Source organism: Heterodontus francisci, chromosome 27, assembly GCF_036365525.1.
Source record: "Heterodontus francisci isolate sHetFra1 chromosome 27, sHetFra1.hap1, whole genome shotgun sequence".
Lineage (NCBI taxonomy): Eukaryota > Metazoa > Chordata > Chondrichthyes > Heterodontiformes > Heterodontidae > Heterodontus > Heterodontus francisci.
In genome coordinates, this window is record NC_090397.1 from 47,438,571 (window position 1) to 47,682,363 (window position 243,793).

Sequence of the window (243,793 nt, forward strand, 5' to 3'; positions counted from 1 at the left end):
GCAGACCTTCCTTTTTGTTCTTTCCACCCTCCCCCATTTGAGCTACTTCAAATCTATTACATTTCTAACTTTTTCCAGTTCTGACAACAGGTTAACAAGCAGAAATTAACTCTTTCACTCTCCACAGATGCTGCCCAGACCTGCTGAGTATTTCAAGCATTTTCTGTTTTTATTTCTGATTTCGAGCATCCGCATTGTTTTGTTTTTCTGAAGTGCCTTTTGCCCAGCAATGCTGGCCACAACAAGGGCGTTCAGTGTACTTATTTCATCAAGCAACACCATATGTACATCCAAGTACCTGTTGGCTTATGAAAGTAAACAAGTAATCTCCAAGTGGCCAGGTAAACGCTGTCAGCTTACTATCATTAAGGTCTCCCCATTGAGCAGCACATCAGAAACTGCTAATTCGACAAAGAACAATTGCCGAGAGCTTCTTTTAGCAGGTCTTTGATGTATTGTGCTTTACAGGATTAAAACCCCAGAAAAGGACACAATGAGGAACAAAAACACAATTGCAAAAACTGAAAATGTAAAGGCATCCTTGGATAATAATTTCTATAAACAAAGTCAATAACAATAGCCAAAAATTACACAATATATAAAATCAAGGAATACGATCAACACAAAACAGATGTCTTAGAGTTGCAAGTTAGCATAGGGCTGACTAAAATAAAATGAGGAATAAGATTTATAAAAATATTGGGAAGGCTTTATGCTGTAGTCAAGATTTTGATCAAATGGGCGTGTACAGAAATTCCACACTTGGATCAGCTGATTTTACCTGAAGACAGTAATGCTTGAATGTAGCACTCACACCCATCACTGACCAAAAACACAGGCCAGAAATACCACACGTACAAATTTCTGTTTAAAATTGGAGATTCCAATGTGTTATAAAATGGTAGTTCATGTTAACAATTCTGTACTACCAGAAGTACCAAGTACACTGATATCATATACAATTTTCATATGCAAATATAGAATTTCTAGTTCTACAAATCAGAATCACAGAATAATACAGTGCAGAAGAGGCCCTTTGGCCCATCGAGTCGCACCGATGCATTAAAACACCTGACTTGTCTACCTAATCCTATTTGCCAGCACTTGGCCCATAGCCTTGAATGTTACGACGTGCCAAGTGCTCATCCAGGTACTTTTTAAAGGATGTGAGGCAATCCGCCTCTACCACCCTCCCAGGCAGGGCATTCCAGACCGTCACCACCCTCTGGGTAAAAAGGTTCTTCCTCAAATCCCCCTTAAACCTCCCACCCCTCACCTTAAGCTTGTGACCCCTCATAACTGACCCTTCAACTAAGTGGAACAGCTGCTCCCTATCCACCCTGTCCATGCCCCTCATCATTGACAAATTAAACAAGACAGTATAACACCATAACATTTTTAATACCAAAGCACCAAGTTCCAGAAGGAAAACAAAAATAAATAGGGAGGAGTAAAGGGAAACAAAATGCTTTAACCAGAGATCTTGTATGGAATGTACAGCACAGAAACAGGTCATTCAGACCAAGTGGGATGTGCTGGTGTTTATGCTCCATATGAGCTTCCTCTCATCCCTCTTCATCCAACCCCATCAGCATACCCTCCTATTCCTTTCTCCTTCCTGGGTTTATCCAGGTTCCCCTTAAATGCTATACGCCTTTACTACTATTTATGATGAGTTCCACATTCTTACCACTCTCCGGATAAAGAATTTCTCCTGAATTCCCTACTGGATTTATTCATGACTATCTTGTATTTACGGCCTCTAGTTTTTGTCTCCACCAGAAATGTAAATACCGTCTCCACTTCTACCCTATCAAACCTTTTCATAATCTGAAAGACCCCGATCAGGCCACCCCTCAGCTTTCTTTTTCCTAGAGAAAAGAATCCCAGCCTGTTAAAACTTTCATAAGTACATATTCTCAGTTCTGGGATCATCCTTGCAAATCTTTTTTGAACCTTCTACAATGCCTCTATATCCTTTTTATAATATGAAATCCAGAACCGTATAATTTTGACATACAAATCAACTGCTTTTTATTCACAGGTTGATTGATCAGGCCTCTCCAGGGTGCACACAAAAAAGCTTATCTATCTACTGTGTAGTGTTGGGAGAATTGATTATGTTTGGACAAAGTATTAATGCACAAAGTCAGAAGCTTCTTTGCAATACAAACACTTCCACTACTCAATCAGCTTGCTTATCCATGCAAGAGTTACAGATCTTTACTGTAGGGACTCTGGATAGTTGAACGGATCAGCAGTCTTGTCATCTTTGGGGCCTCGGTTTCATCCCGGAATGTTGGTTTCAAAGTCTTCATTGTGCCAGCTGTGAGCAGCTTGGATGGAATGAGTTTGTCTAGTCTCAACTTACTTCAACAGAAAATGCCCATACTTTGGCACAAATTGACAGTTCAAGAGAGGTCACAAGAATGAGAAATGAAAAGGAGGAAGAAAAAAAATACAGGATGCTCTTTAGAAATTCAAGTTATGGTGTCTCATTCTGAAACAGAAGACTATTTATTCCTTAGCACAGATGGCTTCAACCTTACCTAACACAAAACCAGATCAAGTAGGACTTAAAAGAGGAAGCCCTGGCATACCCTGAATGGCCAGTGCTGCATAAATCCCAAAAAATAAATCCCATCATTCTTATTACTTTGGAATGTCCAGATATCTGTAGATTGTATTGGATATTAATTTAGACTCCGAATTTGACCAGACACTGACTGCATGTGCAGATAGAGCTGCCAGGTTTCCAGTCTGAACACATACAGCAAGTGCTCCTGAAGTATGTGCAACTCAGCAATACGCTTTTGGTTGGCTTCAACTTCATATAAAGATTTCAGTAGCTCTGTGTTAGCTGGATTTAACCCAACAGAGTATCATAGCAGGTGAATTTCCCTGTTACAGTATGTGCTTGGCATCCTTAAGTTTATAAGGTAGTTTAACAGGTAGCAATTGTATACTTGCATTTGAAGTCCATGATGGATAAATACAAGGACTTTAATTCACTAGCAGTATAACTATAACATCAAAACAGTTCAGTCTTCCTTTGCAGGGCGTTGGTAGACTTGGTGTCTACAGCAAGGCATCTGTAATCTCCTTTCTTGGTTCATTGGCAGAGTCCTTTTTTGGCTTCAAATTTATATTTCTTATACTTTTGCAAAATTATACCGAGTTAACTGCTGGGTTACAGCATTCCACATTTCTCCAAACATCATTCACACTTGAACTCCTCCCTTAAACCCTTTTCCTTGACCTCGCCTTTAAGTGTTTTCAGGCATTCTGACCAATTCATTATTCATTGAGGTTAGGATTCAAATTAAAATTGCACAAAAAGTTTATACATACTTGCAGTTACTGAAAATACACACTTCTCAAAGTTGAGTCAAGGACATGGGTATTGCCACCACAGATTAGTGTGTAGGCAATGAAGGATCCCATGAAGAATCCATTTCCTTATTTCCGTAGAAAGTCAAGACTAAATTGCAAATTAAAATGGCACACGACTTATCGTGTTCAGGTCCTCATCATCTGCAGAAATTAAAGTTAACAAGGTGTATGCTTTTGTTAATAGAATGCTGCAATAAGCGGTCTTGATTTGTACCATATTTGTAATTTCTGGACTCGGGTCAAATTCAGCTTGAGGTCCAAACAACCTTGTTGTAATCAAAAGAATATGGAAAAATTAATCTCCAACAGATGTGTGATAATTTCCTACAATCAAGTACTTATGAAGTTACCAATTGGATTGAAAATTTAGTGTTCCCTATTTTCAGATTTTAAAGATAGAAAATACAAGAATTAAAGTGATTCTATTAATGAAAAAGCACAAATTTGTTTTATTCATCAAAAAAAAAGTTAATTTTATAATCCCTCCTTTCTCTTTCCATGACTCACATTATGTCTGGAGAAGAGGTTGGTTATACACCCTGCATCCAGACTTCTGCTGCCGCTCCAAACTAAGCACCAGGTGACAACCAACATTAAACTGCCCATCCTCTAGTTGAGGAACACCCTTTTTTTAAATAAAATTGTTCTCGAGTTGCAGGGTTCGCTGGCAAGGCCAGCATTCATTGCCCAGCCCCAACTGCCCTGGAGAAGGTGGTGATGAGCCACTTACCAGCACAAGCCTGAAAGTTGTCCAGGTCTTGCTGCGTGCGGGCACAACTGCTTCATAATCGGAGGAGTTCCAAATGGAACTGAATACAGTACAATAATCAGTGAACATCCCCACTTCTAACCTTATGATGGAGGGAAAGCTATTAATGAAGCAGCTGAAGTTGTTGGGCCTAGGACACTGTACCAAGGCTCCATCAGGAATGTCCTGGGCTTAAGATGATTGGCCTCCAACAACCATAACCATCTTCCTTTGTGCTAGGTGTGGGAATGACGGGCCATATTACTGGAGTACATTAATCTCCAGGGCAGTATGTGGTATCAGCACATGAGTTAAATCAGCTTTCTGCTGAGCATGGGATTGTAAGCTATGTAATGTCTAGGCAATTTAAAGGCAAACGTAGCTCCACAGTTAGGGCGGGCACTGGGGGTGGGGTGGGTGTAATAGAATATGCTGAAGTCTCCCAGGCGTGTCTGATGGTCTGAAATATGCAGCTCAGATTTGGTTTCTGGAGAATGATTGGAAGAGATATGAAGGCAATATAACCATGGTAACATGATGATTGGAAGAGCGTGGGAAGTGCTAAGTGAAATTTACTGAAACCACGTTTGTCATTCTGCTGTCACTTGTGCATCTTGTCTTTACCACGATTTATTGGTGGAATGAAGGGAATATAGTGATCAAAGATAAAAATGGTACATAATTGTGAATGAGTCACTGTATAGTGGCACTCATGGGAATCGTGAGTATGGTGTTTCAATTAAGACCTGATCCTGCATTGTTATAATTATATATGTGCACATTTAATTTGTTGTTTACAGTTACAAAACAAATCTAAAGGAGAAAGCAGTCCAACACAACACAGAACCCTCAACACTCGAGCTTGAAAAGGCCATTGGTTCCTCAACAAGAAAGGCACCCAGCAAGGATGGAATTCCAGCCAAGTTGCTTAAGCACGGAACCACTCTTCGCCCCCTCCATCTACTGCTGCATCTTCATGATCTCCTCCTTCTCCGTTGGAGAGCAGGATCTGTTCCACAGGACACACACACAATGCAAAAATCATCACATTAAACAAAAAGAAAGACAACAGAGGAGACTATAACAATTACAGGGGTTTCTCACTCCCCAGCATCACCAGGAAGGCCTTTGCTAGGTTCATGCTGAAAAGACCAACAACTTGCAGACTAGGTGTATCCAGGAGTACACTGCAGTTTCCCTGCTAGCAGATCTACAATGGACATGATGTCCTCCAGACGCCAGCTACAACAGAAGTATGGGGAATGAGAACAGGACATACCTTTCTACCTTGCTTTTGTACATCTCACAAAAGCACTTAACATTGTCAGCAGAGCAGGACTCTGCAAGATTTCGGAGAAAATTGGCAGTCAACCAAAGCTCCTTCGTCTCATCCATTCTTTTCATGACAACATGCACAGTACTGTACAGTTTGACAGCTCCACTTCTGACAGTTTCCAGGTGAAGGATGGAGTGTAACAGGGCTGTGTCCTAGCCCCAACTCAGTTTGTTTTTTTTTTCTCCACGCTCCTGACGTTTGCCTTCCCTGCCGATAGGGCAACAGTTTACCTGCATACTAGGTCAGACGCAAGCTCTACAATTTGTCCAGATTGAAAGCAAAGACAAAAATACAGCACGCTTGATCAGAGAACTTCTCTACGCTGATGTTGCTGTGCTTGTTGCCCACACGGAAACTCGGCTACAAAAGACTCATGGATTGTCTCTCCCATGCCTGTAACCTGTTCTCCCTTACTATAAACATCAAGAGAACTGCAGTTACAGGACAGCATGTCACATCTCTGCCCTCGGTCACGCTAAACACTCACCTGGAAGTGGTGAGCAAATTCTGCTACCTTGGGTTCAAGGTGATAGTCAATCAGACTCTTGATGCAGAACTTGACACATGCATAGGGAAAGCAGCTACCAACTTTGGCCGACTCGTGAAACATGCACGGAAAAACAAGCTGACCATTCGGCCTGTGTTCTCAGCATCTTGTTGTATGGCTGTGAAGCATAGATGACTTATAGCCATCAAGAAAGGAAGCTCAGCGGTTTTCATCTTTGGCGTCTGTAGCGGACTCTCAGCATCTCGTGGAAGGACAAAATCATGAATATGACAGTCCTCTCAAAGCAAATCTCCCAAATATGCTAGCTCTCATCAAGAAAAGGCAACTTTGCTGGCTCAGACACGTTCGTAGGATGGAAGACAAATGCATTTCCAAGGATATTGTGTGGGAGGTAGCCAGAGCCAGATAACCAGTTGAATACTCAACGTTGCACTTCAAGGAAACTAGCAAGTGTGACATAAAGGCCCTAAAATATTGATTTTCACACATGTTGACACTAGCCAACAGAGGGAAATGGCAACATCACCTTGACAATCGGTGGCAACAGTAGCTTGACAGCAGGCACCAAAGCCAAAAAACAGCACTGCACAGCACCACTTGATAATCACCTGATATGGAGCATAGCCTGCTCTCACAGCAAAAGTGCACTTTTTTTTTTAAATTATTCGTTCCTGGGATGTGGGCATTGCTGGCCAGGCCAGCATTTATTGCCCATTCCTAATTGCCCTTGAGAAGGTGGTGGTGAGCTGCCTTCCTGAACCGCTGCAGTCCAAGTGGGGTAGGTATACCCACAGTGCAGTTAGGAAGGGAGCGCGAGGATTTTGACCCAGCAGTGAAGGAATGGCGATAGAGTTCCAAGTCAGGATGGTAGGTGGCTTGGAGGGGAACTTGCAGGTGGTGGTATTCCCATGCATCTGCTGCCCTTGTCCTTCTAGGTGGTAGAGGTCACAGGTTTGGAAGGTGCTGTCTAAAAGAACCTTGGTACATTGCTGCAGTGCATCTTGTAGATGGTACACACTGCTGCCATTGTGCGTCGGTGGTGCAGGGAGTGAAGGTTTGTGGATAGGGTGTCAATCAAGCAGGCAGCTTTGCCCTGGATGGTGGTGTTGAGCTTCTTGAACGTTGTTGGAGCTGCACCCATCCAGGCAATTGGAGAGTATTTCATCACACTCCTGACTTGTGCCTTGTAGATGGTGGACAGCTTTGGGGATTCAGGAGGCGAGTTACACGCTGCAGGATTCCTAGCCTCTGACCTGCTCTTGTAGCCACTGTATTTATATAGCTACTCCAGTTCAACGTCTGGTCAATGGTAACCCCCAGGATGTTGATCGTGAGTGCTTCAGCAATCATAATGCTATTGAATGTCAAGGGGAGATGGTTAGATTCTCTCTTGTTGGAGACGGTCATTGCCTGGCACTTGTGTGGCGCGAATGTTATTTGCCACTTAGGAGCCCAAACCTGGATATTGCTGCATTTCTACACGGACTGCTTCAGTATCCGAGGAGTCGCAAATGGTGCTGAACATTGTGCAATCAGCGAACATCCCCACTTCTGACCTTTTGATTGAAGGAAGGTCAGCTGAAGATGATTGGGCTTAGGATACTGCCCTGAGGAACTCCTGCAGTGGTGTCCTGAAGCCGAGATGATTGACCTCCAACAACCACAACCATCTTCCTTTATGCTAGGTACGACTCCAAACAGCAGAGAGAGTGTTCCCCCAATTCCCACTGACTCCAGTTTTGCTGGGGCTCCTTGATACCATACTCAGTCAAATGCTGCTTTGATGTCGAGGGCAGTCACTCTCACCTCTCATCTTGAGTTCTGCTCTTTTGTCCATGTTTGAACCAAGGCTGTAATGAGGTCAGGAGCCGAGTGGCCCTGGCGGAACGCAAACTGAGCGTCACCAAGCAGATTATTGCCAACCAAGTACCACTTGATAGCACTGTTTACGACACCTTCCATCACTTTACTGATGATTCAGAGTAGACAAATGAGGTGGCAATTGGCCGGTTTGGATTTGTCCTGCTTTGTGTACAGGACATACCTGGGCAATTTCCCACAATGCCGGGTAGATGCCAGTGTTATAGCTATACAGAAACAGCTTGTCTAGGGGCACGGCAAGTTCTGGAGCACAGATCTTCAGTACTATTACCAAAATGTTGTCAGGACCCATAGCCTTTGCAGTATCCAGTGCTTTCAATTGTTTCTTGATATCATGCAGAGTAAATCGAATTTGCTGAAGACTGGCAACTATGATGCTGGGGACTTCAGGAGACGGCAGAGATGAATCTTCCACTCGGCACTTCTGGCTGAAGATTGTTGCAAATGCTTCAGCCTTATCTTTTGCACTGATGTGCAGGGCTCCCCATAATTGAGGATGGGGATATTTGTGGAGCCACCTCCTCCAGTTAATTAAAAGCAAAATACTGCGGATGCTGGAAATCTGAAACAAAAACAAGAAATGCTGGATTCACTCAGCAGGTCTGGCAGCATCTGTGGAAAGAGAAGCAGAGTTAACGTTTCGGGTCAGTGACCCTTCTTCGGAACTGACAAATATTAGAAAAGTCACAGATTATAAACAAGTGAGGTGGGGGTTGGGCAAGAGATAACAAAGGAGAAGGTGCAGATTGGACCAGGCCACATAGCTGACCAAAAGGTCACGGAGCAAAGGCAAACAATATGTTAATGGTGTGTTGAAAGACAAAGCATTAGTACAGATTAGGTGTGAATATACTGAATATTGAACATCAGCAAGTGCAAACCTGAAGAAAAACAACCTGAAAAAAACAGTGGGTAAGCAAACTGAACAAACTAAGATGAAATGAAATAAATGCAAAAAAAGATTGTAAAAAATGTAAAAAGGAATGCAAAAAAAAGGAAGAAAAAATAACTAAAAATGACTAAAAATGAAAGTAAAGTGGGGGGCTGTCATGCTCTGAAATTATTGAACTCAATGTTCAGTCCGGCAGGCTGTAGTGTGCCTAATCGGTAGATGAGATGCTGTTCCTCGAGCTTGCGTTGATGTTCACTGGAACACTGCAGCAATCCCAGGACAGAGATGTGAGCATGAGAGCAGGAGGGAGTGTTGAAATGGCAAGCAACCGGAAGCTCAGGGTCCTGCTTGCGGACTGAGCGGAGATGTTCCGCAAAGCGGTCACCCAGTCTGGGCTTGGTCTCCCCAATGTAGAGGAGACCACACTGTGAGCAGCGAATACAGTATACTACATTGAAAGAAGTACAAGTAAATCGCTGCTTCACCTGAAAGGAGTGTTTGGGGCCTGGGATAGTGAGGAGAGAGGAGGTAAATAGGCAGGTATTACACCTCCTGCGATTGCAAGGGAAGGTGCCCTGGGACGGGGACGAGGTGGTGGGGGTAATGGAGGAGTGGACCAGGGTGTCGCGGAGGGAACGATCCCTTCGGAATGCTGACAGGGGAAGGGAGGGGAAGATGCGACTGGTAGTGGCATCACGCTGGAGGTGGCGAAAATGGCGGAGGATGATCCTTTGGATATGGAGGCTGGTGGGATGAAAAGTGAGGACAAGGGGAACCCTGTCACGGTTCTGGGAAGGAGGGGAAGGGGTGAGGGTAGAGGTGCGGGGAATGGGTCGGACACGGTTGAGGGCCCTGTCAACCACAGTGGGGGGAAATCCTCGGTTGAGGAAAAAGGAGGTTGCGGGGAATGGGTCGGACACTTCTTCACACCCTACCTCCTGTAAGGACTCCATTCCATTCTCCCAGTTTCTCCGTCTCCGACGCATCTGCTCTAATGATGCTACCTTCCATGACGGTGCTTCTGATATGACCTCCTTTTTCCTCAACCGAGGATTTCCCCCCACTGTGGTTGACAGGGCCCTCAACCGTGTCCGACCCATTCCCCGCACCTCTACCCTCACCCCTTCCCCTCCCTCCCAGAACCGTGACAGGGTTCCCCTTGTCCTCACTTTTCATCCCACCAGCCTCCATATCCAAAGGATCATCCTCCGCCATTTTCGCCACCTCCAGCGTGATGCCACTACCAGTCGCATCTTCCCCTCCCTTCCCCTGTCAGCATTCCGAAGGGATCGTTCCCTCCGCGACACCCTGGTCCACTCCTCCATTACCCCCACCACCTCGTCCCCGTCCCAGGGCACCTTCCCTTGCAATCGCAGGAGGTGTAATACCTGCCCATTTACCTCCTCTCTCCTCACTATCCCAGGCCCCAAACACTCCTTTCAGGTGAAGCAGCGATTTACTTGTACTTCTTTCAATGTAGTATACTGTATTCGCTGCTCACAGTGTGGTCTCCTCTACATTGGGGAGACCAAGCCCAGACTGGGTGACCGCTTTGCGGAACATCTCCGCTCAGTCCGCAAGCAGGACCCTGAGCTTCCGGTTGCTTGCCATTTCAACACTCCCTCCTGCTCTCATGCTCACATCTCTGTCCTGGGATTGCTGCAATGTTCCAGTGAACATCAACGCAAGCTCGAGGAACAGCATCTCATCTACCGATTAGGCACACTACAGCCTGCCGGACTGAACATTGAGTTCAATAATTTCAGAGCATGACAGCCCCCCACTTTACTTTCATTTTTAGTCATTTTTAGTTATTTTTTCTTCCTTTTTTTGCATTCCTTTTTACATTTTTTACAATCTTTTTTTGCATTTATTTCATTTCATCTTAGTTTGTTCAGTTTGCTTACCCACTGTTTTTTTCAGGTTGTTTTTCTTCAGGTTTGCACTTGCTGATGTTCAATATTCAGTATATTCATACCTAATCTGTACTAATGCTTTGTCTTTCAACACACCATTAACATATTGTTTGCCTTTGCTCCGTGACCTTTTGGTCAGCTATGTGGCCTGGTCCAATCTGCACCTTCTCCTTTGTTATCTCTTGCCCAACCCCCACCTCACTTGTTTATAATCTGTGACTTTTCTAATATTTGTCAGTTCCGAAGAAGGGTCACTGACCCGAAACGTTAACTCTGCTTCTCTTTCCACAGATGCTGCCAGACCTGCTGAGTGAATGCAGCATTTCTTGTTTTCCTCCAGTTAGTTGTTTAATTGTCCACCACCATTCATGACTGAATGTGGCGGAACTGCAGAGCTTAGATGTGATCTGTTGGTTATGGGATCGCTTAGCTGTGAAACTATTCAATTGCCAATGAATTTGCTACATGTCCATCATCTCATGTAGATGGAAGGATGCAGACGACAACTTGGTATGACTCCACCAGTGGATAATGTTCCCCGATTCCCATTTATTTCAATTTTACTAGGGCTCCTTGATGCCACACTCAGGCAAATGCTGCCTTGATTTCAAAGGCAGTCACTCTCCCCTCACCACTGGAATTTAGCTCTTTTGTTCACATTTGGACCAAGGCTGTAATGAAGTCTGGAGTCAAGTGGTCCTGCAGAACCCAAACTGAGGATCAGTGAGCAGGTTACTGGTGATGAAATGCCCCTTGATAGCACTGTCAATAGCACTTTGATGCGCCAGATTGAATTTGTCTTTTTCTTGTAGACAGGACATAGCTGGTCAATTTTCCATTTTGTTGGGTAAATGCTCCTGGTGAAACTGTACTGGAACAGCTTGGCTAAAGGGGTGGCTAGTTCTGGAACACAAATCTTCAGCACAACAGCCAATAAACAGAATGCAGTGACACAAGTAACAATAAAAGCATTAGCTTGCTTCTAGGTAATTAAACACAAAAGAGATACTTGAATTTTGATCTTTTCCAAAATTCTTTCTCTAGATAATCCTGACATTTGAAAAAGCATGGCTGCATACACATAATATATATACTTTTTCATATATAAATGTAAAATAAATAAAAATGAGTGCACGTAGTATTCAAGATGTGACCTTCAGCATGACAGCTTCGGTCTTAATATATACGGTTTCCACAGAGTATTTCTTCCTTACTTTCCTTGCCTCTGCTTAAAGGGACTCTTGTTCAATTTGGCTGCCTTTCTTTTGAACTCTGCCCTCTTTTGCACATTTCCACCCCCCCGCCCCCGCCCCCGACAAATGGCGGGTCCCGAGTCTCTCTCTCTCTCCCCCTCTCCACTTCCCCAAAAGCGGCATGTAACTGCTTTCCCCCCTTTCCTCAGACTGCCTGTTGCTGAAGTCAGGAGCTAATTTATCATATGCAGTCTCCTGTTTATCAGGCTGTTGCTCATACCATTAATAGTTCTCCAACTCCAGTGTTCCTGGCCCTACCATTTCTAACATTTTCAGGCCAGATGTCACAAGAAAATTTGCAAATTTGCACACCCTTCTCACTATGGATAATGGTACCAATAAATCCGCAAAAAAAAGTCTGTTCTAATTTCCACCCATCCCTCTCCCTGCTGAACTCATTATTTTTCAGTACAAATTTAGTTTCACTTAGGAGATAGAAATAGAGAACCCAAGTGTTTAGAGTCAGAGTCATTTATGGCATGGGAGACTATTCAGCTCATCGAGTCCATGCCAGCTCTCCGCAGAGCAATCCAGTCAGTCAGACTCCCCCACTCCCCATAGCCCTGCAAGTTTATTTCCTTCAGGTGCCCAACAAATTTACTGTCGCCAAACACAGTACTTTTGTATTTCTCCCATTATTTTCTGTTAATTGATTAGCATCTAACTGGGCATCACCTTCCAAACCCGCGACCTCTACCAACAAGAAGGACAAGGGCAGCAAATACATGGGAACACCACCACCTGCAAGTTCCCCTCCAAGTCACACACCATCCTGACTTGGAACTATATCACCGTTCCTTCACTGTTGCTGGGTCAAAATCCTGGAACTCCCTTCCGAACAGCACTGTGGGTCTACCTACCCCAAATGGACTGCAGCGGTTCAAGAAGGCAGCTCACCATCACCTTCTCAAGGGCAATTAGTGATGGGCAATAAATGCTGGCAGAGCCAGTGATGCCCACATCCCACGAATGAATTAAAAAAAAAAATTTCATCCCCTCAGTATTTTTCTTTCCTGGTATTTATTTCTAAGTGTACATTTGTCAGTATTATCTTCTCTCCCTGTACTAATTTATATTAGTATAGGTCCTTCTCTCCAAGGAGATGAGGTGGAAGACAGAGGACTGGTTCCCTCCCCTTTTGAAATATGATTTTTTTTCACTTGGTGTCAGCTCAAACAATGGTAACTGATCAAAACAGATACAAAGAATGTTAAATAGAGGCTGCACTGAAACCCAAACCAACAGTCTGACAGTGATATCATCTTCAACAAAGGCTTATAAACAATTCGGGATCACCCAGACTCTGACTGTACAAAGCTTCTCCTCTCAGAACTGTAGATCCTCTGTTAATTCATTAGCATCTAACTGGGCAGTTACATGGTGTAAATTTTGTTAAGGACCCTGAGCTTTGTAGAAATTTACATTTACAAAGAGTTCAGTATCAGATTCAACACAGAGAATTTATAGGATGGGTTAGAAATTATCACATTGGCTATCTCTCAAGAATATGCATTTTGCTGAAATGCAATTGGATTATTTTTTGTCAAGAGAACATAGGTTGTTGGAATGGGAGGACACAAAGCAGATGAAATTCAATGCAGAAATGTGTGAGGGGTAGGAAGAATGAAGAGAGACAATACATGCTAAAATGGTACAATTTCAAGCCAGCCTGGGGCCGTTTGCACATATATCTTAAGGTGGAAATTTTTTTTTAAGCGTACAAGTGGTTAGGATTTGGAATGTACTGTCTGATAGGGTGGTAGGTTGTCGCTTCAATAGTTGCCTTCAAAAGGGAATTGGATAAATATTTGGAGGAAAAAATTGCAGGAATACGGGGAAATATATCAGGGGGGTGGAGCAAATTGGATTGCTCTTCAAAAAGAGCTGTTAGAGATTCAATGGGCTGATTGGTATGACATAGGAGACCATTCAATGATTCTATGTTTCTAATTTTGTGTGGAAGTTTTGTTGGACTGGACAACTTTGGAGACAGGGAAACGTGTCCAAAATATATGAACACTTTCCAATGCTGGTTGATTTATTTTTGAAATACTTGGCCTGGGATCAGTGATACCAACTGTAATGCTCCCAATTTGCTGGATGGATACTCCTAGGTTAGGGAATAAGTTAGCATAGACCAGGGATCAAACCAAGCAGGCTGGAAGTATGGACCTCTCATTCCACACCACATAAAACATCTGGTCACTAACCAGTAGGGAATTCTGATTAGCTTGGTTAATCTTGCTTTGTAGTTCCTAACCTTTGGAACAGTTTTTCTAAAATCAGTGAAGTCATTACAAAGTAATCAAAACGTGACTTTTTCGGAAAGTTTTATGGAGAAGACTCATACAGCCATATCCACGTGTCAGTAATGTGCCCTGTAATGGAAGTGTGTATTGCATTACTGTACTTGGAAATATTTATGCTGGGATTATCCAACTACTTTTCCACCTTGAAGTGATTTTCGGTTTCAAAGTGTGAGTCAGGTCTCTGACTCACATGTACAGTCAATGTGTTAGAAACATGCCTCCCCAGTCGGGTGTCTCACACCCTGTGGGCTTCACAGCAGGTGTGCAGCTCCAATCTAACATAACATTTAAAAGGAAAAAAAAGAGAAAAACAAATCATTGCAGCATGGAACCTTTCTAATGTTGCAGAAGCAATCTGAACTAATTTAGAAAACATTAAAAATCAATCACCTGGTGCAGCAGCAGAATTGTCACTGTTCTTCTTTGGCCTCCTTATCTCGAGGACAATGGGCAAGTGCCTGGAGGTGGTCAGTGGTTTGTGGAGCAGCGCCTGGAGTGGCTATAAAGGCCAATACTAGAGAGTGACAGACTCTTCCACAGGTGCTGCAGATAAAATTGGTTGTCAGGGCTGTTACACAGTTGGCTCTCTCCTTGCGCTTCTGTCTTTTTTCCTGCCAACTGCTAAGTCTCTTTGACTCGCCACGCTTTAGCCCCGCCTTTATGGCCGCCTGCCAGCTCTGGCAATCGCTGGCAACTGACTCCCATGACTTGTGATCAATGTCACAGGACTTCATGTCACGTTTGCCGACGTCTTTAAAGCGGAGACATGGACGGCCGGTAGATCTGATACCAGTGGCGAGCTCGCTGTACAATGTGTCCTTGGGGATCCTGCCATCTTCAATGCGGCTCACATGGCCAAGCCATCTCAAGCGCCGCTGACTCAGTAGGGTGTATAAGTTGGGGATGTTGGCCGCCTCGAGGACTTCTGTGTTGGAGATATAGTCCTGCCACCTGATGCCAAGTATTCTCCGAAGGCAGCGAAGATGGAATGAATTGAGACGTCGCTCTTGGCTGGCATACGTTGTCCAGGCCTCGCTGCCGTAGAGCAAGGTACTGAGGACACAGGCTTGATACACGCGGACTTTTGTGTTCCGTGTCAGTGCGCCATTTTCCCACACTCTCTTGGCCAGTCTGGACATAGCAGTGGAAGCCTTTCCCATGCGCTTGTTGATTTCTGCATCAAGAGACAGGTTACTGGTGATAGTTGAGCCTAGGTAGGTGAACTCTTGAACCACTTCCAGAGCGTGGTCGGCGATATTTCACTATTTTCACTGTATTTCACTGTATAGATAGTGGTTTCTGATCAGTATTTGGAGTAGAACAGCAACCCAAATATAACTTACTACAGTATATTGGACTTTCTCCATCCTGATGAATCAGGCTGAATGTCTTGGCTTAGCTGTACACTCATTAATACTGTAAATGTACAAACCCATGTTGTTTATGCAGTGCTTCCCACCCAGGGAAGTAACAAAAGGAATTAAGTCAGTTTATTATATATGGGAAAGACCCTTATTGTGGCAAAGGTTCAAAATGGTTTGCTTACATTATTATAGAATGCTAAATTATTCAGGCCTGTTTCCAGAATAGCCTCGCGTAAAACACATAACAACCCCCAATGCAAATATGTCCTTTGATAGGCAATGATAAAGGTTTCTAACTGACATATGCAAAATGATATGAGTAAACTAAAATCTACCAAAAGAAACATTATACAAGCATTTCATTCATTCATTCTGTTCAATGAATAATCACTAGTGTCACAGCATGGCTGGAAAGTTTTCAACCATAAAAAAACTATTCTAACAGGACATTGTTGGTAATTCATACAATGAATCTCTGATTTACAAATCTCTAAATCATTTGGCATTAACTATAATTAACCTGAGCACAGAATTTAGGTGATCACTCTAACAAGTATTGAAGGTGTGGTCTTTAGTATGAGATGTTAAATCAAAGCCTTGGATACCTTTTCCAGTGATTCAGGTAGACATTGAAGATCTTTCTGGCCTTATTTGACAAACAGCAGGCAGTTCTCTCACTGTCCTGCCATTATTCCATCCTCAAAATCCAAATAATAAATCAACTTGATCATCATCCCATTACTGTTTGGGAGATCTTGCAGTGGGCAGAATAGTTTTCACATGTGCCTAAACAATGCTTGCTACAATTCAGGCTACTTTAATGTACGTGAATCACTTAAAGATGTTTGAGACATATATAAAGGTGTTATATACATGTAAGTCTTTAATGCAAAAGCAGCTGATATTAATCAGTTTCTTTTTTCAGCTGCTATAGTACAAATTCCTTTTACACAGAACATCGAAAGTTATGCAGTGTGGTGATTGGAGGTGGTCTTTTCAGGTGCAGTTTCATTTGAGAAAGACACATTGCCTCAAATTTCCTGAGCTTGCACGGTAACTCTTCCCCAGTCAACTTTTTCTCAGAATATAAAGCCTCAGCTGATGAGTTGGGTTTCTCACACTAAAATGCCTCAGTAACTTTCATTCTGGAGAAATGGAGTTGGGAGGCAAAAATGGAGAAAAAAGGGGAACGAAGCCCAACCGGCGTTGTAATCAAATGCCTACATCTCTTTTGTCATAGCAGTACACGCATAGCAGACTCCTTTCCCTCTCCTCCCAGAACCCACAAGATGGAATGGAGAGTTATATTTACAAAAGTATTTGGAATTCAATCTGGCAACCATATGGATCAGAATGTAGTGCTGCACACCCACTAGATTACCTTCACCATAAAAAGGCACAGTTCTGTAAAATGAATTACAAAAAAAGAGAGTTTCTAAATTTGAGTAGTTATCCTTCACCTGAACTAAGCACATACATACACGCTACATGGAGTCTTTGTGTTTTAAGTACATTTATACGACTATTTTGTTTGGATTTTTGGGAGATTAGTAACCATAAGCTGATTCCCAATCTTTACAGTACTAAATTCAGCTTCTTTCTCCTAGTAGCAGAATTATAGATCCATAGAAACTCTCGTCTATGAGTTTACTACAGGATTAGGTTACAGGAAGGAGTCAGCCAATGTTTGTCCTGGAATATAAATGAAATGAAAATAGTGCCATTATGTAAAAGTGCTTTTTTGAAAGACTCTGGAACACACTAGCAAAACTTACAAAGAAATGCCTCAAAAGGGGAGATGAACTGTATTTTGCCCTTGGAAAAAATATATTTGTGCCCCATCATTCTGAATTGAAGAGCAGGAAAATTATGCCAAACATGCACCACAGTGACATGTATCGAGGTGAGTCACCATCCAGTCATGACTGACAACTTAAGACTACCTTGGGACCGTTTTTCTCCCCCTTTAAAAGTAGATTTTGTAAGTCTGATATCTACATTGTTAAATCAGATTTTCTTAGACCAGCAGCAGACATACAGACTCTGGTGAAACCCCTGGAATCAAACCAACACAAAGGTCCTTGACACAACTGGAATGCAACTGACTGCAGATACATGAGCTTCCCTCTGACAACCACACTTAACACAGTGTAAACGATCCCAAGTTCCAAAATTATAAACCCTTGAAAAGTGTGGGTCAACAATTCTGCTGTTAGATTAAGGCTATTCCTTGGAACACAAGCACAGAGAATTGATCCATTGCATTTGGTCTCCATATCAGTGGCAGAGTCCAACCTATCTATGGCGATCAAGTTCCTATGGAGAATATAGAAGCTGAAGAATGGCTCAGGAGGTTACTCTCCCAAGACAAGATCCTAAATCAGGTGCAAGGAGAAAAGAACCTTCAGGTTACTTAGCTGGAGAACATGTTTATCTTTAACTTTTGGGGTACACAACTATAAAAATAGTCTTGTAAAATAATTTGTCAAATGTTAATTGTGCAAAAGCCGATTGTTAAAGTCAATCCTCAGCGACAGTTTTGCAGTGGAAGCCTCTTCTGCGACTTATTACCTGTAAGTTTGATATTCATCACTTGCAAGACAGTGGTCTAATTTAATTTGTATCTCTATTAAACCATGGGCCAGAAATGTTTCTGCATAAGCTTTGTTCCCATAATAGTCTGCCATGTTTTGCCATCTGGATAGTACACGCTGCAGCAGATACAGGTTTTTGAAATTTGCTCTTATATTTTTGCCAAAAAGAACTTTAATGGCAGACATGATTGATGGGGTCACAAAAATTACATTGTTATTTGACTGAGGTCACAAGTAAAATGGAGAACAACCTTTTTTGAAAAAATGGAAACACAAGCTTGAATTTACATACCATCTTTAATATAATAAAACACACCCTACAGGAGAATAAAGAGTTAATGTGTAGTGGTAGAAAGGGCAAATCCAAACAAATATGATTTATTACACCTATATCAAAGTGTTGCAGTGAAGAACTATCGTATTAAGATTCAGAACCTTTTCTTGTTAAATCCACGTTCCATTTATAGCCAAAAATAAGCAGATCTTTTACTGAGTTAAAAGATTAATTGAAACTCAGGTCTGTACAGCCACAACATCTGATCAAACTTATCCTGTAAGAAGGACACATCCAAAAGCATGATCCTTTGATCTCTAGCCATTGAAAACTTCCTGAATACTAATATATACTGAATGCACATCAAGTATTGGGTACATCTGGACAAATGATCTGGAGACATGAGTTCAAATCCCACCAGGGCACTTGGGGAATTTAAGTTCAGTTAATTAAATAAATCTGCAATAAAAAGCCAGCATTGGTAACAGTGACCACGTAACCACTGGATTGTCATTGTTTCGTCTTTATGCTGTTTCTGGTTCCCAGGTATTGGAAAGAATCACACTTTAAACTTGGAAAAGGCTGGATTCAGTCTTGTTTATTAGAGCACCATGCTTTGTACTGTAGAACCTGGTTGAACTGCTTCTTGTTACATATAATATGACTCCCCAGAGCAGCCGTGAATATGGCTTACACATAACAACTAGTTCCTAGCTAATTAGTTCCTAACACTTCACAGATAGTATAACAATATATACATATATAACAGTCATAGAAACCAATTTGGTTCACTTACATCCTGTAGAGAAGTAAATCTGCTGTCCTTCCCTGGTCTGGCTCATATATTACGTCAGATCCACAGTAATGTGGTGGACTCTTAACTGTCCTCTGAAATGGCCTAGTAAGCCACCTAGTTGTATCAAACAGCTACAACAAAGTATAATAAAAATAAGAACAGCCAGACAATCTGACAGCAACCTAGACATCAGACCATCTGGATATACCAAACACACACCCAGCCCAGGCAATGCTGCACAGTCCTCCAGACTAACATCTGGGAATATGCCAAAATTGGGATAGCTGTCCCACAAACTAGTCAAGCAATAGCCTGGCATAGTCATACTCAGAATCAAAGCTTTCAACCAATGTCCAGACTCCTCCATCACCATTCCTGGCTATGCCCTGTCCCACTGCCAAAGGTGACAGCAGAGTAGTACACTGTCAAAGAGGGAGTGGCCCTGGGAGCCTTCAACATGGGAACTGGACCCCATGTAGTCTCATGGCATCAGATCAAACACGGGCAAGGAAACCTCCTGCTGATTACCAATGACAACCCTGCCTCAACAGCTAAATCCATGTGTTCAAGGAGCACTTACTCGCCAATAGCCTGCTCACCAATGCTCAGTTTGGTCCAGACCTCATTACAGCCTTGGTCTCAACATGGACAAAGGAGCTAAATTTCAGAAGTGAGGTGAAACCGACTGCCCTTGATAATAAGACATCATTTGACCAAGTGTGGCCCTAGTAAAACTGAAGTCAATGGAAATCCAGGGGAAAATTCTCCACTGGTTGAAATCATATCCAACACAAGGGAAGATGGTTGTGTTTGTTGGAGGTCAATATATTGCTGCAGGAGTTCCTCAGAGCAGTGTCCTAGGCACAACCATCTTCAGCTGCTTCACCAATGACCTTCACTCATCATAAGGTCAAAATTAGGATGTTGCTGACAATTGCAGTGATCAGTACCATTCACAATTCTTCAGGTAAGTGGCAGTCGTACCCGCATGCAGCATGATATAGGCAATATTCGGGCTTGGGCTGCTACGTGTCAATTAATATTCATGTCACACAAGTGCCAGGCAATAGCCATCTCCAACAAGAGAGAATCTAACAATCTCCCCTTGACATTCAATGACATTACCATTGTCGAATCTCGAACCGTCAACACCCTGGGGTCACAACTGACTAGAAACTGAACTGGATCGGCCACATAAATACCGTAGCTACAACAGCAGATCGGAGGCTGGGTATGCTGCTGTGAGTGACTTCCCCCAAAACTGTACCACGATCTACAAGTAACAAGTGAGGACTATGATGGAATAGTTTCCACTTGCCTGGATGGGTGCAGCTCCAAAACTTAAGAAGCTCACCACCAGCCAGGACAAAACAGACGGGTGCACAGCAAATAAAAAAGGAAATTGCAGGAAACCACCCGATAGCTCTAGCTTACTGCCTGATTCCCACCAGCCAACAACCTCAAATGTCTCTACGATACAAGTGCAGGGAAAGAAAATTCCAGACGTTTTTATGGGGTATGAGTTTTAGCAGTATGGCTTCCGCATCCCATTTTCCTTATTGTCCACCCCAGGGCTGTCTAAATATAACTGATAATTGGAAGAAAATCAAACCTCACATGAAGAATGATCAATTAGAGGAAGTTCCAGAGGCTGTCAGCACCTATGAAATGCTATTCCAGCACAAGGCGCCTGTTTCAGACAGGCAGACAAATACAGCTTTGTGCACCTACTTCAGAAAGATCCTGATGTTTTAAGCAAAGTTCACACACAGAAACGTGACATGGGTAATTCAGGGATCTCAGGTTTCAACAGCTGACCTGGTTGTCATAAATGTTGAAGGGGTTTGGAAATGAGTGGGTGGCAGGGAAACATGACTACTCACTTTAAAATGTTGAGAGGCAGCAGGAACACTTAAATAAGTTAGTTCAAGTAGACTGCAACTGTAGATCTGGCCACACATTGATCTCATGCAGCTTGTAGCAATACCAAAAATAAATTTACCACATCTAAGCCATGTTTTCCTGCAACATTCTAGCCGCTGGCTTTAGCAGACCTGGTAAGTTGCCAATAGTTCAGTGAGACCCATGCATTGGGAGTTGGCAGCAGTGGCACAGTGCAAAGTCCAACACAATAGCAGCTAAAGAGTTAGCTGATTATTCTGTGCCCCACCTCCACCACTCCCCACACCTTTGTAAATAAGTGCATCCGTGGGATACATTCCCAGCAAAAGCTAAACTGAATTTCAGTTTGAAAACAAAACTTAAGATAATAACTGCATACGTTAAAAATCCAATTTGGTTGGGAATTTGGTTTGAATGAGCTAACGCTTCCTCAAGGGAAAGCATTGGGAAAATTGAAAACGATCCTAATTCAGAATTTAAAACTACAAAACAACTGTGTACTGCTCACCTCTAATCTGACTTGTGAGTCTCATATTCTATGAAGATCACACGCATCAACCTCTGCAGAACTACCTGGTTTTGCCTGTACCATTATTGAAACTGTAAATAATGCCTTCATTCCCTTTGCGAATGCTCTCCACTAGCCTCCTGAACTTCTTACTATACATAATTCAACTCATCCAAAAAACTTTGCTGCTTGCATTCAATCCCACAACACATCCAACTTACTGGCAACATCCACACTCGAGAATCTTTATTCGTTGTAGGCTTCCAAAAGTGTAAATTAAGAAAAAAAAATTGCATTTGTAAATTCCTCCATGGGCATGCCCAGCCTCCAGTACTACACCCCAGTCCATACCCTATGGCCCTCTGTCTATGACCTCCCTGGCAATCCTCACTTAATGGAGCTTTCAGCTTTGGAACTCTTCACCCAAACTACTTTCCTTCCTACCTTTAAGGGCTCCACATAAATGATATTTTTGACTGTGCTTCTGATTCCATCTGCTAATTCTTCTATGACTACTTGGCCTGTGCGCTCTACCCCAGAGAGCTCTGGATGCTCAGTCATATTTTCAACTCGGAAATTGATTGATTCCCTTAGTATCCAAAAATCTAACAATATGGGGATAGTGAGGGAAGGTGGAGTTGAGGTAGATCAACCACGATCACACTGAACAGCAGAAAAGCTTCAAGAGCTGAATGACCTACTCCTGCTCCCATTTCTTAGGTTCTTATGGTCATGCACGGAAGGAGCCATGATGAAATAAACAATTAAATGAAAAAATTATGAATTTAAAAAGTCAATTGCTAAACTAAATCACAAGAAAATGGTCACTTATACACGTCAAAATGGGATAGTGGTTATGTGACCCCTCCTGTACTGGAAATCCACAAACTCATCTACAAAAGTTCTGGGGAGAACCCCTTTGAAACTGAAAAGGAGCTACTGCAAATTAACTTACCTTAATCAACATGAATGTATTAACAGAGGATGCTGGAGACAGTCTGGCTCATAGCCCAAAAAAAGTGTGCAAAGCAGCAACATAACAGAACGCTTCCAATTCAAACATCCAACAATAGGCATGGTTATCTTATCTTGGCCTATTTTGTGGTCACAACAGGGGAGGGGGCCATGTTTCTCCTAACAGAAATTAATGGGAAATATTTTTTCCTTAAAAAGGTAGCTCTCAGGAGGGAAAGAAAGAAAGAGGGAAAGAAAGAAAGAGGGAAAGAAAGAGAAGAGAAAAAAAGAGAGAGAACGAGAGAGAGAGAGGATAAGAAAAAGACCTTTTTTTAAAAATAAAATTAATTTTCAACACCTCCAATAATAATTAAAATCTGATGCAATGAAATTTCACTAGGGATGGGCAATAAATGCTGGCCTAGCCAGCGACACCCACATCCCAGGAACAAATAAAAAAAAAAACTTATAGAAGTGAATTTTCAGTGCCAGAGATTGTTTGGCAGTATTTAAGACTTATCACACCATTGAAAATTTACTTACAATGGAATGAACAAGCCCCAATTTTTTCTGACAAGTTTAGTGTTTATCTATCACTTAAGAACAGAATTCCATGCCATTCTATGCGTTTTATTGCCTAGTTTCTCAGCGAGATACCAGTATAGTGCAGCTCCTGGAGGAGCAGGGAAACTGACAGCAACCTTCTGCTTTCTGCATTTAACTCTGCGTGTGCGGCAGTCAAAACTAGCTATCCAACTTACACCGATAGCCTGAGCATCATTTTTACTGCAAAATATGGACCATTGTTGGTAAAAGTGGTGTCCAGGAGTTGCTTTAAGCAACATCAATCAAAAGATGCCAGGTTCAATTTTCAGTTAGCGATGATTTGGCTAATTTCAACTAGAGCAACAGTTGGGGTGTAAAAACCAGGCCAAGGTTCTTACTTCTTTCTGATCACGAATCAGTGAAAACAGAATTCTCATTTAGGATCAGCTTTGGAGAAGTAACTGCCTTTTCAGGTGAGAAGGGGAGGCATTGGTGGGAATGAAAAGAGAAGTGAAAAACTATGCGCCTATGAATAAATAGAACCAGTATCTTTAATTGAAGTTCTAAAAAGAGTTTTGCAGCTTTCAAAATACAAAAATAGACCATCATAGGAAAGTCACAGCTAATTTGGGCTAGAACTCGATAACGTCACTAACAAAATATTTCTTAATCCATTATAGTATTTTTAGTATCTTTAAATTAAAGATGATGCAGAAATGTGACTGAAAACCTCAAATCATTAATGAACAACTTGAATTGAGGTCAGCAGATATAAATTGAACCTTTACAAAAATAATTCCACCTTATGAATCCTCTTACATTTTTCAAAACAAGCATTTAAACAATGAATATCCTAAAAAAAATACCAAAAATGCTGGAAACACTCAAGTCAGTCAGCATCTGTGGAGACAAAAAAATTCAACTGTAACCCTTCATCAGAATGGGCAGAAATTACAGGTGAACAGCATTTACAAAAAGGAGCAGGCTAAAGGGAGGGAAGGTGGAGAACAAAAAGCACACACAAGAGAATTAGTTGAACAACCTGTAAAATATTTAAAAGGAAAACAGGAGATGGTTAAATGACTGAAGTGATATTCATGAGCAATATTCACTCCAATTTCCTTCACTGTGGGTGGGCCATTTGTTCCACTGCATAGCCTCTTTGAGATTGCCTTCTAATGTCCTTCAGGAGAGGAAATCTGCCATCCTTACCTGGTCTGGCCTACATGTGACTCCAGAGGAACAGCATCTCATTTACCGATTAGGCACACTACAGCCTGCCGGACTGAACATTGAGTTCAATAATTTCAGAGCATGACAGCCCCCCCATTTTACTTTCATTTTTAGTTATTTTTTCTTCTTTTTTACATTCTTTTTTACATTTTTTACCATCTTTTTTTTGCATTTATTTCATTTCATCTTAGCTTGTTCAGTTTGCTTACCCACTGTTTTTCTTCAGGTTTGCACTTGCTGCTGTTCAATATTCAGTGTATTTACACCTAATCTCTACTAATGCTTTGTCTTTCAACACACCATTAACATATTGTTTGCCTTTGCTCCGTGACCTTTTGGTCAGCTATGCGACCTGGTCCAATCTACACCTTCTCCTTTGTCATCTCTTGCCCCACCCCCACCTCACTTGCTTATAATCTGTGACTTTTCTAATATTTGTCAGTTCCGAGGGTCACTGACCCGAAACGTTAACTCTGCTTCTCTTTCCACAGATGCTGCCAGACCTGCCATGAATAGAAGATAGTTACTAATAAATCCAATAGGGAAATAAGGAGAACGCTACTTCAGAGCGGTTACAGGATTACAGTTGAATTTCGTCTCTTGCTACCACAGGAAGTGGTTGAGGCAAAAGCTCAGATGCTTTCAAATGAAAGACAGACAAGTATGAGACAGAGAAGGGCATAGATGGATATGCTGAAAGAGTGAAATGAGGCAGATGGAATGGGAGTAAAATACAAAAATCAGCACAGAATAGTTGGGCTGAATGGCCCATTTGTGTTGTATATCCTATACAATGGTGTGTTACATTACGCGGGCTTTAGAAACATAGGAAATAGGACTAGGAGTAGGCCATTCAGCCCCTCAAACCTGCTCTGCCATTCAACTAGATCATGGCTGATCTTTTACCTTAACGTCATTTTCCCACATTATCCCCATATCCCTTGATGGCATTAATATCTGGAAATCTAAATCAATCTCGGTCTTGAACCTACTTAATGACTGAGCCACCACAGCCCTTTGGGGTAGAGAATTCCAAAGATTCACCACCCTCAGTGAAGAAATTCCTCCTCATCTTAGTCCTAAATGGCTTACCTCTTATTCTGGGACTGTGTGGAAATATCCTTCCTGCACCAATGCTATCTTGCCCTGTAAGAATTTTGTATGCTTCAAACAGATCACCTCTCATTTCTTCTAAACTCTGGAAAATAAAGGCCCAGTCTCCACAATCTCTCCTATGACAATCCCGCCATCCCAAGAATCAGTGTGGTGAACCTTCGTTGCACTGTTGCCACCTGAATTTTTCCTAAAAGTACAAGTTCTGTGAACATTTTTAAACTTTCAAAGTATTCTTCATTGTGAATCTCTGATTGACCTGCTCAGTTGTCAACATTTGGGTTATTGGTAAAAGATAAAGATCCTTTGCCACACTCACATTATACTCTTTGCCCTGTCTTTTGGTATACTTGGATCATTCTGCTTTCTCAGAAACCCTAATTACTGCAACATGGGCCTATTCCTGTAAGATTATTAGTGATCTTTGTCAAGTTGACAGTTTAGAACTTCACTCTGGTTTCCACTGGTTGAAGTGTGGCTTTGCTGTAGAATGGTCCCAGCTTACAGTTTAGCTACATTCTCTGCTTCATTCTTGCGTTCTAATTTTAGTTAAAAAAAAGTGGAGACAGAGAAAAATATAGCCCCAGGTGGAATCAGTCATCATGAAAATATTTTGCATGAGAAACCTTCTGTCAGGAGGAACAGAAAGTTACTTAAGAACTTGTTCAGCTCTGATGTAATTTTCAACTGCAGCTTCTACTATCTGTTGAATAGCTTGCAAGGACTTGTCAATTGGCTCATTCCTGAAGAATGAAGCATTTAAAAGGAAAGTACTCAAGGCCTTCTGGTGCCTGAGAAATAATACCCATTAATAAAGAGGAGAAAACTGGAAGGAGGGTCTGGGTTTGGCCATTTTGACATATTCAACATGGTGATTACTCAAGTTCTAGAATGCTTGATTTTAAAATGGTCATCCTTGCGTTCAAATCCTTCCACAGTCCTGACCCTCCCTATCTCTAATATCCTCCAGCCCTACAACCCTTAGAGATCTCTGTGCTCCTCCAATTCTGGCCTCAAGTGCATCCCGAATTCTTAAATCGCTCCATTAGTGGTTATGCCTTCAGCTGCCTAGGCCATAAGCCTTGTAATTCAATCCCTAAACTTCTAACTCTCTTTCCTTTGAGTCATTCCTTAAAACATACCTCACACTTGTCCTAATATCTCCATGTGGCTCGGTGTTGAATTTTGTCCAATAGCTCTCCTGTGAAGCGTCCGGTGACGTTTTTATTGTGTAAAGGATTCTATATAAATGCAACTTGTTGGATTTTCAGTTTGAGAAAGTAGCTTTGAGGAAGGAAAAAGCCAAAAAAAGAGAAGAGAAATGATGAAAATAACAACACAGGAGTTGTCCTTTCACTTGTGTGTTGGTATGACAGGAGAATCCTATCAGGCTAGCCAGAGTCTGTTTCCCATGGTAGGGGTGACTAAAACTAGAGGGCATAGATTTAAGGTGAGAAGGAGGAGGTTTAAAGGGGATCAAAAAGGGGTAAATTTTTCACACAAGAATAGTGGGTATCTGGATTGAGCTGCCTGAGGAGGTGGAGGAGGGGGGAACAGTAGCGACATTTAAGAAGCATCTGGACAGGTACTTGAATGAGCAAGGCATAGAGGGATATGGAATTAATGCAGGCAGGTGGGATTAGTATAGATAGGCATTATGGTCGGCGTGGACATGGTGGGCCGAAGGGCCTGTTTCTATGCTGTACGACTCTAAGACTTTCTAAGACTCTAGCTAGGAAGGGTTCAAGGAGTTTTTGTAATCCAGCTCCTTACAGCCAGAAGTTCACAGTGACAGGAAGCAAAGGGTTATGGCTGACAGGTGTTTTTGTGACTGGCAAACCATTTCCAGTGGGGTTCCATTTGGGTTCGTACTGGGTCCCTTGCTGTTTGTGTTATACAATGATTTTGACTTAAATGTAGGAGGGCACGATTAAGAGGTTTGCAGATGATATGAAAATTGGATGCGTGGTTAATAGTGAAGAAAGCTGTAGACTGCAGGAAGATATCACTGGACTGGTCAGGTGGGCAGAAAAATAACAAATGAAATTCAATCCAGAGAAGTGTGAGGTTATGCATTTGGGGAGAACAAACAAGACAAGGGAATACACAATAAATTGTAGGATACTGAGAAACGTAGGGGATCAGAAGGACCTTGGGTTGCATGTCCACAGACACCTCAACGTAGCAGGACAGTAGAAAAGGCAGTCAAGAAGGCATATGGATTACTTTCCTTTATTGGATGCTTGGCCAAGGCCTAGACTATAAGAACATGGAGGTTATGTTAGAACTGCGTAAAACACTAGTTAGACCACAGCTAGAGTGCTGCATACAGTTAACTGGTCACGGAATTGTGATCGAACTAGAGAGGATACAGAGGAGATTTACCAGGAGTGGAGATTTTTAGCAACAAGGAAAAAGATTGGAGAGGCTGTGGTTGTTTTCTTTGGACCAGAGGAGGCTGAGGGGAGATTCAGTTGAGGTGTATAAAATTATGAGGGGCTTAGATCAAGTGGACAGGAAGGACTGTAGGTCCGAGGCCTGCAGCCAATACTTTTTGTACATAGGTTTTGGCATTTTACTTCTGCCTTGCCTTTGATTTTTTTTTAAAACTGTATTAAACCTGTAGTGAATTTTAAAGGTTACTTTGTAGACATTGATTTAAAACTAAGTGTTCTGATTAAGTCAAGCAATTTATCAATTATATAAATCAACAGCAAACAGTATTAACTATGAACTTATTTTTCCCCCAAGAACTTTTTCCTTTTGTTTCAGGCAATGCACAGCTGTTGTTTTGTCTGAACTACTGTTTTTCTCTTCTTGAAAATAACGATAGTCTCCCATTGTTTAAACAGAAGTCAGTTCTGACAGTATTCGATGACCCTTGAACTACAAGCCAGAACTTGTAGAAGGATAACCTTGCACATGGGGTGGTCCACTATGGTGTGGAGTCAGAAGGTGGAGCTTAATTAATGGATGGTATAACCTAATTGATGGCAGGTGATCAGGCTGTTGACACATCCTTTGAACGGCCTCATAGTGCCTGTGAGAAGAATTCGATAAGGACTCACGTTGGTCAGACTCTTGTTTTGAGAAAGTTTGATGGAAACCTCGGGAAGCTGGAATGGAGCCAGAAATTGGACTTAAAGGGGCACAGCATCCAGTGTTCAAGGCTGCAGCTGGAGTGGACTAGTCAACCACTGACGACTACGGAGGGAGGGACGTCGACGGAGTGACTTTTTAAAAAAATCTTTGTTCATGGGATATGGGTGTCGCTGGCTAGGCCACTACTTATTGCCCATCCCGAATTGCCCTTGAACTGAGTGGCTTGGTAGGCCATTTCAGAGGGCATTTGAGAGAGTCAACCACATTGCTGAGTCTGCAGTCACATGTAGGCCAGACCAGGTAAGGAGAGGAGAGTTCCTTCCCTAAAGGACATTAGTGAACCAGATGAGTTTTTACAACAATCAACAATTGCCATTAGACTATTTTTTAATTCTAGATTTATTAATTGAATTCAAATTTCACCATCTGCCATGGTGGGATTCGCACCCATGTCCCCACAGCACTACCCTAGCCCAGTGACACTACCACTATGCCACCGCCTCCAGTGACTAACCAGAGAGTCCAGTCCCCTGCAAGTTTCTCCGGAGACTCGGTGATGTATATACCAAGGGGGAACGGTACCATTTTAGGGAGCTGTCGTGAACAGACTAACCTTGGGTTATAGCAGCGCGCTAAGTTTTTTTTGTCTTTCTATACTCTTTTCCTTCTTTTCTTTCTTTCCTTTATCATTAATAATTGTTTCATAATTACTTACTCAATAAAAATTACTGTGTTAACACATTATTTGGTGTTGAGTCACTCATTCCTGTTATGTCTGGAGTACAGCTCCGAACCTAAGTGAGACTCTGCAGGGGACTCTCACACCCTAAAAAGGACCTATTTCCATTAGCAGAGAGGTGAATAAGCAGGGAGCATAGATTTAAAGCACTTAGTAGAAGGATTGGGGGGTTGTTGAGGAGTAATTTTTTTTCACCCAGAGAGAGTGGCAGGGGGTCTGGAACTCACTGCCTGAAAGGGTGGTAAAGGCAGAAATGCTCATCGCATTTAAAAAACACTTGGATATGCATTTGAGGTGCCATAACATACAGGGCTATGGACCAAGAGCTGGAAGGTGGGATTAGGTTGGATAGCTTTTCCTCAGCCGACATGATGGGCCAAATAGCCTCCTTCTGCGCTGTAAATTTTCCTATGTTTCTAACTACTATGCGACCCATCCTTACTCAGGAATTCCACAGGGATGACTAGAATATCGCAAAATGTGATGAGAGAAAAAAACAAATGCTGGCATGATTAGAACTGGTGATTCATTTATTTGCATAATCTTCTCCCTCTCAGGAAAAAAGTTACAGTGACTGCCACTAGAATCAGAGACTGAATAGAAAGAACGAAGAACGAATGCATTTCTACCATGACTTTCACGACCTTAGGACTTCCTAGTATTTTACAGCCAATGTCACACTTCGGAAAAGTAGGAAATGCGGCTTAGCAAGGTCCCACAAAACAGCGATGTGTTAATCATATAATCTGTTTTTGTTTGTGATGGGATAATTGGTCAGACACTAGGGAAAACTCCCCTGTTCTTCAAGTAAAACTGTAGGATCTTCATGTCCACCTGAGAATGCAGACAGGCCTCAGTTTAACATCTCATCCAAAAGAAGGCACCTCCGAGAATGCAGCACTCCCTCAGTACTGCACCAGCATGACAGCCTAGACTATGCGTTCAGGTCTTTGGAGTGGGACTTGAACCCATGACCTGTTGACTCCAAAGTAAGAGTTGTACCCAATGAGTCAAAGCTGACAGTCTGTGGAAATAACTGTGACACAGCTCATGAGGACGTGATAAAAGCATATTGTTTAAGCAGCACATAATCTACAGAGATGTCCTGGAATTAACTTGTGTTGTATCTGATGCAGGAGCTCTTCATGTGGATGCTGGGTACAAAATAAAAAGGTTACCTTCTTCATGTTGACCACAAAATACAGCAAAACGAAGAAAAACAAAACTAGCAAATCCAGTAGATGGGAACATTGGAATTGTTTATTTTTTCCATAAGTAAATAAAATGCTTCAAGTACCCCAGTGTGGGTGAAACCTTGCCTTTAATCAACCAGTTTCTCTGATAGAAATCTGAAGCTTGTGAAAATGAATGCTGGCACAACACACTTCCAAAATTGCCATCCACTTACTTCACCCTGCAGTGTTTGCCTGATGGCCCAGTATGAGAGCAAGATCCCTAGTTGTACTGTGAAATCAGCAAAATGCAAGTTGACATAAAATTGGCTTTGAATCGGTTCTGAAGGGTCACTGACCTGAAACGTTAACTCTGCTTCTCTCTCCACAGATGCTGCCAGACCTGAGTATTTCCAGCATTTCTTGTTTTTATTATATATTATATAAAATTGGCTTCATTGCCCTACAGAAAGGGAAGGGAAAATGACCACTCCTGATCATCATCCAGTAACGCTGGTTAGAAATATACACGTGGATATTGGGCGATAAGATTGGGGCTTGGCCAAGATGCTCCACAGTTGCACAAACACACACTTGGGCAAAGTACCAGAAACCATCTATGGATCTGTACTCCAGCAATGAGTCAACAACTTCAGGAGGAGGAGTGGGAGCAGGGTGATGGGGGTGGAGGGGGGCATTAGGGAGTGAAACAAGTCAGCAAAAAGAAAAATCAACAATAGAAAATGCTGGAAATACTCAGTCAGTCAGTCAGTCAGGCAGCATCTGCAACAGAGTTAACACTTCAGATCAATGACCAGTTATCTGCAATTCCAGCATTTTGTTTTTATTTCAGATTTCCAGAATCTGCAACTATTTTGCTTTTGTAAGAGAAAACGTAAGCTTCACTTCGCTGTTCCCTACTCTCATTTCCCAGGGCCTCATAACTGTGGCATTTCCCACCTCTTATGCTCTTTTCCTTCTCCTCCAATCTTATAAATCCAAACTTGATGTTTTGCGTTGTCATGCACAGAGTGAGTCGTGACGAAACAAACAATGAAATGGAAGAATTATGAATTTTTTTAAAAAGTCAACTGTTAAACAAAACCACAAGAACATGGACACTTGTACCACAGTCACAAATGAGTAGCAGTCACGTGACCCCTCCTGCACTGGAAATCAACAAACCTACCTACAAAGATGGAACTCATTAACCTCATATGAAATAGTTCTGGGGAGGATCCCTTTTGAAATTAAAAAGATCAATATTTCATAATAATGACTCTTATCGACAAGAATGAACTAACAAAGGATTCCGCAGACAGACGACTCACAGCTCAAACCAAAATTCAATAGGTGTGAAATAGCAGCATGTTAACAGAATGGTCCCCATTTAGACATCAAAATCGATAGCCATGGTCTCCACATCCTGGTCCACTGTGTGGTCACACCAGGGCAGCAGGCCATATGCCTCCTATCAAGACTGCTAATGTGATGAATTTTTACCTTAAAAAGGTAACCCTCTAGAGAGGGGGGCAAGATCAAGCCAACACCTTCAGAAAGCAGTCCAGCCAAGCAAGAAAGAAGCCCTGCTGCTAATTCTACACTTCAACTTGCTGCCGCAGAAAACTGAATGTGACCACCACCTCCAGTCTGAAGCTTCAACCACCAGAAAATCTACAACACCTTAATAAGTTCAAGACTACAAACACACAGACCTGCACCTTTAAAAAGAGACTGTCCTCCTGAGAAGATTCAACAGGTTGAACATAAATCACAAATGCCTACCTCACTTTTGAACTTTAAACTACTTATCCTTTTTCTCTCTATTCTTGCGTGTGTGCATGTGCGAACGAGAGAGCGAGTGTGTGTGTGTACGTGGGTGAAGTTGTGACCATTTCAGGAGTTGTGTAAAAATAGTTATTTTTTTAAATCTACAAGAAAACCTGCCATTGGTCTGTTTATTTGACCCACAAGACACGTGGGGCTAATGCAGCATTCTAATAAAACACGATTACAATCAGTTGTGAGGTGAACAGTGGGAACCACACTCTTTTCTACCTGTCCCTAACAGCATTATGGACACACAGACAGACAGACACACAGTTTCCACTTGTGGGGAAGAGCAAAACTAGAGGTCATCCATATAAAAATAGTCAACAAGAAATCAAATAAGGAATTCAGAAGAAACTTCTTTACCCTGAGTGTTTAGAATGTGGAACTCGCTACCACAGGGAGTATTTAAGGCAAATATTACAGATGTATTTAAGGGGAAGCTTGATAAACATTTGAGGAAGAAAGGAATAGAGGGTTATGTTGATAGAGTTAGATGAGGAAGCATGGGAGGAGGCTCGAATAGTGCATAAACCCTGGCATAGACTAGCCAAATGACCTGTTTCTGTCTGTATATTCTATATAATTCAGTATAGCCTAATTGATTAGATCAGTTTTACAACTAAACCACATCAGGTCCATGTCACTTAATATCCTGCAGGCTGACTGGACAGGAATCAGAAGGAAGAACCTTTGTTCAGCATGGATCGGAGTTCAGACCTGACACCACCTACTTACAGAACTATCTGGAAGCAATACCTTCCATAAATTTAGACCTTTATGTATTGTTACGACCAGGTGAGAAAGAGGTCTAGGGTTCCCTCTCAGCCTTCACCTGGTCTTACCGTAACAGGGTTTAATTTTAAACACACCGTGTTTTCAGCTCCCCCTTGGTGAATCCTTGTTCACCGCTTTCCAGTTATAAGGCAAAGAAACCAGCACAAACAAGTTTTCTTAGGTTTAAAGAAAAGTTGAAATTTATTAAACTTGAACCCTAATTCGGTTGATGCCTACGGGTAGACAACGCACCCACAATAACGTGCATACGCGATACACGCATGCAAATATAGAGACAGAAAAGAGAAGAAAAATAAAGTGGAAAAGTTTGAGGCAATATCTGAAGAGTTTTGGTTACGGTTATTTGAGCTCACTGTAGAGTTCTTGACAGTAGGTAGATCTTGCTTTTCGTTGGTGGTTCTTAAACCTTGTTGGCTGTAGGAGACTTTTCTCTCTTGGGGTTCAGGTGTCTTCAGTAGATTCAGAGGCTTGAGAGAAAGAGATGGGAGCAGACAGGAGAGATCTTCTCAGTCCAGGAGCAAACGATCTTTGAGTTCAAACTGTTGATACAATTCAGAAAAACTCAGGGTGCCAAGCATATTCATCATGTGATTAACTGGTCTGACCACGTCTTGGATTGTATCACCTTTACAGTCTCTGGAATGCTCCTTTTACACACAATACCTTGTGATCAAAAGTCCATTGTGGGTTGAACGTGTCAGGGAATGGCTGCTTTGTCCTTCCAAACACTGTCTGTTAATATGCAAACGACCTTTTCACTCCAGTAGCAGTTTAAAATCAATCTTCATGACAAAATTAATGTGCCTCATTCTTGGCAGTTGGGGGCCTAGCTTGACAGTATCTTCAGGTTAAAAGCTGGATTTCGTAGGTTCATCAATTTGAAAAGGTGCAAACTGGATTATTCTTAAGAGTCCTCAAAGTATTGTGCCTTTTCTACCTTTCATTGAACCAAATGTGTTTTTAATACAAGCTCCACCATTTATTGCAGAGGTTTCATCAAGAGAAACAAGAAGCCAACTTTTTAAACTCTTAGGAGAAATTTATAGAGAAGCTAATACACATAGAATGATCACTGCTTTGAACTTAATCCACATGTTGGCTGTACTGACATACAATATAAAATTAAAAACTTTCTTGAATTACCATGAAAATATTTCTATTGATTCTAACCATGTTCCCTTTAATATGCTACTGAGTACAACATGCTGCATTTCCATACCACCTAAAGCCACTCTAACTGTTTATCCAGAGAAACAGAAGCTACCTTATGTTTAGATGGTCACGTTTCAATTGGAACGATAAAACTATTCCAATTATCTGAACTACAACTGTTCCTGCTTTCTCACGGCACGTATCCACTGCAATCTTTATTTACATACTGTAGGGTGATCATTGCTTGAATAATTTAATTCTAGGAGGGTTCCTTTTCACAAATAAAATTACAGTAGCTTTTTCATCCAACTAATGATCAAAAAAAATGAACCTCTTTAAAGGCCAGGGAGCGGCTGACAACTTCCTCCCCAATTTATATTTATGATAGAAAATACAATAGGAAATTTGTAAGAATTTTTTGAGACAGAACAATTTGAACTTTGTGGGAAAAATGGTTATGCTTAACCCTGCTTGTAATGCTCACTTTGTAGCATGCCACTGGTAATCACAATAATTATATAACTAAGCCCCAAGTTGATAGGTACTTGCTGAATTGACTTAGTTTAATTTTAAAATAGATGCATGCATGTATGTTACACTGTGCACCAAACAATCTTATTGTAAATCTTTTATTTTGCAAATCTAAATTTAAAATGAACTGTATATGAAAAATAAGGTTGATACCACAATACAGTACCCAAAAACTACCAACTCATCTGATGCAGGTTTTAAAACATTACTGGAAATTATTAGCAAAAGACAATCTTCATTGGACATACTCAAAGTAAAATAAAGGAGCCATAGCTGGCACAGTTTTCTCAGAATTGGTCTTTTGAAAATCCCTGTATATATATTAATAACCCATAACTGTTCTCAAAAAAAAGTTAGGAATACTAAATATGGAGTAACAGCTACTGAAAATGTTAAGATAGCATAAACATAATCAGCAGGCTCACTTCACGAACAGCAGCACAATTTAGACAATAGGCATTTTACTTCAAAATAAAGAAACTTTTTTTTTCCAAAATCATCAATCCTATGGAAGTACTGAAGGACACACTGTCGAAGTAATTTTAAACTAGAAATTAAAGTCAGAAGATAGACAAACAGAAGTTAAGTGCTGAAAGGTATTTGTAAGGAATGCCCAAATTTGGTACAAACGGAGAAAATTCAGAGCAGTGATCCAAAGGTTGTGAATAAACACTGCTCAGACAGAAAGGGAATGGGTGACTGCCAGGCAGAGTAGAAGAACTAAGCAGGTAGTGCAGGAGTCCCCTGGGTCCATCTCCATCTCAAACAGATATTCTGCTTTGAATACTGGTGGGGGAGATAGCTTCTCAGGTGAATGCAGCAAGAGCCAAGTCTGTGGCACCACGGGTGGCTCAGCTGCACAGAAGGGGGAAGAAGAAGAGTGGGAGAGCTATAGTGATAGGGGATTCTATCGTAAGGGGTACAGATAGGCGTTTCTGTGGCCACAAACGTGACTCCAGGATGGCATGTTGCCTCCCTGGTGCTCGGGTCAAGGATGTCACAGAGCGGCTGCAGGACATTTTGAAGGGGGAGGGTGACCAGTCAGAGGTCGTGGTTCACATTGGTACCAACGGCATAGGTAGAAAGAGGGAGGAGGTCCTGCAACAAGAATTTAGGGAGCTAGATAGCAGATTAAAAAGCAGGACCTCAAGAGGTTGTAATCTCTGGATTACTCCTGTGCCAGGTGCTACTGAGTATAGGTATAGACGGATAGAGCAGGTGAATGTGTGGCTTTAGGGAGGGCTTTAGTTTCCTGGATCACTGGGTCTGTTTCTGCTGAAGGTGGGAATCTGTACAAGTCGGACGGGTTGCACCTGAACCGGAACGGGACCAACATCTTTACTGGAAGGTTTGCTAGTGCTGTTGGCAGGGGGATGGGATACAGAGTGGAGGTACTGTAGGGGCGATGCACAGCCAAATATAGAAGAGAAATTAAGTCAGTCTGGAAAGCAGAGCAAATATAGACCTGTTAAGCCACAAGCAAATAATGCAAGGCTACATTGCATCTATTTTAATGCAAGGAGTCTTACTAGTAAGGCAGACAAATAAAGGGCATTGATTAACACATGGAAATATAATATTATTGCTATCACAGAGACATTGTTGAGGGAAGGGCAGGACTGGCAGCTCAATATTCTAGGGTATAGAACCTTCAAGCATGGCAGAGGCAGAGTGTAAAAAAGGAGGTGGCATTGCACTATTGATCAAGGAGTCAATTACTACAGTAAGGAGGGATGATATCTTAGAAGGTTCCTCAAATGAGGCCATATGGGTAGAACTTAAAAACAAAATGGGGGCAATCACTTGGCTGGGAGTGTACTACAGGCCTCCAAATAGTCAGGGAGAGATAGAGGAACAGATACGGAGGCAAATAATAGGGTCATAATTGGTAGGAGATTTCAACTTCCCCAATATTAACTGGGATAGTCTTAGTCCCAAAGGCTTAAAGGGGGCGGAATTCTTATAATGCATACAGGAGAGCTTTTTGAGCCAGCACGTAGAAAGTCCCACAAGAGAAGGGGCGGTACTGGATCTAATCCTAGGGAATGAAGTCGGACAAGTGGTAGAAGTATCAGTGGGGGAGCATTTCGGGGATAGTGACCATAACTCTAAGATTTAAGGTAGTTATGGAAAAGGACAAAGATGGATCGGAAATAAAAGGTACTGCATTGGGGGAAGGCCGATTTCAATATGATAAACAGGATTTGGCCAACGTGGACTGGGAACAGCTACTTGTAGGAAAGTCTACATCAGACCAGTGGGAGTCATTCAAAAAGGAAAAAGAGTGTGTTCAGAGCCAACATGTTCCTGTGAAGGGTAGGACCAACAAGTCCAGAGAACCCTGGATGTCAAGGGATTTAGAGGATTGGATCAGAAAAAAAAAGAGGCTGACCCTAGCAGAGTAGAGAAAGTGTAGGGGGGTACTTAAAGTAATTAGGAGAGCAAAAAGAGGGCATGAAAAAACACTGGCGGGCAAGATAAAAGGAAAATCCCAAGGCATTTTATAAGTATGAAGGGCAAGAGGATAACCAGGGAAAGAGTCGGGCCCATCTGTGTGTGGAGTCAGAGAATGCAGATGAGGTTTTAAATGATTACTTTTTAGCTGTGTTCACTATGGAGCAGGATGATGATATACTCGAACAAATTCGCATTGAAAGGGAGGAGGTATTAGCGATTTTAGCCGGCATCAAAGTGGATAAATCCCTAGGCCCAGATGAGATGTATCCCAAGCTGTTATGTGAGGCAAGGGAGGAGATAGCAGGGGCTCGGACACAAATTTTCAAATCCTCTCTGGCCACAGGAGAGGTGCCAGAGGACTGGATAACAGTGAATGTGGTACCATTACTCAAGACAGGTAGCAGGGATAAACCAGGTAATTACTGGCTGGTGAGTCTAACGACAGTGGTAGGGAAACTATTGGAAAAAAAAAAAATGAGGGACAGGATTACTCTGCACTTGGAGAGACAGGGATAAATCAAAGATAGTCAGCATGGCTTTGTCAGCGGGAGATCATGTCTAACAAATTTGATTTTTTCAAGTTGGTGACTACATGGGTAGATGAGGGTAAAGCAGTTGATGTAGTCTGCATGGACTTCAGTAAGGCTTTTGATAAGGTTCCGCATGGGAGATTGGTTAAAAAGGTAAGAGCCCATGGGATCCAAGGCAATTTGGATCCAAAACTGGCTTAGTGGCAGGAGGCAGAGGATGATGGTCGAGGGTTGTTTTCGCGAATGGAAGCCTGTGACCAGTGATGTACCACAGGGATCGGTGCTGGGACCCTTGCTGTTTGTAGCGTATATTAATGATTTAGACGTGATTTTAGAAGAAATGATCAGCAAGTTTGCAAATGACATGAAAATTGGTGGTGTCGTAAATAGTGAGGAGGAAAGCCTTAGATTATAGGATGTTATCGACGGGCTGGTAAGATGGCAGAGCAGTGGCAAATGGAATTTAATCCTGAGAAGTGTGTGAGGTGATGCATTTTGGGGGGACTAACAAGGCAAGGGAATATACAATGGGTGGTAGGACCCTAGGAAGTACAGAGGGTCAGAGGGACCTTGGTGTTCTTGTCCATAGATCACTGAAGGCAACAGCACGGATAGTTAAAAGGTGGTTAGGAAGGCATAAAAGGATACTTGCCTTTATTAGCCAAAGCGTAGAATATGACAGCAGGGAGGTTATGATGGAGCTGTATAAAACGCTAGTTAGGCCACAGCTGGAGTACTGTGTACAGTTCTGGCCGTCACACTATAGGAAGGATGTGATTGCACTGGAGAGGGTGCAGAGGAGATTCACCAGGATGTTGCATGGGCTGGAGCATTTCAGCTGTGAAGAGAGATTGAAAAGGCTAGGGTTGTTTTCCTTACAGCAGAGAAGGCTGAAGGGAGATATGATTGAGGTATACAAAATTGAGGGGCATTGATAGGAAAGATAGGAAGAAACATCTTCCCTTAGCGGAGGTGTCAATAACCAGGGGGCATAGATTTAAGGTAAGGGGCAGCAGGTTTAGAGGGGATTTGAGGAAAAAATGTTTTCACCCAGATGGTGGCTGCAATCTGGAACACACTGCCTGAAGGGGTGGTAGAGGCAGGAACCCTCACAATATTTAACAAGTATCTAGATGAGCACTTGAAATGCCATAGCATACAAGGCTACGAGCCAAGTGCTGGAAAAAGGAATTAGAATAGATTGGAGCTTGATGGCCGGCACGGACATGATGGGCCAAAGGGCCTGTTTCTGTGCTGTATAAGTCTATGTCTAAGAAAACTACCAAAAGAGGAAAAGTTTTGTTGCATTTTAAAAATTCTAAACTGCTGTGGAGGGTTTATGTAAGGGCTAAGTTGCTGCAACTAGTAATTCTAATGCAATTCAAATGCAAAAGACAATATTAAAAAGAATTTATTAAAAGTCAGCTTTGGCTACAGCATATTATATGAAATATTCATTGGATCACTACATATAATTAGCCCAGTTTGAAGTCCCATAGTGTATGCACATGGTAATACAATACAAATCACCAATTGCTAACATGGATCTGGATGCTTTGTAAGGCTGTCCCAAAAGAGATCATCAAATGCAACGGTAAAGGAAGTACCATTAAATAATCAAACCTGCCAGCTCGCTGGACACCTTCAAGTGACTCGTGGGCCCCATATGGAATACTTCTGATTAATTTTCACTAATTTTATGACTTTGCTTTGGTTATGATTTTTAATTTAGCTCTCCGTGAAATTTTAAGTGTCCACTTTAAAAGCAAGATGCTTCGAAAATGACCCTGGAATTAGGTTTAGCCCATACAAAGCAAGACCCTTAAAAGTCAGGAATAACAATTTCTCAAAATCTGATCCTCACTTCTTGCATATTATCCAAGCCACTTTAACCTAAAGACCTTACGGACACTCAGCTAGTTTGATTAATGTAGTAGTTCTAATAGAATAACATTTCATATAATTCTTTGTACAACATTCCCGTTAAAGATCAAGATTTGAGAAGATCTTGCTCATAAGTAATCAGGCACAGCATTTCACATCTAATCAAAGATTTCCTTTTTGCATAGCTAAAATATTAATTCTTCAATAAAAGGAAAAAATTCCCAGTTACATTATATGATTTTAGAACGAAATCAACACACTGACAGATAAGTCCAGAGAAACAGTAAGGAGACAATGAAGTAAAAATCTTTCTTCTTGTTGCTGTTTGAAAAATATTTTCCTGATGCTTGTCAGTACATCACCGTGGAATGTAACAAACATTCCTTAGATAACCTTGCAGACTACAATCAAAAATTTTGTAAACAAAGTAGTGTAATTTTGTTACAAAAACTGATACATCACATCATAGTTTGCAATTTTGCAAACTGTTACCTTTAACATAATGGGCACTATGCACTACATTCTTTAAAATTTAGTCACATTTCCTTTTAGTTTCAGTGGGCTGTACTACACTGCCTCTGCTACAGACATTTTACGATTAGTCAATGTAGTAACCCAATAAAAACTGAACAACCACAGATGTCTCCTATTGTGCAAGAGAAGCACTCATAAAAAAATATTTTATATACCAGAAAAATATCAAAATAAAAATCAACATGTTGGGCAGGATTACTGGCCACAGATCAACCTGGTGTTGAGTGCTGCAGCTCTGGATTCTGCATCATGCAAACTAGGAAGCCATTTAGTATAAAAGAATTTGGCATCGCCATAATAGAAGTTGAAGCCTGTGAATAGCAGCCTACAAAGTTTCCAGAGCTAGAAGAAACAGGGGGAATTTGAATGAAGTGTAGTTTAAGTGGTTTTGGCCTCAGCTCAATGAGCTGGCCTAGTACTCCTCGCTTTCTTCTTTAACAATATCTTTAGGCATAATTTTAAAAGAAAACATGTTCTAGAAATAGCAACTGATCCAAGTCTTGAAAATCACAGGCCTTTGGGTCACACCACGTACAAGATGTCAAGGCACATCTACAGATAAATACACAGTCATGTACAGGGCAGTATACGCGCCAAAAATCAACAGTACAGCTGGAGTAGAAAAGCACAGCTTTCGTGAATGGCCATTTAAGACTTTAGAACCGATGGATTTGCTTTGCTACAGGCACACAACCCTTCTCTTCGTCACCTGCCACCATCATATGACCCCCACCCCCACTTCCAATCTTCCAATGCTTCAAAACCACTCTGCCATTACTTTTTTTTTAAAAAGGTTGTCGAAACTGATGTTATACGAACATTTTGGAGTTTACTTCCAAAAAAAAAATAATTTTCTTTAAAACTTGTCTTATTGCAAATTATACCGACTATGTCGACTGACAACTGTGGAAGCCAGTCGCAGTCCCAATGGTAGCTCGCCAGTCCCAGGAAGAAGGTAACGCAAGCAGATTTGGGGAGGGTGTGAGTATTAGGTGGCAAGTTTTTTTAAAAAAAAACTACTTACCTTTTAGGAACCAAACAGCTGAGAATATTGCATGGCACATGTTGTGGTCAGATGTTCATAACTTCTATCAAGGGGACCTCACACAGGAGGTTGGTCCTTTTCATATGCAACTAGGGGACCTAATCGTGTTTCAGGCACAGGCTGTGGACACCTATATTGGTGCCTTTACCAATATGGTAGGCGGCACACTTCAGGTACAGATTGCGTGTATGCTTGCCACACACCATATTGGATGTTTGGTGCCATTTTACCCGTCAAATGGGCAGGGGGCCCATGAAATTCTAGGCCTTAATGTCCGTTACATAAAATGCTAAAATAGTTACAACTGGGGGCTAATCAATAATAAAATTAAAAGTTATAAAAGTACATAGAATTTCCTGCCACATTTGCTACTCTCCCCTCCTTCAAAATGCTTACAAACTGTGCAAGCATTACATCTGGATAGCTTTACAGCATTTTCCAACTTATCCCTATCCAGGAGAAGAAACGCTGCCCCTTTGATTAGCCACTATAATAAACGCGATGCAAACATTTAAAAATCTAATCTTTCATTCATTAATTTCCTATGCTCAATGTTCCAGCATCCCTCATTTTTTTGATGATCTTCAAGACTGATTATTGAAGCTGCAACACTGAGACTTAACTAAGCACAAATAAAACTACAGCAGGGATCTAGTGAACTACCTGGGATATCCAGACACTTATGACCTCATGGTGATCCCATCTCACTTTCTCAGTTGGAGTCTATTATTCAGTGCTCTTCAGCGAGAGCTGCTTCCGTTGGGGAGGAAAATCTCCCCGTTACAGTTGAAATAGGTGGGCATATTTGCAAAGGGAGCAGCCATGTTCAAAATGTGTCAGATACAAACTCATCACTAGTTGTGCATCGGCCCAGGCAGCTGGCGGTATGAGCAGGAGCGGTCAAATAATCTACTGTAAATCCATTCAACCTGCCTCCTGCTGCCACAATAAACTTCCACCTCTTTCTTCTAGGTTTTGCCTTGTTCGTCCTCCCTTCCATTGGTGGAACAGAGGCAAATCCACACAAGATCAAAGCATTACTCGCACCTCACCCCCTTCCCCAACACATTCATTTGCATGCATTGAGTGGGCAATAGTTGGACAGTTGCAATCATCAGTTTAGTTAAGTCTTCTATGCCTAGTGGCAGATGAAATAACCGATTTCTTCCACTTCTGTTGCAAGATGTCTCCATGACAGCAGCATCTTTTTTTAATCATTCCACAATATGCCACTGTTTATCCTCCCTGCCTTCTCCTCCTTTCAGATGAATTTCAGTTGAGACATCTTTTCTGCTTCTATCACAGGGTAATATTGTACAATCTTATTTTAGTGTGTAGATGTATCGTCTTACACTTCCAGATGTCTGACAAATGCAAAAATGATCCAGTGGTTGTGTTAATTCTACCCTTCATTTCTTTAGTGAGCTGTCCATTAACAGATATTATAGCTCCAAGATCGACAAAATCATCCTCTCATCTATACCGATGATTCATTAAATACAGGTTACCTAGTCTTCACCAAATTGCTTTTCCTTGACCTTGCTGTGTGCAAATTGGGTGCCATGTTTTCCACATGACAACACTGACTACATTTCAAAAAGTAATTCATTGGCTGTAAAGCCCTTTGGGACATCTTGAGGTTGTGAAAGGCGCTCTCTCATACATCCGGCAGTGTTGACAGCATATCCTCTCCCATCTCCATGGATTTGGGCTTTCTGCATACTGATACAAAGTTATACTTTGGCAGCTCTTGCTTTTATGCTCACAGCAAATCTTTCCATTCTATCCAAAATCATTTAGGATCTTGGTGATGGCGCAGATGTGTGGTTGGAAGTTCATCTCTGGGTGAAATCAGACACCAAGGTTCCAAAACAGTCTGTTCAGCTTTACACAGTTGCAAGAGGAGAAGGGTTGAGGCAGTGGCTAGGGAATGAAGTTTGTAGTGAGGACCGAAGACAAAGGGATTTAAATAGAAAAAAACGTCTGCTCATCCAGTACTGGATGTTGGACAGTCAGAATTTAGAGGCAGTGAAGCAGTTGAGCAAAGAGGTGGTAAGGTAGAGTTGGGCATCATCAGCTTACATGTAGAAACTGATGTTTTCAGATGAATGTCACTGAGGCAGGTAGGTAGATGCGATATTTTATTATTTTTGTCTAGTTAATCACAGCCTGGAAATGGCCCATACAATGGACTCTGTCCCTGTGTGGTTAAAGTCACACCATCTCCATGAAGTCTATAATAAATAGTATTATGATGCTTCTCATTTTGATCATGGTTGGATTGTGTATGATAATAACCCCACAATGACTGCAAGGATCTCATCTATTGGTTCAAGATTTCAATTATAAATTAGGCCAAGGCACCACCAGTTGCTCAGTGCACTGTTTGTTCTGCTACTGAGACAAATAAGCCATGAAGGTTTCAGGTTCAATTCATTTGAAAAGGTGCCACACGAGAGGTTATTACACAAAATTAGGATTAATGTGATTGGGGGTAATATATTAGTATGGATTGAGGATTGTTCAATGGAGAGAAAACAGACTAGGAACATACTGGCAATTTTTGTAAAGGAAGGCAATAACTAGTGGGGTACTGCAAGGATCAGTGCTTGGGCCTCAGCTATTTACCATTGATATCAATGACTTAGATGAGGGGACCGAGTATAATGTATCCAAGTTTGCTAATGATACAAAGTTAAGTGGGAAAGTAAGCTGTGAGGAGGATGCAAGGTAGCTGCAAAAGGATTTAGACAGGGCAAGAACATGGCAGATGGAATATACTGTGGAGAAATGTGAAGCAATTCACCTGAATAGGAAAAATACAACAAGAAGATTTTTTAAATGGCAAGATACTGGGAAATGTTTGTTCTCAGAGGGACCTGAGTGTACTTGTACATGAATCACAGAAAGTTAATATGCAGGTACAGCAAGCAATATGTTAACCTTTATTACAAAAAGGAATTAGAGTACAAGAGTAAAGAAATCTTACGATTACATTGGGGCTTGGCGAGACCACATATGGAGTCCTTTAGTTTTTAGTTTTAGAGATACAGCACTGAAACAGGCCCTTTGGCCCACCGAGTCTGTGCCGACCATCAACCACCCATTTATACTAATCCTACACTAATTCCATATTCCTGTGTAGAGTTTTAGTCTCCTTAACCAAGGAGGATATACTTGGCTTAGAGGGAGTGCAATATAGCTTTACTGGACTGATTCCTGGAATGAGGGGACTGTTCTATGAAAACAGCATAGACTAGGCCTCAAGAGTTTTGAAGAATGAGAAGTGATTTCATTGAAACATATAAAATTCTTAAAAAGATTAATAATACAGGGAGGATATTTTCCCAGGAGGAGGAGTCTAGAACTAAGGGTCACAGTCCTAGAACAAGGGGTCAGCCATTTAGGACAGAGATGAGGAAGCATTTCTTCACTCAGAGGGGTTGTGAATCTTTGGAATTCTCTACCTCAGAGAACTCTGGGTGCTCAGTCATTAAGTATATTCAAAACAGAGATCGACAGATTTTTGGATGCTAAGGAATCAAGGGATATGGAGATAGCACAGGAAGTGGAATTATGAAAATAGTGGAGCAGGCTTTAAAAAGGCCATATAACCTACTCCTTTTCCTATTTCTCATGCTTTTGGAATATGCTGAGCACACATGACCATGTCCAGTAGCCCCAGTGAAAAATGCACATATATTGATAGTGAGCAAAAATTGAGAGTTGAAATTAATTGCAAGCCCAATGGGAGATGCGGTTCAGCTCCAACCCTTCAAACTCCATGGACTGGATGACTGCTGCCCAATTGAACCTTCAGTCACAGAAGTGCAGCAAGTTTATCGCAGCTGGGCCTTAAACTAACCAGTTTTCAAGCTTTAGCAAGGGGAAGGTGGAGAGAGAGAGGAAGTATAATAATAAGTAAGTAACACGAAGTCTAACTCAATGGAGTACTGCTGCAAGAGTCAATGAGGGAATTCGGTGCAGTAAGAGAAAGAGGTGCTGTTCTAGTCCTTTATAAAAATAAAAGCAGTCCAAATGAGGGACTGGAGACAGCGAGATCTGACAGCAGTGGCGGATAAATCAGGAGTAGGGAAAAGAGTGGACCTTCCAGGGCATTTTCCAGAAAAAGCAAGGAGTGACAGAAGGTAGCAGGTAGGTGATTGGTTGGTGAGTTTGTAAGGGGTTTTTTCCTTTCTAGTCTAGGGTAGTCATTTAAACTAACACTGAGAAACTATAAAGTACTGTATTAAATTTACAGCTTAGGTTAATTAATAGAATTTCAATCAGGGTAGGTACAACAGTAACTGAATTAATAGGTTTCTCACTGCTTGCCTATCTGGATCACCTCGCCAATTGGTTTGCAGTATACGAATCTTAATGAGAAAAATGCCAACCCCTCCCATTACAGATCTCTCCCCAATTCCTTGGTCTCATTAACCAACCAGGTTGACTCAATTTCTTTTCAGTCACGACACCATGGAGCCAACTTAACAAAATAAGAGTTATATTCCGTGAGGACATTACGCAATTGCTATCGGGCAGCTTTGATTCCTAGCTAGGTAGGCAAATACCACAATCTCCTTACTACCAGCATTGTGATCAAAACCACAGAATCGTTACAGCACAGATGGAGGCCATTCAGACAATCGTGTCTGTGCTGGCTCTCAGAAAAAGCAATGTACCAAGCACCACTCTCCCGCCTTCTCCCCGTAGCTCTGCACATTCTTCCATTTCAGATAACAATACAATTCCTTCTTGAATGCCTCAATTGAACCTGCCAGCACCACACTCTCTGGTAATGCATTCCAGATCCTAACCACTCACTAAGTGAAAAAGTTTTTCCACATATCTCCATTGCTTCTTTTGCCAATTTTCATAAATCTGTGCCCCATTGCTCTCGATCCTTCCACCAACTACAAAACATCAAGAATGCATTTTCATAATCCTCCCCGACCAAAACATCAACAAACTCTATACCTCATTGGAAATATGGTTCCTTTTGTGTGAATTTACTAAACAAAGAAAAAAATTCCTTGTTACACTGTAAAATCTGATTTTAAAAATGCAGGGGAAATTAGACAATAGAAAAAAAAAACCATAGCTTTGAAATTTACTTGAATACCCAAGGCCTCAAATCAAATGCTCGGACATTTATTTAAAAAACATACCAGCAGCCTACAGATTCTACAATTAGTGCAGATTCCACAGGATGTTACTTGAACTTGAAGGGAGTTTTAATTTGATCAGCACTCTAACTTAGTCAAGTTGAACTGAAATAATCTTGGCAGGGGAGAAGAATGCACACCAATGCAACATCACAGACTTATACAGCATCTATATGACTTATGGGCTTTGACGCCACATGACAAATCTGGTATAAATTCAAGCAGACATAAAATTACAACCTCAAAATGTTTGAGGTTTCATTCATGAAGCTAAAAATAATCCAACTAAACCCAACTTTGTATCCAGAGTTCACTCTATCAGGGTTGCATGGATAGTTTTTCAACAAAAAAAATAAAAAATTAATACATTGTAAACAGAGAAATAAATCTGTAATATCAAATTTCTTGAATGTCAACATTAAAGGCATACAGAAAAAAAAAGTGGCTCAAAGGATGATTCATTCTTATCTGCTCACGCACACTGCATAATAAATCGATTGCAGCCGTGGCCATTTCCCTTTGTGGAGAAGTGCTGCTCCTGGTTTCTTAGCTCCTATTCATAGCCTAAAAAGGAAAAAGACGAAGAGACCCTCAACAAGAAAGGGGTCTCACCGCAAGATAGAGGATGGAAAATTCAACTGCTTTAAAAAAAAATGCACATTAAAAAAAGACAATACACATTCAATAGAAATTCATCCCAGTCTGTTAAAACTGCTCATCCCACACTTATTCTTGGAACAGCAATAATTTCCTGCACCTACACGATGGGAAAACTAAAGCCATTGTCTTTGGTTTCTGCCACATACTTCATACCCTTGTCATTGCTTCCATTCCCCTCCTTCAGAGCTGAACCAGACCACTCACAATCTCATTATATGCAAACCAGAGATGAGCTCCTGACCCAATATAGTCACCATCATAAAAACTGCTTACCTCCACCTTCACCTCAGCAACAACCTCAGCCCACCTGCTGCTGAAACCCTCATCCATTCCTTTCCTACCTCCAAACAACTATTCTGATTCAGTCAGTCACCCACAATAAACTTCAGCTGCCTGCACCAAGTCCTGATCACTCACCACCTGCCTTCTTGATCAACAGATCAGCTCCTGGCCCTCCAACACAAATATAAATTTACATTCACGAGTTTAAAATCCCTTTCTAGTTTTGTTTTTAAATTTATTGATTCACGGGATGTAGGCGTCACTGGCAAGACCAGCATATTTTGGCTATCTCCAATTTCCCTTGAGAAGTTGGTGATGAGCTGCCTTCTTTAAACAGATGAAGGTACTCCCTGTGCTGTTAAGTAGGGAATGCAGGATTTTGACCCAGCGACGATGAAGGAACGACAATACATTTTCAAGTCAAGAGGGTGTGTGACTTGGAATGAAACTTGCAGGTGGAGGTGTGTTTGCTGCCCTTGTCCTACTAGGTGGTCGAGACCATGAGTTTGGCTGTCAAAGGAGCCTTGTCAAGTTGATGCAATGCATCTTGTAGATGGTACACACTGCAGCCACATTAGCACCACTTCCTCCACCAGCAGTGCAATCAAAATTGTTTTCTACTGGATGGTGTTGAGTTTCTTGAGTGTTGTTGGAGCTGCACTCATCCAGGCAAGTGGAAAACACTCCATCACATTCCCAACATGTCACCTGAAGGTGGTGGAAAAGCATTCAGGAGGCAGGTGGTGATGCACTCGCTATACAATATCCAGCCTCTGCTCTACTCTTACAACCCCAATATTTATATGGCTGGTCCAGCTAAGTTTCTAATCAATGGTGGTCTTCAGGATGTTGGTGGTGAGGAAATTAAACAATGGCAATGCCATTGAAAGTCAAGGGGAGGTGGTAAGACTCTGTCTTGTTCGAGATGGTCTTGCCTGGCGTGAATGTTACTCGTCACTTATCAGTTCAAGTTTGGATGTGGTCCAGGTCTTTTTGCATACAAGAACAGAGTGCTTCACGAGGTAAGAATTATGAATGGAAGCGAACACTCCAATCATCAGCCAACATCTCCACTTCTGACCTTGGGATGATGGAGGGATGGTCATTGATAGAGCAGCCAAAGATGACTGGACCTAGAACACCAAGCTGGAGGAACTCTTGCAGCAATGTCTTAGGGCTATGATTGGCCTACAACAATCACAACCATCTTCTTTTGTGCTCAGTATGACTCCAGCAAATGGAAAGCTTTCTCCCCAATTTCCGGTGACTTCCATTTCACTGAAGTTTCTTGGTGTCATAGTCAAATGTTGCCTTGATACCAGGTGCTCACCTCTGGAATTCAGCTTTTTCATCCACATTTGGACCAAGACTGTAATGAGGTCTGGTTCTGACTGGTCCTGGTAAAACCCAAACTGAGCATCAGTAAGCAGGTTATTGCTGAGCAAATGCCATTTGATAGCACTGTCAAATGACACCTTCCATCATTTGACTGATGGTCAAGAGTAGGCTAATGGGTCAGCTTGAATTTGTTCTGCCTTTTCAGGACAAGACATACCTGGGCAAATTTCCACATTGTCAGTAGATGCCTGTGTTGTAGCTGTACTGGAACAGCTGGAGGTGTGGTTAGTTCTGGAGCACAAGTCTTCAGTGCTACAGCCAGCATGTTATCAGGGCCCATAGCCTTTCCTCTATCCAGTGTGCTCTATCCAGTGTGCTCAGCCATTTCTTGATACCCCACATGTTATCATGTGAAGACTTGCATCTGTGACAGTGGGGACCTCAGGAGAAGACAGAGATGGATTATCCACTCAGCACTTCAGGTTGAAGATGGGGGTGAATGCTTCAGTTTAGTCTTCTGTGCTTGAGGATGGAGAGGTTCATGGAGCCTCCTCCTGTTAGTTGTTCAATCACCCACCATCATTTACAACTGGATGTGCAAGACTCCGAGTTTTAATCTGATCCATTGTTGTGAGATTACTTGGCTCTGTCTATGCATGCTGCTTCTGCTGTTTAGCATGCATGTAGTCCTGTGTTGTGCTTGAGGTTGGCACTTTATTTTTATGTGCACCTGAAACATCCCCCAGCATTCTCTTCTGCACTCCGGAATGAACCCGGGTTGGTTGCCTGACTTGATGTTTATAGCAGAGTGAAGGATATGCAGGGCCACGAGGTTGCAAATTTTGGTTGAATACAATTCAGCTGCTACTGATGGCCTACAGCACCTCATGGGTGCCCAGTTTCAAGCTGCTAGAATAAAAGCAAAATACTGTGGATGCTGGAAACCCAAAATAAAAAGCAGAAAAGGCTGGGAAAACTCAGCAGGTCTGGCAGCATCTGTGGGGAGAGAAGATGAATTCTGATAGGTCAGACCTGAAACATCATCAGAATTCATCTTCTCTCCCCACAGATGCTGCCAGACCTGCTGAGTTTTTCCAGCATTTTCTTTGTTTTTATTCAAGTTGCTAGATTAGTTCTGAATCTACCCCATTTAGCAAGGTCTTCTTTGGCCTCCTTGTCTCGAGAAACAATGGGTAAGTGCCTGGAGGTGGTCAGTGGTTTGTGAAGCAGCGCCTGGAGTGGCTATTAAGGCCAATTCCAGAGTGACCGGCTTTTCCACAGGCGCTGCAGATAGAATTGTTTGTCGGGGCTGTTACACAGTTGGCTCTCCCCTTGCGCTTCTGTCTTTTTTCCTGCCAACTGCTAAGTCTCTTCGACTCGTCACACTTTAGCCCCGCCTTTATGGCTGTCCGCCAGCTCTGACAATGACTGGCAAGTGACTCCCACGACATGTGATCAATGTCACAGGACTTCATGTCGCGTTTGCAGACGTCTTTAAAGCGGAGACATGGACGGCCGGTGGGTCTGATGCCAGTGATGAGCTCGCTGTACAATGCGTCCTTGGGGATCCTGCCATCTTCCATGCGGCTCACATGGCCAAGCCATCTCAAGCGCCGCTGGCTCAGTAGTGTGTATATGCTGCGGATGTTGGCTGCCTCGAGGACTTGTGTGTTGGAGATACGGTCCTGCCACCTGATGCCAAGGATTCGCCGGAGGCAGCAAAGATGGAATGTATTGAGACATCGCTCTTGGCTGACATACGTTGTCCAGGCCTCGCTGCCGTAGAGCAAGGTACTGAGGACACAGGCTAGATATACTCGGACTTCTGTGTTCCGTGTCAGTGCGCCATTTTCCCACACTGTCTTGGCCAGTCTGGACATAGCAGTGGAAGCCTTTCCCATGCGCTTGTTGATTTCTGCATCGGGAGACAGGTTACTGGTGATAGTTGAGCCTAGGTAGGTGAACACGACACACTTCCAGAGCGTGGTCGCCATTATTGATGGATGGAGCATTTCTGACGTCCTGTCCCATGATGTTCGTTTTCTTGAGGCTGATGGTTAGGCCAAATTCGTTGCAAGCAGCCGCAATCCTGTCGATAAGTCTCTGCAGACACTCTTCAGTGTGAGATGTTAATGCAACATCGTCAGCAAAGAGGAGTTCCCTGATGAGAACTTTCCGTACTTTGGTCTTCACTCTTAGACGGGCAAGGTTGAACAACCTGCCATTTGATCTTGTGTGGAGGAAAATTCCTTCTTCTGAAGACTTGAAAGCATGCGAGAGCAGCAGGGAGAAGAAGATCCGAAACAGTGTAGGTGCGAGAACACGGCCCTGTTTCACGCCACTCAGGATAGGAAAATGCCTCCTGAACTATGTAACCTCCGCCTATCCCACAATGTCCTCCCCTGAACCTCTAACCTTTTTTCCATCCTTCCTCACTTCACCCCACCAATAGCCTAGTTTACACATCTACACTTCCTTTCCCAAACCCCTCTGCCTCTCCTTCTTCCCTTCATCCTCTCCTTAAACCCACCTAATCCTCTTAGCTCAATATAAATATTTGATTATGCCTCTGAGGTGCCTTGGGAAGTTTTACCATGTTAAAAGGTGCTATTTCAGTACAAATTGTTGTTTACCCATGGTGGTCCTAGGATTGATACTTCATGTGTGCACAGATAGCTGGGGCAGCAGCAGAGAAGTCACTATTGATCTCAGCACTCTTGAACTAAAAAGAGGGGCAACATTGTGGTAAGCTGACAATACCCATGGAAAAGTACACAGAATATGTCCATGCATTCAGATGATCAAATTAGAAATTCAGGCAGTATATAATTAGGGAAATTGGATAGTATAAATGTTGGTTACTAAAGCTTTCTCATCCAGTCTCTTTTTTAAAAAATAGAATCCTGGTTCATTTCAATAGTCATTCCCTTCCCCCACTCTAAAAATCAGCATGTTTCGCTTTAAACAAGGTATCATGTTTCAAACTTACGCAATGGGATTTACATTCATATGCAAATGAACTATGCCATCTGGTATCATGCATCAGGGTTTGCAGAACTCCGACAGAGATCAAAAAAACCTAGAGTCATATAATGTCAACATATGAATAACAATCTGGTCAGGGATCCTGGCCCTCATCCTCTTCCCTACATCCATGCAGGAATGCTCCTCCTGAAAGGAGGCCTGCAGAGGTCTGGAAGCTAATAGGCATTTTTATTTTCAGAAAATGAAGAGGCAGCATGATGTAAATTATTAATTAGGAATCACATTACAGAAACTTGACAATTTTGCATTATTTTTCAAACGAGTTTGAAATTCTGCCTTCCTTTGATCAAGTCACATTTTTGACTTGCAAGGCACTCCTCAGTATCTGCACATGGTTTTGGAAAGCAGTGGCATGTCTTTGACGGAGGGGGTGGAAACCTGAGCAAAACTAAGAATGTGCAGGATTATGGGGAGAAGGCAGGGGAATTGGAACTGAGGAAATTGCTCTTTCGGAGAGCCAGTGCAGACACGATGGGCCAAATGGCCTCCTGCGCTGTAACGATTCTGTGAAAACTAAATATGCAGTCTACAATTCCCATCTGCTAAAACCAATTGGAATAACATGAGAAGCAAACACTGTAGCTAGAAGACTCAAAATTGTGTTTTAATTCACTGCACTGAAGCAGTTTGTATTCAACTGGCTCCTTAAGCAGCCAATTCCAAAACAGTTTGAAATAGTTGTGAATTGGCAAAAGCAGCTTGGGGGAGAAGAATTCCTGGGTGAAATGCAAAAGTTGAATATTTGACTGTAACTCTTCTTAATGCTCAGCATTAGGAAAAAAATTCTAAGGAGAAAAACATAATAAAATCTTTTGACGACTATCAAACAGTTTTTTAAAAAATCTAGCAACACGAACCCAGCTTTTACAACAAAAATTTTCTTCCCCCACTTAAAATGGAAGTTCCTGTTGGGAACAATTAGGTTCAACCACATCATTACCAACAAATACATTGCAACAAACAACATTCGCTAACTGTGACCATATTGCATTACTCCTCCTCGTCCCTCCTGCAGACTTTGAAGAGGTTGACCACACTTCTCCTCCAGCAGCAATCCTCTGATGTCCAGCACACTCAATGCTTATCCAAGTCACAGGCAGATAATCTCCAGCAATGCTCTTCTTATCCCTATACTGTCACCTCAGGAATCTCCCGAGGATTTATTCTTGCCCCTTCCTCTTGCCCATCCACATGCAGCCCCTTGGTGACATCATCAGCAGACAAGAGGTCAGCAGGACATGTATGCTACCATCACCCATTTTTTTCAACCCCTCTATTGCCTCACTGCACAGAATGGTTGTAGCTATCCAACGATGGATGCTAGACAATTTCTTCCAACAAAAATATTGCAAACTGAAGCCAGTATCTTTAGCCCCTGCCACAAACATCATATCTTGCCACTGATTCCACCCCTTACCTCTGCACCACCCTCAATCACCACCTTAGGTTGAATCAGACTGTTTGCAATCTTGGCATCCTATTAGATTCTGAGTTGAGCTTCTGACCTATATCCTCTCTATTAACAAAAATTGCCTATCTCCATCTTTCACATTGCCTGCCTACACCCCAACTCAGCCCAACTGTTGTTGAAACCTTCATCCAAGCCTTCATCCCCTCCAAGCCCGACGATTCCAATGCTCCCCTGGCCAGCCTCCCACCTTCCATAAAGCTGAGCTCATCGTCACCTTTAAATCAGGGCTCACTTCTTTGACCAGGAGTCCTCCCCCCGACCAGCAGACCCATTCACCCACCTCCGACATTCTCACTCCACCTGGACCCCTCTCTCTGGCCTCTTACCCGCTCTGGATCTTTTCATTGAAAACTATCTGCGAGACATCGGCCGTCTCAATTTCTCTGCCCCCCTCCCCTTTGAACTTGCCGCACTCCGTTCTCTCAGGTCTAACCCCAACATTGTTATCAAACCTGCAGACAAGGGTGGTGCTGTTTTTGTCTGGCTTACCGACATCTACCTAGCAGAGGCTCAGGTCCAACTCTCAGACACTACTTCTACTTCCCCCTGGACCAGGACCTCACCACCGAACATCAAGCTACTGTCCACAGGACTGTCACTGACCTCATCTCCTCTGGAGATCTTCCCTCTACAGCTTCCAACCTCATAGTCCTGCAATCCTGGACAGCCCGCTTCTACCTCCTTCCCAAAATCCACAAACAGGACTGTCCCGGCAGGCCCATTGTTTCAGCCTGTTCCTGCCCCACTGAACTTATTTCTTCCTATCTTGACTATCTTTTCTCCTCTGGTCCTGTCTCTTCCCAACTACATCCGTGACTCTTCTGACGCACTATGTCATTTTGACAATTTCCAGTTTCCTGACCCTAACTGCCTCCTCTTCACTATGGACTTCCAATCTCTCAATACATCCATCCCCTACCAGGACAGTCTGAGAGCTCTCCACTTCTTCCTTGAACAGAGGCCCAACCAGTCCCCATCCACCACCACCTCTGCCTGGCTGAACTTGTTCTCACACTGAACAACTTCTCCTTCAACTCTACTCACTTCCTTCTAGTAAAAGGTGTTGCTGTGGGTACCCACACAGGTCCCAGTTATGCCTGTCTTTTTATGGGATATGTCGAACATTCCTTGTTCCAGTCCTACTCAGGCCCCCTCCCCCAACTCTTTTTCCAGTACATTGATGACTGTATCGGTGCAGTTTCCTGCTCCTGCCCCGAACTAGAAAACTTCATCAACTTTGCTTCTAATTTCCACCCTGCTCTCACCTTTACATGGCCCATCTCAGACACTTCCCTTCCTCGACTTCTCTGTCTCCATCTCTGAGGATAGGCTGTCTACTAATATCCATTATAAGCTCACCAACTCCCACAGCCACCTCGACTACACACCCTGCCTGTAAGGACTCCATTCCATTCTCCCAGTTTCTCAGTCTCAGATGCATCTGCTCTGATAATGCAACCATACACAACAGTGCTTCTGATATGTCTTCCTTTTTCCTCAACCGAGGAGTCCCCCCCACCGTGGTTGACAGGGCCTTCAACCGTGTCCGGCCCATTTCCTGCACCTCTACCCTCACCCCTTCCCCTCCCTCCCAGAACCACGACAGGATTCCCCTTGTCCTCACTTTCCACCCCATCAGACTCGACATCCAAAGGATCATCCTCCGCCATTTCCGCCACGTCCAGTGTGATGCCACTACCAAACGCATCTTCCCCTCCCTTCCCGTCAACATTCCGAAGGGATTGTTCCCTCTGCGACATCTTGGTTCACTCCTCTATTACCTCCAACACCTCGTCCCTTTTCCCACGGCACCTTCCCCTGCAATTGCAGGAGGTGTAATACCTGCCCATTTACCTCCTCTCTCCTCACTATCCATGGCCCCAACCACTCCTTTCAGGTGAAGTGGCAATTTACTTGTACCTCTTTCAATTTGTTGTAGAACAAAGAACAAAGAACCATACAGCACAGGAACTGGCCATTCGGCCCTCCAAGCCTGCGCCGATCTTGATGCCTGCCTAAATTAATACCTTCTGCACTTCCGGGGCCCATATCCCTCTATTCCCTTCCTATTCATGTATTTGTCAAGATGTCTCTTAAACGTCGCTATCGTATCTGCTTCCACCACCTCCTCTGGCAGCAAGTTCCAGGCACTCACCACCCTCTGTGTAAAGAACTTGCCTCGCACATCCCCTCTAAACTTTGCCCCTCGCACCTTAAACCTATGCCCCCTAGTAACTGACTCTTCCACCCTGGGAAAAAGCTTCTGACTATCCACTCTGTCCATGCCGCTCATAACTTTGTAAACCTCTATTATGTCGCCCCTCCACCTCCGTCGTTCCAGTGAAAACAATCCGAGTTTTTCCAACCTCTCCTCATAGCTAATGCCCTCCAGACCAGGCAACATCCTGGTAAACCTCCTCTGTACCCTCTCCAAAGCCTCCACGTCCTTCTGGTAGTGTGGCGACCAGAATTGCACGCAATATTCTAAGTGTGGCCTAACTAAGGTTCTGTACAGCTGCAACATGACTTGCCAATTTTTATACTCTATGCCCCGACTGATGAAGGCAAGTATTATATTCTCTATACTGCATTCACTGCTCACAATGTGGTCTCCTCTACATTGGGGAGACCAAACGCAGATAGGCTGACCACTTTACGGAACACCTCCGCTCAGTCCGAAAGCATGACCCCGAGCTTCTGGTTTCTGGCCATTTCAACACGCTCCCCCCCCACCGCTCTCATGCCCACATCCCTGTCCTGGGATTGCCGCAGTGTTCCAGCGAACATCAACACAAGCTCAAGGAACAGCAGCTAATTTACCGATTAGGCACACTACAGCCTGCCACACTGAACATGGAGTTCAATAATTCCAGAGCATGATGGGGCCCTCCATTTTATTTGTAGTTATTTTTTATTTTTTCTTTATTTTAGTTTGTTTCTACTGTGCCTACCCACTTTTTTTTTTATGTTTGTGCTTGGGGCCAGGGCTGTTCATTTTTCTGTCAATTAACACCCTCTCTGTATTAATGCTTTGTCTTTCACCACGCTATTAACATACCATTTGCCATGCTCCATGACCTTCTGGTCAGTTATTCTCTGTGACCTTGTCCTATCAACACTTTCTCTTTTATTACCTCTTGCCCCACCCCGCTTGTTTAAAACCTTTTACAATTTTAATATTTGCCAGTTCTGAACTGACCTGAAACGTTAATTCTGCTTCTGTCCCCACAGATGCTGCCAAACCTGCTGAGTATTTCCAGCATTTCTTGTTTTTATCTTATCAAAACTCTGCTGTCTGTATTCTAACCTGCATTAAGTCCCATTACCCCTGTGTTCACTGACCTATACTGGTGGACTGATCCACCAATGTCTCAGTTTTTAAAATATTCAGCTTAGATGTTCAAATTCATCCACGACCTTTATCCCTCTCTATCTTTGTGACCTCCTATAATGCTCCCCACCATTAGTGAGCATGCCTTCAGCTATCTATATCGGAACCTGTGGAATTTTCTTCCTAAGCCTTTATACCTCCCTCTTCTTTAAAACTCTCATCCAGGACTGGATGTCAGATAAACACTCTAGCACAAGGAAGTGGAGGGGGCATCAAGAAGAGGTGGAGGTGAGGTAGAGCTAGGTGGCTTCAGCATACACGTGGAACCTGATACATCTTTGGATGATGTTGCTGAGGGACAGCATGTAGAGAAATAAGAGGAGGGTTAAAAAAAGTTAGAATTTTGAGAAATATCAGAGGGTGTGGAAGTGGAAACAGAAGTAATTACAGGAGATTCTCCAGTTATGTCCAGATAGGTAAGAATGGAACCAGGCGAGGGAAGTCCCAGTCAGAGAGCCAACACAGGAGAGGCATTGGAGTAGGATGTTGTGGTCAACTGTACAAAGGCTGCACACAGGTCAAGAAGGGATAGTGCACCGGTCACAATCACAAAGGATTAGATTAGATTAGAGATACAGCACTGAAACAGGCCCTTCGGCCCACCGAGTCTGTGCCGAACATCAACCACCCATTTTTTATACTAATCCTACACTAATCCCATATTCCCAACAAACATCCCCACCTATCCCTATATTTCCCTACCACCTACCTATACTAGCGACAATTTATAATGGCCAATTTACCTATTAACCTGCAAGTCTTTTGGCTTGTGGGAGGAAACCGGAGCACCCGGAGAAAACCCACGCAGACACAGGGAGAACTTGCAAACTCCACACAGGCAGTACCCGGAATCGAACCCGGGTCCCTGGAGCTGTGAGGCTGCGGTGCTAACCACTGCGCCACTGTGCCGCCCTATGTGCTGTGACTCTGCAGAGCTATTTCAGTGCTGTGATGGGTGCAGAAACCTGATTTGACAGGTTCAAACATGGAGTTGCAGGCAAGATGGGCATGAATTTGGGACGCAACATCATGTTCAAGGACATGAGGAAATGCAGTAGTTTTTAAGGACAGAGCGTCAAGAAGTGGGTTTTTTGAAGAGGAAGAAGTGAGTAGGGCAGATTTGAAAGGGAGAGGACAGTACTTAAGGAGAATGAACTGTTCATATCATCTATCATGGAAGTCAGGAAGGAAAGTTGGGTGATCAGAAGTTTCATGGAAGTAGGGTTGCGATAGCGGGAGGCAGGTCTCATGAGTGACATCAAAGAGAAACTAAGTAACAATGACAGCTCATGGCTCGGGCAAGGGAGCAATGGGGAAATAGGCAATTGAACATCTGATCTCAATCTTAATGGCAAAGAAATCCATGGACTAATCACATTGTTGGAGGGGAGTGTGGAGGGGGCAGGGGAGCGGGGTTTAAGGAGACGGTTGGTGGGGAAAAGATGCCAGTGGTTATCTTTGCATTTCAGGATCATCCTAGAATAGTAAGCAGTTTTGACAGAAGACAGCAGTGCTTAATGAGCTCCAGCCAGATCTGGTGACGAATGGCTAAACAGATAATTCAGATTTCCATTTGTTTTGTCGATTGCTGCTCTGCAACGACCAGATATGTTAAGATTTGAGTCTACGGTCACATCCAGATTCTTTTCACCCTCTCCCCTAGTTAGTTCAAAACTACTCATTGAATATGTTGTCATTATTTCGTTTTTCACATGCATGAAATCTCATTGAAATTGGTAAGTGTACTGGTGTACACAATGAAGAAAAAAAAGGCATAATTCACTCCCTTATACTTGGTTTTAGTTTTTAGTTTTAGAGATACAGCACTGAAACAGGCCCTTTGGCCCACCGAGTCTGTGCCGACCATCAACCATCCATTTATACTCAGCCTACACTAATCCCATATTCCTACCACATCCCCACCTATTTCCCTACCACCTACCTATACTAGGGGCAATTTATAATGGCCAATTTACCTACCAACCTGCAAGTCTTTTGGCTGTGGGAGGAAACCGGAGCACCCGGAGAAAACCCACGCAGACACAGGGAGAACTTGCAAACTCCACACAGGCAGTACCCAGAATTGAACCCGGGTCGCTGGAGCTGTGAGGCTGCAGTGCTAACCACTGCGCCGCCCTTTCTTATGTCTCGCGATCTATCGGTGCAATTTGCATGCAGTTTTACTCAAACACCTTTTTTTTCCGAAACTCTTAAGCCCAAGGGCACACAGCAATGACAGCCAAAGGGTCACAGCAGGGTACTGGCAGTCAGTAAGAAAAGGCAAGGAGCTGCAACTGGAAGGGGAAAGACTACTCAAAACTTCTCTAAAATGTGACACACACACATATAGTTTAAATAAAGTTAAGCAGTAAGTTTAATATACACAGTAAAAATAAAGTGAACATATCATGGGACTGAGTTTTTGAGATTTTATATAGCCTGAGAATTTGTTATACAATAATGATTTTTTTAAATTACAAAGGCAAGGTGACAGTCCACTATTTCTATCACGAGGAAAAAGACTGGATAATGAAGATAAATTAGAGTCAGAATTATACAGCACAGAAACAGGCCTTTTGGCCCATTGTGTCTGTGCCAGCCATCAAGCACTGATCTATTCTAGATAGCAGCTGCACCTGATCACATACTATGCATAATTTAAATGAAAAAATAGAAAGTACCATAAAATATCTATAATGCAAGATGCCAAGCCTCAGTTCAATTACTTTCAGGCATGGCACGTCAACTTACAAACAAGCCACCCCAGTACCAACCCCACTAAGTGAAACTCACCAGTAATTGCTGCAATACTTAGAAATCAGTCAATGCTCAAAAACAAAATTACCCAAAAAGGAATGTGCCTATAAAGGTGCACCACAATGAATCAGGATCAAATGTGAACCTAACAATACACCGGTTATTCAACTTTAAACTGCAAATTAGTTACCGTTGGTAAGTGATACTGTGACCTACATACCCTTACATTCGGCACAAATCCAGGTTAGCTATGCATATAGGTCAAGCATTTATGAAAATTTTAAATGTGATCCTCCAATATACCAGATACTCTGCAAATTTGGTCTCAGGAGTGACTGACCCATTTCTAATTGGAGTGCATCATGCAGTTCAACAGTTAATGCAATGCTAACTCAAATGTTGTATTACTAAAAGTCTCATTGATCCAATCTTACAGGCAATGCTGAAGATAAATCAAGTCAATGCTTCAGCTGGAGCTCGAATAGGCTGCTAAAAATATAAAAGAATAGTCCAGAGAGAATGCACTTCCACTTTTCCCCACTAAAATCAACTATTTTCACAGACAATTCTGCCTAATATTTCAGCAACTAATTTTTGCTTTTGTTACACTGACATCTTACGCACACAGAAAATTACTTATTTGATGTACCAAGCTAGACCATTTCAAAAACAGATATTTTCTCAGGAAAAAAAGGTCACAGGTTAATTTTTTTTTAATAAAAAGGACCTTACTGAACCAGATTACTGTAATTTATTTTAAACAAGCTTTTCAATTATAGTCACTTTTAATATTAATGTTGTTTTACAATTCCTTATATCCTTCATGATTACATATTTTGCATAAAAATATACAGTACAACTCATTTCAAAAAAAAGACTTGCATTTATATAGTGCTTTTTATGACCAGACAATGAAGTACTTTTGAAGTGCAGTCACTGTTCTAATGTAGGAAATGCATCAGCCAATTTGCATACAGCAAGTTCCCACAAACAACAATTTGATAATGACCCAATAATGTTTCTGTGATGTTGATTTAGGGATAAATATTGGCCAGAACACAGAGGATAGCTCCCCTGCTCTTCTTCGAAATAGTGCCATGGGATCTTTTACATCCATCTGACAGGGCAGACGGGCCTCGGTTTAACAGCTCATCCAAAAGACGGCATCTCCAACAGTACAGAGCTCCCTCAGTACTGCACTAGAGCAGCAGCTTTGATTTTTGTGCTGCATAACCCATATTATGCTTAGAACCCAGAAACTTGTGACTCAGAGGCTAGCATGCTACCAACTGAGCCACAGCCAACACAAAGTTTAATACACGGAGAAGATTGTATTCAATAGGCTGCTCACCAAAACTAGGCTGCCTCATTTCCACCCACCCAACTTCCGCGTGTAGCTGCTCAGTTTGGGACATTTATGCCTCATTGTTCCCTGCAGTCACCAATTCTGGCACACTAAGGGGAGGCAGAGGGCCCACCATGACAAGACAGATGAAAAATTAGATGGGTCTTTGTATAAATCTAAAGCCCACTGAACAGAAAAAGCCATTAGTTCTCCTAAGTGACCTTATTCTGCAGAGATGAAGCTTAAACCTAGATCTCAGAACACAGTCGCTGTGCTTTTACAACCCCAAAAACCATATCCATTATGTAGGGCATCAATAATACTTGGGAAGATTCATTCCAGCCCCCTGCCACAGGTTTTTTTTTCCTGCAACACATATGGACTTAATTTTGACAACTCATCTGTTTTTATATTTTGATACGATGTAACTACTTAAAAGAAACCATAATTAGAAAGTAAACATGTGCACTAGCCCTTCTTAAACTGAAATGTACAATCACTGAAAATCCATTAAAATTCTTGAAAAGGCCAAGGCATAAAAAGTGAGTAGCTGATATCCAGTTTCTGTAGATGGGCTGCATTCCTGCAATACTCTTACCTTCAATCATGTTCTTCAAAAAACAATGGCCCATATTTTGCTGTCAAAATAACAGTTAATAGCGCTCGTCATTATGTGCAAATGCTACAGCAACATCAGGTGAGGGTAGATGTGCCACTCTGCTGTTAGCTTTACGGAAAACAGCATCTTGCTATTGCAATGCATTGAACTCAGTAAAGTTGCTGTATTTGCAAGATGGATACAAACTAAACTCACCACAGAAAGTTAAGTCTCGACAATTTAAGTCCAAGTGCCTTTTTAAAAGGCATGATGTGTGTTAAATTACTTCCAGTCAACTTCTCTCTGGCACTGAAAATTAATTACAAGTGTGGAGCCTCACTCCTTCAGTTTTAATTTTTGGAGGTTTTAAAAATGACAAGTTTAAAGTCAACTCTTAAAAAACTTTTTCTTTGTCTTTTTCCCTTTCTATCTCAATCTAATCTTTCTTTCCTTTCCCTTTCAGTACCCAATTTGGCACTGAATACACCCACACTAATTTAGAATTCTTTTGCCGTCATTGTGCTGTACAATCCTTCAATGCAACTGGTTAAAGGAAATACACAGTTCATTCAGGCCCCAAATGCCCAGTTTCCCTCACTACGATGTTATCAGCTTGCACTTCAAGGGCAATTAGGGATGGGCAATAAATGCTGTCCTAGCTAGCGACGCCCACATCCCATGAATGAAAAAACTTTCACCTACTTTCCACACAAAAAATTTTAATACCTTAATGTGCAAAGGTAAGTATTACTAGCAAACATGTGAGGTGCCTTGTTACAGCAAATTATGGCTGAATCTCTTCAGGCTTTCTGCGGCAATCTTTTTATTTTGTCCACAGTGGTAGCACATATTCCAAGTGCTAGAGCTCAATAGCATCTGTACACATGCATATCTTCATCTCACTGGTCACCAGCAATCTTACAAGAAATGTTCAGTTTGGGAGCTGGATGGTGCAGCTGGTTTTTGGGAGCTGGCTTGGCAGCACCACTACTGACCAGGCTGGCAGAGTCCTAAAGGACATGGATGCTAGACTGGGTCTGCGGCAGGCAGTGAGGGAACCAATACGAGGGAAGAATGTACTTGACCTCATCCTCACCAATTTGCCTGTCGCAGATGCATCTGTCCGTGACAGGACTGGTCGGAGTGACAGTCCTTGTAGAGATGAAGTCCTGTTTTCACATTGAGGATACCCTCAGTGTTGTGTGGCACTACCACCCAGCTAAATGGGATAGATTTTGAACAGATCTTGCAACTCAAAACTGGGCATCCATGAGGCACTGTGGGCCATCAGCAGCAGCAGAATTGTACTCAACCACAATCTGTAACCTCATGGCTCGATATATCCTCCACTCCACCATTACCATCAAGCCAGGGGATCAACCCAGGTTCAATGGAGAGTACAGGAGGTCATGCCAGGAACAGCACCAGGCATACCTCAAAAAGGTGAGGTGTCAACCTGGTGAAGCTTCAACACAGGTCTACTTGCATGCTAAACAGCGGAAGCAGCATGCAATAGACAGAGCGAAGTGATCCCACAACCAAAGGATCAGATCTAAGCTCTGCAGTCCTGCCACATCCAGTCGTGAATGGTGGAGGACAATTAAACAACTAACTAGAGGAGCAGGCTCAACAAATTAGTTCCATTAGGGCCACTCAGCTCCTGACCTCATTACAGCCTTGGTTCAAACATGGACAAAAAAAAGAGCTGAACTCCAGGGGCGAGGAGACAGTGACTGTCCTTGACATCAACGCAGCATTTGACAGTGTATGGCATCAAGGAGCCCGAGCAAAACTGGAGTCAATGGGAATCAGGGCAAAAAAAAACTCTGCTGGGTCGGTGTCATACCTAGCCAAAAGAAGATGGTTGTGATTGTTGGAGGTCAGTAAACACAGCTCCAGGACATCACTGCAGGTGTTCCTCAGGGCAGTGTCCTAGGCGCAATCATCTTCAGCTGCTTCAATGACCTTCCCTTCATCATAAAGGTCAGAAGTGGGGATATTCGCTGATGATTGCACAATGTTCAGCACCATTCGCGACTCTTCAGATACTGAAGTAGTCCGTGTAGAAATGCAGCAAGAGCTGGACAATATCCAGGCTTCGGTTGATAAGTGGCAAGTAACATTCGCATCACACAAGTGCCAGCAATGACCATCTCCAACAAGAAAGAATCTAACCATCTCACTTTGACATTCAATGGCATTACGATTGCTGAATCCCCCACTATCAATACCCTGGGGGGTTACAATTGACCAGAAATTGAACTGGAGTAGCCATATAAATACTGTGGCTACAAGAGTAGGTCAGAGGCTAGGAATCTTGCGGCGAGTAACTCACCTCCTGACTCCCCAAAGCCTGTCCACCATCTACAAGGCATAAGTCAGAAGTGTGATGGAATATTCTCCACTTGCCTGGATGGATGCAGCTCCAACAACACTCAAGAAGCTTGACACCATACATCACAAAAGCAGCCTGCTTGATTGGTACCCCATCCATTACTTTCACTCCCTCCACCACTGTTGTACAGTGGCAACAGTTTGTACCATTTACAAGATGCATTGCAGCAACTTGTCAAAGTTCCTTCAACAGCACCTTCCAAACCCACGACCTCTACCACCTAGAAGGACAAGGGCAGCAGATGCATGCTAACACCACCACCTGCAAGTTCCACTCCAAGCCACACACCATCCTGACTTGGAACTATATTGCCGTTTCTTCACTGTCACTGGGTCAAAAGCCTGGAACTCCCTTCCTAACAGCACTGTGGGTGTACCTACCCCACATGGACTTCAAGGCAGCGGCTCACCACAACCTTCTCAATGGCAATTAGGGGTGGGCAATAATTGCTGTCCTCGCCAGCGATGCCCACATCCCATGAATGAATTTTAAAAAAAGGCACCTTGGGAGTGGGCAGCATGCCCGGACAAATTTTGTCATTTGCCAAATATAAAAAACTGTAGGTAAACTTTCATATCCTTACCATGCCATGTTGTGACATCATAATATATTTAAACAAAAAAAAAAGCAAGCAGTTGATTGCCAGACACTCCGAACAGGGAAGAAACTAAAATGGGCGGTACCCGATGCTGCAGATTACACTTCCCAGATAATTATCATAACTTGTTGGTCCAAAAATACAGACCCTGAGGAAATCTATGTCTTCTCTGATTTGGTCTCTTCCATAGCTCAGGATATTTAGAGGCATCATGACGTAAAAGTATCTGATGCGACCTGCTCCAAGATTATTGCACCAAGTCCTGGTATAACAGTTCTAAAAATATACCCAGAGAACAAATTCGTCTCTATTTCTACTAAAAGGTTATGCCAAACAGAACTTTGGACCAGATTAGGACCTTTTTTGATGTTGAACTTTTGATGTTGCCTTGGTGATGTCAAATCAGAGCATGAATAAATTTCTTGGCTTTTTCCAATCATCCCAAATGCATAATTTCAGTAAAGCTATTTAATGGTGCAGCTTGTTGGGAAATTGGTGTTGAGGAATTGTAGCAACAGATTCATATCACAATTCTCTACATGCAGGGTCTTCTGGGGCAACTTTCTGCCACTCTCACCTGTAGGCATTAATTCATAGACATGGTACTAATAGGATGTTACTAAATTGTAATCACAATCTCATCCCTTGGCTGTAGTCATGATCCTCCAGAAAACTGAGAATCTTGCATTTAAATGGTACATTCAAGTTAACGTAATGGCCTGGATTTTGCATGAAGACTAACAATGAGGTTATTAACTTCATAAACTCACTGTTATTTTGGAGAAAATCAGTCACTAAAATTCCAGTATCCATACATGCATAGTTAAACATGGAAATCAAGAAGTTGCTTTCTGATTTGCCCTGCTCCTCCACAGGCTTCACTACACTGGTATCTCGTTGATAGATTTGTCATCAAAACACATGAAGGGCTTGAAGTTGCTGTACTTACCCACTAGACAGGTCAGAAAAAGTTGAATGCATGTATTTGAATTTTTTGTGGCGTAGTAAGTCTTAATTACTGCCAAACAACCTCTACGGCACGGAAAATTTAATTTTACAAGTATGGAGTATTGTTCCTTCAAATTTTAATAACTGTTGGAGGATTTTAAAAAATATGATGAAACAATTTTAACTTTTTCTTTCTCTCTTTTACCCCTCTCAATTCCATCTTTCTTTTCCTCAACTTATTTTCCTTTCGGTGCATGATCCTACATTGTTTTAAGTATTCTAATCTATACTTTCTGGTTTAGACTCTGTGCATCTCAGTGAGCATTCTTCAATCTGATTGGTTGAAGAAATATGTTGTTACTTCCCTGTTCACACATGCTACAGATCCCCTGTAGAGCGCACCATGCTGAAAGTGACTGCTAGTGACTAAATTGCCACCTCAAAAGTCCATAAAAGTCTGTGGACAACTGTAAACGTGATGAACAGCGAGTGCCATCTCTTCGCCACTGACAACAAAATCCGGGCCACTATTTCATAATGGATTTTCCGTAGATTAAACAGACTATTTCACTCTCCTATAACCAACACTTCACCAACAATCCCACCACCCGCAACCACCACCCCAGCCACCTCCAACCCCCAGAACCAATTCAGAGGCACTGCACCTCATCCAACTCTGTAACCTTGCAGAAGCATTCTCTCTACTCCAACCCTTCCAGTTCACACTGACCAGCACTCTTCTCCCTCATCACCAAACCAATTTAAACTGTTACTCCTACAATTCTCCCCACCCCCCCCCCCACCCCGCACTCTCATTTATACCAGCATTATTAAACGTACCTTAATTCAAGCTGGTACATTTTCCATCACTGCCCTTGCCCCAACTTGGCATTCTTTCTCTCTTCCCCCCCCCTCACCCCCAATGCAATTTCACATTGGCACTCTTTCCCATCCAGTTCCCACTGGCACTCTTTCCCATCCAGTTCCCACTGGCACTCTCCATCCTCCCCAACCCAAGTACTGCTTCTGTCCCCTTGACTTGAACCATCCCATCATTGCCATCCATTCCTCCCCTTTCCTTCACCCCCAACTCCTACCAAAGAGCCTCTAGTCAGTCATCGCATGTGGTAGGTGGGAGTTCCTCTTCTTAAAGGAATTCTCAACTATAGCGTGTAGCAGTGGGAATTACTTCCATTAGCAGGAGGACTCTTACAGCAGAGGTACAGAAGGAAGAGCAGCTAGGCTGTTTTTTGTCAGCAACTTCTGACATGTGGCCCAGACCCAAAAATTGCTGACAAATCAGCATGCAAGCAACTGCAAATAGAGAAGGAAAGATTACATTTAAATTAATACATATCTTATGTGATTCTCTTACTTCCATTACTTCAAGCCGCTCCCACAGCTACCTCATCCTATTACGTAGCTCAAAGCACAGAACACATTTGTACAAATCGAAAATCTATAAATGTACCGCAAGGTTTTGCCCACAATTGAAATGGGCATAGCCTAAAACGTCCACACATTTCATGCCATTAAGTTTCACAGAAATTTTGGCAACACTGAACAACTGCTTTCTCAGCAGAAAAACTAATTCCTTAAAACGGTAATGCTCAGCTGTGAGTAACTTTACCTGTCAGGCAATTTTTGTGACAGATCCAGTATTCCTTACATCAAAAGAGATGGAAAACCTGCAAAGCTGTCATTGTATTGATAGTTCACAACACATTTTTCTACCAAAAGAACAGGAGTAGACCATTCAACCCCTTGAGCCTATTCTGCCATTCAATTAAATCACGGCTGATCTGTACCTTAACTCCATCTACCCACCTCGGTTCTGCAACAAAAATCTATCAATCTCAACTTTGAAATTTTCAATTGACATAGCCTCAGCAGCATTTTGAGGGGAAGATGCTTGAGATTTCTCCACAAAAAGGTAGAAGTGATTCCCGACATCACCCCTGAACTGCCTCGCTGTAATCTTAAGTTTTGACCTTATATTCTGGTCACTCCCACCAAAATAAATAGCTTCTATTTACCCATCAATTCTTTTACCATTTTATATACTCTAAAGTAAATCACCTCAATCTTCTATATGCAAGGGGATAGCCTAGACTGTGTAATCAGTCTGTTCATATCTGTGATCTGTACATGTTACATTATAAACTTTGGGTACAACACCTCCAAGCCAAAAAGCTAAAATAAAAAGTTAAGATCTCACAAAAGGTGTTGTTTGAAGAATTTTGTTTGTTCGTTGATGTCATCTTCTTCCCAGAAGGTTGACTACCATGGATTTCCACCTCTGTCTGTCCTGTGCTGCCCTTACACATTCCGCATAGGTCAAGTGCATCCAGTCCATTACATCAGTCATCCATTTTCTCCTCTGCTTCCATCCCCTAAGTTTTCCGTCGCTCTTTCCTTCCAATAATTGTCTCTGTCTGCCTTCTGCTTTAACGATGTGACCGAAATATTGTATCTTTCTCTCTTTGATGTTAAACACACTAATTTCCTCTTTTCTCCAGCCATTTCTAGCACTTCATTAGTCTGTCTGTGTTGGATATGCAGAACATCCTCCTACATATCCATATCTCAAATGCATTCACATTATCAATAGTTTCTGTTTGTTGTCCACGTCCCTGAGGCATATAACAGATGACAAAATGTAGCACTTCAGCATTCTTTTCCTAAAATTCAGGTTCCATTTCTTTGATGTTAACACGTCTTTCACTCTGACAAAGCTGGTCTTAGCTATCTGAAATTCTCCTTTGGATCTCACAATCACATCTCCCATCGTCTGTGATAATCTGTCCAAAGTAACAACCTATTTTTTACTCAAGTTAGAAGTTCCATATAGTAAAGCAACCAAATTCATATCAATGCAAATTATATCAAATAGTATCAAGTCAATATCAGCACATTAATTATAGAGGACATGTATTAGTCATCTGTGGTGTTATTTCACACGTCGTAAAATTAACATTAAAAATGAGCAAAAGCTGGTCGAGTGACGATAATATCACAAGTAGTGAAAATTAAAATCTCAAAATGGGCCCATTGGTCTAGCAATGAGTGTTTTGGAGCATCAACATGCAGAACCATAGGCTAGTAAGTCTTCACCCAGACTCCACATACACACAGGTGTTGTACTCAGAGTGCTGCCATGAGAAAGTATCAAGCACAGGCTAAGCACTTTCCCATAAGGCAGCAGGAAAATAAGGGGAGTCATTCCTCTGCTCCTTTAATACATCTAAACATGGGGGAGGGGAGAGTTATCTGGACATTTTATTCCAGGAAGGAGTCACAACCCTTAGGTTAAGTAGAACTTTAGAGTTGGTCAATGATCAGGGACAGGAGGGGGTGACTGCAAGTTTGGCAGGTATGGTGAGCCAGCATGCAGTGACGGAGGAGCCTCGGCTCTTGACTTTGACTAACTGGTACAAGGTACTTGCGACCTGTGTGGATGAGAACAAGGACTGCAGGGTGGATGGGCAAACTGACAATAGCACCATGGTGCAGGACGCCATTCAAGTGGGGGCAGGGGGGGGGGGGTGGGGGGGGAAAGTGAAAAAGAACGTGGTAGTGATAGGGGTTAGTATAGTCAGGGGGACAGATGCTGTTCTCTGCAGCCACGACTGGGAGCTCCGAAGGTTATGTTGCCTGCCCAGTGCCAGGGTTAAAGACATCTCCTTGCAGCTGGAGACGAGCAAAGAGTGGGAGGGGGAGGACCCAGTTGTCTTGGTCCATATAGGGATCAATGACATAGGTAGTACTAGGAATGATGTTCCACTGAAAGAGTTTGAGGAATTACTGTCCAAAGTAAATTGCAGAACCTCAAAAAGGTAATAATCTCTGGATTGTTAGCTGAGCCATGCACCAAATGGCATCGGGTCAAGCAGATTAAAGAATTAAACGCATGGCTCAAAGAGTGATGTGGAAAGAAGAGGTTTCAATTCATGAGGCACTGACACCAGTACTGGGGAAAGGACCTGTTCCGTTGGGATGGGCTGCACTTACTATCAATTGGCAGACATCCATTCACCAAAATCAGGAAGCAGGAGACAGTCTGTGATCCATATCAGTTTTATTCTCATTCCACAGTTCAGTACAAATACCAGTTTCCACTATTCCTTTCTGGATTAACTCCCTGTCCAGAAGTAACTCCCCTGACTGGAAAAAAAACCAGTCCTTAAATACAGGCTGCAATGAGCATTACCTGCTCTCTATTAACTCTCAACTAAGTCCTGGGTAATTAAAGGGACCAGCATTTTCAACATTGTCACTGCCACCAGGCTGGAATCAGCGTCCTGGCAAATCGTAAAACTAAGAATGTGGATACGGTTTTAAACTGAAAAAAAAAGAGTCAGAGGAGCAGGGTCAAGTGATGGGACATTTAGAAACCTAAAGCAAAAAGTCAAGGCAATAGAACAGTATAGCGATTTGGTTAAAGGCAAGCAGAGTGGGACAGGAAGGGACAGAGTGTATAATGGTAATAGCGCATCAACAAATAAAGGTCCATGCAAAGAACGGTAGTGAAATAAAATTAAAAGGTTCCTTATCTGAATTCACAAAGCATTTGTAATAAGATAGATGAACTGGTGGCATAAACAGAGATAAATGGTTTAGATCTAATCGCCATTATAGAGACATGGTTACAAGGTGACCAAGGTTGGGAAATAAGCATTACAGGGTACACAACATTTCAAAAGGACAGACATAATAGAAAAAGGAGGAAGAGTAGCCCTCATTGTACAGGATGACGTAAGGACAGTTGTGAGAAAGGATCTTGGTTCAGAAGATCAGGAAGTACAATCACTATGGATGGAGATTAGGAATAAAAAGGGTCAGAAAACACTGGTGAGAGTAGTTTACAGACCCCCAAACAATAGTTATACCATTGGACAGACTGTTCAGCAAGAAATAATTGGAGCTGGTAACAAAGGCAATGCAATAGTTGTGTGGGGGTGGTGGGGGGTGGGGGGGGGTCTTTGAACTTCATATAGACTGGACAAATCAAATTGGCAAAGGTAGTCTGGAAGATGAATTTTGTGGAATGCTTTTGCAACAGTTTCCTGAAAAACACATTATGGAACAAATTAGGGACTAAGCTATTTTAGATTTAATATTGTGCAAAGAGGCAGGTTTAATTAGTAATCTCATAGTAAAAGATCGTCTGGGAAAAAGTGATCATAATACAATTGAATTCCATATTAAGTTTGACAGTGACCTACTTCAGTCCCAAACAAGAATCTTGAACTTAAAGCCAATTACATTGCTATGAGGGAAGAGCTGGCTAAATTTGATTGGGTAAGTACACTAAAAAAGGTCTGGCGGTAAATAAACAATGGGAAACATTTAAACAAATTCAAAATTACATTCCATTAAAAAAACAAAAACTCAGCAAGAAAGATCCACCCGTGGATTACTAGGGAAATTAAGGATAGTATTAGATTAAAATAAGAGGCATATAAATGTTGCAACAAAAATAGTAGTAAGCCTGAGGATTGGGAGTGTTTTAGAAACTAGCAAAGGGTGACTAAAAAGAATTGATAGAAGAGAAAAAAAAAACAGAATGAGTAAACTTGCCAGATAAAACAAAATCTTATAAAACAGATTGTAAGAGCTTTTACAAGCATAATAAAAAAAAAAAAGAGTAGCTAAAGTAAACTTTGATCCTTTGGAGGCAGAGACTGAAAAAAGCATGAGGAATGAGGAAACGGCAGAAACGTTGAAAAAAATATTGTGTCTGTTTCATGGAAGACACAAATTGCATACTTGAAATATAGAGGGTAACCAAGGGGATGATAAGAGTGAGAACTAAAGGTAATTAATGTCAGCAGAGGAAAAAGTATTGGAGAAACCTAAGAGATTAAAAACAAACAAATCCCCGGGTTCTAAGAAGAGGTAACTGCAGAGATAGTGGATACACTAGTTATGATTTTCCAAAATTCCTTAGAATCTAGAACTGTCCCAGCAGATTGAAAATTAGCAAATGTAACAACACTATTCAAGAAAAGGTGGGAAAGAGTAGAACAGGGAACTATAGGCCAGTTATTGGGAAAATACTGGAATCTATTCTTAAGACGTAATAAAGCACTTAGAAAATAATAGTACGATCAGACAAAGTCAACATGGTTTTATGAAAGGGAAATCATGTTTGATAAATTTATTAGTTTTTTTGAGGATGTAACTAGCAGGATAGATAAAGGGGAACCAGTAGATGCCATATGCTTGGATCTCCAAAGGCATTCGGTAAGGTGCCACACAAAAAGCTAATACACAAGACAGGGCTTTTGTGAGGCCACACCTGGAGTAGTGTGCGCAGTTTTGGTCTCCATATTTAAGGATAGACTTGCCTTGGAGGAGGTACAGTGAAGGTTCACTAGATTGGTTCCTGGGATGAGAGGGCTGCCCCATGATGAGGCGCTTAATAAATTGGGCCTATACCCTCAGGAGTTTAGAAGAATGAGAGGTGATCTCATTGAAACATACAAGATTCTGAAGGGGCCGGACAGGGTAGACAGAGATCATTCCCCCATGTTCTAGATTCCCCAGCCTGGGGAAACAGTCTCATAATAAACGGGTGCGATCATTTATGACCAAAAAGAGCAGAAACATCTTCACTCAAGAGGGCTGTGAATTTTTTGGGAATTCTCTACCCCAGGGGGTTGTGGATGCTCCATAATTGAGTATATTTAAGGCTAAGATCAACAGATTTTTGGTCTCTCTGGGAATCACGGGATATGGGGAGTGGGCGAGAAAGTGAAGTTAAAGCAGAAGATCAGCCATGGTCATACTGTATGGCAGAGCAGGCTCGAGGGGCTGTATGGTCTACTCCTGCTCCTGTTTCTTATGTTCTTACAAAATTTGCCAGGAATATTAATGCAGTAATCAAAAATAATTTTGATATCTGTGGGGGAAGGTGTGAAAGAAAGTTGGAAAGAAACTGGATGCCAGTCAAGATTTATTATATGGTAGAAAATAGACAATAGGTGGATTTAACTCCTCGACTTAGACATCTCTAATGTGAAAAAAAGACAAGGGGTATTCTGCAGATCACCAGGTCAGCATAAAGAGTACACTTCACTCGATGAAAAGATGGGAAGAATGAGAAACAGGAAAGTTAATTTAAGGAGTGACTTCAAACCAACTGAATATAAACTGGGAAAACCCCGAAACAGTTTAGTGTCATGAGTTGGTCAATGTAATGCATGACTGCTTCATGAATTGGTATGTCAGGGAAATCACAAGATCATTACTTTGTATTCATTAATGATCCAATGTACAGTAAGTGGAAGTCCTCGAGTACAGCAACCACAGAATCACTTAGTTTAGCATAATCCGTCCGAGAGTCCAAAATACCAGAGATCAGGAGCCAGGTATAACTTTAAAAAACAGCTAATTCAAACAAAAATGAAGGAACAACCAAAGCAAATCAACTAGAAAAATGTTCTGCAACACTTCAGTAGAGGACATGGAACATCAAGAGACAGCTTAGATTATCTGTACAATAACCAGGAAACAGCATGGATTCACAAGTCCTGTCTGACCAAACCCATCAAATTCTTTTGAGGAAATAATGGATGGTAGAAAGACCTGCAACTTGGTGTACCTAGATTTCCAAAAAGGCATTTTTTTTTTTTTATAGAGATACAGCACTGAAACAGGCCCTTCGGCCCACCGAGTCTGTGCCGACCATCAACCACCCATTTTATACTAATCCTACACTAGTTCCATATTCCTACCACATCCCCACCTGTCCCTATATTTCCCTACCACCTACCAATACTAGGGGCAATTTCTAATGGCCAATTAACCTATCAACCTGCAAATCTTTGGCATGTGGGAAGAAACCGGAGCACCCGGAGGAAACCCACGCAGACACAGGGAGAACTTGCAAACTCCACACAGGCAGTACCCGGAATTGAACCCGGGTCACTGGAGCTGTGAGGCTGCGGTGCTAACCACTGCGCCGCCCTTTTGACAAGGTCCTATATGAAAGGCATTTCAGGGTAAATTAGCTTAGTACATGAGGGAAAACAGAATATAAAATTATGCAGATAGGGTTAGATTAGGTAGGATATGGAGGCGGCTTGTGTGGAGTATAAATAATCGGCATAGACCAGTTGGGCTGAATAGCCTGTTCCTGTGCTGTAAATTCTGTCTAATGTAAACTCTATGTAATTTCAAAGCTGTGGGGATTCCAGTTAAATCTTAGGAATGAATAAGAAATTGTCTGACATGTAGGAAACAATGTGTCTAGTTATACTATTCAAGTCCACTTTGCTTGGCAGAAGGGAGCATAGAAGGACTGTATAGAAATGTCTCAGCTTGCTGTTAGAACTGTTTCTAATTTACGATGACTTGGATCCAGAAGATCTATTGAAATTGGTCCAATTTACAGATATTATCTGAAGGCGGGGCAATGAAATTGGAAGAGACAATTCAGGAATCTCAGAACAAAATATGTATGTGACCAGCATGCTGGTAGATGAAATTTAATGCAGATGACTGCAATGGACTGCAGACTGGAGGAAAAATGAGTGTAACACATACTCGGTGAATGGTGTTGAAATAGCCAAGGATAAATATGAAAGAGGTCTAGGAGTCTTAATAGGCCTGACACTCAATGTATCAAACCAATATAAAGCAGCAATCAACAAAACCATTGGAATGCTGAAGTATTTAGCCAAAACAGTAGAATACCACCAAGGCACATTCAAGCACTGAAGGCAGTACACAGAAGAACCGCAAGGAAAAAAACTGGAGAACTAGCAAAGAGCAATCTTAGAGTTTCTTACTGAGATGTAGGAGAAAGATTAATAGGATGGAATATATAAATCTGAAATGTTTTAAATAAATATGCAAATTAATGTCAGGTCAACACAGGTTTAACCTAGTAAAATAAAAACTTAGGTGTCATATAGGGGAATTCTTCTTCACACAGGTGATCGACACATGGATTAGATTTCCCAGTAGAGAGGGAGGCAAAAAAGCTCACCACCAACTTCTCTAGGGCAATTAGGGATGGACAATAAATGCTGTCCTTGCCAGTGATGCTCACATCCCATGAATGAATTAAAACCCTAGAATTATTTTAAAAACAACTGGATGCTCAGGGAAAAGGGGTAGGGGGAGTAAGGTCTCTGTGGACAGACAGATGGATCGAATAACCGTCTTCATTGTAAATTATCATAATCTCAAAAAGGTATCGGCTGAGGTTCGAAAACATGTTTTCAACCTGCTTCCCCTGGCAGAATAAAAAGAGGGAGCATTTAGACAGAAACACCTCAAAAGCAGTCAGACCTAAAAAAAAACAATGTGCATCGCTCCTATCCTTAAATGCATTTTAACTGTGTATTAACTACAGGATATGTACAGCAATACAACATTTAAAAAGTATTTAGATGAGCACTTGAAATGCCATAGCAGACAAGGCTACAGGCCAAGTGCTGGAAAATAGGATTAGAATAGATAGGAACTTGATGGCCGGCACAGACACGATGGGCCGAAGGGCCTGTTTCTGTGCTGTATAACTCTATGACTAAGGTGAATAAAAAGGAGTAACTCACCATGCAATCACAATGCAGTACTAACCCACTTAGGATGCATGGGGAGGAGGGAAGAACAGAAGGGTCACAATTTATCAAGACTTTCACACAGAAATATGTTTTCATTATTCCTTATTCAAGGTCCCCCGCACCATTCCCTAAGAGGTGGGGCAGTTAAATGAATCCCAGGCTTCTGTAACACTACACTCAGGTGTTAGCAGGTGTACAAGGGCAGCCTAGAGTGATTTCCCAGCAGGATTTCTCTTTCTCTCCTTGTAGGGATGTGTCTGGCCTCTTTTTAATAACTCTTCCTAGAAGAAACAGAATTAGGAACTCAGCTAATGAGGAAAGGAGAGACAACCCAGCATCCTACAGCTCTGTTGGACAGTACTCCACCACACACATTCACAAATACATGTTTCCACACTCTGCATACATTGAAGCAATTCTATAAAGCACCCTTTCACTCAGGTCACTAGCCTGGACACATTCAGCTTAATACTAATTCATTTCTGAATCATTTATGCTGAACAAAGAATTCCTCAGCAATCAAGAACTAAGACAACTTCAAAACCGGTAATCCTCTTGTGTAAACTATCAGGAGCACTCTGCCTCGAGATGGCTGCAAACAATACAAAGCCAGGTCATTATTATCGAGGTATGGAAACATAAGAGTTGTACATTTTTCATGATCTACATAAATCAGGAAGGTCCTTTGAAATAAATTTTTTCCTCACAAAAAAGTTAGCTGAAGCTCACCATGAAAAATCACAAACTTCTCAACAGTCATCAGGGTGCTCCCTTAAATACACATGTCATCAATGGGCATAACAATGTCAAACACGAGTCCAAATGTATTCGATGTGGCAGTGAGGTTTTCTTCCCGATTTCACTTGGCAAAATTGATGTCAACACTATAGAAACTGCAAAAGCCACGTCGTGATAAAAGTTGAATGGGAGAAATAAAAACGTTTAAATATTAACCAAGGTTTGATGAACTTAGTTCATAACTCCGGAATTATTTGTTTTCCTGAGCGTGCAAAAGTACATGAAATTTGATCAAAGCTTATGAAAAGCATGAGTTGAAATTGTTGACATTTATGTACTTACCTTGTAATACCACTTGTGCCGACAATAACAAAGATGCCCACTGGAGGTAGGCTGGGCTGATTCTAACAATAAAAAAACTCAATGGATTCACCGAATGAGTTTAAAAGATCTTCCACGGCACAGCTCCTCCACCAAAGGGATAAATCACACAAGTTCGCTTCATAAAGTGGGGAAGTATTTGTCAGCATTAAATTTTGATAATAGCTTTTAAATCCTCAAAGACAAAAACCCTCCAAGATGAGTGAAATCGCTAACCACACCCAACGAATGGATACCTCAGTTTGAAATAATCAGTGCCAAAAACAAATGAATCAAACTTTTTTTTCCCCTCTCTAAAAGCAATCAACCACCCTGTATATATTTGACACATTCTTCAGCTGGACATACATTGAGAGGAAAGGGATTCACTGAAAAGTAGGAATATATCGAGCCAAGAGTGACTCGACCAGTAAATAGTTAAAACAGGAGTCTGACGTCAGGCTCAAACTTGATATCTAGGGATCCAGATCTCAACAAGCCCCTTTTAAATATCAATCTGCCTCAATTCGACCCCTTGAATTGCTCGGGTTTTGTTTTTGTAGACACACACAAAGGGAGAGAGGGAGGGTCGCGTCAATAGGAATCGGTCGATGTTCTGCTGTAGGGTTGGGCTCGAAGACAGGAGCCGTGTTAATCATAAACCAGGGTTCCTCGCTTTCAATGAGGAAACCAAACTCTTAAAAATCCATGTAGCTGAAACAAATACAGATATTTCGGAGCTTTGCATCGTTCCAGGACAATGCAACCAGGTAAACCCGCCCGATAAGTTAAGAGCTTTCAAAGTAAAGCCCAAAAGGGCGATCATTGTTCCCGCCTTCAGTTCATTTAACTTTTTTTTTTAGTTCGTTTCTCTTTTTTAAAAATGTTTGGTAAAACCATCCAGGAACGAGAGGGAAGAAAGAGTAAGGGCGTGAAAGAACAAAAAAACACACTGACCTGCTCACTAAAGACGACAGGCAGCTCCTTTCCTTTTTTTTGTGGGGGGGAGTGCAGTTCAATCGGAGTGACTTCAGAAAGGTGAGTGTCTCACATGACTTGATCTGGGTTTTAATCCAGACGAGAGAGAGAGAGGGGGATAAAAGGAAGGACTCACCTGTGGGCGATGCACACATCCGCTCTGAGTAACAACGACACGGGGAACAGGAAATGGAATCGGCGGATTCCTTACGAATAATGAGGAAGAAAGCGGAGTGAAGTTGGGGCTGTCTGCTCACTGGATCTGTGTTTGCTGAAGTGCGGCTGCAAGGGAGTTGTCAGCTTGACACTCAGTGCACCGACACACTGCGAGGGACATTGGTGCTTTTAACCGGCGGGGGGGGGGAATGCCGCCGGAACTTTGGGAATTCTCCGCACATGCAACGTCAGCCGCAAGAATCATCATCAGAACTGGAACAAGTTCTCACCAACTCCTAGGACGCTTTGTTGCTTCCTCATTATTGTGACAAATTCGGACTCAGGGCACACTCACAGACTCCAACCGAGCCTCTCTTTTCTCATCTTTAAGCAGATTAAATCTGTTAATTCATGCAGTCAACAAAAATATTTCACTTTCTTTTAAAAGAAAGTTTTGTTTTCTCTTTCCCGCGCCCCGTTTGTCAGCTTCGCGCTAACACGGTGTTGGGAGATTTTACAGGCATAAGTTGTGTTTTTTTTTGCCACACTGCCGTCGATTTGAGCTGTTGAGACAGTTTGGGAGGAGCTGGAAGTTGGAATTCTAATGTTGAGGGTGGTTCAGTAAATTATCTGAACTTCAATTTTGGGGAAGAGTAAATATGGTAAAACCTGCATCACAAGAAGCCTGGCAGCGTGAGGACGCTGAACAGATTATGTGCCCCTGTTTAGAGCACATGAAATCGTGGTATCACTCCACATTACTCGCGTCACTACAAATATATGGCCAGGTATATAACAAAATGATTACACGTTCGTTCTTACATTTGGTAATAGTGCTAACTGGTAGTTCTCTTCCAGTAGAAAAGACCACAGTTCTACAATTACACTTTCACAATTAAAAATATTAATACATTTATAATGTCTCCGTTATAGCGTACAACAAAAGTCAATTTTACTGTACTAAACTTCTGTATTGATAACAGCGAGAAATGTTGGAAGCTGCTGGAATCTGCAGCAACAACGACAAGATACTGCTGCCATGATATTTATGTAACCGTAGAGATGCCGTGTATATTATAGGTCCAAATATTAAATATCTGCAAAATAAAAACATACATACACAAAATACACAACTAAGCTTTACAGACACTATAGGAACCAAATGTCTTAACATTATGTACAAAATTCACTGCAATTATAAGGCCCATATCTACAGCCAGTCCCACCATCATTAGCTTCTGTGATTTACCATTTAGATGTAACAGCTATTGAAGTCATAGCCGTTCTCAGTGAATTTTCATCAACAGCAGAACAAACCTCAGAACTCCAGTCCTGATTTCCTACAGTTGCTTTTAAACTTGGCAAAGGCAGCAACCCCAATTTTCAATCAAACCCACTCCTAACCCACAACCTCCTCTTTCTAAGCTATTGTTCCTAAATTCCACAATTATGCAAATGCTATGTATATATAATCAATTCCTTTTTTTTAAGGTAGTGTGTCTGTGACACAGCAGGTTGTTCTTCTAAATTTATTAGTTGATCATAGGAGCAAGACTTTTTCTTACAAGAAGTGGAAAGAAACCTAGCAATCCAGTCACCTCAATCTGATCCTGCCTGCCCCCAAGAGTCTAGTTAGAGTGCAGTTGATCTTGAGGCTTGGCTGCAGCTGTACTGTGTTGGGGAACAGTATAACAATTGAGAAACTAAGAGAGGAAATTAATAACAATGCTTTTTTTTTGCTTCCAATGTCTCTACTATCTAAAGAGTTTTGTCTGTCCCTGCTATCCACCTGCCTGTACAAAAGTGTTTCACTGTGAACTTCTGCCCCTGGGAAAAATTAACTCCCAACTCTGTTACAAGAGCCCTTTCAAACTCCAACTTCCCACCCCCAATCTGCTACCTGAAATGAACCAACATATTGTGGATCTACTCCACAGCTGTTGTGACTCCTCATTTGAGATCCTTGTCACTTCAGATCTCAGATGACTTTCCATCCATTGCTGTCTCATAAAACTGGCACCATGATTGCAAACCACAAGCTCAAATGCATTTCGTAATGGACCAGCCAGGCTGTTGATTGCCAGATCTGACTTTACAGCCATGCTCCCTTATCACAGCCGCAAAAACATCCCGGGGAATGGAGCAGCATCAACTCCAAAATCTCTCCAATTAATAACTCCCTCTCATGCAATATCATGCACAAATGTGAGGAACTTATTAGCATCTAAAGTTAAGGCTGTCCATGCAGCTGCTTCTTTGTCCTCCGATGCCTTCTTTCCTGTGACTACTTAACTCAAAGCCTTCCCTCTTGCCTTCTTCCCACCCGAGTTCCAACCACCTCATAATCCAGCTTCTGCCTGATATCTCCCCTAGCCCTTGTTGCACTCTTCTCATCCATAAAGTCTACCCTCTGCTTCCTTGGTCCCCTCTTTCCACCTTGTAATTAAATTTGCCTCCTTAACCCTAGCCTGACCAACATCTCTATTGCTCAATACTGTTTCTACCTCCTTCAGAAAAACATTATCAATCTTCCCCTCAAGCCTTCTATTCTGTCCACCACACCTTCCCTGCTAGTCTAGTGGTTAGAATTTGGCACTGTCACTGTTGCACTTCAGGTTCAATTCCCATGCAGGAAACATAACTTTCTTCGACAAATTATCGACCAAGTTAATAAATTGGCTGAGCGGCAGGAGACAGAGTAGGGATAATGGGCATGTCCTCTAATTGGCAAAATGTTACTAGTGATGTCCTGCAAGGATCTATGTTGTGGCCTCAACTATTCGCTGAATTCATTAATGACTAAGATAATGGGATAGAAAGCGACATAACCAAGTTTGCCAATGACACAAAGATAGGCAGTCTTGTAAGCAGTGTAAGTGGGAAGTGTAACATAACAAAGTGACATTGATAGATTAAGCAAATGGGCAAAATTGTGGGAAATCAATTTCAATGTAGGCAAATGTAAGGTCATCCATTTTGGACCTAAAAAGAATAGAACAGCAAACTTTCTAAGTAATGAAAAGCTAGAAACCATGAGGTCCAAAGAGACTTGGGGATCCAGGTATGCAGATCATTAAAATGTCATGAACAGGTACAGAAAATAATCAAAAATGTTCATGGAATGCTTGCCTTTATATCTGGAGGACTAGAACAAGGGGGTAGAAGTCATTCTTCAGCTATACAAAGCTGTATAGCTGACCACATCTGGAGTATTGTGAGCAGTTCTAGGCACCACACCTTAGAAAGGATATATTGGCCTTGGAGGGAGTGCAGTATAGTTTTACCGGAATGATACCTGGACACCAAGGGTTAAATTACGAGGAAAGATTACACAAACTAGGGTTGCATTCTCTGGAATTTAGAGGGTTAAGGAGTGATTTAATAAACGTTTTCAAAATATTAAGGGGAACTCGTAGGGTAGATGAAGAGAAACTGGTTGGGGAGTTTTGGACAGGGGAGTGGGGGGCATAATCTAAAAATTAGAGCCAGACCTTTCAGGAGTAAAATTAGGTAACACTTCCAACACAGAGGGTGATAGAAGTTTGGAACTCTCCTGCAAATGCCAATTGATCCTAAATCAATTTAAAACTGAGATTGATAGATTTTTGTTAACCAAAGGTATTAAGGTATTTGGGACAAAGGCAGGTATATGGAATTAGGTTGCAGATCAGCCATGATTTAGTTGAATGGTGAAGCAGGCTCGAGGGGCTAAATGGTCTACTCCTGTTCCAATGTTTCACTATCTAACTGCTGTCCTTTTTCCAATTTCACTTTCTCAAAACATCAGTTGATAGTATTCTTTCCTCTAAGTCAGAAAATTGTGAGTTCAAACTCCACTCTTGGACTTTGAGTACATATGTAGGCTAACGATACTGTGGATATAAAGTTGTCAAATTATGTTACATGAGATGAGATGTTAAATGACTCGGCCTGTGTTCCAATATCACTAAAAACATCTCATTACAGTTTGTGGGATCTTACTGTGTACAAAAAGGCTGCAATGTTTGCCAACATAACAATCACTGAATTTCAAAATAATTTATTGTGAGAAGCATTTTTGAGATATTTCTGAGAAATGCAATGCAACAACATAAAGTGCTACAAGTCAGAAAATCAGAAGATAATTAGAGATGAGGAAGGCCATTTAATTCATCTTGTTTCATTCATCCAGCAAGATCCTAATATCCACAACCCACATCCTCCCTCACCCCCCGCCCCCCCCCCCCCTCCACCACACCCCACCTCCACTATTGTACCATACAATTGTTTCTTAAATGATTCCAGGGTTTTTTGACTCCACTACTCTATATGAAAGTTTATTCCACTGTTGATTTTTATTTGAAGGAGAATTTCCTGATATGTCCTAAAAGTACCCTCCTTTAATTTGAGCCTGTGTCCCTTAGTTCTACACTTGCAATTTCCTTTAACAATTCCAGGTTAGCTTTTTCTATAACTTTAATAAAGGAATTAATAATCCGTAAAAATCATTATATCTCTGTAAGATCTCTCAGAAAGTGTTTTAGGCTGGAAAGCTAAAGTTTGTCCAGACTTTTCTCATAACTCATGCTTCAGTCCCTGGGGATTAGCTTCATAGCTCTCCACTGCCTCAATGCTTGAATGTCTCATTTCTTGGTGATCAGAAGTGGGATGTTGGGGTGGGGGAGCACACGGGAGAGAGGGTGGGATGTAGAATTCAAAACGCAGTCTGACTCGAGCATTATATGTCTGTCTGTGTTTCTCTCTTTGATGAGCTATATGAACAAAACTGAAATCCCTTTCTAAAAATAATAATGCCATCTCTCTCCTGGTTCTAAGATCCTGTGGGTTATGGGTGACTTTAATCTGCATATAGATTGGACAAATCAAATTAGTCACAATACCATAGAGGAGGAATTCTTGGAGTGTATACGGGATGGTTTTCTGGAGCAATACGTTGAGGAACCAACTAGAGAATAGGCCATCCTAGACTGGGTATTGTGTAATGAGAGTGGAATAAATGACAATCTAGTGGTGCGAGACCCCATGGGGATGAGCGACCATATGATGGAATTCTTCATCAAGATGGAGAGTGACATAATTGATTCTGAGACAAGGGTCCTGAATCTTAGTAAAGGAAACTACGAAGGGAAATGTTACTTAAAGGGATGACAGTGGATAGGCAATGGCAAACATTTAAAGAGTGCATGGATGAACTGCAATAATTGTTTATCCCTCTCTGGCACAAAAGTAAAACGGGGAAGGTAGCCAAACCATGGCTTACAAGGGAAATTGGAGATAGCATTAGATCCAAGGAAGAGGCATATAAATCTGCCAGAAAAAAACAACAGACCTGAGGATTGGGAGCAGTTTAGAATTCAGCAAAGGAGGACCAAGGGATTGATTAAGAAGGGGAAAATAGAGTACGAGAGCAAGCTTGTGGGGAACATAAAAACTGACTGTAAAAGTTTCTGTAGGTATGTGAAGAGAAAAAAGATTGGTGAAGACAAATGTAGGTCCCTTACAGTCAGAAACAGGGGAATTTATTATGGGGAACAAAGAAATGGCTGACCAACTAAATGCATACTTTGGTTCTGTCTTCACAAAGGAGGACACAAATATCATACCAGAAATGTTGGGGAACACAGGGTTTAGTGAGAGAGAGGAACTGAAGGAAATCAGTATTAGTAGAGAAATGGTGTTGGGGAAATTGATGGGATTGAAGGCCGATAAATCCCCAGGGCCTGATGGTATGCAACCCACAGAGGAAGTGGCCCTAGAAATAGTGGATGCATTGGTGGTCATCTTCCAAGATTCCATAGACTCTGGAACAGTTCCTACAGATTGGAGGACAGCTAACGTAACCCCACTATTTAAAAAAGGAGGTAGAGAGAAAGCAGGGAATTATAGACCAGTCAGCCTGATGTTGGTAGTGGGGAAAATTCTAGAGTCCATTATCAAAGATTTTAGAGCAGAGCACTTGGAGAACAGTGGTAGAATCGGACAGAGTCAGCATGGATTTACGAAAGGGAAATTATGCTTGACAAATCTACTAGAATTCTTCGAGGATGTAACTAGCAGAGTTGATGATGGGGAGCCAGTGGATGTGGTTTATTTGGACTTTCAGAAGACTTTCAACAAAGTCCCACATAAGAGATTAGCGTGTAAAATTAAAGCGCATGGGATTGGGGGTAATGTATTGCGATGGATAGAAAATTGGTTGGCAGACAGGAAACAGAGTAGGGATAAATGGGTCTTTTTCCGAATGGCAGGCAGTGACTAGTGGGGTACCGCAGGGATCGGTGCTAGGACCGCAGCTATTCACAATATATATTAATGATTTAGATGAGGAAACTAAATGTAATATCTCCAAATTTGCAAATGAGACAAAACTGGGTGGGAGGGTGAGTTGTAAGGAGTATGCATGAAGGCTTCAGGGTGATTTGGACAAGTTGGGTGAGTGGACTAATGCATGGCAGATGCAGTATAATGTGGATAAATGTGAGGTTATCCACTTTGGTAGCAAAAACAGGAAGGTAGATTATTATTGAACGGCTATAAACTGAGAGAGGGGAATATGCAGTGAGACCTGGGTGTTCTCGTACACGAGTCGCTGAAGGTAAGCATGCAGGTGCAACAAGTGGTAAAAAAGGCAAGTGGTATGTTGGCCTTCATAGCGAGAGGATTCGAGTACAGAAGCAGGGATGTCTTGCTGCAATTATACAGGGCCTTGATGAGGCCACACCTGGAATATTGTGTGCAGTTTTGGTCTCCTTAACTGAGAAAGGATGTTCTTGCTAAAGAGGGAATGCAGCGAAAGTTTACCAGACTGATTCCTGGGATGGCGGGACTGAGGTATGAGGAGAGATTAAGTCGGTTAGGATTATATTTGCTGGAGTTCAGAAGAGTGAGGGGGGATCTCATAGAAACCTATAAAATTCTAAAAGGACTTGACAGGGTAGATGCAGGGAAGATGTTCCCGATGGTGGGGGAGTCCAGAACAAGGGGTCACAGTCTAAGGATACGGGGTAAACCTTTCAGGACTGAGATGAGGAGAAATTTCATCACCCAGAGAGTGGTGACCCTGTGGAATTCGCTACCACAGAAAGCAGTCGAGACCAAAACAATGTATGTTTTCAAGAAGGAGTTAGCTCTTGGGTCTAAAGGGATCAAAGGGTATGGGGAGAAAGCGGGAACAGGTTACTGAGTTGGATGATCAGCCATTATCAAAATGAATGGCGGAGCAGGCTCGAAGGGCCAAATGGCCTACTCCTGCTCCTATTTTCTATGTTTCTATGAGTTTATGCAGTAACAACACAATTTCGAGGTCTGTTTTGCATCTCTAAAATAGAAGAATCAGAGAAAATACCGAAACTGTTGTTTACAACTGAGAGTGAGATTGGGAAGGATAAAACATTACAAATCAAGTCACACAAGAAAGCAATTTTTAGTTTACATGTTAGGGTTGAAAGCTGATTTTGGAACCCAATAAGTCTTGCATAACTTTTAGTCTCATATGCACTCCGCATATCAAGAACAGAGATTAAGACAATACTATGGTTTCAGCTGGTAAGATAGAGAAATTGCATCATGGACTGTAATTCTTTCTTTCTTTTGGGCATCCTTATCTCGAGAGACAATGGATACGTGCCTGGAGCTGGTCAGTGGTTTGTGAAGCAGTGCCTGGAGTGGCTATAAAGGCCAATTCTAGAGTGACAGGCTCTTCCACAGGTGCTGCAGAGAAATTTGTTTGTCGGGGCTGTTGCACAGTTGGCTCTCCCCTTGCGCCTCTGTCTTTTTTCCTGCCAACTACTAAGTCTCTTTGACTCGCCACATTTTAGCCCTGTCTTTATGGCTGCCCGCCAGCTCTGGCGAACGCTGGCAACTGACTCCCACGACTTGTGATCAATGTCACAGGATTTCATGTCGCGTTTGCAGACGTCTTTAAAGCGGAGACATGGACGGCCGGTGGGTCTGATGCCAGTGGCGAGCTCGCTGTACAATGTGTCTTTGGGGATCCTGCCATCTTCCCTGCGGCTCACATGGCCAAACCATCTCAAGTGCCGCTGACTCAGTAGTGTGTACAAGCTGGGGATGTTGGCCGCCTCAAGGACTTCTGTGTTGGAGATACGGTCCTGCCACCTGATGCCAAGTATTCTCCGGAGGCAGCCAAGATGGAATGAATTGAGACGTCGCTCTTGGCTGACATATGTTGTCCAGGCCTCGCTGCCATAGAGCAAGGTACTGAGGACACAGGCTTGATACACTCGGACTTTTGTGTTCCGTGTCAGTGCACCATTTTCCCACACTCTCTTGGCCAGTCTGGACATAGCAGTGGAAGCCTTACCCATGCGCTTGTTGATTTCTGCATCTAGAGACAGGTTACTGGTGATAGTTGAGCCTAGGTAGGTGAACTCTTGAACCACTTCCAGAGCCTGGTCGCCAATATTGATGGATGGAGCATTTCTGACGTCCTGCCCCATGATGTTTGTTTTCTTCAGGCTGATGGTTAGGCCAAATTCATTGTCATAGCCGCTAAGCGCATTGCACTGTTGAACTACAAGAAAGCCCCCAGCGATTTAACATCCGCAGCACTTAAAGCAGCCAGAAGCACTGCACAAAGAACAGCCAGACGCTGCGCAAACGACTACTGGCAACACCTATGCAGTCATATTCAGCTGGCCTCAGACACCGGAAACATCAGAGGAATGTATGATGGCATGAAGAGAGCTCTTGGGCCAACCATCAAGAAGATCGCCCCCCTCAAATCTAAATCAGGGGACATAATCACTGACCAACACAAACAAATGGACCGCTGGGTTGAGCACTACCTAGAACTGTACTCCAGGAAGAATGTTGTCACTGAGACCGCCCTCAATGCAGCCCAGCCTCTACCAGTCATGGACGAGCTGGACATACAGCCAACAAAATCGGAACTCAGTGATGCCATTGATTCTCTAGCCAGCGGAAAAGCCCCTGGGAAGGACAGCATTACCCCTGAAATAATCAAGAGTGCCAAGCCTGCTATACTCTCAGCACTACATGAACTGCTTTGCCTGTGCTGGGACGAGGGAGCAGTACCTGAGGACATGCGCGATGCCAATATCATCACCGTCTATAAAAACAAAGGTAACCGCAGTGACTGCAACAACTACCATGGAATCTCCCTGCTCAGCATAGTGGGGAAAGTCTTTGCTTGAGTCGCTCTGAACAGGCTCCAGAAGCTGGCCGAGCGCGTCTACCCTGAGGCACAGTGTGGCTTTCGTGCAGAGAGATCGACCGTTGACATGCTGTTCTCCCTTCGTCAGATACAGGAGAAATGCCGTGAACAACAGATGCCCCTCTACATTGCTTTCATTGATCTCACCAAAGCCTTTGACCTCGTCAGCAGACGTGGTCTCTTCAGACTACTAGAAAAGATCGGATGCCCACCAAAGCTACTAAGTATCATCACCTCATTCCATGACAATATGAAAGGCACATTTCAACATGGTGGCTCCTCATCAGAGCCCTTTCCTATCCTGAGTGGTGTGAAACAGGGCTGTGTTCTCGCACCCACACTTTTTGGGATTTTCTTCTCCCTGCTGCTTTCACATGCGTTCAAGTCCTCTGAAGAAGGAATTTTCCTCCACACAAGATCAGGGGGCAGGTTGTTCAACCTTGCCTGTCTAAGAGCGAAGTCCAAAGTACGGAAAGTCCTCATCAGGGAACTCCTCTTTGCTGACGATGCTGCTTTAACATCTCACACTGAAGAGTGCCTGCAGAGTCTCATCGACAGGTTTGCGGACTGTAATACAGAGTTTTATTAATCTTATTTTTCTTTCCCCTACAGGGAACCTATTTTTCTGCCTCACTTTTCCTATTCTGGAATGATTCAGATCAACCTAGCTCTAAAAGAATGCACCATGTGTGACCTCTCCATTTTATAATAATGGAGACTGAACTACCAGTTTAAAAATAGAATAGAACTTTTACTAAAGATAGCTGCCTTCGTGCCCTTTACAACATTTCAATTTGAAAGAGTTACACTTTAAGGTTTTTTTGGTTCAGGAACGTTTTATGCACTTAAGAGAAAAGGAAAGGTGGAAGAAAAGGAAGGGGTAAGAATATCTATGGCAAATTAGAGGGACTATAATGAAGGATGCTTCAAAAATCACCAAGCTGTTGGAAGCAACTTATATGAACGATTGGAAAAGTTGAACAGTTCATAGTAATGGAATCAGTTCTTGTTCTGCTGACTTTGGAAGGTTCAAGGTTTTTCAACTATACTATGTCAAGAAGTCTTTGACTAAGCAGTTATAAACACAAAGTTATTGCAAGCAATCTCGTGGTAGAAATAAAATCTTGCTGTCCTCCCAGTTGATTCAAAATGGGAGATTGTACACTTTGGTATAGGGCTATTCATTCATGTTAATTATTCCACATACCAGTAACTTAGGCCCAGCTATAGAAATCACAGAAGCATAGAAATGTACTGCACAGAAGGAGGCCATTTGGCCCATCGTGTGTGCCCTCCGAAAAAAAACTATCCAGCCCAATCCCAATTTCCAGCTCGTCGTCTGTAGCCTTGTAGATTAGTGCATATCAAGTGCATTTGCACTTCAAGTGCATATCCAAGTACTTTTTAAATGTGGTGATGGTTTCTGCCTCTACCATCCTTTCAGGCAGTGAGTTCTGGCCCCCAACAACCCTCTAGGTGAAAACATTTCTCAACTCCCCTCTAATCCTTCTATCAATTACTTTAAATCTATGCGCCCTGGTTATTGACCTCTCTGCTAATGGATATAGATCCTTCCCATCCGCTCTATCTAGGATCCATCTAATTTTATACACCTCAATTAATTGTCCCCTCATCCTCCTCTGTTCCAAAGAAAATAATTCTTCCTCAGCTAAAATTCTCCATTCCTGGCAATGACCTCGTAAATTTCCTCTGTACCCACTCCAGTGTGATCACTTTAATATGGTGACCAGAACTGTAAGCAATGGCCTAACTGGTGTTTTATACAGTTCTAACATAACCTCTCTGCTGTTATACTTTATTAGCCTTCTTAACCATCTTATTTACCTGCATTGCTTCTTCAGAGACCTGTGGACATAGACTCCAAGGTCCCTCTACTCCTCTATACTTCTCAGTATCCGACCATTTATTGTGTACTCCCTTGCCTTGTTTGCCCTCCCCAAATGCATTACCTCACACTTCTCTATTTGCCACTTTTCTGACGACCTGACCAGTCCTTCGATATCTTCCTGCAGTCTTTCTTTCTTACTATCAATACCCAGTCAATTTTTGTATAATTTGCAAACTTCTTTATCATGCCCCCTACATTTAAGTCTAAATCATTGATATATACCATGAAAACAAGGGAGCTAGAACTGAGCTGTAGAATCCCACTAGAAAAAGCTTTCCAGTCCAAAAAAACACCCATTGAACACTCCCCTTTGCTTCCTGCCACTGAACCAATTTTAGATCAAACTTGCCACTTTCCCTTGGATCCCATGGGCTGCTACTTTTCTAATCAGTCTGTCATGTGGAAACTGTCAAAAACTTTGCTAAAATTCATGTAGACTACATCAACTTTGCTACCCTCGTTCACCCTCCTTGTTACCTCCTCAAGAATTCAATCAAGTTAGTCGAACACGATCTTCCCTAAACAAATCTATACTTACTGTCCTTGATTAATCGATGCCTTTTTAAATGAGGATCAATCCCCTCCCTCAATAATTTCTATCTTTGCTGTCTGCAACATATTATGGGTATATCCTGGCAGGAAAAAGAGTTGGGGGAGGGGGCCTGAGTAGGACTGGAATAAGGAATGTTCGACATATCCCACAAAAAGACGGGCATAACTGGGACCCATGTGGGTACCCATAGCAACACCTTCTACTTGAAGGAAGTAAGTGGAGTTGAAGGAGAAGTTGTTCAATGTGAGAACAAATTCAGACAGGTGGAGGAGGGTGGTGGTGGATGGGGACCGGTTGGGCCTCTGTTCAAGGAAGAAGCGTACATTGATTTGAATGCTTCCCTCATAAACGTCCAGAACAGGAATGTTGTAAGAATATCAGTAGGATAATGAGCTGAAATGGCTTCAACTCTAACAGAACTAACTTTGCTCAGAAAAATTTAAAGATATTGAAAAGAGTTAATACATTACAACTGGCTGGGTAAAACTGATGTCATACTGCAAATTTCTTCCAGCTGCCATTGTAAGCTTTGAACGCAGAGCATTTTCTAAACATCAGGAGAACATTAATCATGCAAGGAACACTGTGGTTCCCCAAAATGCCATAAGGACGCTTATGAATTAGGGTACTAAATCAGGCCATCTAATTATGAAATGAGATTTACATTGTTAATACTAGCTAGTTATTAATGTATCCTAAACCCTACAAGGTCTGAACATTAGATTTTTTGCAGCTTGTAAAGGGTCTTAGAATAACTGCTGTTTTATTTTTCCTGCTTTTCTGTGAAATGCATAAAGAAGTATTTCCTGTCAAATCTTTTGCAGAAATAGCGACTGCTCTGCAACAGACTTCCTCCAGTTGCCTGTTCTGGAAAGCAATTAGGAAATGCATATGAAGATGATAGCATTGGAATCTACTCACGCAAATGTATTGCATCTGTTATTACACTCTACTGCTTCAAGCTGATGAGCAGATAGAGTGATCCACTGTTAGTGGCTTCAGTGCTAACACTGAAATGGATCGAGGTATAAAACATTAGTTCCACTCTCTGTGTATGTTTGCACTGTGATTGAAATCCCCAAAGTTTCCCCTATGACTGCACCCATTGGTGATACTTGGGACACTCCAGGTGGTAAGAAACCTCCAGCATTTCTCAGAACCTTGGGTTTATAAAAAGAAACTGCCCATTGATGCATATGTTAGAAAATTCGTTTGTCACATACAAAGCTTGAAAGTAAAACAAATTGATATGACATAGTCTGTACTGGATCCAAGCTCCCAATACATATCAACCCTAGATGGTGAGAAAAATATCTGGCATCACAACAAGTGATACACCAGCCAACATGTAGCTGATTTTGATTATCCTGTTGTATAATCTTTGCCTCTAGTTTAGTTTTCAAGTAATAGAGAGGAGCAGATTGATTGTGAATAAGCATAAGTAAGAATGCTACTGCATAGTAGAGGCAATAAAAAAAAAATAATTTCATGGGATGTGGGCGTCACTGGCAAGGCCAGCATTTGTTGCCCATGCCTAATTGCTGTTGAGAAGGTGGTGGTGAGCCACCTTCTTGAACCATTGCAGTCATTTGGTGCGGGTGCACCCACAGTACTGTTAGGTAGGGAGTTCCAGGATTTTGACCCAGTGACAGTAAAAGAACAGCGATACATTTCCCAGTCGGGATGGTGTGTGGCTTCGAGGGGAAATTGCCAGTGGTGGTGTTCCTACACTTCTGCTGTCCCTTGTCCTTCTAGGTGGAAGAGGTCGCAAGTTTGGAAGGTGCTGTCTAAGGAGCCGTGGTGAGTTGCTGCAGTGCATCCTGTAGATGGTACACACTGCTGCCACTGTGCGTCGGTGCTGAAGGAGTGAATGTTGAAGTTGGTGGGTGGGGCACTATCAAGCGGGCTGCTTTGTCCTGGATGGTGTCAAGCTTCTTGAGTGGTGTTGGAGCTGCACTCATCCAGGCAAGTGGAGAGTATTCCTCACACTCCTGACTTGTGCCTTAGTAGATGGTGAACAGGCTTTGTGGAGTGAGGAGGTGAGTTGCTTGCTGCAGAATTCCCAGTCTCTGACCTGCTCTTGTAGCCACAATATTTATGTGGTGGCTCCAGTTCAATCTCTGGTCAATGGTAACCCCCAGGATGTTGATAGTAAGGGATTCCGTGATGGTAATGCCATTGAATGTCAAGAGGTGATGGTTAGATTCTCCCAAGTTGGAGATCGTCATTGCCTAGGACTTGTGCGGCACGAATGCTACTTGCCACTTATCAGCTCAAGCCTGAATGTTGTCCAGGTCTTCCTGCATATAGACACGGATTGCTTCAGTATCTGAGGAGTTACGAATGGTACTGAACATCGTACAATCATCAACAAATATCCTCACTTCTGAACTTAAGATGGAGGGAAGGTCATTGATGAAGCAGCTGAAGAGTAACTCCTGCAGTGATGTCCTGGGGCTTAGATAATTGGCCTCCAACAACTCCAGCCATCTTCCTTGGTGTTAAGTATGGCTCCAACCAGTGGACAGTTTCCCCCCTGATTCTCATTGACTTCAATTTGGCTAGAGTTCCTTGATCCCACACTTGGTGAGTTCAGTTCTTTTGTCCATGGTTGGACCAAGGCTATAATGAGGTTAGGAGCTGAGTGTCCCTGGCAGAACCCAAACTGTGCATCAGTGAATAGGTTGTTGCTGTTTAATCGGTGCTTGATAGCACTGTTGATGACACTTTCCATCACTTTGCTGGTAATCGAGAGTAGACTGATGGATTAGATTTGTCCTGCTTTTTGTGGACAGGACATTGTCTGGTAGATACCAGTGTTGTAGCAGTACTGGAACAGCTTGGCTAGGGGCATGGCTAGTTCTGCAGCACAAGTCTTTAGTATTACTGCTGGGATGTTGTCAGGACCCAAAGCCTTTGCAGTATCCAATGCCTTCAGCAGTTTCTTGATATCAAGTGGAATGAATCAAATTGGCTGAAAATTGGTATCTGTGATGCTGGGGATCTCAGGAGGATGCCGAGATGGATCATCCACTTGGTTCTTCTGTCTGAAGATCTATGAACATTGTATTCATTACCTGCAAAAATAATTACAATTAACAGTCTAGGTTTAAGGTTCCTGATATTTCAGTTGTGGTTATTAAGGCACAAGGTACAAGCTACTGACCCCTAGTGTTGGAGGACAGAGCTGCAATGGAAGAGTAGAAAAGCTTCAATTATTCAATCTCAAAACCAGGTGAACGAGACAGAACCATATAGAAAATATTGGGAAATAGAAAAGGTTTATAATGGATTGTATATCAAGTTAAACTACAATGGTAGGACAAGGGGATAGAGATACAAACCAGTAAAAGGGAAGTTCAGGGCTAATGCCAGAAAATGTTTCTTCATGCAGTTACTGATTAGCTCCAAGAAAGGTCTTTCTTGGCAGGTAGTGGAAAAAGAAACTATGGAATTGTTCAAGAGGCAATTAGGTGCTATGGTGTGGGGGCCATGGGTTTCCATGAAGAATAAGCTAGATGGTTAAAATAGCTTCATTCAGCGACATCCATCTTTATAAAGTTGCTATTTCTGTGTGATACAGACTAAAAAGTTCACAATTTTGATTTTGCTGATAACAGTTGAGGTGTGGTTGGAGCTGCAGCTTCTCTGGTGAGGAAAGGCAAAATCATCCTGACTTTTTCACTTGATTGGTGTACAGGAATTCCTGCTGAAAGTGCATATGCAGACATCAGATGAGGACAGGATTGAACTTATCTTATCAACACTTGCACATAGATGATGCCCACATGAACAGACTACCATAGGGCAACAGTCATCCATGCAACAGACATTGACAAAACAGCCATTCATGTAATCATGCCACACTAAGGGAATCAATGGGCCTGATATTTACTGGGTGGTGCATGGCAGCGCTGAGAAAATGCAGCAAAACTGGGGTCACAGAAGTCCTGCAAATTTAACGGCAGGCCTTAATAACTTTTTTCTTCCATTTGTCGCCTGGCAACCAGTCAAATTGACAGGCTGTTTGGCTGACGGGCATGAAAACCAGCACCAGGAGGCTGTGGCTGAGCACCCTTGGGGACATTCCCTGGTAATCGAGAGGGAGGAGCTACAGATCAGGGCTTGTGGATAGGAGGTTGGCAATTGCAGCAAGGGGAGAGGTAGGCCATGACAGTAGAAGAGAGGCTGAAGGCTTCCTTGAAGGGTTACAGGTAGCACTTCAGTTCCTCCTGGTCCAAAGGAGTGCTATAAAAAGCACAGCTTCCGGACCCAGCAGCACCTGCCTCCATTTTGCTGCTGGGTTTCCTGAGCTCTGGGAAATCTGCATGGTAACTGGTAAATTTAAATCAGGCCTCCAATTGCACTTGTTAATGAAGTGTCTCACTTCTCCATGGTGGATCCTCGTGTAGCTCATAACCTGCCACCGTAAAAATGGCAACGTGTTCTGTGTTTAAAACTTTTTAACCTATCCCAACCCTCTCCTGCTCATTGTGCAAATGTAATATTGGGGCCTATGTCTTCACAAGAAGAGTGAGAAAAGAAAATTGGAGAGAACAAGAAGTCCTTTTTGCTCATTTCAACTTCTGCCCATCATTGATAAAAAGCTGGTCCAGAGAGTCACATCAACAAATATTTAGAAGTAGTCAGTAGCTTACACTTATGATCTATGTTGTAATTCCTAGCAGAAAATGGTTACAGCAGAATCAATTTATTATTGTATAGGTTCCTTTGTGAGAAAGGCACAATTATTATTAGGAAACCCTGTTGAGCTTGTTTAGCTTTGGTATGAATGGCATTACTGAGTGAGGTACAAATACCAACCTACTGTGTGTAACTATTAGGACATAATTCCAATCTTGGCCTAAAAATGCAGAGGGAAGAATAACAGACTGGGTGATTAGATAAGAACAAAATCATAGGTGGTGGAACATATTGGCTGAGTCATGCATTTGCTCAAGTGTTACCTTGGAATTTGGCCAACCAGCTTGAATAAAGATAAAAGTAGAAGGTAGAAGTTGATGGAATGCAAAACTGCAGATTAAAACAATTTTTATAATTTTCTTTCCTTAGATGTATTTCATCTTCCATTTCCTCTGGCTCAAATGGTAAAAACAATTGGCAAAATCTATTCACATAATACTGCAGCATTTACATATACTGTACATATTAAAATAAAAAGACAGCCGATAAGCAGAGATAGGAAAAGATTGGAGAACAATTTATCTTCTTTTGTTCAAGCCAAAAAGAGAATGTGGATAATCCCAATGCCACCATGACATCTTCAAGCACAACCCGAGAAGGAAGGCACCATTGATAAAACAAACAGCCTATCCAAAGTAATGACATGTCTGTGTATAATCTTGGATAAATAAAACAATCAATATCCTGTGGTACCCATCAATTATGAAAAGCTTTCAATGAGCATCTCAAGACACTTCACAGGAGCTTTATTGGACAAAATTGACACCAAGCCAAAGAAGGAGCTATTAAGACAGATGACCAAGAGTTTATTCAAAGAGCTAGGTTTTAAGGAGCCTCTGTAAGGAGGAGAGGAGAAGAAGTTTATGGAGGCAATTCCAGAGCTTAGCGCCTAGACAGCTACTTAGGAGTTTAATTAAAACCCACACATCCCAAGATTTATGGCTGTCATGGTGAAGTGATCCATTATGTGATGGAAGATTTTTATAATCAGAATGCTGTAGGTCAGCAATTTGTCACCTTTGAGACTCACCAACCATTATGTATTGTTGGGACTGATGTTCTATGATTTGGAGTGGTCTTGAATATTTGTGCTCCATTTATCTTCAATTTTGTTTGGCTCTTTTATATGGAAAATGTTTTTCAGTTACATCCCATAAACAAATGTTATACCACAGGTACATTTGGTGTATATGTTACTATATATAAGAGCATGACAAGCAGTATATTTTCAAAAATGATTCATGGAAGTTTCTTACTCTGTACAACTCAGCAGAATAGCTGGAGATGATTGTCTGACATTATGAACTCAGTTGTGTGAATAATTTCTGTGAGCACTATCTAAACATTTCTGAGTTTCAAATGGGTTTGCTTTTTGCTCAGGTAGATTAAAACAGAAAGAACTGAAACCTACAGTATTGTATTGGAAAGGGGATTTTTGTAAATTAAATCCTGGAGCCATGAAGACAGCTGCTACTCCCAAGCTTTCGGAAACAGCAAGTGGAAAAGATCACTTACATTAGTGTGTTCATTTACAATCTGAGAATGGCAAGATTTCTCTTGTTGCATATACTTGTTCCTGTGTTAGTATTGGCAAAAGAAAGATATTTCCACATTGGTCTTTATGTGCAAAAGGGTGAAGGTAGAATAAACAATAAAAGCTAGATAAAATCTTAAATCAAGGTTAAACTTTCTTAGGGCACTTCAGAATTAAAGCATTCAAGCTTCTCTGGGAATGCCTAAAAAAACTGGTACAATTCATTCCTGCAACATCAAATAGACTTGAATAATTAGTTCCTAATTTTTCCATTTGCAGAAGCTGTTCAGGAAGAGAATAGTTTTCCACCAAGTAATCCAGCTGGAAACTCCAGTTCTGCTGAGATTTCTGAGTTCTGATGAGACCTTAAACAGAGGCCCTATTTGTATGTTTCAATTGTTCAGGCAGCTGTTAAAGATTCCATGTTTACAATTTTAGTAAACCATCTTGGAACATCGATGACCATATTGTCTGAAAATGTTTTCTCTTTGGAAGCTAAAGCAGACTCTGGCCTGGTTAGTACTTGGATAGGAGACTGCCTGGAAATATCAGGTGCAGTATTTTTTGTTTAGGTGTCAGCTCTGGCTAAGTTGGTAGCAACTCTCGCCTCTTGAATCACAATGGTTCTGGGTTCAAGTCATATTCCAGGGTTTGAGGACAAAAATCAGGCTGACGCCCTAGTGCAGTATGAAGGGCGTGCTACATTGTCGGAGGTGCTGTATTTCAGATGAGATGTTAAATCGAGGTCCTATCTGCCTTTTAGGTGGATATAAAAGATCCCATGGCACTGTTTAAGGTCTCATCAAAACTCAGAAGTTGCAATAGAACTGGAGTTTCCAGATGGATTACTTGGTGGAAAACTATTCTCTTCCTGAACAGCTTCTACAAATGGAAAAAACAGTGTGCAGATTACAAGCTGAGTGTGGGGATTCGAGTTTGGTGAGTGGGGATTTTAAGTGTTGTTATCTTAATAAAAGTCTGGTCTGCAGTTGGCATTTAACTGGGATTTACCCTATAGATAAAGTAGGGTTAAGAAAGTAAAGAAAGTTTCTTACAGTCTTAGGCAGGGATTAACAGGCTCTACTGCAAAGTAGCTGATTAGTTAAATAGCTGACAATTCAAATCTGGTTGCTGCAGTTTCAGCTTCAAAAGGTATAAATACAGAGGTTTGGGTGCAGCCTGCAAACGGAGTACAGACTACAAGCTGAGTGTGGAGATTCGAGTTTAATGAGTGGCGTGTTCGGTGAAGGGGGAGGGAGGTGCTCCATTTTGCTACTTTTTTTCCTACTTTTTTTTTAACCATCCAATATTTGGTTCTTGCTTCAGTGCAGTGGAAAGAGCTGGTTGGTGAGTACCTGGTAAGCTATTCTACTTATAATAAATAGTCTAGAAAGTTAAGGTACGGCAGGGCAGCTCTGCCGAGTGGAATGTACAGCCTGTGGCATGTGGGAGGTCATGGACACACCATGTGTTGTAGACAAACACATCTGCAGGAAGCTTGAGCTCCAGGTTTCAGAACTTGAGCAGTGGCTGGAGTGACTGTTGTGCATTCACGAGGCAGAGGACTACATGGATAGCACGTTTAGGGAGGTGGTCACACCACAGGTTAGGAGCATGCAGGCAGCTAGGGAATGGTTGACCACCAGGCCGGCTAAGAGAACCAGGCAGGTAGTGCAGGAGTCCCCTGATATGATCTTACTCGCTGATGGTTTTCCGTTTTGGATACTGGTGAGGGTGCTGGTTCCTCAGAGGAGTGCAAGTCAGAGCCAAGTATGTAGCACCACAGGTGGATCAGCTGCACAGGAGGGGAGGAAGAGCAGTGGTGATAGGGAATTCGTTAATTAGGGGAATAGACAGGCGTTTCTGCGGCAGTAAATGTGACTCCAGGATGGTGTGTTGCCTCCCTGGTGTCAGGGTCAAGGATGTCACAGAGCGGCTGCAGGATATTCTTCTGGGGGAGGGTGAACAGCCAGAGGTCATGGTCCACATTGGTACCAATGACATAGGTAAGAAGGAGGATGAGGCCCTGAAAGCAGATTTTAGGGAGCTAGGAAGGAGATTAAAAAGCAGAACCTCAAAAGCAGTAATCTCAGGATTACCCCCAGTCCCACATGCAAGTGAGCATGGGAATAGAAGAATTGAGCAACTGAACATGTGGCTGGAGAACTGGTGTAGGAGGAAGGGCATCAGATTTCTGAGACATTGGGACCAGTTCTTGGGCAGGTGGGCCCTGTACAAGATGGACGGGTTGCATCTTAGCAGGACTGGGACAAATATCCTCTCAGGGAGATTTGCTAGTGCTGATGGGGAGGGTTTAAACTAAGTTGTTGAGGGATGGGAACATGAAAGGGAGTTCAGATTGGAAGGAAGCAAAACTGGTAACTTGTCAGGGGTATAGGAACCAGGAGTAAGTATCAGAGAGAAATACCAAGGTGCACAGAATACTGGGTAGCACGAGAGTAGTGAATAGTAAGTTGTTAGGTGGGGTCAGAGTAAGGGAGAATGTAATAAAGTCTGAATCGGGGTTAATGTGCATGTATGTGAATGTACGGAGTGTGGTTAATAAAACTGGTGAGGTACAGGCGCAGATTGCCATTTGGAAATACGATGTTGTGGCTATAACAGAGACCTGGCTCAAAGAAGGGCAGGACTGGGTGTTAAATATTCCCGGGCACAATGTGTTCAGGAAAGTTAGAAAAGGGAAAAAAGGGGGAGTGGTGGCAGTATTGATTAAGGAGAGCATTGCAGTGCTGGAGAAAAAGGATGTCCCAGAGGGATCAAGGACAGAATCAATTTGGCTAGAGCTAAGGATCAAAAAAAGGTGCAGTTACATTGCTCTGTGTTGTCTATAGGCCACCAGCTAGTGGGAAGGACGTGGAGGAACAGATTTGCAATTACAGAGAGGTGCAAAAATTATAGTTATAATGGGGGACTTTAATCATCCAAACATAGACAGGGATAATAGTAGTGTAAAGGGCAGTGAGGGGCAAGAGTTCCTAGAGTGTGTTCGGAAAAATGTTCTACAAAAGTATGTTGCTAGTCCAACGAGAAAGGAGGCACTGCTAGATCTGGTTCTTGGGAATGAGGTGGGCCAAGTGGATCAAGTATCAGTAGAAGAGCATTTAGGGGATAGTGATCATTGTATCATAAAGTTTAGGCTGACTATGGAAAAGGACAAGGAGCAATCCAGGATAAGAATAATTAACTGGGGGAAGGCCAACTTCAATGGGGTAAGAATGGAGTTGGGGCAAATAAATTGGAGTCAAAAGCTGGCAGAAAAACCGGTAGATGAAAAATGGGCTACCTTCAAATAAGAGATAGTTCAGGCACAGTCAAGGTATGTTCTCTCAAAGGGGAAAATTAGGGCAAACAAATCCAGAGCTCCCTGGATGACAAAAGAGGTAGAGATTAAGATAAAGAAGAAAAAATGTGCTTCAGCCAGATGCTAGGTAGAAAATACTATTGAGAACCAGGCTGAATATAGAAGGTCCAGGTTCCAGAGGGGCAGTGAAAAAGTAAATAAGAGAAGCAAAGAGAGGGCATGAAAAGAGACTGGCAGCAAACATTAAAGGAAATCCCAAAGTTTTCTATAGGCATATAAATAGTAACAGGGTGATAAAAGGAGGAGTGGGGCCGATTAGGGACCAGATTTACACATGGAGGCAGAGGGTATTGCTGATATATTAAATGAATACTTTGCATCTGTTTTTACCAAGGAAGAAGATGCAACCCAGGCAATGTTGAAAGAGGAGGTAAGTCAGACACTAGAGGGGTTTAAAATTGATAAAAAGGAAGTATTAGATAGGCTGTCTGTACTTAAAGTGGATAAAGCACCACAACCAGATGAGATGCATCCAAGGATACTGAGGGAAGTGAGGCTGGAAATCGCAGAGGCACTGGCCATAATTTTTCAGTCTTCCTTAGACTTGGGAGTGGTGCCAGAGGACTGGAGAATTGCAAATATTACACCCTTGATCAAAAAAGGGTGTAAAGATAAGCCCAACAACTACAGGCCAGTCAGTTTAACTTCGGTGGTGGGAAAAATTCTAGAAAAAATAATTCGAGACAAAATCAGTAGTCACATGGACAAATGCGGGTTAATTAGGGAAAGCCAGCATGGATTTCTTAAGGGAAAATCATGTTTAAATAACTTGCTGGAGTTTTTTTGAGGAGGTAACAGAGAGGGTTGATGAGGACAATGCTGTTGATGTGATGTACATGGACTTTCAAAAGGCGTTTGATACAGTGCCAGACAAGAGACTTGTGAGCAAACTTGTAGCTCATGGAATAAAAGTGATGGTAGCAACATGGATATGAAAGTGGCTGAGTGACAGGAAACAAAGAGTCGTGGTTAATGGATGTTTTTCGGGCTTGAGGAAAATTTGTTGTGGAGTTCCCCAAGGATCAGTGTTGGGACCCTTGCTTTTCCTGATATATATTAATAACATAGACCTTGGTGTACAAAGCACAATTTCAAAGTTTGCAGATGATACGTAACTCAGGGGAGGCAGTGGCGTAGTGGTATTATCACTGGACTAGTAACCCAGAGACCCAGGGTATTGATCTGGGGACATGGGTTCAAATCCCACCACAGCAGAAGGTGGAATTTGAATTTAATTAATAAAAAAAATCTGGAATTAAAAGCTAGTCTAATGATGGCCATGAAACTATTGTCGATTGTTGTAAAAACCCATCTGGTTCACTAATGTCCTTTAGGGAAGGAAATCTGCTGTCCTTACCTGGTCAGGCCTACATGTGATTCCAGACCCACAGCAATGTGGTTAACTCTTACATGCCCTCTGAAATGGCCTAGCAAGCCACTCAGTTGTACCTTACCGCTATGAAGCCAATAAAAAGAAATGAAACCGGACGGACCACCCGGCATCAACCTAGGCACCGGAAACGACAATGGCAAACCCAGCCCTGTCGACCCTGCAAAACCCTCCTTTCTAACATCTGGGGTCTTGTGCCAAAGTTGGGAGAGCTGTCTCACAGACTAGTCAAGCAACAGTCTGACATGGCCATACTCATGGAATCATACCTTACAGACAATGTCCCAGACACTGCAATCACTATCCCACCGGCAGGACAGACCCAGCAGAGGTGGCAGGACAATGGTCTACAGTAGGGAGGGAGTTGCCCTGGGAGTCCTCAACATTGACTCCAGACCCCATGAAGTCTCATGGAATCAGGTCAAACATGGGCAAGGTAACCTCCTGCTGATTACCACCTACCGCTCTCCCTCAGCTGATGAGTCAGTACTCCTCCAGGTTGAACACCACTTGGAGGAAACACTGAGGGTGGCAAGGGCACAAAATGTACTCTGGGTGGGGGACTTCAATGTCCATCACCAAGAGTGGCTCAGTAGCATCACTACTGACCGAGCTTGCCGAGTACTAAAGGACATAGCTGCTAGGCTGGGTCTGCGGCAGATGGTGGGGGAACCAATATGAGGGAAAAACATACTTGACCTTGTCCTCACCAATCTGCCTGCCGCAGATGCTTCTGTCCATGACGGTATTGGTAGGAGTGAACACCACACAGTCCTTGTGGAGATGATGTCCCGCCTTCACATTGAGGATACCGTCCATCGTGTTGTGTGGCACTATCACTGTGCTAAATGGGATAGATTCTGAACAGTCTATGAGACGCTGTGGGCCATCAGCAGCAGCAGAATTGTACTCAACCACAATCTATAACCACAAGGTCCGGCATATCCCCCACTCTACCAGGACCATCAAGCCAGGAGACCAACCCTAGTTCAATGAAGAATGCAGGATGGCATGCCAGGAGCAGCACCAGGCATACCTCAAAATGAGGTGTCAACCTGGTGAAGCTACAACCCAGGACTACTTGCATGCCAAACTGCATAAGCAGCATGCAATAGACAGAGCTAAGTGATCCCATAACCAACGGATCAGATCTAAGCTCTGCAATCCTGCCACATCCAGCCGTGAATGGTGGTGGACAATTAAACAACTAACCGGAGGAGGTGGCTCCACAAATATCCCCATCCTCAATGATGGGGGAGTCCAGAACATTAGTGCGAAAGATAAGGCAGAAGCATTTGCAACAATCTTCAGCCAGAAGTGTCAAGTTGATGATCCATTGCGGCCGCCTCCTGAAGTCCCCGGCATCACAGATGCCAGTCTTCAGCCGATTCGATTCGCTCCGCGTGATATCAAGAAACGACTGAAGGCACTGGATACTGCAAAGGCTATGGGTGCTGACAATATTCCAGCAATAGTACTGAAGACCTGTGCTCCAGAACTTGCCGCACCCCTAGCCAAGCTGTTCTAGTATAGCTACAACACTGGCATCTAGTCGGCAATGTGGAAAATTGCCCAGGTATGTCCTGTACACAAAAAGCAGGACAAGTCCAACCCAGCCAAATCCCGCCCCATCATTCTACTCTCAATCATCAGCAAAGTGATGGAAGGTGTCATCAACAATGCCATCAAGCAGCACTTGCTTAGCCATAACCTGCTCAGTGATGCCCAGTTTGGGTTCCGCCAGGGCCACTCAGCTCCTGACATCATTATAGCCTTGGTTCAAACATGGACAAAAGAGCTGAACTCAAGAGGTGAGGTGAGAGTGACTGTCCTTGACATCAAGGCAGCATTTGACCGAGTATGGCATCAAGGAGCCCTAGCAAAAATTAAGTCATTGGGAATCAGGGGGAAAACTCTCTGCTGGTTGGAGTCCTCCTAGCGCAAAGGAAGATGGCTGTGGTCGTTGGAGGTCAATTATCTGAGCTCCAGGCCATCACTGCAGGAGTTCCTCAGGGTAGTGTCCTAGGCCCAACCATCTTCAGCTGCTTCATCAATGACCTTCCTTCGATCATAAGGTCAGAAGTGGGGATGTTTTTTGATGATTGCACAATGTTCAGCACCATTCACGACTCCTCAAATACTTAAGCAGTCTATGTAGAAACGCAGCAAGACCTGGACAATATCCAGGCTTGGGCTGATAAGTGGCAAGTAACATTCGCAAGTGCCAGGCAATGACCATCTCCAATAAGAGAGAATCTAACCATCTCCCCTTGACATTCAATAGCATTACCATCATTGAATCCCCCACCATCAACATCCTGTGGGCTACCATTGACCAGAAACTGAACTGGAGTAGCCATATAAATACCGTGGCTACAAGAGCAGGTCAGAGGCTAGGAATCCTGCGGTGAGTAATTCGCCTCCTGATTCCCCAAAGCCTGTCCACCATCTACAAGGCACAAGTCAGGAGTGTGATGGAATACTCTCCACTTGCCTGGATGGGTGCAGCTCCAACAACACTCAAGAAGTTCGACACCATCCAGGACAAAGCAACCCGCTTGATTGGCACATCATCCACAAACATTCACTCCCTCCACCACCGACGCACAGTTGCAGCAGTGTGTACCATCTACAAGATGCACTGCAGCAACGTACCAAGGGTCCTTCGACAGCACCTTCCAAACCTGCGACCTCTACCACCTCGAAGGACAAGAGCAGCAGCTGCATGGGAACATCACCACCTGCAAGTTCCCGTCCAAGTCATACACCATCCTGACTTGGAACTATATCGCCGTTTCTTCACTGTCGCTGGGTCAAAATTCTGGAACTCCCTTCCTAACAGCACTGTGGGTGTACCTATCTCACATGGACTGCAGCGGTTCAAAAAGGTAGCGCACCACCACCTTCTCAAGGGCACTTAGGGATGGGCAATAAATGCTGGCCTAGCCAGTGACGCCCACATCCCATGAATGAATAAAAAAAAACTTGGAAGCATTGTGAACTGTGAGGCAGATAGTGTATAACTTCAAAGGGACATAGACAAGTTGGTGGAATGGGCAGACAGATGGCAGATGAAATTCAGTGCAGAGAAATGTGATGTGATTCATTTTGGTAGGAACAACATGGAGACAAAATATAGAATAAATGGTACAATTCTAAAGAGGGTGCAGGAGCAGAGAGACCAGGTGTATATGTGCATAAGTCATTGAGGGTGGCAGGACAGGTTGAGAGAGCGATTAATGAAGCATATAGTATCCTGGGCTTTATTAATAGGGGCATAGAATACAAGAGCAAGGAAGTTATTTTGATCTAGTATAAGACACTAGTTAAGCCTCAGCTGGAGTACTGCATTCAGTTCTGGGTGCCGCATTTTAGGAAAGACGTGAGGGCATTGGAGAAACTACAGAAAAGAGTCACGAGAATGGTTCTGGGGATGAGGAATTTCAGTTATGAAGGTAGATTGGAGAAGTTAGGACTGTTTTTCTTTGAGAAGAGAAGGCATAGAGGTGATTTGATAGAGGTATTCAAAATCATGAGGGGTCTGGACAGAGTGGATAGAGAGAAACTGTTCCCACTCGTGAAAGGATTGAGAACGAAAGGGCACAGATTTAAATTATTTGGTAAGAGAAGCAAAAGTAACATGAGGAAAAACTTTTTCACGCAGTGAGTAGTTAAAGTCTGGAATGCGCTTCCTGAGAACGTGGTGGAGGTAGGTTCAATTGAAGTATTCAAAAGGGAATTAGACAGTTACATGAAAAGGAAGAATGTGCAGGTTTACGCGGAGAAGGCAGGGGAATGGAACTGAGCAAAGTGTTCTTTCAGAGAGCCAGCCAGTGGAGGCACGATGGGTCAAATGGCCTCCTTCTGCACTGTAATGATGCTGTGATTCTGTGAAGAGCAGGGGAGTTACCCACCCCCGCCCCCCCCCCCCACCCCCCTGACATGTCCTGGCCAATATGTATCCCTCAATCAACAAAAATAGATTATCTGGTCATTATCACATTGCTGTATGTGGGAGTTTGCTGTGTTCATACTGGCTGCTGCATTTCCTGCATTACAACAGTGACTACACTAAAAAAAAAAGTACTTATTGGCTGTAAAGCGCTTTGGTTGTGGTGGTTGTGAAAGGAGCTATATAAATGCAAGTCTTTTTTTTAAAGTTTAATTTAATTTTTTTAGCCTAGCGTCAATTATGCTTTGGGCATAAAAGGATTTTTGGGACTAGCCTACAGAAACAAGTTTCTTGAAGAAAGCAAGTAAGTTTTACAGGAAGTAATTTTTATTTTCATTTTTATACACCCTTTGCTGCATTTTGTTCCCTGCATTACTTGGTACTGCTGAAGTAATTTTCCATTTTTGATTTTTTTTTCTTGCCAATTCTTTGTTGGCTAATTTTTTCTGCCAGCGCATACACGATGGGCTGAATGGCCTCCTTCTGTGCCATAATTTTTCTATGGTTCTGTGGTTCTATTATTTTTTCTGGCTGCAGATGAGGAAGGAGATTTTTTAAGGGGTCAACAAATGCAGTTGCAACAATTGCCAAGGTGTTTGGCTACACCTGTTACTAACTTGGAACCTGTGTATATAGACCATATCATGTGAACATGGACATATTAGAGAATACCAGTCTTCACAAGAGCAGCTGGGAAAGCTGTACTATCTGTCGCATAATAATCCGCATTCAACATTGGATCAGGGACAACTCTTCTAATAAACGTGATGGTTGTGTTCATGGTACCAGATTGTTTCAAGTCACTCCAGGTTATATCTGCCACATCAGACAGTCTGCAGTGCACATATGTATCAAGCAAGGGACAACTGCAATGTGTGCACAGCCAATCACTATTTTTTCTGTGAAGAGGTTGAATCATCTGTACAGGATGCACATGGCATAGTTTCCTCAGTAAATCAGTATTTACTAATTATCCCAGCCTTATGACAAAAACAAGATCTAAAATAGCTTCTTCCTTCGTTGTTTCCGTATGTATTGCTCTGGAAAACTGTTCCAAATGCATTCCATGAATTCATCCTCTAAACTAACTCTTGCTGATTTACTTTGTCCAATATATATGAAGATTGACGTTCCCCACAATTATTGCATTGCTTTGTTACAAGCTTTTCTTATTTCTTGATTAATACTCAGTAATTAAACAGTATTGCCACCATTATGGGGCCTATAAAGTAGTCCCACCAGCGTTTTCTGATTCTTGATATTTCTTATCTCCATCCATAATGATTCTACTTCCTGCTCTTCCGAGCCAAGATCCTTCCTCACCACTATCCTTATGTCATCCTCTATTATCAGGGATACTCCGGCACCACCCACCACCCCCCCCCCACCCCCCCCGCACCCCACCACCACCTTTTCTATTTTGTCTTTCTTTTCGAAACGCCAAATGCACTGAAATATTTCGTTCTCAAGCTTGGTCACCATGCCTCTGTAATGGCTATTAGATCAAACACATTTATCTCTATTTGTGCCTTGTTCCAAATGCTTCATACATTCAAATAAAAGCCTAATCCAAACCCTAACCCTGACCCAAGTCCAACTGTCACAGACCCCAAACCTAAACCCAACTGTTACCCCAGGCCTTACCCACAACCCTAATCTTAATGACCCTGAATCCAACCCACATGTCTATCCTTACCCCAACCCCTAACACAAACCCCAATCCTAAGCTTGGCTACTATGCTGGATTCTACCCACTTCCCTCATGAAAATATGAACACCAGAGGGGACAACCACCTTCCTATTGCAGCTCCCACCTTTACCCTAACGCACCCTGACATAAAACATGCCCAATCTACAATGGCTTCAGTACCAAAATCAATTATAAAACAGTACAAAACACACTTAAGATACAAGGAACCAGTAACAACAACAATAGTAAAACAACATTAAACATGCTCAATATACAAGGGCCATGGTGCCGAGTAAAAATAAACCACTGTAAATGATGCTCAGTATACAAGGGCTACATTATCACCATCTATAATAAAAGTGTAAAGCCCCCTCAATATATACGTTACCAACAGCAATAATAAACAATCGTCAATGTATAAGGGGTTCGGTTCCAAAAGCAATAACAGTACAAGACAGCAGATGGTGCTTTAATTCTGTCCCTGTGATGCGTTTAATTCGCTTCTCAGTTGGTTTAATTCTCTCATGGCCCCGAGTTGCGCCCTCTAACCTGCCTAATCTGTGAATAGAAATCCACCCCCACCCATGCTTATAGGCCTCCATTCGGTGCACTAGCTTTGCACATCCAGTCTAATTCTTATTTCTCCTGGATTGCTCATAGCAGTGCCTGGAAGATCTATCTTCAATTCTGGGAGACTTGCAGGCAATCCAGGAGTGTTAGCAAAGCTGCACACAATGCAAAGACCTTGACCCTCACCTTAATGCTGTCAGCCTACCCAATAGAGTTGGCTTTTTGTTGACTAATATTAATTACTTAGCCACTCAGCCTGACATTGTATTTTTTTGAAAAATATACTTTATTCATAAAATTTGTAAAAATACATAACAGTTCAAATTTGACATTGCATAAAGTGCAATACGGATCAGTTTCTTTCAGTACACTACATGAGATGCGTCACTATATTTACCATTACAGGTTATATTTACAATGTGCATTTACATTTCATGTCAAACATTCTCTGGTGCATACAGCTCGAGGGGTTTTACACGGGTTCCAGCCCCTCGGTATACTATAGAGGGAGAGCCTTACACAGGGGCCTTTCCCCATTGAGCCTTTGCAACGGTTGCCCCAAGCTTTAATGCATCCCTCTGCAAGTGGTCCTGAACCTTGGAATGTACCAGTCTGCAACATTCGTTCATTGACAGCTCTTTGCACTAGAAGACTAGCAAATTTCCGGCAGACCAAAGTGTGTCTTTCACCGAGTTGATGGCCCCCAGCAGCAGTTGATGTCTATTTCAGTGTTCATCCCTGGGAACAGCCCATAGAGCACTGCGTCATGCGTTACGGAGCTGCTCAGGATGAACCTTGACAAAAAACCCCTGCATCCTTTTCCAGACCTGCTTTGCGAAAGCACAGTTCAGAAGGAGGTGAGCGACTGTCTCTTCCCAACTGCAGCTGCCTTGGGGGCAGTGTGTGGAGGCGGTGATAATCTGGGCGTGCAGGAAAGATCTGACGGGGTGGTTATGTCTTGGTGCTTGTTTGAAAGTTCTATGATGAGGCATTCTGTCAAATGGATCTGACAGTCTGCTCGGGAAACCATCCGACAGGATCCACCATCTCCTTTTCCCACAGGAAAAACAGGTTTTTCTGTACAAACTTTTCCATGAGGGACAGGTGATATAGCACTCCAAATGAATGGAGCGTTCCGTGGCAATGTGGCCAGGCGCATCCTTCGCAACACTGGGACAGATAGAACCTCAGCATGTAGCGACACTTGGTGTTTGCATACTGAGGGTCTATGCACAGCTTGAGGCTGCCGCACATAAAGGTGGCCATCAGGATGAGGGCTACGTTGGAAACATCTTTTCCTCCTTTATCTAGAGGCTTGAACATGCCCAGTTTCTGTTTCACCATGGCTATTTGCTCTTTCCAGTTTTTGGTGCACGCCCTGGCCCCTCCAAACCATATCCTCAGCATCTTCAGATAGTCTGACCTGGCAGTAAAGGGGACAAAGGATCAGTTGGCCCAGTTCCCAAAGAACATAACTTCACTCTTGCCACAATTTACTTTGGCTCCAGAGGCCAGTTCGAACTGGTTGCAGATGCTCATCAGTCTACAAACTGACCGTAGACTTGAGCAGATGTTGTAGCAATCACATGCACAGTCCTTCCCCTAACCCCTACTTTCACCCTAATATTGTGGTGCTGTTAACACAGTGACTGTGACCAAACACCACCCTCATCCTGATTCAGCGCTTCTCATACCTACACACTGCCGGATAGAAGCATACACAAAGCCACACCCATCATTCATACATCCACTGTTAAAAGATACACAGTAAGTTCTCTCATCAGAAAATAGCTGCGATAAACAGTTGCATATCAAGACCATCCCAAATTCTACCGCAATCAATTTGGTCTTGTACCAACATGGGTCAGCTAACCTGGATCTTTATTCTAACTGAATCTGGTTTTAACCCAGATGTTACCAAAGATAACAAGAACAAGAAATGATATATCACAGCCAAACACATTTTTTGGATTCAGAAACCTGCCAGGAGATGGGCATATTAAGGCTGTACAATGGTCTAATCCAACAAATCTAGACAAGTTCAGAAGCCAGGCATAGCACATTCCTTCGCCCAGATCCAGGGGAGTAGAGAAATATTGAGACTATTGTGTATACCTGCAAATAAGCTACTTCATGTTCCACTCCAATCTCAGCAAAGCCATTTTTTTTTTCATTTCATTAGCAAGAACTTTAGCTTTCTGCTTTAATAGAAAATGAACTGAATTGTGATGCCAAAATGTTGGACATAAGGGTCTCAGGGCTTTAACAATCTACAAATTTAAAATCTGTAACAGCTGGGCACCACACGACAGGAAGGATGTCAAGGATTTGGAGAAAGTGCAGAGGAAACAGGGTGTATGATGCATCTCAGGTGAACTCCTCAAGTGAAAACCAAGCCAAATGAAATAAGTTGAGAGGGGATATGAAGAGAAAAATAAGAGTGGCAAAGAGAGAATAAGAGAATAGAATAGCAGTTAACATAAAATATAACCCAAAAATCTTCTACCCGGATGCAAATAGTAACAGTGTAGCAAAAGGTGATGTGGAGTCTATTAGGGACAAAAATAGTGATATGTGCTTAGTGGCGCAGGGCAAGATGAGAATAGTCAATGATTACTTTGCATCTGTGTTTACTAAGGAAGATGCTGACAAAATATCGGTGGAAGCGGAGATGGTACAGGTGATGGATGGGGAGAAAATTGATAGGAAAGATGTATTAGAAAGGCTGGCTATGCTTAGAGTGGATAAGTTGCCTGGTCCATAAGAACATAAGAAATAGGAGCAGGAGTAGGCCATTCGGCCCCTCAAGCCTGCCCCACCATTCAATAAGATCATGGTTGATCTGCCCCAGACCTCAACTCCTCTTTCGTACCAGCTCCTCATAGCCCTCAACTCCCAGTTTTAATCTCAGTTTTAAATGAGTGTCCCCTTATTCTGTAACTATGTCCCCTAGTTTGAGATTCCCCCACTAATGGAAACATCATCTCAACATCTACCCTGTCAAGCCACCTCAAAATCTTGTATGTTTCAATAAGATCACCCCTCATTCTTCTAAACTCTAATGAATAAAGGCCTAACCTGTTCAGCCGTTCTTGCTAAGTCAACCCCTTCATCCCAGGAATCAGCCTAGTGAACCTCTTTTGAACTGCCTCCAGTGCCAGTATATCCTTTCTTAAATACGGGGACCAAAACTGTACACAGTACTCCGGCTGTGGCCTCACCTGCTGTAACAAGACTTCCCTATTTTTAAACTCCAACCCCCTAGCAAGAAAGCCTAAAATTCCATTTGCCTTAATTACTTGCTGCACCTCCATGCTAACTTTTTGTGTTTCATGCACAAGAACACCCAGATCCCTCTGTGCTGCACTTTTTTGAAGTCTCTCTTCATTTAAATAATAGTCTGCCTTTTGATTCTTCCTACCAAAGTGCATGACCTCACACCTTCCTAAACTCCATCTGCCAAGTTTTTGCCCAGTCACTCAACCTATCTATATCCCCTTACAGATTCTTTATGTCCTCATCACAACATGCCCTCCCACCTATTTTTATATCGTCAGAAAATTTGGATATATCACACTCTGCCCCCTCCTCTAAGTCATTAATATAGATAGTAAATAATTGAGGCCCTAGGACTGATCCTTGTGGCACTCCACTAGATACGTCTTTCCAACCTGAAAAAGACCCATTAATCCCGACTCTCTGTCTTCTGTGAGTTAACCAATCCTCAATCCATGCTCATACATCACCCCCAATACCATGAGCTCCTATCTTGTGCAATAATCTTTTATGTGGCACCTTATCGAATGCCTTCTGGAAATCTAAATACACTAGATCTACTGGTTCCCCTTTATCAATTCTGCTTGTTATATCCCCAAAGAACTCTAGCAAATTTGTCAAACATGATTTCCCTTTCACAAAACCATGTTGACTCTGTTTGTTTGCGTTCAGCTTTTCTAAATGTCCTGCTATTTCTTCCTTAATAATTGACTCTAGCATTTTCCCAACGACCGATGTTAGGCTGACTGGCCTATAGTTTCCTGTTTTTTGTCTCCCTCCCTTCTTGAACGGGGGCGTCACATTAGCGGTTTTCCAATCTGCTGGGACCCTCCCGGAATCCAGTGAGTTCTGGGATATTTCAACCAATGCCTCCACTATCTCTGCAGCCACTTCCTTTAAAACCCTTAGATGTAGGCCGTCAGGTCCTGGTGACTTGTCTGCCTTTAGTCCCATTAGTTTGTCAAACACTTTGTCCCTTGTGATAGAGACTGTTATAAGATCTTTCCTCCCATTACCTCCTTGCTTATCTGATATCTGTGGGATGTTTGCACCCCAGGTTGCTAAAGGAAGTGGGAGTGGAGATAGCGGAAGGGCTTGCCATAATCTTCCATTCTTCCCTAGATACAGGGGAGGTGCAGAGGGATTGGAAAGTGGCAAATATGACATCCTTGTTCAAGATAGGGTGTATGGACATTCCTAGTAATGACAGGCAGATTAGTTTAACATCAGTGGTGGGTAAGGCTTTAAAAACAAAAATAAGGGAAAAAGTCAACAGTTATTTGGAGAGGTTTGAATTAATGAAGGATAGCCAGCACAGATTTGTAAAGGCAGATCATGCTTAACTAATCTAATTGAATTTTTTGATGAAGTAACAGGGAAGGTTGATGAAGAGAAAGCAATGGATGTTGTCTATATGGATTTTAAGAAAGCGTTTTATAAAATATCACATAAAAGGCTGGTTACCAAAACTGAGGCTCATGGAATAGGAGAGTTGGTATCAGCTTCTTTAAAAAATTGGCTTTAGGACAGAAAACAGCGAGTTATGGTAAATGGTTGTTTTTCAGACTGGAGGATGGTAGACAGCGGTGTTCCCTAACGTTCAGTGCTAGGATCACTGCTTTTATTAAATATATATATATATGAATGACTTAGATATTTGAATACAGAGTAAAATTTCAAAATTTGCTGATGATACCAAACTTGGAGATGAGGCACACAGTGAGGGTGATACCAATCGTAATGACTCTATGACTAAGAGTATAGCTTAGTCGGTCACCGTTAAGCAATAGCCTTGTATTAAACACTTCAGATCCAGGATTGTTTTTGATCGAGTGTTTTTCATGCCATTTTTAAGCATGTTTCGAGGCCTGCTCATGCTGAACTTCTACATCAACTCCAGTTTCTTGCTCTATCCCCTTATCCTTTGATTCCCCAATCGATCTCAGGCTTTAGTCATCAATTGAGCATTCACAGTTCGCCAGAAAGAGAAATGTCTCTTCATCTCAGTCTTAATGGCATGGCACCTTCTTGTTTAACGACTTTCATCACACAGCGCGCCCCAATGATCTTCCTCAACGCGCGCGGCTGGCCAGTCTGACAGCATGTACGCATGCGTCAACCGGTACATTCCCTGAGCTGTTCTGCGCCTGCGTGAGAATTGGAATGCGCTGCCGTTGTCATGGAGCTGTTGGAAACAGGGGGCCGGACTTGGACGGTGAAGAACTGCTCTGTCTTGGGCCTTGGCCCTGCAATTCCCTGGGACCGCTTCTCCGCCTGGCTTGAGTGCATTTGTGTAGTTACATTCGACTTGGAGCTGGGACAAGCAATCGAGGTGAGGGTAGGCCGCGCCCGGGGCTGGCTCGGGCTGGGAGGGCCGGTAACAGGCGGTGAAATGTTGGGTGAAATAATGTATAACATACATTTATATAATATACAATATGATGTATACACTGGTGCTGCTCATGTTTGGCCCCTTCCTCCGCTACTTGCTGCCCTCTTGGTGACGTGATCTGAAGACAGCGGGTCAGGTTCCATATGTATGCTGATGTCACCCAGTTCATCTCATCGTGACTTCTGTCGAGCCCTCCACTGCTTACTCAGCATCCAAGCCTGATTGAGCCACAAGGGTTTAATATTTGTAACGTCAATTCGTCCAGTTCAAAATTCGGAAGACTAAAGCTGTTGTCTTCGGCCCCGCCATGAACCCTGTACTCTCACCACTGTTTCATCCCCCTCCCAGACACCCTGGGGTTCAGTCATACTGTTGGCAATTTGAAAGACCTATTTGACCCTGAAATGACCCCCCATATTTTCTCCATCATAGACTGGCTAAGGTCACCCCAATAACATTTCCTGCTGAAATCCTTAACCTTGCCTTTGTCATCTCCAGACTTGATTATTTCCCTATCTCTCAAAACTTTGAAGTAACCAGAACTCTGCTACCTGCATTGTATCTCTCATCAAGTGATGGGTATCACTTGCTGACTGACATCCACTCCTGTTCCCCCAAAGTCTCAAGTTTAAAATTCTCATCTTTCGTGTTCAAATTCTTGCAGGGCCTTGCACCGGCCAAACACTGCAGCCATTTCCAGCCATACAAACCCTTTGAGAATTCTGTGTTCTTCCAACTTTGGCCTCTTGTGCATCACAAAATCTTTTCGTCCCACCATTGGCTGCTGTGCCTGTGGCCTTCTAGGCCCTAGGCTCTGGAGTTTTATCCTTGCACATCTTTGCTTTCATTTATTTCTTCCTTTAAGACCCTCCTTAAAACCCACCTATTTGAGCAAGCTCTTAATCACCCCTCTTAATTTCTGCTTTTTTGGTTTGGTGTTGATTTTTGTTTGATTTAATTTCTATGACGGACCTTAGGATGTTTTTCTGTGTTAAAGGTGCTAAATAAAATTCAAGTTGTTCTTGTTACAAACTCCAATAAAAAGGAAAAAAAAGTTTGTCAACGCTTTATACAATTGGGAAAAACCAATCTGTTTGGTACGGTCTAGTTACAGACATCCCACCGCTGGTATGACTTGTGATTCAAATCACCCAATTTCGACCACCATTTATTTCTTCATTTGCAATGTCTGCACTTAACTGATCTTCATTTTTAAAAAAAGTTTTTATACTTTTCCTGATTTTCCCACCCCACCTCCATGCCCCCACTTTCGAATGTTCATTGTTGGCTCCCCATCCCACTTAGCACCCATCTGTCATTTTTATTTAAAACCTGACCTTGTTTTGCTACTCTTCTTTGCTGGCTTCCAGTTCAAGAATGGTTTAAAGGATAAATTAAGGCACTGTAGACCAGTCAAACATCAGTTATAGACAAACTCTTCTAATTAAAAATAAAATTAGTTAACATTTAGAAATGAAAAAGTAAATCAAGGTTTGGCAGCTTGGATTTGTGATAGTGAAGTTTTGTTAAGATTAATGGATGGGTATGCATTTTCAGATCCTTTGAAGTATCTCGGGGAAGACTCATAAAAATTCAATTTTTTAAATTCATTCATGGGATGTGGGTGTTGCTGGCAAGGCCAGCATTTATTGCAGATCCACAATTGCCCTCGAAAAGCTGGTGGTGAGCTGCTTTCTTGAACCACTGCAGACTGTATGGTGAAGGTATTCCCACAGTTCCATTTGGGAGGGAGTTCCAGGATTTTGACCCAGTGACAATGAAGGAATGGCAATATATTTCCAAGTCAAGATGTTGTGTGACTTGGGGAACTTGAAGGTGGTTGTGTTCCAATGCACTTGCTGCCTTTGTCCTCTAGGTTATAGAGGTCATGGGTTTAGGAAGTGCTTTTGAAGAAGCTTTGGCAAGTTGCTGCAGTTCATCTTGTAGATGATAGACACTGCAGAAATGGTGTGCCATTGGTGGAGGGAGTGAATGCCAGATTGTGGATGGGGTGCCAATCAAGCGCACTGCTTTGTCCTGGATGGTATGGAGCTTCTTGAGTGTTGTTGGAGCTGCACTTATCCAGGCAAGTGGAGAATATTCCATCACACTCCTGGCCTATACCTTTTAAGTGATGGAAAGATTTTGGGGCATAAGGAGGTGAGTCACTCACTGCAGAACACTCTGCCTCTTATCTATTTTTGTAGCCACAGTAGTTATGTGGCTGGTCCAGTTAAGTTTCTGGTCAATGGTGGGGGATTTGGTGATGGTAATGCCCTTGGACATCAAGGGTAGGTGATTAGACACTGTCATGTTGGAGATGGTTATTGCCTGGCACTTGTGTGTCCTCTGGAGTCTGCACATGCACAGTTAGACATGGAAATCCAGAAGTTGCTGTCATTGATTCTGTGCTTCTCCATCGGGTGTGCTGGGACCCCCCCTGTCTTCAATCAATTAGAAATCATTGAACTGACAAGAACTTCCACCTTTATGTTATTACTCTCTATGTAGCAACCCTTGAAAAAGTTACAGTTCTGTTGAATGAAGTGTAACTGTTTTTTTAACAGCGTACTAAGTTCATAATTACTGTTGAACAGCCTCATTGGCCATGAAAAACTAATTTTATATTTGTGGAAAGTCAAATTTCTCCATTACGATAACACATTTTTCAAATAATTTTTAAATAATGTTTATGATATTTTAGCATCTACCTTAATCCTATGTGGATGTCCTGTTAGCTTATTTCACTCCCTGTAAAATTTTTAATTAAAAATGAAAAATTCAGTGCATGTTGTCTGGGAGAATACTTACTGTGGTTGATGACATCACTGTTGCTGGACACGCGGAGATCCCTTGGCTTGGTGGCAGCTTCAAAATGATGGTAGGAAAGGGGAAATCCATGCCACAGAGATTGCTTTCTTCAGGGTCAGTGGTGAGTGCAAACACTTCGTTGCTGACCGTGAAATCCAGGCTAATATATGCCAGCTCTCTGCCTCAGTAAGAAAGCAACTATCACTCATCAACTTTCACCCAAGCACACAAACTAACATGCAAATACAAAGTCATATCAGTGTTTTTATTTGTGTATAATCTCAAATACATTAATTATATAGCTAATATTCATGTGGATAAATTATTCTATACAAATGCTGAGTGGGAAGTGGAATCCAAATGCATTGCAAACTTACTTCAGGCTCTGTCTATGCAAAATCCATTGGCCCTTAATTAGCTGTAAAAATAATGGCCCAGCCGATGGCACTCGTCATTATATAAGCGCAAATTCTACAGCAATTTCGCGGGAAGGCAGATTTGAGGTTAAACATGGAAATCCAAAATTTATTGCCTAAGATACACTGCTCTGTTGTTATCTTTGGCATCATCCTGTCTGCCTCACCAGTGACATGCATTGAGCAGTATCAAGTTGCTCCACTTATGAGATAGATACAAACTAAACTTGCCACAGAAAGTTGAGTTTTGTCTATTTCAGTCTTAAGTACCCTTTTAACAACATGGGTGAGCATTATTTGCTGCCATTCAACCACCTCTTTGGCACTGAAAATTAACTATTACATATGTGGAGTCTCATTACTTCAGGTTTTAATTGTAGGAGATTTTAAAAGTGTAAAATGTAATTTTTTCTCTTTTTTTTTCTCTCCCTTAATCCAATCTGTCTTTACTTCTCTTATTTCTCTTTCTGCACCTGATTTGAAATTGAATTCACCCACTGTAACTTACATTTCTTTCTTGGTCCTTGCACTGTTAATCAACCAGACTGCAAGATTGTGAAATTAAGGAGCTGGACAGTTGCTTGCCCAGTTCATCCAGGTTCCATTTGCTCAGTTCCCTCGCTGTGATGTTAACAACTCGCACTTTCAGTAACATGCTACACAAACATTTTTAAAACCTAAACTTGTAATGTAAATCTAACTAGATGCCCTGTCACAGCAAATTATGGCCCAATATAAAAGTGTCAATGGCCTGCACAACCTTTAGTCCAGTACCTGTTAAGTTGGTGGTGTTGTAATTGGCATTTATAATCTTAAAGAAGTTAAAAGAAGTTTCACATACCATTAGCTGAAGAATCTATTAATTACATTGTGTGTTGGCCTAGAGACACAGCATGTGGGTATGTTGGGTGGCAGTGCAGGAATGTGTTTGCCTTTAGCACAGGTTCTGAAGGTAAGGATGAAATGTAGGTGTTAAGTGATTTATAAAATTTTTCCTCAGCATGATTTATAGAACCACCTTTCCATCACGGCCACATCTCCAAACATCATTGTTTGGGGCTAGTGGGTGGGGGCATGGTAGTGGTGGGTGGGGTAGAGTGGTGGGGGTGGACTTCAGACCATGATTGGGAGGGGTAAAAAGGCAGGCAGAGGCCACAATCCGCAAACGGTGCTGAACTGGTCATGTTGAGATGTAATTGATGGAGTGACTTTTAGTGAGAGCCTCGTCCAGGGCCTAAAACACTATTGTAAATATTATAGCAGCTGGGAATGGAGTTGGGTTGTTCGATTCCACCATTTTCGAAGTAACAGAACGGATAATGAGGGTAGTGTGGTTCATAGAATCATAAAATGGTTCCAGTACAGAAGGAGACCATTCGGTCCATCGTGTTTGTGCCGGCTCTCTGCAAGAGTGACACAGCTAGTCCCACTCCCCTGTCATTTCCCCATAGCCCTGCAAATTTCTTCTCTTCAGGTGCTTATCCAATTCCCTTTTGAAAGGCATGATTGATTCTGCCTTCACCACACTCTTAGGCAGTTCATTTCAGATCTTAACCACTTGCTATATAAAAATGTTTTTCCTCATATCGACTCTGGTTCTTTTGCCAATCACCTTAAATTGGTGTTCTCTGGTTCTCGACACTTCCACCAATAGGAACAGTTTCTCCCTATCTACTCTGTCCAGACCCCTCATGATTTTGAACACCTCTACCAAATCTCCTCTCATCCTTCTCCAAGGAGATCGACCCCAGCTTCACCAATCTATCCATGTAATTGAAGTCTCTCATCCCCAGACCATTCTCATAAATCTTTTCTGCACCCTCTCCAATGCCTTCACATCCTTCCTAAAGTGTGGTGCCCAGAATTGGACACAATACCCCAATTAGTTTAGTTTTAGTTTAGTTTAGAGATACAGCACTGAAACAGGCCCTTCGGCCCACCGAGACTGTGCCGACCATCAACCACCCATTTTTTTTACTAATGCTACACTAATCCCATATTCCTACCACATCCCCACCTGTCCCTATATTTCCCTACCACCTACCTACACTAGGGGCAATTGCTAATGGCCAATTTACCTATCAACCTGCAAGTCTTTGGCATGTGGGAGGAAACCGGAGCACCCGGAGGAAACCCACGCAAACACAGGGAGAACTTGCAAACTCCACACAGGCAGTACCCAGAATTGAACCCGGGTCACTGGAGCTGTGAGGCTGCGGTGCTAACCACTGCGCCACTGTGCCGCCCAAATTAAGGCTGAACCAGTGTTTTATAAAGGTTCACCATAATTTGGTTGCTTTTTTTACTCTGTGCCTCCATTTATAAAGCCCAGGATCCTATATGCCTTATTAACCACTTTCTCAACCTGCCTTGCCACCTTCAACGATTTGTGCTTATATACCCACAAGGTTCCTCTGCTCCTGCACTTCCTTTAGAATTGTATCCTTTATTTTCTATTGCCTTTTCTTCTTCCCACCAAAATGTATCACTTCACACTTCTCTGCATTAAATTTCATTTGCTGTGCGTCCACCTATGTCCTCTTGAAGTTTATCACCATCCTTCTCATAGTTCACAATACTTCCAAGTTTTGTGTCATCTGCAAATTTTGAAATTGCACACTCAAGTCTAGGTCATTAATAAAGATCAAGAAAAGCATGGGTCTTAATACTGACCTCTGAGGGACCTCACTATATACCTTCCTCCAATCCAAAAGAAAAACATTCACCACTACTCTGTTTCCTGGCACTCAGCCAACTTTGTATGCATGCTGCCACTCTCCCTTTGATTCCATGGGCTTCAACTTTGATCAAATGCCACATAACAGGCTTGTCAGCAAATGTCTTTTGGAAGTCGATGTACACCACATCCGCTGCACTGCCCTCATTAACCCTCTTTGTTATCTCATCAAAAAACTGAATCAAATTAGTTAAACACAAATTGCCCTTACCAAATCCATGCTGGCTTTCCTTAATTAGTCCATATTTGTCCGAATAACTGTTAATTTTGTCCCAGATTATCGTTTCTAAAAGCTTTCCCACCACTGATGTTTAACTGACTGGACTGTAGTTGCTGGATTTATCCTTGCATTCTTTTTTGAACAAGGGTGTAACATTTGCAATTCTCTAGTCCTCTGGTATTACCTCTGTATCTAAGGAGAATTGGAAGATTATGGCCAGTGCCTCCACAGTTTCTACCCATACGTTCCTCAGTATCCTTGGATGCATCTGATCCAGTCCTGGTGACTTGTCAACTTTTAAGTACAGCCAGCCTTTCTAACACCTCCTCTGTATCAATTTTTAGCCCATCCAGTGTCTCAACTACCTACTGTTTCACTATGACTTTGGCAGCATCCACTTCCTTGGTCAGGTTAGTATCCTTCCATTTACATAGAAACATAAGGGCATTCAGCCCTTCGAGTCTGCACTGCCATTCAATACGATCATGGCTGATCATCCAAACTCAGTACCCTGTTCCCGCTTTCTCCCCATATCCCTTGATCCCTTTAGCCCTAAGAACTATAACTCTTTTTCTTGAATATATTTAATGATTTAGCCTCAACTGTGGTAGAGAATTCCACAGGTTCACCACTCTCTGGGTGAAGAAATCCCTCCTCATCTCAGTCCTAAATGACTTACCCCTTATTCTTAGATTGTGACACCTGGTCCTGGACTCCCCTGCCGTCAGGACATCCATCCTGCATCTACCCTGTCAAGACCTGTTAGAATTTTGTAGGTTTCTATGAGATCCCCTCTCATTCTTCTAAACTCTAGTGAATACAAGCCTAATCGACCCAATCTCTCTCCTCTCCTGCCATCTCAGGAATCAGTCTGGTGAACCTTTGCTGCTCTGCCTCCATAGCAACAACATCCTTCCTTAGATAAGGAGATCAAAACTGCACACACTACTCCACATGTGGTCTCACCAAGGCCTTGTATAATTGCAGCAAGACATCCTTGCTCCTGTACTTGAATCCTCTCACTATGAAGGCCAACATACCATTTGCCTTCCTAACTGCCTGCTGCACCTGCATGCTTACTTTCAGCGACTGGTGCACAAGGGCACCCAGGTATTGCTGCACCTCTCCCATTCCTAATCTATCGCCATTCAGATAATAATCTACCTTTCTGTTTTTGCCACCAAAGTGGATAACTTCACATTTATCCACATTATACTGCATCTTCCATGTATTTGGCCACTCACTCAACCTGTCCAAATCACACTGGAGCTTCTCTGCATCCTCCTCACAGCTCACACGCCCACCCAGCTTTGTGTCGTCTGCAAACTTGGATATATTACACTTAATTCCCTCATCTATATCATTAATATACATTGTGAATAGCTGGGGTCCTAGCACTGATCCCTGCGGTACCCCACTAGTCACTGCTTGCCACTCGGAAAAATACCTGTTTATTCCTACTCTTTGTTTCCTGTCTGCCAACCAGTTCTCTATCCAGGTCAGTACCTTACCCCCAATCCCATGTGCTTTAATTTTGCACGCTAATCTCTTACGAAAGATGATGGACATGCAGCAAACAATCTATTTAAGTGGGGTCTTCTCTTGGTGCACCTTTGTTGATAGCTGTGAAGGCCAATCCTTGAGAGGCAGGTTCTGCCACAAGTGCTGCACATGAAGCTGCCGAGTGATGTTGTGAGTCATTGCTTTTGACATTGGCACCTGCTGCCCTGCTGCTGTAGCAACTGATCATCGTGGTAGTGCACACCAGTCCAAAGGATGTGTCGCCATTTCCTTCTTTCGCCAGCTAGTGACTTCCAAATGCGATAGTCGACATTTAAGACCTTCATGTCATGGTTGCAAGCATCCTTGAAGTGGAGCTATGGGCGTCCCACTGGTTGTCTGGCCTAGGGTACCTCACCATACGGAAGGTCCTTGGGTACGTGACCGTCTTCCATCCTGCAGACATGTCTGATCCACCAAAGGCGCCTCTATTTGATTAGTGCCGACAGACTTGGGAGCTCTGCCTTTGAGAGGACTGCCGCATTTGTGATTTTGTCCTGCCAGGATATACCCATAATGTGCCGTAGACAACATAGATGGAAATTATTGAACTTCTTTTCTTAGTAACTGTAAGTTGCCCATGTTTCACAGCCATACAGCAAGATGTTGAGAATGCAGTCCTTATAAACCATGAGCTTGGTCCTAAGGGTCAGCTTGGTGTTGTTCCGTGTGCGTTTCTCAAGTCGGCCAAAGGTGGTGGTTGCTTTCCCTATGCACGCATCGAGCTCTGCATCAAGGGATAGTCACCGTGGAGCCAAGGTAGCAGAATTTGCTAACCACTCAGTGGGCTGTTATTTAGTGTGATCAGGGGCAGCAATGCAACACCTTGTCCCATGACTATTGTTTTCGGCACCTTTCGTCAAGGAGAACAAGTTACAGACACGGGAGAGACAGTCCATGATACTTTATAGCTGAGTTTCCATGTGAACGTCTAGTGCAGCATCATCAGCGTAGCAGAGTTCTCTGATCAGGATGTGTTGTGTTTTTGTCTTTGCTTTCAACCTTGATAGATTATAGCGCTTGCCATCTGACCTAGTGTGCAAGTAGATTCCTTCCATATCTGCAGGGAAGACGAAGGTCAGTAGCATGCAGAAGAAGATGCCAAACAGAGTGGGGGCTAGGTCACAACCTTGTTTCACTCCATTCTTCACTCCAGAACTGTTGGAAGTGGAACTATCAAATTGTACAGTGCAGTGCATGTTGTCATGGAAGGAGCAGATGAGACTGAGGCGCTTCGGTGAACAGCCAATTTTTTCCAAAATCTTGCAGAGCCCTGCACTGCTGACAGTGCTAAATGCCTTAGTGAGATCTACAAAAGTAAAGTTAAGGGGTATTCTCTGTTCCCTACACTTCTCTTGTAGCAGGCGTATGGAGAAGATCATATCCACAGTTGATCTGCTGGCACAGAAACTGCACTGCGCTTCCGGGTACACTCGGTCTGCAAGTAAATGGAGTCTTTTAAGTATGATCCTAGCAAAGGCCTTCCTCATGACGCTAAGGAGTGAAATGCTCCTATAGTTGTTGCAGTCTCCTCTGTTGCCTTTGTTTTGGTATGGTGTGATGATTTTGGCATTGCACATCTCCTGTGGAACAGAGCAGCGAAGGAGAAGGTCATAACGGTATGGCAATAGATGGGACTTTCTGTGCTTGAGTAGTTCGGCTGGGATAGTCAGCATGGCTTTGTCAGGGGGAGATCATGTCTAACTAACTTGATTGAATTTTTTGAGACGGTGACTAGATGTATAGATGAGGGTAAAGCAGTTGATGTTGTCTGCATGGACTTCAGTAAGGCTTTTGATAAAGTCCCGCATGGGAGGTTGGTTAAGAAGGTAAGAGCCCATGGGATCCAGGGCAACTTGGCAAATCAGATCCAAAATTGGCTTAGTGGCAGGAGGCAGAGGGTGATGGTCGTGGGTTGTTTTTGCGAGTGGAAGCCTGTGACCAGTGATGTACCACAGGGAATGGTGCTGGGACCCTTGCTGTTTGTAGTGTACATTCATGATTTAGACGTGAATATAGGAGGTGTGCTCAGTAAGTTTGCAGATGACACGAAAATTGGTGGCGTCATAAATAGTGAGGAGGAAAGCCTTAGATTACAGGACGATATAGATGGGCTGGTAAGATGGGTGGATCAGTGGCAAATGGAATTTAATCCTGAGAAGTGTGAGGTGCTGCATTTTGGGGGGACTAACAAGGCAAGGGAATATACAATGGATGGTAGGACCCTAGGAAGTACAGAGGGACCTTGGTGTACTTGTCCATAGATCACTGAAGGCAGCAGCACAGTTAGATAAGGTGGTTAGGAAGGCAGATGGGATACTTGCCTTTATTAGCCGAGGCATAGAATATAAGAGCAGAGAGGTTATGATGGAGTTGTATAAAATGCTAGTTAGGCCACAGCTGGAGTACTGTGTACAATTCTGGGCACCACACTATAGAGTCATAGAGTTATACAGCACAGAAACAGGCCCTTCTATAGGAAGGATGTGATTGCACTGGAGAGGGTGCAGAGGAGATTCACCAGGATGTTGCCTGGGCTGGAGCATTTCAGCTATGAAGAGAGACTGAAAAGGCTAGGGTTGTTTTCCTTAGAGCAGAGAAGGCTGAGGGGGGACATGATTGAGGTATACAAAATTATGAGGGGCATTGGTAGGTTAAATAGGAAGAGACTTTTTCCCTCAGCAAAGGTGTCAATAACCAGGGGGCATAGATTTAAGGTAAGGGGCAGGAGGTTTAGAGGGATTTGAGGAAAGAATTTTTCATCCAGTGGGTGGTTGGAATCTGGAACACACTGCCTGAAGAGGTGGTAGAGGCAGGAACCCTCCCAACATTTAAGAAGTATTTAGATGAGCACTTGAGACGCCATAGCATACAAGGCTACAGGCCAAGTGCTGGAAAATGGGATTAGAATAGATAGGAGCTTGATGGCCAGCACAGACACAATGGGCCGAAGGGCCTGTTTCTGTGCTGTATAACTCTATGACTCTATAACTGGTTCTCGCTTAAATGCTATCAACCTGACATCTGTCATATGCACCCTTTTTCTGCACCTGCTTAATGTTGTGCTTAGACTTAGAAATGGCGTACGTTAAAAGTACCACAAATAGACCCGTTAGCAAAATTGAAGTACATGAACTTGGGGGGCAGTGACAGCATAGGTGCAAAATTGCCGAAGGGACAGAAAGCAGAGAGCAGTGGTGAATGGTTGCTTTTCAGACTGGGGGCGTGGGGGGGGGTGGTGAAATATAGAGTGGTGTTCCCCAAGGTTCGGTATTGGGACCACTGCTCTTTTTGATATATATTAATGACGTGGACTTGGGTATGTTGGAGCAGCGAAAGTCAAGGGAAGATTTAGTGGAGATGTTCAAAAATTTGTAGAGTACATAAGGAGAAACCTTTCCACTGTCAGCAGAGTTGGTGACCAGAGGACTCAGATTCAAAGTAATTTGTAAAAGTACCAGAGGGGAGATGAGGAGCAATGTTTTTATAAGACAAGTTCTAATCAAGAATGCATTGCCTGAACAGGTCATGAAAGCAGCTTTTGTAGTAACTTTCAAATGGGAATTGATTCAATACTTGAAAAGTAAACATTTGCAGGGATATGGGGGAAAAAGCAGGGGAGTGGAATTATGTACATGAGTATTTTCAACTTTGATTGTACCATGTTCTTTTCTGTAACTAGTCTAAACCTACTGTTATTGTGATTGCTGTTTCCTTAACGTTTCTACACTCAAATGTGGTCCATTTAACCCACATCATTCCCCAGAGCCAGATCCAGCACTGCTTCTGTCCTCATTGGGCTAAAAACAAACCGATCAAGAAAGTTCTCACTTTGCATTTCAGGAGTTCCTTCCCCCTTTGATCTTTGCACTGTTACTTTCCCAGTCTATATTCGTATAAAGTCCCACTGTAGCACTACTGTATAATTCTTGCATCTTTCTGAAGTTTGCCTGCAAATTTGCTCCTCTATCTCCCTATCACTATTTGTTGGGTTATAGTGTGCACCCAGCAGCATATAATAATAATCTGTTGTGCTTTAATTCTATCCAGAATAGATTCTACCTTTGAACCCTCAAGTACACCATGACTTTACAGTGCTGTAACAATGTCTTTGATCAATATTGCCACTCCTTTATTTCCTTCCCTATCTTTCCTGACTACTTTGTAGCCAGGAACATTAAGCACCTAATCCTCATTTCTCCTCTTGAACCACTTACCCTCAAGCAAGGAAACTTAATAAGCAATCCCACAGTACTCTTAATAAAAACAAAATCAATTTATCAAATCATCATATTGTCATGCAGACCCCCATCTGCCAAGAATGAGGCATATTGATTTTGTCATATGAACATTGACGTTAAACTGTTGCTGGAGTGAAGAAATGACTTGTTAAAAAAAAAAAATCACCAGACACTTTTTTAAAATTCCAGATTTATTAATTGAATTCAAATTCTTCATCTGCCATGGTGGGATTTGAATCCATCTCCCCAGAGCAATAGCAAAGGCCTCTGGGTTACTAGCAAAGGCCTCTGGGTTACTTGGCTGGAAGGACATTTGCATACTAACAAACAGTGCTTGTGGAGACAAAGGACTATTCCCTGGTCTACTTAACCCACAATGGACTTTGAAGGTGAAGAAGCTCACGTTCCAGGACTGCTAAGATGGCAGAGTTCACAAACGGAAGTGTTCAAACTAGCTAGTCACATGACTAACCTGGGCAACCTGGGTTTTTTTTTGAATTGTTCCACAGAGAAAAACTTGGAAGGGTGTCTCTCGCTATCTCTGCCTTTCTTGTTTAAATCTAAGGAAACCTGTTTGACTTCTTTGCCTTGCAGTTGGAGCAGTGAACAAGGATTCACTAAGGGGGAGCTAAAACACCGTGTTTTTAAAATTAAACCCAGTTGCGGTTAAACCAGGCAAAACCTGAGAGGGAACCCCTAGACCCCTGTCACCTGGTTGTAACCATATTGAGTAGACCTGATAATGCATTGTATGTTACATGGGATAATGTGGTGCATCTTCCAGTTGTCCATGAGTACATGGAAAGCACATGGTACAGATATAAATGTAAAGATTTAGGGCTAAGTCTTTTGAGGAAAGAAATATCTAATATTTTGGACACATGTACAATATATCCTGTTTTTATGAAAAATTTCTTCATTTGAGCTGTTTGTTTTTTGATCCTCAGCTTGTGTATCCCCATGATGTGCGACTTACGGAAAAGGAGGTAAGATATTAAAACTGGAATTGTTATTCACTTTATAGTACCGTTAAAGTCCCTTGTCGTTTGCCAGGTAACACTGCAACCATGATAGGTTTGCTTTATAGAATTTGCATAAAATACACAACTGCAGCTAAGCTTTTTTGAAGTCTGAAAGCTGTAAAACATAGATAAGGTTTCTTGGAAAATGAAGAGATAATTTGCGCCAAATACAGTTGTCCCTTTCTCAGGCAACATCCCAACTTAGCATTCTCTGACACATCCTTCAAACACCAGAGATAATTTTCACTGTTGTTGGGGTAGAAACCTGAAGTCAGTGCGAAAGAAAATCGGGCATAACAGATGGCTAATCCACTTCTATCAGTTCTCCTTCTTCACTGAAAATGAACTGCTCTTTTTCTCTACAAGTCCAGTTGTCTCTTGAGCTCATTTGTACAAGCTGCTTCAGTGGACTGTCCCGATAAATTAGTGTCAGCTTGGTTCAATGATAGAGCTTTTGCTTCTGAGCCATAATATTGTGGGTTCAAAGATGCTGCAGGATCTGAACACTTAATCAAGGCTGGTAATTGATTGCAGTATTGAGCAAGTATTGAAATGTTGGTGCAGTCTTTTGGATGAGACTGTAACCAAGGTCTCCTCTACGTGTTCCAGTGGATGAGAAAGGTCCCATTGTATTTTTTGGAAGAAGATTAGGAAGTTTCCCTGTTCACTCTCAACCAACACCACCAGAACAGAAAAACTGATCATTCATTTCAGTGCTGTTTATGGGACCTTTTTGCCTGCAAAATAGCAGCAATTACATTTCTACACTAATTCATTGGTTGTGCAGCACTTGGGATATTATGACATGAAAGTATGCTATTAAAACATTTTCTCGACCCTGTAATCTTTTGGGGTCAAAGTTCCTCTTGATGTCCCTTTTTAATGTTTATAGAAATGTAGAAGTCTACAACACTGAAGGAGGCCACATCATGTCCATGTCACCTCTTTGCTAGAGTAATCAAAGACAAAGAACAGTACAGCACAGGAATAGGCCATTCGGCCCTCCAAGCTTGCGCCGATCTTGATGCCGATCCAAACTAATCCAATTGCCTTGCTGTTTTCAGATAGACCAGTATCTTTCTTTGCTTCAAATATTTATTCAAAGCTTCCCTTAAAAGCTGCAGTAATCTCTGCAACTACTTCCTATAGCAAAGCATTCCATGCTGCAACAAACATGTAAAGAAATTTCTCCTAACCTCTGTCTTCAATTTCTCACTGTCTCTCTAACCTGTGGAAATCACATTTGCTTATTGACTCTTTCAAAACCCTTCATAATTTTAAAATCTCTATTTAAATCCCCTTTTAGCCTCCTCTGCTTTGATGGGAATATACCTTGTATCTCAACTTTTTAGAGTAAAGTGTAGCCCAGAAAAGGGATCAGACAGGAAAGAAATGCCAAGCATACTGAGGCAAGTTTGGAGCCCAGGTCCATAAGTGCATGGAGCATGCCAAATAAGTTTGGTAAACTGCAGGCACAAATTTTCTCATGGTGTTATGATATAGTGACAAAAACAGAAACCTAGTTCAAACAAGGGAGAGAATGGGAATTTAATATTCCTGGCTGCAATGTAGTCAGAGGGGATAGGGCAGAAAAAAGGAGGGAGTGGGCAGTATTGATCCCTTTCCAAGACTGTATGGTTTATGTGCTAGAGGATTCAAAGACAGAATGTATTTAATAAGGGTTAAGGAGCAGCATAGGGGGTGTTATGCTGCAGTGTGTATAGCACAGACTACCAAATAGTGGGAAGGAGATGGAGGAGCAAATCTGCAATAAATTTCAGAAAGATATAAAAACAATGGAGTAATGATAATGAGGGATTTCAATTATTCTAATATAGACTGAGAAGAAAAAAACTGTGTGAAGGGCAAGGAGGGTAGGAATTACCGAAATGTGTACAAGAGCACAAAGAAATTAGAATTGAAATGAAACAAAAAGGAGGCTTGTGATAAATGTCAGGTTCATAATATAGTGGAGAATCAAGCAGAATACACAGTGCAGAGGAGAACTGAAGAAGGCATGTTTGAGGTCCTAAATGAGTACTTCGCATCAGTCTTCACCAGAGAAGAGGAGACAGCCAATGTCACAGTAAAGAAGGAGGTATTAAAGGTATTTGATAGAATAAAATCGATAAAGAGGGTTTCCTTCCAAGGTTGGCAGTTCTCAAAATAGAAAAGTCACCTGGTGCGATCCTAGGTTGTTGATGGAAGCAAGGGTGAAAATTGAAGAAGATTATTGAGTAAGCATTTTTCCTCATATTCCCTCCACCTCCACTGACCCTCCTGCTAGTGGAAGCAGTTTCTCTATCTAAAACCCTCATAAGTTTGAATACGTCTATTAAATCTCCCCTTAACCTTCGTTGTTCGAATGAGAGCGTCTGCAGCACTGAGGATACTTCCATTCAGACTGTGTTATTTTACCAAAATGCATCACCTCAAACCAACATTGAATTCCATCTTCTGCTTTTTAGACAATACCCCCATCTTATCACTATCTCTTTCGAGCTTTCTTTGGTCTTCTAAAGAATTAACAATACTTCCTATTTGGTATCGTCTGCAAATTTCATCCAAATTCCCTCTAGGCCACTATCCAAATTGATATATATAGGGAACAGAAGTAGGTTCAGAACTGAACTTTGTGGGAGATCACTATCCACTTTCAACCACTCTTTTTTTAAAAAAAAAAACTGCTCTTAATGCCTGCTGGCTTCTCTCTTCCAGCCAATTTTAATCCAGTTTGCTATCCTCCCTAATTCCATAGCCCTTAATCATCTCTAGTAATTTCCAACGTGGTACATTGTCAGACAGCTTGTTAACATTCAGTCTTGGATGAGCAGCAATTTCCTCCACTTAAATATTGGAAAGATAGAAACCATCAACTTTCGCCCCACCACAAACTCCATACTTTTTTCCATGATTTCATTTCCCTCTCTGCAGCAAGCTGCTTCCAGTTTCAATGTCTGATTTTGATCCCAAGCTTTATTCTGGCCCCATATTCTCTCCATCATAAAAACAACCTACTTCCACCACCATAATTTTGCCTGCCTCTACTCCTACCATAACCTATTTAATAGTGAAGCTGTCATTCCTGCCTCAGCCAACTCCAGACCTGACTGTTCCAGAAAGGGTAGTTGAAACCAGGACACTGAACTCATTCAATAAACAGTTAAATGTTGTATTGAGAAGATGGCAGGGTTGGAATTGAAAGGGGCAAAATCCCTTCTTAACATATAGTGAATTAACATAAGAGTGTGGGAGAAAAAGGGCCAAATTTCACTTGAACAATCATAAAAGGAGCTAGAGGGTATCCCATTTTCAATTACTGAAGACACTTTGGTGACTGCTTTTAATTGATGTCAATGCAGCTTTCTCACAATTGGGATCAGTGATTCTTCTGATGTTCTCAGCACTCAATATTGGAACAGAGTAATGTGAAGTGATGCATTTTGGTAGGATGAATAAAGATATTCAATATGAATGAAAGGGAGTGCAGAAATAGAGAGATCTGGCTTCTACGTACTCTAATCTCTAAAGATGCTAGGACAAGTTTAGAAGGCTGTTTTTATTTTTTTTAAAAAGCATTGGGAATAGAGTACAAAAACAAGGAAGTTCTGCTAAATCATTAGAACATTCTGGTTAGGCCCCAGCTGGAGTACTGTGCCAATTCTGTGCAAAACACTCTAGGAAAGCTGTTGAGGCCTTAGAGAGGGAACAGAGGAGATTTACTAGAATAGTACATGGTATGAGGGACCTCAGTTAAATGGAGAGACTAGAAAAATGGGGTTAACCAGAAAAGGGTAAGTGAAGAGTTTTGATAGGGTAAATAGTGAAGGGTTTTAACAGAAGGGTCAGTAGGAACAGATTTAAAATAATCAGCAAAAGAACCAGAGGTGTGATGAAATTTTCTTTTTACATAGTCAGCTGTAATGATCTGGAATGCACTGCCTAAAAGGGTGATGGAAGCAGATTCAATAATAACTTTCAGAAGGGAATTGGATAAATGCTTGAAGGAGAAAAAAATTGCAGGGCTGTAGGGAAAGAAGAGGAACGGGACTAATCGGAACTCCCTTCCTAACAGCATTGTGGGTATACCTACCCTTCATGGACTGTAGCAGTTCAAGAAGGCAGCTATCACTACCTTTTCAAGGGTAATTAGGGATGGGCAATAAATGCTGGCCTAAAGACCGATGCCTACATCCCACGAGCGAATACAAAAAATAAATAGCTCTTTCAAAGAGCAGGCATGATGGATCAAATAACCTCCTCCTGTCCTGTAGCATTCTGTGATTCAATGATTCTGTATGTTTAACGTATTCACAAAATAAATGAATGAGAAAATGAGCTGTGAGGAGGACAGAAAGAGGCTGCAAAGAGATGTAGGCTAAGTGAGTGGGCAACAAGGTGGCAGATAGAGTATAATGACGGGAAGTGTGAGGTTAATCACTTTGATGGTAAGAATAGAAAAGCAGAATATTTTTTAAAAGACGTGAAACTTCTAAATGTTGATGTTCAAAGGGACTTGGGTTATTCGTACAAAGAATACAGGAAGTTAGCATGCAGGTACAGCAAGCAATTAGGAAAGCAAATGGCATGTTCACTGATATTACAAAGGGACTAGAGTGCAAGCAAGTCTTTCTACAGTTGTTCAGGGCTTTGCTGAGACAATAACAGGAGTATTGTGTGCAGTTTTGGTCTCCATATTTAGGGAAGGATACACTTGCATTGAAAATGGTACATCAAAGGTTCACTAGATTAGTTCCTGGGATGAGGGGGTTGCCTTGTGATGGGAGGCTGAGTAAATTGAGTCCATATTCTGTGGAATTTAGAAGAATGAGAGAATTGAAACATACAAGATTCTGAAGGGTCATGATAGGGTAGATACTGAGGTTGTTTCCCCTAACTTGGGGACACAGCCTCAGGATAAGGGGCCAATCTGAGATGAGGAGAAATCTCTTCATTCAAAGGGTTGTGAATCTTTGGAATTCTCTACCCCAGAGGGTTGTGGATGCTGTATTGTTGAATTTATTTAAAGCTGAGTTAGACAGATTTTTGGTCTCTCAGGGAATTGAGGTATATTGGGAGCAGGTGGGAAAGTGGAGTTGAAGCCGAGGATCAGCCATAATCGTATTGAATGGAGGAGCAGGCTTGAGGGGCCATATGGTCTACTCCTGCTTCTGTTTCTTATGTTCTTAAAAAAAAAATACACACCTGAAAGGATTCATTCATCAATTATTTTAGAACTATTTTTTCTAAAGAAATTATGAAATTGGGACACAAAAGGTAGGAGACAGTGCTGTGCATCAAGTGGTAGAATACAAGGCAATTCCTGCAAGTGAGTGTCTACTCAGGGATTCAGTCCAGTAGGGACAGGCATTTCCTCATTGGGAAAAGCAAGTGGAGTCTCCTACTGCAAGCTTTTTAAATAAATAAAAAAAGATTGGCAGAGACCTTGCAGGAAGTCACCCGTTTGTTGCTTCGGCTGGATAGTGGCTTATAGAGCCATAGGAAAGTAAAATAATATATAAGTAGCCTTATTGAAAAAGATGGATACATCTCTGAATAATTTCTGCCCCTCTTAACTAAATACGGAGTTAGTTTATGAATTCATTTGTTGGGGGAATATGGAACGGTAAAGGAATTGAAAGTGAAGTTCTTATGTTTTTCAGGATACACTTAACATTTCATTCACTTCCAACATTTAGGAAGTCATTCTAATATTCTGTTGTGCGTAGTTAGCTTAAACATCAAGGTGACTTTCTAATCTGTTAAAACAAAGACATTTATTGGTTTTGAAGATCTCAAAGTTTAAAACTTGCCTCATCCCAGTCAATCTCAGTAACTACAGGTTTGTTTTTTCCTTTCTGCTTTTGTTTTTCTTTATTTTCAGAAAACCAGCATCTGCTACCTGTCCTTTCCAGATTCCTACTCGGGTAAGAAATCTGCTCAAATGAGGCATATTTTTTACCTATTGACTTTTGTGGTGAGCTGTACTCATGCAGATCATTCTATTCCATCCGTCAACGTATTTAATTCTAGTCTTTTTCTGCTGTTTATTACTATTCTCTTTTCAGAGACCCTTGCAGTAAGGATTAGTTTGGGAAGAAATCAGGAGGCTAGATAAATCAGCACAAGGAGGGCTTAAAACCAGCAAAGGCAAGAATAGCCTCTTCATGGGCTAAACTTTTTTTTTGTTTCTAGGTTTTCAGCATTCAACACCAACTGCTCATCCATTTAAATCTAGAAAATTGCCAATTTGTTCTTTGAACATTGATGATGTTGGCGAGGCTGATTTAATTGCTCATCTCTAGTTGCATTCAGAAGGTGCTGGTGGGCCACCTTCTTGAACTGTTATGTTGCTTGTGGTGATGGTGCTTCCATAATCATATTGGGTCAGGAATTCCAGGATATTTCTTCTGTTAATACTCTGATTACTGTGGACTATGACATTGTAAAGTGCGTTATTCTCAGGTCTACTCTTTAACACCTGGAGTGTACAGGCTGAAATTCTTAAAAACTAAGAAAGGACCCTGATTTCTGGCAAAAACTGCAATTTACTGGCCCAGAATCATTCTGGTTCTCTTCCATGGTCTTGTCCACACCTGGATGGCACTGAAGAGGGAATATGCAGTGTTTGTCAATATGCTGAAGGCCTTCTATTACTGTGGGCACTGCAGGGCATACACTGGTTAATACAGACAGATAATTTTTGGCTTTAGCTTCTCTTAGTTTGATTGAAACTCATGTTCCGATTACTATATTAGCAGTGCCTCCTCACATGAGAGGCTGCTTGTAGAGTTGTTTTTCTGGTTAGTGATGCTGGGATAACCCAGTGCCACTGTTATTGGTCTAATCAAAATAGGCATGTCCAGTCTTTGGGAACATGAGACAGCAGTTGATGTCAGTAACTGAATGAGAGAAATAAGGAAATGGCAGATGAAAGTTAATGAGGGAGCAAGAGTGAATGAGAGATAGGGAGAGGATATAATTAAGACTGATGAACTAGGTTTCAAAATGAGTTGTTGTTACAATGAGACTATTAGTGTACTATTATAATGTATATTTAAAAAGTACTGACATTTGTTCATGTGCATTATTTTTCCTGGCTTTTGAACTCTGAAAGATTGGCCACCCTTAACTGCTGTGTTATGATTAGGTCCCTGACAAATTCTATCCATTGATCTCCATAAGAAAGAAGAAACTACTTCAACTTATTTAGCACCTCACTTGTTCTGGGATGTTCCAATGCCTTCCATTGTCAATAAATTACTTTTGAAGTGCACACTGTTGTTATGTAAGCAAATAGGGCAGCTAATTTACATACAGAACATAAGAAATAGGAGCAGGAGTAGACCATTCAGCCCCTCGAACCTGCTCTGCCATTCAATAAGATAATGGCGGATCTGATTGTGGCTTTAACTCCACTTTCCTGCCAGCCCCCCATAACCTCTGCCTCCCTTGTTAATCAAAAATCTATCTAACTCAGCCTTGAATATATTCAATGACCCAGCCTCTATTGATTGCTGGGGAAGAGAATTCCAAACACTAACAACCCTCAGAGAAGAAATTCCTCCTCATCTGTCTTAAATGGGAGACCCCTTAATTTGAACTGCCCCCTAGTTCTAGAGTCTCCCAGTATCTTGGCATCCTCTCAGCATCTACCCTGTCTGGACCCCTCAGAATCTTATACGTTTCAATAAGATCATCTGTCATTCATCTAAACTCCAATGAGTACAGGCCCAACTGCTCAACCTTTTCTCATAAGATAAACCCCTCATCTCAGGAATCAGCCTGGTGAACCTTCTCTGAACTGCTTCCAATGCAAGTATGTCCCTCCTTAAATAAGGTGACCAAAACTGTACACAGTACTCTAGGTGCAGTGTCACCAATGCCCGATACAGTTGTGGTAAGACTTCCATACTTTTATACTCCATCCCCCTTTCTGAATTGCTTGCTGTACCTGTATGCTGACTTTTTGTGATTTATGTACAAGGACACCCAGGTCCTTCTGTACCGCAGCATTCTGTAGTCTTTCTCCACTTAAATAATATTTTGCTTTTCTGTTCTTCCTGCCAAAGTGGACAACCTCACATTTTCCCACATTATACTCCAGCTGCCAAATTTTTGCCCACTCATTTGCCACTCACAGTGGCGCAGTGGTTAGCACCGCAGCCTCACAGCTCCAGGGACCCGGGTTCGATTCTGGGTACTGCCTGTGTGGAGTTTGCAAGTTCTCCCTGTGTCTGCGTGGGTTTTCTCCGGGTGCTCCGGTTTCCTCCCACAAGCCAAAAGACTTGCAGGTTGGTAGGTAAATTGGCCATTATAAATTGCCCCTAGTATAGGTAGGTGGTAGGAAAATATAGGGACAGGTGGGAATGTGGTAGGAATATGGGATTAGTGTAGGATTAGTATAAATGGGTGGTTGATGGTCGGCACAGACTCGGTGGGCTGAAGGGCCTGTTTCAGTGCTGTATCTCTAAACTAAAAACTAAACTAAACTATATCCCTTTGCAGACTTTTTGTATTCTACTCAACTAGCTTTCCTACCTATCTTGGTATTGTTAGCAAATTTGGCCTCAATACAGTCAGTTCCTTCATCCAAGTCATTAATATAGATTGTAAATAGTTGGGGCCACAATACTAATCCCTGTGGCACTCGACTAGTTACAGTTTGCCATCCTGAAAATTACCCATTTATCCGACTGTTTCCTAGCAGCTAGCCAGTCCTCTATCCATGCTAATATATATGCCTCAACACATGATTTTTTTATGTGGCACCTTATTGAATGCCTTTTGAAAATCCAAATACACTACATCTACTGGTTCCCTTTATTCACCATGCTTCTTACATGTTCAACGCACTCAAATAAATTTGCCAAATACGAGTTCCCTTTCACAAAACCATGTTGACTTTGCCTGATTATGTTGTGATTTTCTAGATGTCCTACAGCTACCTCTTTAGTAATGGATTCTAGCATTTTCCCAATGACAGACATTAGGCTAACTAGCCTATAGTTTCCTGTTTTCTGTCTCTCTCCTTTCTTGAACAGAGGTGTTACATTTGCAGCTTCCCAAACTGCTTGGACCATTTACAGCAAAATGACAAACAGCAAGTGGGTTAAATTACCAGATAATCAATTCTTGCTGGTGTTGATTGAATGTTGGCTAGGACACAGGGAGAACTCCCTACTATTCAAAAAGTACCATTGGGATCTTTTACATCCACTCAAACAGGACTCTGGACTAATGTTCTTTCTGCAAGGCTGCGCCATTGACAGTCCAGCATTCCCTCATTCCTGTAGTGAAGAGTCAGCCTGGATGTGCTCATCTGCTCAAGTACTGGGGTCAGGCCTGAACTCTCAATCTTTTGATGCAAAGATGAGTTTGCTTCCACTGAGCCAAAATGACACTAATGTTGAGGGTTCCCTTTCAGCCTTCACCTGGTCTAGTCGTAACAGAAATTAATTTTAAACACGCCGTGTCTTTAGCTCCCCCTTGGTGAATCTTTGTTCACCGCTTTCCAATCATAAGGCGAAGAAACCAGCACAGGTTGTCTTAGGTTTAAAGAAGAAAAGTTGAAATTTTATTAAACTTAAACTCTCATTCGGTAAATGCCTACGGATACACGCTATCCTTGTCACCCACTACCCTTGCTTAAACCTTGTTGGCTGTAAGAGACTTTTGTCTCTTGGGGTTCATGTGTCTTCAGTGGATTCAGAGGCTTGTGAGAAAGAGATGGGAGCAGACAGGAGAGATCTTCTCAGTCCAGGAGCAAACAGTCTTTGAGTGCAAACTGTTTGTACAATTCAGAAAAACCCAGGTTGCCAAGCAGGTTAGTCATGTGACTAACTGATTTGACCACGTCTTGGATTGTATCACCTTAGCAGTCTCTGGAATGCTCCTCTTAGACACAATACCTGGTGATCAAGGTCCATTGTGGGTTGCATGTTTCTGGGAATGGTCCTTTGTCCTTCCAGACACCGTCTGTTAATATGCACATGTCTTTTCCAGCCACGGCTGATTTGTTTAACAAGGCCTTTCTTCACTCCAGTAACAGTTTAAATTCAATGTTCATGTCAAAATTAATGTGCCTCATTCTTGGCAGGTGGGAGCCTATCATGACACTAAGCACCAATTTGTTCAAAATCCAGTCGTCCATCTCTTATCCCACACAAAGTGCTGCTCACCCACTACCCTTAAAGTGGCCCCCTGTTCCCTAATACATTATGTTTAAAATCCTTGTTCTTGTTTTCAGATCCCTCTTTGGTTTGGTCTCACACTATCTATGCAACCTCGTTAAGCCTATTCTCTCCTGCACCCTTCAGTCCTCAGACATTGTCCTTTTGTGTACCCCATCTCATCACTTGACCCTGTAATTGGTAGCAAAATCTAAAGACACCTTGGCTCTTCTCTGTGAAATTCATTTGGTCACTCTCCTAATTTCTGCTTCTATGTTTCAATGTTTATTTCCCAATGTATTTCAATTTTTGAAGCAGTTTGGGATGTTTTTTATCTTCTAGGCAAGATATGAATGCAAGCTGCTTTTGTTATTGTTGTAGGTTGCCTTGGAGACACACAATTCAGCTTTCGAATCCGACAGACAGTGGCGCACAAGCTATCCATGAATGGCGATGAAGAGAAATACAATCGAGATGCTCCAGTTGTTCTTCAGGTTTGTTTTAGAGTCAGCTAGACACAAATTTAATGCTTGATTCATCTCTTTATCAACAACTAAACAGCAAAAAACCTCCTATCAGCCAGTTAATGTTAAAGCATGTACTGGCACACAAGTGCCAGGCAATGACCATCTCAAACAAGAGAGAATCTGGCCATCTCCCCTTGATGTTCAATGGCATTACCATCGTTGAATCCCTCACTATCACTATCACATTGATCTGAATGGACTAGCTACATAAATATTGTGGCCACTAGAGCAGGTCAGAGGCTGGGAATTCTGTGGCAAGTAACTCACCTCCTGTATCCCCAATGCCTGTCCATCATCTACAAGGCACAAGTCAGGAGTGTGATGGAATACTCTCCACTTGCCTGGATGGGTGAAGCTCCAACAATACTCAAGAAGCTCGACACCATCCAGGACGAAGCAGCCCGCTTGACTGGCAATCCATCCACCACCTTCAACGTTCACTCCCTACACCACCGACGCACAGTGGCAGCAGTGTGTACCATCTACAAGATGCACTGCAGCAACTCACCAAGGCACCTCCGACAGCACCTTCCAAACCTGTGACCTCTACCACCTTGAAGGCCAAGGGCAGCAGGTGCATGGGAACACCATTACCTGCAAGTTCCCATCCAAGCCACACATCATCCTGACTTGGAACTATATTGCCGTTCCTTCACTGTTGCTGGGTCAAAATCCTGGAACTCTCTTAACAGCACTGTTGGTGTATCTACACCACGAAGATTACAGCGGTTCAAGAAGGCAGCCCACCACCACCTTCTCAAGTGCAGTTAGGGATGGACAATAAATGCTGGCCTAGTCAGTGACGCCCACACCCTGTGAATGAATTAAAAAGAAAAAAAGTTCAGAATGATCTTGCACTATACTTATCAGTTCTCGTCCAAAACGTTTGTCCATAATGCAGTACATGAAACCCGGACCCTTAAATTATTCCTCCCAATTTGAAGGCTACTTTGAGGCTATTCCTTGTTACACTTACTTGTTTTGCATAATTGTTATCTATTGTACCCTTTGCCTGTCTTTCTCCTTATCCCCTCACTTTCCCCTTGGAATATAAATGTAAGTTTGTTTTCTTTATGCTTCATCCAGTTCTAATTTGCCTGTCCTTTTAGTGCATTCTTTCAATTTTTTTTCATGAAAATTTATCCACATTTCTTCTTAATTTCTTCATGGCTTCACTCCTTCCTTTTTAAGTATTCTGTAACCTCCTCCAACACTGCAACTATGTCCATTGCTCTGTCTCTGACCCCTACTCCCTTTGTCCCACCATTGGTGGCCGTACCTTCAGCCACCTTCCCTAATACTCTGCCTTGCTCTCCTTTTAAGACCCTCCTCTGACCAAACTTTTAATTATTTCTTGCTATCTCCTATGGCTTCGTGTTGATTTTTTTGATTACACCTCTGTGAAGTATTTGGGATGTTTTTTCTACATAAAAGATGCTATATAAATGGAAGTTGTTTGTGGTGGGGCGTTCCATGCCATTGCAGCCCTCTGATTAAAATGGCATTCTCTGAAAGTTCTCCTAAACTCTCTCTTTGATATTTTGGTGATGATCATAAATTTATGTTCTAATTTATAGACTCACTGACCAATGGAAAAAGGTTTTCCTTAGTACCTTATCAAAACATTTCATAATTTTAAACACCTACAACACCAAAGAAGGTCATGCAGCCCATTGAGTCTGTGCTGTCCCTTTGCTTGAATAATCCAAAATGTACCCCACTGCCTGATGCTTTCTCCACAGCATTGTAAAATCCTCTGCTTCAAATAATTCTCCAACTTTTCCTGAAAAACTGCAATGGTCTTTGCCTCATCCTCTCCCTGTTGCAAAGCATTCCGTGCTCCAACCACCTGCTGTTTAAAGACATTTCTCCCAACCCCTCTCCTCACACTTTTGGTAACTATTGTAAATTAATCATCTTCATCACTGAGTCCCCAACTATCATTAATTGTCCTTACCCTTTCACAGTTATTTGAGTTTTTTTATGTGTGTATAAAATCTTTTACTATTTCCCTTTTTCTATTATCTGTCTTTCTATATCTGGATTTTTTTTTTGTTTTCTTAATTGTGGATTTGTTATTGCCTCCATTTTAAAAGTCGTTTTAATTTTAGTTTCTTTCCTCCTCCAAGGAGCTCTGCCTTTTTCTGCATCACCTTACTTCATGTGGAAATGTGTGTCGTGTGAACCCTAATCATCTCCTGTAGGAATGTGTCTTATGTGAACCCCCGTCTTTTTCTGTGGGAATGTTACTCATTATTTGCAAATTTTTCTTTACAACTGATCTGTTACTTTTTTAAATTTTTAATTTCCTTGAATTTGGCTCCTTTCCAGTTGGACCTTTATTATTGTTCTTATTTTCAATTTTTATATTCAACCTCATTATGCTCTGATTGCTGTTTCCTAGATAGTCTCCAACCCTTAGGTGTGCACTGAGCTGGGAGAATTTACCAAATGGAGTGGCTTTCTAAACATGGTGACAACGGGAATTTGGTGAGAGTTGGAATTCAGTGCAGGGTGATCGGTGCTAAGTGGCTTAAACTTGGAGCTAGGTGCTGCAAGAGATTTGACTGCAGAAAAGGGAAAAGGAAAGAATAGAAAGGCAGTAATCACAGAATTATTACAGCACAGAAGGAGGCTATTTGGCCTGTTGTGTCTGTGCTAGTTCTCTGAAAAAGCAATGCACCGCGTGCCAGTCCCTAGCCTTCTCCCCGTAGCCCTGCACATTCTTCCTTTTCAGATAACAATCCAGCATTTGGAGCTGGTTCTGGGGAATGAAGTAGGGCAAGTGGAATGTGTTACAGTAAGAAATCATCCAACTAACAGTGACTATAACATAATTTGCTTTAGAATAATTATGGAAAGAGACCAGAAAATATGAAGCGAAAAATGCTCAACTGGGGAAGAGCTAATTTCAGTGATTTAACATGGGACCTAACCCAGCTAGATTGTAAAAGGTGATTCCAGGGTAAAGCAGTAATGGAACAATGCAAGCCATTGAGGGAAGGGATAGTTCAGGTACAAACTAGGCATATTCCTTTGAAGGGAAAAGGTAGAACATCTAAAGCTAATGTGCCCTAGATGACAAAGGAAATAAAACTTAAAATAAAACAGAAAGAGCAGGCTTGTGACAAGTGTCAGGAGCAAGATTCAGCTAATAACCAGGAAGATTATGGAAAGTACAGGAAGGAATGGAAAAAGATTTAATAAGGGAGGCAAAGAGAGGTTATGAGAAAAGATTAGCAGACAACATTAATTTGAACCTAAAATATTTTATAAACATATAAAATGTAAGTGGTTAGCTAGGGGAAAAGTTGGACCTATTAAGGACCCAAAGGAAAATCTTCATGTAGAGGCAGAGGACATGGCAAAGTATTAAATGAGTACTTTGCATCTGTCTTCAGAAAGGAAGCAAATGATGTGAAGGTTCCACTAAAAGAGGAGAGGAAAGTTATGGACTGGATATTAATAGATGGAGAAGAGGTACTAAAAAGATTAGCATAACTGAAAGTTGGTAAGTCACCTGGTCTGGATGGAGTGTGTCCTAGGTTGTTGAAAGAAGCAAATGCAGTTGGGCTGAATGGCGTTCTTCTGTGTTGTGAGATTTTTTGATTCTGTTATATGTTTTGTATGTTAATACATTTAAATTATTTTTTCAGCGGGATCAAGCACATTATTATGGATTTGTCTATTTCCGACAAGTCAAGGATAGTACAGTTAAACGAGGATATTTTCAAAAGGTAATCTATCTTGCTTATAACATGAAACTGACTTGTTTGTATATAGATCAGAGTCAACAATTTAACTAAAACATTAAATTTGAAAAGTTAGCCTCCCTCACTTTCCTAATGGAGGATTGAGGGAAGAAAGTTCTGTAATGTATTGGACTGCCTCATTGAATTGGGGAGAAACCTTGTGCTCAGATCAACAGCCTGCCTCACTGAACAACTGCAGGAAACTTTTTAAAATGTATTTATTATGGCATAGCAACGCCTAGAAGAGTGCAAATATTCAGTTTTGATAAGTGTTCCTTACACAGGAATGTACAATTGTCCTATATTAGATTCTGCACAGTTTAGCCAGGATTTTCTAATTGATAAGGCACAATTTTTGGGCAGAAAGTGTGCATTACCAATTGAAAAGCATTGCAGAGATTTTCTGTGACAGCCACAAGCAGTGCCATGCCTATAGGGGAGTTTGGCTGTAGTTTGCAAGAAACAGAATTTTCTTGTGGTGTTCCTTGTAAATTGAAGCTTTTGTACATCATGTGCATTTCCGGTGGGGGATTTGATGAACACAGAAGCGGGTGTTTTTTGAAAGCTGTCTTTATATTGAGCCTAATTATGTTTTAATCACTGTTTACCTAGGTATTTCCCAATCTACTTTCTTCACTTCATTTCTCAGAACGATTTGCAGCACTGCTAATTTAGAAAGCATTCCTGGATGCATTAGAGAAATCCAATCTTTTTATATAATATCTGCCCATTTACCTCCTCTCTCCTCACTATCCCAGGCCCCAAACACTCCTTTCAGGTGAAGCAGCGATTTACTTGTACTTCTTTCAATGTAGTATACTGTATTCGCTGCTCACAGTGTGGTCTCCTCTACATTGGGGAGACCAAGCGCAGACTGGGTGACCGCTTTGCGGAACATCTCCGCTCAGTCCGCAAGCAGGACCCTGAGCTTCCGGTTGCTTGCCATTTCAACACTCCCCCCTGCTCTCATGCTCACATCTCTGTCCTGGGATTGCTGCAGTGTTCCAGTGAACATCAACGCAAGCTCGAGGAACAGCATCTCATCTACCGATTAGGCACACTACAGCCTGCCGGACTGAACATTGAGTTCAATAATTTCAGAGCATGACAGCCCCCCATTTTACTTTCATTTTTAGTTATTTTTTCTTCCTTTTTTTTACATTCTTTTTTACATTTTTTACAATCTTTTTTTTGCATTTATTTCATTTCATTTTAGTTTGTTCAGTTTGCTTACCCACTGTTTTTTTTTCAGGTTTGCACTTGCTGCTGTTCAATATTCAATGTATTAACACCTAATCTGTACTAATGCTTTGTCTTTCAACACACCATTAACATATTGTTTGCCTTTGCTCCGTGACCTTTTGGTCAGCTATGTGGCCTGGTCCAATCTCGACCTCCCTTGTTATCTCTTGCCCCACCCCCACCTCACCTACTTATATAACCTGTGACTTTTCTAATATTTGTCAGTTCCGAAGAAGGGTCACTGACCCGAAACGTTAACTCTGCTTCTCTTTTCACAGATGCTGCCAGACCTGCTGAGTGGTTCCAGCATTTCTTGTTTTTATTTCAGATTTCCAGCATCCGCAGTATTTTGCTTTTATCCAATCTTTTTATGTTCCATAAATTTTGCTCCAGACTTTTTTTAGATAATTAAAAATCCCCTCTCCATTATTAGGGCACTGTTGTTACTGCATTTTTTTCTAATTTGTCTGCATATCTCTTCCTGTATCCCATTTCCTCCTATTCACTGATGATGATAAACTTGCATTTTATATGGCGCTTTTCACGTAAAAAAGTATCTCCAGGCACTTCAAAGAGGTTAATCTGATGCAAATGGGTACCAAGTCAAAGAAGGCAATATTAGGAGGGAGTGATCAAAGGTTTGGTTCAAGAGGTAGGTATTGAGGAAAGTTTCAAAAGAGGAGGAAGAGGTGGAAGGGTCTAGAGAGAAAATTCCAGATCATGTGGCCGAGGTGGCTGAAGGCAAAACCGTCAATGGTGGGTTGATGAAAATCAAGTAAGGGCTGTCCCATGGAACTGGGTGAAGGAGGAGGATTGTGAGCTCGATCAGCTCAGTGGCTGCAGAGGTGGTGAAGAGGTTGAGAATGGAAATGGAGCACTGTCACAGAGGTTGTTCGTTGTTGCTTTGATTTCCATAAGGGCAGAAACATTGGAGTGATTCATACATGGAGTTGTAGGAAAGATTGGCATGGATTTGGGATGTGAAAACATGTTAAATAATCTAGGAGAAGAAAGGGATGTTTGAGAGACAGGACAGAGGGATCAAGGATGAGTTTGTTGAGAGGAAAGCTGTTGTATGTTTTGAAAGGAATGGGGTTGAGGGACCTGGACAAGGTGAGCTTAGAGAGGATATGTGGGAGGGAAACTGGAGAAGTATACAGGATCAGGGTTAGGCAGAAGGAAGCCTGAGGGAGGTTTGACTTGGTGGGTAAGGAGAATGGATAAACAGCTGAGGCTGCTGAATGTATAGTTTTGATATTGGTGACAAAGAAGTCATGAGCTCGTCATGCATGTTGGAGGTGAGGGTGGAGTGGGGCAAGGGAGAAGAGTTTAAGGAAATGATCGGGACTGAAGGAGAGAAGACTGGCATTACCATTCTTCTCTACAATAATTCTGGAGTAATGAGTGGTTTTAGCAGAGAAGAATGTGGCCCAGTAGAGCTTGATGTGGTCCAGGCAGATCTGATGTTCGATGGCGAAACCATTATTTGCCAGATATGATCAAGTCTGTGCATCTTAGACATGGAGTGAAAATAAAACCTTTTTTGGGAGAACGTAAAAGTTTTATTGGGGATGTGGACATCACACTCCCAAGGGTAACAATCCCTTCTTATTCCTTGATTCCAACCAAATTGATGCAGCGTTTTCACCATTTCCTATGTTATTTTGCTGATCTAGTACTGTGACGATCATCTAGTTCATGGTTTGTATGAATATTTTAGAGGTCATTTTTAGTTTTGGGGAAATAAAATGTGTAGTTATAAGATAATAGAAATTCCAGAATTTACAAAGGTGCAGGATCACCCAAGAGATTTTATTTCATAGATCCTTCCACGTATACTCAGAGACAGATTTAGAGAGGTGAGAGCCATAAAACAGCAGGTGGGCTTGTTTAGTTAGGGAACTGTAGTCAGAAAATCTGAAAGGAATTGTCCTGTCATTGTTAGTAATATCGATTATTCATGTGGGTATGTGAAATAAAAGACATGATTTGGAGTGGAGGTAATTAACTTAAATTGCTATCTGGACATCCCATTTGCTATGGAGATAGATGATACAGGGATCATCTGTTGGTCAGATGTTTTTATTTGTGTGTTTTGCTCACTGAGAGTCTGTTGGTTTTGAAAGCAGCTGGACTCGGGAGCAGGAAGGCCATCGGGAACTAAGGGTGTCTCTGATTTGAGTAAGGCCCAGGCTCAGGCTAGGAAATCCAGATTCGTGAGGTGTTGAAAGTGAACTGGAGAGTTGCCTAGCCGAATGCTAGAGGGAGAATCCCAAAGAAATCTCATGCCTCGGAAGACAGCTGAGAAACTAAGGAAAATCGAAGTGAATTTCTAAGATCTGTGGTACGCTTTGGATTGGTCCCAGGAGAAGTGAACAAATTGCCAAGATCCTGTACAAAGTATAAGGGAACTCCTGGGGTGGAAGTAGTCAAACAGGGGTGTTCTGTTGAGATTTAGAGTTTAAAGTATATGTCTTGATGTTCTGTTAAGACTCTAAGTTTAAAATGTAAGTGATTTCAAATTGTAGTGTTAAGTTAGGAGTGTTTTGCTTTGTTTAACTCTTGTACAGTGAATTTTTTGTTTAAAATGTGAAATCTTGTGGCATAATTCTTTCAGTAATAACTGAGAGTTCAAATTTCCTTTTTAAATTGTTACTGGTTTCTAATGGTATCGTAACAGTGCTATAATAGAATCATTTTTTTTTCCTGCTCTATCCCTCTCAAATATTTTGTGACCAGGAATGTTTAGTTTCCAGTCCAAACTAACCTAAGCCATTGCTTAATTGATTTTGTTTTCTCATTCTCCCGAAGCAATTTGTGCCTCCAAATCACCAATCAGAATATACTTTGTGTATTTACATACATACTACTTAAATCGTCCTTCGTTTAGCAATCATGATGGTTTTCTTCCTTCTCCTTTTAATCTGTTCTTTGTTATTCTTCTGTTTTTCTCCTTTGTCTTGCCTTGAATGTTTTGCCTTCCTTTTTGCTTTCTTGTTTTGTTTTTTCACCTCTGCTTGTCATGTTAGTTCAAACATTCCTTCATAGCACTAGTTACTCCCCCAGCAAGGTCATGTTTAGTTTAGAGATACAGCACTGAAACAGGCCCTTCGGCCCACCAAGTCTGTGCCGACCATCAACCACCCATTTTATACTAATCCTGCACTAATCCCATATTCTTACCACATCCCCACCTGTCCCTATATTTTCCTACCACCTACCTATACCAGGGGTAATTTCTAATGGCCAATTAACCTATCAACCTGCAAGTCTTTGGCATGTGGGAGGAAACCGGAGCACCCGGAGGAAACCCACGCAGACACAGGGAGAACTTGCAAACTCCACACAGGCAGTACCCAGAATTGAACCCGGGTCGCTGGAGCTGTGAGGCTGCAGTGCTAACCACTGCGCCACTGTGCCACCCATCTGTTCAGATGAAGTCTGCCCATTCTGTACAGGTCACCTGTGCCCTAGAACTGGTCTCAGTGCCCCAGAAATTTGATTCTTTCCCCCCCTACATAATCTCTCCAGTTACACACATACTCCTTTATCTTACCGTTCCTATACTGATGTATGAATGTATGACACCAGCAGTAAATCTGAGATTACGACCCCGAGATTCCTCACTTCCACCTATCATCTAATTCCGAAAAGTCCCTTTGCGGGTCCTGAATTATGTTCCTTCCTAGGTCATTTTCTATTGTAAACCATAACTTGTGGCTGTTTCCCCTCTCTATCCAAATCCTTTGCTCCCACTCTATTATATTCCTTATATGGTACTTGGGATCCAGTGTACCATTTAGAACTCCCAAAATCATCTGTCAGTGCCCTATTTATCAAGTCCCCTATTTCTACTGCATTGCTGCCTTTCACTCTTGCCCCGGCAGGCACTTAGCCCACAGTGCCATGGTATTTCTAATGATCATCTTCCCCTTCTGAGATGTTGCCGTCACTACAGGATTCCCATTTGTCAATTGAACACATTTTGGATTTACACTGCCTCCCGTCATCTCTTTCCCACGTTGGGAGGAAGTTCAAATTGTAATGTAACTCTCCCAAGTAGATATACAGTGATCAAATGACAGCTTATTAAATATTGCATTAATAACATCGGTAAATTTTCAACAGAAAAAATTGTCATTTTCTTTGGCAACTTATCAAGGAGTAGGTAACTTCCAATTGAATGGAATGAGTGGGAATATCTTGTTAGCCAGTTATGGGCTGAAAGTTACTACAGTACTTTTGCAATTAAAAATGACAAAATATTGTAGGCCCAAAGAAATATTGGGATACATGCAGCTTAGAAAGTCATAGAGTCGTACAGCATAGAAACAGGCCCTTCGGCCCTCCGCGTCCATGCTGACCATAATGCATATCTCTACTAATCCCACCTGCCTGCATTAATTCCATATCCCTCTATGCCTTGCTCATTCAAGTACCTGTCCAGATGCCTCTTAAATGTTGCTATTGTTCCTGCCTCCACCACCTCCTCTGGCAGCTCATTCCAGCTACCCACTATTTTTGTGTGAAAAATTTACCCCTTTGATCCCCTTTAAACCTCCTCCCTTTCACCTTAAATCTATGCCCTCCAGTTTTAGTCACTCCTACCATGGGAAAGAGACTCTGGCTATCTACCCTATCTATGCCTCTCATAATTTTATATACCTCTATCATGTCCCCTCTCAGCCTCCTTCGCTCCAGGGAAAACAGATCCAGCTTATCCCATCTCTCTTTTGAATTCAGGCCCTCCAACCAGGCAACATCCTTGTGAATCTTTTCTGTACCCTCTCTAGCTTAATCACATCTTTCCTGTAGTGCGGCGACCAGAACTGTACACACTACTCCAAATGCGGCCTAACCAACGTTATGTACAACTGTAACATGACGTCCCGACTCTTGTACTCAGTGCCTCGGCCATTGAAGGCAAGCATGCCATACGCCTTCTTCACCACCCTGTCTACCTGTGTTGCCACTTTCAGGGAACTATGTACTTGCACCCCAAGGTGTCTCTGCTCAACAACACTCCCCAGGGCCCTGCCATTCACTGCCTTGGTTTAACTTCCCAAAATGCATCACTTCGCACTTGTCTGCGTTAAATTCCATTTGCCAATCCCTTGCCCACTTTCCCAGTTGATCTATATCCTGTTGTAACAGACAGCCTTCTTCACTGTCCGCTATACCGCCAATTTTGGTGTCATCTGCAAACTTACTAATCATGCCCCCAACATTCTCATCCAAGTCATTAATATATATGACAAACAACAGAGGGCCCAGCACCGATCCCTGCGGCACACCACTGGTCACCAGCCTCCAATCTGAAAAACAACCCTCCACTACCACCCTCTGCCTCCTATCACCAAGCCAATTTTGTATCCAATTGGCTAGCTCACCCTGGATCCCATGTGTTCGAACCTTCCAGACCAGCCTCCCATGCGGGACCTTGTCAAAGGCCTTGCTAAAGTCCATGTAGACAATGTCCATCGCTCTGCCCTCGTCAATCCTCTTGGTCACCTCCTCAAAAAATACTCAATCAAATTCGTGAGACATGATTTCCCAAGCACAAAGTCATGCTGACTATCCCTAATCAGACCTAGCCTTTCCAAATGCATATAAATCCTGTCTCTCAGAATCCCTTCCAATAACTTTCCCACCACTGATGTAAGGCTCACCGGCCTGTAGTTCCCCGGTTTATCCCTGTTGCACTTCTTAAATAAAGGCTATCCTCCAGTCTTCCAGTACCTCACCTGTGGCTAACAATGATGCAAAAATCTCTGCCAGGGCCCCAGCAATCTCCTCCCTTGCTTCCCATAGCATCCTAGGATACACCCGGTCAGGCCCTAGAGATTTGTCCACCTTAATGCGCTTCAAAACCTCCAACACCTCCTCCGTTGTAATGTTGTTATGCTCCGGGATATCGCTGTTCCCTCCCTTGAACTCACTAGCTTCCATGACCTTCTCCACGGTAAATACAGATGAGAAGTATTCATTTAAGACCTCACCCATTTCCCGTGGCTCCACACATAGATTACCACACTGATCCTTAAGGGGACCTGCTCTCTCCCTAGATACCCTTTTACTCTTAATATACTTTTAGAATCTTTTGGGATTCTCCTTTATCTTATCTGCCAGGGAAATCTCATGGCCCCTTTTCACCCTCTTAATTTCCTTCTTAAGTGTACTCCTACATCCCTTATACTCCTCGAGGGACTCGCTTGATCCCAGCTGCCTATACCTGACATATGCCTCCTTCTTTGTCCTGACCAGACTCTCAATATCCCTCGTCAACCAAGGTTCCCTAAATTTGCCAGCCTTGCCCTTCAATCTAACAGGAACATGCCGGCCCTGAACTCTTCCTATCTCACTTTTAAAAGCCTCCCACTTGCCAGACATCCCTTTACCTGTAAACAGCCTCTCCCAATCAACTTTTGAGAGTTCCTGTCTGATGCCATCGAAATTAGCCTTCCCCCAATTTAGGACTTCAACTTGAGGACCTTTCCTATCCTTTTCCATAACTATCTTGAAGCTAATAGAGTTATGGTCACTGGTCCCAAAGTGCTCCCCCACTGACACATCAACCACCTGCCCAGCCTCATTTCCTAAGAGGAGGTTGGGTGTAGCCCCTTCTCTGGTAGGGCCATCCACATACTGTTTAAGAAAACTACCCTGGGCACGCTTAACAAATTCATCCCCATCTGATCCCTTAGTCCCAGTCAATATTAGGGAAGTTAAAATCACCTACTATTACAACCCTATAATTCCTACACCTATCTGTGATTTCCTTACATATATGCTCCTCCAATTCCCTCTGACTATTGGGGGGCCTATAGTATAATCGGCCTGGATAATGTCCAAGTCTTGCTGCATTTCTACATGGACTGCTTCAGTATCTGATGATTGGTGCTGAACATTGTGCAATCATCGGCAAACATCCCTACTTCTGACCTTCTGATTGGGGGGCCTATAATATAATCCCATCAAAGTGATCACCCCTTTCTTATTTCTAAGTTCTACCCATATGGCCTCGCTGGACGTTCCCCCCCGGGATATCCTCTCTAAGTACTGCCGTGATGTCCTCCCTAATCGATAGTGCAACTCCCCCTCCTCTCTTACCTCCACCTCTGTCACGCCAGAAGCATCGGTACCCCGGAACATCGAGCTGCCAGTCCTGTCCATTCCTCAACCACGTTTCCGTAATAACTATAATATCACAATCCCATGTAGCGATCCATGCTCTGAGTTCATCTGCCTTACCTGTAAGGCTTCTTGCATTAAAGTAAATGCAGTTTAGCCTACCAGACCTTCCACGCTTCCTGTCCTGCCCCTGCCCAGCCTGCCTACTGGACTTGCTTGCTTTAACCTCTACATTTGCCTCAACTATCTCATCGGAGAGATTACTACTTTGGGTCCCACCCCCCTGCCAGACTAGTTTAAACCCTCCCGAGGAGTACTAGCAAACCTCCCCGCAAGAATATTGGTCCCCTTCCAGTTCAGATGCAACCCGTCCCTCTTATACAGGTCACCTCTGCACCAGAAGAGATCCCAATAGTCCAAGTAGCTGAAGCCCTCCTACCTACACCAACTCTTCAGCCATGCATTAATTTGCCTTATCCTCCTATTCCTACCCTCACTAGCACGTGGCACAGGGTGTAATCCTGAGATCACAACCCCAGAGGTCCTGCTTTTTAACCTTCTGCCTAACTCCCTATATTCACTTTGCAGGACCTCATCTCTCTTCCTGCCTATGTCGTTAGTACCAATATGGACCACGACCTCTGGCTGCTCACCCTCCCCTTTCAGAATGCCCTGTGCCCGCTCAGAGACATCCTTGACCCTAGCACCAGGGAGGCAACACACCATCCTGGATTCTCGCTCGTGGCCACAGAAACGCCTATCTGTGCCCCTGACTATAGAGTCCCCTATCACTACTGCTCGCCTACACTTTGACCTTCCCTGCTGTACAACAGAGCCAGTTGTGGTGCCATTGACCTGGCTGCTGCTGCTGCTTTCCCCTGAGAGGCCATCCCCATCCAACAGTATCGAAAACAGCATACTTGTTATTGAGGGGAATAGCCTCGGGACTCCTGCACTACCTGTCCGCTCCTCCTGGCAGTCACCCATCTATCTGGCTGAACCTGCGGTGTGACCACCTCGCTGAAACTCCTATCTATGATACTTTCTGACTCCTGTATGCTCCTCAGTGAGTCCAACTGCCACTCCAACCGATCCATACGATCTGAAAGGAGTTGCAGCTGTACACGCTTCCTACAAACATAGTCGTCAGGGACATTTGACTTCTCCCTGATCTCCCACATTTCACAGGAGGAGCATACTAGCCCACTGACTGCCATTTCCACCTCTCGCGTTACTTCTGGCTTACAAGAAAGAAAGACAGAAATGAGGAATAAAAAAAAAACTAAGCCTTACCTGGTCAATACTCATCCTCCTCACCAAAGCCCGCACTTTGACCTTACCAGCAGCACTGCGACCTTGCAACCCCCCCCCCCCCCCCCAAAGATGTCCTCCTGCAGAATAGTCTCCTGTCGTTCCAAAGATTACCCCCAAAGCATTCTGCTGCACTGACATCTGTTTTCTTGGAGTCTTGGCTGTATGCAATGGCAGTTTGCGAGAGAGATTGAAATAAATGCAAGATTTACAGCCACAGCCAAGTTCAAATTCAATTTTCTTTTTAAATGAAATTCTAAATAAATGTTGTTGTTGATTTTATGAATTTGTTCTCAGGAGATGGATGGTGCTGGTAAGGTCATATTTATTGCCTGTCCGTAGTTACTTATGGAAGGTGATGGTGGGCTACTATCTTAAACCAGTGCAGTACTTGTGATGGCCTTGGGTAGTAAATTCCAGGGTTCTGACCCAGCACGACATGATGATGTGTGAACTGGAGCGGAATTTAAGGTGGGTGAGTTCCCATGATGTTGCTGCTCTTGTTTTCTGGCTGCTAAAATCACGGAGCTGAGAGGTACTTTCATGAATGCGCTCGTTCCACTCCAGGTTCATTTTTCTGATTACTAGGTGGAACCCATTCAGTGACAGTTAGCCTTACCCAAAATACAACAATACCACTCACATCAGAGACGCATCGTACAAAGGTCAATGCTATTATAGATAATAGGGGCATTACTTAGAGCAAAAACAGCTGATTGTTCGACAGGATCCTGTGCCATCTCATGTTTAAAAAGATACTGTACACAACATAGTAAGTTAGATTTCATAAAAATAAACCAAAACCAGATAGAATTTTGATTTGCATCATAATGTGCTTATTTCTGTTTTTTCCTCCAGTCGCTGGTGCTGATTTCCCGACTTCCTTTTGTGAACCTCTTCCATTCTTTGCTGCAACTTGTTGCACCTGAATACTTTGAGAAGCTGGAGCCTTGTCTCGAGGCAGGTTAGAGCATTTCTAGAAATGTTACAATTATGGCAAATTTCAAACTCAGCATACCCGACATAAAATTAAGGTGTCTGCCCTTCCAGTAAAATATTGTCTTGTGTTCAGAATGTAGCATGTAGAAAATTTGCATGCCCCCATTGAAGTATCTATTGGCAAAATAGCTTTTAAGAACTGGAAAAGACGAATAAGGTCACAAGGCCAAACTTCTCACCAAATCCCTCAATCCTTTTCTCTGCAGAAATGTACCTAATTTCTTTTTGAACCCATTAATACTGTCTGCTTTGGTCTTCTGTTAATTTCTTCTGCAACTCCCTTTTCTTCGATGAAAAACTCCACTTGACTTCATGCCTCAACCTAACTTTGTAATTTTTAACTTATGGCATCTGGTACTCAACACTTCTTCATAATGGACAACTTTCTTGTATTAGTTTTGTCAATTGCTTCGTAATTCTGAAAACTACTGTTTGACTACATTCAAGTCACCAATTCCAAACAAGACCAACAAGTCCTCATATCTTAAATTCATGATAAAGAAGCAAAATACTGTGTATGCTGGAAATCTGAAATAAAAAGCCAAAACGCTGGAAATGCTCAGCAGGTTCAGTAGCATCTGTGGAAAACAAAAGTTAGCTTTTCAGATAGATGAGCTTTCATCATAACTGGCAAATATTAGAGGCTTAACAGTTTTTAAGCAAGTACGAAGGCTGTGATAGAGTGGAAGGCAGGACTGATTCAATAACAAATGGGATAATGGTGCAAGTCAAAAGAAGATGGTCATAGGACAAATGAAGAAATAAAAGATGGGTAAGTGAGGATAATTAAGGGTTAATTTTATGTTAAATCTAATCTGTCTTTTATTTAGCAGATCAACTTAACAGTTGCTGTTAGGGTTGGGGAAGGTGAGTTTTAGACCAGCTTTAAACAGGGTTCACCCAGGCTCTGCTTGCAGCTGCACCTTGTTAATTAGAGAATTGGTTTAAACCAGTTTTTGGGGGGGGCTAGAGTGAGTCAGTATAAAAGTGAGCCATCTTACAGTGCTGACTTGGGTTGCAATAGAGTGCTACAGTGGAAGTTTGGTAAGTGAGGAAGTTCGGTAAGGAGGGAGTGAGGAGCTCCCCTCATTTCCTACCTGTCCTCAGAGTAAGGGGAGCCCAGAGCTTCCAAAGAGCACAGCTGACTGGGAGAAGACTTGGAGGGCAGAGTTCCAGACCGGTAAGTATAAAAAACTTACCTCTGGTAAAAAAAAACTGAAAGTGACGTCACAGGAAAGTTGTGACCTGATTGGCTGGTAGGGATTTTTTTTTACTGAATTTGAAAATAAAACATTGATAAAAATTGATTAAAACCCTAATTAATAAGTAGAGTAACTAAACCAGAGGGAGGAGATTGCTGTATTTAGTTAGCATTTATAGTAGGTATCTAGCACTAGGGACCATATAGTTATAACAATTTAGTAAGGATTTAATAAGTATTTATTTATCTTAAATTAATTTATTAATTAGTGCTAGAAATGTCAGTTAGAGGGGTGAAGTGCTTCACCTGTGAGACCTGGGAGATCCGTGACGCATCCAGCGTTCTGGACGACTACATCTGCAGGAAGTGTACCCAGTTGCAGCTCCTCACAGATCGCGTGGATCGGTTGGAGCGGCAACTGGATGCACTTAGGAGCATGCAGGTGGCAGAGAGTGTCATAGACAGGAGTTTTAGAGAAGTGGTTACACCCAAGGTGCAGGCAGATAAATGGGTGACCGCTAGAAGGGGCAGGCAGTCAGTGCAGGAATCCCCTGTGGCTATCCCCCTCTCTAACAAGTATCCCGTTTTGGATACTGTTGGGGGGGATGGCCGATCAGGGGAAAACCGCAGCAGCCCGAGCAGTGGCACCATGGCTGGCACTGTTCAGCAGGGAGGGACAAAGCGCAGAAGAGCAATAGTTATAGGGGACTCTATAGTCAGGGGCACAAATAGGCGCTTCTGTGGACGTGAAAGAGACTCCAGGATGGTATGTTGCCTCCCTGGTGCCAGGGTCAAGGATGTCTCTGAATGGACAGGGGGCATTCTGAAGGGGGAGGCTGAACAGCCAGACTTTGTGGTACACATCGGTACCAATGACATAGGCAGGAAGAGTGGCAAGGTCCTGCAGGGGGAGTTTAGGGAGTTAGGTAGAAAGTTAAAAGACAGGACCTCAAGGGTTGTAATCTCGGGATTACTCCCTGTGCCACATGCCAGTGAGGCGAGAAATAGGAAGACAGTGCAGCTAAACACGTGGCTGAACAGCTGGTGTAGAGGGAGGGTTTCAGATATCTGGACCATTGAGATCTCTTCAGGGACAGATGGGACCTGTACAAGAAGGACGGGTTGCATCTAAACTGGAGGGGCACAAATATCCTGGCTGCGAGGTTTGCTAGCGTCACTCGGGAGGGTTTAAACTAGTGTGGCAGGGTGGTGGGAACCAGAGCAGTAGGACAGCAAGTGAAATAAATGAGGGGGAACTAGTAAATAAGGCCAGTAAGACTAAGAGGAAGAGCAGGCAGGGAGATGTTGCGGAGCACAGCGGGACTGGTGGTCTGAAGTGCGTTTGTTTCAATGCGAGAAGTATAACAGGTAAGGCAGATGAACTTGGAGCTTGGATTAGTACTTGGAAATATGATGTTGTTGCTATTAGAGACTTGGTTGAGGGAAGGACACGATTGGCAGCTAAATGTTCCAGGATTTAGAAGCTTCAGGTGGGATGGAGGGGGATGTAAAAGGGGTGGGGGAGTTGCATTATTTGTTAAGGAGAATATCACAGCTGTAGGACACCTACAGGAGGACATCTCGGAGGGGTCGGGCAGCGAGGCAATATGGGTGGAGCTCAGGAATAGGAAGGGTGCAGTCGCGATGTTAGGGGTTTTCTACAGGCCTCCCAACAGCCAGCAGGAGGTAGAGAAGCAGATATGTAGACAGATTTTGGAAAGATGTTTAGGTAACATGTAGTGGTGGGTGATTTTAACTTCCCCTATATTGACTGGGAGTCACTTAGTGATAGGGGCTTAGATGGGGCAGAATTTGTAAGGAGCATCCAGGAGGGCTTCTTGAAACAATATGTAGATAGTCCAACTAGGGATGGGGCCGTACTGGACCTGGTATTGGGGAATGAGCCCGGCCAGGTGGTCGAAGTTTTAGTAGGGGAGCATTTCGGGAACAGTGACGATAATTCCATAAGTTTTAAGGTACTTGTGGATAAGGATAAGAGTAGTCCTTGGGTGAAGGTGCTAAATTGGGGGAAGGCTAATTCTAACAATATTAGGCAGGAACTGAAGAATTTAGTTTGAGGGTAAATCAACATCTGACATGTGGGAGTCTTTCAAATGTCAGTTGATTAGAATCCAGGACCAGCATGTTCCGGTGAGGAAGAAGGATAAGTTTGGCAAGTTACGGGAACCTTGGATAACGCGGGATATTGTGAGCCTAGTCAAAAAGTAAAGGGAAGCATTCGTAAGGGCTGGAAGGCGAGGAACAGAGAAGGTCTTGGTGGATGATAAGCCTAGGGAAGGGAGTGTAGATAGTCTCAGTCATCTCATTATCAAAAAGGAGGAGGTGTTTGGTGTCTTGCAAAGCATTAAGGTAGATAAGTCCCCAGGGCCTGATGGGATCTACCCCAGAATACTAAGGGAGGCAAGGGAAGAAATTGCTGGGGCCTTGACAGAAATCTTTGCATCCTCATTGGCTACAGGTGAGGTCCCAGAGGACTGGAGAATAGCCAATGTTGTTCCTTTGTTTAAGAAGGGTAGCAAGGATAATCCAGGAAATTATAGGCTGGTGAGCTTTCCATCAGTGGGAGGGAAATTATTAGAGAGGATTCTTCGGGACAGGATTTACTCCCATTTGGAAACAAACAAACTTATTAGCGAGAGGCAGCATGGTTTTGTGAAGGGGAGGTCGTGTCTCACTAATTTGATTGAGTCTTTTGAGGAAGTGACAAAGATGATTGATGAAGGAAGGGCAGTGGATGTTATCTATATGGACTTCAGTAAAACCTTTGACAAGGTCCCCCATGGCAGACTGGTACAAAAGGTGAAGTCACATGGGATCAGAGGTGCGCTGGCAAGAAGAATACAGAACTGGCTCTGTCATAGAAGACAGAGGGTAGCAGTGGAAGGGTGCTTTTCTGAATGGAGGGATGTGACTAGTGGTGTTTCGCAGGGATCCGTGCTGGGACCTTTGCTCTTTGGAGTATATATAAATGATTTGGAGGAAAATGTAGCTGGTCTGATTAGTAAGTTTGCAGACGACACAAAGGTTGGTGGAGTTGCGGATAGTGATGAGGATTGTCAGAGGATACAGCAGGATATAGATTGGTTGGAGACTTGGGCGGAGAAATGGCAGATGGAGTTTAATCCGGTCAAATGTGAGGTAATGCATTTTGGAAGGTCTAATGCAGGTGGGAAGTATACAGTAAATGGCAGAACCCTTAGGAGTATTGACAGGCAGAGAGATCTGGGCGTACAGGTCCACAGGTCACTGAAAGTGGCAACGCAGGTGGATAAGGTAGTCAAGAAGGCATACGGCATGCTTGCCTTCATTGGTCGGGGCATACAGTATAAAAATTGGCAAGTCATGCTGCAGCTGTACAGAACATTAGTTAGGCCACACTTACAATATCGCATGCAATTCTGGTCACCACACTACCAGAAGGACGTGGAGGCTTTGGAGAGGGTACAGAAGAGGTTTACCAGGATGTTGCCTGGTCTGGAGGGCATTAGCTATGAGGAGAGGTTGGATAAACTCGGATTGTTTTCACTGGAACGATGGAGGTGGAGGGGCGACATGATAGAGGTTTACAAAGTTATGAGCGGCATGGACAGAGTGGATAGTCAGAAGCTTTTTCCCAGGGTGGAAGAGTCAGTTACTAGGGGACATAGGTTTAAGGCGAGCGGGGCAAAGTTTAGAGGGGATGTGCGAGGCAAGTTCTTTACACAGAGGGTGGTGAGTGCCTGGAACTTGCTGCCGGGGGAGGTGGTGGAAGCAGGTACGATGATGACGTTTAAGAGGCATCTTGACAAATACATGAATAGGATGGGAATAGAGGGATACGGTCCCCAGAAGTGCAGAAGGTTTTAGTTTAGGCAGGCATCAAGATCGGCGCAGGCTTGGAGGGCTGAATGGCCTGTTCCTGTGCTGTACTGTTCTTTGCTCTTTTGTCTAGAGGAGCTGTGAATGACAACAACAGAATCACTTCCAGCAACTGCCATCTGCAAAAATGGGAGTAGTGGTTATGATCTAAAATTGTTGAACTCAAGTGTCGAATCCGGAAGACTGTAAAGTGCCTAAGTGAAAGGCCGATTCCTTGAGCTTCGGTCAAACTTCAGCAGAACAGTGTAGGAGGCCACGGACAGCGAGGTTAGAGTGGGAGTAGGACAAAGAATTAAAATGGGAAGAGGGCAAAAGCTCAGAGTCATGATTGTGGACTGAACGGAGGAATTTTTCAAAACGAACACCCAATTGTTTGGACTCTTGAATGTAGAGGAGCGAATTGTGAGCAGCGAATACAGTATACATAAGAACATAGGAAATAGGAGCAAGAGTAGGCCATATGGCTTCTCAAGCTTACTCCACCTTCCAATAAGATTAGGGTTGAATTTCTACATCAACTCCACTTTCCAGCCCTATCCCTGTAACTCTTGATTCCCTCAGTGCACAAAATCTATTGATCTCAGTCTTGAATATAGTCATCAACTGAGCATCCACAGCTCTCTTGGGATACAGAATTCCAAAGGCTCACAACCCTCTGAGTGAAGAAATTTCTCCTCAATTCTCCAGCCCAGCGCAACAGCATCTAGCCTGTTGAACCTTCCAAGAATTGTATATGTTTCAATGAGATCACCTTTCATTCTTCTAAACTCCAGAGACTATAGGTCCATTGTACTCGATCACTCGTCCTAGGACAGCCCAGTCATCCCAGGAATTAATCTAATGAATCTTTGCTGTACCTTCTCCAGGGCAAGAAAATCCTTCCTTTGGTAAGGAGACCAATACTGAATTGAAAGAAGTACAGGTAAATCGCTGTGGGATGGTGGGAAGGGAAGAGGTGAAAGGGCAAGTGTTGCATCTTTTACGCTTGCATGGTAAGGTGTTATGGGAAGGGGAAGTGTTTGTTGGGGGTGATAGACGAATGTATCGGCATTGTGCAAGGAATAGTCACTTTGAAATTCTGAAAGGGATGGGAAGAGAAAGATGTGTTTGGTGGTGGCATTGCACAGGATATGGTGGAGGATGATCTGCGGAATGTAGAAGCTTGCGGGGAGGAAGGTGAAGATAGGAGAAAACTGTCATGGCTCTGTGAGGGAGGGGAAAGGTTGATGGCAGAAGTGCGGGAATAGGACAGAAATGATTGGGAGCCATGTCAACCACATTGTCGAGGAATGCTTATCTGAAGTTTTTTTTTATTCATTCATGGGATGTGGGCGTCTCTGGCCAGGCCAGCATTTATTGCCCATCCCTTATTGCCCTTGAGAAGGTGGTGGTGAGCTGCCTTCTTGAACCGCTGCAGTCCATGTGGGGTAGGTACACCCACAGTGCTGTTAGGAAGAGAGTTCCAGGATTTTGACCCAGTGACAGTGAAGGAACGGAGATATAGTTCCAAGTCAGGATGGTGTGTGACTTGGAGGGGAACTTGCAGGTGGTGGTGTTCCCATGCATTTGCTGCCTTTGCCCTTCTAGTTGGTAGAGGTCGTGGGTTTGGAAGGTGCTGTCTAAGGAGCCTTGGTGCATTGCTGCAGTGCATCTTGTAGATGGTACACACTGTTGCCACTGTGCATTGGTGGCGGAGGGGGTGAATGTTTGTAGATGGGGTGCCAATCAAATGGGCTGCTTTGTCCTGGATGGTGTCGAGCTTCTTGAGTGTTGTTGGAGCTGCACCCATCCAGGCAAGTGGAGAGTATTCCATCACACTTCTGACTTGTGCCTTGTAGATGGTGGACAGGCTTTGGGGAGTCAGGAGGTGAGTTACTCGCCACAGGATTCCTAGTCTCTGACCTGCTCTTGTAGTCATGGTATTTATATGGCTACTCCAGTTCAGTTTCTGGTCAATGGTAGCCCCTAGGATAGTGGGGGTTTCAGCGTTGGTAATGCCATTGAATGTCAAAGGGAGATGGTTAGATTCTCTCTTGTTGGAGATGGTCATTGCCTGGCACTTGTGTGGCGCGAATGTTACTTGCCACTTATCAGCCCAAGCCTGGATATTGTCCAGGTCTTGCTGCGTTTCTACATGGACTTTTTCAGTATCTGAGGAGTCACGAATGGTGCTGAACATTGTGCAATCATCAGCGAACATCCCCACTTCTGACCTTATGATTGAAGGAAGGTCATTGATGAAGCAACTGGCGATGGTTGGGCCTAGGACACTACCCTGAGGAACTCCTGCAGTGATGTCCTGGAGCTCAGATGATTGACCTGCAACAGCCACAACCATCTTCCTTTGTGCTAGGTATGACTCCAGCCAGCGGAGGCTTTTCCCCCTGATTCCCATTGACCTCAGTTTTGCTCGGGCTCCTTGATGCTATGCTCGGTCAAATGCTGCCTTGATGTCAAGGGCAGTCACTCTCACCTCATCTCTTGAATTCAGCTCTTTTGTCCATGTTTGAACCAAGGCTGTAATGAGGTCAGGAGCTGAGTGGCCCTGTTGGAACCCAAACTGAGCGTCACTGAGCAGGTTATTGCTCAGCAAGTGCTGCTTGATGGCACTGTTGATGACACCTTCCATCACTTTACTGATGATTGAGAGTAGGCTGATGGGGCGGTAATTGGCCGGGTTGGACTTGTCCTGCTTTTTGTGTACAGGACATACCTGAGCAATTTTCCACATTGCAGGGTAGATGCCAGTATTGTAGCTGTACTGGAACAGCTTGGCTAAGGGCGCGGCAAGTTCTGGAGCACAGGTCTTCAGTACTATTGCCGGAATATTGTCAGGACCCATAGCCTTTGCAGTATCCAGTGCCTTCAGTTGTTTCTTGATATCGTGAGGAGGGAATCGAAGTGGCTGAAGTCTGGCATCTGTGATGCTGGGGATTTCAGGAGGAGGCCGAGATGGATCATCAACTCGGCGCTTCTGGCTGAAGATTGTTGCAAATGCTTCAGCCTTATCTTTCGCACTGATGTGCTGGGCTCCCCCATCATTGAGGATGGGGATATTTATGGAGCCATCTCCTCTAGTTAGTTGTTTAATTGTCCACCACCATTCATGGCTGGATGTGGCAGGACTGCAGAGCTTAGATCTGATCTGTTGGTTATGGGATCACTTAGCTCTGTCTGTCGCATGCTGCTTACGCAGTTTGGCACGCAGATAGTCCTGTGTTGTAGCTTCACCAGGTTGACACCTCATTTTGAGGTATGCCTGGTGCTGCTCCTGGCATGCACTCCTGCACTCTTCATTGAACCAGACTTGTTTTCCTGGCTTGATGGTAATGGTAGAGTGGGGGACATGCCGGGCCATGAGGTTACAGATTGTCGTTGAGTACAATTCTGCTGCTGCTGAGGGCCCACAGCGCCTCATGGATGCCCAGTTTTGTGTTGCTAGATCTGTTTGAAACCTATCCCATTTAGCACGGTGGTAGTGCCACACAACACGAAGGAGGGTATCCTCAATGTGAAGGCAGGACTTTGTCTCCACAATGACTGTGCGGTGGTCACTCCTACAAATACTGTCATGGACCGATGTACCTGCGGCAGGCAGATTGGTGAGGACGAGGTCAAGTATGTTTTCCGCTCTTGTTGGTTCCCTCACCACCTGCCGCATACCCAGTCTAGCAGATATGTCCTTTAGGACTCGGCCAACTCGGTCAGTTGTGGTGCTACCGAGCCACTCTTAGTGATCGACATTGAAGTCCCCCATCCAGAGTACATTCTGTGCCCTTGCCACTCTCAGTGGAGGAGTACTGACTCATCAGCTGAGGGAGGGCGGTAGGTGGTAATCAGCAGGAGGTTTTCTTGTCCATGTTTGATCTGATGCCATGAGACTTCATGGGGTCCAGAGTTGATGTTGAGGACTTCCAGGGCAACTCCCTCCCTACTTTATACCACTGTGCCGCCACCTCTGCTGGGTCTGTCCTGCCGGTGGGATAGGACATACCTGGGGATGGTGATGGCAGTGTCTGGGACATTGTCTGTAAGGTATGATTCCGTGAATATGACTATGTCAGGCTGTTGCTTGACTAGTCTGTGGGACAGCTCTCCCAACTTTGGCACAAGCCCCCAGATGTTAGTAAGGAGGATTTTGCAGGGTCGACAGGGCTGGGTTTGCCGTTGTCGTTTCCGGTGCCGAGGTCAATGCCGGGTGGTCCGTCCGGTTTCATTCCTTTTTATTGACTTCGTCGCGGTTAGATATAACTGAGTGGCTTGCTAGGCCATTTCAGAGGGCATGTCAGAGCCAACCACATTGCTGTGGGTCTGGAGTCACATGTCGGCCAGACCAGTTAATAAGGACAGCAGATTTCCTTCCCTAAAGGACATTAGTGAACCAGATGGGTTTTTACAACAATCGACAATGGTTTCATGGCCATCATTAGACTAGCTTTTTAATTCCAGATTTATTAATTGAATTCAAATTCCACCTTCTGCTGTGGTGGGATTTGAACCCATGTCCCCAGAGAAATACCCTGGGTCTCTGGGTTACTAGTCCAATGACAATACCACTACGCCACCGCCTCCAACTAGTACAGAATGTGGTATCATCCAAACAGAGGCGACGGAGATGGAGAAACTGCAAGCTTAGAATAGAGTCCTTGTAAGAAGCATTTCCAGTGAACTTTCAGTAACTTGCCATTTTAATTCTTTGTCCCACTCTCACTCTGACTTTTCTGTCCTCGGCCTCCTACACTGTTCCATTGACACTCAGCAGAAGCATGAGGAACAGCACCTCACCTTTCGATTAGGCCAGAGGATCGCTCTGTGGTGGTGTTCGGGGGGCAAAAAGGCAAAGGCGGGATTCCCTTCGCCTTTTCAGTCCGCACAGAGAGCCTCGTCTCCAGCACAAAATCCAGCCCAGTATGTCTCCTAAATTGGTGTAATTTGCAAACTTGGATATCCACCTCTATTGCTTCACTCATTTTTATTTTTGTGAAAAACTGACGTCCCAGTACAGATGGCTGGGAAACACCACTTGCCGCATTCCTTTTATCTCCTTATTCTGGCTTCTACCTTCCAACTATTAACTAATTCATGTCAGAAGGTTACCTCTAATTTTGTGTGCTTTTGTTTCTGTATACTGTATATTGCCTTTTATAGACAACACCCATTGGTGCCCTCCTGTCCACAATGTTAGTGACCTCAAGAATTCAACTAGGTTCGTCAAGTGTGATCTACATTTCAGAAATCTGTGCAGACTCTCCTTGATCAGCTTTGTTTTCTTCATTACTTGCCTTGCCTCCTACTTTTGGATCATCTGTAAACTTGAAATTTATAACCTACTAAAAATCTGAACTGTGTGCACTTCTTCTTGTCTATAAAACCATACTTCCTATTATCATTTTATTGTCACAATTTTATGTCAACTTTGCCATTATAAATTCTGATGTCCTCGCCTCTAACAGAAGCTGCCCGTGTGCACTTGTCACACTGTAATTGCACAATCTAGTCACTGGGTGGAGGTGTGCACAATTTTTGAACATTTTCAGATACTTCCTTTCTGAAAATTTTCAGACACTGGCATGTTTTTCAGGTAAGTTTTATTTTAAAATTCTAACTTTTCCATTGCAATTTGGAGTCATAGAATCTTGCAGCACATAAAGAAGCCATTTGGCCCATCATACCTATGCTGGCTCTTTGAAAGAGCTAACCAATTTAGTCTCACAAGCTGACTTTTCCCCTATAACCCGGCAAATTAGTGATCTTCAAGTGCATGTTCAACTGCCTTTTGAAAGTCGCTAAGGAATCTGATTCCATCACCCTTTCAAGTAGTGCATTCCAGATCTTAAATTCTCCTCATATCCCTTCTAGTTCTTTTGCCAACTATTTTAAATTTATGACCTCTGGTTACTGACCCACTTGCGAGAGGAAGTAACTTCTCCCTACTTCTATCAAAACCCTACAGAATTCTGACTTTCTTTTATTCATTCTTGGGATGTGGGTATCGCTGGCAAGGCCAGCAGTTATTGTCCATCCCTAACTGCCCTTGAGGAGATGGTGGTGAACTACCTACAACTGAGTGGCTTGCTAGGCCATTTCAGAGGGTAGTTAAGAGTCAACCACATTGCTGTGGGTCTGGAGTCGCATGTAGGCCAGACTGAGTAAGAATACAGATTTCCTCCCCGAAGGACATTAGTGAACCAGGTGGGTTCTTATGATAATCCGGTAGGTTCATGATCATTATTAATGAGACTAGCATTTTATGCCAGATGTATTAATTAATTGAATTTAAATTCCCCCAGCTGCCATGGTGAGATTTGAAGTCATGTCTTCGGAACATTTGTCCAGGCCTCTGTCTTACTAGTCCAGTAATATTACCTCTATTAGGTCTCCCCTTAATCTTCTCTGCTCTAAGGAGAACCATTCCAGCTTCTGCAATCTCTTTGCATAACTGAAGTTCCTAATCCTTAGTATCATCCTGGTAAACCTCCTCTGTATCCTATTCACGGCCTTGACATCCTTCCAAAAATGTAGTTCCCAGAATTGCCCAGCAGAAGCAGCATGTGATAGTCAGAGAAAAGTGATTCCTGATAGTCAGCAGCCTTCCATCTACGTGAGATGATGGACAAGCAACAAATCCATTGCTAATTGAATAGTTTCACATGGTGCACTTTTGCTGATGGCTGAAGACGCCAAACTGTGAGAGGCAGGCTCTGCCACAAGTGCTGCATTTGAAGTGGTTATCAGGTAGTGTTGTGGAGTGCTATTTTCAGCATTGTCGAACTATTCTAGCCATCGATCATCATGGTGACGCACACTGGCCCACAGGTCATGTTGCCATTTTCCTCTTTCATTGGCTAGTGTTTCCTTTGTATGAAAATCTATGTTTAGGACCTTCATATCATGCTGGCAAGCATCCTTGAAGTGGAACTTTGGGCGTCCTACTACGGTCTTCTGGCCCTGGCTACCTCCCCACAACCAATGGATCACTTCGAAGCTCTGCAGTCCTGCCATGTCCAGTTGTGATGGTGGGGGATAAGTAAACAACGAACCCAAGGAAGAGGTGTTTCCTCAAACATCTCCATCCTCAATGAGGGGGAGCCCAGAATGTCAGTGCAAAAGACAAGGCTGTAGCATTTGCAACCATCTTCAGCCAGAAGTACCGAGTGAATGATCCATCTCAGCCTCCTCCTGAGGTCCCCAGCATCATCGATGCCAGTCTTCAGCCAATTCAATTCACTCCATGTGAAATCAAAAATTGGCTGAAGGCACTGGATACAGCAAAGGCTATGGGCCCTGACAGCATCCCAGCTATAGTACTGAAGACGTGTTCCAGATTTAGCCGTGCCTCTGGCCCATCTGTTCCATTACAGCTACAACACGGGCATCTACCCGACAATGTGGAAAATTGTCCAGGTATGTCCTGTCCACAAAAAGCAGGACAAATCCAATCTGGCCAATTAATGCCCTATCAGTCTACTGTCAATCATCAGCAAAGCGTTTGAAGGTGTCGTTGACATGCTATCAAGTGGCACTCACTCAGCGATAACTTGCTTACTGATGCTCAGTTTGGGTTCTGCCAGGGCAACTCGGCTCCAGACCTCAATATGGCCATGGTCCAAATGTTGACAAAAGAGATGAGATGAGACTGACTGCCCCTTGCATCAAGGCAGCATTTGACTGGTGTTTTATCAAGGAGCCCAAGCAAAAGTCATTGGGAATCGGGGAAAACTCTCCACTGGTTGAGACATACCTGCCACAAAGGAAGATGGTTGTGGTTGTTGGAAGCCAATCGTCTCAGTCCCATTCCATTGCTGCAGGAGTTCCCCAGGGCAGTGTCCTCAGCTGAACCATTTTCAGCTGTTTCATCAATGACTGTCCCTCCAACATCAGGTCAGAAGTGGAGGTGTTTGCTGATGATTGCGCAGTGTTCAGTACCATTTGCAACTCCTCCAGATACTGAAACAGTTCATGCCCCTATTGCTGCATGCAGCAAGACTTAGACAGCATTCAGGCTTGGGCTGATAAATGGCAAGTAACATTCATGCCACACAAGTGCCAGGCAATGACCAACAGTGACCCTCACCATCAGCATCTTTGGGGTTACCATTAACCAGAAACTTAACTGGACTAGCCATATAACAATACTGTGGCTACAAGAGCAGATCAGAGGCTGGGAATTCTGCAGCAAGTAACTCACCTCCTGACTTCCCAAAGTCTGTCCACCATCTACAAAGCACAAGGCAGGAGTGTGATGAAATACTCTCCTCTTGCCTGGATGAGTGCAATAACTGAACACCATCCAGGACAAAGCAGCCTGCTTGATCAGCACTTCATCCACCACCTTAAAAATTACACTCCCTCCACCGCCAGCACATCTACAAGATGCACTTCAGCAACTCACCAAGCCTCTTTCAACAGCACCTTCCAAACCCACTACCTCAACCACCTAGAAGGACAAGGGTAACAGACGCATAGGAACTCCAGCATCTACAAGTTCTTTTCCAAACCACACATCATTCTGACTTGGAACTGTATCACCATTCCTTCATTGTTGCTGGGTCAAAAATCTGGAAATCCCTAACAGCACTGTGGGTGTACATACACCACATGGACTTCAGCGGTTGAACTCACCACACCTTCTCGAGGGCATTTAGGGATGGGCAACAAATGATGGCCTTGCTAGCGACGTGCACATCCCATGGTTGAATACAATTTTAAAAAATTGCACACAGATACTCCAGCTGATTTGTAAAGGTTTAGTATGACTTCTTTGTTTTTGTATTCAGTGTCCCTATTTACCACCTTATCTTGCACTGCCATCTTCAAAGATTTGTGGATGTCAACCCCGAGGTCCTTCTGTTTTTTGCATCGCACTCAAAATAATATCATTTAAATTACACTGCCTCTCCATGTTATTCCTCCCAAAGTGTATCGCTTCATGTTTAGCTGCATTAGATTGCATCTGCCATGCATCTACCCATTTCACCAGTCTATGTCCTGAAGTCTGCTGCTATCATTATTACATTGCCAAGTTGTGTAGCTCCCACAAACTTTGAAATTGTATTCAATATACCCTGATCTAGGTCATTAATATGTAACAAGTAAAGAAATGGCTCTGATACTGAACCCTGCACCTCACTGCATACTTCTTTCCAGTCAGAAAAACATCTGTACACCACTACTTTCTGTCTCCTGTCCCTTAGCCAGTTATGTACCCAAGTTACCACTGTCTCTTTAATCCCATGTGCTTCTATTTTCTGAATTAAACCTGTTATATGGTACTTCATCAATTGTCTTTTGGGTTCTCGTTTATGTTGCCAGCTAACTTTTTTTCTCAATCTTTCCTTACCCTTATCCTTTTTCAGATTTGCCCCGCACTCTGTATTCTGCCTAGTTTTGAACCTGGCATTAGCCATAAATTTCCTTTTGCTGTTTTATTTTTAACCTCTATTTCTTTTGTCATCCAGGGATCCCTAGCTTTGGATACCCAAAATTCCTTATTGAAATAAGCTTGGTTTATACTGAACCATCTCCACCTTGAAGGCCATTGCTAATTTATTGTTTTTTGGCTTATCTTTGTGTCCAGTTCACTTGTGCTAGATCTCTTAAATCACTGAAATTGGCTGTCTTCTGGTTGGGTATTTTCACCTTTGATTTTTCTTTCTCCCTTTCCATAAATACTTTAAACCTAATTATATAATGATCACTATTACCTAGTTGTTCTCCCACTGATACACACTCCATTTACCCTACCTTGTTGTCTCGAACAAGATTCAACACTGCTTCCTTCCTTGTTGGGCTAGAAACATACTGATGAAGAAAATTTTCCTGTACACATTTTAGGAATTCTTACCCTCTTTACACTATTTTTCCCAGCCTATATTAGGGTACTTGAAGTCTCCTACAATTAGTGTTCTTTTTCAAAAATATTTTTCTGAAATTTGGCTACAAATTTATTCCTCTATATCCGTACAATTTAGGGTTCTATAGTAAACACCCAATCACATTACAGCTCCTTTTCTGTTCCTCAACTCTAACTAAATAGATTCAGTCATTGAACCCTCTAGTATATTGGCTCTCTGGAGAACTGTAATGTTATCCTTGATCAATACTGCCCACTTGCTCCTATTTTTTCCTTCCCTATCCTTCCTGAATACATTTCTGCCAATGTTTAAGCCAGGTCTCCATTATAGCTGTTATATCATAACCCCATGTGACAACTTGCACCTGTAACTCACCAAACATCATAACACTCCTTGCATTAACACACATGCATTCCAATACCGTGCTTGTTGCCTTTGCTTTTTTCCTCCGTTTAATTCCTGCTCTCTCTACATACTTCTTTGTTCTGTTGCTGTTTGTCCCTCTTAATTTACTATGTATTTTGTCTCTCCTCTCTGTTACGTCCAGATTTCCCTCCCCACGCCAAATTAGTTTCAACTCTTCACCTACCACACTAGTTAACCTCCCTGTGAGGACATTTGTTAATGAAATTTGTAAAATTTTTAATTACCTTGGGATCCTGCTGCTCCTGCTGGCACTCAGAATTGCTTCTGATCATGATGCCTTCAGGCACTGTCCCTGATCCTGGCCCAAATAGGCTGCATCACATTAAATAAAAAGAGAAAATGCTGGAAGCACTGAGCAAGTCTGGCAGCATCTTGGGAGCGAAAAACAGAGTTAACATTTTAGCTCTCTGACCTTTCGTCAGACCCGGCATCTGATCTGACAAAAGGTCACAGACCCTGAAATGTTAATTCTGTTTCTCTCTTCACAGATGCTGCCAGACCTGCTGAGTATTTCCAGCATTTTCTGTTTTTTTAATTGCCTTGCAGCATCTGCAGGATTTTGCTTTTGCACCTTATTAAAATGTACTTGTAATATTAGCATCTTGCTGGCTGCAAGCCTGTCTGGAGGTGTTGCTAAATACTCGCCTGAAGCTATGGAGATATTGTACTGAACAAGGTCTCTAGGTAGTCTTATTTGGTAAATAAGCATATCGAATGCCTACAGACATGAACGGAACATATCTTTTACAATTATGTAGCAGCAACATAGGTTAGCCCTGGTTTACATCTGCAAAGCCACTAGAGATACAAGTTATTCTTTTTAAAAAGTTGTCTTTGTAGCTTCATTCCAGCTTTCTGATTGGTTCATTCTCGGGTTTTAGGTTTCCAATAGCTTTTCAGAGAAACACTGAACAAATCAGATAATAAGGAAACAAATCTGCTCCTATTCAGCTGCAATTAAAGTTGCTTGTTTGAAGGTCCACAGCAAATCTGGGAAACAACAAAATACAAGGAAATAAGTCCTAACTTACCCTGATAGCTAACTCTGTCCTCTTTCCTTTGTGTGCATCTACCTCCCTAACCATTTCAGCACTGGTGCTGCTTCAGTAGTAATCTACTACTTTTGGTTTTGGGGTTCCTTCTACTTGGTTCTCTGGTCTTCCTTTCTCTGGCCATCCTTGGCCCTTGCCTGTCATTCACTCCCCATCCTGCTCTCCTGTACCTCCACTTGACTCGAACAATATAATGGGATACTAGAGAAATCTCAGCACTGAAAAAGCTGTTTGGCTGATTGGACCTGTGCTGGTGCTACCATGCTAATCCAATTTTCGTTTATAGTCTTTGTCAAAACTTATCCAGTTTCCTTTTTAAATTATGTGGTAGCCTGTGCCTCAGTGCAAAAGTAGTGTTGTAAACTTTGAAGACGATTGCAGAAGGATATGAACAGTGTAATGGAATGGTAGTAAGGGTTAGATGTAGTTCAGATGAAGTGGAGAATCACAGAAGTCGGGGTACAGATATTTAAATCTTTAACCACGAAGTGCAGTTAAATTGACAAGTGATTCTGGACTTTATACATAGGACATTGATTATAAAAGTAAGGAAGTGATCTTGAATTTGTACATATCATTGGTTGGACCATTGTTAAAATACTGGGATGAATTTTATCTTGATGAGAGAGATCAATCCCGCCTCAGCCCTGTTTTGGACCCCTGGCCGAATTCCACGTCAGGCAGCCACTTAACTGTTCACCATCAGAGTCCCTGTCCCTTTAAGGATGGGGATCTCTCCCCCAGGAGCTGCTGGTCAATCCGAGGTCCAGCAGCTCAGTAGTACTGTCGGTACTACAGGAGGCCTCTGACCAGGCTCTCTGGTAAATATGGTTGGCTCGCTGGGACCAGTCTGGCAGGCTTCGGTGGGGAGAGTGGTGGGTGGGGTTGGAGGATGGTCACTAAGGGCGATGGGGGAGGTGCTGTTTACAGAGGGGTGACCTTTGTTGCTGGGGACCCTTTGTAGGCCACAGAATGCCCACGGTGGAAGCAACCCCCACCCCCAGCCCCGCCACCAGTCCACAAGGACGTCACCTTGTTTTACTGGGCGACCTCCCCACGTGGCAGGGCTCCCACCAGCTTCTGGTAAAATACTAGTGGTGGCGGTAAGAGGCCCTTAAGTGGCTGATAATTGGCCACTTAAGGGCCCCAATTGGCCTCTGGGCAGGAAGGCTGTCTTCCTACCCCCGAAAAAATTGCATGGCGTCGGGAAGGCAACGGGCATGCCACCACTGCCTTCCCTCACTATTTTATGGGCCCCCTTCTCTCCTCTGCCTCCTAGCCTGTCTCCCAAGAGTCCATAAAATTTAGCCCAATGTGTGTGGTTTTGACCACTGCATTATAGGAATGGCATTGGAGCCATGAAAAGGGAATGTAACTAGGAATGAAAGGTCAATAGTTATGAATTGTCTTTACTCATGTGGACAGAGAAAACTAAGGGAGTACCTAATAGCGTTTATAAAATGATGACAGGTTTTGAGTAACTAGGTGTCAAAGACTTGGTTATGACCAGAAGAATGAAAATGGATGTTGAAGGAACTTATCCCGCAGTGAATAGTGACAGTTGAAGCAGATATTTTAGATTGTTTTGCTGCTTCACTCTACTTATTTCTGACTCCTCCTTAAATACTCTGATTTTTACCTTCCTGCATCATTGGTTCAAATAATTCATCCATATTCTCCAGGTGGACATTGATGCTGGTTTTGTTTAGAGGAATCCCATGTTTTCTGTGGAACTTCCCCTGCTCCAGAACTCATATCACTGCCCTATGAATGTGAAACACTCCTTTCTGCACTGACTGGCAAACTACATGTTGATGTTTCTAAATGCTTCTCTCTAACTGGCCTAGTGCATGTCACCAGGAATAATTCGGCGATTACTGTCTTTAAGTTGTGTGATTTGCTGCCTTTTAATCTTCCATTTAATTCTTGCAAGACCTTCATCCTGTTCATCTGTCTCATTGTCCCAATGTGAATCATGTCTTCAGATTGATCAACCTCTTCCCAGAATATTCATAACCTTCGCCATGATACCACTTACCCTGGCACCTGGAAGAGAACATATCATTTGGAACTTTTGGTTGCAAGTACAGCAAATGTTAACCATCCCTCTATTAGAATTCTGCTTCAACTAGCCTTTTATTGAAGCAAAATACTGCGGATGTCAGAAATCTGAAATAAAAAGAAATGCTGGAAATACTCAGCAGGTCTGGCAGCATCTGTGGAGAGAGAAGCAGAGTTAACGTTTCAGAACTGAAGAAGGGTCACTGACCTGAAACGTTAACTCTGCTTCTCTCTCCACAAATGCTGCCAGACCTGCTGAGTATTTCCAGCATTTCTTGTTTTTATTATAGCTTTTTATTGACCTTATGATTCTTTTGCCCCTCCCTGGGTAAGCACTTGCTTGAGGGTGTCATGGTGTTGCTTTTGATCAGCTTTTCTATGTCACACTACTAGCCTGCATTTTAAGTGTCCAGCATTGTAAACCAAATCGATCACAATTAAAGTGCACAATATTAAAGGAAATATGGCAGTATGGTTAGAAAGTTTCCTTAAGGCTGTTATCCAAAAAAAACCTACTCTCTGTATTTTGTTCTTTAGACAACTTCTTATCCATCCTAAAATAACAGTAAATCATTCAGCATATTTGGTTCTGATGAAAGGTACATACCCCAAAATCTTATAAACTTGTCTTTTCTGAGACTTGCTGGGCTGGATTATATAGCCCCCCTGATGTTGGGAGTCGTAGCAGGGGCGAGCCGGAGCCAGAAAATGCCTCTGTCAGAGGCCCACCACAGGCCTCGACGCTGGGAAGGCCTGGTCCCATATTGCCGGTGGTGGCGAGGCCTCGTGGCGGCCCCATCCTGCCGCTTGCTGATGGGAGTGAAATCTGCATATTTTTTTAAAAATGCAAATATATGAATTAATTACTTACTTCCGCTGTCTATCCTACTCTGATATTGGAAAGTGATTTTGGGGTGGGGGGGTGGGGAAAGAGGGCAGGTACTTAATTCTAAGGTTATGGGGCGGGGGGGGTGGTGGGGAGAGGGTCAGGATCAAGTTATTTAATTTAAAAAAAAAAACAATGTCCCTTTAAATTTTAAATTGCAATGTAGGCTAGAAGCCCTTTTAAAAATGGTGTCGGCGCCTAACGCCATTGCCAGGGACGGCCCACCCGCCCCCTCCAAGTTGTGGGGGAGGTGGGGTGCAGTCCGCCCCAGCCATTTAAGTGAGCCGCTGTGTTTAATATCGCTGCGGCTCCATGACGTGCGGTCCGCATAGGCGTACTGCCATGTCGGCAACATAAATTGCAGCCCGCTGTGTGTTTTTAATTTGAGAGTTCAGCATTTGCCATTTTCCTTATTTTCCTACCTACTCTGCCATATTCTTTTTAATATCATATGATTTAATTTTTATCAGTAAGCATTCTATGCAACAGCAGCGGCATCTTAAGTAGCTTTTGAAAATCCTTTTACATAACATTCATTCACATGTTATCAATACATTGGTATTCCTTCAGGAGCTATTAGGTTTGTTGGACTCAGAAATATGTGCTGATTTTAATTAACCCATGTCTTTCTAAGTGATCAAAATCCTAAGGGTATAATCAAGATAAATATGAATGTGTTTAACATTGTCACAGATTGTACAAGAGGACATGGCCTCAAACTTAAAATAGGGAGGGTGAAAAGACTTACATTTAACAACTATACGCTGAGAGTAGTGAATATAAGGAATACAATATCAAAGGAGCTAATTGCATCAGCAATTTTGAAAGAGTTTGTGAAATACCTGGTGAAAATGTTTGTAAGAAGTGTATGATGTTTTCTAGAAACTGGGACCGACCAGGTGTGTTGCACTAGCTTTTCTTGGTCCTGTACATTGCTATGTTTCCATATAATGGTATTTAGAAGCTTATCCACCATCAGTGTTAGACTGACTGGTCTTATAGTTATCTGGTATATCCTTTTCTCCCTTCTTGAACAGAAGTGTTGTTGGCTTTAAGGACATAGCATGATGTGTTTGCACAGCGGTTTCTTTCATGCATGTTCAATCCAGTTGAGTATCTTCACTTTTGTTTGTTCCTTGTCCAACATTGTCACTACTGTAAAGTTTTGCAATTTGCCTGCAAATTTGCTCCTTTATCTGCTTCACACTATTTGGTGGCCTATAGTATACACCCAGTAATGTAATAGCTCCTCTATCGTTCCTTAATTCTAACCAAGTAAATTCTGTCTTTGGGCTGCTGGGTACAGTTCTGGCCACTGCACCTTAGAATGGATATATTGGCCTTGGCAGGAGGGCAGCATAGATTCACCAGATTATTATCTAGGGTCCAGGGGTTAGATTACGAGCGGAGATTACATAAACTAGACTTGTATTCGCTAGAATATGCAAGGTTAAGGGCTGATTCGATTGAGGCTTTTAGGTTTTTTTTTAAAAAGGAATTGATTGGGTAGATAGAGAGAAGCTTTTTCCACTTGTGGAGGAGTCTAGGACAGGGGGACGTAACCTTAAAATCAGAGCCAAGCCATTCAGAAGAGAAGTTATGAAACACTTCTTCACACAAAGGGTGTTGGAGGTTTGAAACATTCTCCCACAAAAAGCAGTAGATGTTAGCTCAATTAATAATTTTAAATGAAATCGATAGATTTTCTGCTTGCCAAAGGTCTGAAGGGATATGGAACCAGGTGGGTGGGCGGAGTTAGGATAAAGATCATCCATGATTTCACTGAGTGACGAACAGGCTCGAGAGGCTGAATGCCTCCTGTTCCTTTATTCTTAACCATAAAGTACATCATCCCTTTCAAAGGCTATAATAGTATCCTTGATCAATACTGTTGCTCCCTTATCTTTTTCCTTCTTTATCCCACCTAAATATATTGCAACCAGGAATGTTTAATTTCCATTCCTCCTTTTGTTTGAATTGGGTCTCTGTTATTGCCGCTGTACCGTAGTCCCATGTGGCAATTTGTTCCTGCAGCTCACTGCCCTTATTTATCACGTTTTGTGTATTTATACACATGCACTCTATACCCACCTTAGTCTGCTTTGCATTTCTGTCTGATCTGTCTTTTTGCACTGAGTATGATGAAAACAATTTTCACAATCAGTTTAATTTCTGTTCATGCCCACTATAATTTATATAATCATATAATTCAACTTATCCATAAATTGCCCAACTCCTATTCGAAATGAGTTATTATGTTGCCCCACTGAAACCAAACTGTGTCTGGGATTCTAGTTTCACTCTGATGCCAATGTCCGTGCAACTGCTATGACTGAGTGCTACCTGATTCAGACTCTCATCTCTATCCATCCTAGCATGATGCATTATTTCTTTGTCACATTCGTATGCAACTCCTTAGCCCCATTGCAGATACGCTGTGACCTTTTCTCAGGTCTGTTTTGAGCTGAAAGCTGTTTTTAGTACTAAATGCAGTTTTGTACCATTTTGTTAGCTATTGGCAATCCACCTGTCTCACACCCCTTTTTTCCCATATGCTCCCACACAGTGGTGCTGTCAGGCCCTAGGTGACTTCCTAGTGCTTGCAGAGCTGAGACTCCTCCCCCCACAATCCTGTACTGTTGGCCACAACCTTTAAAGAACTGCCCCAGTGTTAGTGGATATTAGGAAGCTGTCGCCAGTGTTGGCACTGAGACTCTGTGCCAAATATGCCTATGCCTACGTCTCACAGCTGCTTCCATGCCATGGGCATGTCCCACTCTCAGAATGTTTCCATTCCCCAGAATTTATCTGGGCCACTTCCTCAGTGTTGTTACAGTTCATTTTATTTTCTCCTTATCACGTGAAGCAGTTGTACTTTTTCAGCACAGAGAGGAAAGAAAATTCTCTCCAGTTCAGTTTGAGTTTTCCATATTTAACTTGTGTAGTTTGCAATACTTTTGCAATGTTTATGCAAACATTTCTAAAAGTTTTTCCAAAGGCTTTGATCACTTTCTACCTGGGGTCATGGGGAAGGGAGGAATCTTGGAATGATACAGCATAGAAGGAGGTCAATTGTCTCATTGTGCCTGTGCTGTCCAATTTGCTCCATTTGCCTGTCCTTTCCCCATCGCCCTACAAGTGTTTCCTCTTCAGTATTTGTCCAATTACCTTTTGAAAGTTTCTATTTAATCTGCTTCCTCCACCCTTTCAGGCATGCATTGCCGATCATTTTCCTCATATTTCTCCTCATCTCAGCTTTAGTGAGAATCTGGGAATTCCATTGATAACTTGGAGCTGCCCATTCAGAGATTTTAGTGGCCCACTCTTGAGTTCGTGGTTTAATCCTTTGGGTTATTAAAGACATTATAGTGGGAACAATTCTGGGAAAAGGTATAGTTGAAGAAAATAGTTGCAGAGGATTGTCTTCAAATTTTGAATTCTTAATGCAGTCAACTTTTCTTTTTGCAGTTTGTAATGAGGTAGACCAATGGCCAGCACCAGTCCCTGGAAAGACACTCAGCCTGCCTGTCATGGGAGTGGTTATTCAGGTATGAATGGGGAGAACTTTGGAACATGGGATGTTTGGAGTTTGGTGGGGAGAAACCCAGATGTCTTAGAGTTGTTTGGAACTGTTGTGGAATAAGTAGACTGCAATTCATTTCATGCTCTTCTTTCTGAGACACGAAACAGATTCCATCTTTCTGGGGTGGATTTGAACTTGGGGCTCCAGACATGAAAGAATATTATTTTAACCCAGCTTCTCCATTGGGACCCCGTATGTAGAAATGTCATTAGGAATTTAGCACAGCCTCAAATGTAGCATTTCTAACTGCCTTTGTTTCTCTTCTTTGGCATTTTTTAACTTGGATTTGAGGTTTTGCTCTCTGTATAACCTTTGAGATATTGCGCAACTGCCTCCAAGATAGAGAATCTGTATCCTATGCTCTGACCATTTGTTGTTGTCCCAACTTGACCACATTAAGCCTAATATTCAATGATTCCATAATGCTTGGCTCTTTGTCAGTGATTCACTGTTCTTGTCATCTGTTTTGTAATCCAACATTACGATGAGAATTTCTTTTCTTTATAGTGTTTGGTCTAAGATGCTCAAAAAGAACATCTGAGTAGAGCATGACTATAGTCCAGACGAGTTCTGCTTCAGGCAGGTGTTACATTTTGCAGAACCTTCCCATGGGAGTTAAATAAATGGTTAGAATCTAGAATGGGGCTGTTTGCCAACACTATTAATCCTTTTCTGTGTACCTAATTTTTCTTCATCTGGGCACAGTCCTAAGTGCAATAAGGTTATATGCATTAAATAATGCAATGAATCCTTTCTAATTTGGAGAATTTTGAGAGCCTTGGGAAGAAGTACAAATGCTTTGAGGACAACGAGCAATGAACTTGGGAAGGGACAGAACAATATTGGACAATGAAATTTTCCTCATGATTGCAAACTAGTGAAGATGTTTAAAAGTTCAGTTTTCCAATTATAAATTAGAAAAAAGTTTGTGAATCCTTGGATAATTTACTTATTCTTAATTCTGCATTTCTATTATGCGTTTAGGATTGTTTCCTTTTTCTGTATTAATTTTTACATTTTTCCACTCATCCACAGGTGCGGATTCCATCCAAGAAAGACAAGCTCGGAATGAGCCCTCTCAAACAGTCCAACCAGGAGGTATGGCAAAAAGTGCACATTATTGTTATGAAGTATGATCTTGGCCCACCACTAGACTTTCCTCAATGGGTGGTGGGACCTGTTTTTATGGTAAATCTATTAAAACAGTTTAGCATGCAGGACAAGTAGAAACTCGGGGTTATCAGGTGTAGTGCTAAACGAGTGTGACCCTAAATGGATCAATAAACTGAACAACAACTTGCAGTTTCGAAAAGTGCATTATCGGACAAAATTTGATGCCGAACCACATAAGATATTAGGACAGGTGACCATAAGTTTGAGCAAAAAGGTAGGTTTTAAGGGTGTCTTAAAGGAGGAGAGAGCCTTCGAGCGGCAGAGCGGTTTTGGAAGGGAATTCCAGAACTTAGGGCCTAGACAGCTGAAGGAATGGCTGCCAGTGGTGCGATAAAGGAAATTGGGGACCTGCAAGAGGCCAGAATTGGAGGAAAGTGCAGTTCTTGGAGGGTTGTAGGGCTGGAGGAGGTTAGTAGTACGTTGAGGGCGAGGCCATGGAGTTATTTGGAGTAAAAAAGGAATTTTAAAATCCAGGGATTCCCGGATCAGGAGCCAATGTAGGTCAGTAAGCAGAGGGGTGATGACTGAATGGGAATTGGTGCAAGTTAGGATTTGGGCACCAGCATTTTGGATGAACTCAATTTTATGGAGTGTGGAAGATAGGAGGCTGTCCAGGAGAGCATTGGAATAGTCGAGTCTGGAGATAACAAAAGCATGGATGAGGGTTTTAGCAGCAGATGAACTGAGACGGGTAGAGATGGGTGATGTTACAGAGGCTGAAAGAGGATATCTTGGTGATGGAGGGGATTTTGGATCGCAATCTCAGCTCACTGTCCAATAGGACATTGAGATTCCGAACAGTCTGGGTCAGCCTCAAATAGTTAACAAGGAGAGGGATGGAGTCAGTGGCTAGGGAATGGAGATTTTGGCACGGACCGAAGGCAGTATTTGATTGAGGAAATTTCTGCTCATCCAATACTGGATACATGCAGTGTGACAAATCGGGGCAGTGGAGGGGTTGAGAGAGGTGGTGCTGAGGTAGAGTTGAGTGTCATTGGTGTACATTTGAACCTGATGTGTTTCCAATGATGTTGTGGAGGTGCAGCATTTAGATGAGAAATAGGGGGCCAGAGATAGATCCTTGGAGGACTGCAGAGGTAACGGAGTGGCAAGAGGATACATTGCATGCGATTCCCAGGCTACAACTAGTTAGACAAGAATGGAACCAGGCAATGACAATCCCACTAAACTGGACAATGGAGGAGAGGCACTGGAGAAAGACGGTGTGGTCAACCGTGTCGAAGAGTGCAGACAGGTCAAGAACAATTGAGGGATAGTTTATCATGGTCACAGTGACATAGGCTGTCATTTGTGAATTTGATAAGGGCAGTTGAGTGCTGTGGGAGGAACGTAAACCTGATTGGTGGGGAACACAGAAGTCAATGAGGATGAAAAATGAACTCTACAAATGTTGGAGAAGAGTGAGGGAGCCCACTGGGAGGAAAACAAAATAAATCAGGAACTGATTAAAAGTATGAGACTTGAGACAAAAATGAATTTGTAAATGAGGATAGCTGCAGAAAAAGTAACATTATTTCATTAAAAAAAAAACAGAAAATGATGGAAATGCTCAGCAGGTCTGGGAACATCTGTGGAGAGCGAAACAGAGTTAATGTTTCAGGTCTGTGACCTTTCATTGAGTTCATGTTCTCCCCGATGGCGAGTTTGGAGGTGGGGAGAGCATAAAATCGGGTGGAATGGTGGGGGGTGGGTTCCCGCCACCATCCTGCCTCTGCCAAAATTTAGTCTGGGACGGGAAGGACTGTGAACAGCCTTCTCAGCCCACTATCAATTGAGGCCCTTAACTATGCAATTAACACCCTGTTAAGGGCCTCTTCCCGCTGTAGCCACAATTAGCCGCGTGGCAGGTGACCCTGACACTGCATGGGTAGCACTACGCGGAAAACCGTCCTGACTGCTTCCCTTCTCTGGTTGGCAGGCGGCCCTCGATAAAAGGGACTTTGTGTCTGAACGAAGGACCTGGCATCGGGAAGAGGGTGGGAGCCCGTTAAGGGCCACCCCCGCCCTTGCTGACGACCCCCTCCCCTGCGAGCCCCACCCCACGAGACCCCTCCCACCTGAGGCCTGGTTCCAGTGACGCTCCAAGGCCTCTGGTGGGTGCACCTGGGGCACCAGCTACCGCCTCCACAATGGTGCTGCAGCTGCCAGCCTCTGATTGGCCGACAGCTCTACAAGAGCGGGACTTCTGGAGTCAGGTTCCTTGATCTCATGGAAGGCCCGCCGCTGAGTGCTTAAGTGTCTGATTAGCACAAAATTCGGTGGGCCTTCCATAGAAGAGGGGACACAGGGATCTCGGTGTCGGTTTCTCCAGATGTTAAGACCGCCGCTGCCAGGATAAAATTCACCCCCAGACTCTCTTTCTCTTTCAACAGATGTTGCCAGACCAGCTGAGTATTCCCTGCATTTTCTGTTCTTATTTCAGATTTCCAGCATCCGCAGTATTTTGTTTTAACATTATTCATTACTATAGCAATAAAAGGGCAGTCAGAGAGGAATTGAGAACCTTAAAAGGTGCTAACAGGACAGAAAAGTGTGAATATAAAATAGTTAATATGCTAAATGTTTTTTCCTCCAAATTTTCACCCAGGAAGGCATGAACAATAATAAATAATCCAAGTTGAATTAAAAATTTTGACATAAATGAGACAGATGTCCTCGCTAGATGAAAAGGGCTCAAACCAAAACAACTCTCCAGGAACAGATGCTAGACGGCTATAGTGTGATGCAGAAAGATGCCAACAGCGCAGGTTCAATCCCCGTACCGGCTGTGGTAGTTCATGTAGGCCTCTCTCCTCACCTTGCCCCACACTTGAGGAGTGGTGACTTTCAAGCTATACATCACCTACTGTCTCTCTCTAGTGGGGGGGGAGATGCCTTATAGCTAGAGCTATAAGAGACACGGGATGAGATCTGTGGGCTATTGACTATTATAAGGGAGCTGGTGAATGCTGAGGAAATTCCACTTGGCTGGGGGCAAATTAACATGATACTCATTATCAAAAAAGGTTCATGAAGCAAACCCAGGTAATTTCAGATCCAATTAGTCTCACCAACACTAGGTAAGTAATGGAATTGATCATCAAGAGTAAATATAAAGGAGTATTTGTATGATAGTCTAGAAAATAATATGAATTCAGAATGGAAAGTTTCTGCATAATTCAAGTTCTTGGCTTAATGGAAGTTGTGACATCAAAAGTGGATTGTGGAAAGCCATTCAACATAATGTACTTAGAAAAGCTTTTGACAAAATTTCAAATGAAGGACTCGTAAGGTGTCAGGTTTTGAGAGAAATTCTGGAAATGAATAAGAAACTAGCAAAAGAACAAGAAACAGCAGAGTGATTTCAAGGTGAGAGGACAGGCAGTGGAGTGGCCCAAGAATCAATCATGGAATGCCTGTTTATAATCTATATTGATAATTTGGATTCAGAGACTCACTGCAAACTGATCAGATTTGACGATGATACCAAACCTTGGAAGGGAGAGAGAGGTAGCTAGTGAACAAATTCAATCAGAGGAAAAGGCCCATTATCTACCAAATGAGCTTGATAAAAACATGTAGGTAGGCCAAACAGTAGCAGATGAAATTTAATATGGCTAAGTGTAAAGTATTGCACATTGGGAAAAATAAATGCCTAACAGAAGCACTATATGATCTGTGAAATTGCATAGGGTATTAATAGACTTGGTCCTCAATATGCACACAGTGGAACAGCAATCAATGAGGCAAATAAAATGCCTCATTGGAAGTCATAGGAAGTCATACTGATACTCAAGTTGTTCCAATACCACACCTTAAGTACTGTGTCCAGTTGTGATCATGAAAATTTAAGGGAGATGTTTATGTATAGATGATGATAATAGGCCATCAATCCTATATCTGCTCACCCCATGCATAGCTATGCAAACTCCAGAAGCCTTGCAGAGAGGAGCCACATAAGTTCTCCTGAGGAATTTAAGTTATGATGAAAAACTGAAGAAACTTAGGCCTCTCAGTCTTGGAAGAGGTGGTTAAGAGTGCACCTTGTAGAAGTATATAGGATAGTAGATGCTATAGAAGAAGTAAGTCTGGAACATCACTTCAAATTAAACTACTGTAGAGGACACAAATTCAAACAACGAATGGCAATTTGCAGTCATATGTCAGCAAGACCTTCACACAAATGGTAATCCACATATGGAATGGGTGTCCAAGTCTAAAAAACCTGCAGGGAGAAAGGCAAAGAGATTTACTGAAACAAACATAAGAAAATGCACAAACTTGCTAAAAGGGTGTTGAGAGGGATAAAGGGAGAGCTAGAAAAAGCATAGCAACATAACTGTAAAGACATAAACGAATTTAAACTGGAAGATGAAAATTTTAAAGGGGAGGTGTTTTTTTTAATTTGTTCATGGGATGTGGGCATCACTGGCAAGGCCAGCATTTCTTGCCCATCCCTAATTGCCTTTGAGAAGGTGGTGGTGTGCTGCCTTCTTGAACCACTGCAGTCCATCTGGTGCGGGTACACCCACAGTGCAGTTAGGGAGGGAGTTCCAGGATTTTGATCCAGCGACAGTGAAGGAACGGCGATATATTTCCAAGTGAGGATGCTGTGTGACTTGGAGGGGAACTTGCAGTTGGTGGTGTTCGCATATGTCTGCTGTCCTTGTCCTTCTAGGTGGAAGGGGTCGCAGGTTTGGAAGGTGCTGTCAAAGGAGACGAGGTGAGTTGCTGCAGTGCATCTCGTATATAGTGCACACTGCTGCCACTGTGCATTGGTGGTGGAGGAGGGAATGAATGTTGTGGATGAGGTGCCGATCAAGCGGGCTGCTTTGTCCTGTATGTTGTTAAGCTTCCTGAGTGTTGTTGGAGCCACACTCATCCAGGCAAGTGGAGAGTGTTTCATTGCATTCCTGGCTTGTGCTTTGTAGATGGTCGCAGGCTTTGGGGAGTCAAGAGGTGGGCTACTCGCTACACATAATTCCCAGTCTCTGACCTGCCCTTGTAGTCACAATATTTATGTGGCTGCTCCAGTTCCGTTCTTGTCAATGGTAACCCCCCAAGATGATAGTGGGGAATTCACTGAAGGTAATGCTTTTGAATTCCAGGGGAAATTGGGAACCAATGTAGGCCATCAAGGACAGGAGATGTGAGTGAGCAAGACCTCGTGAGGGATAGGATACTGTCAGCAGATGTTGGAAGAGCTGAAGTTTACAGAGCATGGAGGATTGGAGATTGGATAGGAGAATGTTGGAATAGCTATTTCTGGAGTTGAGATGGAGATTGAAATCGCTAAGAATGAGGAGTTGCTCAATGCATTGGCTGAAGGAGGATAGTTTAGGAGAAACAGAATGGGACATGAGGAGGAATGAAGACTTTAAAGGAAAGTTGAGAGCAGTGGGACAAGGTGAGGTTTTCGCAGGAGAGGGTTCCAGAGGAGTAGGGAATAAGGCCAAGATATAATGTGATAAGAGCCATGCCACCATCACAGTGGTTTAGATGGAGCAGAGGGCATACAAAATAGCAAGGCAGGGCAAGATATTGACTGCCATAAGCCAAGTTTCAGTTGGGATGTGTAGCTAACAATGTGACTTATAATTCTAAGAAGGTAATGTTGCAGTTGTTTCTGGCCTCGTTTGGGCCACATCTGGAGTACTGGTCTTTGCCTTCATGCTTCAGGAAAGATAAGAAATTATTGAATGGAGTCCAGATGAAGGATACATGGCCAATTACTAAACTTTGAAGACAGAGTTGTGAGGAAAGATTGTTACCCAGAAATGCTATTCTTTGGAAAAGTGATGGATGAAGAAAGATTTGATTGAGTTTTTTTTTTTAATTTTCATGAGTATTGAGAACTTGAATCCAGGAATGTTCTTCAGTCAGGCACAAGATTCAAGGACTGGAGAGCACAGTTTATAATGAAGGATGTCAAAAGAAAGTAAGAAATGTTTGTAACTTCTTTCAGTAAGAGGCTGAGAATAGTGGAGCAGATTACCAGTGGGGTTCATGGAAGAGAAGACAGTGGCAGATCTTAAAAGGACTGAATGAATTCCAATATGCAAAGGAGGTACAGGGCAGTTATCTACAGAATTTTGATAAAGAAACTGTGGGCAAGTTTGGAAGGGTAAGCTAGGTGGATCAAAGGCAGTTGTCTCGGGCTCACAATATCAATACGTTGCTATGAATAACAGTTTGGAAGTAATGTTTTTAATTCATTCCTTGAGGTTGAACCTAGATTGTACGGTTTCTGAGACACTGGTAAAAGACACTGCATGTGGTGAAGGATGTTGTACCCAGATTATATCAGCGACACTATGCGAATCTGTAATTTTCTTTGATCCTTTTCTACAAAACCTTTCAAAAAATCATACTTTTTTCAAAATTGAACAGCTTTGTTTCTTTTCCCTCAGAATCTGTTGCCAGCGCCAATGATCATTCCCACAGTAAATGAGTTGGATCTCTTCGGGTAAGAGCTATTTTAGTGCAGCAAATGGACTTCAGGAAACATAGCATGAGCTAGCTGACCTCATTGTGGTGCTGCAATATGAATATTCAGATATCTTTGAAATGTTGATGGTAAAAATGTGTTGGTGACCTTTTTTGAAAAAAAAAAAGATCATATTTGGAACAACCATCTTGAGCTATGACAAAAAAGGTTTTATTCTGTTTTTGGGGTGGTTAAACTCTTAACATATAAACTGTGATTAAGATTTAGGCCATTGAAGTAGACAATATTAATAGTTCAAGAGACAAATGATGTGTATTGGAAAGAGGAATAGTGAAATAGGATAAGATGAATGGGCTGGAATTGAGGGTGTCATGAGCTTTTTGGCCGCAATGGCCTTTATTTGGCCCTATTTAAAAATGGCTTAATTCCTTTGCTACGCCCCTATTCTGTTTAACTGATGAATTCTTCTTTTGGCAGGTGTTTCCAGTCAATTCTGATCCATATCCAAATGCTTTGGGAGCTGATGTTGCTTGGAGAACCAGTAATTGTCATGGCAACATCCCCCAAAGTTTCTTCAGATACTGTGCTGGCACTAACTGGGTGAGTAGGGAACTATATACAGTAAACCTTTCATGGCTCAAGCAACATTTTTAGGATACTCTTGTAAATTGAACTTCAGCTTTTGAGAATTAAATGAATTGACTGAATATGAAATTTATCAATCAATCAGTTGGGTCAAGCTTATTCAAGATTAGGTTAGGAAAGAACAGGTACTTGTCTATTTTGACCTTCAAGAAATCTAAGCTACTTGACCCTACAACATTTAATGGTAAACAGTTCCATTAAACAGCTTTGTCATTGAAATAATGCTTTTTTGCATTATTTGTCATCTGCATCCACCCCTTTTCAGTTTCTACTCCTATCTCCTTTTTGTGCCATCCGATCAAATATCCCTGACTGATCCTGAACTTCCTTGAGCCTTATCAATTTGAGTATCCTTCTCAATCTTCTCCATTCCAATGAAAAAAAGACTGCCAGTTCTGTGAAATTTTTCTAATGTGTTTTATTCTCAAGACCCCAAATCAAGCATTCTATTAGTACTACTTTACTTTATCCAGCTCAGCTCCACTGTTCCTGTAATGATGGTTCCAGAAATACACACACCACTCCAGGTGCAACCTGATTTATACTTTGTACAGTGGCAACAGGAGTCTTAGGGTGGTACTGTCACTAGACTAGTAATCCAAAGCCCAGGCTAATGCTCTGGGACATGGGTTTGAATCCCACCATGGCAGATGGTGAAATTTGAATTCAATTAATAAATCTGGAATTAAAAGCTAGTCTAATAGTGACTATGAAACCATTGTCGATTGTTGTAAAAACGCATCTGTTTCACTAATATCCTTTACGGAAGTAAATCTGCCATCCTTACCGATCCACAGCAATGTGGTTGACTCTTAAAATGCCTTCTGAAATGGCCTAGCAAGCCACTCAGTTCAAGTGCAATTAGGAATGGGCAATAAATGCTGGCCCAGTCAGTGACTCCCAGATCCCACAAACAAAAAAAATGTTCTTTGATCCACACTGTTATTTTATGCAACTTGACAGAAGACTTGATGTCTTGAGGATCTATCTAATATGACTCCCAGAGCTCCTACCTGATTTGTTTTTGTCAGTATTTTCCTGTTAATCCTGCTTATTTTGTATCCCTAAGTACATGACTTTACAGATATCTGCTTCAAAGGTGCATCAATGCCGTCTGAAGTAATTCAAGGCCATCTTGGCTTGTAGCCCTGCTAATTAAATGTCATTTGCAAATTTAGAGATGAAACTACCACCATCCTTTTCAACATTTTCATTAATGATCTAGAAAAGAACTGAGCAATCCATCATAGCCCGCAACCAAGGAGTACACGCCCTTATAGAGACTCTCTGGCTCCGATATTTAAGGTTGTGAGGGAGGTGGGAGAGATTGCATGTCAGGGTTGTCATCAATTTAGAATTGTCATTGAGAAAATGAGGAGAGAGGTTAAAAGAGATTTCCTTAGGCAGATGCTTTTTGGAGCCTGGAATATTTTGCCATAGGGAGTGGTTGAGACAGACGCCATGGCATTTTTAAAGGAAAACTAAATAAATATTTTGAAGCAGGGAGGAAGATATGGGGCTGAATTTTATGTAGGAGGGGGGCCTCCTGGCGCTGGGCTGAAAAGGCAGGAGGAACCCTGCCTCTGCCTTTTCCTGCCTCGCCCCCCGGAGCAATCCTCTGGTCTTTTTCTATAAACGTTTCAGGAGTCAGAATCCCTGTCCCTTTAAAGATGGGGATCCCCCTCCATAAGCTGCTACCAATCAGAGGGCCGGCAGCTCAGCAGTATCAGCAGCACCACTGGGAGTGGTGCCCATTGCTGGTACTGCAGAGGCCTCAGACCCAGGCCCAGCACTGGAACCCCAGACCAGGGGTAGGTAAGGCATGATCACTGAGGCCAGTCCAGAAGGCCCCAGTGAGGGTGGGGGGGCTGTGCAAGTGTGTGGTCATGCAGACCAGGGGGAGGGGGATCCCAGGGGGTGAAGTAGTTCCTCCGGGGATCCTCCGTGGGCCACAGTTTGCCCACAGAGGAGGGACCGTCCCGCCTCTTCTCACCCCGCCCACACCCAAAGCCTGCAGGGACGTCGCCGCATGTTCTTCCCGGCGTGGCGGAGGCCCCCCTGCCGCTGGTAAGAACCCAGCAGTGATGGGAAGAGGCCCTTAAGGTCCTAAATTGACCACAGGGCGGGAAAGCCGCCATTGGCCTATCCTGCCCCTGGGAAGATTGCTTTGCCCTCTGCCACGACTCTCCCTGCCCCTGCGCCTCTGCTCCCGCCTCAGTGGGGGCCCATAAAATTCAGCCCATAGAGACACATGGAGAGAGCAGGGCAACAGAATTTGTTTTTTTATTACTCTTGCAAAGAGCTGGCACAGACACAGTGGACCAAACTGCGGCCTTCTGGATTGTAGGTTCCATAGCTACTGTAGTTCACTTTAGGAAATTTTGGAAGTAAGAATAAAGAAAGGATATAGATTTTAAGTGGAATGGAAGACTGGGGAATCTTGGTATGTTCATTTAAAGGTGACAAAGCAAGTAGATCAGTCCATAAAAATGTCAATTGGAATCCTTGGCTTTATATCTCGAGTCCTTCAATGCAGATGCAAGGGGAAAACGTTGAAGTGTACAAAACCTTAATTAGGCCACATCTGCAATATTGCGCACGCTTTTGGGTCTTCTATTGACGAAGAAAATAAAAACAATGGAAAAGGTGCAGCAGCAAAGATTCACCAGCACATACCATGTACCTTTGATGATATGTATATACATGAATGCTAGACGAGTTTACAATAAGATGCCAGACTTGAGGCTTTTTTGGTATTGTGGAGCTGTGGTGTGGTGGATGTCTTGGAAATATGGCTAAAAAGGGAGCCAAACAGATCTAGGGTACTGCAAACCATTAATCTAACTTTAATGCAAATAATGAAATTGGTTATCAGAAATAAACTTGAGAATTATCTGTATCTTAATTAACCTAGTTAAAGCAGTCGGCATGCATTCAGAAGGAAAAGACCTGTCTGACCAGCTTCCACAATAACTTGGAATCACAGAATGATGCAGCACAGAAGGAGGCCATTCAGTCCATCTTGCGTGCACTGAGTTTTCAAATTGATCCCATTTCCTCGCTTTCTACATAGCACTGCAAATTTTTTCCCTTCAAATATTTATCCAGTTTGCTTTTGAAAATTATTATTGAATCTGCCTTCATCATCCTTTCTGACAATGCATTCCAGATCTTAACAAATCACCTGTTTAAAAAAAAAAAAAAAATTGTGCTCATGTCTTCTCTGGTTTTTTTCACAGTTACCTTAAATTTGTGTCCTCTGGTTACTGACCTCTGCCACTGGAACAGGATCTTATTTGCTCTATCAAAACCCTTCATGATTTTGAACACCTGTATTAAATCTCCCTTTTACCTCCTCCGTTCTAATGAAAACAACTACAGCTTCTCCCATTAACTGGCAGCATTTGTCTAAGTACCTGACCATCTCAAATTACACCAGTTTACTCGGATATTTTGTATATTGATAGAATGTAAAATGGATGCTCCAGAACCTGATTGCTTTGTTAGAGTGCAGTCAAAACATTTGTTATGCAAATTATATGAAATTCTTCTTTGTGCTTTGTGAGATATTAGAAAATAGCTAATTGGATTGCTGGTTATCTGGGACAATACATTTAATTTTTATTTTACCTTCAGGTAATTCTACTTACCAGGTAAGTAGAGTGTAATGAGCAAGTGGAGGTTTAATGTTTCTGTGTTAACTACTTTCTATTTAGTCGGTTGGTAGTATAGAATTTGAGTAATACTGAAAAAAAGAGACATGCTGTCGAAGCTTTTTGTCTTCCACTCATCAGGGCAGATGCAAGAATGCCAAATTTCAAAGGGAACAACAATTTATACTGCATGATAAAAGGGTGCTGATTGGTTCGCAAGTCGACTCTAGTCGAGGCATTGCCATGGAGAACGCACCAGGGAACTATTGTCCCCCATGCTTTTGTTTAATTCAAAAATGATGCAATGCCTCGACAAGTTCCTTTTGCCTGCAGAGGACAGATCCCTGTGTATGAATATATGTAGCTTCTAGCAAACAAAGCCTACGTATGTGGTATATAAATTCCAGTTCCGGTGCGACGCCAGGTATGTAGGCCATACGTTCCAATGACTGGCGGATTGTATCAAACAGTATCTCCCTTTGGCTGTTTGCAGTAGGCAGAGTAGTGACTTTACTCAACCAGCCCGTGCTTGCAAAACTCAGGACACAATTTCTAATGTTAAATGTGATTCCATGATTGACCGGCACTTACTGAACAATCCCGAGTGTAAGAATTACACTAACAACCAATTTAATCAGTCGGACTCTCAATGTAGCTCACTTATGCTTGTTAGAAGCTACATATATTGATATGCAGGGGGTCTGTCCTCTGCAGGAAAAAGGAACGTGTCCAGGCGTTGCACATTTTTGAATTAAACAAAAGCGTGGGGGACAATAGTTCCTTGGTGCATTCACCATGGCAACGCCTCAACCAATCAGCAACCTTTTCTCATGCAGTATAAATTGTTGCTCCCTTTGAAATTTGGCATTCTTGCATCTGACCTGATGAGTGCAAATCGAAAAGCTTTGACAGCATGGCTCATTTGTTCAGCAATACTTTCCATTTCATATGTTTAAGGGCTTTGTTTTGGGGAATCTGTCCATACCACCTTTCACACAGCATTTGTAGATCTGAGCACGATACCCAGATTTGTTGTCAGTCTATGTGTTCTTTATTGTAGTTGTATTGCACCCCTGAGATACTGCTGTGACTATCGGCCTTACTTCACCATTCATGACGCTGAATTTAAAGAGTACACAACACGAACGCAGGCCCCGTAAGTTAAAATATCATAGAATTTTTTTTATCTTTGTTTATTGAAGTGGTGAGATGGAGTCTGGTAGTTTGCACATCGAAGTGAAACTTCCCATCTGCTGTAACTTCGCTGCTCTGCTCCTAAGCGTGGTAACATGCCAGATACAGTGCTCAGGAGCAAGACAGATTGATGCTTCTTCCCTACGTATCAGCTGTGGCTCAGTTGGTAGCGTTCTTGCTTCTGAGGCAGCAGGTTGTGGGTTCAAGTCACAATACAGGACTTGAGTACAGAAATCTAGGTTGACACTCCAGTGCAGTTCTGAGGAAGTGCTGCATTGTTAGAGGTGTCGCCTTTTGGATGAGACATTAAATCAAGGCCTCGTTTGCTCTGTTAGGTCGACATGGTACTATTTCGAAGAAGAGCTGGAGAGTTATGCTTGGTGTCCTAGCCAATATTTACCGCTCAATCAGCATCACTAAAACAGATTATCTAGTCATTATCACATTCCTGTTTGTGCAATTTTGCTATCTATGTGCAAATTGGCTTTCGCATTTCCTACATTACAGTGGTGACTACTGTTATGACCAAGGCGGGAGAAATGCACTGTTAATTCAGTCCCACCTCTCCATGGGTCACAGTGTATCGATAAATTTTTCCCACCTACTGAAGAATAGCCAATTAGACTCTATTTGTCCCCCAGAATAAAGCTTACCAACCAGGTTTCTTTAAATAACAACAATATTAACTATTTATTAGAAAAAAAAATGACAACCACAAATGAGATAAATATATATATATGAAAAGCTCCTTATTTCCCTAGCCCTCATGCATACACATACATTCAAAAAAAACAGTTAACCAGGAAAAAAGTGATTCTGGTTTACAGCTGTTTCATATGAATAAAAGGAATAATAAAATAATTCAGGTTGTCACATTCTAGTAGGAAATTCTTCAGTTGGGTGAGGTGTCCCAGAGTCAAATAGTCAGATGCCACTCGAAGTCTCTCCAGGTGAGGTCGATGTAAGGTCTGTGATGGTACAGCAGGCATCACGTAGGTCTTTCAGTAGGGGTGTAGCAACAGGTCTGCTTAGAAGAAGTATAGCAGTAGAAGCTTTCTTCAGGTTCCAGGATTTCCCAAAACACAGGAGACAACAGGAACCACACTGGATGCAGAAATTCTTCAGAGACAGGAGGCAATGGAAATTTGCCACCTTTCAAATACAGGATTTCTTTTCAAGAGCTGCAGGTTTCCTTTACAGAGAGAAGTCTTTTTCTCTAGTCTCCAGGCAGGTCAGCTCTAAGTTTCAAATACCTACTCCTTGTCCAACTCACTTTTTTTTTAAAGAAGGATCCAAAGTGAAAGTAAACCTTCCTGAGCCGATCACATGACCAGACACAGTATCTCCCCTGTCATTCAAAGTGTTGCTCTGAGGAGGTCAAAACCCCTGGCTGGATTCCTTGAAACTGCTTGCTTTCCTATTCTTGTATACAAAGTCAACATCCAAAAATTTCAGCTATTTTCAGGTGTCCATGTCCACTGAAAATCCTTTTTCAATTTTTTTAAAACACATAGAATTTTAAGATTTTAGCACAAAAATAAAACCTTTTGTAACACTGCACTTTAAAAGAATTTAATTGGTTGTAAAGTGCTTTGGGATGTCTGGTGGTTGTGAAAGGCGCTATATAAATGCAAGTCTTTTTTCTTTTTGTGCAAGTTAGAGCAAATGGGAACATGCAAGATCCCATCCTACTCCCAGTTAGCTGATCTGTAGCATTGAAAGAAATTCAGTCAGGGCTACATGATGGTTAGGAAGAGGATGATAACACTTGTAAACTTTTATAACAGTTTATTTTTTTGAAACTTTATAAGTATAAAACAAGTAGAAAATAAAGCATCAACTTAAAGTTATGAGACAAAAGAAAGACAGACCTGCATTTCTGTAGCATCTTTCACGAACCAGGAATGTCCCAAAGTGGGTTACAGCCAATGAGGTTTTGTGAAGCATAGTCACTGTTGTAATGTAGAAAACTCAGCTTCAAATTTTCACACAGTAAGGTTCCACAAACAGCCATAAGATAAATGACCAGATCATCTGTTTTTAGTGATGTTGGTTGACAAATAATGGCAAAGATTCCGAGGAAAACTCCTATGCTGTTCTATGATCCGTGTCATGGGATTTTTAAGTATCAGAGAGTGCAGACAGGGCCTCGCTTTAACATTTCCTCCAAAACATGGCAACTCCTCCAGTGCTGCCACTCTGGCAGTGCAGTTCTCCCCCAGCGTCGGAACTCCAGCAGTCCAGCGCTTCCCCAGTGCCGCCACTTTGACAGTGCCATACTACTCCTTCAGTATTCTGCTGGAATATCAACCTAGGTTTTGTAAATTCCAACTGGAATCGTACCCATGAATAGATCGGTAATAAAAATTTAAATGTATATAGGGACTGAAGATCCTATACAAAGACGCCATGATCAATGTTCCATGGCATTGCACCTGGGGAGTTGAGATCAAATGTAGTGGTCAGATGAAGTGGGGTAATTGCCCTCGTGTCACTTCTCCAAGCTGTCAGTAGTCTAGCTGTTTGTATTTTAGCAAGCAGAAGCATGAAGCTATTTTATTTTTCAGAGAGCAAATGAGCATGTTGATATTGACTTTGATCAATATAATAAAACAAAATAATGAACAGGCAGTACCATTTCCAACAGCTCCTTCCCCACCCCCTAATATTGGTGGGTTGTCTTACTTGACTCAAAGTAACTTCTGTCTAGATTCCTGCAACTCAACCATCTGAGTATGGGCAATATTTTGCCATGGCAGCTTTCTGTTTAAAATGCTGATTTCCGTGTGCGTTTATTTCCATGTTCACAATCAGAAAGAAGGAAAGAAAGATACACCACACAATCCCTGGTGAGCACTCAGGACCAGGGAGTACTATGTGTGTGAGGTGTTTATTGACTGCTGGGACAGTCTAACATTCATTAGAAGATGATTAGATTAGATTAGAGATACAGCACTGAAACAGGCCCTTCGGCCCACCGAGTCTGTGCCGAACATCAACCACCCATTTATACTAATCCTACACTAATCCCACATTCCTACCAAACATCCCCACCTGTCCCTATATTTCCCTACCACCTACCTATACTAGTGACAATTTATAATGGCCAATTTACCTATCAACCTGCAAGTCTTTTGGCTTGTGGGAGGAAACCGGAGCACCCGGAGAAAACCCACGCAGACACAGGGAGAACTTGCAAACTCCACACAGGCAGTACCCGGAATCGAACCCGGGTCCCTGGAGCTGTGAGGCTGTAGTGCTAACCACTGCGCCACTGTGCCGCCACTTTGCATGTTAGTTCTTCAATTAATGATCTCTGCTGACGGTGACCAGCTGAGTAGGAGTAAAGATGTTAGTGAGGATTGCCAGTGCTATTTAAAACCATGCTTAGCTTTCACTGTTCACTTACCACTGGAGATTGGCTGACTACACTGTGTTTGAAGAGGACTTTTGATGCACATCTGGAGACCTCCTGGGGGACTTTGCCAAGACTTCACTAACACTCCAACATTTATTCCAGAAATTCTGAGGACTTTACTTAAAGAGAGTGAGTGCTGTGCTACTGTACCCGATTGGAGATCTTAAAGGAGTCATCAGGAGAAAAGGAGTGATTGATCATGGGGATCCATTGCACTACTAGTATCGTCTATGGCATGGCGCTACAATAGAAGCTGCCATGGTGGCTGTGGACTCCAAGGTTGAAAAGAGCTTGCAGAGCTGCCCAAAGATCTGTCCTTCAGGAGATCACTGGGCTACCTGAACAGTTGTCCTGAGGTAGTGGCATGCGAACCATAGAGCAGTAAGCTACTAGCCTCTGTCTGAACGGCAGTATTCCTGCTACCTTCCCTGCCACCTCCCCTGCCACTCCACCATTGTCCCTGCTTTTGACTGTCAGCCAAGTGTTCTAGACTGCTGAAGCCCATGCTGAGATAATGCAGTCTGAGGTGGGGATTTTTTTTCAGAACTGAAACCATATCCTGGAGGCAGTGCTCCTGGCTGGGACCTTCTCGGCGATCTCCTCCCGCTTCCACCGCATTATTTGCCTCCTTGGCTTCCTTCCCCCACTGCAGGTACTGGACATCCTCCTCTGTACATCCTCCACGAGGACCTCCAGTGCAGCGTCTGAGAATATGTGCACCAATATGTGCACCCTCCATCCCTGAGCCATCCTGATACATGCTGGTGTTAGTCAGCCAGTGCACTACATGCCTTCAGTGGAAGTATGTGTGTGGAGGCTTCATATACCACTCCAACAAAATTGCTTCTGATGAACGCTCGAGTGCTAAATGTGCAGGTGTCCATTTTAGCACCTCCAGGGAAACTTAAATCATGGTTATCATCAATTAGCCCCAAAATTGTGGCGAAAACCAGACTTTAACAGGTGTGCCTTATTAGCATGATGCCCACTTAGCGCCTGTTTTCAGCCTTTTCCCCAAAATAGGCCCCAAGTCTAAAGCTGTCACACTGAAGTTATATATTGCTAAGTTAAAGGTACATCCTGAATAGTGCATTTAATTCTGGTCATTAAAATGCACGATGAGCATTCAAACACTTAAATTGGGCAGAACAGGGCCCATTAGGCCAATATAATGTCAAAGACTGAACTATGAGGAAAGTTATACTGGTATGCAAGATGCTTAATGGATTAGGAGAAGTTTATCAGCAGCAATATTTCAAGTTAAACCATGACGGCAGGACAAGAGAACATACGTACAAGCTGGTGAAATATAAAATCAGAACTGATTTTAGAAAGTATTTCTTAGTGAGGGATTAGTACCTGGAATGGAGTGGAGTTAGAAATTCTGATATCATTCAAGGGGTAGTTGGGTGCTGTATGTGATCTGAGGAAAGTGAGAGTCAAATGCTTCCTGGAAGTAGTAGGAAGATGGAAGGAAAATTGGAAGAAGATCTATCAATAAACCATCATCATACATCTTCTAGTAGCTGGCTCAATGATGATAGATAGAAGTCTTGGAGTTGGTTGTACAAATACAAGTTGTTATTGGTGCTCCCTCCACTGTGTTTGTGCATGTGAGGGAGAAAATAATGTGGAAATGGGATTCTGTGCCTTCACAAATACCAGTACTATTTAAGGTATTTCCTGACATGTTAATATTAACCCTTTATAAGTTTGTAACTTGATGTTGTAACATGTGTGTGTCCCAATAGCATCAATCCCAGAGCACTGTACCTAGAGTGGGCTGTTTTCATTGCTCCTTGGACTCTGTACTGATTTGGGTATTGTGATATATTTTGACTAGGCCAAATGTTATCCTGGGAGTGACCAATCCTTTCTTCATTAAAACGTTCCAGCACTGGCCACATATTATTCGTATTGGAGAAGTCAGAATGTCAGGTAAGGAAAGAGTGATGAGCATAACTTGCTGTTAGAGGACACAAGTATGTGCACAGTACTGTGTTCATGAAAAAGGGTTCAGCAAATCTGATGAAAAGTCACTGACCTGAAATGTTAACTCTGCTTTTCTCTCCATAGATGCTGCCAGACCTGCTGAGTATTTCCAGCATTTCTTGTTTTTATTTCAGCAAATCTTTTCTTGTTTTAGGGAGATGAAGAATTTTGCATTATGGTATCATGTGCAAGTAATGTGATGATTAAATGTCAAACTTTTTTTGCTTGATTTTGTAAGAACTTAGGAGCTGAAGTATGCCATTTAGCCCCTCGAGCCTGTTGCACCATTCACTCAGGAGAAAATCTTACAAAACTGTAAGAATTAGACTGCAAAGTACTTCACAAAGCTACACAGAAACTGCTCTTTCGGATAAAGACAGAGAGTATTCTTTTCCAAACACCGTATTTGGCACTTGAGCAATAAGAACACAGGAATGATCCCTCAAGCTTGTTCTGCCATTCAGTTAGATCATGGCTGATCTGTATGTTAACTCCATTTTACCCACTTTAGCTCCATATCCCTTCATACCCTTGCCTAACAAAATAATTTCTGTCTTAAAAATTCCAATTGCCTCCCAGCACCCCCAGATTTTTGGGGAGAGATTTCCAATTTCCATACCCTTTGTGTGAAAATGTGCTTTCTGATTTCAATCCTGAAGGGCCTATGTTTAATTTTAAAGTTATGTTCCCTTTAACTTCATCCTGACCAATTACTAACCCAGACCATCACGTTACCTTCAGTTCCATGTGCTTTCATTTTTGCTAATGATCTCTTGTGTCGTTCCTTATTAACTCCCTTCTGGAATTCCACAGGGACAACATCAAATCATTGCCCCTTCAGTGAAAAAAAAAGTTTACTTATGTAATGAGGATAGCGTACTTAGGAATTGCAAGTCGGATATCAGAATATAGTTATGAAGAAAAACTTGAGATCCTAGCTATTTCTACTGATGCGGATGATATTTGATGGAGGTTTTTAAAATTATGAAGGTTTTTACTGGGGTGAATAGGGAAAGATAATTTGTTTTGTTCGGGGTGTTCGTGATGTGGGATCATCAATTCAAAGTTATCACAGTGAGGAGGAGGTTAGGAAAAATTCTTTACATGGAGAGTTGTTAGAGTATAGAATTCTTTTCTACAAGGAGTAGGTAAAACAGAAGATCTATATAAACATTTTCTTTTGGGCCTCCTTATCTCGAGAGACAATGGATACGCGCCTGGAGGTGGTCATTATAAACATTAGAGGCAGAAAAAGATGCAGGGCTCTGGGTAAAAGGGAGGACAGTGGATCAGTTTGTGGACTGCTGTAGCAATTAGTATAAGAAAACACCTGTAGTTCTGTGGTTATATAGAAACATATTCATATAACTTTCTTTACAGAAGGAAGCCGATTTGTCTATCATGCAGGTATTAGCTCTTAAACTGGAGCTGTTTAATCAAGGAAATATCTACAACAGACCCAAATCGGTAACCTTTTAAGAGTCAGATGCAGCGCTTTTGTAGCTGTTGGCTGGCCCCATTCTCCTGTTGCGAGATGACCAGCATTTATGTCTTGCTGCTTGTGTAAGTATTCCACGTACAGGAAGCCTATTCTAATGAGGGGGCAGAATTTATATCTGAAAATCAAGCTTGGCCGGTCACCCTTGCATCATGTGTGGACTCCAGATTTCTCATCTCAAAACTTAAGCTTATATTTGATTATTTCATGCACATGGCACATCACTTTCTGTTTGCTGCAATTTAAATGTGGATGTTTTCTTTCTGTAACATTTGAGAGCTTATTGTTCAAAATATTTTCTACCCATTCCTTTAAAAAAAAACAATGAAAAGACGAGGTGATGGATTAAAGTCCATCATGGAGCTAAATTAGAATTCTGAATTAAGAGACTCTCAGACTGAACTGAGATACTGAGATCTGGGTTTTAAAATAGTGGGATGGAAGAATAATTGTGATTCATACTGCCTTGGACTGTGAACACTGCAAGTTAGGCCCCAAAGAGAGCCTGAAGTTCAATTTTCCCTGCAGTGTATTGGACGTTTAACAAAATAGCTTATTCTGTTTCGACATCTTTAAAAATGTCATCCAGTCTTGAATAAGCTGCTTTTTTTCCTCCCATTAATATTTGGACCCTGCCACAAGCTCCATACACTTGCCTCTGCTCTGTTCCTTTCCCTGCCACTGCCTCAGGCTGAAACAGACTGCTCACAACCTGTGTATTCTCAACTGAGGTTCTGACCCCATATTCTCTCCATCACAAAGACCTCACACTTCCATCTCAGTAACATTATTCACTTCTGGCCCTCAAATCACTCGAGCTGTCCTCCTCTGTTCTGGTGTTACGTGTCTAGAATTTGTAACTGCCTTGTGTCACCTGTGTTATTCTATGTGAGCTATGCTTCAACTGTTATTCTGTATATGCAATAGTTTGTCCTGTTCCTTTGTGTGTGTGTGTGATCTATTGTTATTGATATAACATCTAACCTCATTTAAGCACAAACTCCAAATTTTATAGTTTCTTGAGTCCCCTCTGAAGCATAGTGTGTAACTCCAGCAATCCCAGTTTATACATTCTCATTGTGACTTTGTTTTTCAGGTGATTTACCCAAACAAATAAAAGTGAAGAAACTGATGAAACTTAGGACACTGGACACAAAGCCAGGTACTGAAGGTCTGGTCTTCACTTTGGGATCCTTCTCAAGTCATGCCTACAGCTTATTAGACTATAGATGGGTTACTTTGTGTTGTCAGGTGTCTCTGAAAATTAAGATGGAGTAGCACAGACAGCAAAACACTGACTTTTTTCATTTGAAATTTCAGTTCAAATACAGTCCAGATGTCACAGATGAAGGTCTCCTCCTTCTAATGAGGGCTAGGTAGTAATGAGAGTAGTGAGGCAAACACGATCATTTCATCTCCCGGACCCCTCTCTGATCGGTCTGTTTTCTCTTTGGTTCAGTTACTAGATCTCCTAATCAGAAATAAGAGAATTGGAAAGCAAGATTCAGAGAAGTTGTGAAAGACAGATTTGGCAAGAGATTGCTTTCTTTTCCAGTGTTTTAGAGATGCAGTGAGAGGTAACTCACATCTACTGATAAGAGTCAGATAAATTTCTAACAACAGAAGTCTTAGATGACAATGACTAGAAAATGATCACATTTGACAAGAATCATAGAATGATACAGCACAGAAGGTGGCCATTTGGCCTATCGTAGCTGCATGCTGTTTGGTAGAGCCAACCAATTAGTCCCACTCCTTTGCTCTTTCCCCACAGCTCTGTAAATTTTTCCCCTTCAATTATTTATCTAATTCCCTTTTGAAAGTTACAATTGAAACTGCTTCCACCACCATTTCAAGCAGTACATTCCAGATCATAACAATGTACTGCATGATTTCTTTTCCCTTCATGTCACCTCTAATTTTTTTTTTTGCCAGTCACCTTAAATCTGTGTCCTCTGGTTACCAACCCTTCTGCCTCTGGAAACAGTTTCTTCTTATTTATTCTGTCAAAACCCTTCATGATGTCGAACACCTCTACTAAATCTCTTCTTAACCTACATTGCTCCAAGGAGAACCACAGCTTCTCCCATCTGTCCACATAACTGAAGTCTTTCATACCTGGCACTGTTCTAGTAAATCTCCTCTACAGACTGTCTGAAGTTGTGACATCATTCCTAAAGTGTGGTCCCAGAATTACTTACTATACTCCAGCTGGGGTTTGAGGAGTGATTTCTAAAGATTTAATATAACTTCCTTGCTTTTGTATTTTATACTCCTGTTTATAAAGCCAAAGATCTTGTATTTTTTTTAACAGTCTTCTCAATTTGTCCTGCCACATTCAAAGATTTGTGTACGTAAACTCCCAGGTATCTTTATTCCTGCACTGCCATTAAAATTGTATGATTGAGTTCATATTGCCTTCCCTCATTCTTCCAATCAAAATTAATCACTTTACATTTCTCTGCATTAAATTACATTCACCATGTGTCAACCCATTTCACTAGTCTGTCTATATCTTCTTAAAGTCTGTTACTATTCTCATTGTTTACGACATTTCCAAGTTTCGTGTCATCTGCAAACTTTGAAATTATGCCCGGTATACTCAAGTCTGAGTCATTAATATATATGAAAAAGAGCAGTGGGCTTAATTCTGGCCCCTGAGGAACACCATTGTAAACTTGACTGCAGTCTGAAAAGCAACCGTTCACCCCTACACTCTGCTTTCTTTCCCTTTCTCTGAGGGGAAGAATGGTGGACTTCCTTAATGATGATGAACTTGCGAGACAAAGGCTGATAGATTTGAGAGCACTGATGGACTTAAGTCTAATAGTTGTTGAAGATTAGCAATTATCAAAGCAAACTGAATGTTTTGCAATTTGTATAATACAAATCCAAAACAATTGTTCTCTAACCAGGCCACACTTTGAATCTTGCATTCAACTCTGATCACTGAGGCAGAAGTACTGAGGGAGTGCTGCACTGTTGGAGGATCAGTACTTGAGGGAATGCTGTATTGGCGTAGGGGCAGTACTGAGGAAATGCTGCATTGTTGGAGAAGCTAAAATTGATTTTAACTATAGACCAGCGGATAGTGCCAACAACGGGGCCTCATTACCATTCTACCAGCGACCCATGGGCGCTAAACAAATACCTGGCTGACGTTCGCCCCTCTGGGCCAGTGCAAAGTTGGGGAAACAACTGGGCTTTTCCAGGGTGGGGAGAGGTCAGGAAATGTGCATGTTATTTTGCAGAGCCTGGTGGGTTAGTCCTGGCCTTTTCCCCTCAGGCCTTCTCTGTTGTATTGCCAGGTTTTGCTGAAAAGAGAGTCCTCGCTGCTTGATCTGGCCTGATTGGATGGGTGCTTCTGAGCCCAACACAAGGCCCTAGAAAAATGGAGCTCAGCAGCAATAGGTGGTAAGTTCAGCAACTCTGCTTTAACTCTGCCACCCATTTCTGCTGAGTGGTGGGTGCTTTTCAGATGAGACATTAAACCGAGGATGCAGCTGCTCTGTCAGGTGATGTAAAAAATCCCACGGCACTATTCAGAGCAGGGCAGTTTTACTGGTGTTCTGGCCAAAATTTATTGTTCAACCAGTATCATTAAAACATCTTTTTGGTCATTTATCTCATTGCTGTTTGTAGGACTTTGCTATGCACAAATTAACTGTTACGTTTCCTCATAATTAAGTGTCTACACTTCAAAAAAAGCTCTTTGTTTCTTTCATTCATTCATTCATCTTTCTTTCCTTTCCTTTTCTTTTCTTTCTTCCTTTTCCTTTCTTTCTTTCTTTCTTTCTTTCTTTCTTTCTTTCTTTCTTTCTTTCTTTCTTTCTTTCTTTCTTTCTTTCTTCCTTTCTTTCTTTCTTTCTTTCTTTCTTTCTTTCTTTCTTTCTTTCTTTCTTTCTCTCTTTCTTTCTTTCTCTCTTTCTTTCTTTCTTTCTTTCTTTCTCTCTTTCTTTCTCTTTCTTTCTCTTTCTTTCTTTCTCTTTCTTTCTCTTTCTTTCTCTTTCTTTCTCTTTCTTTCTCTTTCTTTTCTTTCTCTTTCTTTTCTTTCTCTTTCTTTTCTTTCTCTTTCTTTTCTTTCTCTTTCTTTTCTTTCTCTTTCTTTTCTTTCTCTTTCTTTTCTTTCTCTTTCTTTTCTTTCTCTTTCTTTTCTTTCTCTTTCTTTTCTTTCTCTTTCTTTTCTTTCTCTTTCTTTTCTTTCTCTTTCTTTTCTTTCTTTCTCTCTTTCTGTCTCCTTTCTTTCTTTCTCCTTTCTTTCTTTCTCTTTCTTTCTTTCTCTTTCTTTCTTTCTCTTTCTTTTCTTTCTCTTTCTTTTCTTTCTCTTTCTTTTCTTTCTCTTTCTTTTCTTTCTCTTTCTTTTCTTTCTCTTTCTTTTCTTTCTCTTTCTTTTCTTTCTCTTTCTTTTCTTTCTTTCTCTCTTTCTGTCTCCTCTCTTTCTGTCTCCTTTCTTTCTTTCTCCTTTCTTTCTTTCTCCTTTCTTTCTTTCTCCTTTCTTTCTCCTTTCTTTCTTTCTCTCTCTCTCTCTTTCTCCCCTTTCTTTCTTTCTTTCTTTTCTCTCTTTCTTTTCTTTCTTTTCTTTCTCTCTTTCCCTTTCTTTCTCCCTCCTTTCTTTCTTTCTCTCCCTCCTTTCTTTCTTTCTCTCTCTCTCTCTCTCTCTCTCTCTCTCTCTCTCTCTCCTCTCTCTCTCTCTCTCTCTCTCTCTCTCTCTCTCTCTCTCTCTCTCTTCCTCCCTTTTCCTTTTTCTTTTTCTTTTCCTTTTCCTTTTCTTTCCATTGCTTTGTGACTCCCTATCATAGTAATCAGCCCTTGAGGCAGGAACTGTTCTGAGGGAAAATTAGATAAATATTTTGAAGCAGAAGAAAATACAAGGCTATGGTGAGAGTGCAGGGCAGTGGGATTGGTTTGGGATTGATCCAGGGATATGGGATGAGAGTGGGGCAGTGGGATTAATACAGGGCTAAGGGGAGAGTGGGCTATGCAATTAGTTTGGGTTTGATGCAGAGATATGGAGAGAGAATGGGGCAGTGGGGTTTATTTTGATTGATTTATCAAAGAGTTGCTACAGACACAATGGACCGAATCGTCTCCTATAGTTCAGCTATCCTCTCCTAATTCAATTTAATGAACAAATCCAGCCACTTTAAAGACCGCCTCGACTAATTTGGCAAAGCTTGCTGGATCGGAATAATTGAGAGGGATTCAAAAATTATTGACTTTCATACAGAAAATTGAAGCAATCAGATAACATCTATATATTTGGAATATGTGCCTTGGAACCTGACTTACACCTGGATGTAACCTTGGAAACTGGTAAGAAAACAGTACTAATATTGATTTATGCTGGAACAGCGCAGTTAACTTTTAAATTCTTTGGGCCAAATCCTGGAATAATAACTTGAGTTCATGACTCATGCCACTATACGTAAATTGGCCAGCAAATTCAGGGGATTAAGAGATGCACTGTGAATTGTGAATTTCCAGAACTTGTTGCTCAGTTCACATTGCTCCGCAGTTTGCTTCATACAAACGGCATCTCACCCTCAGCTTCCCCATTAGTTTAACAGGTTGCTGGATTTGCACGTTAATCTTCCATTAAACTTGCTTCAGAAAGTTAGGGATTATAATTAATAGCATATCTACCTTAACTATGTAATAATTGTTAATGAAGGGAACAATTTAAAACAGAGTCTTATTCCTACATGTAGTAAATTTTTAAATTTTTTGTTAATTTTGCTTTCAGTCTTTCTCTTAATTTCTTTTTTGTACCTGATTTGACTCTAATCCACACCCCCTCTGTTATTCTTCTGTTTCTCAATCCTTAAATCTCATTGATGAAGGAGATAAACTGTTGGTCCTGCCATTCACTAAGATCCAAGCTGCCTCACTGCCCTTGCCACACCATTGTCAGCTTGTACTCTGAGCAAGTCGTGAAGCAAAGGACAAGTCTAACAGCTAGCCCAGTGCGATGCCTTGTCCAGCAAGATTTATCTCTATCAGTTGTAACTGATTTGAAGGGTCTGCTACTAAGAGAAACTGGCTTCATTTTTTTCATGTAACTTTCAAGCTCAATACTCATGAGTGATGCCAATGCATTACTTACGGGGATTGAATCTGCACTTACTCCTGAAGTGACAGCGTGTCAGCACCACTGCAATGTTGGATAACAGTGTTGTATCCTTCCAGGGTGATGCTCCATTGCAACAGATGTGCATTTTGTCACAAGTCAACTGTAACCACATTATGGGATTGTGCTCAGAATACATCATAAATACAATTCCATGTAAGTAGGGCTGTAGCCTCTGCAGCATCAGACATACTTAAACATTTATTTTCAGTTTTAGAATAAGTCATCTCTGTGGCGGTAGCCTGTAATTTAGGTAAATAATTCTTGTCCCTCCACAGGTTGATTTACTTCATTTCAAACAGCACTGATACTCTGTCTAATGCATAGATATGGAAGATGAAGTTTGAGCATTGTTGAGAGAAGCGATTGCATGGCTTATCCTGGGTATTTTTCAACCTTTCAAAAGCACTTTCTGCCTGGGCTGATCAGATCACTTGACTGTGCTTCACTTAAGTTAGTTAGTGGGCAAGGCTTTGTTGCCGGATAACCAAGGAACACTTGGCCATATGGCAGATGAAATACATGATGGCATCTACCTTCAGTTGATCAGGTCCCGATGCAAGTTTAAAACTTGACCCATACCATTATTGTATATTTTAGCCTTGATCATCAACCATGCTTTGTACAACTGAGTAGTGATATGAATGAAATGTCCTTCCCAGATCTGACTAAAAATGGCTATCTCAACAATGTGTGCAATGATGCAATCATTGGTCCCAGTCAGATTGGAATCTACAAGTTTTTGGAATGTGGCACATTTTGAAGGGCAGGTCTGTAAGCCTGGGTACTTTTAGCAGGACTGTAGTTCTATTTCTTCTTAATTCCAACATAGACTACCCACTTGTGGTTGTTCCTTCTACTTTCCCCAAAATCATGTGCACCTGTTTCTTTATGTACCCATACCCTATCACCTGCGAGGTTTTGGCTATAAAGCGCATATTTGTTTGCCTGACTATGCAATCCTATTTGAACTACACTTCATTTAATCTCCTTTGGCAAGCACTTGCTCCATGGTATGGGCAGATGACCTCAATTATTTTCATTGTCTCACATGGTCACGTGAACACCACCTTTTTTGATTGTCAGGCTTGGCTCAGTTGATAGCATTCTTACTGTTTCAAAGAAATTAACAGTGCCCTGTCTAGGGAAGTATTAGATGCCTAAATTTATCTTGCTTGAGCCAGCTTACATCAACTGGTTTATTTACATTAGCGGTTAAACTACCAAATTTTTATCAGAATACACATAAACTACTGACTGAATAAGGTAGTTAGAAACTGCTTCCATTGGCGGAAGGTTAGAGAAACAGAGGACACTGATATAAGGTGAATGGCAAAAGAACCAATGGCAACATGAGGAAATACTTTTTTACGCAGCGAGTGGTCAGGATCTGGAACACATTTCCTGAGTGAGTTGGAGACAGATTCCAACCATGGCTTTCAAAAGAGAATTGGATAAGCACCTAAAGAGAAGAAATTTGCAGGGCTCGGGAGTGAGACTAGCCAATTTGCTCTTACAGAGAGCCAGCATGGACACAATGGCTTAAAGACTTCCTTCTGGGCTATAACCATTCTGTGATTCTAAGTTAACCTGTTTAAGAGAGCTTTCAGCACAGAGCTTGGTGAGGGTTGGGTGAATCTGCTAAACAGAGTGCCAACAGGAATTTGATGAGACCAGGAATTCGATGCAGAGGGGGAAGGAGCTGCAAAGTAATTTAAACCAAGGGGCAACAGCAAATAAGTAAATAATCAGTCATTAATTAGAACTAAGGGGTTAAAATTCAAATTAGCTAAGTGGAGGATATCAACATTAAAGGGATCCAAATTCCATGAATAAAAATCTAGTATATGTAAATAATGAAATCATAAATAGGATAAGGGGATACAGTGGTTAGGAGTGCAGCCTCACAGCTCCAGCGACCCGGGTTCAATTCTGGGTACTGCCTGTGCGGAGTTTGCAAGTTCTCCCTGTGACCGCGTGGGTTTTCGCCGGGTGCTCTGGTTTCCTCCCACTGCCAAAGACTTGCAGATTGATAGGTAAATTAACCATTATAAATTGCCCCTAGTATTGGTAGGTGGTAGGGGAATATGGGATTAGTATGAATGGGTGGTTGATGGTCGGCACAGACTCGGTGGGCGAAGGGCCTGTTTCAGTGCTGTATCTCTAAATAAATAAATAAACTAAAAACATATAAGTCGATCAACTTTTAAACAAAATGAAGACACAGTCTGTTGCCTGCAATTCCTGTGCCATGTGGGAATTCCAGGTGCTTTATTTGTCCTGAATAATCACATGTGTAGGAAACTTGAACTCAAATTTGATTTCTGAGCTTGAGGAGCAGCTAAAGTCGCTGCAGGGTGTATGGGAGGATGAGCATTTCCTGGAGCGCATGTTCAAGGAGGTGGTCAGTCTGTAGCTACATTGTGTTCAGAAGGATAGGAGGTGGGCGGCCACCAGAAAGGTCAGGCAGTGCAGGGATCTTCAAGGAGTGTGGTACTCTCAAATAAGTTTTCAGTGCTGAATACTGGTGATGGCACCTTGAGGGAGAGCAGACAAGAACACATCCACAGCATCATGGGGCAAATTAATGCACAGTGGGGGAACAGCGAAATGTACAAATGCAGTGGTTAAAGGGATTCAGTGGTCAGTGTGAAAGGCATTTCTGCAATTGCCGATGTGAGTCCTGCATGATGTATTGCTTCCCTGGTGCCAGGGTAAAGGACATCACTGAACGGGTGCAGAACATTTGGTTGGGGGGTGGAGTGCTAAGGGGCAGAGCCAGAAGTCATGGCCTGTATTGGAACTAATGACATAGGTAGGAAAAGGATTGAGATCATATCGTCAGCGTTTCAGGAGTTAGGGACAAAGTTGAAGAGTAGGTCCTCAAAAGCAATAATTTATGGGTTACTCCAAGTGCCACATGTTGATGAGTATACGAACAATATGATAACGCATGTTAATGGGTGGCTGCAAAAACGGTTCAGGAGGGAGGACTTCAGATGGAGGGGTTGCATTTTTTAAAAATTCGTTCTTGGTATGTGAGCATCACTGGCAAGGACAACATTTATTGCCCATCCCTAATTGCCCATGAGAAGGTAGTGGTGAGCCACCTTCTTGAACCGCTGCAGTTATGTTGTGTAGGTACACCTGCAATGCTGTTAGGGAGGGAGTTCCAGGATTTTGACCAAGCAAAGGAACAGCAATATAGTTCCAAGTCAGGATGGTATGTGTCTTGGAGGGGAACCTGCAGGTGGTGGTGTTCCCATGCATGTGTTCCCATGCATCTGCTGCCCTAGTTCTTGTAGGTGGTAGAGGTCACAGGTTTGGAAGGTGCTGTTGAAGGAGCCTTGACAAGTTACTGCAATGCATCTTGTAGATGGTACAAACTGTTGCCACTGTGCACCAGTGATGGAGGGAATGAATGTTTAAAGTGCTGGATGGCGTGCTGATCAAGCATGCTGCTTTGTCTTGGATTGTGTTGAACTTCTTGAGTGTTGTTGGAGCTGCGCCCATCCAGGCAAGTGGAGAGCATTCCATCACACACCTGACTTGTGCCTTGTAGATGGTGGACAGACTTTAGGGAGTCAGGAGGTGAGTTACTCACTGCATAATTCCCAGCCTTTGACCTGCTCTTGTACCTACAGTATTTATATGTCTGGTCCAGTTCAGTTTCTGGTCAATAATAATGCCCAGGATGCTGATGCTGGGGTATTCAGTGATGGTAATATTATTGAATGTCAAGGGGAGATGATTAGATTCTCTCTTGTTTGATATGGTCATTGCCTGGTACTTGTGTGGCACGTATGGTACTTGCCACTTATCAGCCTAAGCCTGGATGTTGTCCAGGTCATGCTGCAAGTGGGAACGGACTGCTTCAGTATCTGAGGATTTGCAAATGGTACTAAGCACTGCGCAATAGTCGGCAAAATTCCCCACTTCTGCTCTTATGTTGGAGGGAAAGTCATTGATGAAGCAGCTGGAGATGGTTGGGCCTAGGACACTACTCTGAGGAACTCCGCAGCAGTGTCCTGGGCTGAGATGATTGCTTTCCAACAACCACAACCATCTGCCTTTGTTTTTCCCCTGATTCTTATTGACTTCAATTTCGCTAGGCTCCTTGATGCCACACTCAGTCAAATGCTGCCTGGATGTCTCACCTCACCATGGAATTCCGTTCTTTTTTTTCATGTTTGGACCAAGACAGTAATGAGGCCCGGAGCTGAGTGGCTCTGGCAGAAACCAAACTGAACATCAGTGAGCAGGTTATTGCTGAGTCAGTGCTACTTGTTAGCACTATTGACAATACCTTCCATCACTATGTTGATGATTGAGAGTAGACTGATAGGGCAGTAATTGTCCTGCATTGTGGACAGGACATACCCAGGCAATTTTTCACATTGTTGGGCAGATGCCTGTTTTGTAGCTGTACTGGAACAGCTTGACTAAGGTCGCAGCTAGTTCTGGAGCATGAGTTTTCAGTACTACAGCTGGGATGTTGTTAGAGCCCATAGCCTTTGCTGTATCCATTGCCTTCAGCTGTTTCTTGATATCACAGTGCTGATCAAGCATGCTGCTTTGCCCCGGAATGTGTTGAACTTCAAGGGTTTTTGAAGCTGCACTCATCCAGGCAAGTGGAGAGTTTTCCATCACACTCCTGACTTTTGCCTTTTAGATGGTGGACAGGCTTTGGGGAGTCAGTAGGTGGGTTACTCATTCCAGAATTCCCAGTCTCCGACTTGCCCTTGTAGCCATGGTATTTATTTGGCTGCTCCAGTTCAGTTTCTTGTTAGTAGCCCCAGGATGTTGATGGTGGGGGATTCAGTGGGAGACTATATAGGTTAAATGGTTCAATTTTAAAAGGTGTGCAGGAACAGAGAGATGTGGGAGGTATACAAAGGCAAGGTTTTCACAGTGGCAGAACATGTTGAGAAGGCCATTAAAAAGATACATGGGTTCCTTGGCTTTATAGAGGCATGGAGTACGAAAGCAAGGAAATTATGCTAAAGCTTTATAAAACACCTGGTCGAGCTCAGCTGGAGTATTGTGTTTAATTCTGGGCACTGCACTTTAGGAAAGATGTCAAAACCTGAGATAGGGTGCAGAGGAGATTTATTGGAATGGTACCAGGGATGAAAGACTTCAGTTATGTGGAGAGACTAGAGAAGATGGGGTTCGTCTCCTTGAAACAGAGAAGGTCAAAGGGAGATTTAACAGAGGTGTTCAAAACCATGAAGAGTTTTGATAGAGTAAATAATGAGAAACTATTTCCAGTGGCGCAAGGGTTGCTAATCAGAGGAGACACGTTTAAGGTAATTGGCAAAAGAACCAGAGGCAACGTAAGGGGAAAAAATGCAGCGAGTTGATGTGATTTGGAATGCACTGCTTGAAAGAGTGGTGGAAGGAGATTCAATTTTAACTTTGAACTGGATAAATATTTAAAAGGGAAAATGTTAAAAGGCTAATGGGAAAACAGCAGGGGAGTGGGACGAATTGGATAGCTGTTTCAAAGAGCTGGCATAGGCACAGTGGGCCAAATGGTCATCATCTGTCCTGTATAATTCTATGTTTGTTACCAGTATTATCATAGATGACATTAGGCCATGAAATCGTGAACTAACATTTCTTTATTAGTACATTGTTGTAATACAATTAGTTGTATCGTTATATTGAACAGTAATCATACAGGATATATGGCAGAGTGACAGGCCATTCAGTCCAACCATTCCATGCAGGCATTATCCACTTGAGCCTCCTGCCAACCTTCCTCATTTAAATCTATCATCATAACCCTCTATTCCCTTCTCTCTCATACGGTTGTTTAGCTTCCCCTTAAATGCATCTATGCTATTCACTTCAACTGCACTCTGTGTTAGCAAGTTCCACATTCTCACCACTCTTTAGCTAAAGAAGTTTCTTCTGAATTCCCTATTAGATTTCTTGGTGACAATCTTCTATTGATGGCCTCTAGTTATGCTTTTCCTCATAAATGGAAACATTCTCTTTCTATCCACTCATCAAAACCTTTATTAACATTATTGTTTGCCTTTGCTCCATGACCTTTTGGTCAGCTATGTGGCCTTGTTCAATCTACACCTTCTCCTTTGTTATCTCTTGCCCCACCCCCACGTTACTTGCTTATAACCTGTGACATTTCTAATATTTGTCAGTTCCGAAGAAGGGTCACTGACCCGAAACGTTAACTCTGCTTCTCTTTCCACAGATGCTGCCAGACCTGCTGAGTGGTTCCAGCATTTCTTGTTTTTATTTCAATCAAAACTGTTCATAATTTTAAAGACCTCGATTAGGTCACGCCTCAGCCTTTTTTCAAGAGAAAAGAGACCCTGGCCTGTTCATCCTTTCCTGATATGTCTACCCACACATTTCTGGTATCATCCTCGTAAATCTTCTCTGCATCCCCTCTAGTGCCTCTATATCCTTTTTATAATATGACGACCAGAGCTGCACACAGTACTTTTGTGTGGTCTAACCAAGGCTTGATACAGGTTTAGCATAATTTCCCTACTTTTCAATTCTGTCCCTCCAGAAATAAAGCCTAGTGCTTGATTTGCTTTTTTATGGCCTTGCTTACCTGTGGCACAACTTTTAATGATTGGTGTATTTGTACTCTCAGATCCCTTTGTTCCTCTAACCCACCTAGACTCGAACCTTCCAAGTAATAAGTGACCTCCTGATTCTTCCTACCAAAATGTACCACATCACATTTATCTGTGTTGAACTTCATTTGCCAATTATTTGCCCAATTAGATATTAATTGATGGAATTAATGTCTGAAGTTACAAAGGCACATTACAGTAGCTCAGTATTGCTGGGCTTTACTGATAAATTGATAAGATTATTCAATATCCAAAATTTGACATGGTTAGCAAGGTTAGTTTAGACTAGAATCCTTGTACAGCTGACAAGTTAACAATTTTGAGTAGTATGTCTATTGGATACATTAAAGTCCAGTTAGTTTAACTTATTGTTGATAATCACACAGCTTAGCAGCAATTCCAGGAGCTTATACAACCTTGTCCTTCTGAGTCAATGCAATAGAATTGGTTGTCTTCTCTCTCTGGCTTGTTTCCAGGACATTGGACATCGAATCTCAGTCTGCCATTGTAGTCTGTCTTCTCTCTGCAGTGCCTGTTTATTCCATATAACTAACTTTGACTTTGTACTCAGAAACCTCTCTTACTAAGAAATTCTTTTGGGCCTCCTTATCTCGAGAGACAATGGATACGCGCCTGGAGGTGGTCAGTGGTTTGTGAAGCAGCGCCTGGAGTGGCTATAAAGGCCAAAGAAATAGGCACATTGGAACACCACCTCCCACCCCCAATTCACCTCCAAGTCACACAGCATCCTGACTTTGAAATATATCACTGCTCCTTCATCGCCCCTGGATCAGAATCCTAAAACTCCATACCTAACAGCACGGTGGGAGTACCTTCACAATACGGACTGCACCAGTTCAAGAAGGTAGCTCATGACCTTCTCAAGAGCGACTAAGGATGGCAATAAATGCTGACCTTGCCAGAGACACCCACATTCTGTGAATAAATAAAGAAACTTTTTTTTGGAAAAAAACTTTGTAAACTTGTGCTCATCCAAACCTCTGCTGCCTGTATCCTAACTCTCACCAAGTCCTATTCACTCAACCCTTGTGCTCGCTGGCCGACATTGGCTCCTGGTCCAGCATTGCCTCGATTTTAAAATTCTCATCCTTGTTTTCAAATCCCTCCATGACCTCGCTCTTCTGCATCTCTGTAACCTCCTGCAGCCCAACAACTCTTGAGATCTCTGCGCTTCTCCAATTCTGGCCTCTTGCATATCCCCAATTTTAATCACTCCACTGTTGGCAACTGTGCCTTCAGCTGCATAGGTCCTAAACTCTGGAATTCTCTCCCAAAGCCTCTCTGCCTCTTTATCTCCCACTCCTTCTTTAAGATGCTCTTTAACATCTACCTTTTTGACTAAGCTTTTCGTTACCTGTTCCAGTACTTCCTTATGTGGCTTGGTGTCAAATATTTTGTTGTATAAAACTCTCATGAAGTGCCTTGGGATGTTTTACTATGTTAAAGGTGCTATATAAATCAAAGTTGTTGTTCAGACGGTCCCTGAAACTCGAGATCTATCAGGATCGCTGGAGCCCTTTGCTGACTTGTTACACAATTCTGCACCCACCATGAACCCCAAAACATCTGACGGATCAGACTGGGACCCCTTTTGGTACCTCACAAAGGTAGACTGGACCTTTCCTATCACCCTCACTTGGCCAAATCATGGGGACTCAACATATCCCAACTTGTAAGCAGTGTGTGGTTCCCAGTGTGTACATGTAATATCAACAACCATAAACTTGTCAATGTATAAACAGTACATGCAGTGTGACAAACTGTACAGTGACTTTACAAAATGTCAATCTTCTGTGGTGTGCACAGGGAATAAGACCAGGTGTAGTCTTTAGGTGGAACAGATTTCCAGATTGGGGCAATAACTGGATCAGAATGCACAGATCTAATTCAGTCTCTATTTGAAAGGCATGATTCTGGCCAAAATTGTCTGTAGTATTATGATTTAATATTATAGTTAAAAAGCAAAACTTTCAGCAGTTTGGAAAGTAGAACTGATTGGAACATTCAACTTGCTGTGCGGTATGTGCTCAGGAGCTGGGAGATGCTAGACTGAGCTCTGCAGCTCTGCCTTTAATTACAGCATGACAAGTTTACATAGGCAATTTCTATTTATACATGGATATGGGAATTAATGACACACTTGTGACAAACATATGGACATGAAGTGTATAAAGATGTAAGATTTGTAACATATTAGTTGAACTGCTATGGAATTGCACACAGTCAACATTAAATCTAGTCTTAAAGCGAAATATGGTTAGAGTGTAGGGGTACTTGGAGCAGGGTGCACAGATGTAATAGTCATAGTCACAGAGTCATACAGCACCGAAACAGGCCCTTCGGCCCAATGAGTCTGCGCCGACCATCAACCACCCATTTATACTAATCCTACATTAATCCCATTTTCCCTCTCACATCCCCACCTTCCCTCAATTCTCCTACCGCATACACTAGGGGCAATTTTTTTTTTTACAATGGCCAATTTACCTATCAACCCGCAAGTCTTTGGCATGTGGGAGGAATCCGGAGCACCTGGAGGAAACCTATGCAGTCACGGGGAGAACTTGCAAACTCCGCACGGGCAGTACCCAGTACCGAACCCGGGTCACTGGAGCTGTGAGGCTGCGGTGCTAGCCACTGCACCGCCCATAGTCATATGTTATGTCCTTATTTTTATAGAACACTTCAGTATTATTCAGAGAAAGTTGACAAAAGAAGGACTGAATTTAATGGGCCCCCTGGAGGCTGGTTCGGAGGTGGGCGTTGCCATAGAATTGTGACAGGAGGCGTGGGGGGTGCGGAGGGCCTTTCCTGGTCCTGTTGCACCAGAATTTAATCAGGAGCGGGATAGGCCAACAATGGCCATTCCACCCAGAGGCCTATTACCAGCCACTTAAGGGCCTCTTCCTTCTCCCACTGGGATTTAACCAGTGGCAGGGGTGGGGCGGGGGACCTCCACCACATGGGGAGGTCGCCCAGTACAACGAGGTGATTTTCCTGCATGCTTGGAGGGGGCCCTCCTCTGTGGGCAATCTGTGACCCACAGGAGGGCCCTATCTGGGAAACACCACCTATGTGAACCCCTTCCCCCTGCACTAAACGCTCCCTCCCCCATCCCTCCCTCACCGGGGCCTGCCGATCTGGCCCCATTGACCTCATCTCATTCACCTTGGTTTCGGGTCTCCAGCACTGGGTCTGGGTCCAAAGCCTCTTGTAGTACCAACAGTGGTCACCGCTCCTGGTGGCGCTGCCAATACTACTGAGCTGCCGGCCTTCTGATTGGTTGGCAGTTCTTGGAGGTGGGATCCCTATCTTTAAAGGTACCGGGATCCTGGTGCTGGGCATGTAAGTGCCTGAGTACCATTAAATCGCACTGCGGAGGACTCCAAGAGGCTGAGGTGGGATCCTTTCACCTTTTCAGGCTGGCACTAGGAGCCCTGCTGACGCGACAAAATCCAGCCCGAAGTATGTGACCAGAGAAGATCATGTTTTGAGGATAAAAGGGTACATGGGCATAAGTTTTTTTACTATATTATTAGCAGGCATCCCATGGTGTTTATGGAATCATAGTCATTCAGCCCATTGTGCTGGCTCTTTGAAAGGGCTATCCAATAAGTTTGGCATTCAGGAGAGGCTGAAAACTTCAAGTAAAAATTTTATCGAAGCCATTAAAAGAGATAAATGGCAATACAATAGATAAATGTGATCATATTATTCCGAGGAAAGTGTTTTGATTAAACCTTTATTTTGAACGTTAGAGATTTCAGTTACAGAGGAAACAATACATGATTAATTCATGGGATGTGGGCATCATTGGCAAGACCAGCATCAATTGCCTATCCATTATTGCCTTTGTGAAGGTGATGGTAAGCTGCCTACTTGAATACAACTGCGTAGCTTGCTGGGCCATTTCAGAGGGTCTGGAGTCACATATAGGCTGGACCAGGTGAGATTGGCAGATCTCCTTCCCTAAAGAACATTAGTGATTCAGGTGGGATTTCATGAAGATTTGGTAGCTTACATGGTCACCAGTACCACTACTAGTTGTTTATTCCAGATTTATTTAATTAATTGAATTTAACTTCCCCAGCTGCCATAGTGGGTTTTGAACTAATGTCTCTAGCTCATTAATCAGGGCTTCTGGATTACTAGTTCAGTAACATAACTGTCCCCTATGAAAATATAAAGTTATCTTTTGTGATTTGTGGTAACCTGGTGGGCAGGTGACACTAGCATAGTGAAGACCTAATGTGGACAAAACCCATCACAAAGGTGGACATAAGAATGTACATTGGGAAAATGTTGACATGAAAAGATTACAAAACGCAACAAAAGGGAGTCAAATTGTGCACATACCAGGTGAACACGAATGAAAGATTTTTAGTTATGTGTATTCTTCTCAAAGAAAATGAATGGAGTCATGGAGTCATTTATGGCGCAGAAGGAGACCATTTGGTCCATCGAATTCATGCTGGCTCTCCATGGAGCTATCCAGTCAGTCAAACACCCCTGCTCGATCCCCGTAGCTGGAAAGTCTAAGTAGCCATCCAACCTCCTCTTGAAGTCTTTGATTATCTCTGCTTCCACCACTCTTGTGGGCAGCCAGTTCCAGGTCAATACCACCCATTACGTAAAAAAAGTTCTTCCTCATATTCCCCCTGCATCTCTTGCCCAAAACTTTCAATCTGCGTCCTAGTCCTTGCACCATTAGTTAATGGGAATAGTTTTTCCTTGTCTAACTTATCTAAGCCTGTCATAATCTTGTACACTTTTATTAAATCTTCCTTCAATCTCCTTTGCTCTAAGGAGAATAAACCCAACTTTGCCAACCCAACCTTGTAACTAAAATCCTCCATCCCTGGAACATTCTGGTAAATCTCTTCTGCACCCTCTCAAGGACGCTCACATCCTTCCTGAAGTGCAGTGACCAGAACTGGACTCAATACTCCATTTGAGGCCTAACCAGAGCTTTATTAAGGTTCAGCATAATTTCTTTTGTACTCAATGCCTCTATTTATGAAGGCCAAAATCCCGTATGCTTTATGAACCACTCTCTCAACACGTCCTGCCACTTTCAAAGATCGATGCATAGGCACGCCGAGTTCCCTCTGTTCCTGCACACCCTTTAGAACTGTACCAGTAAGTATATATGGCCACTCCCTATTCCTTCTGCCAAAATGCATCACTTCACATTTGTCAATATTAAATTCCGTCTGTCACCTGTGTGCCCATTCTGCTAGCCTATCCATGTCCTGTTGCATATCATCCTCACTGTTTGCCACACCTCCAAGTTTGGTGTCATTGGCAAATTTTGAGATTCTACTCTGTATTCCAAGATCCATGTCATTTTTATATAGCAAAAAAAAATCTGTGTTCCCAGCACTGATCCTGGGAACACCACTGTCTACCATCCTCCAGTCTGAAAAGCTATGACTCGCTGATTTCTATCCTGAAGCCAATTTTTGTATCCAATGGACACTGACCCTGCTATTCCATGTGCCTCAATTTTGTTAACCAGCTTTTTATGTGGTACCTTATCAAATGCTTTCTTAAAATCCATTTAAACAATATCCACTGCATTCCCTTCATCAATCTTCTCTGTTATTTCATCAAAAAATTCAATTAGATTAGTCGAGCATGATCTGCCTTTTACATCAGTGCTGGCTATCCTTAATTAATTCGAACCTCTCGAAGTGTCTGTTGATATTTTCCCTGATTATTGTTTCTAAATCCTTACCCACCACTGATATTAAATTAACTAGCCTGTAGTTGCTAGGACTGTCCTTGCACCCTTACTTCAATGGAGGTGTCACATTTGTCACTCTGCAATCCTCTGGCACCTCTCCCGTATCCAGGGAAGATTGGAAGATTATGGTAAACCCTTCTGCTATCTCCATCCCCACTTCCTTTAGCAACCTGGGATGCAAGCCATCTGGACTAGGTGACTTATCTACCCTAAGCATAGCCAGCCTTTTTCATACCTCCCTGCTCTCAATATTTATCCTATCCATTGCCTTTATTCTCTCCGCTTCTACTGATATTTTGTCAGATTCCATTTCCTTATACAAGGTACTCATTCAGTATATTAGCCTTGCCCTGCACCTGTAAGCATATATTACCCTCTTTGTCCCTAATTGGCCCCATTCCACCTCTTACTACATGTTGACTATTTACTTACCGGTAGAAAATCTTTGGGTTCCCTTTTATGTTGACTGCCATTCTATTCTCATATTCTCTCTTTGCCAGTCTTATTTTCCTCTTCACCTCCCCTCTCAACTTATTGTATATGGCCTGGTTCTCACTTGAAGGGTTCATCTGACATGCATCACATACCCTCTTTTTTAATTTCATCATAATTTCTATCTACCTCGTCATTCAAGGAGCCCTGTTAATTGATTCCCCATTTAGACATTTAAAAGAGATCTTCTCTTCTTTCTGTGCAGGTATCTACACGTCTTACAAAACTTTTCTGCACAAGGACAAGGCACTCATTAAACGACTTTTAAAGGTAAATCATAATGTTTTAATGTGTGAGACACCAGGTCAACGATCTTGGCTTGTATCATGGATTCCTTTGATAAGATCTGAGACTCCAGTGACTCTTTTATTTATTTCACTTTCCTGCCTAACCTAGAAGGTGCTGAGGCCAATGGCGTTCCTATCACTATAATAGAATCATAAGGTACAACACAAAAGGAAAGCATTAGCTCATTGTACCTATGCCAATTCTTTGAAAGAGTTGCCTACTTCGTATCATTCTACTACCTTTTCCCCAAACCATTTTAAATTGTGATTTTTTTTTTAGATATTCATGTAATTTTCTTTTAAAAGCTATTGTGAAATCAGTATCCATCATTGTTCAGGACATTCTGTGAAAACTAGGGCAAAATTTACATTTAGTATCTCTGCCATTTCTTCACATCCGTATGAAAATTTCCTTTTCTTTGGTCCTACTGTAATTTTAACTATTCTTTTTGTTTAATGTGTTTAGAAAATCCCTGGCATACCCTTTCTTAGCCTTTCTAGTCTGCTTCTTTGCTTTGCCTCTATGCTTCCTATATTTTGTTACATTATTAGCTTTAGAATTGGCTCGTGGCTTTTTAAGCTTCGATTTCATTTTATTTGCTCTATTCACCTAAGGAAATCTAGCTTTTGCTGCACCCCATTTAATAATTAAGCAAATATGTTTTGTTTGTACCTTAATCATTTCCTGTTTGAAAGTTTCCCATTTTTTTGCCCACTATCTTATCTCCCAACGTGGACCCGAGCTAAATGCCAGAGGAGGGGAGAGTAACTGTCCTTCACATCACGGCAGCGTTCAAGCAGGTAAAGCACCAAGGATCCCTAGCAAAGCTGAAGGCAAAAGGAGGGCTCAAAAGGAAAACCCTTCAGTGGCTCGACACATACTGAAAGAAAAGAAAGTTGGTGTGGTTGTTCACAGCCCAAGGACATCACTACAGGATTCCCTCAAGGAAGCATTCTAGGCTCAACCATCTTCAGCTGCTTCATCAATGACCTTCCCTCCATTATAAGGTTTGGAGAAGAGCTGGTCACTGACCATTCTGTAGCATTCAACTCCATTCACAATCTGCCGATAAAGCAGCCCAGGACCTGGATAACATCTATATTTGGGCTGACAAGTGGAAGGTAATAACTATTTCAGACACTAGAAAGCCTGGCTATCCCTACTTGATCTTTAATGGTATCACCATCACCAAGCCTCCCACCATCAACATTTGGGGATTACCACTGACCAGAATTTGAACATGATCAGCCATATCTACAGCATGACTACAAGTTCAAGCAAAGCCTAGGTACTCTGTGACAAGTGGCTCAGCTAACCCCTCAGAGTTTCTCCAGCATTTACCAAGCACAAGTTGGGAGTGTGATTGAATACTCACCATTCGCCTGGATGGATGCAGCAGCCTCAACACTTAATAAGGTCAGCACCATCCAGGACAGATCGGTTTGCTTGATTGATGCACCTTCCACTAGACTGAATAGCCAATACCTCCACCACTGGTGCCATGTGTACAATTTAACTTAAGGTTACTTTGACAGTAACTCCCTCTCCTGCAATCTCTACTCGAGCAACGATATCATACAAATTCCATCACCACAGAAGTTCTCTAGATGTATTTCTAACCTCATAATACCTAATTGTACTACTTCACTTCCTAACTCTCCATCCAACACTACCTCTTTACTTGTTGGACTAAAACCATATTGATCTAGAATGTAGTCCTCAACATAGGGTAGAAGCCCCTCTTCATCTTCACAGCTTAGATTACCTTTGCCTTAGTCTATTCTTGTATAACTAATGCCACCCTTTATTGTGAGTGTTACTTATGGAGTTTTTTCTAATTTGCCTCTATATATTTCTTTGCATCTTGCTTTTGCTATGTGCCACTCTTTATAAATAAAATTCCAGCTAGAGCAACCATGCACTATATTGGGAGCAAGACTTTAATCAATTATGAGTAATTGACAGACTTACTAAATGAGCACTTTATATCATTTCACAGAGGAGGAATAGGCAGTGGTAAACTGGGACCTAGGAATAAGTCAAGGGGAGAGATTAGTGGATTAAGTATATGGACATAGACTACAATGGTTCAAGAAGGCAGCTCACCACCACTTTCTCAGGGGCAATTAGGGATGGGCAATAAATGCAAGCCTTGCCAGTGATGCCCATATCCCATGAATGAATAAAAGAAAGGCCTTAGAGAGATTGCAGATGTGATTTACTAGAATGATAGAAAGGATGAGAGAATTCAGTATGGAGAGAGTAGAGAAGCTAATCCTGAGTGCAAAAATGATCAAGGGGAAATGTAATAATGTGTTTAAAGTTATGAAGGGTGTAGATAAAATAAATAAGGAGAAACTGATGCTTCTGGCAGGAACTGTGAAATTCATCATTGGAAAAATCAGACATTTTCATTTCAAACTGCAGTCTTCACAGTTGCAAGGCATTCCAAATTTTTTGCTAAACATTTTCACTTACAAGAATTTTATGTCTAGAAACTGATAACTTTATTACTATTCTTTATCTGCCTTGAATTAATTCCAGGGTATTCAAAGAAAACGTCCATCAGAAGTGCAGAGTGTCATTGTTCGTCGCCATTTACTGGAGCTGACCCAGAGTTTCATTATTCCCCTGGTGAGCAATTTGTTCCACTTTAGGATATACAGAAACAGAAAGTAGTCTATAAAAATGTCTGTGTGGATTTATTAATGTCTTTAACTGCGTTTTCTGAACATCCCTATTCTGTTGCAAAGTCTAACAGAGAGCTGGCTTAATAATATGCAAGAGCAAATACTGTGAATGCTGGAAATCTGAAATAAAAACAGAAAATACTGGAAATACTAAAAGTGTAGCAGCATCTGTAGGAAGAGAAACAGAACTAATGTTTCCGGTTGGTGATCCTTCGTCAGAACTGGGATTGCTTAGTGATGTAACAGTGTTTAAGCAAGTGAAAGGGGGGAGGGAAGGAAAGAACAAAAGGGATGATCTGTGATGTGGTGGAAGGCATTTATACCCCCTCTTCGACACATCTTTTGTTTCTTTACTTACCCCATTACCATTTCTTTTTGTCCTGCACTGTCATCCCCTTGTGTCATTTGATGTTGCCTGCCTTCCATCCTATCACTGACCTTCCCTTTTGTTCATTCTTCCCTACCTGCACACCCTCTCCACCCCCAACTTTCCCTGCCTTGTTTAAAAGCTATTACATCTATCTCTAAGTATCTCGGCTATGACGAAGGGTCACTGATCTGAAATGTTACTCTGTTTCTCTGTTCACAGATGCTGTTGAGTTTCCAGATTTTCTGTTGTTTATAATATTGCATGTAGGTTTATATAATTCCACCTCTAATATTCCCCACCCTTCCACTCCCAGTTTTTTGCCTTCCCTCTGGTGAAGATGCAGATTCCTGTCATAGCTCCCAGAGCTCCAAGAGTGCCAGCCAGCCCAGCCCAGAGCACCTCCTGAACCTTTTATGAAGTGTTTATTGGTTTATCACTGTTCTAAACCAGCTGAGCCGATGGGAGCTCCTGAAGGAGGTTTTAAGTTACGTGCAGGAAATAGAAGAATATTGTGTACATAATTGTTTTCCTTTCCCCTCAGGAGAGATATGTTGCCAGTTTGATGCCACTTCAGAGAACCATCACTGCATGGAAGGTAAAACTGAATATTGCTGATAACCTGTGGTGTTCAAATTCCATTTATTAACTTGTAAACACTGAGCTGCAACACAAATATTAAATCGCTGAAATAAAGGAACAATCAACTTTGTTTTTCCTTCCATGGGATGTGGGCTTCACAGACGAGGCCTGCATTTATTGCTTATCCCTAATTGTGCTGGAGACTGTGGTGGTGGGCTGCTTTCTTGAACCGTGGTTTGAAAATGTTCCCACAGTGCTGTCAGGTAGCGAGTTCCAGGATTTTGACCCAGCGACAGTAAAGGACGATTGATCTATTTCCAAGTGAGGATGATGAGTGACTCGGAGGGGAAGTTGCAGGTGATGGTGTTCCATGTGCCTGCTGCCCTTGTTTTTTCTAGCAAGTAGGGCTCGTGGCTTTGGCAGGTGCTGTTGAAGAGGACTTGGTGAGTTGCTACAGTGCATCTTGTAGCTGGTACACACTGCTGCCACTGTGCGCCAGTGCTGGAGGGAGTGAAGGTTTAAGATGTTGGGTGGGGTTCCTATCAAGTGGTTGCTTTGTCCTGAATGGTGGTGAGTTTCTTGAGTGTTGTTGGAGCTGCATTCATCCAGACAATTGGAGAGTATTCCATCACACTCCTGACTGGTACCTTGTAGATGGTTTGTGGCCTCAGGAGGTGAGACCGCAGAATATCCAGCCTCTAACCTGTATTTATGTGCCTGGTCCAGTTAAGTTTCCAGTCAATGGTGACTCTTAGGATGTTGGGGAATTTAAAGATTAGAATTTTATCTATGGGCGGCACAGTGGCGCGGTGGTTAGCACCGCAGCCTCACAGCTCCAGTGACCCGGGTTCGATTCTGGGTACTGCCTGTGCGGAGTTTGCAAGTTCTCCCTGTGTCTGTGTGGGTTTCCTCCGGGTGCTCCGGTTTCCTCCCACCTCCAAAAGACTTGCAGGTTGATAGGTAAATTGGCCATTGTAAATTGCCCCTAGTGTAGGTAGGTGGTAGGAGAATGGTGGGGATGTGGTAGAGAATATGGGGTTAGTGTAGGGTTAGTATAAATGGGTGGTTGTTGGTCGGCACAGACTCGGTGGGCCGAAGGGCCTGTATCTCTTTTTAAAAAAAATAAAAAATCTGTGAGCCTTTACAGAGAACACCTGAAATATGCTGCATATCAGCTTGGTCTAATGCTGCATAGTACACAGAAACAGGAGGAGGCCATTCAGCCCTTCGAGCCTGTCCATAGGAACAGGAGGAGTCCATTCACCCCTTGAGCCTAATACATTGGAGCAGGATGAAGCCATTCAGCCCCTCTAGTCTGTTATATAGAAACAGGAGGAGATCATTTATCGCTTCATGCATAGGAGAATGAGGAGACCATTCAGCCCTTGGAGACTGTTATATAGGAACAGGAGGAATTCATTCAACCCATTGAGTCTGCTGCACCATTCAATTAGATTATGGCTGATGTGTATTTTAACTCCATCTACCCACCTTGGCCCAGCAAAACCTACAATCTCAATTTTGAAATTCTCCATTGACCTCCAGATTCAACAGCTTTTAGGGAGAGAGTTCCAGGTTTCTGCTACACTTTGAAGAAATGCTTCCTGACATCAACCCTGAATGGCCTAGCTCCAATTCTAAAGTTAATCTCCTTTGTTCTGAGCTCCCCCACCAGAGGAAGTCGTTTCTCTCTCTCTCTATCCTATCAAATCCTTTAATCACCTTAACATCTCAATTAGATCACCCCTTAATCTTCTATATTCCAGTTATACAAGTCTACTTTATGCAACCTGTCTCATAATTTACCCCTTTTATCCCAGGTATCATTGTGGTGAATCTGTGCTGAATCCCCTCCAAGGCCAGTGTATCCTTCCTGAGGTGCAGTGCTTGGAAATGAATGCAGTGCTCCATATAAGATCTACCCAGAGCTTTGTACAGCTGTAGCGTAACTTCCACCCCTTTATATTCCAACTCCCTTGAGATAAAGGCCAACATCCCATGAGCCTTTATAATTTTTTTTTGTATCTGTCCACCAGCTTTTAATGGTTTATGTACTTTAACCCCTAAATCTCTCTGATGCTCTACAGTTCCTAGCTTTCTGCCATTTAGAAAATATTCGGATCTATGTTTCTTTGGTCCAAAGTGGATGACCTCACACTTCCCCACTTTGAACCCATCTGCCACAGTTTTGCCCACTCACTTAATCTATCAATGTCCCTTTGCAACTTTTTGGTCTCATCTATACTATTTGCTGTACAACTTAGCATCATTAACAAACTTGGATGTACGGCTCTCTGTTCTTTTGTCTGAGTTGTATATAAACATAGTGAAAAGCTGAGGCCCCAGTACATATCTCTGGGGGACACTAGTCAGATCCTGCCAATTTGAGCACGTACTCATTATCCTGACTCTCTGTCTCCTGTTAACCAATTCCCTATCCAAGCCAAAAGGTTATCTCCAAATCCATGCGCCCTTTTTTTTGATCCTGGGATGTGAGTGTCACTGGCAAGACCAGCATTTATTGCCCATCCCTATTGTTAGCAGTCTCTTATGTGGAACTTTATCAAATGCATTTGGAAAATCCATATTATGAACGTCCGTAGACAGTCCCTTATCTACCATGTTAGTTACCTCCTCAAAAAATTTGGCCAGGTGAGTTAAACGTGATTTACTCTTTACAATCTGTTCTGGCTCTCGCTGATCAGCTCACATTTGTCCAAGTGCTCAGCCACACTGTTCCTAATGTAATGTTAAAAGATGCAGCAAGTTGTGCACCAATGCATGCAGTGACGTGCCACCGCTGCATGATGCACTGATGCATGCAGTGCTAGTGCAAGGGTTTGCAACTGCTCCATGTTGTTCATCAGTTGGTGGATTGAGGTGAAAGTCAGAAGCTCAGGGTTCTGTGGCAGAGGAACTTGGGGTGGTAAATACTGAGCTGCTGCCATAGAGTGACAGTAGGTAGTGGTGCTTTGGGAACAGGTAATAATACGTTGCCAAGAGTTCAGAAGGTTCTCGTGTATGAAAAGAAATGCTCATCCCAGTGGAAAGAAAATTCTATTATTTCTACTGCTTTTTTTTCTGACAGAACCCACCGCAGATCCGCCCCTTTATCAAAGAAGAATTCATGAAGACACTGGAATATGCTGGACCACAACTGACCTCTGTGCAGAAAGGAGATTGGGTGGGATTATACAGGTAGAGCATGACGTTAAATCTAACTGCAAACCTGGCTGTGTAAGTGAGGGAGCTGTAAAGTATTGAAACCTTTTATTTGGGGGTGGAGAATCACTTTGGTTTGAAAATCATTTACCTCATCAAAGCCATTTTGTTTGGTCTATGTCAAAAACTCTATCTTAGTTCCTGATCCCAACCCTTTTCCCACATGCCATCTCAAGTTCAACCCAACAGTGAACAACCTTGGCGTTCTGTTCTACCTTGTGTGAAACAGGAAATCCCACATCCACTTCATGACCAAGGTGGACAACTTCAACCTCCAAAACTTTGCTCTCATGTCATTCCCACTGCTGCTGAAACCATCACCTGCACCTTTGACTTTAGCCTTGGATTGTCAATGACTCCCTGAGTTCCACCTTGTGTAAACTCCAACTCATCTGGAATTCAGCAGCAGGCATTCTATCACACAAAGTATCACCTGTGTACCCTGTCATTGCCAACCTATCTTTCATTACATTGATATCAAAATCTGCATCTTGTCTTCAATTCTTTCCATGGCTCTGCACTCTCCACCTGTGCAACTTCTCTCCTGTCCTGTATCAATGCTCTGAATCTCCCAACACTGCTCTGCTGTACTTTGCCTGCCGCTCCTCCCCCACAACCATCCCACCACTCCCACCCCCACAATACTCTATTAGTGAGGCAGAGCCGGCAGCCAGTTAGCTCCACACTCTGGAACTCGAATTTTCATAAGTCCTTCTCTTGACACCTCTCCCCGTCTTCAAAAACTTCTCCCCACCTTAAAATTCTTCCTTAAAACCCATCACCACGATTGCTATCTTCATCACTTTTTTAGAGTTTAATTTGTATCAACTGCAAACATGAAGAACTTGAACCTTATGTCAATAACTTTATATCTGAATGAAGATTTGAAATCAGAATTATAAAATGATGCAGGACAGAAGGAGGCCATTCATCCCATCGTGCCTGTACCAGCTTTTTGAAAGAACTCTCATACTACTGTTCTTTCCCCAAAGTTCTGCAAGTCTTTCTTGTTCAAGTATTCACCCAATTCCCTTTTGACAGTTATTATTGAATCTGTTTCAACACTTTCAGACAGTGCATTCCAGATCATAACAACTTGCTACTTAAATAAGTTTCTCCTTGTCTTGCCTCCGGGTCTTTTGTCAATCACCTTAAATCTGTGTCCTCTGGTTATCAACTCTTCTGCCATTGCAAATAGTTTCTCCTTATTTACTCTATCCAAACCATTCATTATTTTGAACACCTCTGTCATATCCCTCCTTAACCTCCTCTGCTCTAAGAAGAGCAACCTTAGTTTCTCCAGTCTATCCACATAATTGAAGTCCCTCATCACTGGTCCCATTCTAGTGAATCTCCTCTGCACCCTCTCCAAGGCCTTGACGTCCTTTCTGAGGAATGCGCAGAATTGCATGCAATACCCCAGCAGGGACTTAACCACTGATTTATAAAGGTTTAGCATAACTTCCTTGCTTTTTGAACACTATGCCTTTGTTCATAAAGCCAATGCAACACTTCACACTTCTGTGTTAAATTTTATCTGCCATGTGCCAGCCCATGCTGCTTCCACTGTTTGGAAAATTGCCCAGGTATGTCCTGTCCACAAAAAGAAGACAAATCCAACCCAGCAATAACTGCCCTATCAGCCTATTCTCAATCATCAGCAAAGTGATGGAAGGGGTCATTGACAGTGCTATCGAGCAGCACTTGCTCAGCAATAACCTGCTCACTGATGCTCATTTTGGGTTCCACCAGGGCTGCTCAGATCCTGACCTCATTACAGCCTTGGTCCAAACATGGACAAAAGAGCTGAACTCCAGAGGTGAGGTGAGAGTGACTGCCCTTGACATCAAGGCAGCATTTGACAGAGTATGGAATCTAGGAGGCCTAGCAAAACTGAAGTCAATGGGAATCGGGGGAAAACTCTTTACTGGTTGGAGTCATACCTAGCACAAAGGAAAATGGTTGTGGTTGTTGGAGGTCAGTTACTCAGTCTCAGGACATCACTGCAGGAGTTGTTCAGGGTAGTGTCATAGGCCCAACCATCTTCATTCAGCTGCTTCAATGACCTTTGCTCCATCATAAGGTCAGAAGTGGGGATGTTTGCTGATGATTGCACAACGTTCATTACCATTCGCAACGACTCAGATATTGAAGTAGTCTGTGTACGGATGCAGCAAGACCTGGACAACATCCAGGCTGATGTGTGGCACAAATGTAACTTATACTTAAGTGCCAGGAAATGACCATCTCCAACGAGAGAGAATCCAACCATCTCCCCTTGATGATCAATGGCATTACCATTGCTGAATCCCCCACTGTCAACATCCTGGGGTTATCATTGACAAGAAACTGAATTTGACCAGGCACTTAAATGCTGTGGCTACAAGAGCAGGTCAGAGACTGGGAATTCTGCAGTGAGTAACTTGCCTCCTGTCTCCTCAATGCCTGTCCACCATCGACAAGGCACAGGTCAGGAGTGTAATGGATTACGCTCCACTTGCTGGAGGGGTGCAGCTCAAACAACACTCAAGCAGATCGACACCACCCAGGACAAAGCAGCCTGCTTGATTTGCATCCCATCCACCACTTTTGACATTCACTTCCTTCACCACTGAGGCACAGTGGCAGCAGTGCGTACCATCTACAAGATGCACTGCAGCAACTCACCAAGGCTCCTTCGACAGCACCTTCCAAACCTGCATCCTCTACCACCTAAAAGGACAAGGGCAGCAGATGCATGGGAACACCACCACCTGCAAGTTCCCCTCCAAGCCACACACCATGACTTGAAATTGTATCGCTGTTCCTTCACTGTTGCCAGGTAAAAATCCTGGAACTCCCTTCCTAACAGCACTGTTGATGTACCTACATCCCAAGGATTGCAGCGGTTCAAGAAGGCAGCTCACTACCACCTTCTCAAGGGCAATAGGCATGGGCAATAAATGATGGCCTAGTCAGTGATGCCCACATCCCATGAACATCCAGGAAGCTCTAGCTATGGATGGCCTTCCTTTCCCTCTTCTGGGAGCATGTCTGGTCTGTACCTGGACTATCTCCTCTTTGAAGGCCTCCCATTGCTCATTTCCTGTTTTAACTGCTAATCCTTGTTTCCAATGCACCTAGGTCAGATCTCCTTTTCAACTCATTGAAATTAGCCCTCATCCAGTTGAGCCATTTTACATTTGATTGATCCTTGTCCTCTTCCATAACAACTCTAAACCTGATGATATTGTGATCACAGTTTGCCAACTGCTCCCATGTTGAAATATGCTCCATTTGCCTCCCTTCATTCCCCAGAACCAGATCCAGCGTTGCTTCCTTCTTCATGGGCTGGAAACACATTATCAAGAAAATTCTCTTGTACACATTTCAGGAATCCCTCCCTCTTTGCCCTTTACACTGTTGTTTTCTCAGTCTATATTTGAATAATATCCCTCATTATCAGTACTCTGTAATTCTTGCATCTTTCTGAAATTTGCCTACAAATTTGCTCCTCTACCTCCTCACCACCATTTGGTGGCCTGTAGTATACATTCAACAGCATAATAGCTGCTCTATTGTTCCTTAACTTATTTGGTTAGCATTATGTCTTTGAACCCTAATGTATATCACCAGTTTTCAGTGCTGTAACAGTATCTTTGATCAATATTGCTACCCCTTATTTCCTTTCCTATCTTTCCTAAACACTTTGTAACCAGGAATATTAAGTTCTCAATCCTCCCCTTGAAGGATATAATGGGTGGAATTTTATGCTGGCGGCGGGGTCTCGACGTCAGGGGAAACTGACGCCGAGGTTCCCACATCGCCTCTTGTATGGAAGGCCTGTCGAATTTATTGTCAATCAGGCACTTAACTTGATAGCGGCAGGCCTTCCGTATGATTTAGGACCCCGTCGCTGGAAGTCCTGGCCTTGCAGAGCTGCCGGCCAATCGAGGCCAGCAGCTGCCGTGCCACTATGGAGGCAGTGGCTACTGCTGTAGCTGCAGCAACCAGACACCGAGAAGAGGCCCTGGAATCAGGCTCAAGGTAGGTCAGGGCAGGTGGGGGACGCGGAGAGGGAGTTCGGCAGCCAGGACAGAGAGGTGGTCCTCACCCATTCCCCCGCACCCCTCGCAGCCGGAAAGCAGCCCACACAGTTTTTCGTGATGTGCTTTCTGTGCGGCAACAGGATTGCCTGATGCACGGGTAATTGTGACTGCTGTGGGAAGAGGAACTTACTTGGGGATTAATTACCCAGTTAAAGGCCTCAATTGGTGGTGGGGCAGGAAGGAGGAAGGCCGTTCACAGGCCTTTCCCCCCCCCCCCCCCCCCCACCACCCCGACTAAATTTCGGCGAGAGGCAGGGTGGTGCGGGGTCCCCCCAACCACCATCCCACTTGATTTTATGCTCTACCAGCTTCCAAACCCGCCGTGGAGAGAGCATAAAATTCCACCCAATGTGTCAAAACAAAATACACGGACCGTTTTTAACATTGATTTTTGGATTTTGTAGAATGAGATGGCACAGAAGGAGGCCATTTGGCCCATTGTGTCTATGCTGGAGTTGTAAAGTTAAAGACCGTTGAGCCCATTGCTCGTTATCTATTTGAACTGATGAATCTTTATGCTCCAAGATCTAGAAATAGGCACTACTTGCTATTTGTTTTCTTGAATTGACAGCCGTTTTTTCAAATCTCCTAACTTTGATGGTTGGTTTCGTATGAGATACCAGGAGATGTGTAAGAAGCTGGAGATTCTTCACCTTGAGGTGTTGTGTGAGGCAGTAAGTATGGACCATTGTTGAAGATATTATAAAATAGGTTTGGAAGAGGATGGCCTTTCATACCAACCTTACCATGTATTCACTGCAACAACAACTTGCATCAATACAGCACCTTTTAACATGGATGTCCCACAGCACTTTACAGAAGGAGAAGAAAAACTGGCTATGGAGGAGAGATTCAGAGGGGTGACTGAAAATTAGGTTGAAAAGATGAATTTTGAGAAGGCTTTTAAAAAATGAAGACACATAGGGGTGCTGCGGGCATTTCCAGATAATAGGGCCAAGATCATTAAAGGTTTTGATACCAGTGACAGGTGAATGGAGGTGCCAGAGCTGGAGGACCAAAGGGTGCATGTCTGGGGATATCATGCTGAGAAACCTAAAGTAGGGTTGAGCTAGGCTGTGGGGAAATTTGAAAATGAACCCAAGGATTTTAAAAGTAATATGTTGGGGGACTGGGTGATGGTGTTGGTCTGTGGAAAAAGGAGTGATGAGTGACTAGAATCTTGTGGAGGTCAGATGATGGGTGGTGAAGGATGTATTTATGCTCTTGTATTTGAGATCACACTTGTGGGAAAGTCCCAACTCCCCATATCTTTGAACTTATATTACATAGGCTCGAGATCAATGTTAGCTTTCAAGAACAAGCTCTGGATAATGAACAGTAAACTCTGTTAGTGCTGGAATTTATCCTATGCCTACAAGGGATTTCTATTCGTTATTTGGTGTTGGGGGATAACTTCACACCCCATGTTAAATTTTTAAAAGTGTGAATTTATTAACCAATTAATGGAGAAATTAATAACCTAAGTCGTCTTTGTACCTATTGGTACAAGATAACCTGTTTCTACCACTGATTTGTAACCAGCAGATTGAGCTCTGGATTACTTTCATAACAATGTCCCTGTTTACATGGACCGGTTCTTAGCCTGGCTCGCAACTCCCTAGCAGGAAACCTGGCTAGATGTGATAGAGAGGCCATTGTATCTCATTGGATGTCAATATCTCGAGTCGTTATTCAGAGACCAGAATTTGTCTCTGCTCACTGAGACTGTCTGGAGTGGGACTAGATCCCAGAACCTTCCAACTCTCAGGTGGAATGAAAACACTGGCCTACCTCCCAATCTAATACTGTTCTAGTAGTTTTACAGCTCATGATGAGTTCATAGAATAGTTACAATGCAGAAGGAGGCCATTTGAGTCATGGAGTCCATGCTGGCTCTAAATAAGAGCAACTTATCCAGTTGCACTCCACTGCGCTTTCTGCATAGCCTTGCAATTTGTTTTCCCTTCAGGTGCTTATCCAGTTCCCTGTTGGAAGCCACAATTGAATCTGCCTCTATCACTCTTTCAAGCAGTGTATTCCAGAACGTAACCACACGCTGCTTAAAAATGTTTTTGCTCATGTTGCCTTTGGTTCTTTTGCCAATCACATAAAGTTTGTTTCCTCTGGTTCTCCACTCTTCCGCCAATGAGTTGGAGGATGTGCTGTTTTGTAAGCATACACATCATGCCATGTAACCTGCTAGTATTATGATTGGAGGCTCTGTGTTATGGTGAGAATTAAGTCAAATTCAGGAAGTGCAAGCCTGGAGAAAATTTCTAACATTCTAGCCAATTACCTGCAATATTGCACACAGGAAGTCAAGACCACTGTGTTTATCCAGATGTGGCGGGACAGTGGGGAGCAGGAGCAGGGGCGGAGAGCAAGAGTGGGAGCCAGAGTACGCGCTTGGAAGGGGCGAGAGAGTAGGGGGCAGGGGAAGGCAGGCCTAGTTCAGTATCTGGAACCCCAGCAACAAATTTCTAATAGAATTCTGTCGAGTTCTCCCGATCTACCACCTCAGTAACAGCACAAATTGTCATAGAATCAGAGAATCTTGCAGCACAGAAGGAGGCCATTTGCCATCTTGCCTGTGTTGGCTCTTTCGTAGAGCTGTTCAATTAGTCCCAAACCCCAGCTGTTTCCCACAGAATTTTCCTCTTAAGCTATTTATCCAATTATCTTTTTAAAGTTACTGTTGAATCTGCTTCTACCATTTTTTTTAAGGCAACACATTCCAGATTAAAACAGCCAACTCTGTAAGAAAACAAATTCTCTTCATCTACTCTCTGGGTTTTTGTCAATTATCTTAAATTTGTAAACGCTGGGTATCGATCCTCCTGTCAGTGGAAACAGTTTCCTCCCTACTTACTCTTTTTTTAAAAAACCTTCATAAGTTTGAACACATCTATTAAATCTCCTTTTAACCTTCTCTGCGCTAAGGCAAACAAACCCAGCTTTTCTCGTGTTTTCACATAAATGAAGTACCCTGTCCCTGGTACCATTCTGCACCTCTATAACAGGAATGTCCAACATACGCCCTGTGGGCCGAGATCTGGCCCGCCAAAGGTTTCCATTCGGCCTACAGGTATAAACTGTACCCGGGACTGTTCCTCATCACCTCGGTTCCATGGTGGAAGATGAGAAATTTCCCATTGTCTTCTTCTTGCAGACTGGCCTTTTTAAAAAAACATGCAAGTCAGTTTCACAGCTGACAGTTGCTGACAGTGGGAACAACCCGTTCCCAACTTCGGACAGTTTTTAAAGCCCGCCGGAAAATCCCAAATCTGTCCGAAATTGGGGAATGGCTGTTCCCACTGTCAGCTGTGAGAATGACTTGCGATTTTTCATAAAAGAAACTGATCAACCATCGGTTGAGCATTCCCGCTCTCTGTAACTGTGAGGGGGGGAGCAGAGAGAGAGAAGGAGAGAGAGGGAGAGAAGAGAGGAGAGAGGGGAGAGCGGAGAAGGAGAGAGAGGGAGAGCGGAGAAGGAGAGAGAGGGAGAGCGGAGAGGAGAGAGAGGGAGAGCGGAGAAGGAGAGAGAGGGAGAGCGGAGAAGGAGAGAGAGGGAGAGCGAGAAGAGAGAGAGGAGACGAGAAGGAGAGAGAGGGAGAGCGGAGAAGGAGAGAGAGGGAGAGCGGAGAAGGAGAGAGAGAGGGAGAGCGGAGAAGGAGAGAGAGGGAGAGCGGAGAAGGAGAGAGAGGGAGAGCGGAGAAGGAGAGGGAGGAGAGCGGAGAAGGAGAGGGAGGGAGAGCGGAGAAGGAGAGGGAGGGAGAGCGGAGAAGGTGAGGGAGGGAGAGCGGAGAAGGAGAGGGAGGGAGAGCGGAGAAGAGAGGGAGGGAGAGCGGAGAAGGAGAGGGAGGGAGAGCGGAGAAGGAGAGGGAGGGAGAGCGGAGAAGGAGAGGAGGGAGAGCGGAGAAGAGAGGGAGGGAGAGCGAGAAGGAAGGGAGGGAGAGCGGAGAAGGAGAGGGAGGGAGAGCGGAGAAGGAGAGGGAGGGAGAGCGGAGAAGGAGAGGGAGGGGAGAGCGGAGAAGGAGAGGGAGGGAGAGCGGAGAAGGAGAGGGGAGGGAGAGCGGAGAAGGAGAGGGAGGGAGAGCGGAGAAGGAGAGGGAGGGAGAGCGGGAGAAGGAGAGGGAGGGAGAGCGGAGAAGGAGAGGGAGGGAGAGCGGAGAAGGAGAGGGAGGGAGAGCGGAGAAGGAGAGGAGGGAGAGCGGAGGAAGGAGAGGGAGGGAGAGCGGAGAAGGAGAGGGAGGGAGAGCGGAGAAGGAGAGGGAGGGAGAGCGGAGAAGGAGAGGGAGGGAGAGCGGAGAAGGAGAGGAGGGAGAGCGGAGAAGGAGAGGGAGGGAGAGCGGAGAAGGAGAGGAGGGAGAGCGGAGAAGGAGAGGGAGGGAGAGCGGAGAAGGAGAGGGAGGGAGAGCGGAGAAGGAGAGGGAGGTGAGAGCGGAGAAGGAGAGGAGAGGGAGAGCGGAGAAGGAGAGGGAGGGAGAGCGGAGAAGGAGAGGAGGGAGAGCGGAGAAGGAGAGGGAGGGAGAGCGGAGAAGGAGAGGGAGGAGAGCGGAGAAGGAGAGGAGGGTGAGCGGAGAAGGAGAGGGAGGAGAGCGGAGAAGGAGAGGGAGGGAGAGCGGAGAAGGAGAGGGAGGGAGAGCGGAGAAGGAGAGGGAGGGAGAGCGGAGAAGGAGAGGGAGGGAGAGCGGAGAAGGAGAGGAGGGAGAGCGGAGAAGGAGAGGGAGGAGAGCGGAGAAGGAGAGGGAGGGAGAGGAGAAGGAGAGGGAGGGAGAGCGGAGAAGGAGAGGGAGGGAGAGCGGAGAAGGAGAGGGAGGGAGAGCGGAGAAGGAGAGGGAGGGAGAGCGGAGAAGGAGAGGGAGGGGAGAGCGGAGAAGGAGAGGGAGGGAGAGCGGAGAAGGAGAGGGAGGGAGAGCGGAGAAGGAGAGGTGGAGGGAGGAGCGGCGGAGAAGGAGAGGGAGGGAGAGCGGAGAAGGAGAGGGAGGGAGAGCGGAGAAGGAGAGGGAGGGAGAGCGGAGAAGGAGAGGGAGGGAGAGCGGAGAAGGAGAGGGAGGGAGAGCGGAGAAGGAGAGGGAGGGAGAGCGGAGAAGGAGAGGGAGGGAGAGCGGAGAAGGAGAGGGAGGGAGAGCGAGAAGGAGAGGAGGGAGAGCGGAGAAGGAGAGGGAGAAGGAGAGGGAGGGAGAGCGGAGAAGGAGAGGGAGGGAGAGCGGAGAAGGAGAGGGAGGGAGAGCGGAGAAGGAGAGGGAGGGAGAGCGGAGAAGGAGAGGGAGGGAGAGCGGAGAAGGAGAGGGAGGGAGAGCGGAGAAGGAGAGGGAGGGAGAGCGGAGAAGGAGAGGGAGGGAGAGCGGAGAAGGAGAGGGAGGAGAGCGGAGAAGGAGAGGGAGGGAGAGCGGAGAAGGAGAGGGAGGGAGAGCGGAGAAGGAGAGGGAGGGAGAGCGGAGAAGGAGAGGGGGGGAGGGAGAGGAGGGGGAGCGGAGAAGGAGAGGGAGGGAGAGCGGAGAAGGAGAGGAGGGAGAGCGGAGAAGGAGAGGGAGGAGAGCGGAGAAGGAGAGGGAGGGAGAGCGGAGAAGGAGAGGGAGGGAGAGCGGAGAAGGAGAGGGAGGGAGAGCGGAGAAGGAGAGGGAGGGAGAGCGGAGAAGGAGAGGGAGGGAGAGCGGAGAAGGAGAGGGAGGGAGAGCGGAGAAGGAGAGGGAGGGAGAGCGGAGAAGGAGAGGGAGGGAGAGCGGAGAAGGAGAGGGAGGGAGAGCGGAGAAGGAGAGGGAGGGAGAGCGGAGAAGGAGAGGAGGGAGAGCGGAGAAGAGAGGGAGGAGAGCGGAGAGGAGGGAGGGAGAGCGGAGAAGGAGAGGGAGGGAGAGCGGAGAAGGAGAGGGAGGAGAGCGGAGAAGGAGAGGGAGGGAGAGCGGAGAAGGAGAGGGAGGGAGAGCGGAGAAGGAGAGGGAGGGAGAGCGGAGAAGGAGAGGGAGGGAGAGCGGAGAAGGAGAGGGAGGGAGAGCGGAGAAGGAGAGGGAGGGAGAGCGGAGAAGGAGAGGAGGGAGAGCGGAGAAGGAGAGGGAGGGAGAGCGGAGAAGGAGAGGGAGGGAGAGCGGAGAAGGAGAGGGAGGGAGAGCGGAGAAGGAGAGGGAGGGAGAGCGGAGAAGGAGAGGAGGGAGAGCGGAGAAGGAGAGGGAGGGAGAGCGGAGAAGGAGAGGGAGGAGAGCGGAGAAGGAGAGGGAGGGAGAGCGGAGAAGGAGAGGGAGGGAGAGCGGAGAAGGAGAGGGAGGGAGAGCGGAGAAGGAGAGGGAGGGAGAGCGGAGAAGGAGAGGGAGGGGGAGAGCGGAGAAGGAGAGGAGAGGGAGGAGAGCGGAGAAGGAGAAGGAGAGGAGGGAGAGCGGAGAAGGAGAAGAGAGGGAGGGAGAGCGGAGAGAAGGAGAGGGAGGGAGAGCGGAGAAGGAGAGGGGAGAGGGAGGGAGAGCGGAGAAGGAGAAGGAGAGGGAGGGGAGAGCGGAGAAGGAGAGGAGAGGGAGAGCGGAGAAGGAGAAGGAGAGGGAGGGAGAGCGGAGAAGGAGAAGGAGAGGGAGGAGAGCGGAGAAGGAGAAGGAGAGGGAGGGAGAGCGGAGAAGGAGAAGGAGAGGGAGGGAGAGCGGAGAAGGAGAAGGAGAGGGAGGGAGAGCGGAGAAGGAGAAGGGAGGGAGGGAGAGAAGCGGAGAAGGAGAAGGAGAGGTGAGGGAGAGCGGAGAAGGAGAAGGAGAGGGAGGGAGAGCGGAGAAGGAGAAGGAGAGGGAGGGAGAGCGGAGAAGGAGAAGGAGAGGGAGGGAGAGCGGAGAAGGAGAAGGAGAGGGAGGGAGAGCGGAGAAGGAGAAGGAGAGGGAGGGAGAGCGAGAAGAGAAGGAGAGGGAGGGAGAGCGGAGAAGGAGAAGGAGAGGGAGGGAGAGCGGAGAAGGAGAAGGAGAGGGAGGGAGAGCGGAGAAGGAGAAGGAGAGGGAGGGAGAGCGGAGAAGGAGAAGGAGAGGGAGGGAGAGCGGAGAGAGGAGAAGGAGAGGGAGGGAGAGCGGAGAAGGAGAAGGAGAGGGAGGGAGAGCGGAGAAGGAGAAGGAGAGGAGGGAGAGCGGAGAAGGAGAAGGAGAGGGAGGGAGAGCGGAGAAGGAGAAGGAGAGGGAGGGAGAGCGGAGAAGGAGAAGGAGAGGGAGGGAGAGCGGAAGGAGAAGGAGAGGAGGGAGAGCGGAGAAGGAGAAGGAGAGGGAGGAGAGCGGAGAAGGAGAAGGAGAGGGAGGGAGAGCGGAGAAGGAGAAGGAGAGGGAGGAGAGCGGAGAAGGAGAAGGAGAGGGAGGGAGAGCGGAGAAGGAGAAGGAGAGGGAGGGAGAGCGGAGAAGGAGAAGGAGAGGGAGGGAGAGCGGAGAAGGAGAGGGGAGGGAGAGCGGAGAAGGAGAGGGAGGGAGAGCGGAGAAGGAGAGGGAGGGAGAGCGGAGAAGGAGAGGAGGGAGAGCGGAGAAGGAGAGGAGAGGGAGAGCGGAGAAGGAGGGAGAGGGAGAGCGGAGAAGGAGGAGAGGGAGAGCGGAGAAGGAGGAGAGGGAGAGCGGAGAAGGAGGGAGAGGGAGAGCGGAGAAGGAGGGAGAGGAGAGCGGAGAAGGAGGGAGAGGGAGAGCGGAGAAGGAGGGAGAGGGAGAGCGGAGAGAGGGAGAAGGGAGAGGGAGAGCGGAGAGGAGGGAGAGGGAGAGCGGAGAAGGAGGGAGAGGGAGAGCGGAGAAGGAGGGAGAGGGAGAGCGGAGAAGGAGGGAGAGGGAGAGCGGAGAAGGAGGAGAGGAGAGCGGAGAAGGAGGGAGAGGGAGAGCGGAGAAGGAGAGAGGGAGAGCGGAGAAGGAGGAGAGGAGAGCGGAGAAGGAGAGAGAGGGAGAGCGGAGAAGGAGAGAGAGGGAGAGCGGAGAAGGAGAGAGAGGGAGAGCGGAGAAGGAGAGAGGAGGGAGAGAGGAGAGCGGAGAAGGAGAGAGAGGGAGAGCGGAGAAGGAGAAGAGAGGGAGAGCGGAGAAGGAGAGAGAGGGGAGAGCGGAGAAGGAGAGAGAGGGAGAGCGGAGAAGGAGAAGAGAGGAGAGCGAGAAGGAGAGAGAGGAGAGCGGAGAAGAGAGAGAGGGAGAGGAGAAGCGGAGAAGGAGAGAGGGAGAGCGGAGAAGGAGAGAGAGGGAGAGCGGAGAAGGAGAGAGAGGGAGAGCGGAGAGGAGAGAGAGGAGAGCGAGAAGGAGAGAGAGGAGAGGGGAGAAGGAGAGAGAGGGAGAGGAGAAGGAGAGCGGAGAGGAGAGCGGAGAGGAGAGCGGAGAGGAGAGCGGAGAGGGAGAGCGGAGAGGAGAGCGGAGAGGAGAGCGAGGCAGAGAGAGAGCGAGAGGGAGAGAGAGCAGAGAGAGAGGAGAGGGGGAGCAGGGAGCAGAGAGAGAGAGAAGGGGAGCAGAGAGGGAGAGAAGGGGGAGCAGAGAGGGAGAGAAGGGGGAGCAGAGAGGGAGAGAAGGGGGAGCAGAGAGGGAGAGAAGGGGGAGCAGAGAGGGAGAGAAGGGGGAGCAGAGAGGGAGAGAGGGGGAGCAGAGAGGGAGAGAGGGGGAGCAGGAGAGGGAGAGAGGGGGGAGCAGAGAGGGAGAGAGGGGGAGCAGAGAGGGAGAGAGAGAGAGGGGGGGAGCAGAGAAGAGAGGGGGGAGCGGAGAGGGGGGGAGCAGAGGGAGCAGAGAGGGAGAGGGGAAGCAGAGAGGAGCAGAGGAGGGAGAGAGGGGGAGCAGAGAGAGGAGAGAGGGGGGAGCAGAGAGAGGGAGAGAGGGGGGAGCAGAGAGGAGAGAGGGGGAGCAGAGAGGGAGAGGGGGAGCAGAGAGGAGAGAGGGGGGAGCAGAGAGGAGAGAGGGGGAGCAGAGAGGGAGAGAGGGGGGAGCAGAGAGGGAGAGAGGGGGAGCAGAGAGGGAGAGAGAGGGGGAGCAGAGAGAGAGAGGTAGGGAGGAGGGGAGCAGAGAGAGAGAGAGGGGGGAGCAGAGAGAGGGGGAGCAGAGAGAGAGGGGGGAGAGCAGAGAAGAGAGAGGCAGAGAGGGGGGAGCAGAGAGAGCGGAGAGGGGGGAGAGCGGAGAGGGGGGGAGAGCGGAGAGGGGGGAGAGCAGAGAGGGGGGGAGAGCGGGAAGGGAGAGCAGAGAGGGGGGGAGAGCGGGAAGGGAAGCAGAGAGGGGGGAGAGCGGGAAGGGGAAGCAGAGAGGGGGGGAGAGCGGAAGGGAAGCAGCGAGGGAGAGGTAGGAGGGGGGAGCAGAGAGGAGAGGTAGGGAGGGGGAGCAGAGAGGGAGAGGTAGGGAGGGGGGAGCAAGAGAGAGAGGTAGGGAGGGGGAGCAGAGAGAGGGAGAGAGGGGGAGCAGAGAGAGGGAGAGAGGGGGGAGCAGAGAGAGGGAGAGAGGGGGAGCAGAGAGAGGGAGAGAGGGGGGAAGCAGAGAGAGAGAGGTACGGGGGAGCAGAGAGAGGGAGAGGGGGAAGCAGAGAGAGAGAGGGGAAGCAGAGAGAGAGAGGGGGAAGCAGAGAGAGAGAGGGGGAAGCAGAGAGAGAGAGAGAGAGAGAGAGAGGGGGGAGCGGAGAGGGAGGAGAGAGAGAGAGAGAGGGGGAGCGGAGAGGAGAGGGAGAGTAGGAGGGGGGAGCAGAGAGAGGTAGGAGGGGGGAGCAGAGAGAGGAGAGAGGGGGGAGCAGAGAGAGGGAGAGAGGGGGAGCAGAGAGGGAGAGAGGGGGGAGCAGAGAGGAGAGAGGAGAGGGGGAGCAGAGAGGGAGAGAGGGGGGAGCAGAGAGGGAGAGAGGGGGGAGCAGAGAGGGAGAGAGGGGAGCAGAGAGGGAGAGAGGGGGAGCAGAGAGGAGAGAGGGGGAGCAGAGAGGGAGAGAAGGGGGAGCAGAGAGGAGAGAAGGGGGAGCAGAGAGGGAGAGAAGGGGGAGCAGAGAGGGAGAGAGGGGGAGCAGAGAGGGAGAGAGGGGGGAGCAGAGAGGGAGAGGGGGAAGCAGAGAGGTAGGGAGGTGGGAGCAGAGAGAGAGGGGGGGAGCAGAGAGAGAGTGGGGAGCAGAGAGAGAGGGGGGGAGCAGAGAAGAGAGAGGAGAGAGGGGGGAGCAGAGAGGAGAGAGGGGGAGCAGAGAGGGAGAGGGGGGGAGCAGAGAGGGGAGAGGGGGGGAGCGGAGAGGGGGGAGCGGAGAGGGGGGAGCAGAGGGGAGCAGAGAGGGAGAGGGGGAAGCAGAGAGGGAGAGGGAGGAGGGGGGAGCAGAGAGAGGGAGAGAGGGGGGAGCAGAGAGGGAGAGAGGGGGAGCAGAGAGGAGAGAGGGGGGAGCAGAGAGGGAGGGGGAAGCAGAGAGAGAGCGTAGGGAGGGGAGCAGAGAGAGAGAGAGGGGGGAGCAGAGAGAGAGGGGGGGAGCAGAGAAGAGAGAGGGAGAGAGGGGGGGAGCAGAGAGAGGGAGAGGGGGGGAGCAGAGAGAGGGAGAGGGGGGGGGAGCGGAGAGGGGGGGGGAGCGGAGAGGGGGGGGAGCGGAGAGGGGGGGGAAGCGGAGAGGGGGGGGGAGCGGAAGAGGGGGGGGGGGAGCAGAGAGGGAGGGGAAGCAGAGAGAGAGAGGGAGAGAGGGGGGAGCAGAGAGGGAGAGAGGGGGGAGCAGAGAGGGAGAGAGGGGGGAGCAGAGAGGGAGGGGGAAGCAGAGAGAGAGAGGTAGGGAGGGGGAGCAGAGAGAGAGAGAGGGGGGAGCAGAGAGAGAGGGGGGGAGCAGAGAAGAGAGAGGGAGAGAGGGGGGGGAGCAGAGAGAGGGAGAGAGGGGGGAGCAGAGAGAGGGAGAGAGGGGGAGCAGAGAGAGGGGATAGAGGGGGGGAGCAGAGAGAGGGAGAGAGGGGGGAGCAGAGAGAGAGAGGTAGGGAGGGGGGAGCAGAGAGAGAAGAGGTAGGGAGGGGGGAGCAGAGAGAGAGAGAGAGGGGGGAGCAGAGAGGGGGGGAGCAGAGAAGAGAGAGGGAGAGAGGGGGGGGAGCAGAGAGAGGGAGAGGGGGGGGAGCAGAGAGAGGGAGAGGGGGGGGAGCGAGAGGGGGGGGGAGCGGAGAGGGGGGGGAAGCGGAGGGGGGGGGGAGCGGAGAGGGGGGGGGGGAGCAGAGAGGGGGGGAGCGGGAAGCAGAGAGGGAGAGGTAGGGAGGGGAAGCAGAGAGGGAGAGGTAGGAGGGGGGAGCAGAGAGGGAGAGGTAGGGAGGGGGAGCAGAGAGGGAGAGGTAGGAGGGGGGAGCAGAGAGGGAGAGGTAGGAGGGGGGAGCAGAGAGGGAGAGGTAGGGTGGGGGGAGCAGAGAGAGAGAGAGAGGTAGGGAGGGGGAGCAGAGAGAGGGAGAGAGGGGGGAGCAGAGAGGGGGGAGCAGAGAGGGAGAGGGGGAAGCAGGGAGAGAGAGGTACGGGGGAGCAGAGAGGGGGGGAGCGAAGCAGAGAGGGAGAGGGGGAAGCAGAGAGGGAGAGGGGGAAGCAGAGAGGGAGAGGGGGAAGCAGAGAGGGAGAGGGGAAGCAGAGAGAGAGAGAGAGAGAGAGGGGGGGAGCGGAGAGGGAGAGAGAGAGAGGGGGGGAGCGGAGAGGGAGAGAGGGGGGAGCGGAGAGAGAGAGGGGGGAGCGGAGAGGGAGAGAGAGAGAGAGAGAGGGGGGAGCGGAGAGGGGGGAGCGGAGAGAGAGAGAGAGAGAGAGAGGGGGGGAGCGGAGAGGGAGGGAGAGAGAGAGAGAGAGAGGGGGAGCGGAGAGCGGAGAGGGAGAGAGGGGGGGGGAGCGGAGAGGGGGAAGCAGAGAGGGAGAGGTAGGGAGGGGGGGAGCAGAGAGGGAAGAGGGGGTAGCAGAGGGAGAGGTAGGGAGGGGGAGCAGAGAGAGAGAGAGAGGGGGGAGCAGAGAGAGGGAGAGAGGGGGGAGCAGAGAGAGGGAGAGAGGGGGGAGCAGAGAGAGGGAGAGAGGGGGGAGCAGAGAGAGGGAGAGAGGGGGGAGCAGAGAGAGGGAGAGAGGGGGAGCAGAGAGAGGGAGAGAGGGGGAGCAGAGAGAGGGAGAGAGGGGGGAAGCAGAGAGAGAGAGGTAGGGAGGGGGGAGCAGAGAGAGGGAGAGAGGGGGGAGCAGAGAGAGGGAGAGAGGGGGGAGCAGAGAGAGGGAGAGAGGGGGGAGCAGAGAGAGGGAGAGAGGGGGGAGCAGAGAGAGGGAGAGAGGGGGAGCAGAGAGAGAGAGGTAGGGAGGGGGGAGCAGAGAGAGAGGAGGTAGGGAGGGGGAGCAGAGAGAGAGAGAGAGGGGGGAGCAGAGAGGGGGGGAGCAGAGAGGGAGAAGGGGAAGCAGAGAGAGAGAGGTAGGGAGGGGGGAGCAGAGAGAGAGAGGGAGAGAGGGGGGGAGCGGAGAGGGGGGGAGCGGAGAGGGGGGGAGCAGAGAGGGGGGAAAGGGAGGGGGAGCAGAGAGAGAGAGAGAGGGGGAGCAGAGAGAGGGAGAGAGGGGGGAGCGGAGAGGGGGAAGCAGAGAGAGAGAGAGAGGGGGGAGCAGAGAGAGAGAGAGAGGGGGGAGCAGAGAGAGAGAGAGAGGGGGGAGCAGAGAGAGAGAGAGAGGGGGGAGCAGAGAGGGAGAGAGAGGGGGGAGCAGAGAGGGAGAGGGGGAAGCAGAGAGAGAGAGAGAGAGAGGGGGGGAGCGGAGAGGGAGAGGGAGAGGGGGAAGCTGAGAGAGAGGGAATGTTTGTTACTATCCTCCTCATTGTTTACTACATTTTCGAGTTTCGTGTCATCTGCCAACTTTGAAATTATGCCCTGTGCATCCAAGTCCAGGGCATTAATATGTATTAAAATGAGCGGTGATCCAGTGAATGAGCCATTAAAACACCATTCTATACCAACAGATCTAGTGAACTGTTAATTTAAAACACCCAAACTAATCTATATAGTATGATATCAAAAACAAACACCTGCACCTCTCAGCACCTTGCAGTCCCCAGCCGCTGCAACACAAGTTTGCCTAGAGTTTGGGTGATCTAGCACAGTTAATAACTTGAACAGTGAAAATCTATTTGTTTTACACATTAGTCTTTTTTTCTAGGATCTGCTGATGTGGATTCGAGAAAAGTCTGAAGTGGAAATTGTGGATCTGGTTTTAAAGCTGCGAGAGAAAATGGTAATATTTCCTTTTGCTCTTGTACTTCTGTCTGTTAACTGGACTATGTCCATGTTTCACTGTTGTCACTGTGGCTGTAAGGAACATCATTTTTAAAAAACTTTTGTTTATTGTCTATATACATCAGGATAGATCCATTGATTAAATGTAGAATGCAATCAGAGGAACTGTGTCACGGCTGTTCCTATGCTATGTTCCCAGACCAATCAAATTTTAATCCTGACTTCGATGATGGTCTCATACTGTAGAAATCTTTCCGTTATCTCATTTCTGAGCAGTTTACTAGGCTTTATCATCGGCAATACTTTTGATGCTTTCTCTGTAGCATATTGCAGAGGTCACATTTTTTAATATCAATAATGTCAAAACCTTTTCATCGAAACACTGCTTAGTCAGTTGAATTGGAGCTAAAAAAAGCTGTCATTCTTTGTTTATCCTGTCATAGGCTTTTCCAACAATTTTGATTCAATAGAGATCCTTTTTCATAGATCAACATCATAGATCCAACTTCTCATCATATCCCTCAATCTTTCTCCCTCCAGCAAAAAATAACTGCCCACTTCACTGCTAATTTATCCCACAACTTTAGTATCCTACAGTACAGTAAGTACTATAGTTAGAGCAGAAAATAGCAAAGGGGCATTGATAGATTAAAAGAGTGGGCAAAACCAAGGCAGATGGAGTTCAATGTGGAAAAATATGAACTCATCCACTATGGACCCAAGAAAGTTAAATTACAATATTTTCTAAATGGTGAGAAAGTAGGAACTGTAGAGGAACAAAGAAGTTCAAGAGTCCCAGTACATATATCATTTAAAGCCAGTGGAAGGTACAAAAAGCAATCAAAAAGGTTAGTGGTATATATTAATGATTTGAACTTAAATGTGGGAGGCATGATTGGGAAATTTGCAGATGACACAAAAATTGGCCGTGTAGTTGATAGAAGAGGATAGCTGTAGACACCAGAATGATATCAGTGGTTGGGTTGAATGGGTGGAAAAGTGGCAAACGGAATTCAATCTGGAGAAGTGTGAGGTAATGCATTTGGGGAGGGAAAACAAAGCAAGGGAATACACAATAAGTGGGAGGATTTTGAGAGGGATAGAAGAAGTGTGGGATCTTGGAGTACATGTCCACAAGTCCCTGAAGGTGGCAGGCCAGGTAGGTAAAGTGGTGAAGAAGGCATATGGAATGCTTTCTGATATCAGTGGTTGGGTTGAATGGGTGGAAAAGTGGCAAACGGAATTCAATCTGGAGAAGTGTGAGGTAATGCATTTGGGGAGGGAAAACAAAGCAAGGGAATACACAATAAGTGGGAGGATTTTGAGAGGGATAGAAGAAGTGTGGGATCTTGGAGTACATGTCCACAAGTCCCTGAAGGTGGCAGGCCAGGTAGGTAAAGTGGTGAAGAAGGCATATGGAATGCTTTCCTTTATTGGCCGAGGCATAGAATGCAAAAGCAGGGATGTAATGCTGGAACTGTATAAAACGCTGGTTAGGCCACAACTGGAGTATTGCGTACAGTTCTGGTCACCACATTACAGGAAGGACATAATTGCTCTGGAGAGAGTACAGAGCAGATTTACAAGAATGTTGCCAGGGCTTGAAAGTTGCAGCGATGAGGAAAGATTGGATAGGCTAGGGTTATTTTCCTTAAAACAGGAGGCCGAGGGGTGACTTAATTGAGGTGTACAAAATTATGAGGGGCCTAGATACAGTAGACAGGAAGGACCTGTTTCCCCTAGCAGAGAGGACAATTACCAGGGGGCACAGATTTAAGGTGATTGGAAGAAGAATTAGAGGGAACGTGAGGAAAATCTTTCACCCAGAGGGTGGTAGGTGTCTGGAATTCACTGCCCGGATCGGTGGTGGAGGCAGAAACCCTCAACTCATTTAAAAGGTACCTGGACCTGCACCTGAAGTGCTATAACCTGCAAGGCTACAGACCAGGTGCTGGAAGGTGGGATTAGATTGGGCGGATAGTTTTTTTTTCAGCTGGTGCAGTCACGATGGGCTGAATGGCCTCCTTTCTGTGCCATAACTTTTCTATGGCTCGATGGAATGTCAACCCTCAACTCAAAGGGGTTTGGATTACAAAGGGGAGAAAGTTATGCTTCAGTTGTCCAGAGTGCTGGTCAGACCCCATCTGAAGTACTAATTTAATGCAGTGAAGTGTAAAGTGATGGATTTTGGTAGGAAGAATGAGGTGATGCAATACAAAATAAAGGATACAATTCTAAAGTGGGTGCCGGAGCAGAGGGACCTTGGGGGGTCACAAATTTGTGCACAAATCGTTGAAGGTGGTAGGGCAGGTTGATAAGACATGTGGATCCTGTGCTTTATAAATAGAGGCATACAATACAAAAGCAAGGAAGTTATGGTGAACCTTTATAAAACACTGGTTCAGCCTCAACTGGAGTATTTGTGTCCAGTGCTGGGCACCACACTTTGAAAGTATGTGAAGGTATTAGAGTGGGTGCAGAAAAGATTTACAAGAATGGCTCCAGGGATGAGGGACTTCATGAGTTACTTGGATAGATTGGAGAAGCTAGGGCTGTTCTCCTTTGAGAAGAGAAGGTTGAGAGGAGATTTGATAGAGATGTTTAATATCATGAGGGGTCTGGACAGAGTAGATAGGGAGAAACTGTTCCCATTGGCATAACAGTCAAGAACCAGAGGACACCGATTTAAGGTGATTGGCAAAAGAACCTAAGGTGACCTGAGGAAAAACAGCGAGGGGTCCTCTGAGAGTTTGGTGGACACAGATTCAATCATGGCTTTCAAAAAGAAATTGGTTATGCACTTAGAGAGAAAATTTGCAGTGCTACAGGGAAAAGGTGGGGGAGTGGAACTAGCTGAGTTGCTCTTGCAGAGAGTCGGTATGGACAGGATGGACTGAATGCCCTCTTCTGTGCTGTAACTGTTCCGATTCTAAATGTAAAGTTATCCACTTTGGTAGGAAATATAGAAAAGAAGAATATTTTTAGAAAGGTGAGAGACTAGTAAATGTTGGTATTCAGAGGGATTTGGGTGTTCTTGTACATGAATCACAGTTAGTTTACATGCAGATACAGCAAGCAATTAGGAAGGGAAAGGAGTCGCATATAAGACTAAAGACTGCTGGAATTATATAGGGCTGGGGTGAGACCACATCTCGAGTACTATGTACAGTTTTGGTCTCCTTACCTAAGGAAGGATGTAATTGCTTTAAAGGGGTTGCAACAAAGGTTCACTAGATTAATTCCTGGAATGAGGGGGCTTACCTTTAAGGAGAGATTGAGTAGGATGGGCCTATGTTCTTTGGAGTTTAGAAGAAGAAGAAGAATCTCATAGAAATGTATAAAATTGTTGGAGGGTTTGACAGGGAGCTATTTCCCCTGGCTGGAGTGTTTAGAACTAGGGGGGATGCTCTCAAAATAAGGACATTTAGACCATTTAGGAATGAAATGAGGAGAAATTTCTTCACTCAGATGGTTGTGAGTTTTTGGAATTCTCTACCGCAGAGGAGTGTGGATGCTCAGCACGAGTACATTCAAAACTGAGATCGATAGATTTTTGGGCACTAGGGGAATCAAGGAATATGGGGATAGGGCAGGAACGTGGAGTATATAGAATCATAGAAACTTACAGCGCAGGATGCCATTTGGTCCGTTGTGCCTGTGTTGGCTCTTCAAAAGAGCAGTTGTGCTTAGTCCCACTTCCCTGCTTTTTGTCCATAGCCCTGTAGGTTCCTTTTTCTCACGGATTGTCCAACTCTCTTAAAATTATTTATGGAAACAGCTTCCACCACAATTTCAGGTAAAACATTCCAGATCTCCATAATGCTCTGAGTAAAAAAAACTTCTCATTTTCCCATCTAAATCTTTTGCCAATGATTTTTAATTTATGACCTCTGGTTATTGACCCACTCGCCAGAGGGAATAGTTTTTCTCTATCTATTCTATCAAAACCTCTCATCATCTTGAAAACCTCTTAGCCTTCTCTGTTCCAAGGAGAACAGTAATGGACCCACAACTAACCTTTGGGGAACACCACTGCAAACCATCTTCCAGTCTGAAAAACATCCATCCATCACTACCTTTTGCTTCCTGTCAGTGAGCCACTTTTATATTTATACCGGCACTTCTTCTTAATTCTATGGGCTTCCATCTTCGTAATAAGCCTGCTATGTGGCACTTTGTCGAATGCCTTCTGCCAGTCCTTTTTTCTTTATTCTTTCTTGGGATGTAGGCGTTACTGGCAACGCCAGCATTTGTTGCCTATCCCTAATTGTCCTTAACAACTGAGTGGCTTGCTAGGCCATTTCAGAGGGCAGTTAAGAGTCAGCCACATTTCTGTGGGTCTGGAGTCACATGTAGGTCAGACCAGATAAGAATGGCAGATTTCCTTCCCTAAAGGACATTAGTGAACCAGATGGGTTTTTACAAGCAATTGATGATCGTTTCATGACATCATTATTGAGATTACCTTTCAATTCCAGATTTTTATTAATTGAATTTAAATTCTACCAGCTGCCATGGTGGGTTTCGAACATATGCCCCCAGGGTATTAGCCTGGGTCTCTAGATTACTAGTTCAGTGACATTAGCACTATGCCACCATGTCACCCTGCAACAAGTACTGCATTATATTGATCAACCTTCTGCTATTTGAAGAATTCAATCAAGTTATCGGACACCATTTACCTTTAACCAATCCATGCTGTCGCTCTTTGATTAACCTGTGCTTTTCCAAATGAAAGTTTATTTCGTTCCTGATAATGGTTTCCAATAACTTCCCCACCACTGATGTTAGGCTTGTAATTTCCTGGTTTATCCCTCTATCGTTTCTTGAAATAATTGCATAACATTAGCAACTCTCCAGTCCACTGGTGTTACTCTTGTATCCAGCGAGTCTGTTTTCTGTGGTTGGGGATTAAGTAACGAGTTGGTAATTTAAAATAAGAGAGTGACAAGTGAGTTGAGGAGGAATTTCTTAATGCAGAAAATTTTAAAGCATTGAGTAGTTTGCCACAGGGAATAGCTGAGACAGAAACCATTACTTCTTTTAGGAGAAGTGCAGATAAACTTTTGAAGCAAAGGAAGAGAGTCAGTGGGATTGTTTTAGATTGCTGTAACAAAGCTGCCATAAACCAAAAGGGTTAGGAACATAAGAACAGGATGAGGCCATTCAACACCTTGAGACTGTTCCACCATTTAATTACATCATGGTCATCTATCTGCATTTATTCCATAACCCTTAAACCCATGCCTGACAAAAATCTATCAATCTCTGTTTTGAAGTTTTGAGGGTGCTCCAGATTTCCATCACTCTTTTGAGTGAGGAAGTGCTTTCTGACATTACCTCTCAACAGCCTAGCTCTAATTTTAAGGTTATGCCCCCTTGTTCTGGAGTCTTCCACCAGAGGAAACATTTCTATCGTATCCAATCCTTTAATTATCTGAAACACCTCAATTAGATCACCCCTTAATCTTCCATAATCATAGAGAATACAAGTCTAGTCTATGCAACCTGTCCTCATAATTTACCGTTTAAGCCCTGGTACCATTCTTGTGAATCTGCCTTGCACCATCTCCAAGACAATTGTATCCTTCCTGAGGTATGGTGCCCAGACTGAATCCATTCCTACAGATGGGGTCTAACCAAGAGATCTGTAGAGATGGAACATAGATTCCACCCTTTTCTATTCTGGTCCTCTTGAGATAAAGATTGAATGGTCTCCTATGCTGTATACTTCGATGATTCTAAAGTGTTTTTCAGTTGTTGAGCAAAAGAGTTTGATCTTATCCTGGACCCATCCCATTCCCTGTGAAACACAACTGGATAGTATTAGAGAATATTCACAATTTCTCCTTATAAGCATTTTAGAATTTAGGTGTATAATGAATTTTATCTGCCACCACATGTGTTGAAACTCCAATGGTTTAGATCAATAATATTTTCAGAGCTCTTTCATTTCAAGTCTTTTTTAATTTAATGGGTGTGTTTTTCTGTCCAGATAAAAGCAAGGGTCCACCAGCTCCCAGTCAGGGAAGACTTGCTGGAGAAGCTGGAGTTCTACCTGGAAACAGTAATCAGCTCCCTGCCTAATGACCTACAGGTGGTGTTGCACTGACATTGATTGGAACAGCAAGTGATCTGCAGGCAGTTCAGTTTTTCAGAGGAAAGCAGCAGAGAGGTGTCACACTGGCTGCCATCTGTTTTCTGTTGTCACATTCTGAAACTTCCATTGTACAGAGTTGGATACAGTAGTAGGATTGCACCAGAGTGAAAGCTTCCATTCAGCAGCCAGAATTAATTGCAAATGATGGACTAAAATGTCTATGGTGTGGCCTAGCTTGCACATTGAGAGGACCACAACATACATATTACTGTTAGTTTATTAAAAAAAAGTGTCACATGATTAAACAGTTTTAAACCTATGGTGTTGTTTCTTTGTTTTTATTTGTTCATGGGATCTGAGTGTTGCTGGCAAGGCCAGCAATTGTTGCCCATCCCAAATTGACCAAGTGAGCTGTGTTCTTGAACTGCTGCAGCAGATGCACCCACAATGCTGTTGGGGATTTCCAGGATTTTGAGCCAGTGACAGTGAAGGAACAGCGATACAGTTCCAAGTAGATGGTGTGCTGCTTGGAGGGGAACTTGCAGGTGGTGGTGTTCTCACGCACCGCTGACAGTTTTCTTCTAGAGGTTATGGGTTTGGAAGGTGCGGTCAAAGGAGGCTTGGAAAGTTGCTGCAGTGCATTTTGTAGATGGTACACACTGCTGCCACTGTGTGCCGGTAGTGGAGGGAGTTAATGTTTAACATGGGATGCTGATCAAGTAGGCTGCTTTGTCCTGGATGGTGTCCAGCTTCTTAAATGTTGTTGGAACTGCATTCATTCAGGAGAGTGGAGAGTATTCCACCACACTCCTGACTTGTGCCTTGTAGATAGATGATGGGCAGGCTGTGGGGAGTTCAGAGGTGAGTTACGCACCACAGAATTCCTAGCCTCTCGCCTGCACTTGTAGCCACATATTTATGAGGCTAGTCCAGTTAAGTTTCTGATCAATGGTAACCCCCAGGATGTTGATGGTGGAGGATTCACTGATGGAAATGCTGTTGATGTCAAGCGGCGATGGTTAGATTCTCTCATTGGAGATGGTCATTGCCTGGTACTTGTGTGGCAGGAATTTTACATGCCACTTAATACTCGAAGCATTAATGTTCTCCAGGTCTTGCTGCATGCAGGCACAAACTGGTTCAGTGTCTGAGGAGTTGCTATATTGTAAAATCTATCTGGCAGTTTGTAAATGTGGGAATACGATTTGGAGCAAACAGCACTGTACGACCTGTAACAGGAGCTTGGTGATATAATCGAATCTGTTGGCCATGTAGGAGTACAGACCTGGATGGCGTAAGGTAAATTCTGCAGTTACTTTCTCTACATCGTGATGCAATTGTGGTAAAAATTAAATTGTTATAAAATCCATTCTCCAAGGTTGACCAGACAGTTTGCTGATTGTTTTTATTTCCTTCAAAGTGCTGGAAAAACTCAGCAGGTCTGGCAGCATCTGTAGAGAGAGAAGCAGAGTTAACATTTCAGGTCAGTGACCTTTCTGATGACCCGAAACGTTAACTCTGCTTCTCTCTCTACAGATGCTGCCAGACCTGCTGAGTTTTTCTAGCACTTTCTGTTTCTATTTCAGGTTTCCAGCATCCACAGTATTTT

The 243,793-nt window shown here is 43.4% G+C and overlaps 2 protein-coding genes and 1 long non-coding RNA gene across 8 annotated transcripts in view; 2 read left to right on the top strand and 1 right to left on the bottom strand.

Moving 5' to 3' along the window:
• Positions 1-77,298, bottom strand: part of LOC137384799 (plexin-B2-like) — a 258,477-nt gene extending 181,179 nt beyond the window's left edge. Inside the window, exon 1 of one of the 3 annotated variants that reach the window (XM_068059289.1) lies at positions 77,078-77,298. The gene's annotated coding sequence lies outside the window, so the exon portion shown is untranslated. The other 2 variants (XM_068059290.1, XM_068059291.1) reach the window with 2 other exon arrangements.
• On the top strand, positions 76,654-94,484 carry LOC137384801 (uncharacterized). The gene is made up of 3 exons (XR_010977657.1): positions 76,654-76,733; positions 89,580-89,780; positions 93,829-94,484. It is a non-coding gene; the product is annotated as an uncharacterized lncRNA (long non-coding RNA).
• Positions 94,485-111,409: 16,925 nt separating this feature from the next.
• dennd6b (DENN/MADD domain containing 6B) lies at positions 111,410-242,489 on the top strand. 4 transcript variants are annotated; one of them, XM_068059294.1, is made up of 20 exons: positions 111,410-111,585; positions 124,578-124,616; positions 130,537-130,579; positions 135,206-135,318; positions 139,008-139,088; positions 149,646-149,751; positions 172,614-172,693; positions 173,764-173,826; positions 180,312-180,367; positions 180,827-180,949; positions 185,708-185,803; positions 191,103-191,197; positions 193,846-193,920; positions 211,955-212,019; positions 214,582-214,671; positions 215,639-215,692; positions 218,765-218,874; positions 223,558-223,660; positions 236,008-236,082; positions 242,080-242,489. In XM_068059294.1, the coding sequence occupies exons 1-20, from the start codon at positions 111,433-111,435 to the stop codon at positions 242,194-242,196; spliced, it is 1,737 nt and encodes a 578-aa protein (XP_067915395.1). In that variant the 5' UTR covers positions 111,410-111,432; the 3' UTR covers positions 242,197-242,489. The 4 variants fall into 4 exon arrangements, with proteins under 4 accessions (XP_067915395.1, XP_067915396.1, XP_067915398.1 ...); XM_068059295.1 differs by having other exon boundaries at positions 193,846-193,911; XM_068059296.1 differs by lacking the exon at positions 130,537-130,579 and having other exon boundaries at positions 111,566-111,585.
• Positions 242,490-243,793: the final 1,304 nt, after the last annotated feature.

Excerpts from the sequence above, each read along its gene's own strand:
- dennd6b (XM_068059294.1), top strand. The coding sequence starts at position 111,433 with ATGGAGCTGTTGGAAACAGGGGGCCGGACTTGGACGGTGAAGAACTGC. Across the intron at positions 111,586-124,577 it reads AGCTGGGACAAGCAATCGAG|CTTGTGTATCCCCATGATGT; the intron begins GTGAGGGTAGGC and ends TTTGATCCTCAG. Across the intron at positions 180,950-185,707 it reads ACTGTGCTGGCACTAACTGG|TTGTATTGCACCCCTGAGAT; the intron begins GTGAGTAGGGAA and ends TCTTTATTGTAG.